The sequence below is a fragment of the Balaenoptera ricei genome, chromosome 14 (assembly GCF_028023285.1).
Source record: "Balaenoptera ricei isolate mBalRic1 chromosome 14, mBalRic1.hap2, whole genome shotgun sequence".
Lineage (NCBI taxonomy): Eukaryota > Metazoa > Chordata > Mammalia > Artiodactyla > Balaenopteridae > Balaenoptera > Balaenoptera ricei.
In genome coordinates, this window is record NC_082652.1 from 14800468 (window position 1) to 15087085 (window position 286618).

The 286618-nt window shown below is 51.1% G+C and overlaps 1 protein-coding gene and 1 non-coding gene across 2 annotated transcripts; both read left to right on the forward strand.

Moving 5' to 3' along the window:
- Positions 1-23457: 23457 nt before the first annotated feature.
- On the forward strand, positions 23458-147966 carry RBM19 (RNA binding motif protein 19). Its single transcript, XM_059894218.1, has 25 exons — positions 23458-23623; positions 25799-25981; positions 26360-26485; positions 26667-26705; positions 26986-27178; positions 28385-28593; positions 30226-30306; positions 34696-34774; positions 35684-35755; positions 36776-36979; positions 38675-38805; positions 39622-39743; positions 40178-40274; positions 41839-41949; positions 44139-44339; positions 45588-45717; positions 54263-54435; positions 57072-57132; positions 60654-60733; positions 63792-63847; positions 66492-66608; positions 112722-112827; positions 125855-125975; positions 146565-146675; positions 147398-147966. The coding sequence occupies exons 1-24, from the start codon at positions 23588-23590 to the stop codon at positions 146660-146662; spliced, it is 2826 nt and encodes a 941-aa protein (XP_059750201.1). The 5' UTR covers positions 23458-23587; the 3' UTR covers positions 146663-146675; positions 147398-147966.
- On the forward strand, positions 96093-96165 carry TRNAA-UGC (transfer RNA alanine (anticodon UGC)). The gene has a single exon. It is a non-coding gene; the product is annotated as a tRNA-Ala (tRNA).
- Positions 147967-286618: the final 138652 nt, after the last annotated feature.

Below are 286618 nucleotides of genomic sequence, written 5' to 3' on the forward strand. Positions count from 1 at the left end.
ATATCACATTATTTTCATGGCTTTTATGAAGGAGGAAACTTCAGTCATCCCAAGACAACCTCCCAGGGAGGGAGCCACACAAGTCAATACCCCGATTTCATTCTCCCTTTTCTTTTCTCCTGGCAAGGCTGCATTATGGCCAGAATCAGCCAGAAGCCAAATGTAGGGGGACCCCTTGATGGTTCATATAGGTCAGGCTTGCAGGACACAGAACAGAATGGAGAAAGATGGCGAGACGGTGTGGAGAGGTGGAGAGTAGGGGGAACAGAGAGATCATATAGAGAAGCAGAGGGAGGGGGCAATGGGACCAACTTACACGGAAACCAAATTACTGCTGGTGCCTGAGTAGAGGGCAAAGAATCCCTCCCCACCCTGGGAATAAAACCCCCAAAATCCCTTAAGGAAGAGTCATTTGCATTATATATGAATTATCACAGAGTCTCTTTATGACGGGAGCCTTCTCAGTTCTTTTACTTTGAACCACAAAGTATTATTGGGGGACACATTAGCCTAAAAAAGGTGTTTCTCAAGCTTTGGCAGTACACTGGCATCACCTGGGAAGCTTTGAAAAATTCTGATGCCCGGGTCCCACCTGCAGGGAATCTGATGTAATTGGTCAGGGGTGGAGCCTGGGCACTGGGATTATTCAGAGCTCCTCCCATGACCCTTACGTGCATCTGAGTCTGAGAGCTATGGATTTATGACAATATCAGTCCCTGCAGACGATGCTCGTGGAAGCCACCTGGCATTTGTTCCTCCTCGTTCACCTAAACCCCTAATTCCAACAGGGATTCAGTAACTATTCGCAGGATGATGGCCTCAGCGTGGCATATGTTGGATGTCACAGACCAGAAGTCTCTTTTTAAAAAATTTTTTATTGGAGTAGAGTTGATTTACAATGTTGTGTTACTTTCTGCTGTACAGCAAAGTGAATCGGTTATACATATATCCACTCTTTTTTCAATTCTTTTCCCATATAGGTCATTACAGAGTATTGAGGAGAGTTCCCTGTACTATACACTAGGTCAAGTCTCTTAATGAAATACAGTAAATGGCTGCATTGTAGAGGATAAATACACCCTCAGGGATGAACTGGAAACTCAGCCATCCTAATATTGGGTAAAAGGGCTCCTACGGTTTGCAATACAATTGCCAGTGTCAACATCTGTTATGGGTGGAATTGTGTCCCCTCGAAATTTATACGTTAAGCTCCCAACCCCCAGGACCTCAGAATGCTCTGGCATTTGGAGACAGGGTCTTTAAAGAGGTAATTAAGTAAAAGGAGGTCATTAGGGTGGGCTCTAATCCAATATGACTGGTGTCCTCATAAGAAAAGGAAATTTAGACAGGCATACACAGAGGGCAGCTGATATGAAGACACAAAGAGAAGACGGCCGTCTGCAAGCCAAGGAGAGAGGCCTCAGAAGAATCCAACCTGTCGAGACCTTGATCTTAGACGTCCAGAACTGCGAGAAAATTCATTTCTGTTTAAGGACTTTGTTATGGCACCTGGAGCAAACTAACCATGTCATACACGTATTCAAACAACGCTGCATTTCAGACAACTTAGTTTTGTTTTTAAGAACAGGGCTGCCCAAACCGAGGCTTTTCCCACTGGGAAAGGAGAGTGAAAGACAGGGATTCTGGAGCCTCAGGCCCGATTCCATCTCTGACCAGTTGCATCTTCCCCATCTCAATGCCCTCCCCTCTGCCCAGGGCTTCCTGCCATCACCTCCCAAACATACTTTCACTTGATTCCTTGGCTCAGGGTCTGCTTCTGGGGGCATCCAGCCCAAGACACCTCCTAGCCCAGGAATTTGAGACTTTGGTCTGTCCTGACCGGGGGCTGAGGTCACTTTTATGTGTGTGATGCACTTGGCCAGGTTGCCTCAGCCACAGCAGCTAATATTAGGAGAGGGTGGCATTCGGAGCTGCTCAATTTCACCACTTTCCTCTGCAGCAGAAGGCAGCCTCCCCTGCTCCTGTCTCATCTCACACAGGCAAAGCGCCTGCAGTTCTGGACATCACAGACTCAGGTGTAGGCTCTCAGCCTTCACACCTCACCCATCCTCAACATGCTACATTTGCTGTGACAGGTTCCTACTCAACTTCCATTCAAAAGGGAGGGACCATAAGCCGACAGAGTCTTTCGGAGGAGAGGGGATAAACTGGGATATTCCCAGGATCTACAGACCTGGCGATCACTAAAGTGACAGAGAAAGACAAATATCATATGATACCGCTTATATGTGGAATCTTAAAAAAAATGATACAAGTGAACTCATTTACAAAACAGAAACAGACTCAAAGACATAGAAGACAAACTTACGGTTACCAAAGGGGAAGGGGGAGGGGAGGGATAAATTAGGAGTTTGGGATAAACAGATACGACTATATATAAAGTAGATAACCAGCAAGGACCTACTGTATAGCACAGGGAACTATATTCAATTATCTTGTAATAATCCATAATAGAAAAGAATCTGAAAACAAATAGATTTATATATATATGTATGTGAAACTGAATCACTTTGCTGTACACCTGAAACTAACACAACATTGTAAATCAACTATACTTTAATGAAAGAAAGAAAGAAAGAAAGGAGAAATAAAAACTTCCCTAAAAGTTGAGAACGGAAAACTGAGTTGCTGTCAACTTTCTCAAAACACTAGGCAGAGAGGACTATCACATCTAGAATGGATAAACAGCAAGGTCCTACTGTAGAGCACAGGGAACTATATCTAATCTCCTGTGATAAACCATAACGGAAAGGAATATTTTTTAAAAAGAATGTATATATGTGTAAAACGGAGTCACTGTGCTGTACAGCAGAGATCGACACAACATTGTAAATCAACTACACTTCAATTAGAAAAAAAAAAAAAAAAAAAAAACACTAGGCAGAAGGGAGAAAAAAAATCTCTCTTCATCAGCTTGCCCATGCATGGGCGGTCCCCAACCAAGATGCATTTCCTTTGGCTGTGAGGGTGTTTTAGTGGGCTCTTTTTAAAAAAGAAGTCAAATAAGGTTTTTGAAAATTGTCATCAGGTGCTTCCAAGAAAACTCAGAACTCTGACCAGAGTGGGAGGTAGTGTGGCCTCTCCTGGGCGGGAGCCACCCAGGAGCCTGGGAGAGTCAGGCCAGCTTTGGCCGGAGCTAGCTGAGCCCAGGGCAGAGGAGGTCACGCTCCTGGATGTGCCAATGGACCACCCCGGCCAGGGCTGCCCTGTAGGACTCACAAGTGGCTCATTCTCTCCGAGACAGCTGGGCACCAGGCTCGGGAGGAAAGGTGGAGACTGTGTATCTTGGCAAAGCAGGGAAGAGGGTCTGGGAGACAGTTCACAAGACGGGCATTTGCATCTCCTATCTACGTAGAAGGAGCTGATTCAAGGCTGGAGCCACTGGTGGAGCAGAAATTTGAAAACTTCAGGATCTAAGTCGGTCAGTCTCTCTTTTTAGAGAGAGAGAGAGAGAGAGATTCTGGGGTAAAATAAAAATGGGATATGTGGGAAATCTGAATTCCAGGATCCCTCTAACTTCCAGACTGCAGTTAGAGAGCAGATGCATGAGGAGGGGCCTTTCACTCGTGGGCCATGTGACTTGGGCACTGGAGGCCTTAGGACTTCGTAAATATCTCCCCACCTTCAAAACAGGGGCTTGAATTAACCACCACCAAACTACCATCTTCTGATGTCTTTAGGAGGAAATTTAGGTCATGTCTGGAAAATGCTTCCCGCTGGTCGGTTTATTACCATGTAAATACTAGAAATAGACTTTGTAAAGGCATGTCACCTGCATGCAGTCTGTAGGTAAAGCATATTTTATTATAATCCTATGTATTAGGTGCCTTGTCACTTTTCACTAATAGGGTGACTACTGCCTGGGACTCTCCTGGTCAGCACTGAAAGTCCTACATCCTGGGAAACCCCTCAGTCTTGGGAAAAGCAGTTGGGTTGGTTAGTCAACGCAAACACCCACACTCCTAGGCCACCCCTGATCTTTTCAAGGATTTTGGCGGTTCACTTGCAAAAACTAGTCCCACACTCCTTTGGATCTGTTGGGCACCACATGGAGCCCTATGTACATTCCATAAACGTGATAGATGGAGCTGAAGCCCCGCCCACATCCCCTTTATCCCTGATGCACCTGCCCCTGACCTTCTCCGAGTGCTTCAGGAGACTCACAACCGTGCAACCTTCCCTGGGAAATTGACCTGGACTGAATCGAGCCACTTCGCCCAGAGATGGACACCCCTGGGAGGCTGTGCCCCGCCTACTGGGAGCAGCTGATAATTGACTGAACTGGGGGGGGCAACTCTGTAATGCAAGTTATGCTCCAGAGTCCCCCGAGGGGGAGGTCGAGGCCAGACTTCACCTGAGGCCACACCCTGACTGGGCCCCCATCCTTGTCCCTTCCTGCTTGCCTCACTCACTCTCCCTGACCCAGCGGTCTCCAGCAATCAATCAAGTTTTCTTGAATCCCTTCCTCAGACTCTGCTTCTAGAAATCCTGACCTAGGACAATGCATATGGCCGGGTGCACTCTCTTCGGTGTCACCTTTCCCGCCACTGTATCCCTTGGAGCTCTACCCTTCTTTCTATGGCCACCACCAGCATTGAGGCCACCAGCATCCCTCACCCGGAGGACCCCACGGCCTGCTCCCTGACCTCCCTGCCTCCACTCCTGCCTCCTGCAGGCCACTCTCCTCTAAACGGCCAGTGGGGTCTTTTCAAAGTAAAGGTCAGCTCAAGGCACTCCTGTGCAAATCCTTCTGGAATTGAACACTTTTGTGAGGAAAAAGAAACAAGCAAACTTCCTCAACCTGATTACAAGAAACCCTCAGCAAGCAACAGGCTTAATGATGAAAGACTAATTAAAAGCATTCCCCACTCTCCCTAAGATCAGGAGCAAGACAAGGATGGCCACTCCTGCTGTGTTTATTCAACACTGTGCTGGAGGTTGCAGCCAGGGAATTAGGCAAAAAAGAAAGAAGGAAGGAAGGAAGGGAGGGAGGGAGGGAAAAAGAAAAGAAAAGAAGAAAAGAAAAGAAAAGGCAACCAGATTAGAAAGGAAGATGTAAAACTGTTTCTGGTTGCAGATAACACGATCTCATGGGGCACAGGGTGGGTGAAGTCCTGATTTGCAATATTTACTGATTTCTGTGGCTGATTTCAAAACATCAGTATGATGTTCCTGAGTCTGGAGCTGGGAATGACAATTTCATATACGGAGGTGACCTCACCACTCATTGTGATTCTTCCTCTGAAAGCCCTCCTCTGACTTTCACTTACATGGTGTCTGGCATGGAGTAGACATTCAATAATTATACATCGAATTAGGGGGGAAACACTTCTGTGGCTTCCCATTGCTTTTAAGTTAAAATCTGAAGTCTTTGGGGCTTCCCTGGTGGCGCAGTGGTTGAGAATCTGCCTGCCAATGCAGGGCACACGGGTTCGAGCCCTGGTCTGGGAAGATCCCACATGCCGCGGAGCAACTAGGCCCGTGAGCCACAACTTCTGAGCCTGCGCGTCTGGAGCCTGTGCTCCGCAACAAGAGAGGCCGCGATAGTGAGAGGCCCGCGCACCGCGATGAAGAGTGGCCCCCGCTCGCCGCAACTAGAGAAAGCCCTCGCACAGAAACGAAGACCCAACACAGCCAAAAATAAATAAATAATAAATAAATAAATAAATAAATAAATAAAATTTGAAAAAAAGCAAGTTGCCAATCTGTTTAAAAAAAAAAAAATCTGAAGACTTTGCCGCTCAAGCCCCTGCGTGATCTGGCCCCTGACCTCCTTCCCAGCTTCATCTTGGACCATCTCGCCCCTCACTCACTGCTCTCAGCCACATTAACCTCCCTTCTCTTCTTCTAATGATCCGAGCTATTCCCACCTCAGGGACTTCGCACAGGCTGTTTCCTCTACGTAGGACGCTGCTTTCACTGACCTAAGTCTTACTCAGCGCTCAGGTCTTGGTTGAATGCAGTGGTTCTCAACTGGAGGGCATCTGCCAATGTTTGGTGGTCACAGCTGGTCACTAACATCTAGTGAGAAGAGGCCAAGGATGCAGCTCAACATCCTCCAACGCCCAGGACAGCCTCCTGCCACAAAGGATCACCCAAGCCCAAATGTTCATAGTGCCCAGATGGAGAAACTCTGGCTTATTGTCAGACCTCTTGCCTTGATCACCTTAGAATGGAAGGAAGTTTTCCCTAATAATAAAAGTTTTCTTATAATAATATCTCCTGTTATTCTTTCTCCTCTTATCACTTAAGCACAATCTGGGTCAGGCCCACAGGAGACAGTCCAGGATATTTGAGAAGATATTTGGAATCCTCTGAACGGACTAAACTGTCCCGCTTATGTCAGACTCGCAGAAGCAGGAACGGACACTAGGAGTCTTCTGCATGTGATATATGAAGGAAATGCTCCAGGAGGAAGCAATAGGTGGTGGGGGAAGCAGAAGGGGGACAGGGAAGAAGCCAAGCCAGGGTGAGGTTTCCACGAAGCCTCAGATTAGCCTGATCCTGTGGGGAGCTTGGGAGCGTAAATGATACCTCAGAGCTCCTCTCAACTCATCGAGGCAAAGAAGCCGAGCTTTCATGCTCCTGGACCAGTCTGTCATCAGCTAAGGGCGGTGCCCGGGGTGTAGTCTATCTCCTGGCACCTCAGCCCTCTGGGTTTGCAGGCAGGGCAGCCGGTAGCCTGGGAGCAGACTTCCAAAGACAGCTCCAGGTGCAGATGCGAGGAGCAAAAGTTCACGGAAGCTAGAGGATGTCCGCACAGATATGCAAAAAAATAAAAAAGCGGGGGTGGAGGGGGGAGGGAATCTGGATAGAGCACTGATGGTGCAAATCTGCTGAAAATCTGGGTAATCTGGTTAAAATGAACAGCTCCATGTAACTTTTTCTGGTCTGCAAGTGCCAGATCTTGCTTAAATGTTTCCCTTTCCTGGGGGCCAGCAGAAAGGGACCAGCATTGGTGGGCCCCTCCTGGGAGCCGGAAGCTGTGACATGACTCAAGGGGCATTATCTGTGCCAACCCCTTACCCACAGTTCTTGCCGTTCACACTCCTTCCATCATGAAAGGTTTTGGGCTTCTCTCCCTTCTCATGATTTATGTTTCAACAAAGGTTGTTCATACAAAGAACATCTGTATATCAAATCCACTTGACTTAATCAGCTCAGAGATGCTTCCTCATGTCTGCCTGAAACTGCTCTGAGCAGTTACATGTCTCCAGAATGTCTTTTAAGACATGGATGGGTTTGAGGATATTTGAGGACTGCCCAAAGTTGTTTCCAAAATCCTACGTGCACATGAGATCTTTGTAGAGAGGGTCTGTTGTTTTGTTTGATGATGCGGGTGGCCCATGACCCAAAACACAACTGAGGAGAAGCTCCTCTCCTTGGCAGCACTGAATTTTTCTATTTTAGGATGTTTATTAGTTTGCTAAGGCTGCTTTAACCAAGTACCACAAACAGGGCGGCTGACACAATAGAAATTTATTCTCACAGTTCTGGAGGCTGGAAGTCCAAGATCAAGGTGTCGGCAAGGGTGGTCCCTTCTGAGGCTATGAGGGAGGATCCGTTTGTTCCTTGCCTCTCCCCTAGCTTCTGGTGGGTTGATTGGCAATCTTCAACATTCCTTGGCTTGTACCTGTTTCACCTGGATCGCTGCCTTCATCTTCATGTGATGTTCGCCCTGCGTGCATGTCTGTGTCCAAATTTACCCTTTGTAGAAGGAAAACAGTCATGTTGGATTGGGGGCCCACACTACTCCAGCATGACCTCATCTTAACTAATTATATCTGCAATGACCCTATTTCCAAATAAGGTCATATTCTGAGGCACTAGGGGTTAGAACTTCAACATGAGAATATTTGGGATCCACAGTTTAAGGATGTCCTAAAGTCAGGCAGGTACCACGCTGTGTTGTCAGAGGCGGTACGGAGGGAGTATGCTCACTAGGGTAGAGGATGGGAGGGGGAAGGACTGATATGAGTGGGGTTGACCAGTTGGCTATGGAGAGCATGAGCCAGCCCCAGCCCATGAACTCTGCGAAGAGTGGCATCCAGGGTTTCAGACCTTCTGTGCACCTCTTCTATCTACTCAATCCCCCCTCTTGCCCCTGCCACTGATGTGGGGACCGGTTCACCAAGGTACAACCTAGAAGTGGGTGGCAGTTAACAGTCATGAGGTCACTTTGACCAATGCGGGATAGGAGCCGATGGAGAAACGCTTCCCTTCTTTATGCCATGGGCGGAGGCTTCTGAGATGCATTTCATGAGGCTTCCTAGGTCCTGCAGAATCCACACCGGTTGCCTGTAGTCATGGCCAAATCAGTAACACATGCCCACACTGGCTCTCCTTCCTTCCCTGTCCCTCATTCCTGCTCCTTGGGATCAATTCCCAAGTCAAATGCCTGCACATGAACCCTTGCCTCAGGCTCTGTTTTCAGACCCAGGCTAAGGTATTCTGTAGGCTAAAACTACAGGGAAAGGGGAGTGGGCTTCTCCCTGGTGCATCTGCATATCCCCTCTGTGAACTGATGAAGCTCTTGGAGGAAAAAATTGGTGAGAGGAGAGAGGTCCAGGGGCTGCGTCCAGTCCCAGAGAGCAAGCCACTAGCCACGGCTTACTGGGAACACAGGAGCATCCATAAAAGCCCACAGGGCCACTGAACGGCTCTGTTTCCTAAAAGCCCCGATGCGTCCCACAACTATTGTATGTAAGCTTGCTTCTTCCCTAACACCCCCTCTCCCCCCAAAAATTAAAAACGCTCTCCCTACTGACCCACTTCCAAGAGGCATCATCCGTATAACAGCAAGAGCTCACAGCCCTACAGCCAGGGCTTAAAGTTTTGAAGCCTCACTGACCGGTGTGTGACCTTGGGCAATTTCGTTAGACTCTTTGTGCCTCTGTCTTCTCATCTGTGAAATAGGGATTTTTAACAGGGCTGGCCTCAGAGTGTTATTGCAAGGTTTAGGTGAGGCCAATGCCTGCCAGGCCATTTCCTGTCCCTCTTAGTTCCTGGTGAGCATGCAATCCATAAAAACAACTTAAGCAGTTTCCACGGAGAGGGTAGTGACCGGAAGGGCTCAAGAGGGAGTTTCGGGAGTTGGGGAAGGGGGCAGCTGGGAATGTTCTGCTTCTCCATTTGGCCGCTGGTTCCATGGGTGTGTTTGGTTTGGGACAATTCAGTGTGGTGATATGTGCATTCCCCTGTGTGTATGTTATACTTTAATAAGAAATCAAAAGCCTAAAATAAAATAAAATAAAATAAAATATAACCTGCTGCTGTTGGTAGTAATGTTATTGAACCCAGCCTGTAGGAGATAATGGGAGAATTCTTGGCTTGAGCAAAAAAACCAGTGACTCAGCATTGGGCCCCCCAAGCAGCAGCCTAACCCTCCAATTAGGGCCAGCTCCCAGGTGGTGAAACACTGGGCTGGTTTCTTGTTGCATGACTTCCCAACTCGAGACCTCGGTTTCTCCATGAGTCAAATGGAAAGCAATAATCCTTACTGAATTCCAACATCTTGTGTGGTTTTCCATTTTACTGATGGGGAAACTGAGGCTCAAAATAGATCATTACAAATTAGTAGGCACTACAGCTTTGGGGACTATGCAGACTCTATCATTCCCTCCCAGACCTGGCTCTAGGAATAAGAAGAGCCCTAATAGCACGGCAACAACAGCTGGCATTTATGAGCTCAAACTGGGATCCAGGCTTCTGTTCTAAGTGCTCTTTCTTTTTTGAACTCATTTTGTCCTCACGTTATTATCCCCATTTTGCAGAGGAGGAAACTGAGGCACCGCGAGTCAAGGTCAAGAAGCAAAGCCCATGCTCCTAACTGCCCCCGCCGCCAAGCCCCTGCGGTTGGGTGGGTTGCTCCTCGCTCCCGCCCCCTAACTCCCTCTGTCCTTCCTTCCCCTCCCCCACCAGTGCATTTAGCCGGGCTGGGTCCTTGCCAAGTCTCCGCTGTCACAGCGTTCCCATCTTTGATCACCAGTCAGCGTTCTTGAAGTGCCGAGTCTCCCAGATGTTGGGCTGATCAAAGGCAGCTGCTGCCCGGACCCTCCCCAGAGCACAAGATTATAGACGCACGTAGGGTAGAGGCGGGAGGGTGGAAGGGACGCACACGTGACCGATTGAGCAGGGCAGCCCTGGGGGCGGGGCTCGGCGGGGCGATGGGGGACCCCCCCCCCCGCCCCGCCCGGCAGGGGTGCTGGTCCTGTCGGTGCAGGTCTCAGAAGGACCGGGGTCCACCGGCGCTGCGCAGAGCAGCTGATGCGGGGGCAGATATGCAACAAGCTTAACTTTGAAGACGCAGAAGCTTCAGGGGCCCGAACCTCAAAAGGAGATCAGAGGCAAAATCTCAGAGATTAATGTAGAGGTTGCCAGTAGCTTTTATAATGACAATAATTCCCTGCAGTTACATGATTCGCCCCATTGACTCCATCTTTTCTTGCAGGTCGTCAAGAGCTGAATTTTATGTTTACAATTAATTAAATAAAAAGCAGAGCATGAAACAGCATGTACGAGATAATCGTGGGAGTTTTGGTTTTGGATTTTTTTGTGTGTGTGTTTGTTTTTAATACAGTTATGGGAACAGAGTAGAGGCGCACACACCAGAAAACCTACAGTAGTCGTATCTGGGCTGCGAGAAAACATTTACTTTTCATCTTCTTTCATCAATTCAACAAAACGTATGGGCATGTTCTCAAATAATAGTACCTAAGTTTAGTAAATGTTTGCTGGATTCCAGAACTGGCTTATCTCTATTTTGCAGACTTAGTATATGCTATTTTTGTAATAAGAATTTTGAAATTTAGGCAAAATATAAAATGGTGTAGATACTTGGATATCAATTTTCTAGAAGATGATATAACTATATAAATGATAGGTAGATAGATGATAGATAGATAGATAGATACAGAGATAGATAGACAAGATATAAGGCTGGAAAAATTGAGCTGAAGTACACAAGGAGCCCCCAGCACCTGTCATCTGACTGGCAGTGGCAAACCCATCTCCCTGCCTTGTTCCAGTTTCTGTTTCCCATGGGAGAAATGGAAACATATGCTGTGCTAGAAAAGTTGTGCCCCCATCCTCAGAAACCCCAAGGCCACAAACTCTAACTGAACCTCAGATAATGACAGCTCCCATTTTTAAGTGTCTGTTCTGTGCCACGCCCTGTGCATACATTTTCTCTAACCCTCACAACTACTGTCATCAGTGGTATCATCCTGGTTTTACCAGCTGCAGAAAGTAACACACTGAAGGGCCAGTGACAGAGGTGTGCTGGAGCTGGCCACACCCACTCTTGAGAGCTGATTGTTCAATTTTTAGGAACTTTTGTGAGTTGTTAAACACGGCCATCATTCAAAATTAAATTCTAGAAACTTACAATTAAATAAACTATGTTCCAAACAAAGGCAATTACTCCAAACTCATCCCTTCCTAATTGTCTTACGACATTTTGCCATTATCTTTGTTCTTGTGGTTACTTCTGGCTGGTAGAAATTTTATACAGTGGGGCGTTACTGTGTATCTCTTCCCAACTCCACATTCAGTGACATGGGTAGAAATCAGCCACAATAGAAGTATTTACACCATGATAACTGGCAAATGCTACATGTCAGGATTTTGTTTTTTCCAGAGAACCATTATGGAACATTTACCAGCACATACTATAGGCAGTGGTAGAGTCAGGATTTGAAATATCAATATATAAGCACAGAACCTGTGCTCTTAATGCCTGCACTAAATTGCAGTCACCCCAGCCCCGATCAGAGTTCCACACTGTCCTCTAAGCCTGGCCTCAGAGCCACCAGGATGCCTCTTCTTCCAGGTACATAAAGAAATAAAATGCAAGTTTCATGTAAGCAGAGAGAAATCATTCTATGGGGAATAAAAAGTACATGATTTGAATCCTGTTCTATTGATGCTACAAGCTTTAAACGAAGGTCTCAGCCCCGACTCCAGCCCTGATGGGGGGGATGGATGGTGACCTCACTGGGCAGACGGCTGAGAACTACCCAATGTTGATGAGAATCATGGCTCCCTTTATTGAGCACTGACTGTATGTCAGTGTGTGTGCAGAGCCCTTTAAGGGAATTATCTCATAGATTCTCCAGGACACATGTTTTTCCATTCAAATATGTTTAGGAAAACCCAGCCACTTCATTTTTCTTTCCCCTGATCAAGGCCCAAACATCACAGGAATCCTGAGCCTTGGCAATAGAAGGGCGAGCTGAAGCACACACCCTAATTGTGATTCTTCACTAGGTGCTGTATCTGCCTTCAGTCCCCAAATTTTTCCTAAGACACGAGTAGCAGTAGAGAAGTCACTGCTGTATAGTTTGGAACCCGAGAACCACGTCCTGGCACAAGAAGCTGACTTCACATGGTGCTGGGAACCGTACACGGTCAAGGGGGTTGAAATGAGCTCTACCATACCACTCCCCTGCCCCAAATTTTGATGGGGTAACCCAGAGCTCTTTGGTGAATGTCCAAACGCCCTAGCAAGGTCAAGGTCCACTCTGGACCTGCATCTATGTGTCCAGTGCAATCTTTCAAGCACACCAAGCATCTCAGGCCCTCGAATGCCTCCTCCTTCCACACCTCTGCTCTGCACACACGGGTTGTTCACCCTCCCTCAAGGTTTATCTTCACCGAGCAGCTTGGAGAGGTAAGGGCCTCCTCTGGGCCCTCCAGGCATTCATAGAAAACACCAAGAGTGAGTGATATTCGAAATATCTGACCAACTGGTCAGAATGGCCATCACCAGTCTACAAATAACAAATGCTGGAGAGAGTATGGAGAAGAAGGAACCCTCCTCCACTGTTGGTAGGAATGTAAATTGGTCCAACCACTATGGAAAACAGTATGGAGGTTCTTCAAAAAACTAAAAATAGAATTACCATATGACCCAGCAATCCCACTCCTGGTTATATATCTGGAGAAAACTCTGCATGCACCCCAGTGTTCATTGCAGCACTATTTACAATAGCCAAGACATGGAAGCACCCTAAATGTCCATCAACAGAGGAATGGATAAAGAAGATGTGATATATATATATATATATATATATATATATATATATATATACACATATATATATATATACATACGTATATATATATATACGTATATATATATATGTATATATATATATATATACACACACACACACACACACACACACACAAAATGGGATACTACTCAGCCATAAAAAAGAACGAAATAATGCCATTTGCAGCAACATGGATGGACCTAGAGATTATCATATGAAGTGAAGTAAGTCAGATAAAGACAAATATCATGATATCACTTATATGTGTAATCTAAAAAAATGATACAAATGAACTTCTTTATCAAACTGAAATAGACTCACGAACATAGAAAACAAACTTATGGTTACCAAAGGGGAAAGGGGAGGGGAGAGATAATTTTGGAATTTGGGATTAACAGATATACACTATAAAATAGATAAACCACAAGGACCTGCTGTGTAGCACAGGGAACTATATTCAATATCTTGTGATAATCTGTAATGGAAAAGAGTCTGAAAAAGAATAGATATATATATGTATAACTGAATCACTTTGCCGTACACCTGAAACATTTTAAATCAACAATACTTCATAAAAAATTAAAATTAAAAAAAAAAATCTAAACAGCAAGCCTGGGATAAAAACCCATAAAAACTGACTTTGACTCAATCAGAAGGGAGTATTTCTAGTATAAACAACTGGTCTACCCATACTGAGCATCCTTTCTGCCTAGCCCTGTCTGAATACTCATCACGCTGGATCACAGGGTCTCTTTCTCTTTCTGTCGCCCCCTGAAGAATGTGAACAACTGGAGGAAAGGAACCGTGTCCCGTAATCTTGCTCAATCAATATTCGCTGAGTGCTAAGTGGAATCCAGCCTCACTGGTTAATAGCTGTGTGCTCTTAGCCTCGTCTGTAAAATGGGTCAATAAAGATACACGCCTTGTGATTTGGCTTAAATGCATTTAAAGTGCTTAGCGTGATTAGCGTAATCCGTCAGTAAATGGTAGTTTTTCATTATTATTTTGTGAGTGTTGGCTTTATGGGCTTGTCGGCTGAAAGGGGAGTTTTCTAGAGGCTGGAGAAAGTGTGACGGTACCAGCTTGGTAGCCCACCGCTCTGCCTCGATGCTCCAGAGCTGGAGTCTGCCCACCCCTCCATCCTGGCCCCTGAGAGCATGAGACCAAAGAGGGAGCTGATCAATCACCAGGACTTGAAAGGCCAGTCGGCTTTCATACACTGTGTCCTCCCAGTGTTTCTCTTAGCTACATGCTAACACCCGTTTGTTTAGAACTCGCAGCAAATACATCTTGGAGAGGACTTTGATCCCTGGCAGCTGTGTGAGTGAGGCTGGGTCCCAGGGGCAGACAGAGTCTGGAAAGGAGGCTGGACTTGCCTCTCTCATGCCCTCTGGGCTTGGCACTTAATTTCCCAAGCCCTGCCCCAGTGTGCTGTCCTTGTAGACAGAATCAAAAGCAAAAGCCCAAGCTCCAAAGTCAGAGGGTCTCCGGTTCACATTCAGCTCTACCACTTTCCAGCTGCATGACTGTGGGAAAGTCACTCTACCTCTCTGGGCATCACTTTCTTCATGTGTAAAATGGGCATAATAATAGTTCTTGAAGCCAGTAGTTCACACAGCAATAAGTAAGATCGCACATGGAAAGCACTTGGGATGAGCTAGGAACTTAACAAGTATTTGAATGGGCAAATACTTTGCCTCTGCTTGTGAGAAAGGCAGTACAACATTGTAATTAAAAGCACAGGGTCAAGTGCCAGATGGCACCACCACTGTCTAGCTGTGTGACCTCAGGCAAGTCACTTCCCCTTTTCATCCATAAAGTGGAAATCACAATAGTACCTCCCTTATAGGGAAGGTTAATATGAAAATGAACCAAGGCATCACCTTAAAGCACTGCGAACAGTCCTCAGCACATTATACTCAATAAACACGACTATTATCTTCATGATGTGCAGTAGTAGTGTCATGTGATGCTGTGTGACCACAGGCATTGTTCCCACCTCTCTGAGCCGATTCCTATCACAAAACGATGATAATAATAACAATAACAATAATAATAATAACAAAGAACTCACAGAGCTGGGGAGGGCACTGCATTAAGGCAATCCCATGAGAACAGATGGTGTGATGAGTCATGGGGTCATTTAGGGTTAATTTCTTTTAAAATCAGGAGAAAAAAATGAAGATAACAATAATGAATATAAAGTAGTGAATCCAGCCTGGATTATATTTATCTTTATATCAACGCAGGCATAAAATGGGTATATGACTACTGCAATAGTTATATGACTATAATGTTACACATCCTGTATGTATAACATATATATGTTATGTAGTATATACACATATATGTTATATAGCATGTGTTATACTTGTGTATATATAAAAATATTGCTATATGTATCTATGAATATATGTGAACTTATATTTATATATATAGATACATAATGTATGTATAACATAGTTATACATACGTGCACAAAATATATGTATCTTTTATTATGCACAGGACATACACATACATGTATACACACATATATAGCGACACATGTATATATACACACAAACACACACGTACTTATATATATAATTTTACGAATGGGGGAAGAAGTCCTCCAAATGTGTCCAGGGCCCAGAGGAGTCATGAGTCCCGACGTGGTCCTGGTGCTGCTGTGGACAGTGGTGGCTCAGCCCGGCTGGAAGTGTCTGGGAGACTACATAGATCACACCTCAGAGATGTCCCCTCTCACCGAGGGCCAGGGAATCTGGGACATTTATCCGCCCACTTCAGCAGGTGAGAATGATTGCAAGAGCCTGCCTGGTGCAAGGTTGTGTAGGGCCTGCACTTGTAGAAAGCCCTCCGAGGGGAGACACAGGGCTGCAGAAGCAAGCTGTTGGGATGTCAGTGCCGAGGGAGTGTGGACGCCCTCTGTTATAAATGTCGCCGTTGCCAGTTTCTTAGGTATCTTCCCAGAAGTAGTCTATGCATAGAGAAGCATAAATGTGCGTATTTGATATATTTTTACACAAGTGGTTCCCTCATAAAAAATGGATACATTTATGAAGTCATCATCAAGACACTTGTTACAGTAAAAATAAAAGTGTACTGCACCGTCTTGAAACGAAAACGGAATTACACTGTACATAATGTTTGGAATACTGCTCTCTTCCTCCAATTAATATGTGTCAAACATCTCTTCATGGCATTCCTTTCAGGAGTTTGGTGAATTTCACTGTGTAGTCTAACCAGAGTTTTAAAATTTCTTCTTAAAGTATTAAACAGTTCTTGATGGTTGGACATTTCTAGAGCTTTGATTTTTCACTATTGTGTACAACACATACTCAAAGCTTTCATGCATGGGTTAAATAACTTCCTAAAACAAACTCCAAGAAATGCAACTGTTGTGAAAAAGTCTCCTATGTGGTTTTCAAATCATGTTCCCCCCAAAATGTAACAATTTCACACAACTCTTTTCAGAATATTACAGAATGTCCATTTCCCAACACCATCACCGATACTGATTATTATATTCTTTTTTTATTTTTACCAAATCAGAAATGATAAGTTAATCATTAAAGATAACTTCAAGAAAGTGTTCCAGAAGCATCGCACTGTGAGGTATATACGTTGTCCTGTGAAAGAAAGGAAAATCCACCAAAATATGGGGCTGTCCTGGGAATGGGAGATCTTCGCTGCGAGCACAGAGCTGGCGCGCTCGTTATGGTCCATTGACCCCCCAGGCCCCACCCTTATCCATCCTTCACCCGCCTGTCGGGCTCAGCCAATGGGAGGCACCATCAGGCAATCGGAGGCGGGAGAAAAGGCAGTTCGATCCCGCCCACGCCCAGCCTGGACCGTGTCTTGAGACAGTGGTTGAGTCTCGCTGTGCCCGTAGCTCCTCTCTAAGTAGCCCCCGGTCGCCCCCCTCCCTCCCTCTACCTCTTCAGTCCTGGAGTAGCAATGTCTCTGTATTAGTCTCTTGTGACTGCTGTAACAGATCACCACAAACTTGAGGGTTTAAAACAGTACGCACTTACTCTCTCAGTTCTGGAGGCCGGAAGTCCGACATCCGGTTCACTGGGCAGACACTGAGGTGTCAGTGCGGCCAAGCTGCCTCTGGAGGCTCTGGGGAGACTCCGCCCCTTCCCTCCTCCAGCCTCGCGTGTCTGCCAACATTCTCTGGCTTGTGGCTGCATCGCTCCCATCTTCAAGGCTGCGCCTTGAAATCTCCCTCTTCCCCATCTCGCATCGCTCGTCTTCTCTGTGGGACTCAAATTTCCGTCTGCCTCCCTCTTCTAGGTACAGAAATCTCAAAATAATCACATCTGCAAAGACACTTTTTTTCCCCTGTTCTTTTTCTTTCTTTCTTTCTTTTCTTTTTGCCACATAAGGTAGTATTCTCAGTTTGCAGGGATTAGGGCGTGGCTATCTCGTGGGGGGCCATTTCTCAGCCTGTCGCAGATCCGTGCCTTTGATCCTTGACATCTCCTAACCCTGCCCATGACTCTGTAGATGGTCCCTACATCAAACTATCTTCAAGACCTCCATGGCCTTTTCCCTGCTTGCTACCCGGACCAGCAGTGTCCTTGCCTTCCTTCCCAGACAGAACTCTCCCTCTTGCTGTCTGCAGTTAGACAGCTTTCTTGCACTTCCTCTGGGTTCAAATCCACTTGTTTATCCAGAAATATTTACTGACAAGCTCTAGCCAGGCGCTCCGTTGAGCAGGGTTCTGCTGGCAAGGATGCAGGGTTCTGTCTCCCTAATGGGGTGAAATCAGGAATAAGCCCCATCCATTGTGACCAGGTTAGGCCCGTATGCCTGGGGGTCCTACCGCCCAGTGGACAGTGTCCTTGAAACCTCCTGCTCTGTGGATTCAGGTTCACAAGGATTTTCCCCTTGTTTCCTCTGCTCTGAACGTGTTTATACATGATCCTCTGGCGCCATCTGCTGGCCAGTCTCTAGAACTGCAGACAGGCTTTCTAAATGGGCGGCACGAAGACCCATTGAGTAAAGAAGCCTCTTACCCAATAAGGAAAAGCAGGAAAGGGAGTGGGGGGTGGTGGGATATGATGGACATTAACAAGAGCACTGATATTGGGAAGGGAAGGAAGTAGGAGTGCGCAGAAGGAGAAGTCAGGCTGTGCTGCGGTGTCACAAGAGGCTTCGGCTGACCTTCCAGAGAATTCTGAAGATGGGCTGAGACTTCAGGGTTGCCCTTAGTTGGACAAAGAGGCTGGGCCTCTATAACCGCTCCCCCACACACATCAATCAGTCACTGGACCAGGACCACGCAGGACGGGGTGAGGCAGCCTCCTGCCGCTGAGGAGGAGTCCTACAAACCATCCTGAATTCATGGAAGGGGAGCTGGGCGGCCCTTCACATCACCCACGAGAGCGAGCAGAGACAGAGGCAGCTCCTGCCCAGTGAGGCTTCCGTCTGGTGGCAACAGGCATCAAAAATGTGGACAAGCGAATATCTATGGGATGACAAATGGCTGAGGGAGGTGGAGGGTGGTTTCAGAGGCCAAATCAGTGTGGCCCTAATGTAGACTGTGGTGTCCTCTCTGAGGATGGGGCATTTAAGCTGAGGCCCCTGGGATGAGCTGGACTTGGGCAGATGAAGAGTTGAAGGGGGAGCCCAGGATATGCAAAGGCCCTGGGGTGATGTCTCTGTCTCCGAGGGCTGCTGTAACAAATCACCATGATCTGGGTGCCTTAGAACAACAGAAATGTATCCTCTCATGGTTCTGGAGACTCTACAAGTCTGAAATCAAGGTGTGGGCAGGTCATGCTCCTGCTGAAGGCTCTGAGGGAGAATCTATTCCTGGCCTCTTCTACTCTGATGGTTGCTGGCAATTCTCATCTTGTGGCTGTATGACCCAGGCTCTGCCTCTGTCACCATGCAGAACTCTCCCTGTGTGTCTGTGTTTCCACGTGGCCTCCTTGTAAGGACACCGGCCATTGGAATGAGGGCCCACCCTAAATCTAAAATGACCTCAAATGACCTCATCTCCAGATCCTTCACTTAATTACATCTACAAAGACCTCATTTCCAAATAAGGTCACATTTACAGGTTCCAAGGACTTCAATATATCTTTGTGGTGGGGAGGACACAATTCAACCCATGGCAGGTGGGAACAAGGTTTGCACATCTGAGAAGCAGAAGTGGCTGGTATGGCCAGAGCTGAGTGGAAGGGGAGCAGAGGTCAGCAGATGGACCTCATAGGACCTTGAGGCTGAAGTCAAGAAATGAACTGTCTTTTCAAACCAGATCCTCTTTGGTAATCGGGTAGCTGTCACCGGGGGCAGTGGAGTGACCAGGCCATGTGTCTCTCTTCCTGCAGGTTGACCTGGCCTTGTCCTCAGGGTGTGTGGGGCTCCCAGAGAGCGTGGCAGCACACGGGCCCCGCGTCGTCAAGGCTCAGATGTGGTCCCGCTGCTTCTGCCTCATTCTGTTGCTTAGTACCACTCTCCCAGCGGGTCCTGATGCAAGAAGGGGAAACGGGCTCTCTCCCAATGGGAAGAACTCTGAGGCTCCACGCCGAGGATGTGGAGAAAGGGAGGGAATAACGAAGGTCATCCTAGCACTCGCTCCATCAGAGCTGGATTGGAATCGTGGCTGTGTGACTTCTGAGCTGTGACATTTACACTTCCCTTTACTCCTCTCAACAAACAAACGTGGGTAATAGCTAGTTTACAACACTGTTGCCACGTGGATCAGGGACAAAATGTGGAGTCCCAACTCTTCCTCCCCAACTTAATCACATCATTGCTTTAAGCCCCTTCTCCACATAACCCTCCAAACAAGTTAATTGCCAGCTTTCAAGGCTCACCACCTCCAGGAAGCCTTCCCTGATAGCACGCCGACCCACCATGACCAGAGCGCTACCTTTGGAAAGCCCTTCTAAACAGTCAAATAAGTGATGCCTAAAATGCTTTGGGGTGTTACCTTTTCTACTTAAAATGTCTCAAGCATCCAACCCATGTGCCCCAAAGAGCCCAGCTTCTGCATTTGGTAAATGAGTTAGATTTTTTTTTTTTTTAATTTTTTAAAAAATTTTATTTATTTATTTATTTATGGCTGCGTTGGGTCTTCGTTTCTGTGCGAGGGCTTTCTCCAGTTGCGGCGAGCCGGGGCCACTCTTCATCACGCTGCGCGGGCCTCTCACTGTCGCGGCCTCTCTCGTTGCGGAGCACAGGCTCCAGACGCGCAGGCTCAGCAGTTGTGGCTCACGGGCCTAGTCACTCCGTGGCATGTGGGATCTTCCCAGACCAGGGCTCGAACCCGTGTCCCCTGCATCGGCAGGCAGATTCTCAACCACTGCGCCACCAGGGAAGCCCAATGAGTTAGATTTTTTAAAAAATAGATCAAACACTCACCCCTTCCCCCAGCCATCCTGTTTGCCTTCCTAGAGGAAATCACTGTTACCAATTTCTCATCTATTCCCCTAGAGATAGCCAAGCACGGGATCAGCAAACATTTTCTATAAAGAGCCAGGCAGTCAATAGATTCGGTTTTGCAGGCATATGGCCTTGGTCGCAATGACTCACCTCTGCTGTCTCCAAAAGCAGCCACAGACAAGACGTAAGTGAACACGTGTGACTTGGTTCCAATAAAATTTTATTGATGGACAGGGAAATGAGAATTTCATATCATTTTCACGAGTCATGCAACGTGATTCTTCTTTTGATATTTTTTTCAACCACTTAAAAATGTGCAAACCCTTCTCAGCTATGAGGCCATGACAAAAACGGCGACAGGCCACATCCGGCCCAGGACATGGTTTGCTGCCCAGCGTACAGAAGCAGGCGTGCAGAGAGACCCCCGTGCCTTTCTGTTCTACACCAAAGGGAATATCCTTGTGCACCGTGCTTTTTGCCCTTTTATAATATGCCTTGGCAATTATTCCACCTCTATAAATACTGACCTCCTTCATCCTTCTCTTTTAATCTTCAAAATGTCTCTTTAAAGAGATAGTTAATAAACTCTTTTATTTTAGAATCTCTTTCAATGTACAGAAAAGTTGTGAGGATACTCGAGTTCCCACTCACCCTGCAGCCAGTTTCTCCTACTGTGAACATTGCTCTGGTACGTTTGTCACAAGGAACGAACCCATATTGATATGTTATTACTAATGGAAGTCCGTGCTTTGTTTGGATTTCCTCAGTTTTCCCCTGATGTCCTTTTTCTTTTCCAGAATCTCATCTGGGATCCCACATTCCACTGGGTCCTCCTGTGTCCTGAGGCTGCTCCTGGCTGTGGCAATTTCCCAGACGTCTCTGGTTTTGGATGACCTCCACAATTTTGAAGAGTTCCGGTCAGGGATTTTTGTAAGATGTCTCCCCTCCTACCCTATTGGAGTTTGTCTGACATTTTTTCATAATTAGATGCCTCATGTGGAGGAAATCAAGGGTCCAACTTTCTCTCCTCTCTCCATCCTCCAACCTTTCCAAGATCTCTCCCCACGGCTGGCCTTTCCCTGGTGGGACACTAATTACTACAGAGCCTAGACAGACTTCTCATTGCCTGAGTACATTTGTGAAGGCAGCCGTGATTGATTGGAGCTAGTTTAGATTTTAGATTTACCTGCTTTTTTTTTTTTTATTTTTTAAATCCCCGTGTCTAATCAGAGAGCCCAGCCTGGTGGGGGCCAGGTGCCCCTGGATAATATTTGATGGGAGAGAAAAGGAGGCCGGAGACAAAACGGGAAGGCAGGAAAGCAGGAAGGCTAATAATAATGTTACAACCTAGCTGTTTATTAAAAGCCCAGGGATATACAGCCCAGGAATGGTTCTTCCTTTCCCTGACATGTGGGGACCATATTTTCTTGGCCCAGAGCTGGGTCGTGCGATTAGCCGAGAGCATTCCATTTTCTTTTAATACCTTTGAAAGGCCTTCTGATTTGTGAATTTCTTTAGGGAAGGCTACGTTTAGTTGCACATTTTAATAAAGGCAGTTCCTGAAAATAATAAAAAGAAAAGTACGTGAAACCAGGCCTGGCTGGGCAACCCACACTTGCCCTCTCATAAAAGGCTAAGATCTCAGCGCTGCCTCGTAAAGCTTGCTCCGGCCTGTTCTGACCAGGGTTGCGGTGTGCAGAAAACAACCCCCTAATTGTCATTTAATTAAAGAGCACTTTCATACATATCAATAAATAGCTGTTGAATAAATGAATGACTTGGAAACACAGTGACCCCTTGTCACCTACTCTAGGCTTGAGGGTACATTTTTACATGGGTGTGTGTGTTTTCTTTGAATAGACAGTCTACGTAAGATGTGGACAGGGCGAAGTCTGACCTTCAGAGTAACCTACTACCAAGCAAGTAAATCCTCAAGTAATAGGTTGAAGAGGCACGCCAACATCCTTCCCCCGGAAACTGTGAACATGACCTTACTTGGAAAAGGGTCTTTAGAGACATCAAGTTAGGGATCTTGAGATGAGACCATCCTGGATTTAAGATGGGCCCTACACCCAATAGCAGGTGTCCTAATGAGAGAACAGAGAGGGAGATAGATTGATTCAGACACCAGAGGAGAGAAGACCACATGAAGACGGAAGCAGAGATTGGCGTGATGCAGCCACAAAGCCAAGGTTCCCCTGGAGCCACCAGAAGCTATGAGACTAAGGAAGGGTCCTCCCTCAGAGACTCCGGGGGCAGCTCAGCCCTGCTGACACTTTGATTTTGGATTTCTGGCCTCCAGAACTGTGAGAGAATACATTTCTGTTGTTTTAAGCCACTAAGTCTCTGGAAACTTGTAGTAAGTGGTAGGGAACCAATACACCCCATAATCCTATGTCGACTGAAAAAAAAAAATGCACGATCTAAAAATTGAGAATTGTGTTTTATTCGGCAGACTTACTGAGGACTTCAGCCCAGGAGGATACAGCTTCTCAGATAGCTCTGAGGGACCGTTCCAAAGAGGTAAGGGAGATGACAGGATATATGACTTTTTCCGCTTGGGGAAAAAAAAAAATGTAGTTGAATATCAAAAGATTACTGCTAATCACAAAAACAGACACCTCGAGTTAATGATTTTAGCACTTTTAGTATGGGAAGATGCAAGAGCCTAGGCTCATTGAAATTATTCCTTTGATATGCATCTTAACTATCTTGGGCCAGGATCCCGTTTAAGTACAGGAAGTGGCTAAAACGATTTCCGAGCCTAAGCAGAGCTAAAATGCTGTTCTGCCTACGGGCAGTCCCCCGCCAATGTTAGGGACCAGCGCCCCCTGGCGGCCTGGCCACTACGTTGGTCTCTCCAGGCGCCGCCGAACAGCCTGCGCCTGCGCAGAATGCAAGCGCTCAGGCCCACCCCTTGGAGGGTGTAACTTCCTTGGGTTGCTCTCTTTGGCCGCGCCTACTTCCGGAGGGGGCGGGCTACGCCTGGAGCACGTGACTCGGTTCCGGCTTGCGAAAGATGGCGGCGCCTAGAGCGGTAGCGTGAAATTTGGTGGTGGTGGTAGTCGCAGGCCATTCGTGCTGGAATCAAAACAGTGGGACCGTGCGCCATGTCGCGACTGATCGTGAAGAACCTCCCAGCTGGGGTGAGTACAGAGCCTGGACTTGAGAATCTGAAATTGGGACCAGCTAGGACCTGGAGGTTGGGAGGGAGGTGCCTGAGGAGAACTGAGGGGCTTTCGATCTCGGGCAGGATTCCCGGAGGATTCAGAGCCCGAAAGGGGCAGGCTTCTCGGCACATTCCCAGTTGACATTTGGGAGAGAGGGACAGTGCCTGCTCGGGGTTTCACAGCCGGCCCGATAGTACGTGATCCCAGCCGGACACCTCCTTCCCCGGGACGTGCCAGCCCCCACGCTGTGTCGAATGCCTTGCTCCCACAGCCCTCTTGTCAGTCGCTGTTTTGGGTTGACTCGTGACTGGGTCAGACACTGCGCCTGTATCCCTCTCCCACTCGGGACACTGTCTGGGAGGAAAGTGGGGAGCAATAGACTGAAGACCTGCGTTCCAGTTCCCACTCCCGCCTTTAGGGAAAGTAGGAATAAATAGTCTAAGAAAACTGAGTGAGTGTGCAGGGCTTTAAACCACTTATCGAGTAAGTGGGGAGGGGTGACCCAGTCATACTTGTCTCCGCCTAGAGTCCGCACAGAACCTGGCACGTGGTAGGTATCCAGTAAATACATGCTGAATAAATGAGTGAAGAAATAGTTGAATGTGTGGTGTCAGACGGTTAGTGCATTGTGCCCAAGTGGATCATCCGTATCTATTTCACTATGACTTTTCTTGGATAGAGAGGCCCCTACACGACTGGTGTGGCCAGTAAACTCATTCCCAAAATACAAAATGTGCCGTTTGGATGGCATAAGAGATCTTGTGTACTCCTTAGAAAGAGTGAGAACATAAAACCATTTCTGTTTCATTGTTGTGGTTTTTTTAACTTTACCTTTCCCCCCCCCCACCCCGGCGGATGGGGGGGCACCTATCATACGATTTTTAAAATTCAGTATAAAACGAAAAGCACAGTGTTTTGTTCCATCCTATCCTCCATCTCTCTCCAGGAGTAACCATCTTTACGGTTTGCATCTCTTGACAAGTTCCTCATCTCAAAACCCTTAATGTAATTACATAGTAAGCTCTCAAAGCGTTAGCTACTACTACTACTGTTATTAACTCTTTCATTCATCAAACAAGACATGCAATGGTAAGAGACACAGCCATACTGAGAAGCAAAATGAGATGGTAGTTGAGAGGGAAAGGAAGGGTAGCCATGCTAAAATCCTCATCCATCAGAGTGAGGCATCAAGAGACGCTACCTAAAGCTGATGAATGGATCAATGATAGATATTTTTTAAGTGTACTATTTAGGATAAATGATGGAAGAATTAAAAACAATAAATAACAGGGTGGAGGGAAGGGATAGTTAGGGAGTTTAGGGTTGACATGTACACACTGCTATATTTAAAACGGATGACCAACAAGGACCTACCATATAGCCCCGGGAACTCTGCTTAGTGTTATGTGGCAGCCTGGATGGGAGGGGAGTTTGGGGGAGAATGGATACATGCATATGTATGGCTGAGTCGTTTTGCTGTGCACCTGAGACTATCACAACATTGTTAATCGGCTATACTCCAATATGAAATAAAAAGTTTAAAAAAAAACAATAAATAACAGAGACTGGAAGGGAGGAATAGATGATGTAGGTTTCTTATCTTTCATAGTGGGAGTCAGCAGATAGTCATTGGGTAAATAAGCCAAGAAATGAAAGTGAGAGCTCAGTATAGGGACATAGAGCCATGCTTATGAGGAGTCCTAAAAGCAAGCCGTAAAGATGGATACTCCTTTCTACCACAATTAGCAGGCACTGTGTAGTTTACCATTTCCTTAGTTCACACATCATTGTGACAGGCATTTATTAGGTGTCTACTATGCCGCAGCCATGATGCTGGGCTGCTTGTACGATAGGTCTCCTTAGCCTCCTAGCAGCCCACAGGATAGGAAGATTTCAGTGCAGTCATTCTGAGTCTTGATTTCCTCATCAATGAAGTGGGGAAGGGCCTTGCTCAAGGTCACACAGCGAGTAAGTGTTGGAGCCAGAGCTGGAACCGGGTCCACCTGCAAAGCATGCTCTGTCACCACCCCTTCTAAGGTCACCTCCGGGGAATCCCAGGGCCTCAGGTTCCCAGCCCTTTTTGTCCCCTTGCCTCTGAGGGTTCCCCGGCTCCCCCCCCCCACCACCACCATCGTCCCCTTTCCATCCTAGATGAAGGAGGAGCGTTTCCGGCAGCTGTTCACTGCCTTCGGCACGCTGACAGACTGTAGCCTCAAGTTCACCAAAGACGGCAAGTTCCGCAAGTTCGGCTTCATCGGCTTCAAGTCCGAGGAAGAGGCCCAAACAGCGCTGAACCATTTCAACAAGAGTTTTATCGACATGTCCCGGATCACGGTGAGTGGGTGTGAATCTCGCCGTCTCCTGCCTGTCAACAGTGACCCACTGGCTCTTTCTCTCCATGCTCAAGTCCAAAGCCTGTCCCCTTCCGGACCGTGACATCTTTGGTCTTCCTCACTGTTCTCAAGCTCCCATGCTTGTGAATCCCCTGCAGCGTTTGCGGAAACAGTTTCCCCAGAGCTTCTGATTCCGTATGCTGGGGGAGGGGATGCAAGGATTTGCAGGTCTCGCAGGCTTACAGGTGATGGGGATGCTGCCGGTCCCAGGGTGAGCGGCACTGGTCTACATTATTCATCCACTCGCCCAGTCAGTGGCTGAATGGCCTGTGCCGGGCGTGGTGGCAGCTGTCATCATCCCCCTCTCTGTCCCTCGCAGGTGGAGTTCTGCAAGTCGTTTGGGGACCCGACAAAGCCCCGAGCCTGGAGCAAGCATGCCCAGAAAACAAGCCAGTCCAAGCCACCTCCGAAAGACAAAGACTCCATCTCCCCAGAAACTAAGAAGGTGCATGGATGGTCACTCCTGGCCGCATCCGGGTGTCAGCAGGGTGGTCACCCTGGGAAGGCAGGGGAGGGGGAGGGACCTGAGACTCCCTCTCGGATGGTTCCCGAAAGCAGCCCTCCCAGGGCAGTGGTTTCCATCTCCTTTCATCGTGACCCTCACCACCTGTGCCTTCTGTTTTTAGGATGACAAGAAGAAAAAGGTAGCGGGTGAACTGGAGAAGGTGAGTCTGTCCTGGTGACGAGCGGAGGGCGGGCAGCGAGGGCGGGCCCGGCAGGCAGCGCCTTGCCGTGGCTGTGGCTCCTTCGTCTTTCTGTCTGATGAAGAGTCCACGCCGCCCTCCCTGGGACTGACCCAGCTGGCCCCAGGGGTCCTCTAGAGACTGGGGGAAGTGGCCTCGGAAGATGCGCTTACCCTCCGAAGAGTTAGCAAGGGTGAGCCCTGCCTGAGCCTTCTCTGCCTGTCTGCCTTCTTCCCGCTTCCCTGCCGGCCGGCGCCTGCAGCTGAGGGAAGATAACGAGTTCCAGGAGTTCCTGTCGGTTCACCAGAAGCGGGCACAGGCGGCCACCTGGGCGAACGATGTCCTGGACGTTGAGCCCTCGAAAGGGAAGAACAACTTGGCCAACGACTACCTGAACTTCGACTCCGACTCAGGGCAGGAGAGCGAGGAGGAGGGAGCCGGGGAGGCGCCGGAAGGTAAGGGTGTGCCCCCCGCCCGAGTGCGCGCCCTGCAGCGCCCGGGCCTGTGCGCACGTGACCTGAGGCCCCTCCGTGCCGGGCCCAGGAGACAGCGAGTCAGACGCTGCCCCGTGGAGCAGTGATTATCCCGCGTGCGGGTACGTCGGCTTTGACCGATCCTGGTTCCTTATTCAGTCAGTTGATGACTCACTCAAATATTGATTGAGCACCAACTGTATGCCAGGCGCTGCTTCAGGCATTGGGGATATAGGAGTGAGCAAAAGACAGGGAAGCCTGCCCCCGTGGAGGTGTCGCCCTGGTGGGGGAGAGAAACAATAAAGACATGGGTCTCCTATTTAGTATATGATATGAGCGCGAGTGCTGCAGGGAGAAAGCAGGAAAGGGAGGAAAGTAGGAAAGGGGGACGGGAGCGTCACCAGGGAAGGCCTCCGAGGAGGTGGCCCTTGAGCAAAGGAGGTGAGGGAGTGAATCTCTGTCCTCAGAAGAGGGTCACGGTGTCATGGGGGGGTCGTATGGACCTGTGAACGATTGTAGCTCAGAATGGTGAGTGCCGTGGTCGTGGGGCGGGAATCGACTTTGGTTAAAAGGTGAGGGAGTGAATTTAACGTGAGTTTTATGGCTGGTAAAGTCTCTGTGCAAAGCTGGGGTCCGAAGGGCTCACTGGGAGTTGGTGGGACTCAGAAGGGATGGGGGGAGAGAAGGGGTTCCAGGCAGAGGGAACAGCATGGCAAAGGCGCAGAGGGAAGGAAAAACAGGAACTTGGAGGGGGGGTTCCACATGGCTCAGGGCGGCTGCAGCAGTGGGAGCCGGCGGAGAGGCCAGTGAGCTCACCGGGCCCGACGAGGAGTTTGGGTTTCACCCTGAGAGCATCTGGGAGCCCCTGGTGTGTTTTGATCAAGGAGTGAGAGTCCTCTCTGTAGGCTCAAAAAAGTCACGCAGCCTCGCAGTTGGCGAGGCTGGTGAGGGAACCCCGAAGTTCTCAGTGTGTAGCACGGAAACTGTCAAAACTCCATCAGTTTCTCCCCATTTGACGGTATTTATTCAAGGACCTACTGGGGACTGGCTGCTTGGCACGGGGCCCCTGGTCACCTCAGGCTTGGCACCTCACGTGCCACCCACCGGTCACACCCCCATGCTGTCTGCCCTCCAGCCCTCTCGTTTGCTCACACCCGTCACCGGCTCCCAACCTCTCCGTTTTTCCAGAGGAGGACAGCGGCCTCGAACCCAAGGCAGCCGTACGGAAGGAGCTGTCGGACATGGATTACCTGAAATCCAAGGTGGTGGAGGCCGAGTCGCCATCCTCAGGGGAGAGTGAAGACGAAGCCGTGAACTGCGAGGAGGGGAGCGAGGCCGAGGAAGAGGGTTCCTGCACCACCCCCGCCCAGCAGGACCGGGAGGCGGCCCGAGCCGAGGTGCGTGTGGATCGGGGTGAGCTTGGGAGCCTGGGGAGGGAGGAGGTCGGCTTGGCCCTCACCCATGTTCCCTGCAGCCCCTATGTCGGGGCCTGTAACGTCGGGGAAAGACAGCTCAGTGGCCCAGAGACCTACCTTCAGGTCTCGGTACTGCTGCTTGCTTGCTGTGTGACCCTGGGCAAGCATGTTCCCTCTCTGAATTTATTTTCCTCTGCTAACGCAGAGGCTGCCCGCCCCTCTTGACTTGGGGGAGAGGGGGGTGTAAATGAGCTGAAAAAGTATCCCAAGCATATTGTACTGTGTAGTTACTAGCAAGGTAGACAGGTGTGAGCCCATAATCAACAATAATGCATGATATTAATTGAGCATTTACTACATGTGAGGTTCAGTACCTGGCGTGTCATTTATCATTGAATCTCACAGGAATCTTGGGGGATGGGGATTCTTGTCCCCTTTTACAGGTGAGGAAACTGAGGCCCAGAGAAAGGAAGTGACTTGCTCAAGGTTTCGGCTGGGAAGTGGTGGGGTCAGCACCTAGACCCAGGTCTGCTGGGCTCTGGAGTCTAGATCATAAACATGGGTGCTTCCTCTGGGGATGGCCGCCCCGTCTTCCACCCGGGGGTCCTCTCTGCTTAGGGAAGCTTCACACATCCTTTGGGTCTTCATTCCTTCATCTCCCTCCTCCTCTTTCTCCTTCCCCCTCTCCCTCCGTTCATTCTCTTTCCCTTCTAATTGCCACCTCCTGTCCTTTTCTCCTAGAGATGTATATTCTAAAGAGGTAGTCGAGTGTGGCTGAGTCAGGGAGCCGTGGGTTCAAATCGCAGCGCTGATGTGGAGTAGCCATGGGATGGGGTGAGGTGCTTCTCTTCGGGCCTCTGATCTTCATCTAAGGTGATGTGCAGCAGAGCACGGGTCTCTGTGTCCAGTTTCCAAAACCCCTGCACCTGGGTGCGCACTGGAAATCACAAGTTCCAGATTTCAGGGCGATACCCCATAACTTATACAGGGCAGCACCCCGTAAAAGCACATGACTATTTCTGCAGTGAAGCTAGAAATGATTGCTCATCTACTTGGGATAGACGTAAACCCTAAATTGTGACGTAACAGCTCAGAGCGGGCTTTGCCGGCAGATGAGTCCAAGTCAGGGCAGGTTTTGTTACCAAACGAATTAACCAAAAGATTAGGTTTTTCAGAGCTGTTTCGATTCTAAAACTACAGAAGACATCCCCCCCCCCCCCAAACCCTGTAAGATCGTTTCAAAGATTCGAGAGGACAGCTGTGTCTGCAAAGTGCTTTGTACAACATCTGGCACAGAATAAGCCCTAAATAAGTGGTAGCACGTGTCACCGTACCTCAGGGCTCCTTCCCAGGAGGTCTGCTCCTTCTGCGAGCAGGCCCCCAGCGAGCCGGCCTATGGTTCCGGCCCTCATCTCGGGCACATGGAGGCTTGGCACCTCCTACCGCAGGCTCTGGCCAGACTCCACGTCCGTGGCAGGCACGATGCTTCCGGCATTGCCAGCTGGCCCTGGCGCCAGGGGCCTTGGAGCGTTCACTGCGACGCCCGGGTTGGCACCTCCTGCGGCTGCACCAGGGAGCTCACCGTGGCCGTTTCTGTTCTTTGCCGTCACTCAGACCGAGAAACCAGCCAGCCAGAAGGAACCCACCATCACCCACACCGTGAAGCTGCGGGGAGCCCCGTTCAACGTCACAGAGGTACACGCCAGTAACGGGACGGGGTGAGGAGCCCCCGGGGAGCGGGAGACAAGGGCGAGGGTCCCAGGAGGCTCTGCCGCACGGGAGCTTCAGGATCAGTTGGGGACTTCAGCTGGAGGGGACTGGGGGCCAGAGAGACTGATACTGAGGATCTTGGGCATCGTCACGGTCAGGAAACAGGGCTGGCTATATTGAGACCGAGAAGGAGTGGTCTCACTCACCAGTCATCTATGCTAGGGGTGGGTAAACTTTTTCTGCTAAAAAATTTTAAAAGGACCAGCTAGTAAATACTCAAGGCTTTGTGATCAGTATGGTCTCTGTTACGACTACTCAACCCTGCTGTCGTAGCGCAGAAGCAGCCCTCGGTGAGAGGTGGCCAAATAGGCCTGGCTGGGTGCCAATAAAACTTTATTTACAGAAGCAGGCAGTGGGCCACGTTTGGCCTGCGTACTGTAGTCTGCTGACTCTGGGTCTACACAGGAGAGAACACTTTGTCAATTTCCCTCCTCATGAAAGTAGTAGAAGTTCAGCATAGGAAATGTTTTTTAATGTAGCTAAATAACAAGAAGTAAAAATCACCTATCACTCTATAAATTGCCAACCAAACTGTGTTGAGAGAGAAGTGCTAACCAGATGGGGTACCAGGCTGCACAGCTAATTACCTACAGGTCTGATTACTATAGGAGTAAAGACTGTCCCAGGCAAACTGGAGCAAGCTCCCCTCAGTCCCCCACGTCTATATCCCATACACTGACAGCCACTAATAAATTCTGAGTATATCTTCTTAGACATCTTTTTCTTTGTATAGAAACGTTGACCTGTGTTTTTCTTTTTCTTTTTTTTAATTAATTAATTTATTTATTTTTGGTTGTGTTGGGTCTTCGTTGCTGCGCCTGGGCTTTCTCTAGTTGCGGCGAGTGGGGGCTACTTTTCGTTGTGGTGCGCGGGCTTCTCCTTGAGGTGGCTTCTCTTGTTGTGGAGCACGGGCTTTAGGCGCGTGGGCTTCAGTAGTTGTGGCACGTGGGCTCAGTAGTCGTGGCTCGCAGGCCCTAGGGCGCAGGCTCAGTAGTTACAGCACACAGGCTTAGTTGCTCCGCGGCATGTGGAAATCTTCCCAGACCAGGGCTTGACCTGTGTCCCCTACGTTGGCAGGCAGATTCTTAATCACTGCACCACCAGGGAAGTCCTGTGTCTTCTTTTTAAAAAGCAATCCTACAGTAGGAACTATTTTGAAACTCTTTTCCTCCCTCATCACATTATGTCATATATGTCTTTGAATATTCTGCTACAGCATCATTTTTCACATTGCGTGCTATTCTTTACTCTGGACACACTGTGTTACACTCACCCAACCTCCTCAGTTGAGACATAGGGATTGTTTCCAGTCTTCTGCTGATTTGAATAATAATGCAGTCAGCGCATTTCTTGCAATCAGAGGTCAACAGATGTTTTTCTATCAACATCATTTAGTGCATATTTTAGGCTTTGTGAGCTATATGGTCTCCGTTGCACTTTTTTTTTTTTTTTTTTTTTTTTTTGATGATCCTTGTTAAATGTAAAAACCATTCTTAGCTTGCAGGCCGTGGGCAGTTTTTGACCTGTGGGCTATCGTTTGCCAACCCTTGCTCCAGATAAGTACTGTATACAAGCACATGCATGCATTCAGTACATTTTTAAGGCTTTGATACAGAGTGCCAGTTGCCCTCTGGAAGCCTGGCCAGTTTATACTCCCTTAGCAGAGAATGAGAGTGCCCATTTTTGTGAACCCTGGGTATTAATCTTTATCAACTTGACAGGTCAAAATGGCATTTTATTTTGATTTATATTTTAAATTATTAGTGAGATCAATCATTCTTTCACGTTTGTATATCATGTGTGTATCCTCTTTTGGAAAGTGCCTGATTATATTTTATGCCCTTTTTTTCTCAAAGTACTCACCTTTTTTGAGCCTGTATATTTGCTAATTATTTTTTTAAGTAAAACTCAATCAGATTTCGGAGTAACAAGCATTTGGGTTCTACTGGACTATCTGAATTGTCTGCTAATTTAGAGTCAGAGTTCTGTCAGTACCAACCATGCAGAAAATCATGTGCTTCAGTGGGGACAGGGGACATTAGATGGACTTTTGCAAATAAATACACAAAAAATGGTCACTTCTTTCCTCTCCACAAATGGTAACAGAAAATGTAATGGAAAAAAAGATTACTTTTATGAAAGAGAAAGAAAAGAAGGAAGGAAGGAAAGGAAGGGAAGGAAGAAAAGAAAAGGCAGTCTACTTCTAGATATTCTAATGAAAATTATGTATTGGGGGCTTTATAGGTATTCTAATAAAGGTTTTATAGGTTCTATATAAAGAAAGTGTTCAATTCCACTGAGAGATTTAAAAGAATGCTTACATAAATGTAAAGCCATACATCCTTAGAAAGTAAAAATGCCAATTCCTCCCTAATTAGTGAATGAATGAATAAATTCAGTGGGTTCACAGAGTTTCGTCAGGATTGGGGCGGTGGGGGTGGGATCCCAGAGAGCAGCTGGGAACATCCTGTGGGAATAGACCCTTCCCCTGCAAGATGTTGAAACATGTTTTGAAGCTACAGTAATTAAAACAGTTTGGTTCAGGTGAAGTTGTTGACAGGTTAATGGAATAGAATCAAATTCAGAAATAGACTCACATGTATAAGCATCTAGTTTAGGATAGGGTGTCTCATATCAATGAAGAGAAGAGAGATTTTTCTATACATAGTAATGGGACAACCAGTTAACTTTTGTGAAGAAAAAAAAAAAAAGGTGGAGCCCAGCCTTACTCCTCATAGCAAGCTAAATTTCAAAGGCATCAAGGATTTACGTTAAAAAACTGAGACAATAAAAGTTCTAGGAGAAAGCATTGAATTTACTTGTAATCTTGGAATGAAGAATGCCTTTCTGTATTCAGTATCCTGTAATAAACCGTAATGGAAAAGTATATGTATACATACACATATATACATGTATGTACACACATATATGCATATACACATACATATATATACATACACATAACTGAATTGCTTTTCTGTGCACCAGAAACTAACATAACATTGTAAATCAACTATACTTCAAATAAAAAAAAAAAAAGAATGCCTTTCTAAGCAGTTTGCAGAACTTGGTAGTCATAAGAAAAAGATGGATTAATTGACTAGATAACATTTAAAACTTCTCTAAGGCAACTTTTTGTCATAAAGTCAAAAGACAAACAACAGACATGTATAACACAAACAACAGACAAAACCTGCTTCTTTAATTTACAAATAGGTAAGTAGATATTGGGACCTACGTATGACCCAATAGAAAAGTGGACAAAAGATAAGAGGTATTCTAAGAGAAAGAATTCAAATGGCTGGGAAATATGCCTGAGTTCACTCATAATTAAAGAAATACAGATCAAAACAGGAAGGTTACATTTTTGCAGAAATTTTTTAAGTTCAGTGATAAATTGTTTCACGCACTATTGGGGGAAGTGTGCGGTGAAGCCTTTTGGAAGGCAATCTGGAAGCATCAGTCAGAATTTAAAATATACGTACGTACCTTTGACCTAGCAATTACCTTGCTGGGAATTTGCACTACAGGCGAATCAGCCAGGTACACCAAGAGGTCAGTGCAAGAATGTTCATTGCCGTATTTTCTAATTCTTATTTTATTTATAAACTAATGTATTAATTTGTGTCATTTTATTTATAAAAACAAAAAACTGGAAACAACCTCTACGCTATATCACTAGAGAAGTGGTTAAATTAGTGGGTCTCAGCTGGGGACAGTCCCCCCCCCACCCTCAGGGAACACTTGGCCCTGTCTGGGTGCCAACAAGAGTGATCTGGGCCTTGCAGTTACGACCATTTTTGTTTTCTTCTTGGGACTTTTCAGTATTTGCTAAATTTTGCACTCTGTGTGTTTGCGCATTTTTAAAAAAGAGTTTAAATCACCCTCACGTCCAAAAAATAGAGAAGTAGTTAAGAAAATTGGGAACCACGTACGACAGTACTCTATGTGTATCATCCCCATGAAGTAACGTGGACAAATAATCATGCTTTGATGAGACGTGAAAAACGCTGGATTTAACCCCAATTAAGTAAAAAGGTACTTAGGAACAAAAAGATCAGAAGCAATACCTTACAATACTAATGGTGCCATTACTCTTCTATATTTATATTCCTTGTTTCTTCTCCAACTTAAAAAAAAATTTCTTTTCCAAGGCGGTTTTAATTTACGATGGAGAAAACGTGTGTAATTTAGAGAAAAGAGAGAGACTACAAAAGATGAAACACTTCAGTGTCCTTTCTGAATTCAGAAATTTGACCCATGTTTCTTTATTCGGTTTGCACTTTTGGGAAAAAACTTTTCTTCTCCTCACAGAAAAATGTCATGGAGTTCCTGGCACCCCTGAAACCGGTGGCCATTCGAATAGTGAGAAACGCCCATGGAAACAAAACAGGTGAGGTCCGGGCTGTTTCGAGGGGGCTGGAGAGGCAGATGCTGGAGCTGGAAGGTTGGGGCAGTTGAACTGTGGAGATGTTTGGAGGGCAGCTACTTTTTTCCTATTTGTGGTCCCCACTTCTGTGGATGTGGACAGGGGTCTGCCTCTTGTCCCCTGCCGCTGGCAGCCTAGTATGAGGTTTTCACCTGTGCAGGCAAGGCCTGGCCCCCAGGCCTGGGGGCTCAGTAATGACTGCGGCCTTCAGCCCAGACGCAGGGGCCCACCGGGGGCTCAAAGCAAGGGGACGCCGTGATCGGATTCAGGATGGTCCCCTGGCTGGTGAGGGAAGGGTCCAGGGGCAGGTGGGCTGGGTGGGGGCTTTTGCAGTCCCCCAGGGGAGGGTCTCGTGATAGAGACCAAAACCCATAGGCTTTGGCGCAGGTTACGGCACTGCCACGCGTTAGCTGTGTGTCCGTGCGCACGTCACTTAACTCCTCTAGAAAAGTGGGGAGGCGAGGCCTCTCGTGTTTAGGGAAGACTCCACGTGCTCGTCTGTGCAAGTCAGGGCCGCGGGCACTGACGGGCAGTCACCGTGGAGGTGGCCCCTTGGTGCCGAGCCGGGTTGCAGCACTGCAACCACAGGCATTTGTCCAGAGAAGGTCACGGAGCAGGCGCTGGTCAGGACAGGGTGAGGCTGGGAGGGAGGCCAAGGCCCTTCCGTTTTGGAACGCTTCCTACGAAGGGAGATTTGCCTGGGGGGCATCAGGGAGTGTCTGTATTTTGGAGATTGGGCGGAAAGTACAGGTTTTCCTCCCACTTTCTGCTCAGATTCCCCCAAACACCTAGCGCAGTGTGGGTGTTCCTCCGTGACTCCCACGATTGTCTGCAGGGCCTGCAGACCTTACCTTTGTCGTGGTCCTTTCACAGGGTACGTCTTTGTGGATTTCAGCAGTGAAGAGGAAGTGAGGAGAGCTCTGAAATGCAACAGGGAATACATGGGTAAGGATGCCGGGCGGTCCCACGCCGCGTGGTGGCAGGGGTTCGTTCATTCGGTTACTCTGTAAGGTTCTATTGAGGGCCTGCTGTGTGCCTGCCGGGCACTGCCCTGGGCACGGAGGACACAGCCGTGAGCAGAACAGACCAAAGCCCCCGCCCTCCTGGGGCAGAGATTAGGCTAAGTTTCCTGTAGAGGAAACTTACATGGAGAGGGGAGAGACAGGCGGTAGCCAGAGAGGCTGTGCTCTGGACAAGTGCAGGAGAGGGTCGGGATTGGAGGAGGCGCATTTTAAACAGGATCGTGTCAGCTTGGGCCACGCTAAGCTGGCGACACTGGAACAAAAGCCAGAGGGGTAGAGGGAGTCAGCTCTGGCTTTGTGGGGCGGGGCCGTTCCGGTACAGGGAACAGCAAGTACAGGGAACAGCAAGTACACGGTCTGGAGTTGGGAGGTCACCTGAACAAGATATCCAAGGACGTGCTCTTTGGCCTGTCCCTGGTGTGGACAGGTGATTCAGGTCCAGCCATTGACCCCTTGTGAAGACACAAGTTCTGTTAGGGAAGAGGAGAAACCTAAGCAGTCTTGCTAGCAAGTCAGGTGGTAGGTATTTATTGAGCGCCTACTGTGTGCATGTGGAGGTGATGGTGAGGGTCGTGGTCTAATCAGGTGCCCGGGGCAACGCATGGACACAGTTCAGCGGCAGCACAAGGTGGCTCTTCAGGGTTGGGCTGTCACATGAGATGATTCCCAGGGCAGTGCCAGGGGCCGTGCCCTGGAATTGGGAGGATGCAGCCCCATGGACCAGGCGGCCCAGGCAGCCTCCTCCCTGGGCTGAAGCCGAGCTCGCAGGATGAGTGAGATTGAGGCCCGGCACTGGCTGGGGCCGCCACCCTGGTTAACAGAGCCTGGTGTCTGGCGCTGTCACCAGCCACCTTCACCATGGCTTCCAGAAGGCAGCAACAAAGTCTGGAAGCTGGCAGGTTCCGGGCCTCCCCCGGGGCCCTGACTGCCTCTCCTTGTGCAGGTGGACGCTACATCGAGGTGTTTAGGGAAAAGAACGTTCCCGCAGCCAAGGCGCCCCCAGAGAACAGCGCCAAACCCTGGCAAGGCCGGACACTCGGGGAGCATGAAGAGGAAGAGGACCTGGCCGACTCTGGGAGGCTCTTTGTGCGAAACCTGCCCTACACCAGCTCCGAGGAAGACCTGGAGAAGCTCTTCTCCAAATACGGTAGGGGCGTGGCCTCCGGCTCACCACAGGCACCTGCAGCGGGTGGTCCGAGTCCCCATCTGCCTCCTGCAGCTCTTGACCTTGGGCTGATGACATCCCCCTCTGGCCTCAGTTTTCTCATCCATAAAATGGGCCTCACCATCTCTGACCTGCTGTGAAGATTTACACAGTGTGTAGACAGCGGAACTCGAAGTCCTAGATGGCATCACAGGCACCTTTCGTGGTCTGAACCCAGACTCCCTTAGCTCTCACTCGCTGGACTCAGAACTGACGGGGTTTGGGTACAGTTTTCTGAGATGTCCCTGGTATCTGAACCCTTGCTCTGGTCTTGGAAGCCCACTCACTGTGTGTGTTGATATGAAGTGCTCCCCAGTCTGAACTCTGCTGTCTAAATAGTCTTGCTCTCCAGATCCAAATGTGTTTGCTAGTGAGGGCCATTTTTATTGTTGTCGTGGTTGCTAGCATTATTTTGCAGGACACGGACTTGAAGGCCTGTAGTTCAACTTGGCACACGGGGCTGTGCTTGTCTGTAAGGTCGTGGTTGTTGAAGGGAAGGAAGTTAGGGCTCAGAATGGCGGGGCGAGGTCTAGATGCTTTTAAGATCCCCCGGAGCGTCTCCCCGCTTCTCTTCGGAGACCAGCTGTGGGTTGCAGGGGATCCGAGCTCGGTCGAGTGCTTGTCTTCCGGACAAGGAGGCCCTGAGTAGGATTCCGCGATCAGGCAAATTGGTGTCACCTCCTGGCCTGCTGTCCTGCTGCCAGATCCTCCCGCACAGGCTGGTGCCCTGGTTTACATGGCAGGGCCGGGCAGCACTGGAAAGGGGGTCGTCAATAGACTCGAAGTATCCATCCGGGAAGATAAAGCCCGGGAAGGAGGACTTGGTCATACCCTGGTGTTCAGAGTGGAAGGTGTGTACTTTTATGTGAGCATCATGATAATATCCCAGCAGACACTTCTGTGGCCCTACGTCACCAGCAGGTACTGTTTAGGACATGACACGTATTAGTGCGTTTAACCCTCCCCGCCGTCCTCCGAGCTGGGTATTCTTTTTTTTTTAATTTTAGCAATTTCATGTATCTTTATTTATTTTATTTATTTATGGCTGTGTTGGGTCTTCGTTTCTGTGTGAGGGCTTTCTCTAGTTGTGGCAAGCGGGGGCCACTCTTCATCGCGGTGCGCGGGCCTCTCACTATCGCGGCCTCTCTTGTTGCGGAGCACAGGCTCCAGACGCGCAGGCTCAGTAATTGTGGCTGACGGGCCTAGTTGCTCCGCGGCATGTGGGATCTTCCCAGACCAGGACTCGAACCCGTGTCTCCTGCATTGGCAGGCAGATTCTCAACCACTGCGCCACCAGGGAAGCCCCGAGCTGGGTATTCTTAACGATACCATTTTACAGGTGAGAAGCCTGAGGCCCGTAAAGCCCTGTGGCTTGCCCGAGGCCACACGTATAGTATGTGATGAAGGCAGGGTCCAGCCCAGACACCTCTGCTCTCAGAATAGACACACGAAGGGTTGTGGAAGGACACCCTGACCCATGAGGGGGTCTCACGGCAGCCCCTTGCCACCTTCTGTCCTGGGCCAAGCGGTGGCAGCAGCTCCACGCTCTCCCTGGTTAAAACCCATTGCTTGACTAGTGCCCAGAATTTTCTCACCCAGCTCTGGCCTGCAGGACACTGACACCCTTCCTACCCTCAGGTCCCCTGTCTGAGCTGCATTACCCCATCGACAGCCTGACCAAGAAGCCCAAGGGCTTTGCCTTCGTCACCTTCATGTTCCCGGAGCACGCCGTGAAGGCCTACGCAGAGGTGGATGGGCAGGTGTTCCAGGTGATGGCCCGCGGGGTGGCGGGCGGCTGCGGGGCCTGGGTGATGGGGAGAGGCTGTGGGCGTGTGCGCGTGCACGCAGGCAGGAAACTGCACCCACGCTTCCAGGGAAGCACAGCTGATGCACGTGAAGCCGCCTCCTGATCCGAGCTGCCTCCACGGGGCAGGGTCTGCTCTGTCCTGTTCACCGATCTATCGTTAGCCCCTAGAGGAGCCCCTGGCCCACAGTGGGCCCTTAAAAAGTGTCTGTGGATTAAATGAACATGCGCTCTCAAAATACCACTTGGAAGAGGAAGGAGTAAGCAAAGAAAGAGTTTTGACCCAGTCATTGAAATGGCCACAGTAGAATGTAAGAAATGCTTCTTTCTTCCAAATAACATGCTTAGCACACAAGCCGAAGCCCCAGGCTGCCTCGCCTCCCTTTCCTGTTCATTCGTTCATTCATTCATTCATTCATGATTTATTGATCCCCTGTGGCTGCAGGCTGAACCCGGCTCCTGCCCGCGTGGAGCTCACACTCTCACAGGGACAGAGTCGGGTGGGGAGCCCTGCAGGTGTTACTTACAAACCGATCAGCGTCCTCTGTGAAGCTTTGTCAAGTGGCCCCCGTCACAAAGTCAGGCCCCTGTGCCACACGGCCAGGCCCCCATTCTGGGTTCAGGGCGGCCTCGTGGGCATCCTGCCCGAGGCCCCAGTCTTGCGACAAGGGTCTCAGTGCTGGGTCCAGCCCCCTCGTGGAGAGGCCGATGTACCCGGGGCAGGATGTAGAAGCGCCTGCCCCCTTCCTGTCTTTACCCCCTTCCCCTCGTCCTCCTCCAGGGCAGGATGCTCCACGTGTTACCATCCACCATCAAGAAGGAGGCCAGCGAGGACGCAGACGCCCCAGGATCATCGTCTTACAAGAAAAAGAAAGAGTCAAAAGACAAAGCCAACAGCTCCAGGTCCATACCTGCCTCTGACCCGGGCTTTGGCTGCCCTCGCCCCTCCTTTCCTAGCCGCCAGGGTACCCTGACTCCTCATGGTGGCTTTAGCCCCTCATCCGTAACTTTGCTGAGCCTCAGTTTCCTCATCTGCAAAATGGGAAGGATCAGTGGTGCCTCACTTTTGTGGTGTCGTAAGGATTGAGTCAATGTAAGCAAAGTGCTTGGTCCCTGGTGCCGAGTAAGCGCTTGACAGACGTTAGGGCTTATTAGTATCATTGTGACTCTTGTTGTCTTCAGGCCCTGGTACTTGGCCCATGCCAAGTAAGATGGGGGGGAGGCTTCGGGGACTTAGGAAGGCAGGCCCACAAGCTCATTTCTTACAGGCTTTGCATCTGAAGAAAATTGCCCCCATTCAGCCATGGTCTGACCTCTCTGTTCTGCCTCTGACTCAGCTCTCACAACTGGAACACACTGTTCATGGGCCCGAATGCAGTGGCCGACGCCATCGCCCAGAAGTACAGCGCCAACAAGAGTCAAGTGTTTGACCACGTGAGTGGGCACCCTGTCTGATGTGCCCCCGGCTCTGGGCAGGGGAGGGGGCAGGATCGGGCTGGGGTTGTCCACCAGCTTGTCCTCTGGGGCCTCCCCCATGGAAGCGTCCACCCTGCCCTGGCTTCTCGTGGGCAGGTGTGGAGGCACATGGAGAAAGTAACTGATGATGAGCACTTAGCCTGCGGTGCTCCTCTCGCCCCACTTCCCAGATGAAGAAATCGAGGCCCAGGGACACAAAGGCGCTTGCCCAGGGTCACACACCTGGAAAGAGGCGGAGGTGGGGTGACCCCAGGTCAACCCGAATCCACTGTCCTCGCTCTGAACCACTCCTCAAAGGTGGTCCCACCCACCTCCTGGGCCCAGCCAGCCCAGGTCTTTGAGACGAGCACAGGGTAGGTCATAGGTCTCTGACCCTCCCCCTCTCCCAAGTCTAACCTTGTTCCTTCCGACCTTCCCCCGCCGTCCATTTGGCTTCTCCAGATCACATACCTTCCTTTAAATGCTGTGTCTCCAGTTAGACCGTGGCCAAGTTCGTCTTTGGCAAAACCTGGGAGTGTGTTTTTCAGCCAGCAGGCAAAGGATATCCATAGATTTGATCCATAAACTCGCTGGCCATCGTCATTTACTGCCCCTGCCCCTTCCCCATGCTGAAGGTCAGCGCTGTCCCCCAGAAATAGAATGCGAGCCCCACACAGAATTGTAAATGTCCAAGTGGCCACATTTTTAAAAAGCAAAAAGGAACAGGCAAAGTTAATTTTCAAAGTTAATTTTTCAGAATAGAATCTATTCTATTAATTCCATATGGCCAAGATATTATTATTTCATTATCCACAATATAAAAAAATGACAAGCTGTCTTGCATTGCTTTCTTTTCCCTCACTGAGTGTTTACATTCAGTGCGTGTCTTACACTGGGTTCAGATGCGCCGCGTCTCAGTACCCAGTTGGCTGAGCTCGTGGGCACCGTGTTGGCCGCACGGCGCCGGACCTCAGCCAGTCGGGAGCGGCTGCAGCTGGTTCAGATCCCACCAGCGCCCTGAGCACTGGGAAGAGAGCAGGGCCCTAAAGGGAAACAGTCCTGCTCTTCTAGAGCCTTCCAGCAGAGGAAGACACTAGCTCATTAACAAAGGTGCCGCATGTTGGTGTGATGGCTTGAAGAAGGCTTAAGCTGAGTAAGGGGACAGGGTGTGAGAGCGAGGCAGGCTGCTCAGGGGTGCGACATTCTAGCAGAAATTGAATGGAGGGCAGAGGTGAGCGCACAGAAGCCCTCAGGTGGGAATGAACTTGGCATGAGACCCTTACATACGACTGGAGGGGAGGGAGCAGGCGGGAGAGGGGGGAGGGGAAGCTGGAGGTGAGGCATGGGGTTCTTGATTCACCCTGACAGATGCGGAACCCAGAGCCGTCAAGCCGGAGTGGGTATCCACGGGGGGAGCATCCGCAGGGGGCATCCACGGGGTCCGGCTCCGTGCAAGCCTCCTCCTCAGGCTGTTGGGAGATGGGACAGCTGACCCGTCACCTGCCCGACAGCCGACAGGGCATCTTCCCTCTCCCTCCCGCAGGAGACCAAGGGCAGCGTGGCCGTGCGCGTGGCCCTGGGAGAGACCCAGCTCGTCCAAGAGGTGCGGCGCTTCCTCCTCGACAATGGGGTCAGTCTGGACTCCTTCAGCCAGGTGAGTGCCCACTGCCCAGCCCAGCGAGCCGCTCAGGGCTCGGGCCGCCCCGCCCCTGGAGAGCTGGGGGCGGAGTCTCACATCAGCGGACGTGTGGATGGGTGGGAGGGTCAGGCCTTTCAAAGATGATTATCATTAACTTTGCAACTGTCGCTTAAGAAAGAAAGAAAGGTCATCAGCTCAGACTCGTGGCCCATCGGAATGGTGTCCCTCGGGGGCCGTAAGCAAGAGTTTCTCTACACAGGACGTGGTGGGGAGCCCTAAGCATCCTGTTCCCCGACCTAGCACCTTACTAAGAGCACCTGCTATCTGTTTCGGGATTGAGACCTTTCTTGAATCACATAGGGGAAGGTTCCTCCACGTACTTATTCCTTACGAGGTAGAAGTTCTTAGGTGTCTGGATGACGAAGTCTTGGAGGGCCCGCTGAGAACACCTGACATCCTCTCCTTCGTTTTACAGACTGGGAACCTGAGGCCCAGAGAGTGGGGAAGGGACTTAAAGATCAGACAGTGAGTCTGTGGCAGGAGCCTGGACTCAATCTCAGGGCTTCTGACCCCCAAACCACTGTTTCCTCAGCCTCACCAAATCTTAAGAGTTTCACCTTAAAAGAACGGTTAGGATACATGCACCCCAATGTTCATTGCAGCACTATTTACAATAGCCAAGACATGGAAGCAACCTAAGTGTCCATCGACAGAGGAATGGATAAAGAAGATGTAGTACATATTTACAATGGAATATTACTCAGCCATAAAAAAAGAATGAAATAATGCCATTTGCAGCAATAGGGATGGATCTAGAGATTATCATACTAAGTGAAGTAAGTCAGATAGAGAAAGACAAATATCATATGATATCACTTATATGTGGAATCTAAAAAAAAAAAAAAAAAACTTATTTACAAAACAGAAGCAGACTCACAGACTTTGAAAACAAACTTATGGTTACCAAAGGTTAAATGTGAGGGAGAGGGATAAATTAGGAGTTTGGGATTAACAAATACACATCACTATATATAAAATAGATAATCAGCAAGGACCTACTGTATAGCACAGGGAACTCCACTCAATATTCTGTAATAACCTATATGGGAAAAGAATGTGAAAAAGAATGGATATATGTATATGTATAAATGAATCACTGCTGAACACCTGAAACTAACACAACATTGTAAATTAACAATACTCCAACGTAAAATAAAACTAAAAAAAATAAAGAAATAAAACTGAGGCCCAGAGGGAAAGCACTTGACCCAAGGTTTCAAATTAGATTGGTGGCCAGGTTGAGACTCATACCCAGATATGCCCTATGCCTGGAATTCTCCCGTTAATTTTTTTTGGCTCTTTTATGCTCCATCCAACATGCTTTAATAATAAAATAATTGCTAATGTTAGCAATTGCTAAGCAGCGTGCTTATGTCAACCCTTTTGATTGACTCCTTTCCTGGGACGACCCAAGAAATAGGTGCCGTGTCCTCATGTCAGGTGAGGGGGCTGAATACATTTCAAGTGCATTTCTCAGGGCCATATATCTGGTGTCTTGGTTTGGGTTCTTCGAAAAGCTGACTGAGACAAAGATTCAAGCCAAGTAGTTCACTGGACAGAAAACACGCGAGAAGGGACAAGGGGCGGGGGGAGGCCAGCACAGGGCATGCTCGTCCCAGTGCCACTGGTAGAACAGTGGGCTGGCACTTTCCCTGGGGGACACCGCCCAACTCGGAGTTGTCCCACCCAAAGGACAGGGGACACGCCAACTCCTGAGAGCCACGGGCAGCTCCCACGGGGTGTTAATATCTCACGCGTGGCATCAGGCGTTCTGCAGATCCGGGAAAAGACCCCTAGCACAGAGATGCAGATCCCGGCCCTGGGCTGGAGTGTCCTGGAAGGTCCAGCGAGGGCTGTGGTTGGGCACTGTCAGAATTTGCCTCGGCTCAGTAGTGGAGGGGCCGGGATTTGACCTGGGGGGTCCAGCTCCAGAGCCCTCTCCCTCATCCAGTCCTCGGGGCCGCCTTTCATCCACAGGGTGGCGCGCCCGAGAGGGTGGGGTCTCCTGGACCTGCTTCCTAAGGGCCTGGTACCCGAGGTCCCACGTGGCCGCCTGGTCCAGAGTCACCCACCAATCAGTACTGGCGTTGGGGGTCAGTGACCCTCCTTTCCATCGTCCCACGTGAGCTGTCCCCTCCCTGCAGGCCGCCGCTGAGCGAAGCAAGACCGTGATCCTGGTGAAGAACCTCCCGGCCGGCACCCTGGCGGCCGAGTTGCAGGAGACCTTTGGCCGCTTCGGCAGCCTGGGCCGCGTGCTGCTGCCAGAGGGTGGCGTCACGGCCATTGTGGAGTTCCTGGAGCCGCTGGAGGCCCGCAAGGCCTTCCGACACCTGGCTTACTCCAAGGTAGGGCCGCCCGAGCCCCGCTTCAGGGAGAGGACGGAGGGAGCTGACGGGCGGACAGTCTTGGCATAGACCTGGCACGTGCAAGCACTTGCTGGAAACCACCCATGTCTGTCGGGATTGTGAATGTCACCCCGCCCCTGGGAGCACCTCTGGACGGGGGAGTGTGAGGGGCAGGCTCAAGACATCCTCCGGAAAGCCTGCCTTGGTTCCCTGCCGATTCTGGCTTTCCTCAGCTTTCCATTCCCCCGTGACTTTGAACCATCATCCTTGGCGCTTTGGATATCTTATACCTACAATTAGTTGAAAGTCAATTCTGTAGGTGGGCTACCTCCTGATTCCTGGTCATAAGGAAGAAAAAGTTATATGTTTTAGTGTATTCCTTTCTGTGGCTGCCATAACAAGTTACTACCAATTTAGTGGCTTAAAAGAAGAGAAATGTGTTCTCTCACCGTTCTGGGGGTCTGAAGTCTAAAATCAAGGTGTCCAAGGGCCATTCTCCCTTCGAAGGCTCTTGTGGGTGGGGGGAGGGATCTTTCCTTGCCTCTTCCCGTGCCTGGTGGCTCCAGGTGTCCCTGCATCACTCCAGTCTCTGCCTCTGTCCACATGGCCTTCTTTTCTCCATCTCAAATCTTCCCTCTGCTTTTCTCTTACATGGACGCTTGTCACTGGATTTAGGGCCCACCCAGATAATCCAGAATGATCTCATCTCAGGATCTTTTATTTAATGACATTTGCAGAGGCCTTTTTTCCAAATAAGGCCACATTCACAGCTTCTGGGAGTTGGGACGTGGACATATCATTTGAAGGGCCACCATGCAACCCACTGCAGGTAGCTTCTCTTTATCAAGGACTTTAATGCTTTGCTGACTGTTTGTCAGTGTCTTGTTTATCCTTCTTTTAAAAAAAACCTCTCTGCACGTACGTATGTGTATACTCACTGCCTGTGAGTGTACGTATGCGGAGGGAGAGAAAGCACGGTTGGTGTCCGGCGGCCCCCTTGCACTTCCTCCAGGAGGGCTGCCCTGTATCAGTGATTCTGCTCCCCCGTCCCACGCCCTGTCCACACTCTTGATTAGAGAAAGCACAGGGGGATGCAGACGTATTCAGTGACAGCAGATGCTCCAGCCTCTCACCTGAACCCTGAGCTGCAGCTAGGGGATCAGGCAGCACCTAGAGTTCTATACTCTGAGCCTCAGGCTCTTGGTCTGTGTCGTGGACTGAGTCCCTCCCCCGCCCCTGTCTCTGCAGTTCCACCACGTCCCCCTGTATCTGGAGTGGGCTCCAGTGGGCATCTTTTCCAGCCCAGCCCCACAGAAGAAAGAACCCCGAGATGCACCAGCAGAGCCGGCCGGAAAGGACAGGATGGAGCCAGAAACAGGTAAGAGCTGGGTCTGAGATCAGGATGTCCTGGGGCAGCAGGCAGGGGAAGGACGGAGCGCTAGGGGGCAGCACTAAATTGTTTATCAGGTGTTTCTTTTAAAGTTCTGTATTCATCCTGAGACTGGTGGGTCCCCGTCTCTTGGATTTTATAGGCACGTAAAATGTCCTCCAAAAAAAATGGAGCATGAAAATTCTGGATACAGCATAAGGTAGCCGACTATCTTGGCTTATCAAGTATAGGTTGTGAAAGGAAAAATAAAAAAACCCACTAGAATCTATTAATAGGGATTCGGAACAGAGCAAGAGAAAATAGCCTTCTGGTTCGTATTGATACATCCGCCAGGATGGATGAGCAGGGCTGTTGGAGATGTTTATTCTCCGGGGTCCCTGGGATGGTATGGCGCCCTCTGGTGTCCAGTGACTGCAAAGGCAGGAAAAGGAAGGGAGGCGGGGACCCAACCCTCAACTGATGCTTCACCCTCGGGTGAGGAGGGGGCGCTCCTGGCACTCAGGGCAGCGCAGTTCTTCACTGTCGGGACTGTTCTGCAAATTGTAAGACATTTTGCAGACCCTGCCCACTGAATTTACAGGAGTGCCCCTGTAATTGTGACAGTCTAAAACACCCCTTTCCTGTATGCCAGATGCCCTCTAGGGGGCAGTGCAGCCCTCGACTGAGAACCACTTAGGGGACCATGACTCCATCCTAGAAGCGAAGACCTTTAGAAAAGCTTTGAAGAACACCCTTACCCAGACATTAAGATCTTGCCCATCGGTAATATCCCTCCTCCGTACCTCCATCTCACCATAGGGTTGCCGGTTGATTAAAATAAGGATTAAAAGAAATACATCTCCCGTATACCCTCTGCATTGTCCTCATAAAAGAATTGGGGTGGGGATGCGGAATTCTTAGATTAAAGAACAGTCCTTTAATTGAATAGACCTCACTGTCCATAAACCTCCCTAGGCTGGCTGCATTTCCCAGTTCATCTTGGATCGGTAAAACCTCCTTCAGGACTGGCCCAAGTCACTACAAGACATTTGGGACCCCCTGGTCTAGAAGCCTTGTTTCAGTCAGGAAGGAAAATTCTTCAGTCTCTGCTTTCTGAGGCCCACGAAAGCATCCCTTAGCCATTGGGGTTACCTACTGACCATTGATATAAATCTTTCAAAAGCCCCTCACTAGCCCCTGTTGATGAGTTATTTTTGTCCACACATTGGATTAGCGTTCTCTTCCAACGTGCTTATGCTTCCATCAAAAAGAATTCTCTTTATATAGTCACGGTTTCTTCTTAACTAGCCATCACCCCCAAATTATCAGCGACCTTGGTTTCAACTTCAGTTACTAAACTTGGACATGACTAATGTTTTCCGGCCAAAAGCAAGTCCTCCTTTAAAGCACAGATTTGCCAGGAGCGAGGGCCCTGGAAACAGATCCAGCAGAGGCCTCTCCTAGCTTTGGCGGGACCACTAAGTATGGCGCCTCCCCGGGGGGCCGCTGCCGTGTGGCCACACTCTTTTGCAGGTGTCCTGGTGCTTCCCTCCCTTCGCTCTGTTGTTTTCTTCTGTGACACTCGTCACAGTTTGTATTTATCCTGTTTATTCGTTTGTTTTACTTGTTTAACATCCGTCGCTGCCAGACAGTGAACCGCGAGGGCAGGGAGTGGCCGCCTCGCTCACTGCTGGGCGCAAGCATCCCATAGGGCCCCGGGCACGGGGTAGCTCAGGAATGTGAGTCGAGGGAGTGAAGGAATGCAGGAAGAAGGGTTTCCGTGCCTCTCTGTCTCTCTTTACCTGTGAAGAGTAGGGGCTGGGCCATCCTCGTCCTTGTGTCCCAAGCCCCGGCACATAGTAGAGTTGGTGACATTGGCAGGTTTGTTCTCCATCGTTAGTTAAGCATCAGAATGTGGCGCCATCCATCGCATAATCGCCGTGGCTCCCTTCATGGGTACTGATTTATACCCGCCCCCTCCCCTCACCCTTAAACTTTGTTTCAAAGGCTTATTGCTTCCCAGAAGTGTGTCATTATGGGTTCCCTTCCTCAGTGTCTGTCTGTCTGACTCCCTCACTAGACGTCCATCCAGCAGGCCGGGTACCTCGTCTGCTTGTGCACTGCCGTGCCCGGGCACCCAGGAAGGTGCCCGGCGTCTGGTGGGAGAGCAGTCAGTAGGTGCTGAGCGAATCCACAGGCAAAAGCAGCATTTCCTCCATGCCAGGCCCTGCACTAAGCACTTTGCGTCCTCCGTATGTGAGGCTTACAGCTCCTGGGGAAGTCCTCTCCTAGCCCTGTGACTGGGCAAGCCACCAGCCTTCTCCGAGGCTGTTTCTGCATCTGTAAAATAGGCAGAAGGCCTTTGTGAGAGTTCAGTGAGAAGCCGCCCGAGTCACCATTACTCTGACCCTCGTCCTAATTCAGCAGCGTGAGGTGAAGTGGATGGTCTCTAACTCAGCCCTGAGCACCAGCTGGATGCCAGCCATCGAGCGGGGGCGACCAAGACGGGCCCAACACATGCCGCTTCCCCAGAAGCTCCCGGGCCGCTAGGAGGACGGCTGGGGCTGTTTGGGGTTAGCCGAGATGTCACAGTAATAGAAGTGGGCCCTGGGTGCAGAATGTTCTGGAGCACAGCGAGGGGAGGCTTTGCAGAGATAGCGTGCCCTGGTCGGAAGGTAGAGGGCTGCCCCCGCCTGCCCCCAGTGTCCCCTGGGTGCCCGGGCCTAGGTTCCGGTGTTGAGAGCGTCCCAGACAGACTGTCCCCAACAGGCCCTGTCGCTTAGGGGGCTGCTGTCCAGGGTCCTGCCGTCACTCACACAAAGGAGAGCTGGGAAGAGGGAGCCAGTAGTTATAGCAAATAGATCAGATTGGGGGCCAAGAAGTTGTGCACGCCTGTGCTGATTTCAAACCCCGCTGAGTCCTGTGTCGTCAGGCGGATCCCCACAGAGCTCATCTCGCGAACCTCCCTTTGCCCTTTTTTGTTCCTTTTCTTACCTGTATCACATACACGGTTCCCCTCCCTGGTCCCCGAGCTGTTCCTTTTCACCTGCTCCCCCCAACGCCCACCCCTCTGCACACGGTTCCTGAAGCTTCCCCAGCCCCTCATCCCCATTGCCCGGGGACTCAGCCAGCCCCCAAGCCCTGGATTTTCTCAGGCTCCGCAGGAAGGCGAGCAGGAGGGGAGTGGACGGAGGGGGTTTTTTTGTTCACCAGCGCCCCCCCTTTCTTTTCGGCAAAGCCCTCCGTTCTCTGTACTGTTCTCGAGGGAGGGGGACAGTGTGTTTTATCTCCCCACAACCAAGACCCTCACCTCCAGATAAAGGGCTCCAAGTCGGGGGAGGTCCTGAAAAGCTGCTTGCAACTGATAACAGTCTCTGCTGTCAGCCTTCCGCGCAGAGAGCCGGAAAGGGGAGGGAGCGACCGTAAATTCTGCGGCCTGATTATAATAAAGCCCCATGTGGTGATGCGTGACTGGATTTTATTGTGCCAACTACAGATGGACGCGTATTCCCCCCTGCCTCTCCCAGCCCCCTCCAGCCCACCTTGCTTTGAGAGCCTTCCTCGCACCCTCACCCCGTCCCCCGCACCCCCGCACCCCCGCCCCTGCCCCTGTCCTGCTCTTCTTCCCACTTTTCCTGGTTCCTGGTGATGTCGTTGGCAAACATCTGTTCGTTTTGTGATGCCTCCTTTTTCCTTCCTAGTCTTCCTGTCGTCACCCCGCTTGAGGCCAGGGACAGAAGTGCTTTTCTTTCTTTTTTTTTTTTTAATTTATTTATTTTCTTTATTTTATTTTTGGCTGCATTGGGTCTTCGTTGGTGCGCGCGGGCTTTCTTTAGTTGCGGCGAGCGGAGGCTACTCTTCATGGTGGTGCGCGGGCTTCTCATTGCGGTGGCTTCTCTTGTTGCAGAGCACGGGCTCTAGGCGTGCAGGCTTCAGAAGTTGTGGCACGTGGGCTCAGTAGTCGTGGCTCGCGGGCTCAGTAGTCGTGGCTCGCGGGCTCAGTAGTCGTGGCTCGCGGGCTCTAGAGCGCAGGCTCAGTAGTTGTGGTGCACGGGCTTAGTTGCTCCGCAGCATGTGGGATCTTCCTGGACCAGGGCTCGAACCCGTGTCCCCTGCATTGGCAGGCAGATTCTTAACCACTGTGCCACCAGGGAAGCCTGGCAGAAAAGCACTTTTAACAGTGAGCTTTGGCTTCGTCCTTGGCCCTTGGCCGTTTCCACACCTCTCGGGACATGGGCATGGGTCATAGCAGGGCCTGGCCACTTGAGCGGGGCAGAAGTTCTTCCCAGGGATGTGGCCGGCAGAGACACAGTCCCCGGCACTCAGACCTGTGGCGCTGGTGGTTCTTCTCAAAAGCCTGCAGCCAGCTGGCCTGCCTCTTCCGTCAACGGGCCTGTGGAGGTGGGGATTCCTGACATTTTCCCCTGGCCCAGACACTGTTTTAACTGGGTTTCTGTGCGTTAATTCTCATAATTGTCTTGCAAGTGGACCTTGTGATTGTCTTTCTCCTTTTTGGAATGGAAAGAAGGAAGCATAGGGAGGTTGAGTGACTTATGCAGAGTCACACATCTGGAAAGAGCTGGGTTGTGCCCAGAGCCACCAGCTCCCAGGTCTGTGCTCTTAGCTGTGACCCACAGCTCCTGTCGGTCACACTAAGTGCCATTTGTGTAGCAAATCATCATCCACCAATATTTTTGGAGCATCTGCTCTGGGCCCAGTGCTGGGGATGCAGAGGTTACTGAGTCCGATGTGGCCCCATCCTCAGAGAGCTCCCCTTGCAGTTGGGGGACACAGAGAAGTGAACCGATAAGGTGATTTCAGAAAGGGGTAAGGGCTCTGAAGGAAAGGTACCCAGGGGACTCTGATGGCAAGTGGCCAGGCCTGTGCTGGGAACAACTGCACAGGAGGAGCTCGGAGGGGAGGACGTTTGAGCTGAGACCTGACAAGAAGCCAGGCCTGGGAAAACGGCACGAGCAGGACAGGCAGAGGAGACAGATGGCAAGTGCAAAGGCCCTGTGGCAGGGATGGGTTTTGGCAGGCTCAGAGGTCAGAATAGAGGCTGGTGCAGCTGGAATGGAGAAGGTGAGGAGACAGGATGGGAGAAGCTGGCAGGCCAGGGACGGGTGCCGACGGGAGACCAGGGAGGAGAACACTTGGTCATCCAGACAAGAGGCAACGGTGCCCTGGACCAGGGACCCAGTGTGCGGATGGAGTAGCAGACATTCGAATTTCCAAAGAAGCCAGCAGAGAAAAGGGGAGTCTGTGTGTGTGTGTGTGTGTGTGTGTAGCCCCATTTCCCAGGTGACAATGCTAAGGCAGCGTGGGTAAGCCAGTCACCCAGGGCACACAGCCAGTGAGTGGCGTCACCGGGACCCTGACCCAGACCACTCTCATGCCTAAGGCCGTGCGCTTTCACAGCTCTGTGCTGCCTCCTGACTGCGGTCTGTGGGCCCCCTTCTCGTTTTCTTCAGGCCCCCTTTTTTCAACAGATCTCGAGACTGGGATGCCCTTGTCTTGTTAGCTCTTCCAGCCTCCCAGGGGCAGTCGCAGACTGGGGGAGGCGGTGGCTGGGTACACAGAGGTTTGGAGAAACAACGGACCTCTCTGTGCTGTTGGAGCAAAGCCAGGCTGCGTTTAATCGTGTCTTTTATTTCAAGCTGGATGTTCTCCCGGATGTTGGGGGTCAGGGGCGTTGGCTGACTTAACAGAAGTGGGAGGAGCCAGGCCAGCTGCACACCCGGGTGGGTGATAGGTCCTGGCTGTCCTCGCAGTCTCCTCTTGGTCCCCCTGGGCTGGGACTGAGGGCAGCTCACCCACCGGGGAAGGGATCTGTCTGTTCCTGGGGTGCCAACCCTGACTGCAAGCTCGTCTCAGCTCTGTCACGAAACCCAAACATCACACTTCCTGGGCAGGGGCCTGTGACCTTTGAAATGCTTTGAAGCAGACCAGCCCTTGCTCCTGGGGCGGGGAGGCGGGAAGGAGTGTACTCTGGCCCTGCTCACAGCCCCTGGGCTCCCCGGAGCTGTCGTCCTTGTGAGGCTTCACATCCCTGGGGTGCCACGCTGGGCACTGGCTGGATTCCAGGCCCCTGGGAGAGGCAGAGGGAAGGGTCGTTGGGCTTTGCCAGGCTGGAAGTGGGGAGCAGAGCACAAAGGCCCATAAGCTGGTTTAAATCAATCTGTTGACCACTGCCTAGTACAGAAGCCACATGCCACTGAGTTAGTTGCCAAGGGTTTTAAAATGTGGGTTTTCCCATAAAAAGCTGGATTTTCAGCTTCTCGTGAAAGCTCTGAACACCTGACCACACTCGGGTTGACGTGCCCCCGTGACGGCACTTGGCCGGTGCCGCGAACGGGCTGCCCCTTAAGCCGGCAACGCGCCCTCCCGGTCAGCGTCATCCCCACCATTCTTTTCTCTACAAAAAACATGTTTGCAGTCTCCCATGAACCTCTCTCCCAACCTGAAGATGCCTGAGGTTTAGAGGTCAGAGGCAGCGGACTCCAGCACTTGCCGTGGACCCCCGGTTTACTGTGACGCGGCTGCCGTGGTCGGCGGTGACATAGCATCCTCGCAGGCCTCGCCCGCTCCCCGCACGCAGTGGGGCATCTGATTGGCATCTCCTTTTATCTCCGAGACGTCAGACGTGAGGCGGGCCAGTGGGGTGGGTGCCCTTCGCAGCTGAGGGGCTTGGTCTTCCTTTCCATCGAAGTTCTCATTCAGAACCTGGAGTCTTGGCCTGTCTGCTTAGCTTTGCTTCCCCATCATTAGTAATACTTTTTCTACCCTGCTTTGCTTTGAAAGTTGGGTTTTGAGGACAGATGGCCACACCACGGAGTCCCTTGTTGGGTAAATTGCGTTAGTTTCTTGGGTGGGGGAAGGAGCCTTTATGTAGATTCCTTCTTTTTTGTCCTGGAGCGAGAGTCTGGATTCTGGGTTCACCTCTGAGGGAGTGTGAAGGGCGAAGGCCGCCCGTTCAGCTGATGTGAAACGGGCAACATCCTCACTGTCGCTCTTTCCAGTAGGGCTTGAAAGGGTTGTTTTATGACAAAGCGGTTGAAGTTCAGTTAGGACTGGCCAGCAGTAGGCTTGCATCAGAGAGGGCCGGGGCGATGGAGGTGACTCTCGTGCTCGGCGTGAGAGCGTGGGGGACGGGTTTGAAGCCCCAGAAGCTCCCTTGGCCTTGAACTACTTGCATGCAAGTGGGCACGAGAGAATGGAGCGTCCCCGTCCACTCCAGGTCGGCGCGTGCAGGGCTCAGACCTGAGGGGAGGGACGGGGCCACATGTTCAGAACCATGAGGGTGGGAGCAGGCGGGCATCTTGGAGAATGGCTGAGATGGGGTTTGATTTCCCCGGGGGGTACGGGAGGAGCTTCCGGAGCTTGAACGTGGAGGAAAAGATGATTGTCCCCAGGCCCCGATCATGTGAAAAACTGGGGAGGTTGACCCAGACGGAACACATGTTTCCAGCAGCGGAGCTTCTCAGGAGGTCACGACGCCACCTCCAACCTTGTGAGGCTTCCGGCACCCTCGGGTGACATCCACGTTCTCCACCAGGGCTGACCGGCTGGCGGCCTGAGCTGCAGCCACATGCCCACCCTGCTAACTCCCAACCTCACGATTGCCCTTCCCTCCTCATGCAATGCTGTTCCTTCAGAGTAGGCGTGTCACAGGGCTGGGAGTGACAGGATAGAGCCCTTTGTAATCACAGTCTCCAGAAATAACCAGGAGCACGTGATTTTCTCTTGTTGCGTATGTGTCTCGTAAGCTCTGGGTACCGAACGTGATTGGGGTCACGTCGTATGTTGTTTTGCACCTTTAGTTTTCTCTTAATTTTTCTGTCACGAGCATCGTTCCACATCTTTAAACATTCTTCGGAAACATCATCTTTAACTACATATTAGTCTAGCCTTTGGTGGCAGTATACCTCTCCAGATCTCTTGTTTATGAATATAGTGGGTTTTTGTCTTTTTTTCAGTTTTTCGCTGTTATGTGTAACTCTGAATCGAATATATTTTGTGTAGATGAAAACATACTCTTACGTGTATGCTTCCTGAAGTTATGTATATTGGGGATTTTAAATGAACGTAACATCCCTTAGGTTCAAGGGGTATTTAGAACGTTCTGAGTTTTGCTCCCATTCTGTAATTTTTGTAGTTTTAAGTTGCATTTTATTTTGAAAGTTCGGTAAGTGCTGGTTTTTGAGGAAGAAGAACATGTCGCTTACGTTTGCAGCTCACAGTAATTTATTTTGAAGTTCAAATTATATGGGTTATATAATGTGGGTCAGTCTAAGTTAAGGCTCCTGGGTTTTGGTCTGTGCTTCATACTCTTTTCTCTTTAAAACAGAGGCAGGAAGCACGGCGGTCTCTCCCCTCCCTCAGCCCACCCCCCAAGAGTTTCTAAAACCCAGCACAAGCTGTCCCTTCCTGACGCTGCCCACTCAGAGACAGAACCCCCTGGGTCTGGCAGGTTCTGTGCTTTAGGTTCCGGGGCTTAGGCAGATAAGGCGTCATTTAACAGATTTGTTTTGGTGGGGGGGGGGGGGCCATGCAGACGGTGAGACCCCAGAAGGTGAAAAGCCGACAGAGGGAACAGCACACGACACTTCGGCAAAGATGGAGGAGGAAGAGGAGGAGGAGGAAGAGGAGGAGGAGGAGAGCCTTCCCGGGTGCACTTTGTTTATCAAAAATCTCCACTTTGACACAACCGAGGAGACGCTGAAGGGAGTGAGTGACCGCTCAGCCCGGAGGGAGCGGGCGGGGGTGGGCAGGGCGGGAGACCCAGCCTGCTGATGTGGTCCCTGTGTTTATCCTGCCTGGACGTGTGACTCGTGGCAGCGTGTAGATTAACAGCCAAGAGCCACCCCACCTACACCTCCACCAAGCTGTCCAGCAGACATCTCACCCGGAGATCGGAGCCCTGGCCAGACCAGTCTGGGGGTTGGGAGGGGCGCCCGCATGCACTTGAAGGGGACCTGTTGGGATGCGGTGTGAGAGCTGTAGTCAGAAAACAAAGCCCCTCCCCAGATGGTGTCTGCGAGGGTAACCACCCAGAAGTAAACGCCAGCACACCCTCCTGGCCTGGTGGGAACGTGCAGAAGACACAGCACTGGGTGAACCTGGAGGAGGGCCAGTCCTGCCTGGAGTCCCTGATGGGCCGAGAGTTTTGCATTCATAGGAGGGGGGTGGAGGGGAAAAGGATGGGGAACTCCAAGTACGCGTTTGGAAAATGCCAAATGATAGGCGCTGGGGGGCTTCTAGAAGGAATTGGGCCAGAGATCTGGAAATGGGGATTCTAGTGCCAAAGGACTGGGGTCTGCGAGCTCCCCCACTGGACTGAGAACTGTCCATGGGGAGAGTCTCCATTTCTGTAAACTGGGTTTGGCACAGAATAAATGCTCGATGCATTTTTTTTTTTTTTTTTTAATGCATGAATTGGTGATTAGCAGCCTGACAGCCATGAACTGGTTCTGGAAAGGAAGAAGGCCGTAAGGATTGAACTGATTGGCTTCTGCAAATTCTTTTGAGCTCTGAAATCCTAGAGCTGGATTCAAGAGGGGAGATGGGGTCCACTGAGTCCCAGAGGCAGGAAGGCAGTGGATGGGTGGCAAGGAGGCCAGCCTGCATGGGGCGGGAAAGCCCAGGGTGTCAAGGTGAAGCAGGAGGTCAGAGTCTGCACGCTGGGACCCTCTGGCTAAATCTCCGATGTGACTGTCACTTGCCAGTTAGAAAAGCCACCACGGCAGCAGAGGTGCCTGGCAAAAGCAGCAGCATTTTAAGGGCAAAGGTTCGCCCTCTGGGGCAGTGGGAAACCCACCCTTGGACTTTTCCTGGGCTACTTCCTGAATCTGTTTTGGTCTGGTTTGAGTTTGCTTTTACAAACAGGCACACACTAGTAGTGTCCAAAGGCTAGATAGCTTTGAAGAGGTCAAACCAGCTTGCGGAGGGTTTGTTTTTTATTTCTGCTGTGCTGGCCCCCCTGTATCTGGTATGGGGATGTCGTCAATGGGAACCATTTTTTTCCTGGAAGATGTGCCCAAGCTTCAGCCTAAGAGCATCCTTGGAATTAAAGAACTCTGGAGCTGGAAGGTACAGCCAAAATGATGTAGTCCAGGTTCTTCATATTACAGATGTGGAGACTGAGGTTCAGAGAGGTCAGTTCACTGACCTAGGGTCACACAGCCCATTCGAGGCACTGTGGCAAGCAGCGTCCGGCTCACAGGGCTCCTGTTAACAGCATCCTGAGTGGAGAGTTGTGCTTAAGGGTCAGTCTGCCTGGACTTGGGTCCCAGCCTCACTCCTTGCTAACAGTGTGACCCTGGGCTGGTCCTTTAGCCTTTCTGTGCCTCAGTTTCCCCATTTGTAAAATGGGGGTGTTAATAGAATCTTCTGTGGAGCTGTTTGGAAGATCTGATTAGAATGAATGAGATAATTCAGCTGTTTGACAGTCGGAATAAGAGAGTCAGTGAATGTCAGCTGCGTCCGGATCCCCCCTCCCCTCTGCTTCCCCCTCACTCAGTCGGTGAACGGTGACCGGCACCTGCCTCTCCCTGGGCCCTGTGTGTGCTGTGGACGACACCACAGTGAACCACAAGGACAGGAATTCGCGCTGGTCAGTTCTCAAATTCTAGCAAGAGAGACAAAAAAAGTAAAGGGAAAAATAGAACAGAATGTGATTTTTGAAAGTTTTAAACATTAATTGGCGTTAGGTGCAGGGGCAGTGAGAGGGTCAGGACTGGGTCAGTGGACTCCAAGCTTCTAGATGTAGGCCCAGCTTCCCCACTGCGTGACCCTCGGTGATCCCCTGGACTGTTCAGTGTCGCAGGTCCTTCTTGGACACTGGGAGCCAGGACCCAGCCCAGCGGCCCTTACGGGGAACCCTAAGGGACCGTCCAAGCTACTTAAAGTAGGCCATGATCCAGTGCCTCCAGATATTTTTGGGGACCCCCGAGATGATATTAGGGCAAATTTGGGGAGCCTAGTGTCTGACCAGGACCCCCACCTGCACGGTGTTTAGAACCTGGGCTCTGGAGCCTGGATCCAAATCTCAGCTCCGGGGCTTCCCAGCTCTGTGACCCTGGGTGCATCTCTAACCCCTTGGAGCCTCAGTTTTGTCATCTGAAAAATGGGGGTAGTAACACCTACCTGGTAGAATCACTGCAAGGGCTGGATGAGTTCATGCAGGCGGAGGGCTCGGGCCAGGGCCCGGCCACGGAAGCACGTCCAGGGGTTAGCTCTGCTCTTACTCTTGCCCTCTCCATGCCTGCAGTTGCCTGGTCCCCTCTGTCTTTCAAGACACGCCCACACCAGGTTGCGGGATTAGCCCAGAACTTCTGATAATACATGTCGACATTCTCTTCCAGGTGTTTTCCAAAGTGGGTGTGGTGAAGAGGTGCTCCATTTCCAAGAAGAAGAACAAAGCAGGTATTTCACAGGCGCTCTCAGTCAGAAAGGAGCAATTCTGAAAGAAGCAGTGTCGCTCTGGGTAGGGGTAAGGGTAAGAGAGAGCAACCTCTCTCTTGCTTATTCTGAGGGTCTTCTTTCATTCTGAAGCATTGGCAGCCCCACACTCTCTCGTTTGGCTCATCTAAAATGGTCCTTCTTTCTGGGTCCCTGGAGACTCCTGGTTTCCGGTGGGGGCAGCCATGCGTGTCAGATTCTTCTGAATCTAGACCCTTTGCCACCCTGGAGTGTCGGGTGGTTTCAGAGCAGTGCGATTAGAGGGCTGGCAGGGTCGACACTGTTCAGTGGCAGAGCCTCTCCCTGATCCCAGCATCTCTGTGCTCTGGAAATCTCCCAGGGAAGAGCAAGAACAGACCCGTCGTGGGCTTTCCCTCTTCCCTGCCAAGGGAAATGACCCAGATGTAGAACATCTGGAACACTCCGCTGAGTCATCAGTGACCACGCACGTCACTGGCCCCTGGGTGCCTGGGCCACGCAGACCCCACCCTCATCTCTCCCGTCAGCCTCAGGCGTTGCCACGAGTCCCATGGCGTCTCGTCTGTTTCTTCTCCAGCCCTGGCTTCCTGCAGGTGATAGGCCATTGTTCCTTGCTTTCTCACAGCTGTGCGGTCCCCATCCCTTCAATTTGGCGGGATTTGTAGGGATGCCACGTGGGCCGGCCCACGGCTGTGTCCTAAGAGACTAATGAGCTAGTGGTTACAGCACAGAGCAACAAGGGGTCTGGTAGAGGGGGCCCTGGCTGGACAGGAGCCCAGGCCAGGGGTCTCCACGTCAGACCGAGACTTGGAGGGTAGGGAGGCAGAGCAGTCAGCTGGTGGGAGCGGGGTGTGGGTGAAGGAGGCGGGAGAGGGCGTAGTAGCAGGTCGGGAATGTATTGAAGAGGCAGAAGATGCACCTAGAAAGGTAGGCTGATTCCAGATCACAGAATGGCTTTCTGCCAGGCAGAGGAGTCTGGGCTTTTTGCCAGAGGAGCCTTGGAGGGTCTGAAGCAGACGGGTGCCATAGAATTTGGGGAGTTCCTTGTATTTGTTTGCTAGGGGTGCCATAATAAAGCACCACAAACTAGGTGGCTTCCACCACAGAAGTTTATTACCACACAGTTTTGGAAGCCAGAAGTCCAGGATCAAGGTGTGGACAGGGGTGGTTCGTTCTGAGTGCTTGTGAGGGAAGGATCTGTTGCAGCCTCTCTCCTCGGCCTGTAAGTGATTGTCTTCATGTTCACATGGCATTCTCCGGTGTACACCTGTCCTGCGTTCAGAGTCCACCACCCCCCCTTTTCTTTTTTATAAGGACACTGATCATATTGGATTAGCGCTTAACCTCAGGACCTCATTTTTACCTTGATTACCTCTGTAAAGGATCTGTCTCCAAATACGGTCACATTCTGAGATGTGAGGGTTAGGACTTTAATGCACACTGGGGGGCTGGGCACAGTTCAAACCGTAACATCCCTGTTCACCAGGAACCGCAGATGTAGTTTGGGCTACAAGGAAAGGCAGCTAAGCACCGAGTGAACGGCCTGAAGGCTCAGTTTGGGGGGGCTGGGGACGGAGTTCAGGAAAAGAGGTGACCCCTGAAGTCTGGGGGGTGAGACAGGCTGGCAGAGGGGTCGCCAGCTCCATCGGGGCTGTCCCTGCAGGTTGTAGCGTCACGGTGCCCGTCTCTGCAGTCAGACGCTCTGCGGAGCCTGCCTCTCGGCCCTCGGGCGCACTCTTCGGCGTGCTTTAGAACAGTTACCTGATCTTTCAGTGTCATGAGCAGCTCTTGAAAGCTACACTGTCTTTTTTAAGAGCCTGTATTTGAGAGCCCTGCTCTCGGGGGCTCATCCGTCACAGCTTGGGGGGAATCTAGACGGTGTCTGTTATCAGCGAGGGTCTCAGCAGGAACCAGAAAGCACGCTCAGCTGGGGTTGTCAAGGAGATGTTTGTAGTGAAGGGGCCAAGTGCCCAGGTGTGGGCTGGGCTGAGGGGACCCACGGGAATGTCGAGGCAGTGGATCATGTGGGAGAGTGCCCCTCCCCTGCGGAGCCCAGAGGCTGTGGGGAGGGAGTGGTGTGACCAGAGCCACAGAAGAAGGGCCACCAACAGAGCCAAGGGTGTGGGTTGGACACTGGCGCTGCCAGAACCACGCCAAAGCAGGGAGGCGATGGGGTGTGTGGAAAGAACCGGGGCCCCAACTGTCTCTCCTCCACCCGCCTATGTCAAATCGGAGCTTTCCATTGGGTAAACCAAACAGGAAACCAGAAGGCCGGTGAGCCCAAGTTGTGCTCTCTATGGACATCAGCGTTCCAGGGCAGGAGAAGGGCAGAATGGATCTGCACAGCGTCAGTGAATCGGCAATGAACTTGACTCTCTATAGTTGCCTTTAACACCATCTTAATGAGCTTTTTAAATATCCTACGGGCACAGACCCTCCAGCCTTGACCCTCAGAACAGAGTTTTCCCGTATCCACTGGAAAACAAATACTGAAAGTCACCACGGGGTGGCGCTGCCCATCAGCCAGCAGTTCTGTCTGAACCTCCCTCCTGCCGCCCGCAGAACCGTGTCTGGGCTGTTTGTGGAATTTCTTCCTGCTTTGGGCCCTCGTTTTATAACACGTGGTTGTGAGTGGAAATGCAAACACGCAGGGGCACAGCCTCACAAACAATACAGACAAAGATGAGGACTGCTGGGTCAACAGTGGTGACCTCTGAGCCTCATTTGGGCCCATCAGCCTTGAGCAGACCCTCTTGGAGTTCAACAGTGAAAAAAATAGTAAAATTAGTAAATCAGCATGAACCGCGGGGGCGGAGGCATGCATCACATTTCGTGTCGAAGAGCAAGGTGTAATTAGAGACCTTATTCTTGTGTGCCCTCAGTTATACATATTTACATTCAGGAAGCAAGGTTCTCTATAAATTTTGGAGATACCCCTGGCTATCTGAACTCATGCTACTCACGACCCAGCAATAGGGAACCAGAGGAGTTCTAATAATGTGGTCACAACCTCCCTCTCCCAACCGTACGTCTGAAAGCCAGGAACCGGGTGTAACTGGGTGGTCAGAAATACTTTGTAAAGAGTAAGCCTTCGGTTCGGCGCACTTGACCTTGATGCATGTGTTCGTTTTATGCATTATGTATGGAAGCAGGGGACTGCCCAGGTAGAGGTTTTCCCGCTTGTCGTGGAGATGGTCATCCCTCCCTCCCAAAGGCGGGATTCTATTATGAAGTTAATTATCACGTGGATCATCTGTTAATTAATAGTCAGCTGGGCCTCAGGTGGCGGCTATATAACCTCGTTGGCTGATTCTTCAAGACGACTGGTAGTAAATGGCAAGCCGGGAGCTGGGATCTTTTTGGGAACAAAGAGGGGCATGAAGAAATGAGAATGTCGAGGGGCCGTCCAGGGGCCCCTTGGAGCCCTTGAACTTGGTCTGGTGCACCTTCTTTGTTTTCCCCCCTGCCTGGCGCCCCAGTACGATTCCCACCTCTCTCTCTTTCAGGAGTGCTGCTGTCCATGGGATTTGGATTCGTGGAATACAGGAAACCAGAGCAGGCCCAGAAAGCTCTCAAACAGCTCCAGGTAAGTGGGGATTCTCAGCCGAGGTGCACGGGGGCGCGAGGCAGGCGGTGCGGTATCCCGTCAATCTTCTGAAATTGAGTAGGAATGCAGATCAGTCCGCATCTTCCCAGGCCCATTGCTTTCTCCAGTTCCCTAGGGGACTGTGGCCCACGGCCTTGAAACTTCCTCAGCTCCCCACAGTCACTGCAATGCATTCCTTCAGTCTGCAACTCTTGATCAAGAGCCTGGTTTGTGCCAGACCTCAGGGAGATGGGTGAAGCAGACCTCTGAAGAAATACGCCAAGACCGGGTCGTGAGAAGTGCTCGGATGCAGATAAAGCAGGCACTGTGGTGAGGGAAGGCTACTTTAGATCGCGTGGTCAGGAGAGGCCCTCTCTGAGGACGTGACAGTTGAGCTGACACCTAATTGGCAAGAAGGAGTCAGCTGCACAGAGATCTCGGAGCAGCACGTGCAAAGGGTCTGGGGCAGGGACTCTGAGGCAGGAGTGAGCTTACTATGTTTGAGGAGCAGAAAGAGGCCAGTGTGGCAGCGACAGGGTACAGGGTGGGAGGTGTGTGGAGCTGGATCTTGCAGACCTTTTATGGACTGTGGAATTCAACAGAGGCAGTGCGATCCCATCAGAGGGCTTGGAGCACTTTGGGGAAGGATCTGATTTCTGCTGCAGAACAGTCTCTCCAGCTGCTGTATGTAGGGTGCATCATAGGAGGGCAGGTGGGAGACCGCTGAGTCCTCCAGGCACAGGTCAGGGTGGACGCAGTGAAAGTGGGGAGAAGGGGGCTGAACGCAGAGGTGTTTGGGACACAGACTCATGTCCTACTGAGAAAGGAGTGATGCCCTCCTGCTAGGTCGAAGTGCAGGGACAGATCAGGGCTCTGGATGGCAGGAAGGGAGCTGAGGTTACAGGGAGCAGAACAGAGCCCCAAAGTGGGCCAGGCCTCAGCTTAAGACATGTCCTCAGCACCTTCCCTGACACCCCACATCCCCAGGCCCTTCGGTGGCAGGAAGGGGACAAGGAACAGTGCTTTCTCACGAGCCTGTTTCTTTCTGGAGGCCCGCTTGCTCCGGGGGTCCAGGATCCTTTTTAAACCCTATTCAGAATGTCACGTGTCTGTATAGGCCATCCAGGCAGCGGCAGCAGTAGATGGAGTTGACCAGGGCCGAGTTTACAAGCGAGCGCGTAGCAAGCTGCACGCCCTCCCAGCTCCCATTCTCTCTGAGACGTGGGCTTGGGCCTGCACAGCTGGGCTGGATACCGGTGAAAAGGGCACCCATACCGGCCCACCCCCCTGTGGAGCCTGGGTTTATAGGGACCCTCCAGGTGATGCAGTCTGTCCCAGTAGAGCTTGCTAGTCAAGCGAAAGGCCTTGGGGGTTATAGGAAATGTAACTGGGCACTTAGCCGATATGATCGTTTCTGTAGAATTTTGATGACCCTCCCTTTGGCCCAAAGCAACTCCAGGGAGGGCTGAATTGGGCTTGGGTGGGGTGATGGGGAGGGATGGCCTCTGGGGCCTCTGCTCGCACTTGGAAAGGCTCTCTGCTCTCCACCTCACATGCCCACGGGGCCAGGCTAGCTGTGTAAGCTAGCGACGGGGCCGGCATCACCCAGAACAGAACCTGGGCACCCGTGCCCTTTCTAACGGGGCAGCCACCTCTTGGCCTCAGCCAGTTACTGCCTGATGGGCAGGTGGGCCCCAGCCATACCAGATCTTCTCTGGTTTTTTGTTTTGTTTGTCGTTTGTTCAAGAGACACTAGAAATCCAACTTTTTTTTTTTTTTAACATCTTTATTGGAGTATAATTGCTTTACAATGGTGTGTTAGTTTCTGCTTTATAACAAAGTGAATCAGTTATACATATACATATGTTCCCATATCTCTTCCCGTTTGCATCTCCCTCCCTCCCACCCTCCCTATCCCACCCCTCTAGGTGGTCACAAAGCACCGAGCTGATCTCCCTGTGCTATGCGATTGCTTCCCACTAGCTATCTATTTTACATTTGGTAGTGTATATATGTCCATGCCACTCTCTCACCCTGTCACATCTTACCCCTCCCCCTCCCCATATCCTCAAGTCCATTCTGTAGTAGGTCTGTGTCTTTATTCCCGTCTTGCCACTAGGTTCTTCATGACCTTTTTTTTTTTCCTTAGATTCCATATATATGTGTTAGCATACTGTATTTGTTTTTCTCTTTCTGACTTACTTCACTCTGTATGACAGACTCTAACTCCATCCACCTCACTACAAATAACTCCATTTCATTTCTTTTTATGGCTGAGTAATATTCCATTGTATATATGTGCCACATCTTCTTTATCCATTCATCCGATGATGGACCCTTAGGTTGAAATCCAACTTTGTCATTAGATGTCGTGTACTCATTTAACTGGATTTCAGCTCTGCACGCCCAGTGGTCTGTCTTTCTCTTCCGTGTAATTCAGGAGCCTGTCAGATTCTACCTTGCACACATTAGAGTTATGTTCTGTGCCTCGCTGTGTGCTACATACGGGCATATTACCGCAAAGAACTGTTTATACGCAGCTACGTGTGCTGTATTTTATGGGAGACTTAAAGGATTTTCAAGGGTAATTTTGCTAATACACCAGTTTTGCCTTAAGGGACCCATGTTAAGAGCCTAGCTTTAGATGCATCTCTGCTGTGATTTAGAATTTTTTTTTTAACAGCATACAGTCCAAACCAAACTCTCTCTCTGCAAGCCAGACCAAAGGGGCTTACTTTGCCTGAAAATGCTTGTAAACAATGGAAAATTCTGTGCCCCTTGAATGGCTTAAAGGTCAGGGCCCACTCGTGGCTCCAGAGGACTTGGAGGGCTGGGTCTCCATAACCACCAGCTGCTGCCCGGGCTCAGCGGGAACCACTTCCAGGAAAAGCCCTTCTCTGTCCTTGACTCCAGCGGGCTTGTCTCCTGGGAACAGTCAATGGCCCCTCGAAGTTCTCTCTCCCCTCACTCAGCCGAAGCCCACTCCGGTGAAGGACAGGGCTACGGGTGAGTGCTTCTGAGAGGACAGAGGGACAGGCTGTGTTGTCTCATCTCTCAGGGTCACGTCATGGACGGCCACAAGCTGGAAGTGAGGATCTCAGAACGAGCCACCAAGTGAGTCTACACTGCCCCCCTCTTCCTTGGATTGAGTCCGTCCCTTTTGTGTTGGTGCCGGTGCCCTGGAGGGTGTCTCATGGTCTTTGAACATCCTACCCCACCCAACACCCCCTCACCCTGGGACCCCTTCCTAATTAAGGAGGTGTCCCGCATGCCAGCTCCGATACCCATTTCCCTGGTAAACTGGGACCGTGCCAGTCCCCGGAGTAAACGTGTTAGTACACATCTATTATAACAAAAGGAACACAGGCGGGAGAAGCAAGCAAAACCCACTTATCTTGGCCCTATAAATAAACCCAGGGAGACTTGCAAGTTGCTGGAGCCTTGTACGAACCAGAAGCAGTGATAAAACCTAGACGTCTCGCATCATGGGGCTTGCTTTCTTGGAGCTGGACAGCGGTGCCCAGAGACGGCCTCCACTTAATTTGAAAGAGATTCAGTAGATGTTAGAGATGGAGACAGACCACTGGACCCAATGACCAGTTTCCTAAAGTAGTGGCGGTCTCTTGGGAGTTTTAGTTTTGCCCCTACATCTTCACCCTTGCAAGTCCTAATTGAACTAATACACTGGAGGTGCTTTGAACAGTGCCCGGCATGTAACGCGTATCTGGGGTCAGCCTTTATCATTGTTGTCATTGTCAATCCCATCTGTCCGCCTCAGGTGATGAAGTGACGCCTCTAACAATCCTTGGGCTGGTTTAAGATATTTATTTGATGGTTTTCAGCAAGTCGGTCATTTGTTGTGGTCGTTGAGCAGATTAGCTGCCAGTGAGCTGACCTGAAGCTGCCGCTATCTCTTCCTTCTCTCTCTGTTTTTTAATGCTGCCTGTGAAGCCAGCCTCGGCCACCTCTGGTGGTGTCCACCCATCCCAGGCCATTCCACGCTGAGCATCCTTAGCCAGAAGAAGCTTGGTGTGGGAGCCCCCAGAAGCTAACGTGAATTAAGAGTGGGGGGTGGGGGGCGGTCCAAGCTTTGTGCCCTGCAGCTCTGGGTTCTAATCCAGGGGCTGTGTGACCTTGGGCGGGTGATTTTGCCCATAAAGTAAAATGTGAAAACTGGAGGCTGTGCATGAAGCATCTAGCACATGCCCAGCACGTGATCACTCAGCCAGTGGTGCCGGCCTTTCTTCTCAGTCCCCTGACCAGGGAGTCAGGCTGAAGTCACCTTGCAGCCTCTCAATTCCTAGGCAGTGTTCATTGAGTCTTTCTTTTATTCAACAAAAAATTACAGAAAGCCTACTGGGCACCAGGCACTCTTCCCAGGAGCTGGAGAGGGAGATTCCTCGTGGGGTTTACATTCTAGGGCAGCGCTATTTGATAGAAGTTTCTGCGGTGATGAAAACATCCTATAATGTTCTACATCTGCACTGCCCAGCATGGTAGCCACTTGCCACACATGGCATTTGAGCTCTTGAAACGTGGCAACTACCACTGTGTTAATTATCTAGTGTTACATAACCAAGTATCCCAAAACTTAACAGCTTAAAACAGCAAACATTTATTATGTCACAGTTCCTGAGGGGCAGGAATTCAGGAGCAGCTTAGCTGGGAAGTTCCGTCTTGGCATCTCTTATGAGGTTGCAGTCAAGACGTTGGCCAGGGCTGCAGTCTCATCTGAAGGCGCAACTGGGGTTGATGGATTCACTTGCAAAATGGCACATTCATATGGCTGTTGGCAGGAGGCCTCAGTTCCTCACCACGTTGGCCTCTCCCTAGGCTTGCACAAGTGTCCTTACAGCCTGGCAGCTGGTTTCCCCCAGAGCAAGTGATCCAAGAGAGAATAGGGAGGAAGCAGCAATGTCTTTTATGACCTAGTCTCAGAGCAGGAGAGGAGTACACAAGGGGCATGAATACCAAGAGACAGAGACCATTGGGAACCATCTTGGAGGCTGGCTAGCCCAGCAACCGAGGAGTTGAATTTTTAATTTTGTGTCATTTTAATATCGATTTAACTGTTAGCCACGTGCAGCTGGTGGCTGCCACGTTGGACGGCACAGCCCTAGAGGACAGACCGTAAAGAGAAACATGACTGAATATGTAATATGCTCTTGGATAGTGATGAGTGCCAGGAAAATCGAGCCAGGGGTGGGGGTGGGAGTGGGCTGCTATTTTAGTGGAGACAGTTAGGGAGGAGGTGACCTGGAGCAGACTTGAAGTGAGTCATAACCGTCCTCATAATCACAGCCGGCATCTTTCTGGGCACCTGCAAAGAAAGAGACAGAGGAGACTGGGTTTAAGGAGAAGAAAGAGACAGAGGAGACTGGGTTTAGGGAGAAGAAAGAGACAGAGGAGACTGGATTTAGGGAGAGACTGCCCCCACCCCCATCAGAGTTCTGTCCTCAAGTCCCTGCTAGCCCCTGAGTGTCTCAGATGAAGGGCAGCAGACACCCCAGGGTGGGATGTGCCGACTGGACATCCACAGCTGCTGGGGGGGAAGATAATTAGGCTGCGTGCCACCCAGGGGAGCCCGCCTCCTTCCCCTTTCCTCTCAGCCGCGTCCACGCAGAGTCCCCGAGTCCCTCACCTGAGCAGAGGACCAGAGCATCAGTGCTGGGGGGGGGGGAGGGGTCCGGTGGAGTCAGCAGAGGGCAGCAGCTGCCGAGGCCCCGAATGACCTGAAGCCTCTCCCCTGACCCTCCAGGCCAGCCCTGACATCCGCTCGGAAGAAACAAGTGCCCAGAAAGCAGACAACCTCCAAGATCCTGGTGCGGAACATCCCCTTCCAGGCTGACAGCCGCGAGATCCGCGAGCTCTTCAGGTGAGAGGCGCTGGTCCGGTCCGCGGGGCCGTCGTGTCGGGGGGAGCCTGCTGGGCCTTCGTGTCCTCGATGGTCTGCCGAAGGCCAGCGCGGTGGCCTCTCAAAGGTCGTCTTCTGGCTGCCTTTGATGTGTCTCCCTTAATCTCAGACATTGCTCTCCAGACCGCTGGGCAGAAACATGTCCAAACAGGGCAGTCAGTCTTCTTCATCCCCACCAGCGACCTGCAGGAGGGGCAGGGACCCAGGCGGCTGACGCCCAGCTCTGCCCATGATCTGCCTGAAATCCTGCCGCCCAAGTCATCCTTTGGTTTAAGCCAGTGGCCCAATACCTTCTCTGCACATTTGAATCACCTGGTGACTTTTATAAATACACCTTTGCTCAGGCTCCGCCCCCAGAAAGTTGCAATCGGTTGGTCAGGGGTGGAGCCCAGATGCTGGTATTTGGATCAGAGCGCCCCAGGGGATTCTGATATCCAGCCAGGGTCGGGCAGCACTGGTCTGCACTGCTGTCTATGGAAAGCGCGCTTTGAGATGAGGGAGGATCGCCTGCCGAAATAATGCAGTCCACCAGCAGCTGCTACAGCACAGGAGTCAAAACTCAGAGGTCTCTTGGGGGCCAGGCAGCAAACAGCCTGGCAGAGCAGACTGGGTGGGAACTGGCCGACTGGAGGGCCAGCGGAGATGCTGGGCAGGGGCGCAGATGTCGTAGGACCAGTCCTTCCCGCGTTTTGAAAGAGAAACTGGCAATCTGGATTCTTGAGTTGGAAAACTAATTCATTTTCTAAAAACACTCTGTGTGGGACAACGTCTACCTGAGTACCTGAGTACATTACACTGTTTGGTTTTTCAGATAAGTTAGGTATCACGCAGCACCAAGCCTTGGATGAAACGTCTTTAGAGAGAGGGCATAAGGGGCAAACGTTTATAAAGCCAGGGCACTCTCCAGGCGTGTGCTGTGTGGCACAGAGAACAGACCCTTCTAGCTCTCAGAACCTAAGGCAGATGACATTGGCCCCAACCAAGCAGATCACGGAAGCTCAGCTGCAATCTAGGAGTGTTCTGGGGACCGACAGCCCTGTGGCCTGCATAGGGGTGAACATTTAGGATTCCGTGTACTAGACCTTGTTTGTTTAACCTGCATTTGTCCGGTTCTGGCGTGAAGATCAGGAGAGCTAAATCCCGATTAGGATTACCAATTAGCATCTTGCCAGGTCAGCTGTGGTTGCAAAATAGAAGTCCTAGATTTTGGAGACTGGAAAGTTAGTGTTATCTTTGTGTGAAATCTACCCTCTTTGCTCCTACTCTGTGGTGTAAAGAATGGGGAACCACTTGAAGGGTCTGCTTTAAAAATCCCTCTCGTCCTCCCCCCCCCCATTCTAAATCATACACTGGCACACAATTCATTAACAGACATTCGCCCAGTGCTGATGCAAAGACGGGGACCCTGTCGATTTCTTAGTAGCAGGGTCTTAGCTATGATCCCAGGGTCCCCTGCGTGGTAGTAACAGCCTGGTAAGGTGGGGTCACCATCTGCAGGAGGCTGTTTTCCATCTCCCAGCGTCTGGGGAGACGAGTCAAGAGGAGTGGGTCGCCGTCACGAGAAGGTATGTATCCCGAGCCTCGCACGGCCGCTGGTTTCAGCCATGCTCCTGCTTTTTAAAGAGTCCAATTTAAGAACTGCCAGATCAAAACGGGATTGCTCTGAGCAGCACGTGTTGATCAGGAAACAACATCCTGCCGAAATGACAGTTTCGCTTGGTTCCGCAGTCTGTTGAGGGTGACACTTATCCAGGGAAACAAAAGACCGCAACGGGAAGGGAAAAGCGCTTTGTCTGATCTCACGTTTTATGTTTATTTTGAGAAGACAGGGAATTAGTGTCCCCCGAACATCATTACATGTGGTGTCTCGTCTTCCTGCCATTGTTCTGGTGGTAGTTTTCATCAACCCCTGGAAATCCAGAGCCTGCTTGGAGCCTGGCTTTGTTGTGCGTTCTGGCCGGGGGTTTGAGGCCGTTCCGAGTGCGGGCAGCAGGGGTCGCTGTGAGCCTTCTCTGGGAGACAAGCTCCGCCAGGAAAGCACAGACCCAGTTTCAGACAAAGCCAGTGGCCGGCAAAGGTCAGAGCCAGGGGAAGATGTCAGGGTTTAGGGGAACCAGTCCAGTCCATTTTGCCAGGCAGTTTTCATGGAGTTATCCCACCGGGCATAATCAAAATCACCAGCTCGCTGTGTGTTGGGCTCTGCTACACGCCTTCCTATGCTGTATCTTTTATTAAGCAGCAGAGCAGCGCTGCAGAGGAGGAATGCTGTTATCCCTTAGTGGAACCACCATCCCGCACGTGTGTCGTCTGCACCAGGCACTGTGCTAGGCGCCCGGCACGTAGCCATTTCAGGGGAGACAGGGTCCTCTCTCAAGGAATTCACTCTTTGTGAAGGACCAGGAAGGAAAGCGACAGTGACAGTCGCACAGTGACACACCCGGGGTGTGAGGGCATGAGTGCAGCGCCGTGGGAGGGCACGGTCTGGTTCTTGAGACAGCCCGCTGGGGGACAGCAGCTCGCCCGCCCTCCCCCGCCGCTGGGGGCCCTGCCCGTGCACTGGGGGCAGTGGTTTCTCAGCCGAGGCGGTGTTTGCCCAGGCCTTTCCTGGAGGCCACCAGCCTTCCATCCGGGCCTCACTGCACCACACCCCAACCCCTTAAACCCAGCCCGTTGGGTGCCAGGAGGCCCTGCAGATCCATGCCTCTGCGGGATCGTCCTCTGGGCCAATTGGAGGCTCGCCCTTTAGAAAAGTCAGAGAGTAGACACAGCAGTGAATTAGGAGACGGCAGTTCTCTCTCTGCCGCCCCCTTTCTGGGCCTCAGTTTCCCCTGGCATAAAACAGTAGTCATAATACTGGTGATAACATGTGCTACGAATTGTGATAATGATGCTAGCGTTTATCATTATCATGAAGTAGATTTTTCGAGCGCGACCTCTGTGCCGGGCTCCGTGGGCTGAAGCGCTTTGCCTGATTACAGCCCCGCGGAGTGCTTGTCATCGGCTCCATTTCCCAGTGAAGAAACCAGCTCCAGAGCCCAAATCCCTACCCACTGGGTTGTCGGATGGCTCGGGCTGGCACCCAGCTCCCTCACCATGTGGCTGCCTCAAGGGCTGTTAAAAGGATTAAGTGAGATTATGCATGTGGGGCACTTAATACAGCACCTGGTATGGAGTGGGTAGTTAGCTAGCATTAGCTGTGGTTATTAAACAGCACAAAGCCAGCGGCTCCAGGCTCTGAACCCAGGGCAGGTCTGACTCTAGACAGAGCCCGTGTCACAGTAGTGCTGAATCCTTGGAAGTTCTCTGCAACATATCCTTTTTTTTTTGTTTTTTCCTCTTTTCCCTAATTATCTCCCTCCCTCCCAGCTCCCCGCGCCCTCCACTGTAGCCCTCTCCCCCTCCAGCTAGGTTCTGGGGCAGAGAGGGTCAGCAAGGAAAGTGAGACACAGGGCGAGGCCGAGCTGGTCCTCCTCAAGCCCTGAAAGGAAATGTGGAGGACAGACCGGGGTTCCCCAGACCGTGCAAGGGTACACATGGATGCAGGGAGCCGACGCCTCAGCCCACAACCAGAGCAAGGATGGCAGTGGTCCTCGGCTCACCCAGCAGGTGCCCACAGTCTTAAGTCAGTATCGTTCCAGAAGAAGAAAGATGTAACGTGGGCATCCCCCTGCTCTCCGGGTTGACTGTGGGGTAGGTGTGTGTGCGCATGTGCATGCCTGTGCTAAGTTGTTTTGCTAAGTTGTTTTTTGTTTCACATCTTTATTGGAGTACAGTTGCTTTACATCGTTGTGTTAGTTTCTGCTGTACGACAAGGTGAATCAGCTATACGTATACACATATCCCCGTATTCCCTCCCTCTTGAGCCTCCCTCCCACCCTCCCTAAGCTGAGTTGTTTTTTTATCCTTTTCCTGCCTCCATCCGAAAGCCTGGACTTGAAAGACCCCAGGGCAGAAGTGTGGTTCAGAGAACAGCCCCTCGGATACCTCCATGGAGCCAAAGTCCGTTCGCTCAGTGGAAGCCTCTGCATTCAGGGCCTCCCGTCCTGACGCACAAGCGCGTGTGTGCAGAGCCAGAGCATTTGATGGAAGGGTCTCATTCCCACCCACATTTCAAGTGATGGCGCTGAGATAGCAAAGACCCCTTGGGAACCAGGTGGCTAGTGCCCGCGAGCACCTAGGAGGCCTCGGACACTGAGCTGACCACATCCTGGGCACTCATGGTATCAGTGTGTCTTCAGAACAGCCCGGCCTGGTGGAACTATTGTTGTGTCCATTTTCTAGATGAGGAAACTGAGGCACAGAGAGGTCAAGGGGCTGTTGCTAGAAGGACCCTCAGCTTGCGCATTTCTTTTGTACTCCAGGGGCAGCCTTGATTTGAGGCACCTGGTTTCTGGAAGGCAGTGATCTTCCAAGAAAGAGGTTCTCCAGGCAGGGCCAGCCTCGTGAACATCTGACCTGTGTAGTCCCTCAAGGCCTCACACTTGGTTTCATGCTCTCCTGTCGCCATCTTGAAATTCTTAATTTTCCAACAAGGGGCCCTAAATTCTCATTTTACACTGGGCCCAGCAAGCTACGTAGCCAATCCTGCCCGCAAACCAATGGAAAGATCAGGAGATTCGGAGCCAGAGTGTAGTTTGGCAGTCGGCCAGCCTCAGTTTCCTCATCTGCAGGAGAGGATTGACAGTCACGCCCACTTCTCCTCCCTCCCCAGGCAGTGAAAGGCTCACCTGAGAAGCAGGTGCTGCCGTTGATTCAGTGCCTCTCTCCTCACTGCCTCTCTCCTTATAGCAAAGGTTGCAAATTAGCAGGGTAGGTGCGGCCCCGGGTGTGGCTTACTTGGGCCCACGCAGTGTTGGGGTCAGGGTGGTGGGGACGAGTTGGTGTCCCGTATTTGCCGAGCATGGGGTTTCACATCCAACCCTGGTTTCTGACCTGGGAAGAAAAATCGACAGATCTGACTCCGTCAGGCCCGGGTTCCTATGTGGCCTTGGCCGTTGCTCTTCGTAGTGGCTGCTCACACCTGCTCTTGGACTTCCCACCCGGCCCGCTTCGCTCTTTCTTACCCACCAGCCTGGTAGACACAGAGTTTATGATTCCTGGCTGAGCATCACAGCGGATATGGGGACCAGACAGCCCCTCTCTGGCCCCTCCCCCTCCTGCGACTTCACTTACAAGCACCCCGAGTAATGTATCGCGTTCAGCGATCCTGCCCCTTAAAGGCTGGCCTCGATTTGAAAAATGTCCACAGCACAGAGGCATCCTTCTTAGGTGATGATGATGGTATAGCTGAAGTCTACGGTGCAGTCAGATAAGGACATGCAGCTTGGGTCCAGCCCGCCTGGGTTCATGTCCCACCTCCACCACTTCCTAGCTGTGTGACCTTGGGCAAGTCACTTTCCCTCTCTGTGTCTGTTTCCTCATCTGGAAAATGGGCATAGACCTCCAGATGACATATAACCTCAGCAGGCAGTTATAAGGATTGGTTTTGGGAACAGTGCCTGGCACAGAGCAAGCAGAGTTAGCTGGAATTCTTGCTGTTGAAAATGAGGCCTTCAGCTCACCCTTCCGCGGGCTCACTCCCAACCCCCCCAGCCAGGGTAGCTTGGCCTGTCCTCTTCTCCCGCGGCCCCCATCCCCATTCCACCCAGCACGCCTCACAGCTCCCTTTGGAGTGCTGTCCATGTGGCTGTTTCATGTCCCTCACCCCCCACCCCCAGACACACTGTCTGGTTTGCTGCAGTGGCCACAGGCCCCTGGTACGTAGATGGTTCTCAGTAAATGTTTGCTGATCACATAGATTTAACTGTGCAAAGCCTTGCCCTATGGAATCTGATAAAGATAGGGCGTGTGAGACACAGAGAGGTTAAGGAGTTTGCCCAGGGTCACACAGCTCTGAAGCGGCACAGCCAGGTCTTTCTCACTCTGGAGCCCCCTCACCCCCACCCCTGGGGTACTGTCCCCAGAGGTCAGGGATGTCAAGTGGGAGCCGCTGGCAGAAACGCCGCCATCTCTGGCAGGCTAGGCCTTTGGCTGCAGGCTACAGATGGAGAGCTTTTCATCTGAGCCTTTTTTTTCCCCCTTCCTCAGAGGTGTGAACCACCTGCCAGGGGTGTGAATGGGTGAGCTCACAACAGGTGTCTGGAGGCCTTAATTACTGGGCTTGCATCTCCTGTCCCCGGTGCACCTGTTGTGCCCACTTTGTGGGCAGCGTCTGTCCGTCCCAGGCCTCCTTTCCTCCTCATTTCCTCTCGCAGTGACCGTGACCGTGGAGGAAGGGCTGAAGACAGCTTGCCTGCCGAGTTCCTCTCACGCGCTCCCCCCTTGTCCCCCGCCCAGTGGCAGGGTCACTGCCTGTTTAACTCCTGGTGGTCAGCAGCACTTTTCCAAAAGCTGCAAGCCCTGTAACCTGCTCTCCGCAGGGGCCCGGGACTCATGGGGCCACTTCCCGTTCATTAGGGAGAAGCTCTGCAAAAAACAGGCTCGGGCAGTTCACAAGAGCCAGCCTGGACCATTCCAGAAGGGGGGTTGGGGTGGGGGGTGGCGGAGAAAACCCTCAGCCAGGTTCTGAAAGGGGGGTGGGGTAAGGAGGGCGCAGCTGTCCCCAGGTGCCTCCCCACCCCCGCTCATCTCCCACCAAGTGTACCCCCGCAGAGCGACCCTAAAAAGGCACTGCATCCACTGATCAGACCCAGCTGTGCTCATTCATTGTCTTGTTGTCCCTAGCTGCTTTTAGGCTGCAGCAGCAGAGTTGGGTAGTTATGACAAAGACCAGAGGATCCACAAGGTTATAAAATACTATCTGGCCCTTTATGGGGGGGAAGTTTGCTGACCCCTGGACTAAATTAAACCCAGGGCCTGCAGGGAGATGGGGCATGCCCTAAGGGGTTTTGGTTCTGTCTTCTAGTTTTAATTACACACATAAGGTATTTTTTTCTTCCCCCTTTTATGAGACATACAAACGTTACAGGTAAAGCTATAGCCCCACTGACCCTGCTGAAGACAAGGTCTCAGCTCAGAGAATTGCTGTGTTCATTTCTGCAAACCACGTCCCCACTCTGACTTGTTTTTCTCATCAGCGGTATCCCTGCTTCTCTGACTTTGCTGGGGGTTTTTTTTGGTTTGTTTTGTTGTAGGACTGTTTTTTACAAGCAGTTTTAGGTTTACAGCAAAATTGAGAGGAAGATATAGAGATTTCCCACATGCCTCCTTGTCCCCGTGTGTACGTAGCCTCCGTGACTATCAATCAGCATCCCCGCCAGAGTGGGACATTTGGACTCAGTGAATGTGTAGTTTGCAGCATTTTGTCTTTTTTGAGTAACACATGCTCCTGGGAACATTCTTGTGTATGTCTGTTGGTGGCCATGTGCATGCTCTTCTATAGGTTGTACCTGTAGGAGTGGAATTGCTGGGTCATGGGGTGTGCGTATTTCAGCTTCAGTAAATATTGCCAAGCAGGTTTCCAAAGTAGTTGTATCAGTTTGCCCTTCCTCCATGAGTGTTCTGGTTGCCCCTTGTCCTCGCCAGCACTTGGTAGTGTATGTCTTTCTCTTTCTAGGCGTGTCTGGTGAGTATACAATGGCATCGTCATGTAATATTAATTTGTGCTTCCCTGATGGCTAAGGAAATCAAATGCTTTTTCATACATTTATCATGATTTGGCTATACTCTTTTGTAGAATGCCTATTCAAGTCTTTTGCCCATTTTTAAAAATTGGATTGTCTTTTTTTCTTATTAATTTTCTTAATTACTTTTTATATAATTTTATATATTCTGGGTTCAAGTCCTTTGGTGGATATATGATTGCATCCCCTCCCTCTCCCATTCTGTGGGTAGCTTAGTGGTGTCCTTGGATGAACTGAGTCTCTTAATTTTAAATATTGTCAAGTTGTCATTTTTTCGCTTCCTGGTTAGAACCTTTTGTGTCCTATTTAAGAAATCTTTGCCTCCTCCAAGCTCATGAAGATAGTCTCCTATGTTTTCCTCTAAAATCTTTGACCTTTCACAGGTAGGTATGTAATCCATCTGGAATTGATTTTTGTGTATGGCGTGAGGTAGAGATCAAGGGACATTTTTTTTTCCCACATGGAGATTCACTTGGTCCAACATCATTTATTGCAAAGACCATTCTTTCCCCTCTGCTCTGCAGTATTGATTTTGTCATAAATCAGGTGACTGTGTATGCGAGGGTCTGTTTCTGGACTCTCTAATCTGTTCCACGGGTCTGTTTGTCTACCCTTGTGCTAATACGCACTGTCTTAATTACTGTGGCTTTGTAATAGCTTGCTCTGTGGTGTCTTTGTTCTTCAAGACTGCCTCGGCTGTTCTCGGCCCTGTGCTCTTCAGGTCTTTGTGTTTTATTCCTCAGCAGCTGGAGGTTCTGAGTGGAGGGAGTGGTGGGATCTGACTTCCATCTGTGAAATATCTCGTGAGGAGACCCGAAGGGAGGTTTTCGCAGTCCCCTGGGCCAGAGGTGATCGTGGCTTGGACCAGGTGTCAGCCGTGGAAGTGGGGTGTCAGATCGGTGCCGGGGGGTGCATTTTCAGAATCCTGCTGATGGCTTTAATGAGGACCGTGATGCAAACAGGAGTCAAGAATGACCCCTATATTTAGGTCCTAAGCAACGAGCTGGACGATCTGGGGTCAGGGCAGTCCGAGGGAGGTGTCAGCTCCACTCCGCACGCCCACCCTTTCCTCACCCTCGATGCATCACACATAACAGGGGCCACGGCGTGGTGCCAGAGTTGCACTTCTCAGTTGATCTGTCCACGTGTGTGCATGTGTTTGGGGGTTCGGCAGCACCTCCGGCTCAGGGCCGCCTGTTAGCTGCGTGGACGTCAGCTGTAGCAGCGGCATCGCTCTGTCAGTATCCCTCATGGGCGTGTTCTCTGCCGTGAGAGGGAGGACTGTTGACAGTACTCCGGATGTTTGCACAGCCCTTACCAGCCGGCCCTGCCGGGGCCTGAAGTGCCTTTGTGCTCATGATTTCATTTGTTTCTTCCCGCACAAGCCTGGGGAACAGCCGCTGATGAGGCAGATGGCTGCATAGCCATAAAACCCCAAGCAAGTGGCAGAGTCGGATCCATGCTCCCAGTCACTCCCTTTCTCTGCTCCTGTTCCCGTGGCACATTCAAGGGATAGAGACGTGCCTCTTCTCACGTATCCATGTGGCTCATATCTATTAAGTCCTTGGAATATACCTCTGATTTTCCATGTCTATGATGCTTATCAAGACCAATCTATAAATACGTAACATGTGCTCACTGTGAGCTAAGTACTGTGCCCATTTCAAAGTGCCTGCTTCTGCCTCTGGGATCACTACATTCTAAGAAAATGAGGGGCCCACCTGGGAAGATGATTATAGTTACAAGGCAGAAACAAAAAAATGCAGAGGAATCAATTCTTCCATTAAGGGACTGTCCCAAAGACAGAATGCAGGAGTCCTTGCCTAACCTCTTTTTATTTGGGAAAAAGATCTGGGGTTCTGAATGGACTCCAGGGTTCACACGAGCCAGCTGTAGAATGCAGCTCAAAGGACTTACATGGTCCAAATCCCAGAGGTCCCATCCCCACCCTGTGGTGTGACCACATCTTGGATCCAGCTTTTAATGTGGGGGTCCCTTGGTTTAGAGGGGAGAGGTGTGAACTAACCAGGCTATAGCAGATTAGAGGAGCCTGCAGGGCGGAGACGCACAGCAGATGTTACTGGGAATCAGATTTCCACTCAGAGGAATAACAAGCAGATACACACTCCTGTCAGAATAGCTAAAAGAAAAAAAACAAGAGTAACACAAAATGCCGGCGAGGGTGCAGAGAAACTGGATCCCTCGCGCATTGCTGGTGGGAACGTAAAGTGGTGCAGCTACCCTGGAAAAGAGTGTGGGCAGTTTCGGACAGACAAGACAGGCACTTAGCACGTGACCCAGCAGTTGCCCTCTTGGGCATCTATTCCAGAGAAATGGAAATCTGTGTTCATACAGAAACCGATACACGGGAATCCCCTGGCGGTCCAGTGGTGAGGATTCCACGCTTTCACTGCCCAAGGGCCCGAGTTCAATCCCTGGTTGGGGAACTAAAATCCCAAAAGCCGTGCAGCGTGGCCAAAAAAAACCCCTATACATGTGTCCAACCACTGATGAGTGGGTAAACCAAATGTGGTCTATCCATACACTGAAATGCTATTCTGCCATAAATAAGAATGAAGTACTGATAGCTGCTACACCATGGATGAACCTCGAAAACGTTAAGAAGCCAGATACAAAAGACCACATATTATATGATTTTATTTATATGCAACATCCAGAATAGACAAATATAGAACGAAAGAAAGTAAATTAATGGTTGTTTAGGGATGGGGAAGGGGTTGGGGGTGATGGCTAAAGGATATGAAGGCTGATGAAATTTTCTAAAATGGCTATGGTGATGATTGTTCAACTCTGTGAATACACTGAAAGCTGTGGAATTGTACACTTTGGGCGAATTGTATGGTATATGAATTGCAGCTCAGTAAAGCTGTTGGAAGGAAGGAAGCGGCACACAAATGTTCATAGCAGCTTTATTCATAACGTCCTTCCGTGGGCATGTAGTTAAACTGTGATGCATCCATACAATGGAACATGACTCAGCAATAAAGAGGAAGAAACCATTGATACGTGCAACAACGTGGGTAAATCTCTAGGGAATTATGCTGAGTGGACAAAGCTAATCCCCAGAGGTTACATACTGCATGATTCCATTTATATAGCATTCTTCAAATGACAGAATCACAGAGATGGAGAGCAGATTAGTGGCTGCCTGGGATTAGGTAGGCAAGAAGGGAGGGAGGTGTGGCCATAAAAGGGTAGCACAAGGGATCCTGTGATGCAACCATTCTGTGTCTTGACTGTCGTGGTCACACGAGTGTACATGTGATAAAATTGCATAAACTAAATATGCACACACATGAATACATGCAAAACTGGTGACATCTGAGTAAGGTCAGTGATAGTATTACTGTCAGTTTTCTGGTTGTGATCTGTACTATGGTTTTACAAGATGTTACCATTAGGGGAAACTGGGTGAAGGGTATATAGGATGTCTCTGATTATTTCTTACAACTGCATGTGAGTCTGTAATTATCTTAAAATAAAAAGTTTTTTGAAAACGAATATCCCAATCCATAACAGATAAAAAAAGGCCACTTCTTGAATTAGTGAATTGCCCGTTACAAGGCATAAGCAAATGAAGGCTAAGGTGACTGTTTGTTAAGGATGCTATGAAAGGGATTTCTGATGGAATGGGAGGCCAGGCTCACTCCCTCTGAGACACTTCCACCCTTAAGTATGTCAGCAGTAGAGTCCGTTCTGCCAGAGAAAGGAAAATCCTCTGGGCTGTGGTGTCTGCGGAAGGTGCTCTGACTCTGTGGTCAGAAGGAAATGAACTCTCGGCAGCCTCACAGTTAATAGCCAGGGTGGAAGGGAAATGGGGCACGAGAAATCATCCCAACTTGTATAAAGATTATATCCTCCTTACGACTTAAATCTAGGCTAATTGAACCCCAGGAAATGAAAAGACTGGTCTAGTAAGTATATTTCACCTCCTAGGATCTCTTTTCATTTCGTAGGTTTAGGCACGAACCTGGCTATAGAAAAATATTAAGCTTCAGTTGTTTGCCGTGTGAGGCTGAAGTGTTTCTGCACCCTTTTCAGAGAGCCAGGGAACCCAGGGGACCCCCCGGGCTCTCGTCCGACTGGGCGCCCCCAGGTTCTCTGTCCTGCAGGCTGGGCACAGAGCCCTGTCTCTCAGAGCAGGCCGCCCCCCATTTAAGATCCTGGGAACGCAGCCCCGAGGAATCTGGTAGAGATGTGTTCTGGGTGATATTTGCTTCATTTCGGAGGCCTGCTTTGCAGAAAACCCCACGCCAAACTCTTTGCTTCCCTCTTTGAATGATCCTGCTCCCTGCCTACCAGTACGTCCACCCAGCACTGGTCAGAGGATGTAAAAGTGACTGCAGCACAAACCAGGACAAAGCAGCGCTTGCCCAGGTGGGGTACTCAGGTTACCTGAGTTCTCCTTTTCCATGCTGTCTTGTCCCCCGGTCATCAGAAGTCGGCTGTCAGCTTGGAAAGGAGCCAGTGTGATTTTCCAAGTGAGACCACCTGGCCAGGGAGTCAGGAGACCTGAATTCTGGCCCAGCTCTGCCTGGCACCCGCTACATAACCTTGGGCACTTGGTGACTTCTCAGAGCCTCTGTTTGTTGAGTGAATCGGTGAGGGGGTTGGGCGAGGCCAGCCAGAGCTATCTGCCAGAGCAGATAGCTTCCCCCTCGCAAGCCGACGTAAACCCATTGGTCGTGGCTGCTGGAGTTCTGTCTTGGAGGATCGTGAGGCTGCCTGGGCTCCGCAGGAAATGGCACTGTAATTGATTAGCGATGTCTGCCAGGGACACGGGCGCAGCGTCTGTGATAGGCAAGCAGCTGCAGGTATTCGCCGAAGATTCTGGTATTTATCGCATGTCGCTAGAGCTTTTACGTTTCTGTCTGCCAGACTGACTGGTAGAGCAGTCCCAAACCACAGCCCATGTGGAAGTGGACTTAGCTTTCCTCTTTAAAAAAATAAAAATAAACTGAAAGTCGAGAGGATATTTCTTTCGTTGTTTTCTTCCTTCCTTTGCAATTCCATAGATTTGGTCTTCCATCACAGCTGACATTTCCTTTCGCCCCACGCCTAGACTGATTGCAGAGTAGTTGACAAAGCCCAGACGGTGGAAAGGGGCACCCTGGGGAGAACGTGCGGTTCCCAGGGGAGGGTGGGTGGGGGAACGGGAAGGGTGCTTTGTGCCTGATTCCCACCACAGCCGCCTGCTCTCACTTCCTCTCTCTGCACTCAGTGCCTTTTCAGTTACAAGGTCTCCGCGCTTTGTCTGGGCTTGTTGGGAGGGCGGCAGTCAGCTCATTGTTGCCACCCATAATTGTGCTGTGTGTCACCAGCACCCTGGTGCTGAAAGGCGGTGGGGAGGGAGCCCCAGGAAATCTTGGGAGGCTTCTGAGTAACAACAGGTTCTGAATCCTCTCCTGTCTCAGAGCTTTCCATGGAAAAGGGGTCTTGCCACACTGCTTTTTAGTTAAGAAATAACCCGTGGGTTTAGCAAATATTTACGAAGCATCTCTAATGAGACAGGGGCTTTGCCAGGTGCTGGGTTACAGAAACAAACGTGAACTCCCAGAAGGGAAGGGACTGTCTTGGTTTAAGGAGAAGTGGATACGAGGTTCACTCCATTAAAACCCTCACAGCAGAGGCCAGGTCATACACGTCGTTGGTCTGGTGACAACTTCGCCAGGACTCAGTGTTCGTCTTTGTAGAATGGCAAGATTAACAACTGTATCCAGTTTGCCGTAAGGACAAGGTCAACGATATTGGTAAAGTGCTTGGCCCTTCTGCAGTCCAGAGGATGTTGTGTCTGGTACCCAGAACTCCTAGAATACACTAGGAGGGCACCGCTTACTCCCAGCCCTGCTACTAACTAGCCGAATGCTCTTAGGAAGCTTACCTTATCTTTCTGGTCCTCCCCAAGGACACTCTGAAGTGATGGAGCTTAACGACAGGAAGGTCTCTGGAAGGGTTTTATTTTCAAGGAGCATTTCATAAAATCATGGGCCATGACCGTATTTCTCAAACTTGAGAAATGTATAAAGAGCCCTCCATTTAAAGAAAAAGAAAAATCTCATGGTCCTTCCCCACACAGCGATGATGTAAATATTTTCATTACTATGTTACTTAACTATGTACAAATGTAAAACCCAGAATAAACAGACAACTTATGCTCATGGTTCTCTTAGGACCATAAAACCAAAACACATTTTCAAATTAAATACAAACAAAATTTAAAATCAATAAAATTCAAATTAACAACATTATTTTAGTGTGATGGCTGATGTTGTTTTGCGGAAACCAAATTCAGAATGTGGGTTTTAATATTAGAAAGTTGTAGCCTCAGGTCCAGATCTATAATCGGTTTCGCTACTTTTACGTCAGTCATACTAATGCAGAGGATGCTTATTTGCATAAGTCAGTACGTGCAGGACGGGAACACCGGTTTGAAGGCTTTATTTGCCAGTTCAGCATAATCAGACCTCTCACTTGTCTAAATCTCAGCCAGTCATCAGACACCCCTTTTCGGGCAGTGTCGCTGATTGGTTCTGTAAAGTCATCTTGATCACTTAAAAATAAAAGTTAGCATTATAGTGTCATTGAAAATATCAATGAATGGATAACCAATTTCTTATAGACTTGAGGACAGAAAAGTGTTTCATTGTTCATGCTGGCTAATCGATCTCTTGTTGCAGGTCGGTACGTGTAAACATCAGTTCTGCACGATACAGCATCTGCTCTTACCCTGAGTGCTATCTACTCCAGTTACAGGTCTTTTGAGGTCAGCGTACTTATACCAAGACTCTTAACAGCCCTGTTACAATACACACATATATGCACATATATTAAAAATTACATTATCTAAATGCTAACAGAAAATTTTAAGATTATCCTACAAAAGTAGCTAATCCTCTCCACATCCCTGCCCCTACCCTCATACACATACCCAAATCGATCTGAGAGGCAGTAGACCTCACGATGAGAAACTCTGTTCTATTAAGGAGGCTCTTACCATAGTACAAGTTTTGAGTCCGAGGTACTTGTGGGGTCCACTTAGACCTGTAGATCTTTTTCCCTGCCAAGCCTACTTATGGTTGAAATGCCACTGGTTTTTATGCAGTTCATGCTTGTAGGAGTCACTCATTTGGCTTTGGTCACCCAAAGTTAAATGAAGCTTTTGGAACTCTTTAGCTTGCCCTCCCCATCTGAATTTGCTGGGGAAAGGATGGGGGCCGAGGTGATCATAGAAGGCAAAACAGAAGGCTGCTCAGTGCGGGGGCTTTGTGCTAAATCCAGCACCACCCGTTAGCTTCATGATTCAGAGCACCAGCACTGTAGTCTGTGACCCCCTCCAGAATTGTTCAGTATTCAACCTGTACAGCTGAATGTGGTGCCCCTGGGAGTCCATCAGATCGGTGTTTCAATGTTGGCTCCTCCATCACCCGCTATCAGAGTTGGACAAGTCATTTAAATACCCCGCATCTCAGTATCTGCATCTGTAAAATGGGGACCATAGTACATACTTGTCAGGGTTATTGGGAGAATTCAATGAGGGGATGAAAGTAGAGCCGTTAGCCCAGTGAAGTGGTTCCCAAACTGTGCACCGAGGCACCTTGGGGTGCCTCAGTGAACACACAGGTGCACTGAGGGCTATTTTAGATTTTCAAGAAAAACACAGCAGCAGCAGCAGCCGTGGTGCCAACCACTACTAATTAGTTATTTAGACCTATTAATGGTTTAGACTATCAAGCTGTTATAACCAAACTGTTAGGTGTTTCTTTTGGCCTAGGAATGCCGTGAGAAAATTACTGACGCATCAGGGCACCGTGCATGAACCAAGAAAGTTTGGGAACCTGTGGCCTAGTGTTTGGTACAAATCACAGCTCGATAAAGAGTAGAGATTGTTTTATAATAATATAACCAGAAAGGCTGTGCTGGCCACAGGATTCCGTTTCAGCTCTGCAGACGTCGCACTTGTGGGATTGGTACCCAAGATGACTAGCCTGCGCCTCCTGCCTCCCCTCGTTTCACTTCTGTTCGCTGGTAAAACACATTTCACAACATTGATTTCCCAGCTCAGATTTTGGAACAACCCCAGGCTGCCCGCAGTCATCTCAAAGGGGTGTCGTGAAGCATCCAAAACATAAAAGTCTTAGAAGGAAATTAATTCACTTGAGTATCCATGCCTCACAGAGTTCCTGGCAAGGGCCAGCACCCGCAGTCTGGACCCCGGCATGGGGAAGGGGGACGGCCTTGACCGCCTGATTTCTGCAGAGGACAGCCTTGACCACCCTAAGCCTTTGAAGTGTACACGGCCCCCAGCTGAGAAATCCCTCTGAGCTCTCACAACATCATATGTGATGGGCTGCGGCCCGGGAGGATTTCCCCGGCTTTCCCTGCACTGGAGAACAAAGCACATTGCAGGGAAGATTTGTGAGCCCAGGGCCCAGGGTTTTATGTGTGTGGTTTGGTGTGGTTTGTTTTAATTCCCTTCCTCCTTCTAGCGGCCTCTGGCCGTCTGGCGGGATTGGGGGGTACACCTTAGCCTGCAGATATTAGGTTAAACTGTATGAGCATGCCAGTATGTGGTCAACTTTGACCTGCAAAACAACACTTCTACTTAGTTCAACCTAATGGTAATTGTTCACCCTTAATTGAATCCCTTCCATGCAACCGTCAGTTCCTCGTGTGTGCGCTCTCTTTTTATTAATCTTTTTCTTTTAAAAAAATAAAACTTAGTTGCATAACTAAAACAGGAATATGTTTTTCTTGTTGAAAGAAAGAATGAAGGCCAAAACCCTCGTTCATCAACTGCCACGCCTGGTCGGTGCCACCCTCCTCCCCAGAGAAACTTACATTATCAGTTTGGCAACCCTCCTTCTAGATCCTTCCTTGTGCATTCCATATATATGTGAACCTGAAGACAACATACGCAATTGCGTTGGGTCCATTTAGACCAAAATGGTGCCCTGTTTCATGCATCGTTAAGCGTTTTTCCCTCCTCTGAAACGTATCTTGGCGATCTTTCCGATTTAGTCCCTGTAGCTCTACCTGGTTCTTAATGTCCTACGTTATCTCTTTGCTCCGAGGGAATCATGCACCCCATTTTACAGATGAGGGAAGTGGAGTTCAGAGTGGGGAAAGTCACAGGGCTGGGAGGTGGCAAAGCCACTTCTGAGTCCCAGCCCAGGCTGAATTTTCTCCCGCCAGCAGCCTTCCCCTGTTCCCGAGTCTCCAGCAGCCTGCTCCGTCATCCTTTACAGACTGACGTATTATAACTCCCGCCAACCCAAACCAAGTTGAGGGATGGGGCTTCCTGACAGACCCACCATTCAGGTTAATGGAGAGTTACCATCGATACCATGGATGGCCAATCCAATTTCCAAGGAATTAGAATAGAGTAGAATCTACGTAACGTTGGAACTCGGTGGAGTGTAATTGAATGTTTGACGATCAGGGCCTGCAGGGCCCCGGGTCATCATTAAGAATATCAGTTACCACTGCGCAAGCCGGGCAGAAGCCTTGGTTAATGGGGCGTCCTGGCTGCTGGCCTGAGCGACTCTCATTGCGTATGGCGTCCCCTGCGACAGGCCTTGTCCTCTGGCCGGAAAAGCAGGCTGAGAGAAAGGGGCAGCCCTTATCCAGTATCGGAAAGCTCAGGGACATCTAGGGGTGCATCGCGTGACTTTAACATCGTCCCACTAGGTGCATCCCACCTGAGCTTCTGCAAAACACTTTTGGCCAGAGTTTGGACTCTGCAGTCAGGCAGCACTGGCCTGAGTCATAGCCCAGACCTTCCCTTGTTTGAAGAAATAGATGTACAGTTTCTTCCCTTTTCAGGAAAAGGAACCTCTGGGAGCTGAAGGAACTTCAAGGTGCCAGCAACTTGCCTAGGAATCTGTATAGGAACCTTGTCTTTTTACCTCTACTTGCAAGTAGATTCTTCACCTACTTTCAGAAGGAACAAGACCTCAGTTCAGTCAGTATAGAAGTTTAAGAAAAACGTCAGTTGGAAGAAAATTATATTACAACTCCCAGGCTGAGGAGTCCTTCAGTAAAGCGGTACTTAAGTCTGAGCTCCCTAGCAACCAAAGCAAGAAGGGGAAAAAAGCACCAGCGCCTGCTAATTCTTAAGCTACCACCCAGCCCTCTAAAGAGATTCTGCTCCCGTGGAGGGCTCCCAGGGGACTAACAGGATGATTTTTTTTTTTTTTTTATGTTTTTGCACAAATTTACAGCCCTGTTGTGGAACAGAATGCAAAGTTTACACGAAACGTTAAAATGAGTACGAGATAAGTTTGCCTTATACTCACTGAGTCTTTAGAAGTGGGCATTTATTCTCATCTGCCCTTTGGGATAAGGTGCATCTCTGAGAAGTTTTGAGAAGTCTTAAGTCATACGTGGAAAGAAGGGAAAAAAAAGGGGGGGGGGTGAAAGAAAGAAGATGGTGCCAGGTCAGGAAAAGGTGGAAGACCCGGTGCCGGTCACGAGTGCCAAGCTTGTGTTACGGCGCTAGCCCCCCGCTGTGAGTGTGTGGTGTATGCCAAGGGTAGCACAGTCCCGTAGAACTCTCTGCAACGATGGAAACGTGTCCAATATGGCAGCCATTAACCCGTGTGGCCATTGAGCACTTGCAGCACGGCTTGTGCAGCTGAGGAACTGAATTTCAGTGTTGTTTCATTGAACCTTAAATAGCAAATTCAGTGTTTTTCCTTTTAATTTGAAGCAGTCACGCACAGTGGTGGCTGCCATATTGGACAGCACTGTATGACAGTGTTCATACCTTTTGATCTAGTGATTCTGTCTCTAGAGTTTTACCCTAAAGAAATGATTGGACATATCAACAGGCTTGCTGTGCGGGGATCTTCCATGAAGGGTTGTTTATGGCGGGGAAAAATTGGAAATGTTACTATTCAGCAGTGAGAGAGGATGGGTTAAGTAAATCATGAACGGAATGCCAGAAAGTCATCAACAGCGTTCATAAAGAGCGTCGCTGAGAGGGGAAATGCTTTTGTCCGGCAATTAGGTGAAGGAAGCAGGAAATCCAAATAGGGTACCATGTGATCTCCGAGTAAACACGCGTAGAAAAAAGACTGGAAGGAAATGCCCCAAAATAACAATCGCTGTTGGTAAATTGAATGGCACTTCTTACTTCCTTCTCTGTATTACTGTGCATTTGGCAGATCGCCTACGTGAGCATGGAGATTGCTTTAGATTCAGAAGGAAAAGTACTTCTTCAAAATAAGACAGCTGTCTGTTGCTCTATCACAGTTACAGGGACCAGGGGGTAGTGGTGCGTGGAGGGTATTTCCTGAAATATTCTGGTCAAACTCCAGACCCAGTTCACTTGTAATAAACCCTCTGAGTGGTTCTTAGCTTTCTCTCTGCCCCATCTCTGTTCCATACTGCCCTTGAACTCCAAAGCCAACCCTTTAAAAAATCTAATTGCATTGAACGGAGACAGGACAGTATACCACTTTAGTGGGGTTCTTTTGCTCAGCACTTTATAGAATTTCAAAACTCTGTCATATACAGAACTCTCTTGAATCTTTCTCTGTTATTAGTAAGGCAGAGTTTTACTCTTTTTAAAATTCTCTCTTCCGATTAGAAAAGTAACCTCATTCCAGAGTCTTTGGGAAATGGAGCACAAGCCAGAGAAAACCACCCATCTCCCCACCACGAGACACAGCAATCCCCTTTGTGGGTGCCTTCCCTCATCCTCTTTCATATGCCTCTGCAGGCAGGGCAGGTATTAATATCACCATTTCACAGATGAGGAGACAGCAGGTCAGAGAGGTTAAGTGCCTCGCCTGAGGTCTCGTGGCTGGTTAAGTGGCAGAACCAAGGCCCGAGCCTGAGTTCTAGTCTGCGTTCTTTCCCCGGCTCTATAGGTGAGGTTTGACGTAACCCCCAAATAGGCTCCTCACCTATTCATGGGATGCTGAGAGCCTCTTGTCCTTCCGAGTGTAGCACTTAAAAGCCTTCTATAATGGTTCAGCTCACAGAGTAAGTTACACTGGGCTGATCCTTTCTTTATGGGAGTTTACTCTTTAAAGTAGGCACGGGTGACACAGGCGGGGTTATTCAAGATGTGCATTGTCGCACACAAAACAGAGTAAGCTAAATGTTTACCCGACATGGACGGAGGAATAAAGGCTTTCTGCAGGGAAATGAGTGGGAAGAAAGAGTCATGTGGAAGAGGTTTTAATCCAGGCGGCATGATTGCACTTCCCTGGGACAATTATCCTCTGCCTACCTTGAATTTAAATAAAGTCCCTTTAATGGCTTGTTCGCAAAAGCGCTCTTTTTCACCCGAGCCTGAGCCATTACCTCGGCTTCTCTGAATACAGCCGAGCTCAACCCAGAAGGGTTTAAAAAAAAAAAACAAAATGGATTTCTACAGGCCTCCTGAGTATGGCATGTACTCTGGAATTTTCAGAGGCATTCTGTATCCTCAAGTAAATGAATGTTACAGCCCCTGCCTCCTCTCCCACCTGGATGATCCTAGCCCTGCCATAGATCCCAGGCAAGGGCTGGCCCTGGCAAAACGAGAAGGAAGTTTCAGATCCGCCTGCCCCTCTGCTGCCCTAAGCCCCCTCCATCCTAGGAAACACGGAGAAGTGCTGACCACACGCTTTGTATTCCCTGGGGCTTATTTGTGCTTTTCTAAACAAGTTGTGCTAATGTTGGCTTCCCCAGGGGAGTAACAGCCCAAGTTTGAAGGAAAAAGTTGGCTTGATAATAAAAACACAGCCCAGAGGCGCGGCTGTGGACAGCGGGGAAAGGGGGCAGGGCGGGGAGTGAGGGATCCTGGGAAGGAGCCCGCGGTTCTCTCCCTGGGGCTCCTGATACAGCCTCCCTGGGTGGGTGGACGGAAAAGACCCCCGGGGGTTGTTTCCACTCAAAAGATTCCATCAGCACATCCAGCTGCATCTCGGAGTGTGTAGCACCCCTTCAGGGAAGGATGTCGGACCCATTTTAAAGGCCTGTGGGATCCCCTTTAAGGGGAATGGAATGGGGACAGTCTTCCATGTCTAGCTGGCTTGGGGGCTTTTTCCTAACCCATCCCTCCCCCACCGTGGCCAGTACTCACCCCTAGCGTCTCCGAGCGTTCCCCGCCGTGCTCGGAAGCCGGCGGGGTGGGGGAGGACGACGGCTCGTCCCCACTCACGAAGTCACTCATTTGTCTCTCATTTTCGAGTTATTATCGAGCCACCAGTCGTGAGGGTGTTTTGACAGCAGCTGTCAGCAAGGTGCAGGCGGCTGCCATCGCCTCCGATTGGCTGAAGACACCTATGGCAGTGTGTCGAGTAACATCCCAGCCTGCCCCGCCCCCTCCCCAGCCAGGAGCAGGGGGGACCAGGGCACCAAGGGAGAAGAAGCAAACAGAAGAGCGGAGAAGGCAGACCACCCCAGCCACTCCAGGCCCCAAGGCAGCCCCGGCTCAGCCCGGCAGCCTCCGGAATCCTTAGCATTTTTCTGACTCCCGCTAGAGAAGGCGGCTGTAAAAGACTCAGATTGTGTCTCGTGTTTTGTTTAATTTATTTTATTTGAGGTTTTGGGCAGCGAGGGAGGGGGGATGAGAGAGGATCCATCCCCCTAAACAACCATCTAGGCTTGTCAGAGTTCATTTATTGAATTAGCGAGGTTACCACTCCCGGGGTCCCAGCTGCCAGCCAGCAAAGCCGGGGTGGATGCAGCCCCTGAGCCGGGAGCCGGGGAGGGGGGCGCCGAGCAGAGAACCAGGCGCTCTAAGCTCTGATCAATTATGGTTACTTTTTTTCTCCCTCTGCTCGACTGAAGTGCAGAGGAATGCGTGTGTTTTCCCTTCTCCCTTGAAGAGCCTCCTCTCTTCATAATATCGGTCATTCCACGTGTTTCTTTCTAAGCACTGTGCATCCAGGCATGGGAATAAATAATACTTTGTATTCACTGCCTTTTACCTAAGCCATTTAAAATTCATTCTTTTCTCTTCTTTTTCTTTTTTTTTTTTTTAAGTATGGGGGAAAAAATGTCAGTGACACCAGAAAGCAGATGTTTTGTGATCAGGAAGCGAGCACACTTCTGCCTTAAATTGAAGGCCTGCGGGGCTAATCTCAAAGGCACAGTGACTGCAGGAGAATGTAATCTTTGTGTACCCGACAAGGGAGACCATGTGTCATTCTTGTTTCCTACCCATAAAATTCCCAGATCAACTCAGACTTCCACAATGGGGGTCTCTCACTTTGGGTTTCGGCCGCTGCAGTCAGACTTGGGGCTAAGATGGTTTGCGTGTTATAGACGTGCACCCACCTCATCCCTACTGATTTCCCTTGCCCGTTGGTACCAGAGAGCTGAAAAGAGCTACATCCTCATGATGCATCTATTTATCTATAGCAGGAGTGTTCAACCCGGGGCATTTGTGCCCATCAGGGGACACTCGGCAATGTGTCTGGAGTTACTTTTGGTTGTCACAACGTGGAGGGTGCTAGTGGCCTCTAGTGGGTAGGCGCCAGGGATGCTGCCACACATCCTACAGGGCACAGCAACAAATTATCCCGCCCAAGATGTCAGTGGTGCAGAGGTGGAGAAACCCTGGACTGTAGGGAAAGGGACCTTTTGCAGAGGAAACAGCAGAGGAGCTTTGAGTGTCCCAGAGTTTCTAAATAGGGGTGCTGTTGGCATGCGAAGTGGGGTGGCTATCTCATGCCTAAAGAATGTTTCACCTCTATAGCTGCCACTTGGTCAATGCCAGTGATGTCTCCCTTCATTGTGACAACCAAAAGCAGCCCCCACAGATCCCTCGGGGGGGAGGGTGCCCCTTCCCTTAAAAATCCCTGCCTTTAATTTTGTGTTCAGTGATGACCACGTGCCCAGTGCCAATGTAAGTTCTCGCACATCCCTCTTCATATTTAATCTTCACAGCAGTCCCAGGAGGTCAATGTTTTTACCTCCATTTTAAAGATAAGGAAGAGAACTGAAGCTTAGAGAGGTGACATCCCTTACTTGCAGCTAAGAACCAGGGAAGACAAGAGTTAAAACCCAAACCTGACAGAGGCCAAACCACTCAACCACTCTGCTCACTGATCCTCTTGGAGCCTCAGTTTCCTAATCTGTTAAATGGGGGGAAATGATAACTGTCCTCCCACCTCAGATGTTTTTCTTGAGACTCTTGAGAGAGAATGCACGTAAAGGGCCTTTGAAAAAGTACAGAATACAAATGTAAGGAAATTTCAGTGATTGTTGTACCTGCCAAGAATCTAAAACCACATGAATAGTGAAAAGCGTTCTTCATGAACCCGTGTCGTCAGCTGAGTCAGTGACCATTGGAATGTGGACTTAGAAGAAGGTCAGGTTTAAAGCCAGACTAGGTTGGGGCCAAAATGTGCAAAGTGACTGCAAAGCAAATACCCTTTGGGTGATGTGCTGTTGGTTTCTTGAGGATTGTTTACATGCTATGTCATTAAACAGACTGGTTATATAATGGCATTTCAAAGGGAATGTTTTTAAAGCATTGAGTTTTTACAAAAAGCATCACAGGCCTAGTAGTAAAGTCCCCCAGCTCAGAATCTCAGTAGAGCAACATTCTGTGCCGTCTCTCTCTCCCCAGCTTGGATGGGTGACGGGGCGGTGGGCTGCAAGTCGGGGGGACCAACCGCAGATCTGGCTGCACACCCAGATCACCTTGGGAGCTGTAGGGAAGCCTGAGCCCCACCCCAGACCAATTAAAGCGGAACCTCTGGGTACTGGCTTTTTTTTTTTTTAAACACCTAAATATTTAATAGTGTATTTCTTCAAAAACAAGGTTCTTTTTATCATTGTGGTGCAGTTCTCAAAATCAGGAAATTAACTTAGATACAGCCGTCTTATCTAATCTGCAGACCTTATTCAGATTTTGTCAATTGTCCTAATAATGTCCTTTGTAGAAAAAAAAACTCTGATTCAAGATCCATCCTGGGATCACATATTGCATTTCGTTTTCGCTTGTCTTTAGTTTCCTCTAATTTTGGAAGCATTACCTGGCATTTCTTTTGTCCTTCATGCCCCTGACAATATTGAAGTCTACTGGCCAGTTGTTTTGGGTTGGGTCCCCCAGTTGGGTTTGTGGGATTAGATTGGATTAGATTAGATTGGATTGCGGCTCTTTGGTGGCGACACCGCGGAAGTGGCGTCCTCCACAGTGCCTAGTGTCAGGAGGCACATCCAATTCGTCCCACTGCTGGCGATGTTATCTTTGATCACTTGGGTATAGTAGTTTCTGCCAGCTTTCGCCACTGTTAACCTGTTTCTGTTCCCTTTGCAATTAATAAATATCTTGGGGGATGCTTTGGGGCTCTACAAATATCCTGTGTCTGGGCTCACTGTACTGCTTTTAGCATCCACTGACGGTGCGTGCCTGAATTATTCATTACCAAGCTGGCTACCAAATGGTGATTTTGTAATTCATTCATTCCTCATGTTTATTAGTTGATATTCTCCTCCTGGGAAGGGCTTTTCTACCCATTCCCCCCGCCCTGTATTTATTTATTTATTTATTTGATTTTTATCAGTATGGACTCGGGTTATTCAATGAGTCATAACCCATGATTATCATTATTTATTGTGTTATTGAAATTGTCCCCAGTTAGACCAGTGGGAACCCCTTCAAGCATGGTTGTATCCTTTTGACATGTCCCTATCTTTTTTTTCTTTTTTTGTTTTTTGAGTACTTCCTTATTTTCTGGCCTAGCAAGATATTGCAGACTCATCTTGTACTCTCTCAGCTCCAGCCCTGGAATCAGCCATTTCTCCAAGGAGCCCTATTTCTCCTCAGTGGGTGGTGGTATTTAGATACCAAGATCTGGGTGCCAGGTGTGCTCAGGGGTCTCATGGCCGCTGGGCCAGGGTTTTAGCACATTTGGGGCTGGATAACCTTCTGTGATAGAGGCTGTCCTGCACATTGTGGGAAGTTTAGCAACATCCCTGCCCTTTACCTGCTAGATGTCGGAATCTTAGTGTCTGGAAGCAGTGGGGGCTCCAGAATTTCTTCAGTGGGAGGGGTAGGGTGTTTGCAGGCACTCGTCTGGGAGCTGCATTCACATGGTAATGAAGCACATGTCTTACTTAGAGAATAGGTGGTTGACCAGTGGAAGTCCTGAAGGCTAAGGTACCCCCAGACCACTCCTTGGAGCCGTCCCTGGTCTTGGTCCCGCTCCCCTCCCCATCACTGAGCCTCTGAGCCCTCCCTCTCCCTCTGCCTGGAGCTCTCATTTAAAATTTACCCCAGCTCCAGAGCCTTCTCTCATTCCTCCTGGTACTAAGCAGGCTTTGTCTTGCAACTCTTTTTAGTACGACCTTAGAGCGCTTTTAAAGTAAAATATGCTGGTCCTTTACCCCGGAGGGGGAAGAGTATTGCTAGAACACAGAATTATGGCGGATTGGGATAAGGCTTTACAGTTTGCAGAGCCCTTCCATGAACCCCTGTGGAGGTGACCCAGCCTTTGAGGCCAGTTCACACATGGGGTCAGTGACTTGTTCCAGGTCCCAGAGCCCCACGGGCCAGGTTGCCTATGTCTCTAAACGACTGGTTAAAACGCAGAGAGCCAGGCAGCCTGTTAATCTGTCCATTCCAAGATGAGTGAGGTTTTCTTTTCACCTGGAGCCAGGGGACCCAGCAGTGCCTCTCCTCCTGTATTACTGCCGTTCAGTGTCTGGCACCCCGACTTCCAGCATTTTCTCACCTGAGAGGGGAGGACACATCCGCAGACAGGTCCAAGCTGGACCTCCCAGAGAACAGAGGCCGCCAGGACCCTGCCTGCTAATGGGGCCTGGAGGTTTCATGGCGGATTTTTGAGTATGAGAGGGTCAGTGACCCCGGGTGCTGGCCGGGTGCACAGTCAGTAAGGTGCAGTCCTGGACACACCCCCGGGGGGCGCAGGGTGCGTGCATCACCTGTGTGATGGGGTGGGGTTGGCTTCCATCCAGAGGGGTAATTGGCCACCTGCAGAGCCATTCCCTGTCCCCTGTTATCTCAAGAGTCAGTGGTGTAAGGAAGCAACAGTGGTTTGTAGAATGAAGGGTTTTCTCCAGCTCCTAGAAGCCACCTCCTCTCAAGTCAGGGAGACAGGAGGTCACGGGGCCACAAATGTGGCTCCATTTCTTGTCCACACCCACCGTCCAAACTGCTGCTTAGCACAGCATCTTGCCCTCCTGTCCTCTCCCATTCCCAGCTTCCTCTTCCTCCATGCCACGGGCCCCTGAAGGAGGGAGGAAGCCACTCAGAGGCTTTGACAAGCAGTGGCTTTAAAGAAAGACCCTCCAGGCTCTGGATATAAAAGGAACATAACTGGAGGCCAGAGGAAGGCACAGTTAGGAGTAGATGTCCCCACGATTTTTCAAATTCACTAGTTTCTCTCCTGCAAAGGTAGATAGGTAAGGCATGCCCACCTGGGTCCTTGTAAGGAGTGTTCTCACCCTCCCATCTTTCCAACCGGGGACCTTCTCTGGCTGCGGGAACTTAGATTATTTTTTGGAGGCGGGGACGTCAGGCCGCACGACACTCATCCTCCGTCCTCCCTTCCCGTGACAGATCGTTAAATGATTCCAAGGGAGCCAGAGCCCAGGCTAAATGACCGCGACGACCGTATTATGGCAACTGTACCTGCCTCTGGTTCTATCACTTTCTTTCACCGAGAAACTTGGTCGAGAAAAGTCATTATCAGGGCCAGGCAGAGAATCCAAGACAATAAGTGTTTGAAAGCTCCCTTCCATGTCCACACACCCATTAGGTTGCCTGTGTAACAAAGCAAATTGGGGGGATGGGGCATTTGGGGGGTGACTCGTAGGTGTCTAAGTTGACAGGCCAAAAACTAAAGGGCGTTTGCAGGCTAAGTGAAATTTGATGACAGCAGTGTTTTCAGGAAGAGGGGGAGGCAGAGAGGGTCCCTTGCTTTTTGCAGTTCTGATTTTTACCCTCATTCATTGGTTTCTCGAAATATGGAGTGCATGGTAGGGCCATGGGGGGTACATAGGTGGCCAAGAACAGTGAGATCCCCGCCCTGGCAGAGCTGATGTACACGTGGGGAAGGGGACATCAGACGGTGATACACGCAAGGCTGACTCGTTTTGGGGTGATGGGGTTGGTCGTGCCTGGGAGCATAGCTCATGTGGTTGAGGAAAGCGTCCTTGAAGAGGTGACTGTGACCTGAGACTCGAAGGATGAGAAAAACCTAACCTTACAGAGACGGAGGCAGGAGAGCTCCAGGCCTGAGTCAGCGCAGCTGTAACTCAGAGTCTAACCAGGCGTGGCCGCTACGTCATCCTGCACCCAAAGAATTTGAAGCCACTTGAAAGAGGACCCTCGTTCAGACAGGGCTAACAGAACAAGAGCCTTCTTATCTGCCAGGGTGCCAACTGGGAACGGAACTCATGCCTCTGCTTTAAGTACTCCAGTGAACACATTCCGTACAGGTGTGGGCAGGATTCTGGAACCCACAAGGAACCGGTGGGGGGTGAGGGAGGAGGCACCCAAAGATCAACAGCAGAAATGTGTCGCACAGAGGTGTCAGAGGTAGCAAGTGAAAGTACAGGATCCCCAGTGTCATTTGAGTTTCAGATTTAAAAACATTTTTTAATAAGGTGGGTCTTTTAAAGTGTAAGCATGTTGCATGCAGTGTTGGGGACCTGCTTATCCCGAACAGTTATTTGTTCTTTATCTGAAATTCTTGTTTAACCAAGTGTCCAGTGTTTTATCTGGCAGCCCTCATCACTACCCCTGGGATGGGGAGCCAGTCTGTGGTCCAGCGTGGAGGAGGGCCTGCCTGGGGGGGCTGTCGTTGTATCAGAACTGCTGCCAGAGAAGGGCCTGCAAAGCACAAGGACGCTGGGAAGAAACGCTCTAACCCCTCCCTCCAACCTGCCCACAGGGGAGTTAGGTGATGCCCTCCATAGCGCATCTGAGAGGGGCAAAGGGAGGAGTCTGTGCAAGTGAGGGCAGTATTGGGGCCAGAAAACCTTGGCCTCTGGAGGGTTCCTGCAGTGGAATATTGGATGTCGCCTGAGCTCCCTGGCAGCCTAGGGAATAAGGGAAACAAGTGGTCCCACTAGGCTTCTTGAATACCTGGATCAAAGGGAGAACATTATTTTCTTAGCACTAAACTCTCAAGAGGAAGAAATGAAGTAGCAATCCAAGTATGGTTGAAGGGATCAGTATTTGAGGTGTCAGTGGGTCTCCTTTCTCCCCTTTAGAAAAATATATACAAGGAATTCCCTGGCAGTCCAGTGGTTAGGACTCCACGCTTCCACTGCAAGGGGCACAGGTTCAATCCCTGGTCAGGGAACTAAGATTCACAAGCCACGTGACGTGGCCCAAAATATATATGTATATATGTGTATATATATGCATATGTGTGAGCGTATGTATATATATGTGTATATATACACATAAATTGTATACATGTATATATAATTGTATATATTGGGTGTATTACATATACATATGGTATATATAAATATGTATATATTTATACATATGTGTAATTATTTTTATAGAACATGCACATAGTATAACAGCTATAAAAAGGGATAGAATAAATGGCAAGTATGTATCTTCATTTGGTTCTCCCCACGCCAGAAGCTTGGAGAAGGATTTAGGGACAAAGAGTGTATTGGCACGTGACCCGGGGAGCAGTGAGGGGAGGTCGGGGAAGAAGCAGCCATACACAGGGGTGTGACCGAGGCCACTGCTCTGAGTCCCAGGGCCTGGTCCCACGGAGACTCCTGAGAGCAGTACAGGAGGCCTTTCCAGAGCAGTCCGCCTGAGAGCCTGTGTCCTGCCAGCTGAGCACTGCCCCGTGGGGCTGGGGCTGCCCTGCACTTGGGATTGAGCAAGCGCCTGGGGCAGATTGGGGGCCGCTGGAGGTGGGGCACTGGCAGGGAGGGGGAACCTGAGCACTCATGAGGACCGGCCACCACAGCTTCAGCCAAACGCCAGCGTGGCGCGGGGCAGGTGACACAGGGTCTGGTCCCTCGTGCTGCTCCCCACAGGCGGCCGCTGCAGCTGATGTCTTATGTTTCTCTCCAGAAGTAATACTGTGTGCACATATATGCACCTGTGTACTGCCTTCTTCCCGCCACTTTTTGTTTTAACTCTCTGGCACCTGTTGTTTTTTTGTCTTGTCTTGTTTTGTTTTCCACTTGATCACCTATCTTGGCGAGGATCTAGTTTGGGGAGCAGTTTTCCAATATTAGAAATAGATGACCCTGGACTGCCTTCCTACCACCTGGGAGGTCACTGTGCGTGACGCGCTGGCTGGGTGAAGGTCAGGCTGAGGGTGTTCGCGTGGCGGGGAGGCGGGGGGAGCACCCAGATCTTCCGAGCACTGCATCTCGTCGCTCCTGGGGCAGAGTGACCGGCCGGGTCTTCCCTTCTGCTGGTCCTGTGGAGAAAAGCTGGGTGCGGGGCTGCTGGGGTGACGCCAGGCCCAGCCGTCTGCGATGGCAGGCTCCCAGGAAACCATCCCTCATTAGACCCCCTTGGGCAAAGCGATGCCTTGGGAGGGCCAGGCGGAGAGGCCTAAGGATGCTTTCTGCAAACCTCGCTAATTACCAGCTGCCTTGGACTTTCTCAGTGCCTCTAATAGCGCCCCATGAGCATACAGGCAGACCTCGGAGATATTGCGGGTTGGGTTCCAGACCACCTCAATAAACAGTATCACAATAAAGCGAGTCACACACATTTTTTGGTTTCCCAGCACATGTAAAAGTTATGCTTTCACTGTCTTGTAGTCTATTAGGTGTGCAATGGCACTGGGTCTAAAACAACAATGTACCTACCTTAATTAAAAAGTACCTTATTGGGACTTCCCTGGTGGTCCAGTGGCTAGGACTCGGCACGTGCACTGCCGAGGGCCCGGGTTCAACCCCTGGTCGGGGAACTAAGATCCCACAAGCCCCGCGGTGCGACCTAAATAAATAAAGCAATAGATAAAAAAGTGCCGTATTGCTTAAAAATGCCAGAATGGTTATAATCATCACATCAAAGATCACACTGATCACAGATCACCATGACAAATATAACAATGATGCAGAAGTTTGAAATATGACGAGAATTACCAAAATGTGACACAGAGACACAAAGTGAGCAAATACTGTTGGAAAAATGGCGCCGATAGACTTGCTCAATGCAGGGTTGCCACAAACCGTCAATTTGCTAAAAAAAAAAAAAAAAAAACGCAGTATCTGCAAAGCGTAGGAAAACGAGGTCTGCCTGTAAATACCTGATCAGGGAAAACAGGTAACCCAGGAGCCAGGAGGTAAAGACACCTGGTTTTCAGGGTGACGTGAGGGGGATGTGGCCATGCGGGGGGGACGCCCTGAGGTGGGGGACAGTGATGGCGTGATGACGGAGTGGAGTGGCGTTGGGCCAGGGGGTGAGATTGGTCTGGAACTGCGGTTGTCAAACTTCTATGAAGAGCCTGTGATACTTAATTTTAAGGGTCAACTTGACAGGGCCACCCGGTGCCCAGAGAGCTGGTAAAACATCATTTCTGTCTATGAGGTCTCTGAGCGCCTTTCTGGAAGAGATTAGCCTTTGAATTGGTGAACTGAGTAAAGCAGACGACCCTCACCAGTGGGGGCGGGCACCATCCAAGACCTTCCATCCGAGACCCTATTAGGACAAAAAACTGCAGGAAGTGTGAATTTGCTCTCTGCCGAAGCTGGGACACCCATCTTCCACCCTCGAACATTGCTACTACTTGTTTTCAGGCCTTGGAACTCAGACCAGACTTACACCAGAGGCCCCCGGTTCTTGGCCCTTTGGCCTGGGACTTACATCATTGGCTCCCCTAGTTCTCAGACCCTTGGACTTGGACCGGAACTAGCTTTCCTGGGCCCCCAGCTTGCAGGTAGCAGATTGTGGGGCTTCTCAGCCTCCATAATCGTGTGAGCCAGTCCCTCTTAGGAAATCTCTTTCTGTATAACTATATATAACCTATTGGTTCTGTTTCTCTGGAGAGCCCTGATACAGAGCCAGAGGGTAAATATTTTCAGCTTTGTGGGCTGCGTGGTCTCCATCACAGGTACTCAGCTCTGTGCAGCTCGGAAGCACCCCTAGGTAAGACGTAAGCAAATGGGCATAGCTGTGCTCCAGCACAACCTATTGACCCAAACAGGTAATAGGGCAGATTTGGCTCGTGAGCCGTAGATTGCCAACTCCTGGTTTAAAAGAACCAGTCACTTTTTCCTCATTGTCATTGAAAACTGGAATAGCCATGGATATCGGAGAGCAAGTGACGTCTCTGCCACAGTAACTGACCTCTTCCCCGCCCATCCACCTTCAGTGACCCTGGAACACAGCAGTGGTGCTGGTGGAGAGGAGGGGGTTCTCCCCACAAAGGAAATCGCTCCCCCGGAATCCTGAAGTGCAAACCATACCTTCACGGAGCTTCCCAGTTTCGAGTTGGAGAGGATGAGACGGAGCAGCTCCATGGCCCCGGGGCAGCCCATTGGGTGAATAGGGCATCAGTCTGTGGGTTCCAGTTCCTTCTCTGCCACTTGGCCTTTTAAAGGGAGGCAGGGCCAGGGGCCTTCGCCGTTCCTCATCTGTGACGTGGGAGCCCAGTTCTGGCCCAGGACCCCTCACCGCTGGCTCAGGACAGGAGAGAACACAAAAACCAGAACACTTCCCCGGGAGGATTATCCTTACCGGCCTCACTTGATCCCCTTTATTGACTCTGTCGTTCACCCCTGCATTTGTTCCTTCTGCTTCTTAGTGAGCGCGCACTAGGAGCCCAGCTCTGTGTGAAATGCTTCAGATATAATGTCTCCTCTAAGCCCTACCACAGCTCTATTGGGTGGGGGAGGGGGTTATCCCCATTTTACAGATGAGCAAGCCAAGGCAGAGAGTGGGGGAGGCAGCTTGACCCCCAGGCTTGTGCTCGTAACCCCTGTGTATCCTTTATAGCACCATCTATGCCTTCTGACCTCTGACCTCTCCCTGTTTGAGTGGGGGCCGTCCCGAATATGGGTTGCTTTATCTCCTGGCTGCCTCTCTGTGTGCAGGAGAGGGGCTGGGGGTGTGAATCTCGGCTGTGCCTCCCTCACCTCCCCCGCCCCCCCGGAAGACAGGGAAATGTGGCTGCAGCTTCTTCTGAGGCAGCAGGCCTGTGGCAACGCACAAAGCCATTGACAGGATAACTGACTCTTCCCTCCTCTTGAACTTTGCAAATGATGCCCTTTAACTCGCTGGTGAGATAAACAGTGCTTGTTGCAGAGGGGACCTTTCCCTACTGACTGCTGATTTTTCTCCTCTTTCTCCTCACTTCTGCCTGGGGCTCCTTGGTTTTCTTACACCCCAAATCCTGTCTGGCCCTGATTCGGTTTCTTATCTCAGGAAGAACCCCACATACACACCTGCACACACCAAGATATGCCCCACGGAGGGACCCATCGTGGCTCTCACGTCCACACACCTCAGACTCATTCCCTCTCCTCCCGGGGCCGCTGGAACCAGCCCTCCGGAGCCCATTTCTCTCTGTCCCAGACTCCAGACCATGCAGAGCCCAAGTCAGGCCCCTTTGGCTCTCGGCTCCTGATGTCCCATCAGATTCTTTTTTTTCTCTAAACATCTTTATTGGAGTATAATTGCTTTACAATGTTGTATTAGTTTCTGCTGTATAACAAAGTGAATCGGCTATACGTATACATATATCCCCATATCCCCTCCCTCTTGCATCTCCCTTCCACCCTCCCTGTCCCACCCCCTCTAGGTGGTCACAAAGCAACGAGCTGATCTGGCCCATCAGATTCTAAACTTCCTCTTCCCTCCTGTAATTGAATCGAGCTCCACATTGGTTTATTTGGCCCCAAACAAATGGTTCTCCCTCACAAATCCATTTCCACCTCTCCCCGTCTCTGAAAACTCGCCAGCCAGCCTGAGCTCCGGTTGTTTTATTGTTGTTTTCTTTCCCAGGCTTTTAAAAATCATATCTGTCCCAGCCGGAGTGAGCGCCTCCCCTCCCCCTCGGCGCCGGCAGGCTCGCCAGCGTGAATCACCGTCCTCCACTCCGTCTCCCACAGGCCCCTGGAAGGGCCTCCAAGGCCTTCCATCGAAGGCCCACGCTGTGGATTTACCTCTCGCATCCCCTGCAAGGGTGTGTCAGCTGTCATCCCCTGGTGACGACCGGCTGGCTTTCTTCGCAGGCTCCGATGCCGAGGCTGGTTATCTGAGGCACACTCCAGTCTGAGCCCCGCTGGACCAGAAAAGTGGTCCCCTCCCAACTGTGACTTGCCGGTCTGGGGCCTCAGGGGGAGACACGGTGACTGCGCTCTCTGCCTCTTTCCAGCCATGAGTAGGGCTAGGTGGATGCTTGGGACTCTGCCAAGGGGGTGGAGAGCTTTCTCATGCTGTGGGGGTCTGGAGTGTTCTTCCTAACGGCAGGTGTCAGAAGCTTCTAGAATGCTGAGCTCTTCAGAAGCCGCCTTCCGTATCTGTCAACATCTCCTTGGCCTCTTTTTCTGTTTCCTCCATCATTTGCCTGACGGCTTCCCAGTGGCTGGCGGGTTCCAGCGAGAACCTGAGGAGTGGGCTGGGGGGCAGAAGTGGGTTACCCCGCGTGGCGTGGGGACATAGCACAGCAAAGGAGGAAGTCAGGGAACTCCACGTCCGTGGTCAGACAGCCCTGGATGCAGCCCTTTGAGCTCAGACAGACGCCCCCTCGGTGTCACATGCCCCCTGGGAGCGCGGCCGCCCCGGGCCTTGCTCTGAGCAGTGAGTTAGAGCATCCGACAAGGCATCAGGTACCTGGTCCCCTCCCCGCTCTCTGTTTCCTGTTTCTGATATTGAGGACCTGGGTCATAAGAGGGACCACGTGCGGTTTGTGCTGAGCACCTACTGCACGCCAGGCACCGTTAGCCCCACCCTGGGCGCTGGCCACTCAGCAGTCCAGCAAGGAAGGAGGACCATACGCAAACAGAGAACAAAATGCACAGTAGGATGTCACGTCGATGACATCCCGGAAGAGGAGTGAGTCAGGTGATGGCAAATGCAAGGCCGGTACAGGTCGGCAGACCAGGTGGGAAGCCTTCGGCGTCCTCCACCCCGGCAGTCTGTCCCTCTGCCCCTTTGCGGGGCAGCGACCGGGCTTATGGGTCTGTACGTTTGCCTCGGTGATGCTGAGCCCAGGCCGCACTGCACGGGGCAGATCGGGGCTGCGTAGGTGCGTCTGCTGTTTGCCCTGCACCTGGTAGCCCCGGGCTGCTGTGCTTGTCCAGTCATTTTAATAGCACGTTTGGGTTTTTTGGACTAATGTAGGGGTCAGCAAACCAAGGCTCACACGCCAGCCCCGTCTTTGTAAATGAAGTTTCATTGGCATGCAGCCATGCCCACTCGTTTGTGTGTTGTCTCTGGGTGCTTGCACGCTGCAGTAGCAGAGCTGAGTAGTTGCAAAGCCAAAAGTATTTACTCTCTGACCCTTTACAGAGGAATCGCGCGTGGCCCTGGTCTAATCTGTGACCGTCAGCCCTCCCTTCTTGCGGCCTTTTAGGAACCTGCCCCTATTAACCCCTTTGCCCTTCTCAGCTGCTCTGGGACAAGAAACTAAACAAGTTGGTGAAGTAAAAGTTAAATAGGCTTTCAGTGGGAGGGGGCAGGGTCAAGGGCTTTCCCATGGGTGACAGGCAGAAGCTTAGTGCATGGGCTTCCTGGCGTCATTCTGTTTTGCCCGGGGGGTTCTTTCCTTCCTTCTGGATCCTCTGTAGAACGAATGCGCACAGCTTCTCCTTGTTCAGGCCGCAGGAGCTGCATGGCGTTGCTGACATGTGACTTGCTGTGCTCTGAGCCCCCTGCTCCCCGAGTCTCTGTCCTCGGCCCCTAAGTGGTGGCATTGGCTCGCATCCCACTCGTGCTCTGGTTCCTGAAACCATACAGGGGGCTGCTGCCACCATCCCGCCCCTTTTCCTAGAGATGCTGTCGGGACACCAGAGACTTGTCTGGATGTTCAGTTGCCACCTTGTGCTTCTCCAGAGAGATGGGAAGAGACGGGGCCCTGGGGCCGTGATGCAGGCGTGCGCGTTGGTGCACCCTGACAGCCCCGAGCTGCTCTGTGGTCCATCTCCAATCTCCCTGGGATGGCTTCCTCTTGATGAATCAGAAGTGGAAGGCAGTGTTGGTGGCTGTGGGCTGCTGCTTGGCACTTAGAATAGGGGGACCATCAGTGGAGAGTTTCTAAACCCCCGGCGACTAGAACTTTTCTGCCTATCCACATGTGCGCCTTAAGATCCCTTGAGAACCTTACAAGCTCAGTGGAAGTTCTCCCCGTATTTGAAAGACCTGGCTTCTCCTTTTCCCTTCACGTCCTCACGCTCATCCAGCTGCCCTCCACAGTCTCCAGTTAGGGCCACTTAGATCACTGAAAGACTTGTGCCCTTAGCTTGAGATGTTAGAACAGGCCATGGTAGTTTGGGAGAATGGTGTGGGCCTGATGGGAATCAACCGGAGATAATCTGGGTTCATGACATGCAGTCCTCCTTAGAGTTCTGAGCGGTAAAATGGATCCAAAAGAAATGACACTGAGGGACTTCCCTGGCGATCCAGTGGTTAAGACTCGGCGCTTCCAATGCAGGGGACGCGGGTTCGATCCCTGGTTGGGGAACTAAGATCCCACATGCCATGAGGCGTGGCAAAAAAAAAAAAAAAGAAATGACATTGAAGGGGCCCTTTCTGTGTATGCGTAGATGTGGCAGAGGAGAGGGCAGCCGCTGATGGAGGTGGTGAGGGCTGAGAAGTAGAGGGGCCACCCTTCATTCAGCCTTCTCAGGAGGCCTGGCCGTGACCTGGCAGCGGGCGGCATGAGGGGTGTGGACCAGTGGCGAGGGGTATCTCCCTGCCCAGCACCCCGCGCCCACCCTGGAAAGGGGGTCTAGCTACCTGCCCCGTTTTGCACGGGAGCTAACCCCACCCTCTCCTGCCTCATAGAGACCTCAGGGATGTACAGTCTAATCCAGGATCAGAGGGTTCCGAGTGTGGTGCTTAGGTGGAGGTCCGGGAGTGGCCCTTCTCTGAGTGGCAGCAGCAATGGGCAGAGCAAAAGGTATCAAGTTATAGACAAGCTTAACCCTGCCTGCGGACTTCCTGGATTCTCTCCACCTCCTCTCATATTTTCTGGAGTTACTATGGCGATATTGGGCACCACGGAGATAATTGCAAGAAGCAAGATATGTGGCAGATTAATTCTTTAATCAGATTTAAGCCCACCAGAAAGAGGCTAGGTTTGGGAGAGTTTGGTTTTTTTTTTTTTTCTTTCTAATTTTTTTTCCTTCCTCTCAAACATTTCCTGTACTGAGAATAACGACACCAAAGGGTGTTAAATTGGTTCTGAAGGTCCACCTCTGGCTGGCCACATTCTTGTAACGATTTCATTAGCCTGAATTATCCACTTTATTTTCTTGTAACGGGATTAGCTGTACTTGAGACCAGAGAGGGAGAAGGTGGCGGAGAGCGTCCACTGTGTATTCAATTAACTTACCCCGGCAGAGGTGTGGAGCTGACCAGAATGCACGCCCCAGGCCAGAGGTTGCGTCTTGATGCTCTCCTTCCGAAAGGAAGAGGGAACATGAGCTATTCCACTGGGCTCGCTCGGCCCGAGGGAAGACACAGGGGCCTGGGTCTGGCTGACCGATGCCTCCTTGGGGACGATTTCTTCTAATTATCTTGCAACACTAGTAGGACACATGGATAAGACGGAGAACTGCTTCTTTTCTCGGGGCTCCAAGAATCACAACATCACATCTGGCCCTCTTACCAGATCTCTTTGCTGGAAACCCCTGGGGAGCCCCCAGGAGAGACCAGCCCAGCCTGCTCCTTCTCAGCTTCGACTTGACACATCGTAAGGGCTCGGGAGGTGTCACTCGCTTGGCGCCAGTACAGATCCGTGTAAAGGACAAGGGCATTCCTGATAACAACTTCCCTTTCTTCTTTCCCAGTACATGCCAGGAACCATGGCATCAGCAGCCTTGTACGGTGGGCTGATTATTCCCATTTTACAGGTGACAGAACTGAGCCTCAGAAAGGTGACGTCAGGTGCAGGGCTGGGATCTGAACTCACATCTGACTCCAAACTAAGGTTCTTTCAGTCATGTGTGACTCGACCCCTCACTGTCAAAACTAGACTCCTGCAGCATTTCCCCACTCTGCGTGGTCCCTGGCGAATTCGAGGTTTCACCTGAGTGTACAAGGCAAAGGCCTTTCACCTTGAGGTGTGTGACTGTCTTACTTCTTTTTCTCTTCCCAATTGTATTTTCCAACTGTGTTCCATGGAATAACAGTGTCTTAGGAGGTGCTGATAGGTTTTCTTGTTTGAGGGGAGGGAGGGGTTCAATGGCTGGATGAGTTTGAGAAATGCTGTGTCTTCTCTCTCGCTCTTCCAGATAAATCCTCCCTGCATCAAATACCTTAAAGGGACTGACAAGGTCTGCAGCGGAGAAGCTTACTGAAATCTGTTTAGGCAGATCTCTCCCAAATGTATTTAATTTCAGAATGCTTTTTACCCAGAATACCGAATAACATCTTTCAGGTCAAGTTTGAGAAATGTTGTTTTTTAAAAGTTACCTCTGATTTCAGAAATTTTTTTCTGACGTGATCTGCCTAAGGAGTATACTCAGATTCAGCAGGCAGTGTTCAGCCTGCAGCTCTTCTGAAGCCCTGCAGCCGTGCACAGATGGCCCCCTTCTAGTGCAGAGCAACAGATAAGAGCACAGGTTTTAGAATTTCATCAGGCCTAGGTTTGAGTTTTGGCCAATCCCTTAAGCAGCTGGAGCCTCAGTTTCCCCGTATGTAAACGGGTGCATGATCCACGCCTCACAGGACTGCTGAGGACGGCATGAGGTCACACATGAAATATACTTAGGACAATGCCTGATCCGTTGTGTGCCTTCAAAGGGTGGGACTCTAGAAAGTGCCTACGACTGTCAGTTGGGGAAGCAGTAGGAAATCATGACAATTTCCATTTCTATTTCTGTTTTATCTCATTCTTTTAAATGTTTTAAATATCTAAGGATGCACGTATACAGTGAAACAGCAGTACACGTGCGCGTCACTTATAAATTAAAAGTGTACATATATTGGAGATGAACGCTCAAAAGTGTTTTACTGAGGATGTGCACCAACCCTAGGGGGTTGAAAAATGAAAACCACCGGCTTATAATCAACAAGAAAGAGGCTGTGCCCCATGGAGGCCCAGGCACGTCTGGCCCGCCGTTCTTGCCCAGCACAGAGCGCGGTGCCCACGCATGGGACATGCTCAGGAAATAGTCGCCAAGTGAATGCAGGATCCATAATACCCGAATGACGAGGCACATTAAAATTCCTACCATGCTTCATGCCTGGGGCTGGGTCCTGGAGAGTGGTGAGGGGCAATTCATTCAGTGCCCGTGTAGCCAGCCACGAAGGTGTCCACGCCTGGTTAGATGCTGAGGGGCAAATGTGATGGGCAAACCCTCTCTGTCCTCAAGGAGCTTAGAATCCCACATTACGTGAACATAGACGACCAAGGGGGCCGACAGGCTGCAGGGGGCCAGGAGGGAGAGGGCAGGGCCCCAATCTGAGGTAATAAGGAGGGGAGGAAATTCCATCACTTTGGAAGTAGACCAGCCCTTCTGATCTCTTAGAATTGAATCAGAACGGAACTTGCATGTGCGGATGCTAAAAACGGGGCATCTGGTATCTTTGGCAACACAGTGTTGAAAATGTTTTGACTTTGACACCAATATTTAAAATCCCGTTTCTTAAAAGAATCTGGATTGCAGAGCTTTCTTTAGAAGAAAGATCTGCCAGTCCTGGGCCTAGCTGGCTGTTCAGGCTGGGGCTGAGGGGTCCCTGCCTGCTCTGGTGGAACAGTGGTCCTCAACCTGGGGCAGGATCACCCTCACCTGTTACAGGTGAGCTTGTTACCACCTGGACTGCTGGGTCTCCCCCAGAGCTTCCGATTCAGAAAGAGGGGAGTGGGCTGAGACTTTGCATTTCTGACAAGCTCCTGGATGACACTCATGCTACAGGTCCGAGAATCACCCAGAGCTGGGGGCCTTTCTGCCAATTTGCCCCCAGCTCTCTTGGCTCCCTCCCGTCATCTGTCTGGCCCCAGAGGTCTTTACTTGGGGACCAGTGTTCTGTCCCCTGCATTATCCTGGCTCTGGCACGTCTCAAGATGTTTTTATACAGCTTCCTCCCCCCCACCCTCTTGATTATCAGTCCAGCCTGGAAACGACTCAGCCAGGGTCACACGGCAGGTGAAGGCAGAGCCACGACAGGAAGCCTCTATTTTCCAGTGCCAGGTCCCCTCCACCAGAGCCTCTCAGGCAAGTCCGGGCTCTGCCTGGAACTCGGGCCCAGACTCTGATTCAGAGATACCATTTAACTGTTCATCCCCAGGACTCCTCATCTAGAAAACGAGAGGGTCACGCTTGCCTGCAGAGGACCCTGTGAAAGGCTGTTGAGAAAAGCTAAGCACTGTCCTCCACACCTCCTCTCTCCCTTCCGTGGAAACCAGGCCGTTCTTCAGCCTCCAAGAGGCAAAAATGAAAGGAATAGTGCGCCAGTGGTGATAAGGTAACCTTTCTACATCCAGTTCTCACCATGATGAGCAGTGAGTAATTGGAAAAGTTCAATCTGAAAGGTACTCTTCAAAAAGCGAGAGAGAACAAAAGAGGAGGAAACTCTGAGCTTAAATATACCTCCATGAAACGGCTCCCAAAGCCACTGCCCCCTCCCCACGCCCCCCCGAGTGGAGTAGAGGCGCGATCCGGGGTCAATACACACCTCACCCGCGTAACCTGCTGGGGGAGCAGCTGCCGCAGGTGAAGCCTCGCTGAGACTCCCCACTCCTGTCTGCAGCTCAGCCAGGGCTGTGTGGAGGGAACGATGTCTTTTCTCTCCTACGCAGCAGGGCAGGATTCTGAACCCCGTTGTCTCGGCACTAGTTCCTTGGTGAGTAATCCAGCCGGTCCCCTTCTTGCTGGCTGTTACTCACTGCCTGCAATTGAAGGAATCGATGCAGGTACTTTGGAAGGAGCCCCTGGGGGCCGAACACTCCTTGTAATAACGTGTGGTTGTAGAACATGAGAGAGTGTCTGTCCTGAGGACAGAAGGACTGGGTGTTCCGGCCCCGGACGTGCCGGTGCCATCGCGATAGCGTATGCATTGTGTGAGATGATTCGGGTGAAGGACGGAGACCCGGCGCTTAGGGAGGACTCGGTCAATGTCAAGTGCGTGTTTTCATGAATGTTTATAGAGTGTTTTCTGTGGGCTAGGCACAGGCCTAGGTTCTGCAGACACAACAGAGACTAGACTCTGCCGTCTTAGAGTGTTCTTTGTGTCTCTAGAACAGGGAGGGAAAGACAAATAAGTAAACAAGCCGTTCCAGACGGTGCTCAGATGTGACAGCGTGGCTGGTGGCGTGGGGAAGCGACGTTAAATAAGGTGGCAGTGGAAAGCCTCCTTGAGAAGGTGGCATTCGAGCTGAGATTGAATGACAAGAGGGTCTGTGGTGGGAACGGCTAGGCATGGAGAGTTCTGGATTATGGGAAGAGCAAGGTCATAGGTCCTGGCCTAAGTTTGGTGGCTTCAGGAGCAGGAAGAAAGCCAGTGTGGTTGGATTAGCCTCCGTTTCCCCATCTGTGAGCCCGCAGGATTGGACGAGGCAGCCTCGACCAAAGCCTTTGCTTTGTATACATTCCAGGAGCGGGAGGTTTGGATGATGGGTCCTGTTGCCCAGCCTCCCTCTGCTGCAGAAACCACCTGTCGTCGACGGAGCGGTGGGTTTGTCTCTAGATGTCCATTCAGCCTGTCTGTCCCTCCACCCTGCTTCAGCTGGGGCCCTTAGCCACACGGCGACTCAGTAAGGAAAGGGGAACACGAGACGGGACACCGGGCAGAGCGGCTGCCAACCTGCCACGTTCATTCACCCCGTGGGAACTACTCCGTGAGTTCATGGTGGACCCTTCTTTAGGATGTGGGCACGGAAGAGAGCAGTGAACGGGGACCAGAAGCCCCAGGCTGTGGACCTAAGCAGCTGAGACGGGGGTTGATCCCAGAGTCCTCTTTGGTCTGTGGGGCAGCAGAGGGCTCACTGCCTGCCTGTAGCTCTTCCCTACCAGCCAAGGGTCCCCAAAGGCAAAGCTGATGTCTGGCCCACCGTTGCCTCCCCCAGGCACCTTGCACACAGATCCCTTTGGCCAATTATTAATAGACAAGACAGACCACACAAACTTCCAGTGAGCAAAGCACAAGTTCAGGGACAAACTGCCCACTTGGACTCCAGCTTGGCTCATTAGCACCTGTGGGGCCTTGGACAAGTCACTCCACCCCCGTCGTAGGTAATGCCTCAGGGGGTGAGCTTGGAGAAATCACATAACTTCTTTGAGCCTCAGTTTTCTCCATCTATAAAATGGGAATAGCAGTGCCTAGGTCATAAGGCTGTTGTGAGATCATGTATAGCTGATATTTAACACACCGCGGGGCACATGGCACTGAGAAGGACGGGGGGAATAATGGATATTACGTGTGTGTGTGTGTGTGTGTGTGTGTGTGTGTGTGTGTGTTAGAAAATTGGTGGTGGTATATTGGAAAGGCTTTTTGATGCCAAGAGATTTAGCCCTTTTTTCTTACTACAGAAGGAACAGAAAGAGGCCTGCAGTTTATTCTTATCACAAAACCACCCCTTTATCTCATTGTTGTTCACACCACACTGTTGTGGCAGCTGATTTTTTTTTTTTTTTTTCCCCCTCAGCAGTGCCTTGAGTGCAGGTGTAGAGAAGTCAGGCCAACAGACTTCCCCACGTGACTCAGCACTTCTGCTAGGACTCTGGTTCCTCCAGCAGCTCCAAATAGGAGAATGATAAGGACTTGTGTCCAGGGAGCAGGGGGGCCTAGGCTCCTTGGGGTGTGCCCGACCCCTACTTGGTGTCAGCGTGCGGGCTAGAAGGTTAGGCCGGCCTCCCAGCCTGCCCATTAAACCCCCAAACCCAGGCATCAGCACAGCTGCAAAATCATCAGGTTCGGCATCTCTGGAGGGCTCTCTCTGTCTCCCCCTCACTTCCTTGTCCCCACCGCGCCCCACCCCATCCCATCACTTCAGTCAAGGAGGAGAGAGACGATGGTTCATCCCTTTCAGTAGCAGAGCCAACCCCCCCCTGCCCCACCCAACCGAGCAGCTGCCATCCAGGACTGTGGCAGGTCCAGTCAGAGGGCGCCAGGGGAGGGGATCCCCTCACACAGGCGAGACACACACACACGTATTGTGTCTGCGATCAGGCCTGTGTGCCAACACGATTTGCATGCCTGGACTTGTTTACGAGGCCCAGGCATAATTGGCTTGCCTCGCTCCACACCTTGGTGCGCCCTCCCCACCTCCTCCTCCTCTTCCCCCTCCCACCCCCACTGCACCTCGAAAGAAATTAAAAACGTGACAACAAACTCCAGTTGTCAAAAACCCACGGATCCCCACCAGTCACGTGCTCCTGGCGTGGCGGAGCGGGGTGGGGCTGCGGCGTGGAGGAGTAATTGGTGAACCCGAGGTGAATGAAATAATTGGAAAAGTGAGGTGTGAGTTTGTTACTGAAGTGTGAGCATAGTGGGGGAGGGAAGGAGGGCCATGTTTAAAAGCCCCGTATGTCCTCTTTATTCACAGCTTCTGATACAGTAATTGCTATTTTGTGGTTTCTATTATCTACACAGTGGGGAGCATCCGTGTCTGCTTCCCAAGTGGTAGAGTCTGGGCTGGCGGGAAGGGGGGGGTTGGTTCCTGGGTGCCCCGTCATCTTCCTCCCTCTCTGGTCCCTGGCGGCCCTGCCCAGCCACGCCCAGGCCTCTGCTCCCAGGGGACACGCAGAACTTCCTGCAAAAGCCGCTCTTAAAAATGGCTCCGTGGGCTTTGCTGTCAGATAAGAACTAATAATGGCTGGTATTTATATATCGCTTATCTCCAAGGAGCTAAAGGTACTTCATCGATTCCCCCGCCCCAACCTTTTTTTTTTCTTTTTAATTCTCTTTTGATATCTCTCTGAGATCATTAGTATCGGCTTTATTTTCTCCCACACAGTAGTTACACAAGCAGCCGAAGCCATCCTTCCTGAGCCGGGAGGGAAAGCTCGCCTGAGTTTCGAGTCCCGGGCCGTGGGGCTTGGGCAGGTCACTTGGCCTCTTCGGCCCTTGGTTTTCTCATCTGTAAAAATAGGAGGCGGTGACTCTTACCCCACAATTGTTGTATCTAGAAACGGTATATTTAAAAGGCCTAGCACGCCACAGACACTCTGTCATTGGTCACTGGTGTGACAGCCGCAATGACGGTGTCTTGAAGCTCTAGCCATTCATTCCGGGGCTTCACGGGAATCGGGAAGTTCTTTCTAAGATCTAACCCTAATCTTCCAGCTGCTCTGGAAGCCCTCGCTCTCTCGTGTCGTGAAGAATGGTGGGATTTTTTAAGCTCCTAGGCTCTTGGGACACAGCATTTCCTTGGCCATGCAGATGTCTGTCTGGACACCCCAGAAGGGCACTGACCTCCCCCACGGCCCCCCAGCTCCCTGGTCCCCACCCTCACTCCCTCGTGGATCGAGGATGCCCCTCCGTCCCGGCTTTTCCCTGCCAAGCTCCCGAATGCCACTTCTCCAGGCCACGTGAGCATGGCTCCTTCGGCTTCTCTCATCAGCTTTTTTTCTCCACCTTTTAATTATTTTCCTCGCCTTTCTCCGGACCCTCAGCTGCTTACCATGCATAGAGCGTCCACCGCTTGCAGTGTGCTGCAGAGAGGGAGGAATTAACCTCACCGGTCTCTCCCTCTCTCGGTCTCTCATGCGTACACACACGGGTGAGGTCCCAGAAATGAGCCACGGCTAAGAAGAACTGGGCAGGGGCCGTTGAGACCATCAGGGGACGGGAAGTTAGAGCCCCTGTGGGCAGAGGCAGGGGCTTTGCACCCAGTGCAGGCAGGAGGAACTGGGTCTGAGTCGGCCTCACTTGCCCTGGGATCTTGGGCGAGTCACTGAACCCCCCTGCACAGCGCAATCCTCGCCACCCCCGTACACGGCCTTCCTTCTTCGTGCCAGACGGGGCCAAGCCTCAGAATTAAAGCCCCGCTCCTGAAAGTGGCTGGTCGCCTCCAGATAACTGAAGAGGGTGAAACGTCGTGCAGCGGAGAGAGCTCCTCCGGCTTCACATCAGACACTCCCAGGTTCACACTCTGGCCCTGCCACCTACTCGCAAGAACCGCTACCTCCCTGAGCCTCAGTTTCCTCATCTGAAAATGGGGGCGGTGAGACCAATACTAATTAACATTTGTGCTCTTCGTATGTAGCCCGTGGCCTGGTTCGTGGAATCCTCATCACCACCCTCTGAGCGTAGGTGTGACATCCCAATGGTCGTGTTCCCCCTTCCAGGGCTGCTGTTTCTTCGTTCCAAAACTACCTCCAGGCGTCCACTCTGAGCCAGGCCTGGGGCACCTTGCTGCAGATCCCGTGATGGGCAAGATAGGTGTGGTTTCCACTCTCGCAGAGCTGAATTCCAGCCCCAGGGGAAGGCAGAGCGTTACCCAGGCGTCCACACCGCAACGCCCTGAAGCACAGTGGGCCCTGACCGCTGGGGGGACATCCATCCCCACCCAGAGCAGATCAGCCAAGGCTGCTCACGGAAGCCGAGGCCTGAGAGCCCGGAGGCTGGGGCAGGGGTGGAGAGTCAGGCGGAGACACCGGCACACCCCATAGGTTGTCTGTCCAGCACCCAGCGTGACCCAGACACACAGCGGGTGCTCGGCAAGGCCTCCCTGTGCCCTTCAGCCTTCTCAGACCAGGTCTGAATCCATCAGATACACTGTCCCCAGAGTCCCCGTGGCTCTCTGAAGAACTTGGTGCCAAAGCGCCATTTATGTTTACCCAAAGGAGCCTGCAAGAAAATATGTGTGTCCCCTGCCCTCCGTGTCCAAGGCCAGCCTTGACAGAGGCTTCGGGGCTTTGCTGGAAAAAGAGGCAGCGTGTCTGTCGTGGGGCGTGTCGGCCTTTAGGTGGCAGAATAAAGCAGGGTTTGTGGGCAGGACTCCGCTGGGTTCTCCCACCTCACCTTCGGGCTAGTCCCCACCTGCCCAGCCTCTGGGCCGCTCCAGGTGGGCCACGAGCCTCAGCCGGCGGCTGCGATGGCTGACAGGCCTCCACTGGCCATCGTCTGCAGCCCCTCGGCTCCCGGGAGGCTGGCCGTGGCGCCAGCAGCCCAGCTTCTGTGTCTTGCTCAGAGAGGCGCCGGGAGGGGGCGCGGAGCTGCCGGGGGGAGTGCCGAGGAGACGTGCAGGTTCACTTTGAGGCTTCATAATGCCGCATTTACACACCGTCCTGCCTCCAGAAATGGGGCTGGCAGATGCCTGGTCATGCTGGCAGGGCTGCGGGTTAACTCCACAGATTTAGCTTAGATCGTTTCACGGGAGCTCACGGCCTTTACTGCGTCTTTCGCCCAATCGGTCTCTGGCCCCGAGGCATCCTGCACCATCGTGTGTAGGTGCGTGTGCCCGGGCGCCCGCAAGTGTGTGTAGATTTTCAAATACAATAATACCTCTTTTCAGATGCCGCGCACATTAAATATTTATCAGCAGCAATTTGTGCGTATATGTTTGATAAATGGACCTGAGGATGGCCTGGGGGCGGGGGAGTGAGACAGGAGAGCAAGGGAGGCCCAATCCTTTTGTCCGGGAATTTCTCAAAGGTTTATCCAGGGGGAGAGGGGGCGTTGGGGAGATGGTTGGAGGCCTTGTTTACCTGTTTGATCCCTGTTGGCTGGTGGGGGGGTACACCTGACTTTTCTCCTCCAAAGTCAGCTTTGCCTGACTTTGGCTTAGCAGATATCAAAACCCTGAGGCAGGAGGAGTGGGGTTTAGAGGACGTGGCCGTGTGGCATTCAAGCACCAAGCGCTGAAGAACCATCCCAGGTCCCAGCTCTGGGAGAAGGAACTCGCCCTGCTTACTCAGATTCGTGGGGGTCCATGAGGAGTCCGTGGTAACCCCGAGTCCGGGGGCCCTGGCCTGGCCAGTGCCTCCCCAGCCCAGCCATGCATGCACGGGGCTGGATTCCCCTTGCTGGATATTCACCCCACCCCCTCACCCCTGCTCCCCCAGGCAAGGGGAGGACCGGTGTGCCTGCCCGCCCGACAGAGAGGAACGGAAAATTCTCCATCCCCAGAGGAACGGCATACCCAGTCTGATGGTTCCCTCCCTGCCGGCGTGATGGCCAGGCCGGAGGGAGAAGGCCACCCACGCACGCCCCCAGGACACGTGCTGGCCAGTGGGGAGCTTACACTGACACGAGTGTTCGTGCACTTGGCTGTGCACACGTACCCCCCGTGTGCATCTGCGGGCACTCCTCTCTTCTAACTGGAAAGGGTTAGCGGGTGAGAATCGATCCTGCCTCCCCCCGCCCCCTTTGCAGGTCTCGATTCTGAAACTCCCGTGTTTTTATTCCCAGCACCTTCGGGGAGCTGAAGACCGTCCGCCTGCCGAAGAAGATGACGGGGATGGGCAGGCACAGAGGGTTCGGCTTCGTCGACTTCCTCACCAAGCAGGACGCCAAGGTGAGACCAGGACCCCTCCCTCCCGGCCTCTCCTTTCTGGGTCCTTTGTGGGAGAAGCAGCAAGGCCTCTTTACAGACGTGGGCGCGTCCCCCCCGCTCCCTGTTCGGGTTTTCTCTCCCCTCCTCTCCCCAGCCCTGCTAATTTGCACAACGTCCTTGGAAGAAAAGACCATGGGCCTTGTGTTTGGAGGAAGGGGCAGTTCTGTGTCCCGGGCCGCTCCAGGTCAGACAGAAAGCGTGGGAGAGGCTGTGCGGAGTGTGGAGGGGAACCAGGGGACAGCGCTCGGAGAGGAGGCCGCCAGGCACCCCAGTGGGAACCCGCCGGGACAGCTCTTTCCCCTCTTCTTCCCGCTGGTGCCTGCGGCTTCTGTTTTGTGCTGATTTCAGGTGCGCTCAGGCCAGGCAAGTGCTGCTGTGTGTAAGCACGTGTACGGAATTCCTTGGAGACAGAACCACCTTTTATTTTTGAAGCAAGGCAGCCTCTCCGGGTGTGGGCTTGGTGCAGTAGGTCCTGGGTCCTCGTCCTCCGCGGCAGCAGACAAGGGGCAGAGGCTGTGTGACGGGTTCTGGCTGCGTCCGTGGTTGTTGCTCTCACAGCCCCAGGTCAGGATCCTGGGGGGAGGGGCCATGGCCCTGGCTTCGTGGGCTCCCTGCGAGAGCCTGTGCCACAGGCAGCCTTGCCCCGTCCTGGCCTGTCTTCCTGTGAGGGTGCAGCACAGCACGGGGCACGTGCCACTGATGGCTGGGATCCCCTCCGCCTCTGAGGAGCATCTTCAGAAAAGCAGAGTATTTGTTGGAATCACACTCTTGGCCTGCAGCAAATTGGCGTTGCCAGAGGCCCTGTGGGTGGAGCTGAAGGTGTCATCTCAGGGACACAGCTGCGGCCTTTGTGGGCCCTGGGAACACGCACAGGCAGAGAGGGTGCCCCAGGACTTCAGCAGGCCTGCCAGCCACCTTTGTCTCAGCGTCTTGAACTCAAGTGCATGCTTTGTTGACACGTGGCCATGTTTGTCCGGACATCTGCGCCTCTTTCTTCTCGGCTGGCAGTCTTCCCCTCGCCTCCTGTCATGACAGGAGGGACCGCAACCCCTGCGTGCAGCCGGCCCACGGCCTTGACGCTCACCAGCAAGGCAGGCGCCTGCGGGGTCCCCCCCCCCCACTGGCTCAGCGAGAAGCCAGGGAACAGCCGTCCAGAGCACTGCACTTACTGCTGGCTGCTTGGCTTTCCCAGCCCTGCCCTGTGCCTCAGTCTCCTCATCTGTAAAATGGGAATGATGACAGGTCCCACGCCCACAGGGTGAAGGCAGATGGTGACACAGGTCCTGGCACACGGTGCTCGAGATGAGTGAGCTGTTTCCTCCTCGTTCCCACCAGCCCAGGTCCCTTCAGAGCCACCAGCCCTCCGTCTGTGGACAGAGAAGAGAGGGGTGCAGGCAGCGCTTTCTCCACTGCGTCCGTCTAGCCCTGAGCTTCTGTGAGTGTGTAGGACCGTTGTCATCTGTTTTGTGTCAGGGTTCCTGCGTGAGACTGCGATTAGGGGAGAAATGAAAGGGGATTCACTCCCTGCCCCAAGAAACATCTCTTATTAAGGGCCAGTGCAAGGGCTAGCTGTTAGAGCACAGACTCTGCAGCCAGAATCCTAGCACTTACCTGCTATGTGACCTTGGGCAGGTGACTTACTTTCTACGTGCCTCAGTTTCCCCCTTACAGAACGGTAATAGAATTTCCCTCACCGAATCGTTGTGAGGCTGGGATGAGATGATAGTCTTAGAAGGGGATCTGGCCTCCGTGAGCTCCGTCTGTTAGCTGTGACGAGGAGGAGGATGGTGACGGCGGTGATCTAAGAAGAAGGGAAGGAGCAGAGAGAAAAGTTGTCTACGCCCCTCCAACTAGTAGCTTCTTCCATGGGGCAGCTTCCCTCCAGAGCTTGAAGTCAGAATTAACGTGGCTCTCGGGACCCAGAGGGTTGGACCCGGCATGGACTCCCAGCCTTGAAATTCCACGCTCCCATCGCCAGGATGCAGTCAGTATAGCTTTGTTCCCTGGGGGTCATTGGAACGGGGCGTGGGGGGGAGATTCTCAGGTAGCAGGGCAGTGCCAGTGCCCGCTTGGCTAGTGCCTGGCACCGGAAGCCAGGCTGCAAATGTTCTTTGCAAAGCCTAGCGCAGCCTTCTGCTGACTTCTGGAGGTGGCTCCTTCCCCTCTGTGCCTTCCGTCCTGGCTCCAGGAAGAGAAAGGGCAGCCGAGGACAGCGAGGGCTCAACCCACAGCCCCTCCAGGACTGGCTCTTGCGGCCCCTCACCTCCGACAGGCGGCAGCCTGCCTCCAGAGCTGTCCCGGCCCCGCCGGCCCCGCCTCTCACCGCACCAGGACTCGGGCCCTTTGTGCCGCCGCTGAGCGAGCTGGTCTCGCATGAAGTCTGAGCCCACCGGGAGCGCACCTCTCCTGCAAAGATCCCTTTGCTCTTTTTGCTTCCCGGAGAAGCTGCCGTGACTTTTCCCTCTCCTTCTCCCCGTCTGTCTGAAGAACTTTATTGTCTCCCGAGTGGAACATTTCGCGCTCTCCACTGAGCAATAGAGCCGTGTGCGCTGCATATTGGTGAATAGACTTCTGAATATTGTAAATATCTGGTTAGCTCGAGGGCGGGCGTGAGTTTGAAGAGGGAAAGCAATGCTGGAAGGAGACATTGAGTTAGAAACCCCCGGAGACCTTTTTTTCATCTCAAAAGAAGGAACTCGTGGGAATCCCAGGGCTGGTAGGGGAAACTCTAGGACCCCCAGTTTCTCGGGACAAGCGCCGCCCACCACCCCACTCCCACCCCCAGCGGTTCTCCCTCTGAAGCGCTTCAGGGAAGAAGACCTGCTTTAGAAATCCTTCCCGGGGCTTGGCTGAACCCTGACCACTCGGCTCTCTCACTGAGGACTTCAGCCCCGTTTCCTGCCGTGGGGCGTCCTCCAGGAAGATAGCGGTCAGTAACTCTTGTGGCATCAGCAGCGCTGGAACCTGTAGGTGTAAGCCTCCTGTGCCCCGGGGCCCCAGGAGGTCCTCAGAGGGGAGAAGAGGAGACAGGGAGGAAAAGATGAGGGGAGTGGACACATATTAGGGGGAGGAGGAGGGGAGGGAGTAGAGGCTGATTGTAGAACCTTGGGTCTGGAAAGCAGTGGCGAAACTAGCAGTTTCCAGGCTGGGCTGTGAACCCGGGTATGCGACTCACAGCACAGTACTCTTTCCTGGGCACCAACCAGTCCACTTCGCCAGCTGGCTGAGGAGAGAATCAGGCACCCTGGTTGGTCCCCGGAGGCATCCGCTCAGCACCCCCATCTCTCTTTGGGCCCCAAGCACGGGTCATCTGCGTCCTCCCCGCCCCCAGGGATTCTGAGTCTTCCGACCTTGCTCCATGACCCTGTGTTCCACCCCGCACGTCCTCGGGAACTCCGTCATCCGTCAGGCCCCTCTGGGTCAAGCACACGCCCCAAACAGGGAAGAGAATCCTGGCGCAAGGCTCCACGAAGAGCTCAGGGTAACCAGGCAACTGATGACAATAGCCAGAGGCTCCCGCGACAGGCCGAGCTGGCTTTGTGTGTGACATGTACACCGTACACCCATTGTCTCGTCCCAACCTGCAGCAGCCCCGGAATCAGCTGGAGATTTTGCATAACTCCCTCCCCGGTTTCTCCAGGCGCTTGTTAAGCTCCGTGTGTGCAGGGTCCTGGGAACCGATAGGAAGCCGGGACCTGGCTCTGTTGCTGAGATGCTAAACCAGGGGTGAGACCTGGCCGTCAGCCCCTGTCACAGGCTCCGTGAGTTGACATGTTGTCCCAACCTAGGGCGTTTCATCAGCCCCCAATGTCCCAGGCATGAATGTCGGTCCCCCTGAAAGGGCTGCTGTTATCATTATCTAAACCTCCAAGTGTGATGAGCCCACATTTCTCAAAGAACCTTCTCCCACGTGCTGGAGGGAAGCAGGGACAAAGGTCGATGAGGGCAGACAGGAAGTCCCAAATGCGGTGGTCTTCCCCGGTGGCCTGGGTCTGCACTTGTGTGTAGGGATGTTTGTAGTGTCTCGGGCGCCACGTGGTTCTCTGGGCCCTGATGATGTTTCTGGAAGGGCAGCCTCTTGGCGTCAGTAAAAAACCATCAGCTTCTAAAAGCCCGTCTTTGGCAGGGACGGTGCTGGGCATTTGTACGCATCAGTTGTAGGAAGCCATTTGACAGATGGGTAAACTGAGGTTCGAAGGGATGGCGCCACTTGCCAGAGCTGGGAAACCCCGCGTGTCGATCTGATTCCAAAGTCCACGGATTAGCACTTCCTCCCTTCATTCACGTAGTCACTTAAATTGAGTGCCAGCTGTGGCCAAACCGTGCGCCAGCCCCCTCCTCTCTACACCACACCCCTCACCTCTCACCCATCCCCAGCAACTCACCAGTTAGACATTTTGGAGGAAGGCCAAGAGGTTGGCCCTTAAAACATCTCTTGGGAACAAGCCCAGGATGAAATCAGCTCCTCCGGGGCCCCCAGAGGAGGAGTGGGCATTCCTTTAGGGGCCTCCAGAGCCGCACACCGTCTCCTGCCAACCCTCCCAAGCCTTGGAGGCAGCAGCTTTCTACCTGGGCAGGTGACCTGGGATTCCCAGCCAGCTGTGCCCATTGGCCAACAGGCCACCAGTAGTCATTGGGGTTCCATTTAGAAGCCGCCACCTCCTCTGTCCTCACTTGGACCGGCTGGTCACGGAGGAAGAAGGGAAAGAAGGCAAAGAGCGGACTTGCAGCCCAGAAACCAGAACATTCCTTTTTTTTTTTTTTCCCCCCATGCACGCGCCTTTAATTTCTCCCTTCCCGGAGCCCACCGAGCCTTTGTACTTTTGCAGTTGCAGCTGTTTTTATTTGCTGCCGCTGCTGTTGTTTTAAAAGGTCTATTTTCACATGGAATGTTATCCAATTAGCAGAGCAATGTGTTGGCTTAAATAAACACTTGGGGGGAGCCGGCAGTAGGGAGTTGGGATGGCGGTCGGCGTTGGCAGGCAGCGCTCTTCTCTTCTCACTGGTAAACAACCGCAGCTTTAATTGGGGAGTCGCGCCAGTTAACGTCTCTGTTCTCACGTCTCACTTTTGTATGGTGCCCGGGGAGAGGGGGGCGTGGACACAGCCCCAGGCCCACCCCAGTTGGGGTGATGCTGAGAGTTTCGTAGGGGGGGTCCCATCAGGCCTCTCCGCACCCATGGCCTTCACCTTGCAGATTCCGCTGAAACGCGACCAGTGGTGGGAAGAGGTGACGATGAGCAAGACAGAGCTTCTTAAGGCAGGGACAGCCGCCTTCTCGCTGGGTGCCCAGCCGCGGTGCAGGCGCCATAAACGGCGATCGCCATCAGACTAGCGACGGATGGCGTGCACGCCACACACAGACACACACCCACGTTTGCTTACCTGAGTGCAAGGAGGGCATAGCGTACGGCCTCCCCGGGGGCCCCGAGGGTGTGCAGCCAGGGTCTGAAGAGGACGTGGCCCCATGGAAATGAAGACTCCGTGGGCTGTGTCCTCCCTAGACAGCCCATGTTCTAGAAAGGCAGGGCGGCACGGTGGTTAGCAGCATGGCCCGTGGAGTCAGAGCTGCCTCCTTCCATCTGCGTGAACGTGGTCAAGGGGCTTCATGTCCCCGCACCCCAGGCTGCTCATGCCGCAACCGGAAATGATCTGCGCCTTGAGGCAGCCATGAAGATTAAGTGGAAAGCTGCGTGCCAAGCACTCACCACAGGCCGCGGCACAGGGCACCAAAGGAGCAGAGGCAGCGGAGTGTCCCGGGCCCCGCGGGGCAGGGGCGCTGTGCTTTGAAGCCGAGGTATCAGTTGCTTTTTGTCTCCTGAAATGTTAACTGGACACAAATCCAGGAATTGGGGTGCTATCCCCACTTGTCTGTGTTAGGTGTGTGCACTCGCGCTTGTGTTTTAATTGCAGGTTTTGCCTAGTTCCTACCATCAGGGCCCAGGGGTAAAGGAAAACGTGTTTGAATCCTGAGCCTTGCATTTCAAGGCATGGATTCGGGCTCAACCAACACATTTATGGGCTGAGAACCCGGGATCAGGACAAGCCACCCTCCTCCGGCTAGCAGATGTGCATCCCTCATCGCTGGGGTATGAGCTGCCCCGCAGTGTACCCATCTGCTGGCTGCATCCCTCTGTCCCTCCGTGTGCCCTGAGGCCTGCCCAGCCCCTGTGGGGTCAGAGTGGGAGGCCACGGAGCTCCACTGCTCTGAGAAGGCCTCAGGTTCAGATGTCCTCGTTTCAGATTTATTCAGCGATCAGGACCAGTTCCCCAGGAAAGGTAACCAGCCCGGCTGAGCTGGACAGCCTTCCTCCCTCCCAGGAGCACTAAGTAATCATCATTTTAAAACTTAACTACTGGGAATTCCCTGGCGGTCCAGTGGTTAGATCGCCACGCTTTCACTGCCAAGGGCCCGGGTTCAATCCCTGGTCAGGGAACTAAGATCCCACAAGACATGCAGTGCGGCCAAAAAAATAAATGCATAAACTAAACTACCAAGGGCAACATCACAGGTCCCAGGAATCAGGCCCTGCCCGCGTGCCGGGCGCTGGGTTAAATGAATGGCCATTATCTTCTGTATTCTCAGCACCAAGAAGGTTGAAGCACCTCCACTTTGTAGTTGAGAAAGTGAATGCTCAAAAGTTTCTCGCCAGATCAAAGCCAGAAAGCACAAGACCATGCTTTGCGACCCCCCTGTGGAGCCCAAGGCCATTACCGGGCCCCACGGCCTCATTGCCTTGTCACTTCTGGCCCTTGGCTCCCTGGCTTGGCCCTCTTTTCCTAGTGGCTCTTTTCTCTCTCCCCGAGGTCAGAGGTGGTGCGTCACCTTCCTGTTTAGTCCCCTCATTTTGGCCCATAGTAGGTCCTCCAGGGATGTTGAGTTGAATTGGATTGAGCTGAGTGGATGGATGGGTGCAAGGAAAAGACATCTATTCATCTATTCAGATTTTAGACGCCACAGCCCGGAAAACAAGTCCCCGGGTGTTTCTTTTAGAAACTTGCCCTCAGCTCCACGGCATCGTAAGTCGGAGTGGCCCAAGGTGCTGAGTGGAGGCCCACAGTTGAAGTTACCAGTATTGTGCAAAGAGCCCCACTTTTTCTGGGGACCAGCTCTTCCCCAGCGGAGGCCAGAGGTAGCTGGAAGGTTTGCTGGGAGCTCGCTCACAGGCGTCCGGGAGCGTTGGCACAGGGACAAAAGTGATCTCTCCCTCAGCGCACAGGATGCTGTCCGCAAGGAGACGATACAAAACATCCCAGGGCAGCAGACTGTCCTCCCAGCAATCAGAGGCCCCTGTTTTTCAAGCCCCTCGGCAGAGAGGGAGCCGAGGCCCCCAGCAGGCCCAGCTGGGCCGGTGCTCCCATTCCCTGGGCTTCGCTGCTGTGCTCTGGGCCACGTGGTCATTCTTGGCCACGCTTCCTCCAGGATTTAGGGGCACAGATGGTTTAGGACAGGTTGGCGTCGTCCGTGTTCAGGTGGATTTGGCATCTGCCGAGAGATGCAGCCCTCCCGCTCGGCGAGAGACAGCAGAGGGGCTGAGAGATACCCTGGACGTCTCAGGACAGGAGGCCTGGCCTCAGCCCGGCCTGGGAGCCATGGCCCTTGGGACGGGAGTCCTGCCAAGGGCATCGAATGGGCTTGTGTTGCCAGGAGGCAGAAGCCCGTCTTCCAGGGAGAGCCGCAGAAAGGTCAGGCCCGGCACTGAGCTGGCAGCCTTCCAGCGCCTTCCCTGTTCTGGAAAGGTGGCTGCCAGGCCTGGTCACAGTCTAGCCGGCACTGGAGGCCAGGGCTCTCGGTGCCCACAGTTGGTGGCTTAGGTCAGAGGAGATGAAAGAGGTGTGTTTCCAAGACAGCTGAGGCAGAGAACCGGGTGATGGGGCAGCTCCGGACTCCGGCTAGACCTGCTCAGAGCAGCCCTTGTCGGGCCTCGCATTGTCTAAGACCTGCTCTCTGAAGGGGGCAGTCCATCTGCCCCGGGTCAAGGCAGAGGGACTTCAGGCGACCATCTGTGTCAGCAAACAGAACCTAACCCCAGATGGTTCAAGTGAAGAGAGATACATGGAGGGGTAAGAAGGGCTCGGGGGGGCTCGCCAGGAATGTGACCCACCCCCACCAGGGCCAGTGGCAGTGGGAGCTGTCGCCACCTTAGGCTAAGGGACCTTAAAGGGACAGGTGAGAGCCTGAGCTGTCAAGGAGGGGCCACCGGCAGCAGCTGTGGTCCTGGAGGGAGGGATCGAGGGAGAAAGTCCCCCGACCTCTCTGCCCCTCCCTCCAACCTCTCACCGGTGCCTCCCATTTGCTCGTCCTAAATGGAACCCAAGGCCAGCAAGCCCTGGTTATGCCCTCCAGGGGAGTCAGCTCTGAACGCCCGGAGAAGGGGTGCAGGGGAGGATCAGGAATAACCAGCACAGGCCCATTGGATGATGAAGGAAGTGGCCCCGAAGTGGCTGGCGGGGGCCTCGTCTTCTACAGCATTCTCCTCTTTGCCAAACCAGTGCCCCCTTAGAGTTCCGTTCTAGACCTTCACGCTTCGGCACTGACCCAGCCGGGCGATCGGGTGTTAGTGGCACAGGCGACTCTTCCCATCCCAAGGTCCCAAAGTCACGCGTGTTGGGAGCGGGGACTCCTGTCCATCTCTGTGCCGCACCCAGGACTGTGTATGTGTCAGCTCTCGTCCTAACCAAAGGCAGAGCCTCCCACTTGTACAGGACAGGACAGTCGTGGGCGAGACGTGCTCCTTTCCCTGCTGCCCTCGTGGGCTGAATCTCAGGGGTTGGAGGAGCCAGGGCAGGACATCGAAACCAGCCCTCCGTCTCCAGCCAGGACCAACCTCAGCCTCCCTCCCAGTCTGGAGACGTGCTTTCATGACCCTCGGTGAAGGTCTTGCTCCACGGTTCGCCCTGCAGATGTTTACTGAGCATGCTCTGTCCCGAGCTCTGTGCCAAGGGTAACCAGGATAGAGGCCTGCCTCCGAGGTTCAGGGTTGAGCCAGGGAGCCCGGCACACAAACAGGCATTAACGGGGCAGGTGTTCTTAAGGAGGCTGAGGGCGCAGGGCACGCAGAGGGCACCTGGCTGCAGTCTGTACGAGGGGAGCCCTTCCGAGGCTGAGGGGGATGTTACGAAGGCCCAGGGATGGAACGGTAGAGGCTGAAAGGAAAAGTAAGAAGGAACTTGACCTGCATACCAACCTTGGCCTCAGTTTTCCTTTCCTTGAAATGGGAGAATGATGTCTGTTCTCATGAGTAGGTTGAGGTCAAGTGCTTAGAGTTCTCTGGAACCCAGGAGATCTCTAATCCGTGGTACGAAGGCCCCTGGATGGCAAGGGAGGAACACGGCCAACAGATGCAGGATTCGGAGAGAAGCAAAGGGCTGCGAACAGCTAACTTTCCACTTCCTCCATTGCGGCGCCCAGCGCTCCGCGGAACCCCGGGCACCCCGAGATGACCGCAGCCCTAGAGCTGAGGTTCGGGAAGTCTCTGTCTGGGGAGAAGGTGGCGTGGGTTTCAGTGGAGTCTAGTGTAGGCACAGAGACCTGGGAGGAAGCTGCTAGACGAGGGCAGGCCAGAGAGGCCGGGGCTGTGCCTGGAACCTTCCCCTGCACTGGCCCGAAAGCGCCAAGGCCCTGGGGCTGTGTCTCCCCGTCACCCTCCCCAGGTCTCACATATAGCAGGCTCTTTGCATGAAGCACAATTACTCGGGATTATCCAAGGCCAATTTTAGCCAGGAATGTTGTCCTCCTGCCTGCAACAGTTTGGGGCCACCACATTCCAACCACTAGGGCTGGAAACACAACCTGATTTCCTATTAACCTGAGGGGACCAGAACCGAGAAGGGTAATTCTGCTATTTTTGGAGACTCACACATTGTGCTCTAACCTCAAATACAAAAGAGCTTTTGTACCCTACTTACCATTCTTCCTGCTCTTTAGCGTGATAATGGGAAGTCGAGGGCATACATCATAATAATAACAACAGCCAGCATTTAGGTGAGAATTACCATGGGCCAGGCAGTGTGGCGTCAGACTTAATAGTTCATTGAATCTGTGCATCCATTCTTTGCTGCTGCCTCTCATTTTACACATGGGGAATCTGAAGCTCAGAGAGGTGAAGCAGCTTGCCCAAGATCACACAGCTTGTAAGTGCTGAAGCAGGGATTTGAACCATAGTAGCCCAGGTCCAGAGCCCCCAGTCTTAATTGCCGTGCCCCCTCACCTCTTAGAGTGAAAAGCCCTTCCAAAGAGATGAGAATTTGCAAGGGGTGATGTCAGAGAGAGGCTGGGGGAGGGAATTTTTAGCAACTCCTGTAATGAACAGAGACCGCTCCAGGCTTTGCGTGGCACAGGAATGGAAAGTGGGTTTCCAAGGGTAAGAAAGAAACACAGATGTGACAGCTGGAGTTGGGGCATTTCGCCTAGACTCACCTGCCAGGCTCCGGTACCCCCTTGTTCTAACTCTGACTTAGTTCCTACCAGATGCCGCCTCTTGGCCACCCCCATCCGACCGTGTCCCCGGGACCGCAGCTCCTCAGGGACCCTGGCACCAGGATGGAGTACCCACCACGCCAGACTCCCAACCAACTTCACTCCCCCCTCTTAAAACCCCAGCTCCCCCAGTCAGGCTGTTTCTTTGCCTCACCAGCTGAGAACGCATGTGTTTTAAAGCTCTGAATGGGCCATTTCAGCTTCGAGTCCAGATGCATTTTTATATCCGCATGGAAAAAAAAAAAAAATGCAGAGGCTCTGCTGGCAGTCAGAAAGAGTTTTTTAAATTAACGTTTAAAAAAAAAAACAAAGGAAAGAAAAAGTTTCCTGCACCTGGCCCTTCTCAGAAAAGCACGAAGGAGAACAAAAGCATTTCTTTAATTTGGCCCCATGTCTAATTTTTAAAAGATGCATGTCCTACCCACCTCACACCGGTGCTTTTCAGATGCAGCCGTCTATCGAATACCTACTCTCTGCCACCCTCGGGGCTGATGGTGTGTAAGTCTCACAGTTAGCCCCATTTTACAGGTGAGGAAACTGAAGCTCATGGGGGGGCAGTTGGCTTACCCAAGGTCACTGTTGCCTTCCTAGGCTGCTGTAAGAGACTGGGTGGCTTAAAACAACAGAAATGTCTTCTCTCACAGTTCTAGAGGCCAAAAGTCCAAGCTCAGCTTGTCAGCAGTGTTGGTTCCTTCTCAGGGAAAATCTATTCCATGCCTCTCTCCTAGCTTCCGGTGACAGCCTGCATTCCCTGGCTGTGGATATCACTCCAGCCTCCTTCGTCACGTGCGTTCACCCTGTCTGTGTCTTCACATGGCCATCTCTTGTAAGGACACCAGTCACACTGGATCAGGGGCCCGCCGTACTCCAGGATGTCCTCGTCTTAATTTAACTGCATCTGCAAAGACCCTGTTTGCAGATAAGGTCACAACCTGGGGTGCCAGGTTAGGATTTCCACATCTCTTCTTTTGGGGGACCCAGTCCAACCTCTAACACTCACAGTGCAGGGGAAGCCAGAGAGGGACTGGTTCCAATCCAGACCCCTGGTTATACACTGCCTCTTCACAGCATCAAAGAAGCAAGAGGGACAAACCCCACGGCGCCTCTTCTCATAGCAGATGGCGCTGCCTGCAACCCAGAAGCAGAGACCAAGACGCCACCACCGGCCACTGCTGCTCCCTGGTGCTGACAGCGCCTGGGAGCCCGCCCCTTCAACCTAGCACTAACCCGAGGCCTCTGTGCCGAGAGAAATTGCAACACCACCTTCACGAGAACTAGCGTCTATTGAACACTTACTATGTGCCCCCAGAGTGTTCTGGGCACTTTGCATGTTAACTCTTTGTCTTCTGTAGAACCCTAGAGGATAGTGCCATTAACATTCCCATTTTACAGATGAGGAAACTGAGGCCAGGGAGATTCATTTAACTTGCCCAAGGCCTTGAAGCTAGGAAGTGCAGGACCCGGCTTGCCCAGGCAGGGTGGCCTCAGAGCCCAAGCTCCTGGCTACCAAGTGCAGTGGCCTCTGTGTACCTCAGGGGTGTTTTGGGAAGAGCCCCAGCACAGAGCCAATTTAGCTCTAGACCTGGTGATGTTTAAGAGGGAACTCACTGGTGCCATATGAATCCATTTGTATGAAGTATCCAGAATAGGCAAATCCACAGAGACAGAAAGTAGACTGGTGCTTGCTGGGGGGCAGGGGGAATAGGGAGTGGCTGCAAATGGGTACAGGGTTTCTTTTGCAGTGATGATGATGAAAATGTTCTAAAATAGGTATGGTGGTGGTCACACAACTCTATGAATAGACTAAAAGCCATTGAATTGTAGACGGGTGACTTGTATGATAGTGACTTGTATGTATGGTGAGTTCTATCCCAGTAAAGCTGTTACAAAACAAAAGTCAAAAAGAGGGAAGTAGGCAGAGTGCGGGGGGAGGTCAGGAAGAGTGAAGAGCAGGAGGGAAGAACATGTGCAGGTCCCAGGCCGCTGAGCCCGGGGCGGAAGCCAGTGGCTGGGGGGGCCACGGCAGTGCGGCGGCCAAGGGAGCCGCAGCAGAGGGCAGCAGAGAGAGATGGGGGACAGAATCCCCAGGACCGGCGGAGGACGGTGCCACCCAGTGACGGTGAAGGGCCGGCGTGGTTGTCATCGAGGGGCCGGATGGGCTCGGCTTCCTCGAGGCACTGCCCCTGGCAGCCGGGTGGGAGGCCAGCCGCCTGACGGGGTCGCCGTCCCCAGATGGGATAGAACACGGGAGGGAAGCCGGCTGCCCGGCCCAGGCCCCAGTCGCATCCCGGACAGCGGATGTATTGAGCGCACGGCCGCTTGCAGCACTGTCCCTGGGCACGTAACCCACTAATGGGATAGAAGAGCCCATCAGCTCCCTACACCCGCACCAGGAAGCAGGTTTCGCGGGGCCAGAGCTGGCCTTTAGGTTTGCGGTGCTGGCGGGTAGGAGACCAGGCTGTAGCGTCTGCCGGTGGGTCTTTGCTCACGCTCTGTGTTTCGTTCCAGAGGGCCTTCAACGCCCTGTGTCACAGCACCCACTTGTACGGCCGGAGGCTGGTGCTGGAGTGGGCCGACTCCGAGGTGAGCCTGCAGACCCTGCGGCGGAAGACGGCCGAGCACTTCCACGGTAAGAGAACTGCCGGCCACGGGCCGGGCTGCGGGGGCCAGGTTCCTGGTCCTCCCTCCGTCCCCTTCAGATCTACCCTCCGCCAGCCATACGCTTCTCTGTGCCAGTGGGAGGTGCTGACCCGAGTGGGTGGCATTGGTGGCCTGCGTGCCCTTTTGGTTTCCCAGTCAAGTCAGGTCATTGGGAGGCCTGGCAGGAAATCGGGGAGAGGAATAGCCTGGATCAGGGTGGTTATCCAACCCCCCCGCCACTTCCTGCCTGATTGCCGCCGGCTGGCTGTCACTGCCACCAGAGGCCACAGCTCACATCCAGTGGCTCTCTGCACCCAGCACTCTCTGTCCAGGGTCCGGTGGCTGACCCAGGGACCACTTGCCCCGATTTCCCTGCGCCTGCTACCTGTTTACTGGACCCTCCTCAGTTATCCAGTTTGAGTGCCTTCCGCTTCCTGCCTGGGCCCCGATGGTCACAGGACCTAGCTCCACCTCTTATACACCTTGGTGGTGTCACACAGCCTCGCCAGTAATGCAGCCCATCCCCAGAAAATGCTTAGCCCCTGCCATGTCCCATTGCGAGGAGTGCAGCGGTGACCTCGGGGGGCTTTGGGTCCAGGTGGAAGGGGCTAGGTCCAGAAAGGCCTCCCCACAGAGGTGACATTTGTGCCCACAGGAGGGTTGCCCAGGGTTGGCCTGAGTGTGACACATCGAGAAACGGGGCAGCCAGTGCGGCTGGAGAGGGCAGCCAGAGGCCTCACACGGGCCTCACCTTCTCTAGCACATTGTCTAGAAACAGCATGGAAGCCCTTTGACTCTAGCTCTACCTGCCAAACCCTTCAGAACACAACCCCGTGCCCACCCCAGTGGCCTTTGCTGCCTAATCCTTCCCCACCACACCTCCCGTGGCGGTCACTGTCTCCAAACGCCAGGCAGGACTCTGTGTCTTTGCATGTGCCGTTTCCTCTGCTCAGAATGCCTTGCCTCTCAGTTTTGTTTTTCTTTTTTTTTCCAACCTGGCAAGTGCCTATCCAGCCTCTAAGGCCCAGCTCAAATGACACCTCCTCCAAGAAGCCTTCCCTTTCCTCACCCCCCACCCCCAGGTATCAGTAATGGCTCCGTCCTCTGCTCTCCCACCTGTGTTCCTAAACCTCCTTGCCACGTCGTCATGTATTTCTTTTTTTTTTTTTTAATTTTATTTATTTATTTGGTTGCACCAGGTCTTAGTTGTGGCAGGCGGGCTCCTTAGTTGCAGCATGCACGTGGGATCTAGTTCCCTGACCAGGGATCGAACCTGGGCCCCCTGTATTGGGAGCGTGGAGTCTGAACCACTGCGCCACCAGGGAAGTCCCCGTCCTGTATTTCTTAACGATTCTTCTCCTCGCTGGACTGGCGCCTCCCCCAGGGTGGAGAGCGTGCCGTCGTGTGCCGTCATGTCAACTCTGTCACTGATTGGTTCATCTCCGGGCCCCCGTGCCAGCCTGGGCCAGTCCGAGGCTGGGGAATACATAAGCAAAGGCAAACGAGAAAGCAGAGCCATCAGGGCTAAGTACACAGTCGCAAGCACACAACTCAATAAGTCCCCAAATCCTGCCGTGCAGGAGGAGAGCCTATTCTTATCGACAGCCATTGACCGGCCTAAATGCACCCATCGGCAAATGTTTGTGTAAGGGACTCTCCCGTCCCCCTGCCCCCCACCCACCCACCCCGCGGGGGAGTGCAGGCTCAGCAGTCCTGCCCTGCATTGGAGAGCAGCCCCCTTCAATAAACTGAGCTCCAAAGACAGCATTTACTGCCTTACCCCAGCAGAAAGCCTCGGCTGGAGGCGTTTCTGTGGGATTGGCTATCTCCCCCTATCAGCTGCAGGCCGAGGCCCAGACAGGGGCAGATACAATAATAATATCAGGAAAGACAGCAGGTTATTTGCATACATCTTCCCATTAATGCCCCAACAGCCCCGTGAGGTGGGCCTGATTAGCCCCGTTTTGCGGATGACAGAACTGAGACCAGCCGAGCATTAAAGGGACTCGTGAAAGCTACTGTTTATTAAGGGCTTCCTCTGTGCCGGGCCGTCCTCTGTATGTGACACGCGTTGTCTCTTTCATCCTCACGGCAACCCTTCCAGCCATGGGCATGGCTGTCTACATTTAACAGACAGAGAAAGAGGTTCAGCCGTGTGCCCAAGACATGAGAAAGCCTAGAAAGAGCACAGCTGAGATTTGAACTCTAGACCAGCTCTAGAGCCCTCCGCCCTGCCCTGCCACAACCCCACGCATGGCATTATACTAGCAGATGCCACTTGTAAAAGCCTTGGGCCTTCGTTAGATCTAGGGTGTGTGTGTTTACTGCACGGCTTCCTTCCTCCTGACTCATCCAGCCCCTGAACCCAGAATGTGCAGGGTTCCTTCCAGAAATGGAGGGAATGGATACTAAATCATAATGAGAAACATAGGGGGCCCTTTAGAATTGACACCCTGCAATGTGCGTGTAACCTTGTCCCCATCTACAGATGAGGAAACCGAGGTGCAGAGGTGAGAAAAGGCCCCACCAAGGCCAGCGCTGGGTGTCAGAGCCCAGCCATGTGTTTGTACTTCTTTTGAGTCCCCTTGAGGGGACATTCCCCCCCTCCCCGAGGTTCTGGAAGGGGCCCCTGGCTCTGAGCTAACCAAGTGTGCAGAAAGGGAGCCCTGAGAGACCCTCCCCAGCACCGCGGGTGGATGTCAGGGTCCCAGCAGGGAACAGAACTCACCCCAAGCCTGCCATGCAGAGGTGGGGGCAGGGTGCAGAGGTGAAGGGGCAGCAGGAGGAAGTGATGTGGGGTCCAGGGAGAGCAGAGGCCTTGGGGAAGGCCAGCTGGTCCCCAAGTTTGGAGGGATGCAGCCAGTGCCAGGGCCCTGAACCAAAGCAGGGAGGGAGCCAAGGAAGATATGCCTGCAGCCCCCTCGCCCCCCTCTCTGCTCTGCTCTCCTCCCGGGTCTCGCGTTGGCCCATCCGTCCGCCAGAGGGCCAGGCTCCCGAGTGACTCCTTCCAGGGGATGGAGTAGGACAGGGGAGGGATTGGCAGCACCAAACAGAATATCCAGCATCTGTGGTGACCCACAAAGGTCAGGGCATAGGGCGGAGGTGGGGGGCTGTTTTCTGGGGGGCAGGACCAGCAGTGCCTGGCTTGGTGGGGATGTGTTCCGTCCAGAAGGGTCACTGGCAAACATGGCCAAGTGTCAGACCTCTAGCTGGCCTCACCTGTCTGGGGCATGAAAAGGCAGCAAAGAGGTAGCCTGAAAGTTTGGGACCCAAAGAGTCTGAAACAATTACCTATCATATTTATACAGCACTCTTTCCAAACAAATATATGATAATCCTTAGAAAACAAAAGGACACTATCCAGAGCACAGCAAGATATGACACAGGGATTTTTAACCCAGAATCCATGAAACCTTGTCTTCATGGGCCCTAGTCTAGGGCTGGCCTCAGAGGGGCTGTGAACACCCAGAAACGTTATTATCTGGTATGTGTATGTATGTGTGTGTTTACCTCTCTGGCAAGAGGATCTTTGTTGTCATCAGATTTTCTATCAGGTCATGGTCCCCAAAAAGTTAGTTTTAGGAGGAAGAGCATCAACTTTGGAATCACCAAGTCCTGGATTCTGTAGCCTCCCAGCTGAGTGTCCCAGGGCAAGTCACTGTGCCCCTGGGGCTTCTGTTTCCCGTTTTACAAATGGGGATACAAGGGTACTGCCTTATGGAGTACTGGTAAAGATGATCAGGGCAATAACAAGAGCAGCGCGAGCTGCCCTTTTTTTTTTTTTAACCCACACAACACCCTTAGGAGGTAGATGCCCTTAATCACCCCATTTTACAGATGAAGGGACTGAGGCACGCAGAGATGAAGTAGCTTACCCAGGATCACACAGGCAGTAAGTGGTAGAAGCAGGGACTGAACTCGGACAGTCTGGCTACAGCGTGCCATCCTTGGGGTGACTGCTCCCTACATCCTTCCCAAGGAAGCAGGACGCCGCGGGGGGAGCAGGGTAGACGAGTCGGCTGAGAACAGGTGCTCTGGAAGTGTCAGCCCTCCCACCCAGCCACCCCATTGTCTGCTTGATGTCTTTGGAAACGGGGTGCCCACGGCAGCCCTGAATACTCAGAATAGGGCTGCTGGCCTCCTGCCCTCCTGACTGGACCCTTTTCCCTGCTCTGCCCCTTCCCTGTGGTGAAAAATACCCGGCTTGTTTGTGTTGAAATCCGCATTGTTCAGAGCTTCCAGGGCCCTGGCAGACTCCGAAGGCAGGTGGGATCCATGCCCAGTTCCCTCCCCCGGCCCTGATCTGTGCCAGGAAGGCACTCAGAACTCAAGTGGAGGCCCCGAGCCCCATTTGCCCAGCCTGAGCACCGAGGCCACGACAAAGGGCTCCCTGTGGAAGGTGGGCCTCGGAATGAAAGGCAGGCGTCTTAACCATTGGGCGGGACCCAGCAGGAAGCTCGCTGGCGACACCGTGGCCTCTGAGCTGCCCTCGGGGACAGAGGGGGATGGCCAGAGAAATAGAGAGCAGCTTTGGCCCTACTGTGGCCGGTACAATCAGAGTTCACCTCTGCCTCTGGGATCCAGCTCCCTTGGGGGAGGCTGTGGGGGTGGGGTGCTGGTGGGCTGAGAGCTGCCCAGGCCCTGTGACCAGCCCTTCTCACCTCCCTTGGTCCCTGACAAGCCTAGGTCAAGACACACAGCTCCATGTGCAGTTCAGGCCAGGTAATACTAATTACTATTATTATTACCATGACAACTTTTCATCTGTTAAGCCTCACTCCATGCCAGGTACTATCTATGGGCTTTCACAGGTATTACTCCTGTGGCATCCTGGGAGGTAAATACCATCATTATCCTCAGTTTCACAGACGAGAAAATTGAGGCACAGAGAGGGCAGATGATTTCCCCAGGGGCGCCCAGCTACTAGTGGCCGAGTCAGGAGTCAGACCTGGGCTCTTAGCTTCTTGGCTTCATATGAGCAGCTGTGCACGGCTACCCCTTAACGTTTCACCCCAGTGTGCGTCCTCGTGTCCGTTCTGTTTCCTCAGGTAAGTCACTCGGCCTCAGCTTTGTCATCTGTACAGTGGGACTAGGGTGCCTACCTCATAGGGGTATTGGGGGGCTCACAGGAGATGAGGCCTCCAAAGCTCTCGGTGCACAGTGAGAAAGCAGCAAGTATTACTTATCTTCCCCTCCCCTGCAAGGCGCTAATGCTTCTTCCTTCTCCGGGCCACCAAGAACACTCCCTGTTTTCCTTGCATTCCGGTGGAGCCGGGCCGAGGGAGGGCGCTCTCTGGGTGGAGGAATGAGACATAAAGAAGAACCCCAGTTTTTAGGAGCCCTGACGATAAGGAGATAAGGAACGTGTGAGAGAGGGAGGGAGGGAGGGAGAATGAATGAGAATGAATAGCCCATCACCTGGGCAGCGCTCAGGACAGTATGTTTGCATCTGTAGATGCCACCTGTCCCCATGCCTGGCACGTGGCAGGCTCTGATTAGCACACAGTAACAGCAAGGAGGAGGAGAGGATTCCTCGCCAGTAAAAGTGCGTGATGTCTTGCTTTCCGATGCAGTCGTGGGAACTAAACACACCCAGCACCCAGTCTGGACATCGCCACTTATCTAGGCTCCCTATCCGCAGCCAAAAAAGCTCTTTTCAAACCTCCCCCCCCACCCGCCGGCACCCCCTCCCCAAGCAGGAGGGTCTTCATTTCACCCACTGTCCCTGTATCGTGGCAGGGCATTAGATATTCCCTCGCAAGTTGATGCTTACGAAATACCCATCAAATGAAACAGCCGAGGGCAGCTCTTTGAAAGTTGTTCAAAAAGCTGCCCTGGGTAGGCAAAGCCCTTGACCCCAGACAGCGGTGCTTGGGCCAAGGGAAGAGCAAGACGGCCCTCTTCCTCAGAGCCGCCCTCCCCTCTCCCCTGTCCTCTCCCTGCCTTCCTTCCCGGCCCCCGGAATCAGCCTTCTCAGCTGCAGCTCGGCAGCCCCCGGCAGGTGAAGTGCTATTCTTCAGTGCCTCACGTGCGGGCGGGTGAAAAGAGAGAGCGCAGAGGGAAGAAAGAGGAAAGTCGGCCACTGGCTGTGTCCTTTTCTTCCCGAGCGTGTTACAAACCAGCAGGGTCGCGGCATCGAGAAGCTTTCAGGGCCCCGGCAGGCCGCAGTACCTGCGAGCGCCACCGAAAGAATATAATGGTACGGAAGCAATCCGCCCGCACAGCCCTCTGTTTTCGAGCGGGCACAGCCAGGGAGGCCTAGGCAAACAGGCTTTTATTGGGCCGGGAGCGTGGCTCTGCTTCCCGGCGTTGTCTTATTCCAGCTGGGAGGACTGATGGGCTGTGGTTAGCGGCTGCACCTTTCACCTCCAGAGCTGGGAGCGCAGACATGACCGGCATGGCAAGTGGCTAGCAGCGCCGCCGTCACCCGCCTGCCCGCCCGCCCCCACCCTCGGCCGAACCAGGCCAGCTTGGGATGCGAGATCTGCCGTCTTCAGTCCCAGACGATGGGCACCTGTCCCATCGGTCACTGGCCTCCAGCACGGTGGCCCTCCTAGCCAGGAAGGAGGGAGCCCGACTCCTGGGGCCCTTGCCCCATCGGCCTGGCCCCCAGCCCCCCATGATTCAGATCTCAGCCAAAGTGTCAGAGATTCTACTTTTCCCCGAAAGTTCCCTTGTGGCACCGCGTACCTCGTCGCCCTTGAACTTTGTGTTCACGTGTGTGGTGGTTTCACCTCCCTACTCCCCGAGAGGCTTTGTCCTCCAGGGGACAAGGCCCTCTCCATGTCCGCTGCCTTGGCCCTGCATCTAGCACAGAGTAGGTGCTCACTAACAATCGGTGGGGTGAATAAACGAACAGAGATAAAAGCCCTGATCGTCAGAAGGGCCTGTTCTAATGGAGCGTCTAATATGTACTGGGCACTGCAAGAGGAGCCCTGCGTGGTGTGCAGCCAGGTGGCCCTAACCTTCTCCCTCTAAACACCACTGGTCTGAAAGAGGCAATTGTGTGCCTTCTTTTTAAAGATGAAGTCAGGAGAAAAAGAAAACAGGAGAGAGCTTGGTCGAGGACATACTGTGTGCAGGAGACATTGCCAGGTGGTTTCATACGCTCTCATTTTAGCCTTGCAGCTCCTTAGAAGAGGTGCTGTTCCCATTTTTCTGAGGTGCAAACTGAGCCCCAGAGGGGTCTAGTAACTTGCCTGAGGGCACACAGCTTTGCACACCGCAGAACAGCTCACTGTATTTCACCACTCCCTACATCCCCAGCAGTTCCTAAATTTCAAATTATCCCCCCTTTTAATGGATCTGGGCTCCACAGTCCAGGTAGCGCCGTGGTTACAAACTACAGCCCCACAGCCAGATTCAGCCTGCAGCCTACTTTTGTAAATAAAGCTTTCGGGGGGAACACAGCCATGCCCATTTTTCACGTAGCGTCTCTAGCTGTGTCTTCGCACTGTGAGGACAGAGTTGAGTAGTTGTGACAGAGACCCTGTGGCCCGCAAAGCCCTAAAATATTTACTATCTCCCCTTTTACAGAAAAAGTTTACAGCCCCTAGGGCTTGAGATGGCTGCGCTTCTTTTGTCTAAAGCCACGGGTGGCTAATTCCTCCCACATAACCCCCCTTTCTCAGAGAACTACAATTCTAGAGGCATCATAACCCCACCCGCATCCTCCCGGCTAGAGTCCTCTGCTTAAGAATCCCCAGCTCGGGCTTCCCTGGTGGCGCAGTGGTTAAGAATCCGCCTGCCAATGCAGGGGACATGGGTTCGAGCCCTGGTCCGGGAAGATCCTACATGCTGCGGAGCAACTAAGCCCGTGCGGCACAACTACTGAGCCTGCGCTCTAGAGCCCGCGTGCCACAACTACTGAAGCCCACGCGCCTAGAGCCCATGCCCTGCAACAAGAGAAGCCACCACAACGAGAAGCCCATGCACCGCAACGAAGAGTAGCCCCCGCTTGCCACAACTAGAGAAAGCCCATGCGCAGCAACGAAGACCCAACGCAGCCAAAAATAAATAAATACATTTATTTAAAAAAAAGAAGAATCCCCAGCTCTTCCTGGAACAGAGGCCGCAGTGCCTTGCTTCCCACTTCATTCATTCACTCACTCAATTCTCCATTGATCGTCTAATTATCCAGCCTTACTCAGTACTGAGGACAAAGCAGCAAACAGAAGAGAAGGTGCCTGCCCTCATGGAGCTAGTATTTGAGTGGGAGAGAGAAATGATTTAAAAAAAAAAAAAAAAGGTAATAATGAGAAAGTTATGATGATCGCAAGCCCTGTGGAGGAAATGCAAAAAGATAGTATCATACACTCGGGGGTGTGAAGAGGGAGGAGAGATTCCAAATGTGGTGTTTGGAACAAGTCTTTCCGAGGAGTCAGTGTTTTTGTGTGATTCAAAGAAACCAGCCAGCCCAGGATCTGGGGGGAAATCATTCCAAGCAGAGGGAGCCGCAGGTGCAAAAGCCCTGGGGCAGAAGCATGCTCAAAGCAGGCCATTGTGACTAGAGAATGAGTCCAGGGTGGAGAGTGGTTGGAAACAAAGCTGCAGAAGCCAGAAGGGCTCCCTGGTGTCGTCTTGTGGGGTGGGGCAGGGAGCCTGGCGTTTATTCAGGATACAGTGGGAAATCCCTCGAAGATTTAAAAAGAGGAGCGCCATGGCCTGATTTACACTCCATACCTCATCCTCGCTGCTACATGGGGCGTGCATTGTAGGGGAGCAAGAATACGGAGTAAGAGTCCCACTATAGTCGTCCCAGCAAGCCAAGGCAGTAGTCTGAGCAGGGACGGAGACAGGAGGGGTGGAAAGAAGCCAGTGGATTGAGCATATGTGGTAAAAGTAGAGCTGGCCAGACTTCTGGGAGGCAGGAGGGAAATTAAGGCCAGTACAGAGATCTTTACTCAGAGCGAGCCACTCGAAGGATGGTGGTGCTGCGTGATGATGAGGCCCTGGAAGCTGGGAAGAGCCGGTGGCGGTGGGAGTGATCCGGCCGCATGGGGTTTGAGGCACCTATTAGGACTCCCCATGGGATGTCAAGCAGATAGATCTATGAGTTGGGAGCTCAGGAGTGAAGTCTGGGCTGAGATATAAATTTGGAAGTCATCAGCATACAGATGATATTTAAAGCCTGCAACAGTTCACCAACCCCCCCCCCCCCACCATAACTTAATCATTCACAGGACGGCACATTTTCAAAAGACTGGGGACCAGGAGAGCCCATTATCCCCGTGCCAGCCCTTACAAATATACCTCGTTGATCTTGGCCCTGAAAACATAATCATCGGGCTTTAAAAATCACAGTCAGGAAAGTTCAAGCAAGTATGTCAAGTCACAGAGTTTATTATTCAAAATATCCCTCTGCCATGGATCTTTCCAGCTACCTGGAGACAGAAGGTTCCTATAGGCTGCCCTCGCCTCGTTTTTATTCCTCCATTTGGGTGCCTCGCATTCCCTCCTTAAGGCTTTGCTGTGGCAGCCCTTCCTCCAGAGGTGTCAGAGGCTTCAGCGGAAGGCAGGTGAGGGAGGACTGTCCCGAATTGCCACAAAGGGTCCTGACAGAGGAAAGGTCACTATGGGCACCCAGGGCCACCCAGGAGGTGTTGCGCCCACGCCCCCTTGGAAGTGGATGCCCACCCCTGTCCAGGGTGCTGAATTTGTTCTTCCTCCTGCTCCCAGCCCTGTTGGTGGGCAGCAGCAGGAGAGAGGTTGAAACTGGCCGGGAGACCCATTCTTTCTCACATGCCCCAGGCCACCCCAGCTGATGCAGGCAGAATCGAGAGAAGAAAAATCAGGAAGCAGGAGTCAAGGTGGCTCCTTGGTGGCAACTGCTAGCAACGGTTAAAATGGCTGAGCTGTGGCCAGGGAGCCAGGTTCAGAGAGCCGACTGTTTCTCCCTGCAGAGGTGCTAGGGGGGCTGGGGGGGCCTGGAGCAAGCTGGAGCAGGTGTTCTTGTCCTCCAGGTCACCCCCTCCCCCTCCTCCCTCCTTCCACCCCCCACTCCCCGAGCCTCTTTGAGTGGTGTTTTGGAAATATTTCCAAGCGCTTCGGCAATATCCTGCACGCTCTCTCCCCCTTCCCCCCGGGAGCGGCTGTCCGTGCGGGGAAGGTACTTGCTCCCAATCCAGCTAAATTGTTATTGACTTGTGTTCTCTGCGTTCTGCAAACATTTCACTCGGCTGTCGCCAGTGAGGCCAGGAATCCCTGCTCGGGCTAACGGGGAAACCAGCTGTGCCGGGCCATTTCTCCTGCTCTTCCTCGTCGATCATGGAATTAAACTGACAGAAGGAGAATTTCAGAGCAACTTGGGAGGGGAAGGGGCTGGGCCCGGATTGGATGAGGGTCCGGGGACCTGGGGACCAGAGTGCTGGAAACAGGGTCAGGAGGAGGGTGGACTTGCCTCCAGGGTTGTGGCCGGTGACAGGGGGTGGCCGGGTTTGTTTCTGAACTGTAGGCTGGCCCAGGCCTGAGAAGCCCAAGGAAAACACACAGACGAGGAGGTTTTTATTACTCCTTCATGACCACAAGTGAAACCAGTGGGGTTTTGTAGCCAGAGAGGAGAGAGAAAGTAAATCAGAGGCTGCACTGGTGAGCTGTCGGCTGAGATCACAGATCTTTATTTTGCCTAGAAGATAAGGGGGAGAAAAAGTGTTGTGGTTTTTTTTTAAATTAATTGTCACTATTTTGCTATCAGAGGATTTGACCTGAAAGTCAAGATTCTGGCCTCTCTTGAAAAATCAGGTCTGACCACCCCAGGTCCTACATTCACATAGAGTAGCTGGGGTCGAGTTACATGGGCTTTTTTTTTTTCTTCTTCTTCTTTTGCTGCAGTCCGCAGCCCTCCCTATAGTCACCCACCCAGACCGTTTAACTCCGTCACATTCGCACTTATCCTAGCGCAGACAGCATCCCACCTTGGCCCCTCGAGACGATGTTACTGATTTTTTCCTTTTAGCCTCTACTCCCAACCCAGGGCCTTTGCCAAGAGGAAAGGGACAGACAGGTAGTTAATGTCGACCAACCTCCTAGAAATAGGAAGATTCCCTCCAGGCCCGAGACAGGAGAGTCGGGTGGGGGGGAGCGGTGGGGGGCGCCTTCCAGCCTCTCCTGGTTTCCTTTTCTTTTGTCCTCTGCAATGAGTCACCTTCCCCTGGACACTCCCCTGCCTCTCTGGCCCGCACAGGCCGCTCCAGCACCTGTAACTAATGCAAACACGTGCAGGACCAAGCCCCAGAGCCCCCAGGCTTGGTGGCCCCACGGCCCTACCAGGGGCTGAATCCACAATAATCCAGGCCGGGCACCTTCACCAGCCCCGGTGGACGGAGAGCCGCCAGCCCGGCTGCCTGGAACTCCTGTGGGCCCGGGGTGCCCGGAGCACAGAGCAAGATCCACCCGCCGGGCGGCACCGGGGCTTCCCGCTCCACAGGAGCCAGAGTCCTTAGCGCCGTGATTCACAACGGCTGTAGTCACGGCCGTCTCCGTAGCCAGTGCCCACCCCAGGCCATTTGCATCAGAACCTCTGGGGGTAGGGTCCAGGTATCTGAGGTTTTCCAGATGATTCTGTCAGGCCGTGGGTTGGGAACCAATAGCTTCTTGAAAACATGGCTGATGCAGGCACTGGGCCGCTGCCATGCGGCCTGAGTCTGTTTCACGCCTTCCCTGTTGAGAAGTTCCTTCTGAGGAGTCTGGGCTGGCGTCTCCCCCTGCAGGGCGGGCAGCTGAGCCACGGGACCACAGACGTCGCTGTGGGGTGACGGGAAGACCCTGGGACCAGCCTGATCTGCGCTCAAGGCCCCATTCGGGGGAGTCTTCCCCAAGCCCTAGAACAGCTGCTTATGCATCTGGAAAACGGGGCAGTAATATCACCCGGCTCGTGGGAGACCTGTGAGTCCACACCCAGCCCATGCCTGGAGCCCAAAGAAGCTGGGCTCCAAGCCCGAGGACGCAGGGTTCTCTGCCTTCATGTACGGTCGGCCCCGGCTCAGCCTGCTAGGTTCCCAGTTTCCTGAGTACCGCCCGCTCTCTGGGTGTCTTTGGACGACACCTGCGTTGTTACTTTTAACATGACTCAACGCCTCTGTGTGCCTGGCACTGGGCTGTGTGCATCCAAGCCTTCTCTGTTGACTCTTCTTGTGGCGGGCACTACCGCCATGCCCTTTCTACAGATAGCAACTCGGGTAGATCAGACGGCCTGGGGCCAGTGAGTGACAGAGCTCAGAGCCCAGCTCTGCCCACCCTGGGACCCCAGCATGGCCTCCGTGGCTGCTGGTTCAGTTTCTCCTTTGGCGGCTGTATCCCCAGCACCAGGCCTGGCACAGAGTATATATTCAATGACTGTTTGCTGTGAATGACTGAAGGCTGGAACCCTCAAGGCCTGAGATCAGGAGAGCAGGCACTGTCCCCAGTTAACAAACAGGAACACTGAGGAATGGAGTTAAGAGGCTCCCTTAAATCCTTGAGGTGGCAGAGGTGGGCCTGGGGCCCAGTCTCCCGTCTGCCAGCCCCGAGCAGGGGCTTTCGGATCACACCTGGTTCTTGGGGGACCAGCTATGTTCTGAAAAGGCACATCCATGAAACAGCCTCCTGGTACCGAGAAAGGGCCACTCGTTTGGTCTTAGGAGCCGGGCTGATCCTCTCTCTAAAGAGTGCTCTATATTCTGTGATCATCTAGTGTGCACCTGCTGTAAACAGAACCCTGGGAGGCAGACCCATCGGGGTATCTGAGGGTTTTGCCCATGGGGGCTGCCAGTCTGGAGCCTGGGAGGCAGGGGGACCCAGGAGCAGGCAGCCTCACACGCCAGGCCAGCCCTCAGGGTGCCGGCCCCTCGCAAGACCCACATCCTGTGTCTCCAGCACCGTAATGTCCCCAAGGGTGGGGACTGCAGGTTGCTTGTGCCCCCCGATGGCCTGGGGCAGCAGGCCACTGAGTCCGAAGGCTGTGGTGGCTTGTCCCAACCTGGAATCCCGCCCTCCGCTCTCAACCCTAACCTCCTTCCTCCCCTCCCCTCGAGGGACAGACCGGAGAGAGGGGCACACCTGCTCCCCCTCCGCCCTCCCCCCCAGCCTGTTGGAGTCGCCTCAGGTACGGTTTTAACTGGGGAAACCTGCTACACGGGCCTGCACTTTACAGTTTGCCAAGGCCTCGCCTGCCCTTTGTCTCGGGGAGTAGCAAGCTCGGGACCTCCAGGAACAGGCAGAAAGCACCCAAATAAACGAGGCCTCCCATCTCCAGGGGCAACTGGCACATACCCCATCCGTTATCCTTAGGTGGGGACATGGGCCCAGTGTGGCCAGATCAGCCAGTTTCAAGAGAAACTAGAAATGGAGATTCTTGTGTAGCCTTTCTTGTGTTTACATATTAGCAACAAAGTTTTTTTTTTAACGTTCCGTGATGTCAGCAAATCCAGATGCCCTTCAGTGGGCCTGCCGAATGAGGCCCTGCTTCATCCCATTTGGTCACCTGTAGACAATGGTGTCTTAGCTTGGGTTCCCTGGAAGCAGCCCCTGACCAGCTAGGTAGGAGGGGAGCCAGTCTGGGGGTGCAGTGAGCAAGCCCCACTGTACAGCCCACAGGGACCCCTGAGAGCCGTGTGGCACCTACCTCAGAACTGTCCCCCGGAGTCGAGGGAGCTGGGACATTTCTCCAGGGGGCTTAAATCCCCAACACTTCCAGCCTACCCTGTGCCAGGGCCACGCGTGCCCTTGTGGCCAGAGAAAGCTCCCGGCCCTCCAGGCGGGGAGCTATGAATATGTCCCAGAGCTGCCCGCTAACGCTGTAGGTGACCGTCAGGAGGGGACACCCACCGCGGCCGCTGCATCTGTCAAGGGCTGGTACCGCCATCCCCATTTTATGGAGGAGGGAAGTGACCTGCCCACGCACTCTCAATAACAGTACCCATTAACGACAGTAAGGGAGGTCACTTTCCCCCGTGTCTCCTGCGTGCCGGGCGCTGTCGTAAAGGCCTTCAGCGTCTGTGCCCTTCTGAGGCTCTTCAGTACCCCAGGAGCTCGGTGCTCTTCAGTACCCCAGGAGCTGGGCGCTCTTCAGTACCCCAGGAGCTGGGCGCTCTTCAGTACCCCAGGAGCTCGGTGCTCTTCAGTACCCCAGGAGCTGGGCGCTCTTCAGTACCCCAGGAGCTGGGCGCTCTTCAGTACCCCAGGAGCTCGGTGCTCTTCAGTACCCCAGGAGCTCGGTGCTCTTCAGTACCCCAGGAGCTCGGTGCTCTTCAGTACCCCAGGAGCTGTGCGCTCTTCAGTACCCCAGGAGCTCGGCGCTCTTCAGTACCCCAGGAGCTGGGCGCTCTTCAGTACCCCAGGAGCTCGGTGCTCTTCAGTACCCCAGGAGCTCGGTGCTCTTCAGTACCCCAGGAGCTCGGTGCTCTTCAGTACCCCAGGAGCTCGGTGCTCTTCAGTACCCCAGGAGCTGGGCGCTCTTCAGTACCCCAGGAGCTGGGCGCTCTTCAGTACCCCAGGAGCTCGGTGCTCTTCAGTACCCCAGGAGCTGGGCGCTCTTCAGTACCCCAGGAGCTCGGTGCTCTTCAGTACCCCAGGAGCTGGGCGCTCTTCAGTACCCCAGGAGCTCGGCGCTCTTCAGTACCCCAGGAGCTGGGCGCTCTTCAGTACCCCAGGAGCTCGGTGCTCTTCAGTACCCCAGGAGCTCGGTGCTCTTCAGTACCCCAGGAGCTCGGTGCTCTTCAGTACCCCAGGAGCTCGGTGCTCTTCAGTACCCCAGGAGCTGGGCGCTCTTCAGTACCCCAGGAGCTGGGCGCTCTTCAGTACCCCAGGAGCTCGGTGCTCTTCAGTACCCCAGGAGCTGGGCGCTCTTCAGTACCCCAGGAGCTCGGTGCTCTTCAGTACCCCAGGAGCTCGGTGCTCTTCAGTACCCCAGGAGCTGGGCGCTCTTCAGTACCCCAGGAGCTCGGTGCTCTTCAGTACCCCAGGAGCTGGGCGCTCTTCAGTACCCCAGGAGCTCGGCGCTCTTCAGTACCCCAGGAGCTGGGCGCTCTTCAGTACCCCAGGAGCTCGGTGCTCTTCAGTACCCCAGGAGCTCGGTGCTCTTCAGTACCCCAGGAGCTCGGTGCTCTTCAGTACCCCAGGAGCTGGGCGCTCTTCAGTACCCCAGGAGCTGGGCGCTCTTCAGTACCCCAGGAGCTCGGTGCTCTTCAGTACCCCAGGAGCTGGGCGCTCTTCAGTACCCCAGGAGCTCGGTGCTCTTCAGTACCCCAGGAGCTCAGTGCTCTTCAGTACCCCAGGAGCTGTGCGCTCTTCAGTACCCCAGGAGCTCGGTGCTCTTCAGTACCCCAGGAGCTGTGCGCTCTTCAGTACCCCAGGAGCTCGGTGCTCTTCAGTACCCCAGGAGCTGGGCGCTCTTCAGTACCCCAGGAGCTCGGTGCTCTTCAGTACCCCAGGAGCTCGGTGCTCTTCAGTACCCCAGGAGCTGGGCGCTCTTCAGTACCCCAGGAGCTCGGTGCTCTTCAGTACCCCAGGAGCTGGGCGCTCTTCAGTACCCCAGGAGCTCGGTGCTCTTCAGTACCCCAGGAGCTCGGTGCTCTTCAGTACCCCAGGAGCTCGGTGCTCTTCAGTACCCCAGGAGCTGGGCGCTCTTCAGTACCCCAGGAGCTGGGCGCTCTTCAGTACCCCAGGAGCTGGGCGCTCTTCAGTACCCCAGGAGCTGGGTGCTCTTCAGTAACTGCCGAGACTGAGCACAGAGAGGGGAGGCCTCGGCCCCAGGTGGCTCAGCCGGGGGGCAGCAGGCTTCCCTCCGATCCGGGCAGCCTGGCTACGGCCGGCAACGCCATCAACTCCGAGCCCGGCCGCCCCGGCCGGTCACACCTGCCTCCTCTCAGGGTTCCTTTCAGGATCCCCTCCTCCCCGACCAGCCCCGAAGCTTTGCCCTGTCCTCCCGACAGCTGCCCCCCCTCCACCTGCCTGCCCGTGCCTTGTGCGCAGGGCGACAGCGCCAGCCAGGGATGGGAGAGAGACGCGGGCTGGCGTTCTGTCAAGGAATTAATTGAAAAATAAAATCATTAGATGGGAACTCCAGAAATGCAAAATGGTGGCTGGAGAGTGGGGAGGGGGGCGGGGGCAGGACTGGGGGGTTGCTGGGGGACGGCTGAGCTTTTTGTCAAGTTAATTTCTTGGGTGTTGATGTTTGGTGACATTCACTTGTTGTTTATCTCCGGGTGCAGCTGTAATACTGAAAGAGAACGCACAGCTTGTTTCGTTTATTTATTTTACACCTTTCTCCGGTTCTGCATTATGTTTGTTCGGTGAAAACCCACTGAGGCTTTTGATGTCGGGGAAATGGGATTTCAGCAGCTGTTCCCGGCAAGCAGGGCGCTCCGCGTGCGGGAGGGGCCGGCGGGGGTGCTGGGTGTTGTCTGGTGGGAACTCGGGGCCCGACGTGCCCTCTGGGGGGCGGAGCGGCGCTGGGGGCCCGGCCTGAGCCAGATACACCAGGCCCCAGGATACCAAGCCCTTGGGGCTCCAGGCTCCGTGCGTGAACTCGCTGATCCTCGCCGCCGCCCCGGGAGGTCGCGTCTCCACCCCCAATGTACAGACAGGCAGCCGAGACCCAGAGAGTACAAGTGACCTGCCCAAGGTCACCGAGCGTTAAGTGGCAGAGCTGGGACCTCAGATTGTCTGACTTCCAGGGGTCGTGGAGTCAGCTGGTCGCTAATGACTTGCCTGCCCCTCACCCCACAGCCGTCAGTGGAGACCCCTGTGCCTCTCTGGTTTCCAGCTGGAGGAGGGGGGATCGTACCTGTTTTGGCCTTGACCAACCGAATCACTTCATTCATTTACTGGACAACCATTTATTGATCACCTACTGTGTACCGGCCTTCCTGTGACAGCCTCTGCCCTCCTGGTGCTCCCTGGCCTAATGGCAGAGGACACATTAAATCAACACCTCTGACGTGAACAACAGTAACAAAGATGGTGGTCTCAGCACCGTCCTGGAGCCCTAACCACGTGCTGGCGTTGCTTCTCTCTCCTCAGTGCTCACCACAGCCCCAGGAGGTAGGCATTCCTAGTGGCCCCATATTACAGATAAGGAAACTGAGGCCCAGAAGGGCTAAGTCTGCTGCTCGCAGCCTCACAGCCAGTCCATGCTTGGGCTGTGGGGTCAGTGCCCACTGTTCCTGAGCACTGTTACAATAGGTGCTGGGGACAAGTCAGGGGGCTCTGAAGGGCTTTTGCAGGAAGAAGGAGCCCTCACCTCCCGGAGAGTCAGGACGGTAGCAGAAGGCAGCCACAGAGAAGGGAGGGTGGCGGAACAGCCCCGTCCCCCCACGTTATACATAAGGGGTTGAATCTCGGACGGGGCACGTGCCCTGCCCAAGGTCACCCAGCTCGGGAACGGTCAAAGCCAGATGCGGTGGCCACACGCCCTGTCACCACAGGGTCCTGCGTGATCTTGGCCCTGCCCCCAGGCAGGGCCCCTCGGGAGATGCCACAGAGCACAACACAGAGCATGCATGGGTTGCAGACTGGACCGTCTGAGGTGGAATCCGGGGGCTGCCACGTGTTAGCTCGGGGTGGGGGGCGCCTCGGGTGTGTACGCTTCTCTGCACCTCCGTTTTCCCACCCGTGAAATGGGGGTGATGACACCAGCCTCCGGAGGGTTTATGAAACTAAGGTGAGACACCACTTGTAAAGTGCCCGTCCTGTGTGTGTTTCCTCTTCCAGCTATGTCCCCCCCCTCTGGGCCTCAGTTTCCCCAGTCTCGGTGCCTCTCTTCCCGCCACTCCATTTGTTTGTTTGCTATCCCGACAACTGCAGTTTTACTTTTTAAAAGTTACCCACATTGGTGCCCCTTTTTATTCATTCACTCAGTCATTCATTCATCCATTCTTATGTTCAACAAATGATGACAGAGCACCTACTGTGTGCTGCGCCCTGGGACGGTATCTCCCAGTCTGGCTCACAGTCTGGTGGAGCCAGGCCAGCGCGCGGTGCTCGGGATGTTCAGATGGCAGAGAGGCCCTCGGAGCTGGCCAGGCCCCTAGTGACCCTGGGCCGTGCTTCTCTGAAAGGTTCCCCAGGTGGGCTGGTGCCCGAGGGGTGCCCTGTGCTGGACACTGGGGGCACCGGGAGTTCAAGCCCCAGTCACCGCCTGCAGGGTGCTCCTGGGCCAGCTGGGTAAGAACCACCCGTGTGCCTGGCACCTGCCCCCTTGCCAGTCTCAGAGTCATGGTCAAGCCGTGGGAAAGAACACAAATTCTGCCAAGGTGAAAGCGGCGGCTGCCACCGTAGTGGCTCCTGCTCCACTGGCCACCCCCTCGGGCCCCAGGCCGTCCCAGGAGAACAGGGACCCGCCGTCCCAGGAGCTCAGACCTATCCCCATCGTCAGCCTCTGGGAGGGGGGCATCAGTGACAGGCCCGCAGGTCCTATTTTGCTGCCCTTCTATTTCCCGGCTCCTACTACCTGCCCAAAGATTCAATTTCCAGAGACCGTTGCGCACCTCCGGCAATTATTTGGAAACCCAGAGGGGGCGGCGGGGGCGAAGGAAGCAGGTGTCCGCCCCAGCCCGTCTTGTCCCCCCTCCCTCCTCATGACTAACGACGTGGTGATGATGGCCTGAGGCTCCGGCCAGGCGGGCCTCCCACCCCTTCCTCACCCTCCCCGAGGGGCCAGCCCCTCCGCGTCCCCCCTTTCTGCCCCATTCGCTCATCCCCTCGTTCAACAGCTGCTCACGGGCACCCACTAGGTGCCAGGCAGTGTGCCAAGGCAGGGGACGCGGCCGTGAACCGGATAGCTCTGTCCCCAAACGAAGAAGCGCCCGCCGTGTGGTGAGAAGCGCTGTGGAGTGAGGAGGGGTTGGAGAGCGGGGGGACCTGTAGACGGTGGCCAGGGGAGTCCTCTCTGAGGAGGGGGCGTGGGAGCAGGGCTGTCTGGGTGGGCGCGCACTTCGCGGGCCTGGGAGGGGCCGGCCCAGGCAGTGCCTCGAGAGTACCATGCAGAGCTCCCGGAGCAGAGCAGGAACGCCTGTCCTGGAAGGATCCCTCGGGCTGCTGTCAGGGGGGGAATAGGTGGCCCTGAGGGTGAGGGCGGAAGCAGAGTCCGCTGAGAAGGTGGGAGTGCTCGGGTCAGGCAGGTAGCCGTGGAGAAGAGGAGAAGGGTCAGTGTCCGGGTCAGGTTCTTAGGAATGAGATGGAGAAATAGCCTCAAAGAGGCCAAGTCACTTGTCAAAGACCACCTGGCAGAGACCCAAGATGCTCCATCTTGAGGGCGAGCGTTGGGCTGGGCTCTGGGGAGACCTGCTGCCTGCAGGAGCCCCAGACCCAGTGGGGAGATGGCAGCTAAGGATCACGGTGGCAATGTGTCCCACCCGGAGGACTTCACAGAGGAGGTGTTGTTTGAACCAGGGAAGGAGAGGCTATTGGGACAGCATCCAACAGCTGCCTCAAAACAAGGCCAGCGTTATCTGGGGGTGAGGCTGACCATGAATGAGTGGTTAGACTAGCAGAGGGACTGACAGAGTCAATCTAAGCCCAGAGCCTACCCCCTCCCACCCCCCACCCCATTCCCTTCCTGGAGGGCCAAGGGAACCAGCACACCTCCCCCTTCCCCCCTTTGTCTCCCTGGCAGTCTCTGGGCAGCACCTGTGACGTTTATGAAAAGAGGAAAGATGGTGGGCTTTGGTGTGTCTTGGGTCCTGGTTTCACCACTTCCTAGCTGAGTGACCTTAGACTTGCGTGTCTATGCTTCAGTGCTCTCACCTGTGAGAGGTAATAATAATAATACCTACCCATGGGATTGTTGAGAAGATAAGAGCCATAGCACGGAGCAGATAATCAATAGTGTTTGGCACCCAAGGGACATATATTTTGCCGAACCCACCATGCCCTTTCACACTGTGCATCTACGTCCCCTTCCCCGTCTCCTCACAGAGAACTCCTCTGCATTCTTCAAAGCCCAGGTCAAATAGCCCCTCTTCTGTAAAGCCACCTCTAATTGTTATTCCCTCCATGCCTCCTCTGGAGTCCTTGAGCATCTAGTCACCCAGCATTTACTAAACACCTACTGTATGCCAGCCACCTACTATACCATTAAGAGTCTGCGACTCCAAGAGAACAGTAACTTGTTTCCCAACCCCTGCCCTCGCTTGACTTGGCCTCTGGAGGTTTTGGCTCCCCCTACATCAGGCAGAGATTCGCTAACCTCTGACCTGCTGGGAAAGGCCTTCTTCCCTGCTTTCCTCGGTGGGTGGAAGATGGGCAGGGGTGGCCAACAGGGCTGGGAGAGAGGCTGCCCCCTGGTGAAGTAGAGACTGACCCTCTGTGTTTCTCTGTCTCCTGCTCTGCACTGTCTTCCCCTTTCTCATACCTCCTTTGATCCTCCTTCCCCCCATTTCTTGTCTTTGCTTATTTCTTCTGTCTCGTCTCTCTCCCCCCCCCGTGTCTGTACCTGCTCTCCCACCTCCCACCCCTTCCCTCTGTTCCGTTCCTGAATCCCCTCCTCCCCCGCTCCCTTTTTGCTCTTCCCTTCCCTCTCCCTCTCTGTCATCTCTCTCTTCCTGCCTCCCAACCCTCTCGGCTGTTCTTTTCTCCTCTCTTGCCATCTGGGCTCCCACAGAACCCCCGAAGAAAAAGCAGTCTGTGGTGTTGGACGAGATCCTGGAGCAGCTGGAAGACAGTGAGAACGACGGCGAGGAGCAGACCCTTCAGCTGTGAGCTGGCACCGAGGGTACGTGGCTCCAGAGCCCTGGGGACGGGGCACAGCCGCTCCAGCTCTGCGCCCCCTCCCACGGCGGCTGGGAGGGCCGCACCGCCCTCCACTGGTCCAAGATCGGAGGGGACGATGGCCTCAGCCCCCTGCCCGGGCATCTCGGGCCCCAGACACTGACTGCGCCTGCTCTGTGCCCGGTACTGCAGGGCCAGAGAACAGGCGCAGGATGCCACTGTGCCGGGCAGTCCCTCGTGGCAGCACGAGGATCTGGAAGTGGCAGAAACCACCGAGCCCTGCGTCCAGCCCAGCCGTTGGCGGTTCCCGCACGAGTTCCCCCTCTTGCTCCTCCTCCCAGCAACCCTGAGATGCAGGCAGGGCCCCACCGTGCCGGTGCGAAGGTCGGGGTGCAGAGGGACTTGAGGGCTTTCACCGGGGTGCGCAGCTACATGGGTGCAAGGACCCTCGGGCCCCACTGCCCACGAGCCCGGAGTACTCACCAGGCTGAAGGCAGCTCTCCGGAGTTGGGCTGTTTGGGCATGAAGCCCCGCTCCACCCGGCACAGACTGGGGACCCCTGCCAAGTCAGCTCACCTCCCTGGGCCCAGCCTCCTCCTTGCTAACTGGTTCTCACCTCAGAGGGCTTTAGCGAGAAAGAAATGTAATGATCGTGAAGAACGCCAGGAACAGTGCTGAGCGTGTAAGGCGGGTTCCAGAAGCTTCTGTTCTTGCTCCCCCCTCCAGGGCTGCTAAGCTGGAGTTCCCGCCTCCGTCTCTCCACGGGACTGCTCACAGCCTGGGGCGTGGCCTCTGTCCTGCCCCTTCCTCGCCACTTGGGACCATGAGCCCTGGTTTAGTCACCAGAGCATCTTCCGTCCGCGCTGACCATGGGGCCACTCCCGAAGCACCAGGCTCCAGACCCAGACACTGGCTCATTGGTTGAGCCCGGCTGCGTCACTAACGGCAGACGCCCTCTACCCACAGGCTGCGGACCCTGTGAAACGCAAACAGGTCCCCAGCCCTGGCAAGCAGTGTCCCAAGGCTCATCCCAGACCTGGGGTGCCCACACCTGCTCCCGCCTGGAGATTCACACCCAGCGCACACCGGGAGGGGGATGGTAGAGAGGAAAGAGCTATAACCCGTCTGCCCTGGGTCTGAATCCCAGCCCAGCCATCCCCAGCTGTGTGACTGCACCAGCGAGGTCCCCTCTGACCCTCAGCTTCTCTTTCTATAAAATGGGGGTGATCTTGTACCTACCTCAGGGACGGTGCTTGGACTACATTAGTCAATCCAAGTAAAGCCCAGAGCAAGCACTCGTCAGCGTTTTTGTTTCCTTCTTCATTTGGGGCAGCTGGAGGCCCCGAGTGAGAGCCCAGGGATCTTCTGACTTGCTGTGTAAAATTCGGTCTGTGTATTTTTCTGGGAGGAGGCTTCAGTCCACATCAAGCCATTTTCGGAGTGGCCTGGAATCCAAGCAAGACCACACAGCGCTGACAGCCCTGCAAGGCTGAGCGTGTCCCCAGTTCCCTGGGGGGCAGGTGCTTCCTAATCCATCCTAGGTCATCCCTGGGACATAATGGAAGCAAAAGACACAGACCCGGCGTGGCTCATTCCCAGCTTTTATAGTGAGGTGTCTCCCCGACATCAGACCACAGAGCCTGCGTGGGGTCCCTCGGGTGACCGGGCTCCCAAGTTTCCGTGGGTCCCAGGGATGACAGGGCTGGGGTCCACCCCCTCCCTCCCCACTGCTTGTCCCGTTAAGGGCCATGTTGATTCTTCTGGTTAGATAAGATTGCAGACCCGTGGGCCTGGCATGGGGGGAGGCGACATTGGCACCGACTTCACTGAAGGTACTAGAATGTCCCCAGATCGGAATTCACCACCTCCTGGTGTTGCCATGCCAGCTCGGGCTCTGCGTTCAGACCATTCTGGGTCCCTGGTAACATCCACCACTCAGCAGCCTTGTGAGCGTGGGCCAGTGACTTAACCTTCGATTCCTCAGTCTCCTCATCTTTAAAATGGGTTGGTGCTAACGGCGCCTCCATATGGCAGGGGTATTGTGAGGCCCAGAGAGCTTCAGGTACCTGCAGGATGTGAATCTGACCCCAGGGCCTCGGGTCTTTCTTGACCTTCATGCTTTACTGTCTTCCCTGTGTCCAAAAGAAAAAGCAAGCAAGCCGCAGCCTGAGCCCAGAGAAAGCTCGGGACCAGCAGAGGAGCGAGGGGGTCGTGAAGCTGACGGGCTGAGGGAGCAGCAGGAGAGAAAACCACCAGCCACTCAGCCAGCTGCGCTCAGGGAGACTGTGGCCCCTTCCCTCCTGCCTGCCCGTCCCAGCCTGGCGTCTGTACCCCCAACCCTGGGGGCTTACTGTCTGGGGTGGAAGGGCCCCCCCAGAAGCAAATAGAAGCAGTCGCTTCAACTCCCCTAGAGATCTCGGGGGGGTACCCCGTCCCCCCACCTTCGTGCCACACCTGGCTCTCACCAACGCCTACGGCAGACTCCACGCTCCCCCAGGAGCACTGCATTCTCCACGTGCAGCCATGAGCTGGATCATGGGGGGTGTAGTTTAAATCCCTTCGGCCCTGCCCCCCTGTGCACACTTGGAGTAAAGCCACACTCTTCACCACGACGAGCAAGAAGGCCCTGCCTCCCCTGCCCCTGCCCCTCACTTGCTGCGCTCCGGCCTCTACAGCAAGTCCCACCCCAGGGCCTTTGCGCTTGCTCTTTCCTCTGCCTGGGACACCCTGCCCCCGCTTTCTTCCTGTTTCCTTCCCCCACCTCCACCAGCCACTCTGAGATCTTAGTTTAAGCTTCCCTCCCTTCCGCAGAGAGACAGCCCCGACCACCTTATCGAAAGTAGCCACATTCCGTTCCTCTCCTTGCCCAGCCCCTGCCCCCGTGTCCCTCCTCAGCCGATCCTGTCCCTGGTCCTTTCAGGCACAGCACCTGGCGCAGGGGATGGCCTGGAGGTTGAACACGTGTCTCAGTAATCCTGAGCCCTGTCCCCACGCCTTTGAAAGTAACTCTTTAAACATGAACTACTAAAGCTCTCATCATTTTTATTATCATAATCATCATCGTCATTATTATTGGTATTCTGGAATAAAAAGTATAGCTAGGTAATAATAAAATAAAGCCAGGTCTTTAGCCTGGCCCAGAGGAGGGCGCGTCTTTCCCCCTCTGAGGGAGAGGGACGGCGTGAAAGCGTTTCAGAAGAAAAGCATCCACCCAATGTGTGCCGGGTGAACTGGGGAGACTCCGGGCTTGGAGCCAAGGCCCTGGGGAGATTGACGGTCACTGTTGTCACCAGAGCAGTGGGGCACGGGGGGAGCTTTCAGGGAGGGGGCTTCAGGTGAGTTTGAATGATGATGGGACATCAGAGGTCCCAAACCACCAGAAGACGTAGGAGAGAAATTCCAGAAATAAAGCAACGGAGGTCGCACCTGAGGAAGGATGAGCATTCTGAGGTGGGTCGTAGTGGAAAGGAGCCCGTGTAACAGGGAAGGCAGCCTGGAGGGGGTGACCTCTGCCCAGCAGCCCCCGAGCAGGCCAAGCAGAGACATGGTTTACCCAGTTGCTCCTCATACAAAGCCAAAGCCAGACTCAGGATGGGCCCACGGTTGCCGTGGTGCAGTTGGGAAATAAGTGAGCCCCTCCCCCAGAAACGACTGGTGTTTCTGTGCTTACTCCTAACCCTTTCCATCCTGGGGTTACCCGTGGGCACCAATGCCATTGCCACAGTAGACTGGAAGCAAGGCTCGGGCTCTTGTGTCAGCACTTGTAGGCCGTTCCACAGACCCTCAGCCATGGCGTGATCCCAGGGTGTGAAGTCTGCCCCCTTCCTCCTGGGAAACGCGAGCTGGCATCCTCCGGCCGGTTTGCACACTCTGCAGGGGCTGGTGTGGAGGATCACAGGACTGGAGTGAGCCCAGGTCCCAGCGGAAGCACCTTGACCCTGGGAGGGCGCCAGGCATCTTGCAGTGTCTCAGAAAGGAAAGGCCGGGGAACGGCACAGGCCAGAGGCAGAGGGTGGCGGAGTTAAGTCCTCAAAGCCAGCGGCTAATCCTCACCCCCAGTCATTCATTCATTCGTCCGTCGAACACTAGGCATCCCTCTGCACTTGGCACTGCGCTGGGTGCCAGGAATGTAGCCACAGAAACCCTGGATCCACACGGGACTTTGTCTCCTGGGCTTGAAGACCCGAGAATCAGGCAGAAGACAAGTTCGAGCGGCCTTTGCCCCCGTGTTTTTCCTCCTTTCCTTTTACCGCCTCCTTGGGCTCTTTTGTCTTTTGTGGCAGGGCCCGTCCCTCCCAGCACCCGTCTGTGCTCTGCAGCAGCTAGGAAAGGATTAGTGCAAGCCGAGCGTGCAGGCTTTGGTGAACAGAGCCGAGTTTGGTTTCAACATCTAATTCAATTTGTTCTGCCGAGATTGAAATATGAAATGGTTGCCAGTCAGACGTTCAAAGGACGGCGAAGGGAGAATGAGCGCCTGCTGAAATTTGAATTTTAATGAAAATGACTTTAACCCTTTGGTACACGTTGCAGAAATGGAACGTGCGCTCCCCTCCCACGAAAAAGCCTCTCTGGTTCTCTTTGCTGAGCTTCGCTAATAATATGCGATCATTTTTTTCAGCAGTATTAATAATAACACATTAGTAGAATCCTGGCTTAATAATAAATTTGTTCTCCCATCTTGCCCCAGCCGCTGAAATAGGCACCTTCCCCTAGCTGACTTTTCCAAACCCTACGCCAGACAAGCCAGGCCCTCCCGGTTGGATGCCCTCGTAACACCTAAGCGCGTCCCTGGCCCCTGTCACAGCTGTAAATGGTTGTCTGTGTCGTGGTTTCGTGTCTGTCCTCCCTCCTGGGGTTGTCAGCCCCGGGAGGGCAGGGTCCGTGCCTCTTCCGTGTGCACCGCATCTCCTGTGCCTCTCGGGTAGGAAGTGCTTGGTAAATATGTGATGAAGGAACGAATGCCACTTTGTCCTCCCAGCAGCTGTGGGAGGTAAGTTTACGAGATGTACAGAAGTGGAGCCTCCAAGGGACAGGCGACGTTCCCAGGTGACACGGCACAAGGGGCTGCCCCTGGGACTCGCGCCCAGCTCCAGGTAGCGGGAAGCCCGAGTTCCAACCCGCCCCGAGCTCTCCTGCCCAGGGCGGCGGGGCAGCACGTGCTCGCAGGAGAGCCTGGCCCCACTCGGGGCCTTAATGCACACCCTCCTCTCCTCACCCCTGCGCCGCGGGCTGCGCTGCTGTCCCCATTTTACAGATGAGGAGCTTGAGGCTCAGGAAGGAAGGCCGGCGTGTGCCGGAACTCAAAATCTAACCTCAGGGCGGCTTGAATGAAAGGCATCCAGTCATTTTTCCCCTGATGAGGCTTTTCCTGCTCAGCACCTACTTACCATGAACTCCTAACATGCTGTTTGGTTTTGTTTTTAATACCATCGAATGCCGTCAATCCCCAGTGCACGGGCGCATGTTGGGGCTCAGTGGAGCTGTGGAGGGCACCAGGGTAGAGCGTGGGGGTGATGGGGTACCCCCGAGACCCCCGGAGGACGGTCACCTCCCGAAGGCAGAGCCCGTGGCCTCATCCCCGGGGGCTCCTGTTGCTGCAGAGCCCGAGGAGAGGTCTGAACCCGAAACACTTGGGCGCGTGCATCCCAAGATGTTCGCTCTGGCGGCTGTGCACCAGGCCCAGCCCTGGGTGCTGGGAGGGACACTCCCGGGTCCCCAGGAGCCAACAGTGGGATGTGGGGAGACAGACAGCAAGCAGATGTTTTCTCCTCTGGTGCTACTGAGGCTGCTTTCTGTACAGGGTGTCTGGAGGGACCGAGGGAGGACTCCCCAAGGAGGAGGCGTGAGAGCAGAGCGGGAAGGAAGGGACGGAGGGGCAGCGGGAGCGAGGGCCCTGGACGGGGAAGACCACTGCGCAGGCTCAGCTTGGCTGCCGAGCCCAGGGCCCGGGGAGGAGGGCAGGGCCCCTGCCGTAATCCAGGGGAGGTGTGGCAGCTTCAACCAGCGGAGGAGGTGACAGGCGGCCGGGTCCCAGATGTTTTGAAGGTGGAGCCCAAGGGACAGACTAGAGGTCTGGCTGTGGGCTGCGCGGCGCCATGGTTTGGGGCCTTAGCCCCGGGGAGACAGCAGTCAGCATGTGCTGAGACAGGCCACGTGCAGGAGCTGGCCCAGAGGGGAACCAGGAGTTGGGTTTTTAACGCGTTCATTTGGAGAGAACCGTCAGGTGGAGATGGAGAGCTTCCCGGAGGATGTGTGTCTCCAGTTCAGGAGAGAGGGCTGGACGAAAGGTGTAACAGGAAATCATCTGTTTTTCTTTAGGAAATCTAAGAAGCAGCGTGGAGGCTCACAGCCCCGTGCAAGCAGAGCTGGGATGTCCTCGCTCAAAGCTCACCAGTTCTCAGTTCATTTTGAAGCCACTTTTAGGTGGTTCCAAACTCTCTTGACCACAGGACCCCTTTTTCCAAGCAAAAGTCTTATGCAGAACCCCAATGTAGAAAACAGAGAAAGTAGAACCGCTCTATTCAAAGTCAGGGTGTAAGGCCCCCCCTCAACGTGTTCATCCTCCCCGTCAGGAGTTGGTTGGAAAACCACTGATGTAAACATGTCTCATGAAGCATGGAGTGCAGGCTTCCGTGGTACACAAGATGATTTTAGGCAGCCCATAAACTTTATTTTTTTTAATTTTTAACTTATGGGTTTATTTTCACATGTATGTTACAATTGGAAATATACAGCTAGCTCATCAAGCCAATGGTTTTGCCAAGCCCTAAGGAGGAGGTAAAAAAATAGTGAATTTGTATAAAGAAAATTATTAAGAACATGAATGTGATACAAAGAAGTGGTAAAGGGAATTCCCTGGCTGTCCAGTGGTTAGGACCCCACGCTTTCACTGCCGAGGTCCTGGGTTCAATTCCTGGTCAGGGAACTAAGATCCCACAAGCCACGCAGCTTGGCCAAAAAAAAAAAAAAATGTGGTAAAGAAGGGACATGAGTGATCTAAACAGGGGGTTGGTAGGCTGCGGGCCTGTGGACCAGGTCCACCTGCCGCCTGTTTGTATAAATAAAGTTTTATTGGCACACAGCCATGCCCATTGGTTTCCAGATGGTCTAGGCTGCCGTCCTGATGTAGCAGCAGAGCTGAGTAGTTAAAACAGAGACTGTATGGCCTGCAGAGCCCAAAATATTTACCGTCTGGCTCTTAACATCAAGCTTGCCAATCCCTGATATAAAGCAAGCCCCTCTAATCTTATAGCTCAGAAAGCCAGAGCCAGAGAGGGCGGGTGGCTTCCCCAAGGTCACACCGTGGCATTGCTCCCCATTCTGTGCCCTTCCCATCCTGCCACCTCTGCCCAGACCCAGCCAGGCTCCCTGGGCCAGAATCCCAGCTCTGCCACTTACCTGCAGCATGACCTTGAGCTTGCCGCTCGACCTCTCTGTGCCTGGGTGTCCTCATCTGTGAACTGAGAACAACAGCCATATGACTCCTGGAGTTGTGAGGATCAAGTCAGTACAGTATGGTCCCTGCCATGCAGCAAGCACCGTACAAGCGTTCGCCGTAGTTACCCCATTCCCCAGCATAAGGCGTGCCCCCTGGGCCCCAGCAGGCTCTCGCCATCACCCACCACCCAGCACGAGCCCTGAGCCCAGGGCCTTCTGGCTCAGCAGCAAAATAAGAGGGGCCCTGCAATCTAATTAGAGCATCACCAGAAGCCAGGGCTGCGTCCCCTCCAGCTTCCTTAATAGACCCCACTTCCCCTTAATTGCAGCTTTCATGAAAACGATCCACTGGGGCTGCAGTGCCCCATCCTTGGGCTCAGGCCAACAGCAAACATTTCTCTGTAGTCGTGCAGATTTCTGGATGGCAGCTGCTCCTGCCTTCCCTAGGGACTGTCAGGAGCCCTCCCTTCTCCTGGACCCCCAAAAAAGATGCCAGGCGATAATATCACCGCCCCCTCGCATGTCTGTGTGTTGCCCCGCAGTTTACAAGGCGCTCTCGCAGGGTTGAGTCTCGGCTGCGACAAGGCAGAGGCTGTCGCTCTCGTTGCCCAGGTGAGGAAACTGAGGCTTGAGGACTGAAGTGAGCCGTGCACGGCTAATACTCCAGGAAGGTGCTGGAACAAGGCAGGCCCCCTTGCCTCCAGGCATCCTCACTGGCCACCGCCCCACAGTCAAAGTGTTGGCTGCTTGGGAGAAGGAAGGACGCTTGAGGAGTGGTGGGCCACATAAGACATAGCCTAAAACACTGGTTCCTTTAATGATTCTCGAACTGTATTTCCCAGAGGAGCTGGGATGTGAGTCCAGAGCCCTTATGCCCCTCCCCCTCCAGTATTTCTATTCTTGGGTTCAGTTGCCCAGCCCTCAGAGAATAAGCATCTCACCGCAACAGTTTTGAGCTGGGAGATCTTTTTTCGACTCCGAAATGCTAGCCAGCTTCTTTACCTGGTGCTCAACCAAAGAACAGCAGCAAGCTGGAGATACAGCCAGCTGTGGTGGCCTTGCAGACAGACGGTGTGTTAGAGTATGTTTCCCCTGCTGTGACAGACCCCAAAATCAGTGGTTTCAAGAGGAAGGAGGCTGACTTCTCTCACGTGACACTGGGAAGGTGAGCAGCCTCGCTCTGACAGGGCACTGCACAGTGGCAGGGACCCGGCTGCCTCTGAATCACACGGCCAGGAGGGCTCTCTCTGTGCAGGACCCGGCCAGCAGGAGGACACAGCCTGGGCCATCTCATGTCACTTCTGCCCGCATCTCTTTGGCCGGGACAGAGTCACATGGTCAAACCTGCCTTCAAGAAACACTGGGAAATAGTCTTTCTCCTGGGAGGCCGTCGGCCCATTAAGACACAGGGGGTCCTCGTGCTGCAGGAAGCAGGAAAGGGAGTGTGGGAATCAGCCAGGCTCCTGCCCGGCGTCTTCATGGGGCGTTGTCAAGATCAATTTCACTGGCCCTGATTTTCACCTTTTGAGCTGACTTTAGAACTCAACCCCACATGAGCACCGTTCAAAGATCCAAAAACATGATGCTTCCATGGATTCTTTTTTAAATTTTTATTGGAGTACAGTTGCTTTACAATCTGGTGTTAGTTTCTACTGTACAGCAAAGTGAATCAGCCATACATACACATATATGCCCTCTTTTTTGGATTCCCTTCCCATTTAGGTCACAGAGCATTGAGTAGAGTTCCCTGTGCTATACAGTAGGTTCTCATTAGTTATCTATACATAGTATCAATAGTATATGTATGTCAATCCCAATCTCCCAATTCATCCCACCCTCCCCCTTCCCCCCTTGGTATCCCTACGTTTGTTCTCTACATCTGTGTCTCTATTTCTGCTTTGTAAATAAGATCGTCTATACCAATGTTTTCAGATTCCACGTATATGCGTTAATATACAATGTTTGTTTTTCTGACTTACTTCACTCTGTATGACAGTCTCTAGGTCCCTCCACATCTCTACAAACGACCCAATTTCGTTCCTTTTTGTGGCTCAGTAATATTCCATTGCACACACATACCACATCTTTCCATGGATTCTTAACCCAAGAATTTGGATAACGGGTTTAAGAGCCAAGCACTAGGTGTTAATGAAAAACCCCAGAGAAGGGTGTGACTCTTGTTGCTTATACACAGCTTACACGCGAAGACAGGTTTGCTTACTGCCCTGTTGGCCAAAGCAAGTCACATGGTGGAGCTCAAAGTCAGCAAGGGCGGGGATTAGCAAAATGCATGGACGTGGTGGTGGAGGGGGTGAAAAGTGGGCCGTGAGTGCAGTCGGGATCCCGCACACAACATACCCTGCACCCATCCCTTCCCTTGGGGACCATCTTAGTGCCAGCGCCCATCTGTGGCCTGGGTGACAGGGACACCTCGTCTCCCACTTCCCCCACCGTTTCCCGCCTTCTCATCCTTCGTGTCTCGACACCACTGGCTCTGAGCAGTGCCCCCTGGCCACCCAAGACTCGGGTGCCCTCCCTCTGAGCCTCTCAGGGTTGTCGCTGCCACGGTGCTTCCTCATGGCACAGAGTGTGTGTGCTCTGTCCCTAGAGGAAGCCTTCGAGGGCTTGTCCACAAGTGGGGGCGGGGAGGGGCGCCCACTAAGCGTTTGCTGGAACCCAGGTCGCCCCTAGTCCGACCTCGGGAGAAGCAGGCCATCCAGAGGCTCTTTACTGCCAAACCCAGGAAAGTTCTAGCCAGGCAGGTGAGCCCAGACTCCGAGATGAATCCTCTCTCTTCCGGAGCGTTCGCGCTGCCAAGGGACCCAGATGGCGCTCATCAAGCCCCCGGGTGTCACTGGGCCAGCGAGTTAATATCCTCCTGCTGGAAGTTTCTGTGCTCTTTGCCCTCTGATCGTCACAGCCAGGTGAGCCCCAGAGCTGCCCAGGGGTCACTGACAGATTCCCTCCGGCCGGGCAGCCTCCACCCCAATCCTCCTCGAGGAAGGGGAGCCGGCCCTCCTCACAGTGCCCCAAGCACCCAGTACGTGGGGCGTGGTTCCCATCCCCGCCCCACCCCCCTTTTTATTTATTTTTTATTTTTTTATTTTTTTAAAGTTTGTTTTTTTAATAGCTACTTTATTTATTTATTTATTTATGGCTGTGTTGGGTCTTCGTTTCTGTGCGAGGGCTTTCTCCAGTTGCGGCAAGCGGGGGCCACTCTTCATCGCGGTGCGCGGGCCTCTCACTATCGCGGCCTCTCTTGTTGCAGAGCACAGGCTCCAGACGCGCAGGCTCAGTAGTTGTGGCTCACGGGCCTAGTTGCTCCGCGGCATGTGGGATCTTCCCAGACCAGGGCTCAAACCCGTGTCCCCTGCATTGGCAGGCAGATTCTCAACCACTGCGCCACCAGGGAAACCCACCCCTTTTTAAAAAAAGCCCTCGGGTTTCAAAACAAAAAACAAAAAAATGTTCATTCTGGTTCCCAAGACTCAGTCCGTTAAAACCTTGTTTTCTCTGGGAAACGTTTGAATTTCGAAATCGGAGTTTGGATTTAGCCTCATTTCTCTGCATACTGACCCCTCTCCAATCCCTAGGCCTCCCTGCCCTGGCCTTCGAAGCCAGGAATCAGGGACGGGCACACCACCTCGTCTCATTTTGCAGGGGTGGGCTTGTAAAGCAGCAGCTGCTTGTTCCTGCTTGAAGAGGCCAGACTTGAACTTCCAAGCGTCTGGAAAGCAGTCCCAGTTTCCGCATCTCTCTTCTGTTCAGCTGGGTATCTGATCTGTGAAGAAGCATATAGACAGATCTATGCTTTCAGCCCCCACTCAGCAAAGCGGTTTTTCAGAATGGAGAGGGGTTTGCATGTTCTCTGAGCTGATCGTCAATATTTACTTACACAGCATCTTGCCTGGAGCAAAAGCCCCCGGACCCTCAAGACACGGTACTTGCCAGAAACCCAAGCCCTTGGGGGTGAGAGGTTAAGTTCCTCCCTTTAACCCTGAAGCACAGGCTTGAGAATCACACCAGCCTGGGTTCTGCTTCCCAGGTTCCTGAATCTCTGCATCTGCTCCCTCTGCAAACAGAGAATACACTGTCCCTCCCAGGGGGTTTCAAGCCCAGGGGAGATGTGGGCTGAGCCACAGCCCGGGGCCTAGTCCGGGGGAAGCACTTTACCATGCATCCCACCAAGTTTTACTGAACGCTACCCTGTGCCAGGCGCCAGATGGTGAGCCAGGGGTACAAGACTAGGTCCCCATGGAACTCAACCCCAAACACCAGAAAACAAGATTGCAGACCGGAATGCCCCCGCAGTGTGTGTGCGCGCGGGCATGGTGCAGTGCACCAGGAGGATAATGCTGGGGGGCCTGACTCAGATGGGGGTGATGGGGAGGCACCTCTCGGAAGTGATGTCCCAGCTGCGGGGGGAGGGGATAGCTAGGCGGAGAGGAAGAGGAGGTCCAGGTGGGGGGAACCGCCGTGCAAGGGTGGAGCAGTGGGAACTGGGGCGGCCGGCTGCTGGCCTCCCTCCGCCCCAGCCCCCTGCCCCTCCTCCCCGCCACCATCCGGACTGGAAAACCCTGCTGGCACCTCCCGGTCCCGGCCACTGCTGGGCATGGACGGCCGTCAGCCGGGGACCGCCGCCGTGTGCCGGGGCCACTCAGGTCCCCGCGTCCTCAGAGCAGCCGCCTCCCCCAGGCAGAGTCACGTGGCAGCTGACTGAGGTTTCAGATGTATCCACTCATGAATATCAATCAGGCCTGGTAATTCACAGTAAGTGGGCTCCAGATTGACTAATAAGCAAGGCTTTCACCCCAAACCAGGGCCGGGGAAGGAGAGTGGCGATGGCGTGCGGCGGCGGGCAGGTGTGGGCACGATGTGACCGGAATTGGGAAACCTGAAGGCAGGGCTGCAGATGGCAAGGTGGCCCGTGGCCACTCGCTCCCACAAGGGGCTGCCAGACGGCTTGGGGAGCAGGGGTCCCCTCACAGCAGCCAGCGCCCTCGTGGGAGCTGGGGGCAGGCTCTGGGCCCGGGACACAGAGCACACGGAAGGGGCTGGGAGAGGGGGGTGCAGCCTTTCAGGGATGCTGGCACCCACCCTGGCGTCTGGCTGGCATTGAGGGTTTGGGACCCCAAACCCGGCCACTCTGAGGGAGAGGAGGTTAGCCTCTCCCTCAGGGATCTCCTGACTACAGTTACTGGTCCAGCCAGAGACCCCAGGAGGGACCGGTTGCCTGGGGCAGACCATCCCAGGAGGACCAACCCCCTCGTCACCAAGTGAGGAAGAGCTGGTTCTGGGAGTTGCAGGCACTTCCCGTGGGTGACAAGCTCACTAACCCTCCCCGCAGCCTGAGGTCAGGGAATCTGAATCATGCACAGCTGGGTGGGAAAAGCCAGACTGCTGGGTAGAAATCCCAGCTCCACCGCTTACGACAAGCTCTGTGACCTCAGGACCAAGTGGCCTGGCTTTCTGTGCCTCGGTCTCCTCTTCTGTAAAATGGGGATGACAGGAACGCCCACGTCAGAGGATTCAGTGAGCGGGCCTGGGTGGGTGATCACCCGCTGTGTGACTCAGGCTAGACACTGCACCTCTCGGAGCCAGGGCCCCATCCATAGGCTGAAAGAGACATAAAGCCCCTGGCACACTGTGGGCCTTAGGGGAGGGTCCTTCCTTCCTTCTCTTGGCCTCCCCCATTGTGGGCTTGGTTCATCCACCATCCTAAGTGACCATAATCACCACTGCTCTAACCACGGATTAACTTACTTAATCCTTCACCTCCCCACGAGATGGGCACCATTATCACCATCCTCATCTCCACTGAGGAAGCAGAAACCCAGAGAGGTTAGGTGCTTTGCCCAAGACCACACAGCTCCAGGGTCAGCTGGGGTCGGAAGCAGGCGGCCAACTCCGAGCTGTGCTCTTCACCTCCAGGCTGCGTCCCCTCTACTTCCCACCCCGTCCTGACCCTCCGTGTCTGCCTCTGCCTGGAAACACAGCCCCACCCATTTGAGGAAGCCTGGCAAGGCTCTGAACCACCCTTTCTGCCCGTTCCTGTGAGCTGGAAGCTCCCCTCCAGCCAGGCTGCTGGCAGCCAGAGCCTGTCCCTTTTCCTCTCGCACCTGGAGGAGTGTTTGGACTCTTAACCAGAGCTCGCGGGGCGTCTGCAGAGATTACATCCTACTGCATCCTTGACTTTCCTGGTGTGGTGCCACCTTGGTGCCACAGTCCCTAATTATTAGGACGAAACCCGTTCCGAGAAGCAGCATCCGCCCCCCGACCCCGTCCTCCCCGTGGGTGCAGCATCCGTGTTCAGACGCCCAGCGAGGACCCGCGCTGTGTCTCCAAAGGCAGTCCGTTCTGTCAGGGATGGAGGTCGACCCAGAGCAAGGACTTGAGTAATCGGGGGCCCACATTAGAAGACCCTGAGCCCTCCAAGCACACCTGCGACAGTCTCAGGGCTGGGGTCTGCGTCCTCATGACTCAGCCGTCTTTCTCTGAGAGCTGAGTTCTGGCCCTGGGGATTCAACGATAAAATGAAGTCCAGTGATCTATGGCTGAATACTCACCACAGCCCTGCAACCCACGGGCACTGCTCTTTCCCCCCATTTTTCTGAGGCTCGAGGCTATGCCGGGGACAGCCCCAGAGTCTCCCAGCTCCGAAGAGGCTGGGGTGTTCCTGCTGGGTCTCCCTGACGTTCATCCCCAAGCCCCAGACCGCCAGCCGAGGCCTTTGAGAGAGAGTGCGCGCGTTTAGTCATTCAGCAGAATGTTGACTGGCACCTTCCCTGGGCCGGGTCCTGGGGTCCATGGGGAAGAGGGCAGACACAGCCCCTGCCCCTCGGGGCCCGCAGGCTGGGCAGGAGCAGACAGTTCAGGCTGTGGCAGCCTGAGACTGCTGAGATGGGGGGCACGCTCCAGGGGCACTGGGGAGGTTCCCAGCTCTGATGAGGCATGCGTGTCTGTGTGTCCTTTGTGCAAAGGACAGGGAAGCCATGCACTTGCGGTTCTGGGTCGTCCGGAGCTTAGCCTCGGCTTCAGAAGGCTATGCGGCCAGCGCAAGCCACCGCCTCTTTTGCCCAGACAGCAGCCAGGACACGCATTCAGGGTCCTCCAGGCCCCTCCCCACTACACCGGCTCTTTCTCTGATTCAGGGCAACAAACCAGTAGTTTTAAAAACCATAGCCTCTGTGACCCAGGGAGGCAAAGAGGTCGGCTGCCTTCATCGCAAACAAAGCCTGGGTCCATCCTCTAAGTGCCTGTAATGTCAGGCAGAGAGAAGGGCTGGAAATCAGAGCACGGAGATGGCACTGGAAGTGGGGGGGGTGAGGACACCTTCACATGGGCTCAGGGACGGTCCCACTGATGAGGGGACAGTCACCTACCATCCCTGGGTCCTCGTGAGGATCAGCTGAGCCGAAGCTCACCAGGGGCCTCAGCTTAGTGCCTGGCATGTAGTAAGTGCTCAATAAACGGCAGCTCCGTGGGGGTGATCAGCGTTGTTTGCCTTACGATTCTCCATCCCACTGATTCTTAAGCAGATGCCGGGTCAGCTCCAAACTCCCCAGTCGAAACTACAAAGATGGGTGATATTAACGAGGGGCCGTGGGGAATAGTTGAGCCAACTTGCTGCTGCTGCTAATTTTCATCTGCATCTCAAGTGGGCCTCCGGGCCTCCGAGCTGCAGGGGAGCCTGGCGTGGATTTGGTGGGTGCCGCAGGCACCTGCGTCCTGGTCCAGGGGCTTGCAGTTATCCCTGCTCCGTGGAGTGGTGAGGGTTGGCCATCGGAGCTCGGGAAGCCCAGCCCACTGCCTCCCATGAAACACTGGGTAGTTTCTCATTTTCCCCTTGAGCAGTTTCACAGCCCAGTTAAACCTGCAGCAAAGGCTCGCTGGGATGGAGACCCAGACCCAGGAAAGGAGGTGGGTGAGAGGAATAAATACACCCTGCATGGCGCCCTGCCCCTGCCAACAACAAATGAGAAATAACCATGAAGAGCTCAAGGGAGAAAGTGATTTACAGATCCCAGCCCTGGCCCCTCCCTGGACCCAATATGAGCCAAATACATAAATATCCCCAGCATATAGATTCCACTTTGGACATTTATTTTGCAAACCAGGCCTGCACGCTATACAAAGACACCCTGTTTCAGCTCTTTTAAAGCAGAGGTTTGCCCCCTGGCTTATACCCCTAAAGTGTTGTTCAGCTGCAGAATTCTTTTGCTAATTGGGATACTCTTTAAGCGGCCAGCCAGAGTCTGACCATCTTTTGTTTATCAGGGCTGTGTTGGACTTGGAAGTGCTTCTGTTGAGAACCTCCCCTGAGCCAGATTCTTACGAATAACGCCTGTCTGTACCGTGTGAGTGGGGCTCATGTGCCCATTCTCCAGATGCGGAAACAGAGGTCCAGAGAGATGGAGTACCTTCTCCAGGGTTACACAGCTCAGAAACAGCAGAGCCAGCCTTCAGGGCTCAGGATCTGTCTGGTTCCAAAGCCAGTGCTCTTTCCAAAAAATACCCTGATGGGCAGGAGCAGTGAGGGAGAGAGGGGTCGCTCTGCACCCATCATCTCGAAAAGGGTCTCCTTTTCAGGCTGGTCTGGGGTCCAGGCAGTTCCAGGCCAGCCGCCATCTTGATAGCGTCATTTTACCTTCCAGCTCACTGGTCCCCTTTGTAGCTCGCTTTCAATCAGCGCGAGCAGCTGAAATGAGATCCCCCGGCAAGTGTCGGCCCAGGCCCACAGGCAGGCCGGACGCCACATATGGGCATCTCCAGGTGCTTTCCCTCCCCTTAGGACCCAAATCAGATTTGAGCAGGGACTGTCCAGTCTGGGCTGCACCAAGCCCGGCTTCGTGGGGCCCCAAAGCATCCAAGGCTTCGGGGGCCCAGCCCCACCGTATCCCTGCCTACCTTCGTCCCAGTCTCCAGGCTCGTGATAATTCTCAGAACAGAATCGTCCAGCTCGGGCCTCGGGGCTTGGCCTTGCAGGCCCTCTGGTGAGCATTCCCTGCCTTCGTTTCCTCCAAGAGGTCTTTCCTTCCATCACCATATAAAGTAGGGTCCCCAGACAGGCTCTAATCCTCCTGACTCTGTTTCATTTTCTTCCTAGCACTTAACAGCCTCTGACGTGCTTTCTGTTGATTTGTTTATTATCCGTTCCTCCTCCCCATCAACTAGAATGTTCCCTGGGGGCCGGTGTGTCCTCTTGGTCACTGCCCAGTCCTCAGAGCCCAGCACAGCTCCTGGGACAAAGGCGGGCAGATACCGAGCGAAGGAATCGGTTTGGCAGGTACAGAGTGGGTTCTTCCTCCTTCAGTAAGGACGGCCCTGCCAGGCGAGTCTCAGCCCCACTTCACAGATGAGAAGACTAGGCCCTGGGGCCTGTCCAGGTGCAGAGAGTCACCGTTTCAACCTTCAGTGGTGGCCGGCCAAAGGACGCTTTCCCCTCCATGAATGAGGGATGTCCAACTCTTGGCAAGCTGCTGCTGCTTTCTGAAAGTGACAAAGGGGAATAAAATCAGTCAAGAAGTTGGAAAGTTGGGTCGGCCGACGTGGCTCTGAGCCCCGGGCGGGGCTGCAGCTGCTGTCTGCGCCGGAGCCGAGCGCCGCGGGGTCTTGGGGTTTGCTGGCAGACGGCCGGCTGAAGGCTCGCGCCTCGACTTAGTTAGAATGCAGCCGTTAGATCGCTCCCTCCTCTCTGATGGCAGCGAGTGATTGACACTTACAAATTACCCAGCCGAAAGTGTCGAGTCTTTGACCCCTGAGTAACATCTTTGGCAAGCCTGAGATTTGCCAGCATTTTGTCATCTAATTACTACAAATCCCTTGAAAATTCACTGGCTGGTGAATTTTTAATGCGGGGCAATTTCAATGTGATGCATTGCCCAGATGGGTTCTTGCGTTTCTCACCTCTCTCTCTCTCTCTCTTTCCCTCTCTCTCTCTCTCTCTCTCTCTCTCTCTCTCTCGGTCTTTCCTCTTCTCTCTCTCTCGTGCTTACGCTCCATCCCTCTTTGCTTAACTTTAATAATCTCACAAACTTCTGAATGAGCTTGTAGCAAGACCCCAGCCTGAGTCTGGGCAGAGCTGTTGGAGGATGTGCTGTGTGCCCATCTGATCATGTCTGTGCTCTGTTCTTTGGAAATGGGCGTAAGACTGATCATCAGAAGAACATTTCAGGGCTTCCCTGGTGGTGCAGTGGTTGAGAATCCGCCTGCCAATGCAGGGGACACGGGTTCGAGCCCTGGTCTGGGAAGATCCCACATGCCGCGGAGCAACTGGACCCATGAGCCACAACTACTGAGCCTGTGCGTCTGGAGCCCGTGCTCCGCAACAAGAGAGGCCGCAATAGTGAGAGGCCCGCGCACCGCGATGAAGAGTGGCCCCCGCTTGCTCCAACTAGAGAAAGCCCTCGCACAGAAACGAAGACCCAACACAGCCAAAAATAAATAAATTTATTTATTTATTTAAAAAGAGTGACTTAAAAAAAAAAAAGAAAATTTCATCCTTGCCTCCCAGCCAGCCTGTGGGTCTCTGCCTTCTCCCCCTCAATTTCCCCAACTAGCACAAAAGACTAAGCTGCACAAGTAAACCAGCCTCCTTTATGACACGCCGTGCAAGTGGTTACTTTCCCCGTGCAAAGGGGTTGGTGATTGTTCGCAGGGTTGGTTACTTTCACGCTAAATCCTTGGGCAAACCAAGTATTTCAGCACATTATTTTATTTCGTTTTTTCCCCTCGTTCTTTAGATCCTCGGAGGATGGCACTCAGTGAGGCAGGGTAGAGATGCTGCCTTTTCGGAGCAGAGGAGAGGTTGTACCTTCCACTCCGGGTACCTGGACGGCCTCCTGCCTCCTCCGACCCCAAGGGGAAGCCCTACTTTCTCCATCCAAGCACCCCACTGACCCGCCCGTGCTGCAGAATTAACTTGGAACTTCAGCCGCCAGGATGCTAGCACTTAGGGCTTGCTCCCCACAGGAGCAAAACTGTCCTCAAACCACGAGTGAGAAATGGCCCCTGAATGGGAAATCCAGCTCCGTTCCCTCTCGGAGAGTCGCGCTCCCGTTCCTGCTCAGTTTTTAAATATTTCTTATTCTTTGTTTTTTCTTCACCTTTTCTCTGCATATCAGATTCTTATTTTTAATACAAAAACAAGAGACCTTTTAAACTTCATCCCCAGAGCAGCCCTCGGTGTTAGGTTTTCCGAGTTGACAACACGGAGGGTGAAAACCGCGGTCGCATCTGTGTTCTGGCTGTTGACCTCGTGGAGATAAGTCCCTTCCAGCCACCCCACCCGCCCTCCTTCCCCCTATTCAGGGAAACGAGGTTTTGCTTTTCAGCCCCATTTCTGGTTACATATGTACACGGCTGATAAAATATTCCACTTCACCCCTTCTCCCCATGGGACCTGCCGTCTTACGGGAAGAGGGTTTGTATGACAGCGACCGCGACAGCCCGCGTGTCGCCTGGAAACCGCAGTTGGGGCGGGGAGGCAGCTCTCTCCCTGCAGCTCCTCTTTATTCAGATTCCCTCTTCTGGTTCTGAGAACGGCTGTCGCTGGAGAAAAAAAGCCCTGAGCCTCCTCCATGGGCTCCGGACAAGGCCCAGACGGTCACCTCCCATCCTTGAAAGGGGAGATATTGCCCAAGTCCCACCCGTTTGCTGCCACCTTCCCTGGACATCCCCTGGGGCCACCCAGACACGCAGAGAGGTCGGCTCTGCCCCGGCTATGGCTGCTCAGGGCTTCATCTCCCCTTCGCTGAATACCCTCGAAAGTTGGGGCCAGAGCAGAATCCGGGTGGCAACAGGTCCCGAAGAAGCAAACTTGGCTGGACGGAGGGGACCCAGCAACGGGAGAAGGGGCTGGGCATTGTGCACGGGGACGGGGATGTCATGGCCAGCGGAGGTCGTCCAGGAAGGAAGGAGATGAAGAATGGTCTGGGCGTCCTCCCCAGAGGGCTCTGGATGGGATGTGACACCTCACTGAAGACACTGATCCCTGCTCCTCTCTCCGCTCGCTGGGTTCTTTCACGTCTCCCTTCACCTGTAACTCATGTTCTCAAATCCAGAGGCCAAAGCAGGGGCTGAGGGAGATATCCCCAAGCTTCTTTCTAACCTCCTTTTTTCAAAAAGCATCAGCTCCCTTTGCTCTGCGTACACGGGAGCGGGGACTTTGCACCCAGCGTTCTGAAAGCTGCCCCCGCAGGTCTGTGTCTGCAGAGCTCCTGCAGGCTGGATGCCGAGGGGCAGAGCCACAGATCCTGTGCAAAAAAAGAGCTTCGAATAGGGTGTGGGGTTACTGGAGGGGCAGAGTCTTCCAAAAGATTGGAAGAAGGTGGGGTTCCAATAAGAACGCAACCAGCATTTAATAAGCACCCACTCGGCGCCAGGCAGCATGGTGGCAAAGATGAGAGACGTGGTCTTGGCGTCGACGGGCTAAAGTTTAGTGGGAAAGACCTTTGCATGCAGATTATCTCTTAGATGGGGAGCATCAAGGTGGGAGGTTGCCAGAGTGAAGGCAGGGCAGCTACAGTGGCCTTCGTGGGCGAGGAACCACTCGCGCCTTGAGACCCCTCTAAGGGGGGCTTGGCAATTTTCAGGCACAAAGGTGCCCACTTGCATTTTGTGTGAAATACAGCCCGGTTCCACATGCTGTGGTTCGATTACCACAAACTAGCAACACTGGGGCCACATAAAAAGAAATGCATTGGGGCTTAAAAATAAAAGAGCGCTGCAAATGATTAATTCTGTTAATCTGCCCACTGATGCGACCTGTCGTCCCCTTCGTGGTCCTCAAGATAGGAATGAAGCAAAAAGGCTGATGGGAAGTATGAGGGTGTCTTTATTATGCCTCAAAATTCCTCTACTTTTTTCTTCTTGTTTTGTTTTATTTTGGAGTCTGTGTGTGGACCCACGTGGATGTGTTTGCATACACACATTTTACTCCTAACAAAACTGCTGTTATTTAAAGGTCTGGTTTTATTTGAACCACAGTCTCCACTTGACAGTATCTGCCAACAGTTCTGAGACTATCGACTTCTTTTCCCTCCTTTTCACTTATTCATTCAACAAATATTTCTTGGGAGCCTGGCACTGTGGTTTGCACAGTGACATACTGCTAGGACAGGAAGTTCCGACGTCCCTAAGTCTCATGGGGAAACAGATGATAAAGGCAAATTATACAAATACATGTATAATTTCACGTAGGGATAAGGGCTAGTGTAAGGGCCGACTTTGGTCTGGGAAGGCCACTCCGAGGAAGTGACATTTAAGCCAAGACTTGAAGATTGAAAAGAAACCACCCATGCATGACGGAAATGGAGGTGGGAGAGGCAGTATGTCAGGCAGAGAGACAAGTGAGTCCAAAGAAGCAGGGGCACCTTTCTTTGAGGACAGAAAGTTGGCCAGCATTCCTGGAACATAGTGGATGATGTCAAGAATGGACTCGAGAGATATTTAGAGGCAACCGTCGAGGACTCACCATTCATTCAAACAGGAAAGACATAAATGTTCCAACAGTGAAGTGTGGGAGGTGGGGTAGAAACAGGATACAGCAGATGCTGTGGGATAAACGGTTGTTTCCAATCTCCTTCACCTGTGCTGCCCGCCACTTGCTTTCCCAACTCCCCCTGACAGCTAGAGGCATCTAAGAGACAGTTCTAAGCAATCAGACTTAAGCAGAAATCTGCTAGAAGCTTTGCAGGAAAGTTTTTGTTTTCCGGATAAAGAGTGAAACTGCAGCACCTGTCTTTTTGCCTTTAACTTGGATGTGATGCCTGGCACTGCAGCAGCCATTTTGCAACCTTGAGGGAAAGGCCAAGAGAATCACAAAGACAGGCAAGCCATTGAATCCACACTTCCCTCTAGATTTTTTCATTATATGAGAAGAATCACCCCCATTCATTTAAGATATAGTTAGTTGGATTTTCTGTTATGTGTTGTCAAAAGCATCCCTGGGCTGGTACATGGAGTAAGGAATTGGGGCTGAAGAGAAGTGAATAACAATACACGGGTGAGTCTGAGTTCAAAAGCAGCAGCCTTGAGATTCTAACATGGAGCACCAGGTGTGGAAGAGCCATGTTTAATGGTAAAATGAACCTACTGTTTCCTTGAGTATCTCTACCTCAAATTCCATATTAATTGTGAAGGGCTAAGGGGAAATGAATCAAGATTGACATAGATCCTTTTTTTTTTAACATGTGATCCTTATTTTAGCCAAAAGCAAGTTTGGTGGACAGACGTCACCATTTGAGAAAGACTGCTTTCTGGAGTTTAATTCATGTGTTCATTGAACTTTGATGGAGAAAGAGCCAAAGGTGATAAAGAGTGAGCAAGGGGCTTCCTGGTGGTGCAGTGGTTGGGAATCTGCCTGCCAATGCAGGTGACACGGGTTCGAGCCCTGGTCTGGGAGGATCCCACATGCCGCGGAGCAACTAGGCCCGTGAGCCACAGCTACTGAGCCTGCGCGTCTGGAGCCTGTGCTCCGCAACAAGAGAGGCCGCGATAGTGAGAGGCCCGCGCACCGCGATGAAGAGTGGCCCCCACTTGCCACAACTAGAGAAAGCCCTCGCACAGAAACGAAGACCCAACACAGCCAAAAATAAATAAATAAATAAATAAAATTTTTTAAAAAAAGAGTGAGATAAAGAAGATTTTTCTGCACAAGCCCTGAAGAGGTCCTCATGCTATTCCCTGGGTTTCTGGGTTTGAGGTACATTGTGACAATAAATGTGTGGAACAAGAAAGAAAAATTATGAGAATGTGCAAATTCTTTACACAATGTTAGAAGAAGAAAAAGAAACAACATTTTTTCAGTGTTTTGTATTCTCTCAAGAGACCAACATAAATCCTTGTTAAGCGAAGGTATGCACTGAAACAGAAATCATACAGTAGCCACAAACTTCAGATTTCCTAGAGCTGAGGCCTCAGAAGTGCAATGGTTGAAAACACAGATGACACAGATGGGATGAATGTGGAGCCCTGGTTCCTAGAATCTGGCATCAGGGCCATCCTGATTCTACTCCCTTAATCAGGTCTCAGCTGAGGTCAAGGTCCAACTGGACGAAGAGAAGCTGTCGTGCCCCAGGGGGAGGAGCCAATGCTGCAGCTCAGATGCTGAACTCACAGCTCTCTGCCTAAGCTTGTGGCACGTTGAGATTCAATCAACAAACATGTGTTGAAGACCTACTATGTCCATACTGTCTTGGGTGCTGAAATTATCTGGGTGCAAAGGATTATGAACATAAAACGTGGATGTCGAGGTAGCTGCCAGAACTGAGAATCAACAACATCGTGATGGCCACGTTCTCTGCTAGGAAGTGTGCTTTTAGCTGCCTCTCAACCAGGATGTGATCATTCCACGCCTGAAGTGGCATGAATGCTGAAAATCATTTTAAGATACAGCAGTTTGGAGGAAGTATCCCAGGGCCTTGGTGTTATTGAAAATACAAAGATTTCAGGGAAGAAGCTAGGAGACGTGCAGAAACCCCACGTACCTTGGGCTCAGTTCTGTTTTCTGGCCTGCTCTGCTGCAGCTCTGTCCTTTCTCCTGTTGCAGGGATGTGGCCACATAGTATTCTAAGTTCCTTTTCTGAGCACAAATGAACTGTTGGTTTACGAACATTTACCATAAAAAATTAGATTTGGGGGTGTAAGGTGAAGGAAGAAAGGAATAAGATACCATTTAAATCAGGACATAGACACAAAAAACATCTGTATAAGAATGCTCAGAGCAGCTTTGATTGCAGTAGCTAAAGACTGGAAACAACCCAAATGTCGATCAACAGTACAATGGGTAAATAAACTGTGGCATATTCACACAACTGAATACTTGTCAGCAATGAAAAAGAAACAAATGATGTACCCAACAGCACAGATACTGTTCCACTGAGTGAAAGAGGCCAGACACAAAACGGCTGTTACTCCATTGGTCCAGAGTTCAAGGAGAGGCCAAACTAAGGGCTACTGATAGAAATCAGAACAGTGGCTCCCCTGGGGAGAGGGCGAGTGATGGAGGGACCCGAGGGAGGCTGCCGTGGGCTGGAGATGTTCTGTATCTTGATCTGGGTGGTGGTTACATGGGTGTTTACCTAGGTAAAAATTCATGGAAGTTTTAAGTTATGTGTGCATTTTAATTTTTTTAGAAAAGGAAGACTATAGATTCACATGTGTGTCATCCAGTTATAAAGCCTGTTATGTGATTCATCCTGCACCTGCTTGCATATTAGGATTCCCTGGGGAGTTTCTTAAAAACACATGCCTTGACCCCACCCCCAGGGATTCTGAAATAACTCATCTGGGGCATTGGTGATGTTTCAAAGCTCCCCAGGTAATTCTGATGAGCAACCAGGGTTGAGAACTGCTGCTCTGGTGAGCCAATCCACAGCCACACATGGAGCTTCCAGCCTGGCCTTGGGACTTCCGTCTCATGAACAGCCCTAGCCTCCCTCCGTCCAGATGTTTTCCATCTGTTCCAAGAGATAAGATATCAGAAATGATTGAAAGTTGGGATTGTCTCTAGTTCCAAAAAATCTCAAGCAAGAGGTCAGTACAGACCTCATGGAAGAAAAGGCTTTGTGGAAAAGATGGATCTCAAGTTAGATGGGTCAAACAGAAGCAGATGGAGAGTGTAAGGATAAGCATTCCAGAGTGGAATGGCATGAACGGAGGCACAGAGGCAGACCAGCCTCAGTGTGAAGAGCACTACCCAACTCTCAGGGCCTAGTCCAGCTGTGAATCCTCTCCCTAGACTCTCCTCTGCCTTCTCCTCCCCTCACATGACCTCTGTACCTCCCTCGACTCACCTCCCTGCAGGGTGACTGTCCATTTTGCAAGCCTAACTCCTTCTTAAACCACAAGCTCCCCAAATACCATGATTGACATATCCACTTTTGAACCACACACTTTCTGACCCAATTTCTTGGACAGAGAGGGAGAGAGGGATAAAGTTTCCAACAGGGAGCTGGGAAGTCAGGCTGAAAATGGTGTCAAATGGATCTGACCCAAAATCGCTCAGCTTGTAAGTGGTAGAAATTAACTCAGGATCAGATGCTGGACACCATCCGTTTGCCCAGATCTACTCTCCTCTGTTCTCCACCTGCTGTGTGCGTGGGAGGCTGGCATCAATGGACCCCTTTCAGGCTCCCAGGTGTGTGTGGCCAGCAGGAGGCCCTGGAAGAAGATGAGAGGCAGAAGGAGAAAGAGATTGGGGTACAGATTCGCCAGCCCCCTTCTGTGGGGTCACCATGACTGTCTCCCTCTGCCAGAGGCCACAGCTCCTGACCCGCACTTCTCTCCATCAGCTACAGCAAGGTTTCTCAGCGTTTGTTTTTTATCATCCTTCTCAGGAGACTTATTAGACATTTTTTCCCCCTAATCACTTCCCCTACTCCCTCACGAGACTGTAATACCACAGATACACTGTAGGTCTGTTTCTATGTGCTGTGTGTGTATTTGTGCTTCATAAATCGAGTAAGATTCTCTCCATAAGAAGAGTAATAATAATACCCCCATAGAGTCCCAGAGCTCCATGTACATAATTTGAAAACTGAAATAATAGCTAATGTTTATGGAACACATCCTAAATGCATGGCACTGTTCTAAGCACATGACATTTATTGATTCATTAAATTTTCCCTGCCATGTACAATCCAAAACTGTGCCCATTTTACAGATGAGCAAACAAATTCAGAGAGGTTAGGTAACTTACCTAAGGCCACACAGTAAGTGGCAGTGCTAGGTGAAGAACTCAGGGGGTTCTCTGCACGTGTGTGTGCATGTATCTGTGTGTCTGTGTGTCTGTGTGTGTCTGTGTCTGTGTACATTCTTATAATCATGATGTTTGAATGGAAAAGTCTGGAAAAATGGGCACTAAACCATAGGCAGTGGTTACTTACAGGCCTGAGAAAACAGATGGACCTTTACTTGTAATGCTTGAAATTTTCAATCAAAAAACAAATAGAGATTTTGAAAAACAAAGTCAATAATACTTTTCTTGCTGACCCGTGAGCAGGCCCTGAGTATGTGACCTCGTGTGTGCCTATGCATGTGTGTGTGTTGGGGCGGGGAGAGAAACTTCCAGAAAGCCACAAGCTGAGGGGAAAGTTGCCCAGGTCCCCGGCACCGTGACAATGGATTGCTAGGTGATGCCGTGGTGCTCACAGGTGACCAAGGGCCATGCTGTGTCCCCCTGACTTCCTCAAGGTCTGCACCCACATGGGGGGTGGGCACTGGGGTGCCCCCAGAAAAACCTGCACCTGCCTCAAGCCACTGGAACTTGCCAGAGCCATGGGCCTCGCCCTCCGGGGTGCCCACAATCACCCTGCGAGTGTGAACACCCCCCCAAGTCCCCCAGAGTTCACAAGGCAGGAAATTCTCATTTTCACCCAGGAGACAGCCTGTCTGTCGGTTAGCTAGGAGCCTCCTTCTATTTTTTTTTTTTCCTGAATGATAATTTCCCCCCTTTTTTTGTAGCTAAAAATCACCCAGGCTTGTCCAGACGAGAGGGCAGAAAATTATGCAGTGAAAGAGAAGGGAAGATAATTTCTCTGGGTCACAGGCATTCTCACTTGTCATCCGTCTGCAGGAGGAGAAGTGGAGGGTGGGGGAACCAGCCGGGATGCGAGGCCAGAGGATGAAAATGAAGGCTGGTCCAAATCCATCACTGTCTTCCTCAGCGCTCCCTCAGGGGATGAGCCGGGGGAGGGCGCAAGGGAGGGACGGGGGCTTTGGGCTCTGATCAAGGGGTCGGGAAGAGGGGGGGAAGGCTGCAGAGGGTGGGAGGGAGGGTAGCCTTGCTGTCCAAGCTGGACGGGCCCCCCCTTCCCCTCCTCAGGCCTCAGTTTCCCCATCGAGAAAAGAGGGCTAAGAACTCCCTAGTCCACTCACCACCTGCACCCCTCACCCACACCGGAGATAACAGATGGGAACATTGTGGAGAAGCTGGACCATAAAAACACAAGATATGGGAGGTAACAGCATTGATGTTCGCCAAAGGCAGATGAAGCCTGCAGGCTGCGGGTGCGAGGGAGTGGGTTCAAATCCCAGGGCCGTCCCAAGGAGGGCTTGGGCAAATCGCACCCCTGTCTGAGCCTCAGTTTCCTCATCTGTAAACTGGGGATAAGAACACGAGCCATCTCATATGGTTATTGAGAGGATGAAGTAAGACTTATATATAATGTGTCTGGCATATTGTAATCTCTCAATCATAATAACAACAGAAACGATAGAAAATTACAAGGGAACCACAAACAGTCGCCCACATTAACAATGGGTAATGCCTCAGGGTCTCGATTTCTCATGCATTAAAAAAAAAAAAATGTCGGGCTTCCCTGGTGGCGCAGTGGTTGAGAATCTGCCTGCCAATGCAGGGGACATGGGTTCGAGCCCTGGTCCTGGAAGATCCCACATGCCACGGAGCAACTAGGTCCATGAGCCACAACTACTGAGCCTGCGCGTTGGAGCCTGTGCTCCGCAACGGGAGAGGCCGCGACAGTGAGAGGCCCGCGCACCGTGATGAAGAGTGGCCCCCGCTCGCCGCAACTGGAGAAAGCCCTCGCACAGAAACGAAGACCCAACACAGCCAAAAATAAATAAATAAATAATAATTAAAAAAAAAAAATGTCTCCGAAGCTTTTAAAGAGAAATACAGAATCTACAGTCAGACAAACTGGTTTTAGTTTTAGCTGTACCACCCACCGTGTGGCCCTGGGTAAGTCACTTTACTTCCATGGGCCTCAGTTTCCCTGTCTGCAAAGAGCAGGTTGTGATACCTCTCAGGGTCACCGGGAAGATTAGAAATACTCAGGGGGATGTGCCTAGTATAATCACGACCACGGGTCTACAAAAGTGCTGGCTCTCCGTCATTTCACCTCATTTCCTCTCCTCCCCCTCCTCCCCCAACTCCTCCTCACCTCCCTCCTCCTCTCCCCCCTCCTCCTTTTTGATTTAAAAAAATCAAAACCCCCGACTCTGACTTCTCTTCAAATCTTCAAGGTTATCATGTTCCTCCTGTCTCAGGGTTTTGGCATCTGCTGATTCCCCTGCCTAAAATGCTCTTCCATGCCCTCTTCACCTAATCAATGCCTCCTTATCCTTCAGACCTCAGCTCAGATGTCAGAAAACCTTTCTGGACAGCCTGCGTCTCCTGCCCTGATATTCTCCCTCATAGCATGTAGGGTTTGTGATTTGGTATCATCAACTCCTCCACTGGGTGGTAAGCCCCATGTTCATTTGTTGATTCATTCATACTATAGATATTGATTGAGGACCTACCATATGCCAGATTGAAATGGTTGGGAGGACCAGGAAGCAGGAAAAAGCTAGATTCTTACAAGGAAATAAGTGCAAGAAAGCAAACATGGCTGGATCGAAGTGAGGGAGGGAAGGAAAGAGCAGGAAGAGATGAGGTGCAGGGGGAGGTTGGATTTAATACAAAAGGCAAGGAGAAGCTGTATCAGTCAGCTACTGCTGTAATAATGCTGCCAAACAAATCACCCCAACATTCAGTGGCTTGAAACAATAAGCATTAAGTATTGCTTCAGGAGTCTATGGGTCACGGTTCTTGCTTTCTCTGGGGTCTCTCATGCTTCTGTGGTCTGTGGTGGGTGCTGATGGAGGCTGGCCTCTCTTACATGTTTGAGGCTCAGCTGAGCTAGAATGGCTTCTGCTGGAAGGACCTGGCTCTCCCCCATATAGTCACTCCAGTAACAGGTTAGCCTAGGCTCAGTCTCCAGGTGGTGGAGTCAGGGCTACGAGAGAGAGCTGAAGCTGCAAGGTCTCTTGAGGTCTAGGCTTGGAGCTGGTGTAGTGTAACTTCTGCAATAATCTCTTGGCCAAATCAAGCGTGGAAGCCAGTTTGGTCCACCATTTCTCTATCCCTGCAATAGCACAGTGCCAGGCATAGGTGAGGATCTCAGTCAATATTTGTGGGATGGACGGACAGGTGGAAGGATGATGGATGGATGCTCTTGGCCTTTGGCTGGGTCAGAATTAATGATGGGGGTGGGGTAGGGTGGTAAAATCCCTCAGCCTGGACAATTAGGAGCCCCAGTTCCCCTTCCCCAGGGCTGCAAAGAGGAGAGGCGACAGCGTTCTTCCTCCCCAAGTTTAATTAAGTGATCTGCCTCCATGGGGCTAATCCTGTTATCGCTGCCCAGAGCTGACCACAGGGGCGGTGTAAAATGTCAGCTGTCTGGAGGGCCTGGTGGGACGCTGAAAGCCACTGGAATTTGGGGAGAGGCAGGGGGTGGAGCGGAAGCCAGAGCCCCCACGGGGGCAGAACGTCCGCTTTCCAGACACACACAAAGGGGCTAAGCTCACTTTCAATCCCATCCCAGGAGGAGGCTCAGAGGAGGAGGAGGGAGTTGGCTAAGAAGCTTCTGACTTGGGTGGACTTTGCTGTGGCCGCTGCCTATCCCAGGCGCCACATTCCAGAGGGGAAGCTTCCGGCCTCACATCCCCTCCTCCCCTAAAGAAGTGGGCACTCCCCTGTCTTGGACACACAGTTCTGGACAAGATGAGCTTAGGTTTGGATTCTATGTCAACCATTTCCTGTGTGGTCTTGGGCAAATTGCTTAACCTCTCTGAGCCTCCATTTTCTCATCTGTACAATGGGTGTGGTAATATCCATCTTCCAGGGTTAGTGAGAAGATTCAACGAAACGCCTAGAACAGTGTCTTGCATGTAGTAGGTGCTCAGAAAATGCTGTGCAGAGGCTTCCTCCCACTGTTATGATCACACTTAACATGATGAATGGTTGTCTTTTGTCTCCCCTACCTATCCATGGGCTCCTCAGGAGCAAAGACTGTGTCTTAGACATACGGCCACCACCCTACTCCTTCAAGGCCACCTATCACCTCACGGCTTGTGACCAGCACCCCCTGGATGTGTGCAAAGCACAGGCTAAGTGATCTTACCAGGCAGCTCTGCTCATCACCCAACCCCAGCCCCTAGCCCAGGGCTTCACTCGCGTTGCCCCAGCTTTTCACACGTGACTCATTCATTCATTCATTCATTCATCAACAGATATTGGTTGATGCCATTTCCCTGTCTATAAAATGGAGCATGGAAACGGAGGGAGGGTCATTGGACAAGACAGTTCCTTCTTGCTCTAACATGCGATGGTTTTGGGGGGACTTAGGAGCCCTCCTTTTCCCTGAAAGTGATTCCCTAATCTAGTGCCTAGTATTCCCCCCAAAGGCAGAAGTCTTGCTGGTCCCCAGTCATGAGGACTCAGGACACCTGCCGAGGTGGGAGCGATTAAGAGCAGTTGCTATTTGGGAGAGAGGAGCAAAGCTCCAGGGATGCAAGTGGGGAGGAGAAAGCAGAGCCTGGGGCAGTGAGGACCTTCACTAGTGTCCCAAAGTGACCCTGGAGTCACCTTTATAATAATCACCAGCTTGTCCCCAGAGCTTTCCACTCGTCATAGGCTGTCCTAAGCACTTAAATTTCATCCTCCAACCAACCTAGGAGGCAGGTACTGTTTTTACCTCCATCTTTTACCCCCATCTTTCCTCGGATGAGGAAACTGAGGCTCAGAGAGGTGGCCAGAGTCACACAGCTTGTACGTGGGGAGCTAGGCTACCAACGCTCTTGGAATCTGTTTTCTCATCTGCAAAATGGGGATGAGTCACTGTGCCTGTCTCCTGGGGTGCTTGGGGGATGGCAGAACTGTGTGTGTGCCTGGCACAGAGAGAGCGGGCCAGGGAGGCCCCCCCAGCGTGTGGCCACGATCTGGCCAGTGTCCCCGGGAGTCACCGGCCGTAGATGAGGGAAAAGGTACATCTGCCTCCTGCCACCGTGGTCTCCAGAAGTCACACAGAATTGGCGGCCCCAAAGAACTCCATAAAATCCAAGTGGTAGTTAAGTTGGACTCCTGAATGAACAGGAGTAATTAGTGCACTTCACACAGAGAGTGAAACCCAAATGTCAGACAATGCCAGGGCCATTAAAGCCGGCCTCTGCTGCAGCTCCTGCCTGCCGCTGGCTGGGTCTCCACCTGGCCGCTGACCTTCTTGAAGGCTGCGGACAGCACGGCAGGAGGGTAGCCAGGCCTGGGGACTGGAGTGTGGGACACAAGGTGGGCTCTGCAATCTGCTCAGCTCTGGGTACCAACAGAGCCTCATCTTCTTCATCTGTTAAGTGGGCTGTTTCTGCCTCATAGGGTTGTAGGGAGAATTAGATTCAATCATGGGTCCCGAATGTTAGTCACATGACAGCCACTCTCCAAGAAGTGGGTAAATACCGTGAGGGCAAATAGTGCCTGACACCTCGTAGGTGTAGCAGATGCCACTGGTAACCCACCCAGATCACCTTTCCCCAACACCCATCCCCAACTCTTGAAGTGGCTGCTAAAGGCTTTCAGCTCCTTCCGTTTCCGGAGACACGCCCTCTGCCAATGGGAGCTGCCGCTGAGTAGCGGGTTTTGTCACCCTGTCCCCCAGCGCAGCCCACAGCCAATGCCTGGTTGATACAGGAATACAAAAGGACAACCACTTGCTTCAGGAGCTGGGGCAACGCTGTGGGACCATTCACCCTCCCGAGCTCCCCATGGGACTCTAGCTAAAACCACATCTTCACCCAGCTCCTTCCCCTGCTCCGTCCTGCTCCCCTCACCTCTCACAGATTTCTCCTGCAAATGCTCCTTCAGTAAAACACTTCCTGTGAATCCCCATCCCAGGCTCTGCCTAGCAAGGGAGTCACTTAAGATCATAGGTGTTCAGTAAAGACTTGTCGAATCAAGGTATTGTCTGTTATTCTAAAAACACAGGACCAGGATTAGGGTGAGGCAAGTGAGGTGCCTAGGGTGTAAAATTTAAGGAAGCACTCACTCTTAGAGTCATGCAAATGCCTAGTGCTGCTAACAAATTAGAAACCAATTATGCATTGATCGATCAAGAACCAGCTATGTAAATCATGGGACATCCTGAAAGAGGGCCGAAGATCATGGTTATGAAATTGATCCTTGAGTCAGATGTAGATAGACCTGGGTTCAAATCCTGGTTGTGCTACATTGTAACTGTGACCTTGGGCAAGTCACTTTGCCTCTCTGAGCCTCCTTTTCCTCATCCCTAAAATGTACATGATAATATCTCTTTCACAGGGCTATTGGATGGTTTGATGAGATTATGTTAATGGACTTTGCACATAGTGGATGCTCAAGAAAGAGTAGCCATTGATCACAATGAGAGTGTGATCAATGGCTGCCTTTGAAAGCACTTAGAGCAACTTTGTGAAGGTGTCAGAAGTGGGATGTCTCCTTCCCACATCTGCCCTGTGGTTCCCTCCCAGATTGCTCTCGGACTTCTCAATTCTGATTCTCATGTACTGCATCGTAGACTAAATTATTAATTTTTAATGTTGCATACATTCCCTCTGCTTACCAATGGGCAGCTGGATCGATGTCTAAGGAATCTTTCAATCATAATTATGATAAAATGAGGTATGCATAAGTGCACCTCATTCCATGAATTGACCCCAGCAGCTAAAAGGAAGACCACAGCAAATGACACAGAAGCACCCTTCCAGAGGCGAGATGACAAAGCACAGGCTCTGAAGAACCACATCTGGCCGTGTCTGGTTCCATTACTCACTGTGTGGCCTAAAGCAAGCTGTGTTTCCTTTCTCTGCCTCAGTTTCTGTGTCTGCAAAACAGGCATCATAAAGCTCATACTGTTAGCTAACAGTGACAGAGCGCTAACTATGGACCCACGCACTGGGCTAAATTAATTTATTTACATGACCTCTAAAGTTTGTAACGTTGGTATTATAATGATCTCCAGTTTCCAGATGAGATGGATAAACTATCCAGGGGGAGATTGGCAGCTTCCGATGGTGGTGGGCATCTTAAATTCCAACAGAAGCCGGGTGCAGGAAAGAATGGGAGACTAAATCACAAAAGCCTGAGAGATGATAGGATCTGTGAAGGTCTGTGATCCTGCCTGATGAGCCATCATGAAGGTGCATATTAAATCATCTTTTTGAGTGTTCCCTGTGTAAAGAAAAACCCAGCTTGATTTTAAGGGGTGATGAAGGTCTTTTCTATTTTGCTTCCTTTGGGGATCCAGCCATGGATTTTTTGCCTTTCAGGCATTCCCTCTTCTTCCGTAAATGCATCACCACTTTCTGCAACTCTAGGTCCACGGAGCTTGGGTGAGGCTGACCCACCTTCAGATCTAGGGGTGATCACATGACTCAGGACTGGTCAAAATATTTCATCCCCCCCGGCCTCATTCATTGGTCTGGGATGGGCATGTGACCCAGATTTGACCAATCAGAATATTTCAGTCCCCTAGCTACACTGATTGGTTCAGGGATGGGCACGTGAGCAAGTTGGTCCAATTGGAGCTAGTCCAGGAATGTTTTTCTGGAGTGGCTGAGAAAGAGGAGTCTCTCATTATTCCAGAACTGCAACCAGTGGGGAAGGCTGAGCAGGGGACTACTAGGGGCTATCATGTGGAGCCTGAGAATGAAGCCAACACCCAGGAAGTAGAAACAGGGAAGAAGAGAGACACACACATCAAGCCCTGATGATTGTTTGAGCCTCTGGATCCAGCTGAGCCTGAAGCCATCTATTTCTGGATTTTTGCTACATAAGACAAAAATTTTTGTCTTAAGTCAGTTTGAGTTGGGTTTTCACCATAGAAACCCAAAAAGCTGTTTGCATTATTTTTTCCCAGGGAAAGCTTTCCTCCCACCATCACATGATGTCGTTTCTAAGCAACAGTGTGGAACGGCAGAGACAGCATCAAATTTGGCATCAGACACACCTGGATTAAGATCAGAGCCCTGCACTTAGGCAAGACTCCCATTGTTCTAAGCCTCAGGTGTTCCTCTATAAGATGGGGATATTAATATTCCCATCACAGTATAGATTTGATGGGAAAATGTATGTTAAACTTTTACATGGGCTATTCCTTCTACCCAGAATGCCCTTCCTTTCCCTCCTTGTGGATTTACCCTCTACTCATCTTTCAGATTCTCAGCTCAAGGGTCCTTTTGTCAGGGTTACCTCCCCTAATCCTGCCGGCCAAGTCCAGTTGGTCCATGAAATTGTCCTATGCTTGGTAACTCTTGTCACAGTTTCAATGTGTCATTACAGGCATGATTATTTGATTATGTCCACTCCTCCACTAGAATGTAAGTTGTAGGTGGGCAGGGAAGTGTTGGATTCTGTTCAGCACTATGTGCCCAGTGCCTGGCACATAGCAGACCCTCGAGAAATGTTAGTTGTATTAACTGCTATTGAACCCAGTTTCCAATCATTTGAGGCGAGGGGTGTTTCTGAGCACTCAGCCTACGCAAAGTGAGTGTCTGACAGGTACCAGGATGCCATGATTTCGGCAAGTGTCCATGTGGGTCCGTCTGTCCTGAAACCAAGGGAGATGGGTGTTGGGGTCTCTACGTGGTCAGTCTGAGCCATGTAGATGGCAGATCTGCATCCATTAGTCAATTAAATTTCACTACCCCTTTAGGACCAGGAAGGCAGGAACAGTGGCCACAAAAGTGGCCTTCAAAAAATCTATGGAAAGGATGAGCTTAAAAATAAGGAGACACCATGCTATGGCAGGCTCCGGAGGAGTCATACTTCTGGACGGTTCGTAACTCAGCTCTGCCACTGACCGGCTAGCTGTGTGGATTTGGACAACCGTGAACCCTCTCTGATTCTCACTTCCCCCATCAATAAAAGGGAGATGGTCATCCCTGCCTCCCAGTGTTGGGAGGAGGCAAACTGACTGGGTCCAAGTCCCTGTCCTCCACTCAAGCTGTGCGACCCTGGACCCCAATGTATCCATTTTGTGCCTCAGTTTCCTTGGCTGTAGCAAAAAAACCTAACTTACAAGGAGGTTGGAAAAATGAGACAATTTAATTAAGTGCCAGGAACCAAGCCTGAATTTAATAGGCATTCAATGTATGTGGCTACTGCTATTTTCTGCTACTTCTGTATTAGGATTATTAGTAGGAATATTAATATAATGTCAAGCACCCTACACAGTGCCTGAGGGACCATCGGTCCCTTTCTTTTCTCCAGATGTGCATCCTGGCTGTGTCCACTGGCTGACCCACCCCAATTAGGTGACTCTCGTGTTAATATTGACACACAAAGGAGCCAGCTGGTGACCTCTGAACTCAGCTCATTTGGGATCACAGGCTGAGTTCGGCCCCAGCCCTCAGCTCTGAGAGCAGGACTCGTAATCTTCTTTGACGTCAAAAGGAGCTGGCCTCGCCCTGACCTTTGCTCCCCAGCTCCCTGATTCCTGGCGTTCCCAGGGCCTGACGGGAGTTGCACTGCCCATAGCACAGACTTGGCCTGGACCAAGTGAAGGGAGGGCTGCAAGAGCCAGTGTTTCCTGCTTGAAGAAGGGAGAACCTTCAACTCAAGAAAGCTTAGCTGGTTTCTGGGTAGAACGTGGATATGTGGGGCAGATTGCCAGCCAAGGAGCCCGTTAGGAGATCTTTGCTGTCATCCAGGAGGGAGATGCTGATGGCTGAATTTGGGTGCTAGTGGGAAATAAAGCATGGATAGGACAGAAACTGGGAAGGTGGAATCTTAGGGCTCACTGAGGGGTACTGGGAGGGATGCTATAGGAGGGAGGTCCCTTCCCAAGTGTACACACACAGGTTTGGGGTTTTTTAAAATATTTATTTATTTATTTTGGCTGCACCAGGTCTTTGTTGAGGCACGCAGGATCTTCGTTGCGGCGTGCGGACTTCTTAGTTGCGACAGGCATGTGGGATCTAGTTCCCTGACCAGGGATTGAACCTGGGCCCCCCTGCGTTGGAAGCGCGACGTCTTACCCACTGGACCACAAGGGAAGTCCCACACACAGGTTTTTTTTCCTCACAAGGGAGGAGTCCAGGCACCTCACCCACTGCCCTTGTCCCTGCCATGAGTGACTAGAACTTGATAGTTAGAAATTACCGAGCATTAGAAATGGCCTTGTGTCTCTACCCTGCTGTCTCCACCCAAAACCAGCACTAGCCTCGGCCCTGCCTAGTCCCAACACGGAGCCCATGAAACAGACCCAGAACCTGGTGATGCCCGGGAGGAGTTGCCATGGCAACAGGCGTGTCCGCACGGCAAGATGGGGAATTTTACTGACCCATACCCAGCCCACTGGCTGCCCTGTAGACAGAAGGCATGAACCATCAACTCTCCTTGGAGCTGGCACTGGGGAACTTGGCTCTGGACGTCCCATCAAAGGAGAGGTTTGCCCATGGATGTGACTAGACGAAGAGCACCAGGCCAGCCTGATGATGGAGCTCTCTGGGTCCTTCCAGGGCTTCCCTGGCGGTCCAGTGGTTAAGACTCCACACTTCCACCGCAGGAGGTGGGGGTTCGATCCCTGGTTGAGTAACTAAGATCCCGTATGCTGCATGGTGCGGCAAAAAAAAAAAAAAAACCCCAAAAAAAGGCTCTGGGTCCTTCCAGATCTTTCTATGATGCCTTTGATTATGGTCCCTTCTGGAAGACAGTCTGCTTCCATTTTCTCCTGGCAGCTCTCCCCTCCTGTGTTGATGGGAGCTGACGCCCCAAGCCCTGGATTGACTGACATTCAGCTGAAACTCCTCTCTGTGACGGGCCTGGAGCACACGGGGGTGGAAGAGGATGAAAGAAGGGTCAAAAGAGTTAAGATTAAGGGTGTGGCCTCTGGAGCCAGACTGCGTGGGTTTGACTCTGGCTCTGTCACTCACTAGCTGTGTGACCTTGGGCCGGTAACTCAACATCTCTGGGCCTCATTTTCTCATCAGCAAACTGGGAGTGATCACTCCAGCACTCACTTTATTGGATTTCAGTGAAGATTAAGTGAGATGATACTGGACAGTGCCTGGCACAGTAAGTGTGTTCAATTCTCATCATGCTTTCCTTCTCTGAAATCACTTATTCTCGGGAGGAGGGGAACACATTTCTGGCCACAGAGCCATGAAGATGCAGAGGGTTAAATAAAATTGTAAAAGCGTGAACAAGTCAGAACTGGATGTACTGATAATTAAAAAGAAGGATGCTTTTAAAATATTATCTGAAAAAAATAAAATATTATCTGCACTAGACTGTAAGCTTCCAGGAGGTAGCAAGCAGGTCTGCCTGATTTATTCCAATCCTCCCAACACCCAGCACAGGGCACAAACTCTTATTTTCAGAGTCTGAAAATTCCATCAATTGTAAGAGGCACCATCCATTTAATTACAGTGTTTCCCAAAAATAAATGTAGGTATTATATATGTAATATAGCTCAATTTCAACGTGTTAAAAAGAAAAAAAGAAATTGATCTTAAAATTGGAGAAATAAAGGAATAGGTCATCAATAAATGGTAACTGCCTATGTGAATGAATGAACGGTTGCAGAAACAATACAAAGGAGTATGGTTAAATACCGTGTGCCACCAATACTGGAAGATTTAGGAAGGGGATGTACCATCACAAGCAGAGCATATCTGGGAAGGCTTCCTGGAAGAGGTGGACCATGAGTGGGAATAAGCAAGAACTTATCTGACTTAGGAAGAGGAAGAAACAGTGGGGGAGGGACATCTTGATAAATCAGGAAACCAAGTGACCATCATTCCCACCCCCCTGCCCCCCCCCCGCCCCATTAGGCAATGGAAGATGGCAGAATTATCCAGGGAAGTGACTTCTATGTCAGCTCAGAGGAGTCAGGACCAAACCAGACATGAGTCCCAGGATATGGGCCTGCATCAGGCTAAAACTACATGGGACTTAAGATATGGGCACTGGAGGCAAAGAAGCCTGGGTTCATATCCCGGCTCTGCTTGCTCCTTAGCTGGGCAACCCCAGGAGGATGACTTGGTCTCTCTGAGCATCGAGTCCCTCACCCAGGAACTGGGGAGACCAATAGGATTCTGAGGTCAGACATGCACAGAATCAGACATGTAGAAACTGCCTCATAAACATTCATTTGAGAATAAATAGGATATGTTTTCTTTTGGGGGGAAAGTTTTGAAAGTGAAAGGCCACCAGCGAGGAGGCACTCCTGTTGGATTCTCCTTCCAGCCCTGGAATTTGAGAGTCCCAAGCTCCTCAGATGACTTACTACCCCTCAAGCCACCAAGATTGTTGGCCTATTGATGGGTATAGGCAGAACCGGGTATTTTGCAGGGCCCAGTGCAAAATGAAAACGTGGGGTCCCTTGTTCAAAAATTATTAAGAATTTCAAAAGGGGGACAACAGAGCATGAAACCAAGCGTGGGGCCCTTCTAAGCACCGGGCTCTGTGCAATTACAGGATGCAAAGCCATGACGTGGGCGCTGGGCAGAGAAATGTGCCCTCCGAGCTGCTTCTTTGGGCCTCTCAGCAGTCACCCAGCCCCCAGCCATAATCCTGGCAAACACTCGGAAAGGAACATTCTACAGGCCCCAGCACGGACTGGAGCACAATTTGAACGCAGCCTTGTGAAGTAGGTAATACTGTTATCCCACGTTACAGATGAGGGAACTGAGGCACACAGGGAAGGACCACCACGTAGGCCACCAAAGGGCACACAGCTGGGTGGTGGCTTAAACCCAGGTCTTTGGGAACCTGCACCCGCGGGATCTGGAAGCATCTCACTCCCACTAGCTCACTCCTTCTAGAAGCTGAAATACACATTCCCTCCAATGCTGGCAGCCTCTGATGAGGTTTAACCCAAATGTGGGAGGCCACACGGCCAGAGGTTTAATCCCAGCCTCCGTGGGCACCTACTGTCCATCGCACCCCCCCTCCTCCAGCAGGACAGAGTCCGGCGTCCGCCAACTTGCTCCCCGGGCCGAGGCCAAGAGTTAACGTCGGAAGGGAGCCGGGAGAGTGTGAGAGCGGAAGGACATGTCAAATCAATCATATTTAAACAAAAGCCTCTCCCGCCCAAGGGCCCTTTTAAAAGCTGCTTATTTAATTAAAAGTCCCATTTTCCATATTTATGGCCCTTATTCAGTTAAATATTAACCGCTGGGGCCAGGGCTGGTGTGTGCTTTGCGAGCGGCGTGTGGGGAGGTTCATTACCGAGTCCGGGATTTCTCCGATGGCCGCGCGGCCACGGGATCAATGCGGTTCCTTGGACAAACACCCGCTCCTGCCGGCTCGGCCCGCTGCCCCGCTGCTCTCGGTCTCCCTCACTCCCACACGCTGTCTTTGCCCGGAGACAGAGACCAGGGGCAATGAGAGCCAGTGAGGGACCCAGAGAGACAGGGAGAGACCCGCAGAGACAGAGAAATCTGAGAGACAGTAAGAGACCCAGAGAGACAATGAGAGACTCAGAGAGAGACCCAGAGAGACAGTGAAAGATCCAGAGAGACAGAGATCCACAGAGACCCAGAGAGACAGAAAGAGACAGTGAGAGATCCAGAGAGGCAGAGAGAGACCCAGAGACAGAGATACAATGAGAGACCCAGAGAAGCAGTGAGACATAGAGACCCACAGACACAGTGAGGACCTGGAGAGACAATGCATTGTTTTTCTCTGTGTCCACCTGTGTGTCAGTCAGGACTACGTGTCAATACATACTTTGTGGGGCCCAGTGAAAAATGAAAATGTCAAAAATCAAGACTTTCAAGACGGCCCTGCATGACAGCACCGGGTGCGCGCCCTGGTCTCTGCCAGGATCGAAGTGTGTGCTGGGTCCAGGGTGGCAGAGGTGCCAGGCACAGGGGGTGGGTAGGAAAGGCCCACGCCGACCCCACTCACTGCTATTCCCGGTCCCCACTTCACTGGGAGATTGGCCAGAAGAAGAGGAGAAGGGGAAAACTGGCATGTCTTAAGGGTTTGATCCCCAAAAGCTCAGGGATAGGAGATCTCAGTTTCTGGAACTCCTGCGGGGGGACAGTCCCTGGCCAAACACAGCCATTAAAAAGAAAGGAACCATCGGGTGAGGAAGGTGTCTGGATCCCAGGAGGGTGCTCATGGCTGCAGAAACATCATCACACAGAAAACCTTAACCAGGCTTCCCACGGGCCTGGCACCACCCCGGTGCTGTCCGAGGATTGACTCATGGAATTCTCACTTCCACCCTATAAGTTATTCCCACTTTACAGATGGGGAAACGGAGGCTTGGGAAGGTTAGGTAAGGAGCCCAGTGTCACAGAGCCAGTGAGGGGCAGAGCTGGGATTAGACCCTTGTCCTCTGACTCCTAACCACACGATAGAAATCACCAGAGTCACTAAGACCAGGCTGAGGGCCACCGCTGCCCTTTATAAGCCTTGGGACCTCACACAATTTCCTGACCACTCCTGCCTCAGTTTCCCCATCTGGGAAATGGAGGAGGAAGATTCTTGGGGCCATTTTGCATCTGATTTTTGGTTGCTGTAGCCCGGGTCCTACCCTCCATGCTACAGCTCCTGGTCACTGCAGTTGGCGGACACACTCAGCTGTGTCCAGAAACCACTGTCCTCCCCCCCCCCCCACCTCTTCTAAGCCCCGCCTGTCCCTCCAGCTCTGGTTCTGCCCCGTGACATGACCCTCTGGATGTTCGGGACAAAGCCGGGGTGCTCCATCATCACGTACTCAGTGCTCAAAGGGGCAGGGCTTTCTCTGCCCCCCCACCCCCCACCACCACCACAGGAAACAGCAGGGTGAATGGAAAAGGTGCGCTTTGGGGCCACAGAGTCCTAGGTTTGAATCCCACCTCTGCCAACTCGGGCTGTCTCACATCACCTCTCTGAGCCTCAGTTTCCCCATCTGCAAAATGGGGAATAATAATAGTACCTCCTGTTAGTTGTTACAAGGATTAAAGGACGTGATTCTTGTAGAGGGCTTGGTAGAGCCTGGCACCCAGGGAGCATCGCTGCAGGGCCTGGTGGGGCTGCTGGCCTGGCCCCCTCCTGAGAGCCATGGTTCCGAAGGACAGTGGGGCTCCAGTTCCCACCTACACTTTGCCCGTCTCCCAGGGTCCCGACAGGGCAAGGCTCGGGCTGCAGTGCCACCTCTGGCCCTACCGGGACCTCAGTCCTTAATCACGGCACTGCTCCTTCTGGGGGCCTCATTGTACCCATCTGTGGAATGGGGATTGTTGGGTGTAGAAAAATCTCTCTGGGCCGTTTGCAGGGCTACTGCGTCTTGACAGCAGACAGTGTAATGATGAACTTGACCTGAATATGAGAAACTTGGTAAAAGGTGCCCATTTATGTTCTAGAAGGACCATGTGAAAACAAGCAGTGCCCAGACCCTCAGAGGTGTTAGGTGCCAAAGCCAGACTGTGAAGGGTGCCTTCTACATCACAGACACACGCAGGCATACACACGGACACACATGCACACAGCACGTGCACCCACACACCACACCTTTTGCCCCATACTCTACCCCTCTGTTTGCATCCTGTTAGGAGCTTGGTTCCTTCCACTGCTATCCCCTCCCCCCAAAAGAAAAAAAAAATTCTGAAAAGCCAGATTAGAACTTCACACACACATCGCCGGGAAAAATCTATGTCTCATTTTCATATCTAGCAAAACAAAATGACACCAGAGCACTCCAGCAAACCCCTAGAGGGGGCAGCGTGTCTGCCAAAGATGAGGGGTGGGGGAGACACCTTTCCCAAAGGGGGGAGGCCCCGGGGCCAGAGACGCGGGAGGGGGCGTCGGGCCTGGTGAGAGGCTGGGGATGAAATCGATCAGGCCATTTTCTCCTGGGGCCAGAGGAAGGCTGGGGGTCCTGGGAAGAGCCTGGGGGTGGGGGGTTGAATAGAGGGTAGGGAGAGGGAGAGAGAGAGGAGGAATAAAATCCCGGGAATGGTGGTGTGAGTGAGGGAGCGGGAGAGAGAGACACTAGGTTATCAGAGAAGTGTGAAGACAATAATACAATCTGACATTTCTGAAACAAGACCCCCCGGTTGCCATGGCAACGTCTCATGTGGGAGCAGCTCCCAGGAGACGGCTCCGAGATGTACTATAAATGATGTTTGATTAGAATTTAAATCATTTAGGCAGAGAGAAGATAGGCCTTTTGTCAGCAAGGGGACCTGGGGGTGGAGAGGGAGGGGGGCGGGAGTGGTGGCGGGGGAGGGGGCACAGCCAGAGACCGCGGGGCTTCGGCGCCGCCAGCCTGGGTGTGGGGAGCGGGATCGGAGGTCAGTCTGGGGGTTGATTACTTTTGCCCTCGGCTTCATTCCCGTTTACAGTAACCTTTCCATGGTGGCCAGAGGGACTTGGAGGGCAGGAGAGGAGAGGCCTGGGGGGACGGGGGGCTGTGGGAGGGGAGTAAGTGAGAGTGGCAGAGATGGGGAGAGACAGAGATCATGGAAGAGCAGAGGGAGACGGATGGGGAGAGAAACAGGAAGAGACAGAGAGAGAGAGACAGACACACAGACATGTAAAGGGGCAGAGATTATGAGAGACAGAAAGAATACAGACCAAGAAATAGGCTGAGAGATATGGAAAGAAGGGACAGAGGGAGATGAAAGAGACTGGGGGGAAACAAAGAGAGACAGAAAGACCAAGAAATAGAGAAAAAGAGATGCAGAGAGAGACAGAAGGGGTCCAAGCCAGAGCATTTGTTGCTAAAAGAGACGGAGACAGAGACAGAAAGAAACACTGAGACACAGAGGCAGAGAGACAAGAGACCAAAGTGAAAAAGAGGATTGCTGGATCCATGCACTGGGAGTCACTCTCCAGCCTCTATAAACTGCATCAGGAATGTTGGAGCCCCAGACGAGCCCTGCACTTAGAAAAAGCTCCTCTTCCACCTCCCACTCTGGTTTCCCCCACCCACAGGGAAGTTTCCTGGGCCTGGAATTCCTGGGCTGGGGTTAGTGACCCAGAGAAGAGTCACTGCCTGCTTTCTGGTCTCAGGAAAATGGGTCAGGCTGACCCTTCCCATGAAATCTTAGGCAAATCACTTCTCCACTCTGACCCTCAGTTTCCTCATCTATAAAATGAGACGTGTGAGTCAGTGGACAATGAGTTTTGTCTGCCTCATTCAGTTTTGATTTTTAGTTGCGTTTGTTGCCAACATTTAAAAATTGGGAGACCTCATATAAATATTTGGATTTCTGGGGTCTTAAAAAAAAAACAGGAAAGTCTATCCCAGCTGGGCCTGCACTTCTGCATGGCAGCCGCTTGCTGGAAATGAGTAGCAGTCACCACTTTTAGGCAGAGCCTCAGTCTCCAGTTTGCCGCAGTCCTCACCACTCCGTTTTGTCTTATACCCAGCTGCAGTTTACTCATTTCCAGGTCCAGAGGAAAGAATAATCCACTTCTGTTTCTGTTTCCATATCTTACTATTCCTGGATATTTTTACTACTGGGAGGTTAGACTGTGATTAGACGTGGGCACCTGAAGGGTGACTCCTGGAAAAGCCAAGAGGCAGGCAGAGCTGACAACCTGTGAGGCAGGGAGAGGTCATTTGATCATTTCTGAGAGTAGGTGGGTCATTCAACATTGCCGTGCCAGTGAGCTGCACACCAAGAGGGGACCCTTGAACTGGAACCCCCATTAGATGAGAGGTCCTTGGGGGCCCAGGGGATTTGCATATCCTTTTGACTTGAATAGAGGCATGATCGAGATATTGCATGTGGCCCACTTAGCACAGTGGCTGGCCCATGGGGACTGCTTGTGGCATCTGCCTCTGGTTCCTCCTGCCACATCCCCTCGGCCCACCTCTAATTAAGTGCAGGTCTGTGCAAGCAAGCTGAGATTCACATCTTTGTTGACACCATCCTTTCTTAAGCGTATCTTTGTGTGTCTTTCCTCCCGTCCCAGGTCTTGTCTGATGCCATGGGAACCCACTCAACTATACACAGTGTAGCCTGGACATTTAAGTTATGGCTTGTATTCGTTTCCTGTGACTGCTGTATCAAATTCCCATGCTGCTTTCAGAGGAACCCAAACTCAGACAGTGCTCAATAAATGTTAGCTATTGCACTGGTTGAGCTGGAGGTGATAGATACAACCATAGTGGCTGGAAACAACACACACTTATATCTTACAGTCTGGAGGTCAGAGGTCCAACATGAGTCTCACCGGGCCAAAACCAAGTGCTGCATTCCTTCTGGAGGCTCTGGGGGAGAATCGCTTCCTTGCCTTTTCCAGCTCCTGGAAGCTGCCCCACATTCCTTGGCTCGTGGCCCCTTCCTCCATCTTCAAACTCAGCAACATTAGGCTGAGTCCTTCTCCCACTGTCATCTCTCTGGTTGTCCATCTTTTGCCTCCCTCTTCCACTTACAAGAACTCTCACGATTACACTGGGTCTACCAGGATGATCCAGGATAATCTCCCTATTTTAAGGTCAGCTGATTAGCAACCTTAATGCCATCTGCAACCTTCATTCCCCTTTGCCATGTAGCTCAACATTTCACAGGTTCTGGGGTTCAGGACGTGGACAGCTTTAGGGGCTATTATTCTGCCTATCACATCGCTCCTGGGGTCAGCCCTTCAGTGGAGGACAGAAGCCAGTGGATAATGCTTCAACCTCCTGCTGTTCAATAGATAATTCTGGAAGGCATTCTCTACACTCCTCAGGATGTCGGGGAGAAATTGAGTCCCAGTTGTCTGCACTAGCAAGCTCAGTAATGCACCTTTATATTGACTCTCCTTCTTCCCCGAATCACTCTCCATTGTCCCTCACTCCTGTTTCCAGAGATCACCTGCCACATAAATCATCTGCACTCAAGTCCTCATCTCAGGCTCTACTTTTAGGGGAACCCAAACTAAGACAGGGCTCAATAAATGTTAGTTATTGCATTGATTGAGCTGTGGGGTGATAGACACCCAGTTTATTACTATTATTTTTTGTTTTTCTGGTTTTTGGCTGTGCCATGTGGCACGCGGGATCTTAGTTCCCCGACCAGGGATCATACCCGTGCCCCCTACAGTGGAAGCATGGAGTCTTAACCACTGGACCACCAGGGAAGTCCCAGATAGACACCCAGTTTAAAGTGGCTTAAGCAAAAACAATTTATTTTTCTCATTGACTGAAAAGTTTATAGTTATATCTATGACTTCAGGTACAGCTGGATCTAGGTCCTGAAACAATGTCATCAAGAATGTGTCTCTTTTTCATTTTGAAAGTTGTGCTTTCCTCTGAGTTGGCTTCATCCTCAGGCAGCCTCTCTTCACAGCTTGGCAAAGATGGCCCCCAGCTGCTCCAGGCACCAAACACAGCAAAAATGAGAGCGACTTTTACCCAAGAGCACCAGCAAACATCAGGTATCCCTCTTCCTTAGCTCTGATTGGCTCATCTTGGGTCATGTGCCTCTGCCTGAACCAATCACTATGGGGAAAGGGGATGTGGTACTCTCATTGGCCTGCCTGGGGTCACCTGCCTAGCCCAGGACCTGGGGGTAGGGTCAGCCCTATAAAGGCCACCTGGCCTGAGAGCAAGCAAACTGAGTCTCCCCTAAGAAAATTGGGGTGCTTTTAACATTAGAAGACATAAAGGGAAAGGCACAGACGTCCTCTACTAGTAAGATCATCACATACTGTTAATTTTAGGTAAACCTCTGCTGAGGATGGGAGACGAGATACTGCCCAGCAGGTGGGGGCCTGAAGCTGGGAGGAAGGGAAGCCAGGCATGGTGCCAGTCAGTGGTGCCAACCCGTCCTGGCTGGAGGGAATTCTCAGGATCAGAAATCTGCAATCTGAGAACTTGTCTATATTTTTGCAATTTCTATTTTCTTCACTACAAAGCTGAGGGAAAGCCAAAAGGAAATAAAGTTCCTTTCAGAAGAGCCAGCCTATTTGTGCCACACAAAATGGCATATGAAGAGAGAAAGCACCTTTTGTGGAGTCTTGGGGAGAAAGAAAAGGGGGTCGGGGCCAGTGGTGGCAAGGGAAATGTATGGGAGGCCCCACCCCGTGGGGAAGAGGCAAGCAGGGGTGGGGAGGAAGAAAAGGGTTCTTTCTGCACAAGCTGAGTCCAGGGGAAGTTTGAGTGCATTGATTGTTGGGAATGATACAGACCTGGATGTGAATCCCAACCCTACCACTGCCTAGTGGTATGACTTTGGGCTTCAGTTTTCCCATCTGTGAAATGGGGATGATTATAGTACTTCCTATGCCTTTTGTGAAGATTAAATGAAATGATACATATGAAGCCATTAGCCTGATGTGCTTAAATCCATGATACACAAAATAACACAGTGTTAAATAAATACAGGATCTGACTGTACTTTCTTTTATTTTTTTTAATTTTTGGCTGCGTTGGGTCTTCATTGCTGTGCACAGGCTTTCTCTAGTTGTGGCGAGTGGGGCTACTCTTCGTTGCAGTGCACGGGCTTCTCATTGCAGTGGCTTCTCTTGTTGCGGAGCACAGGCTCTACATGCGCGGGCTTCAGTAGTTGTGGCACGCGGGCTCAGTAGTTGTGGCTCGCGGGCTCTAGAGCGCAGGCTCAGTAGTTGTGGCGCAAGGGCCTACTCGCTCCGTGGCATGTGGGATCCTCCCGGACCAGGGCTCGAACCCGTGTCCCCTGCATGGGCAGGCGGATTCTTAACCACTGCGCCACCAGGGAAGCCCTGACTGCACTTTTTTTGCCTCACCCTAATCCTGACCTGTTTGCGATTAGGCTGTGGGCCAGGGGCTGGCTGTCTCTGGGCCACCTCATGTGGGCACAGAACTGTCCAGAGTCTAAGAATGCAAGACTCAAAGCTGGCCTTCCGGTTTGTTATGATGGCATATTTGTCCAGGCAGGAGGATAGAACATATTTTATTTAAGAGTTTGTTTGCTCGATTTATAACTTTTAGATCTCAGACATATGTTATGTGGGCTTCCCTTTGTCTTCTCACCTCTGGGTTTGCTTGGGTTAGCAGCCAGCTGCCCTCCTCTGAGTCAGACGTATCCTGTGCTGTGAGCAGGACCCAGTTCCATGCAGGCTAAAGGGGCAGAGACATCATGAGGGGAGATGCAGGGGCAAGAGCTGGGAGAGGAGAGGCAGGAAAAGGGAAGTAGAGAGTCTGCCAAGAAGAGACAGGGAGTGTGCAGGGTTGAATTGTAGCCCCTCAAATTCGTGTCCATCCAGAACCTCAGAATGTAACCTTATTCGGAAAAGGGTCTTTGCAGATGTACTTAGTTAAGGATCTCAAGACGAGGGTGGGCCCTCCGTCCAATGCCTGGTGTCTTCATGAAAAAAAAGGAAGGAGAGTTGAAACAGACACACAGAAGGGAATGCAACATGAAGACGGAGACAGAGATTGGAGTCAAGCATCTACAAGCCAAGGTACGCCAAGGATCGTCAGCTGCCCTCAGAAGCTAGAGAGGGATGTAGAACAGACGTTCCCTCAGAACCTCTAGAAGGAACCACCCTGGCCAACACCTTGATTTCAGACTTCTAGCCTCTAGATCTGTGCAAGGAAAAAATTCAGTTGTTCTAAGCCACCCAGTTTGTTGCCATTTGTTGCGGCAATCCCAGGAAACTAACACAGGGAAAAGAAGCACGCAGGGCAGGGGACAAGCCAGGATAAAGGCTTGGAGGTGCCAGGATGCTTCTTCTGCCTTCAACGAGGCTGGACATTCCCATCAGAGCTACCCAGACGCACGTGCCTTTGTTTTATATGGTTACAGCACTAAGACCGTGTTGGTTTCCTAATATGTCACAATATTAGAGTGTGAACCTTGGGAGGACGGGGAAGTCATATTCTTTAATGATTCCAATGCAAGCTTTGGGTTAACGAAAACCTATATTAATTACTAATAGCATATTGCATGCCCACTAAGCAACAAGCCCGGGTCAAGCATTTTATATGCAGGATCTCTTTGAATCCTCACCTCTAAGGTAGGTACTGTTATTATCCCCACTTCCCAGGTAAAAACTCAAGCTCCCAAAGAATCGCTGCATTGAGGAAAATAAAACCAACAGCTCCCATGCAATAAAAACAACGGCACTTCCACAGCACTCAGACGTGCCCCATAGCGGTCTAAGAGTTTTGCATATGTGTCAACCCGTTTCACCCTGACGGTAACCTGATAAGGGACTTACTATGATTCACCCCATTTTACAGATGAGGAAACAGAGGTTAGGAGACAGTCAGAGCTTGCTCAAGGTGGGGCTGGAATTTTCACCCAGACAGCACCCCTCCAGCGAAACTGCTTCTCATTTATTGAAGGCCTGCCATGTGCCAGGCAGTATGCTGGACATTCTACATGGTGAGTCCTCCCAACCACCCCTGGGTAAGTGCAGAAATAGCGATGACCGTTTCATATGGAATATTTGAATAATAAGCAGATGACAGCAGAATGCAAAGAGACTGTGACGTTGTGCTGCCTTCTGTCCTTGTTTTTCTACCCATCCCCTATCCTTCCCACAATACTCCCAGATGGCATGGAACATTGATCCTTGGATCCCAGGTACATGGCACAGTGCCTGGCACATAGTAGGCATGCATGTTTCCTGAGCTGCCCACCACCTACAGGCCCCACTGCATCTGGCATGGCCCAGAGAAGGGCAGGAGGCTAGTGAAGCTATTTGGATGAATTTATGCCCTCCCTCCCTCGCTCCCCAGGGGCCAGTGAAGAGGAGGAGGAGGAGGAGGAGGAGGAGGGGGAGGGGAAGTCAGGATCCACTCCAGTGCCGCCTTGATGGGCCTATATATTACCCAGTATAAATGGATCCACTCTGAAACGCATCAAGCAGAGTGAGGCAGATGTGAGGGTAGAAGGCCTGCTCACCCATGAGAGCTGCTACCGCTGCTGCCCCAGGGTGAGGCCACGACGGGGGCCCTCACAGATGCTCCATCAGGGCCCCCTGCCCCTAGTTGTCCGCGTGGCAGATGGGTGGGGGGCAACTGTCGTTTAGGGATAAGCGTCCTCTCGTGGCCCCAGCTGTCCCGGACCCAAGCTGGAGAGGTGGTGGATAGATAGAGGGTGACAGCAGGACATTTACAGTTCCGATGGGCTGATAGGGAGCTGGGGCAGAGAAAGCTCAGTGCAGTTGATGATACTTATAGCCAGATCTAGATGTGTGAATTTCAGATAAATAACAAATCAAAATTTTTTAGTATAAGTATGTCCCAAATTTTGCATGGGATATACTTTTACCAAAAAATTTATTTGTTGTCTACCTGAAATTTTAATTTTACTGGCCATCTTGAGTTTGTATTTGCTAAATCTGGCACCCATATGCCCAGAGGATTCTGATGCCCAGGGAGATAGGAAAGCACGGGGGTAGATGACGTCCTGTCAACGTGAAAAATCCAAAGATCTAAGTCTCATGGCACCAAGGGCTGGGGCTTCAGCATCCACGTTGTGGTTTGGGTTGATTTTCTCACCACTTTTATGGGTGTATCAAGGCATGATGGGCTCAGAGACACCCAGGACAAGGGGGATCTGGGACCTGAACCTGACTGCCAACGTCCTGGCTTTGGTACACTGATTAGAGGCTCTTTGCAATGGTCGTGCTGCATGCTACATTCTTCTCCTAAATATCATGTACTGCAATGCGCTATAAGCATAACCAGTCTTATTACAATTTGTAGGAGTTTAACTTATTTGCTTTTGGTCTAAATTCCACCAGCCCAGTGAGCAGGCCTGTCTTGTCCTCTGTGGTATCAACGCAACGCCTGGGCGATGAGAAATACCCAATACCAATGGCCAAGATAAATAAATGACGAAGTTCTGGGGTAGCGGCAGATCAATTTCCTGGTTTGTGTCCCTTCAATATATCAGTCAGTATATCTTTGCTACTCCCAGTGTGATCCAAGGACCAGCCCCACTGGCATCACCTGGGAGCTTGTTAGAAATGCAGAGTCTCAGGCTCTACCCTGGACCTCCTGCATCCGCTGAATCTAGTTTACCACTCGCTTGTGGATCATTTCCTCCAAGTCTCCAAGGCACAGTTTCCTCAGCTGCAATATAAAAGATAATAAGGTCCTTTACTGCCTCCTTCTTACCCTGTCGCCTATATCAGATGAGAGAATGCACCGGAAGGTGCAAAGTTGAATATGCTTCTTGCAAGGTGGCATTCTTATTATGAGTGGCTGGAAGATTATAAAAGAGCCCCGTACGTCCCCATTTCCTTCCTAGCTCATCTCTCCCTCTCCCGTCCCCAGTCCCTAAATAAAACCCAGCTTCCCCTTCCCGCTTCTCCCCGCCCCTCCTGTCTGAGTTCCTAACCGCAGGCAGAATCGTCCAGGTGCTTGTCAGTTTGGGTGGCTTGAAACAAGCATTCGCACGCGTCTATCTGAAGGAGGTCAGGGTTGGGGGTGGCTCGGTTGTGAGCGGGACCAAGTCAAACACGATCTAGTCCCCTACACTCTGTTTTGTCTTGTTGCAAACGTGCTGTTTGATGCGGGCCTGATCAAACACGTCCCCAAACTGGGGGATGTGGGGAATGGCGGGAGGAATTAACATTTTTCTCTCTGAGGAGCCTGCCAGCATTCCGCCCCGTCCTACATTTGGGCCCCATGGGGATCGCATCCAATTATACATGGACCTCCAAGTCCAGCGACCACCTTCACATCCCGCACCAGTGCGGGAGGTTTACAAAGGAGTGAGCTAACATCTATTAATGGTTTCAACGTGCCGGGCTGTGTGCTGGGTGCTTTACAAACATTTTTATGACGTTACTGGGGGGATAAAATGAAACACAGGGTTAATGCATTTCCTGAAATCGAAAATTCCATCCACTGTAGCTTTGCCCCTTGATTTAATAACAACCACATTAAATGTATAAGGCGACCACTTCCTGGCTACTCAGAAGGTGGTCCATGGGCTGGGCATCCGCTGTCACCTGAGAACTCGGTAAAAATGCAGCATCTTGGTCCCACCCCAGACCTACTGAACCAAAATCTGCAATTTAACAAGATTCTCCAGGGAAACTGTGTGCATTCCAAAACCTATCTTGCTTTCAGAATCATTAAAATATGGGGGAAAAGACACATTTTAGAAGCAAGGATATAGGGAGATGTCCATTTCAGATGAGGAAATTGAGGCTCAGAGAGGCAAAGTTACTTGTCCAAGGTCACACAGTTTATAGATGACAGAGTCAGAATTTATAGCTTGGATCTCAAGGGCCATGTTGTCAGCAGCTTGAAATCAGGGGATTAGAAGTGGCAGCAGCAGGGGAAGAGATGGGGGATCCAGCCCCGTGATCTTCCCACCTCACTGCACTCTACCCCACCCCCCAAAATGGAGAATGTCATTGTCATCAGTGATAATCAATACATGGTTTTTTTTTTTTAAAGATGATTTAAGTATTATTTTTTTATTTTTTAAATTTATTTTAATTTATTATTTATTTATTTTTGGCTGTGTTGGGTCTTCGTTTCTGTAAGAGGGCTTTCTCTAGTTGTGGCAAGCGGGGGCCACTCTTCATCGCGGTGCGCGGGCCTCTCACTATCGCGGCCTCTCTTGTTGCAGAGCACAGGCTCCAGACGCGCAGGCTCAGTAGTTGTGGCTCACAGGCCTAGTTGCTCCGCGGCATGTGGGATCTTCCCAGACCAGGGCTCAAACCCGTGTCCCCTGCACTGGCAGGCAGATTCTCAACCACTGCGCCACCAGGGAAGCCCCAATACATGGTTTTTGATGTCAGCTCAAGATAGTTACCAAAGACCAGGTGTGTTTTTCCTGTCTCTTTGAGAGACCGACCTTGTCAACCACTCTGGGCCTGGCTCTGAATATTTCCAGGGTAAAAAAAAAAGAGTTCTGCAGGGTTTAATGTTGACGATGTTGATGGCCGTATTGTAATGATCAAATAGTGAGTGATTAGCCTCGTGGAAGAGCTCTCTGCTTGCCATCTAGGTCTCGTGTATGTGTCACCTGCCCAGAGAGGCCATCCTTGACCACGTGGTCTAAGTTAGGCCTCCATCCCTTTCTAGCACATTGAAATGTCCTAATTCTAAGTGTGGCCCTTGTCATTGATGAGATGATCTTGCTTATTTATTGACTTGTTTATGATCTGTCTTTTCCCCAATGGAATATCAACCCCATAAGGGCAGAGATCCCATTTGCATAGTTTATCACTGGATCTCCATTGCCTAGAGAGGGCCTGGCACGTGGTAGGTGCTCAATGGATATCTAAGTTGATGAATGAATGAATGAATGAATGCATTTTTAGGTGGATGGATTATTGTTTGGATGGACGAATGGGTGGATGGTTGGGTGAATGGGGGTGTAGATGGGTGGATGGATGGATAAGAGGGTGGATGGATAAGTGAATGGATGGAGAGAGGAATTTTAGACAGCCAGAGGATTTGAGAAGGGTTCAACTTTCCATTTTAGACTTTGAACTGTCAAAGGAAAGTCACCAGTGAAAACCACTTTAAAACATTATTCCCATCAGGAGTGAAAGAAGGTAAGTTTCATTATGAAAGAAGAAAATTTTAAAAAAATAAATAAAGGGACTTCCCTGGCATTCCAGTGGTTAGGACTCCACGCTTGCACTGCAGGGGGCATGGGATCGTTCCCTGGTAGGAGAACTAGGATCCCACGTGCCGCGCCATGCAGGGGGGAAAAAAAGTATTTACCTGGCCCGATGGCTCTCATCTTCAAGCCGCTGAGGATATTTAAAAAGTCAAAACAAAATGATAACCTTCCCCCTCCCCATTTTCTTCCTTCTCATTTCTCTCCCCTATAATTCAGTGGGACTGAAACTAAGCCTTCTCCTTCTAGACTCTTGATAGCTTGCTGGCAGCTCCTGTGGGTCACCAAGTTCTCACTGCCTCTGAACCAGGACCTTAGCAAGCCCATATGGCACCTTGGTGAAAACTAGAAAAAGACTTCCCTTCTTCCAGATGGGCATGGCTCTGGGCCATGGAAAGTGGTTTGGTGAGCATCTTCTTGGCTTGGGACTTTTGTGCAGGGACCAGTCTGCCCAACTCTGCACGGTGGGCTTGTCTGACCCCCAGGACTGGTTTGTTTCAGGCCCACAGGCTCTGAGCTGCCAGTGACCTTCCTGCATCTCCTGAGTCCCAGCCTGATCTCCTTAGGTTATTCTTTGGTCATTTCCTAAGCATAAGCCCACAGGGTGGGGAAGTCTGTTCTTAGTCCCCATACGGCCGACAGAGGAATCTTTCACAGGGCTCTCTCGGCCCAGAAAGTTCTCTCTCTCTCTCCCTCCTGTCTCCCCTGTTTTCCTCTGCAATTAATCGCTGTAGTCTTCAGTAATAACAGCATCCCCAAACTCCCAGCGGTGTGGGCTCCACCAGGTGGCGGTCTGAATGACGAGATGCAGCCCCCTTCCCTCAGCTTTGAGGACAGCTGTGGATGGAGGGGCCGGCCCACGTCCCTGCTCACGTGAGGATGGTTCTGAGTCCCATGGCAAGAATCCAGACCTTCCGGGACAGGGCGGAGACTGAGACTTAGCAGTGAGGGCCACAAACATAGGAATTAGAAAGAATTGGATTCAGGTCTGCCACATCTGCTTAGTAGATGTGAGTTCAGGCAAGCGACTTGACCTCCTGGAACCTCTGTTTCTTCTTCTGTGAAACAGGTATAAAGATCCCATGTTGCAGGGCTGTGACGATGAGATGTAAATGGCTAGGGTTGCTATTCAGGTGGGTTGCTATTCTGGTCGGGGGAGGGGTGCAGGGAGATAGCCTCATCCAGTAACCCGGACCTGTCGTCCCAAGTGCCAGGAGCCCGAGGATACTAGGAGAGAGGGAGGCATGGGGAGATGGGCCCACCCGGGGCTGGGGCATTTTTCCCATCAGTGGGCGGCAGGCTTGGTCCTCAGAGGTTGGAGGAACCTTTGGGCAATGTCTTGTCCTCTGTGGTTCCCTGGTCAGAAAGAGCTGGGAATTCGGATAGAGATTCGTGTGTTCTAGTCAAGGCCAGCTCACTGGGGCCTTTCGGCTGCTTACTGTAGACTCAGTCTCCTCAGCTGCTGAAGGCTGGTGCAGAGGCTCCTTAAAGGACGGCTGATGAAAGGTGATGAGGGTGAGAACACTCTGCAAAGTCCTTTAAACTGGGAAGTGCTTCAAAATGTGGGCAGGTACTTTATAAACTGTAGATTGCTTTACAAATTGAAAGGTACATTGTAAAATTAAAACCTATTAGCTCCAGTCCCTGCCTGGTCCAAGTCACCTGAAAAATCTCCTATTGGGGTGATGTGGATTGCTCTGAGGCTGGGATACGCAATGGGTGGGGATCTTGGCAATGGGAGACCAGATGGCCATAAGGGCAGGGAAAGAACCTTGACCAAGAAACCGCTGGCTGGGGAGCTCCAGCCCTCACACTGGGGTGCATCTCAGCCTCGACCCTGGGTCCTGTGCGTCCTTCCGTCCTGCCCCGCCCCGAATCTTCCTCTCCTTCTGAATTCGTGTCACCTTCAGGGTTTGTTTGTTTTTTTTTTTCTGATATGCAGATTCCTGGCCCTTCCCTGAATCACATCCACTGAATCATCATCTCTGTGGGCTGGGCCCAGGAATCTGCATGTTAACAAGCTCCCTGAGGGATCCTGGTGCTCTGTGATGGCTAAGCAACACCATGTGAGCCCCTGATCCCCTGTCCATGGTGTTCCTAACACAGTGTCTGGTGCATAGCAGGCACCCAGCATATGCTTGTTGAATGGACGCCTGAATAAATCAAACCTTTACAGGCCTCAGTGTCTTCATCTGTGAAATGGGAGGGATAATCATCCCTGCCTTGCCCACTGTCCTTTGAGGCGTTTCAACAAACAGCAGTTCTTCTGAGGTTGCAGTGAGGCAAGTGCATGTTAAAGGTTAAGAAATGCAGTCCTAGATAATCCTTGAAGACCAGAGTGTCCTCCTTTTATTTTTCTTATATTCCAGGAGAGCATTTTCATGGTCCATGGCAAATGCTAAAAATATAAAGCAAATAATAAATGCCTCTGGGTCAGAGACTGATTCCGTGTGGCTGAAGTAGAGGCTGTCTGCTTAGCCACGAACCAGATAAGTGTGCGCGCCTGGACGTGGCAGGCAGGGACTCTACATGCGGACGTGGTCACATTATTGGACATCTATTGAGCACCGATACTATGCGATGCATCGCACTGGGCATAGATTTGTGAGTCTGCTGGGCAGTGACCCGAATTCAGTGCTGGGTAGAGTGCCGGGTGCATTGGGGGAGATCAATAAGCAATTATAATTATTATTACCATTAATAATAAATGCTACATGGTCCGGACAAAGAAGCTACGATGAAGTGGGTGCCTTGGAGCCCAGGCTTTGCATGTGTCGGCGAGCCGGCCCAATGTTGCCTCTGCTTTCAGCTCTGTGCAATTATAGAGCGCCGCTCTGCAAGGGGGAGGCTGGGAGGGGACGGTTCTTATAGTCTCTGCCCCCATGGTGTGCTTATTCACCACTTCCCTGGGAGGGTAGGAAAGAGTCAGGGCTCCACAAGGAAAGCAGGCAGGTCAGGAGAGATCCCTAGGGGTTGGCTGTTTATGAAGGGAGTCCAGAAGATTCTGTTGGGTGGTCCGGCTCAATGGACCTCACTCCCACCCTCCCACCCATTGCTCATTCTCCCACCCATAGTCCTTCGCACACCCTCTCAGAGAGCACTGCTCACTTTGAATGCATGTGATAGCAAGGTGGAAGTGTTCCCCAATGGTTAGGCACACAAGCTCAACAGCTGGACCTCTTGGGTTCTAATTTAGGCTTCACCACCTATGAGCTGTGTGTCCTCAGACAAGTCACTTACCCTCTCTGGGTCTCAGTTCACTCCTTTGTAAAATGATGATAACAATAGTGCCCATCTCATGGGGCTTTTGAGAGGATATAAATAACAAGTATAAAGTGCCTTGCACACAGTGACCACGCCAATGGTCATTGTTGGTATTTACCGTCCTGTGTCTTGTTCATCACTAAAAGCCTGGTATCCAGCACAGAGAAGGGGCTTGGTGCATGTGGGTAAGTCACTGGCTCTATGAATAATCACAGCCAGCATTTACTAACCGCTCACTCTTTCCAAGCATTATTCTAAGCATCTGTTTGCATCTGTTAACTAGTTCATCTTTGCACCAATTCTTAGAGGGAAGAACTTCTACTGTTTCCATTGAACAGATGCATTACTTACCTTGCCCCACATCATTCAGTTAGTAAGGGATGAGCTAGAATTTGAACAGCCAGTCTGGACTCAGAGCCCATGCTCCTAATCACTGCACTGGATGGCCTCTTGAAGGAAGGAAGGAAGAAGGATGGAAGGAAGTAAGGATGGGGAGAGGGAGAGATACATGAGATCACTAGATGGATAGTCAATAAATAAACTCATGGAGAGGTGAAAGAGTGGGAATTGACCTTAGAGAGTTACTATGAAGATTAAAATGAGTAAAGGCACTGGCCCTGGAACATAGTAAGTGCTCAATAAACGCCAGCAATGATGATGCTGTGACAATGATGACGAAGGTAAGTGGACAAATAATGGATGATAGTGAATGGGAACAGTGGGTCGGCATTTGGAGCCTCTGACCAGCCAGATCTCTCGAGGAGCTAGCAAGAGAGACACACAGAAGCTTGGATTTCTCTTCCCATTCCCCGGATGGGTAATTTGAGGCACTAAAAGTGGGAGGACTCTCCCAGGGTCACACTACTGATACTGGAGTCAGGATTCCACTCCAGAGTAACCCCTGGGCACAGCCTCTGTCCTTTAGGGGTCCTGAACTGCCATCCGACTGTGTCAGAATGACGAGAATTTTCTAGAGGACTGAGGCAGAAGGAGAGGGAAAAGCTCATATTTTTCAATTCACCAGGCATTTATTGAGTGCCTACCGTGGGCCTGGCCCCCTGTGAGGGGTTTTCTCATATGCCAATCCATGTTCTGTTCACCTGGCCCCAGCTTCTGGGCCCTGGGACCCTTCTGTAGGGCGAAATCTTGGTGACTAGGGGTGGGCAGGATCCAGAGTGCCTGCCTTCAGAGGAGAAGAGGTTTCTGGTTGTATCAGTCAGGTGACACTATGATCCCCACTGATGATCACTGCACAGACCACAGAGAGGAGGAGGGGCCTGTGGCTGCGGCTGTGAGCTCATCATTTGCTCCGTGTGTGCACGAGAGAGACTGTGAGATGCAGGCCAGGGGGAGGAGCTGTGTAAGGCTTGGGGTGGGGCTCAGTCTATGATTGGGATCAGGGCTCAGTCTGGGACCAGTGTTAGGGTTCAGTCTGGGTCTAGAGTTGGGGTTTAGTCTGGGATTGAGGTCAGCAGTCCATCTTTGGGCAGGATCAAAGCTCTGTTTGTGACTGGGGTCGGGAACAATCTGTGACTGTGTTCAGGGCTCAGGCTATAAAAAGAGCTCAGGCTGTGGCTGGGATCAGGGCTCAGTCTGTGAGTAGGATCAGGGCTCAGTCTGTGGCTGGGATCAGGGCTCAGTTTACAACCAGGATCAGGACTCAGTCTGGAGCAAGAGTCAGGGCTTAACCTGGGGCCAGGATGAGGGTCCAGCGCTTGACTAGGGTCAGAATTGCCCTGCGGTCATCTGTATCCATGGATGTGCCAAAGCTGGAGTCTCACACCCCAGAACCACAGACCAGAGCATCAGTCTGAGCCCAATCCCCACACCCCAGTCCCCTTGCCCTGCCTCCACTTCCGCAGGATGAGTGCCCCCGAGTGGGACTCCCCTCCCTCCCTTGCCCCAGCCTCAGGCCAGCCCGGCGTGGCCTCGTCCCTGCCCAGCCTCCGTGTGCCTCCCTGCCGCCTCCCTCCCTCTGCCACCAGCTGCCGACTCCGTCTGCTTGCTCTCTCCCCGTCTCCCCTTCTCTGCCTTAGAGACAGCTATAAGTCTCCCGTGAAATATATACAGTGTAAATATATAAAAAGCTTGTGCCTGCCTGCTGCTTATGTATTCATGAAATAGTAAATAAATTTTATGGGATAATTTGAAGGCTGCCAGGAAGCCGGGAGATGAAAACGAGGGCCTAATGAGATGGAGTATCAGGGCGGCGCACGCACAATCGATCTGCAGCCGCCTGGGCCCAAGCGGGGCGAGTCCATCTCCTGTGGCCCAGGGCCTCGCCGCCAAGACACTTCGCAGGGGCCTCTGGGGGTCATAAACCACGGCTGGCTGCAGCCGGGGAGGCCCGGGCTTGGAGAAGTGGTGATGGGTGGTTGACATGCACCTTCTGGGAAACCCAGGGAGGGGGAGAGGTGGGCTGGGTCCTTTTCCTAGCTCTGCCTGGGACGTGCTGTGTGACCTTCAGCCAGTCACCTCCCCTCCAGGTACCTTAGTTTCTCCATGTGGGTGATGAATACCTTGAAGGAGAAGGTCCCCAGGCTGGGGCATGTGGCCGTGACAGTCTCTCTCAGAGTCTTCCTGCTGTGTACAGCACTGTATTATTTTATGCTTATTGGATGAATATCTGTCTCTCCGCTACACTTCCGCTCCATTTGGACAGGGGTCTGGGTCTGTTTTGCTTAATGTTTAGTATCCCGAGCGTCTGGCACAGAGGGGGATCTTCACAAATACTTATTATGAATAATGGAATAAATGAGTGAATGAATGAGTGTGTGACTGAAACATCAAGAACAGACTCAATCCCACCCACCACCCTTCACTGCAACCCCTGTGGTCCATCCAAGCCACCACCATCTCATGCTTGGACTAGTGCAGTAGCCTTCTGTCCAGTCTCCCTGCATCCACCCTGCCTTCCTACGGTCTGTTCTCCCCATGGCCACCAGAGGTATCCTGCTAAACCTAATAAGTCAGATCGTGTCCCTCCTCTGCTCAAAACCCTCTGTGGCTCTCATCTCACTCGGAGAAACACCCAAGGTCCTCCCCATGGCCCACAAGGGGATGTGTGACCTGCCTTTGGCCCCTCTGGCCACCCTCACCCCCTACTACCCACTTCTCCTTCCCTCCCTCACTCCACTCCAGCCACTGGCTGACTCTGCTCCTGGATCCCACCTCAGGGCCTTTGCACTGTCTGTTTCCCTGTGCCTGGAACATTCTTTCCCTGGAGAGCCTCATAGCAAACTCTCACCTTTTTCAAGTCTTTGCTGCAATCCTATTCCTTCTCTGAGGCCACCTGACCACCTTTCATAAAAGTGCATCCCAGCCTTCCCCTGGCTCTCCCTGCCCCCCGATCCTGCTCCAGCCACCATCCCCCACCTCCCCTTGGTCTGGGCATCAAGAGTGTCCTGAGGGGTGGGCAGTGTCCTGAGAGAGGGAGGAGAGAGAAGGGAACAGGGAAGAAAGAGACCCATGCTGGCTTGGATGGGCATAGAGAGATGTGTGGCCTCAGGGGAGGGGACCAAGGAGGGGACAGGCCAGCCTGGAGCCTGGGCCTAGGAGGAAAGCAGGACCCTGATGGAGCTCTGTTATAGGCTGAACTGTGTCCCCCCCGCCCCTAAGTCATATGTTGGAGTCCTAACACCCAGAACCTCCGAGTGTGACCTTACTTGGAAATAGGGTTGTTGTAGATGTAATTAGTCAAGATGAGGTCACTAGGATGGGTGCTAGTCCAATATGACTGGTGTCCTTATAAAAAGGGAAAGTTGGGGTGTAGCCACGCACACAGGGAGAATGCTGTGCGGACACAAAGACAGAGATCAAGGTGATGTGCCTAGAAGCCAAGGACACCAAAGGTTGCCAGCAAACTACCAGAAGCCAGGAGACGGACAAGGAACAGATTCTGCCTCATAGCCTCAGAAGGGCTGGCTCTGCCGACACCTTGATCTTGGACGTCCAGCCTCCAGAACTGTAAGACAGTACATCTGTGTTGTTTTAAGTCAACGAATTTGTGGCATTTGGCTACAGCAGTCCTGGCAAACTAATCCAAGCTCTGAGAAGCAGAGGGAGACTCATGGTCCTCTAAGTTCAATCCAGGCTGGAAGTGACTTCAAGAGGTCTTGGGGCCACCCCTCTGCCTCCAAGCAAGGACAGAGAGGAAAGTCTGATTCTTTCAGGGATACCTCTGAAACTCCCCTCGGGCCCATGAGATTGTCAGGAAGTCCTTTCTAAAGCTGACTTAAATTCTGCATGCTGTAGTTTATATCTACCTCTTGTTCTCAAGAACCTACCCAGCCATCCTCCCACGTCTGGATGTGACACTTGACTAATTGCACTAGAGTCAGACAGACCTGGGTTCCAGCACTGGCTCTGCCACTTACAGGCTGGGCGGCCTTGGGCAAGTCAGCTCATCCCTGAACCTCCGTTTTCTCATCTGCAAAATGGGAACAGCAAAGCTCGCTGATACCTCGTGGAATTATTGTAAGGATTAAATGAAGTCAGTCACAGGAAGCAACTAGTACAGTGCCAGGTAGGCAGCAAGAATGAACTGGATGCCAGACGTTCTTATTACTATGGGTTTGTTGTCAGGATTAAGTGAGATATGACGCATTAGGTGCTGAGGGGCTGCTCCAGCCAACACACGTGCCAACTTGAGCTTCCTCAGCAGATAAAGGGACAGATCCATATACCTCAGACATATGAGAAACACAAGAGCCTGCAAATCGTGGGCTTCCCTGGTGGCACAGTGGTTAAGAATCTGCCTGCCAATGCAGGGGACACAAGTTTGATCCCTGGCCCAGGAAGATCCCACATACCGCGGGGCAACTGAGCCCGCAAGCCACAACTACTGAAGCCCACGCGCCTAGAGCCCGTGCTCCGCAACAAGAGAAGCCACCGCAATGAGAAGTCCGCGCACCGCATTGAAGAGTAGCCCCCGCTCGCCGCAACTAGGGAAAGTCGGCACGCAGCAACGAAGACCCAAAGCAGCCAAAAATAAATAAATTAAAAAAAAAAAAAAAAGAGCCCGCAAACACCTAAATAAACAGAAGGCGTTAGTTTTTGAAAATAAAGCGCCAAGCATATAGTAAGCACTCAATTAGCTGAGGCAAGAATGATTGTATCTTATAAGAATACGGACATGACCTCTGCCCGTCTCTGTCCTCAGTCTGTGCATCTGTAAAAGGAAGTTGCAGGTCACACCTGCGGTTTCTAACTCAGTGTCCCTGGGCCACAAGGTGCGGTGGGGTCTTTGAGGAGTGTATAAATGTCGCTTGACATTTATACGATAGTCTCTGCGTGTGTACATTGTCTGTCCTTCCCGGAATGGGTGCGTTTGGGAAATCCAGCATCTGCCATTGACAGGCTTCTCCAGCAAGTGGAGAAGTGCCCTGTCGCGCCTTGCCCCCTCCCCCTTCCTCCCTTCCCCCTTCTCCTTGTCTTTCCCTTCCTGCTCCTCCTCACCCTCCCTCTCTTTCCCCCATCTCTCCCTCAACCTCTTGCCCTTCTCCTCCCTCTCCTCCCCCAGCCTCCAGCTCCTTTCCCACCTCCTCCCTCCTCCAGCGAGCATGTGAGGACCTTGGCCCTCCGAGGGGCTCTTGTTATCCTGGTAAAACTTTTCCCAGCAAGCCCTTAATCCGTTTCCTCCCACTAACCCGGAGAAGGCAGAAATAGCAGCAGCCAGGGTCGGCAAGGTCTGTGGGCCAGATCTCGGGCTCCTCTCCCCTCCCCCCTCTCCCCTCCCCCGCTTCTGGGGATGCTGGAGGAGGGAGGGGGGCTGGGAAGGCTGGAGGGGAGGACCCCCGGGTCTCTGCTGTCCTGGTCTAACCCCCTGCACACGGAACAAGAGGTCAAACAGAGAGGGCGAGCCACTTCTCCATGTCCTCCCGTGTATGCTGGTGGGAGGGTCAGGATTTGAACCCATGGCCCAAGGGTCTACTGCTCAGACAATTATGCAAACTCCACACTAATAGTCATTGTTGTTATTATGATTATTTTCTCATCCTCAACATTTCACGCTACTTGTCGAGAACTGTGTGCCCAGCCCCAAGCTAAAGAATTTATGAGCATCGCCTCATATAACCCTCTCAGTGGCCGGTTGAGGTGGGCAGAGGTGATCAAGGGGGATTTACCGAGGCACTTCTGAAGCCTAATCTTCAGGGCTTCTTACTTGCACGGGCTCCTTTTAAAAAAAAATATTCACTTCTGTAGCTAATTTTTTATTCATAATTAAATGTTTTCTTAATTAGATCCTCCAAAATTGTATAAGCTTCAGGCCCCTCCAAACTCGGATCCACCCTGGAAGGGGGTACTCTTATTATGCCCATTCTGCAGAAGAGGGCTACGGGGCTCAGAGAAGGTTCTTCATTTGGCCAAGGGCACACAGCCTGGAAGAGGCAGGGTGGGGACTTGACTCCAGAGTCGCTGCCCTTGGCCACCACATCGTGCAGGCTTCCTGTGGAAAAGAAAAGTTCCCATCCCCTCCGGCCTCCAAATCTTCTGCCCCTCCAATGACAGGGCTGCTGGCACCAGGGCACTCAGTGGAATCACCCGGGCATTATAGGGTAGATGTAAGTTCGAGAAGCAAGGAGCAAGCAGGAGAAAATGGTGGCTCGGGTGGAAAGACATGGTGGCCTGGAAAGAAGATTGTGTGGACAGCTGTCAAGTTCTAAGAAAGATGAGGTCAAAGCTGCAGAAGAAAGTGGAATAGGAGGTCCTACCCTCTTGGAATTTTCCAGCCACAAGTTATTATGTTTCTTTTCCTAAGATGTTTTAAGCAAAGAGAATGAGTTCTAAATGAAAGAGTTTGGGGGTGAATTCACGAATGAGAGTCCACACCGTCCGCTGCTACATCCCTAGTCAAGCCACCAACACAACCACCTCCTAATTAACTTGCCTCCCTGCTTCTGCCTTTGCCACTCTCTTCGTCCAACAGCATGGAAGCCACCGTGCAATTCCCTGGCCAAGGTCTTCCAATGGCTTCCCATCTCAATCAGAAAATATCAACCATTAGAGTGGTTTCACACACACACACCCCCACCTTACCTCTCTGACCTCACCTCCCACTCACTTTCCCCTTGTTCACTCACTCCAACAATGCAGCCCCCTCTATATTCTTCAAACTCTCCAAGTATATTCCTACCTCATGGACTTTGCACTGGCTGTTCCATCTTCCTGGCACATTCCTTCTCCAGATAAGCACATGGTTTGCTCCTTCATCAAATGTCAATATACAGGGGACCTCCCCGGTGGTCCAGTGGTAAAGAATCCACCTTCCAATGCAGGGGACGCGGGTTTGATCCCTGGTCAGGGAATTAAGATCCTACATGCCGCGGGGCAACTGAGCCCATGCACCACAACTACTGAGCTTATGTGCCTCAACGAGAGAGCCCACGTGCTGCAAACTACAGAGCCCACGTGCCCTGGAGCCCGCACGCCACAACTAGAGGGAGAAAACCCGCGCGCCACAACTAGAGAGAAGCCCACACGCCGCGACGAAGAGCCCAGGCACCGCAACAAAAAAGATCCTGCGTGCCTCAACAAAGATCCTGCGTGCCGCAACTACGACCCAACGCAGCCAAAAAAATAAAGAAAAAAAAATGTCAATATATAATATTGCAACCCTGCACCCACCGTCTCTTATCCTGTCCCTGATTTGTTTTTCTCCTTGACATTTACAACCATAACACATTACACGTTTTATTTATTTATCTTGTTCATTATCTGTCTCCTTCCCTAGAGCGTCAGTTCCATGAAAGCAGAGATTTTTGTCCGTCTTGACCGCTATCTCCCCAGCATCCAGACACTGGTGTCAGACACTGGCAGACCTGTTGAGTGACGTGGCGTCTTCCTGCCTGCAATAAATACTCTGAGCAGAGACAATGTGGTCTGGGGGGAACTTTCAGGGTGTCCGGAGCTGAGCATCTCTATGAATGAAGCCTGGGAAAGGGAATCTATACAAACGGCTCAAGGAGCCGAGCACGAGGCAGGAATGCAGAGATCAGTGCGCGCTGCTTGTGACGCTCCTGGTCAGACCCTCCACCTGTCCTTTCTGGGGCTGCCTCCTCGATGAAGTAGAGAAGGGCTTTTCTTCTTTTCCTTTCCTCCAAAGCCAATCTATATTGATTTCTCCACCTCTGGCCGCAGTCAACAGGCACTGAGAGGGGCTGAGCCGTGTTGGTTTTACTTAAGAGCCAGCATAGCCTCCAGCTGCCACATCAGCCTGCGGGGACCCTGGTTGCCTGGCACAGACGCCCCTGGGGCTCTGGAGAGACACAAGCCAGCACCCAGTCGTGGGCAGGCTGGGTCAGTCATTTATGTCCTGAGCATTGTCTGGGCACCTCGTGTGTGCCAGGCTCGATGCCTAAGTTTGAATCACTGGGTGATTCATTCAGCTAACATTTAGTGAGCACCTACTATGCCAGCACTGTTCTAGGTCCTGGGATACAGCTGTGAGGCACAGAGATGAAGATCCCCTTTCCTTGAGAGTGTGGAGGAAAGGGAACCCTCCTACACTGTTGGTGGGAATGTAAGTTGGTGCAGCCACTATGGAGAACAGTATAGAGGTTCCTCAAAAAAGTTAAAAAGACAGCTACCATATGACCCAGCCATCCTACTCCTGTGTGTATATCTGGAAAAGATGAAAACTCTAGTTTGAAAACATACATGCACCCCAATGTTCATAGCGACACTATTTACAATAACCAAGACATGGAAACAACCCAAGTGCCCATCAACAGACTATTGGTTTTAGAAGATGTGAAATATACACACACACACACACACACACACACAAAAACACACATAATGGACTATTACTCAGCCATGAAAAAGAATGAAATATTGTCTTTTGCAGCAACATGGATGGACCTAGAGAATATCATACTAAGTGAAGTAAGTCAGATAAAGACAAATATTATGCGATACCTCTTATATGTGGAATCTAAAAATAATACAAATAAATCTATATACAAAACAGAAACAGACTCACAGACTTAGAAAACAAACATATGGTTACCAAGGAGGAAGGCGGAGGGGATAAATTAGGAGTATGGGATTAACAGTATGGGTTGCAATATTATATAGACTTTTTTTTCTTTATTAACAGATACAGGGAACTATAGTCAATGTCTTATAATAACCTATAATGGAAAATAATCTGAATATATATATTATATCTGAAAAAAAATTCCTCTCCTTGTAGAGCAGGAAACAAGGGAAAAATAAGAAAACTAATATGTCAGATGGTGATAAATGCTCTGGAAAAAGTAATGTGGGTGTTCACTGAAAAATTCTTTCACCTTTAGGTTTGAAACTTCATAATGAAATGTTGGAGACAGGGACTTCCCTGGTGGCACAGTGGGTAAGACTCTGTGCTCGCAATGCAGGGGGCCCAGGTTCGATCCCTGATCGGGGAACTAGATTCCACATGCATGCCGCAACTAAGAGTTCACATGCCACAACTAAGGAGCTCGCGTGCCGCAACTAAGGAGCCTGCCTGCTGCAACTAAGACCCAGTGCAACCAAACAAATAAATAATTAATTTTTAAAAATTGCCTCAGGGCTTCCCTGGTGGCGCAGTGGTTGAGAATCTGCCTGCTAATGCAGGGGACACGGGTTCGAGCCCTGGTCTGGGAAGATCCCACATGCCGCGGAGCAACTAGGCCCGTGAGCCACAACTACTGAGCCTGCGCGTCTGGAGCCTGTGCTCCGCAACAAGAGAGGCCGCGATAGTGAGAGGCCCGCGCAACGCAATGAAGAGTGGCCCCCGCTTGCTGCAACTAGAGAAAGCCCTCGCACAGAAACGAAGACCCAACACAGCCAAAAATAAATAAATAAATTAATTAATTAAAATATTAAAAAAAAAAAAATTGCCTCAGCTTATAAAAAAAAAAATGTTGGAGACAAAGGGGTTAATAAGACCTGTCTCACCAGGTTGATGTAAGCACCAAGCAGGATGAAGTCTGCATAGTGACCAGTCCAGAGAGGACACAATGCATGATAACAATTATTACCATAAATAGAGATGCTGCATGTAGCACAGCGAAGTGTTTGGAAAGGAGAGTGAGAGTGTGTGAGGTCTGCAAGACCCAAGTTGGTAAATCTTTCCTACTATTACAATTTTAATTTTTTATCTGTTTGAATTGGTAGTACTTGCACATGGTACAAAATTCCAAAGCCACAAAAGTGTATAAAGAATGAAAACTTTTCCTCTTTCCCTTGTTCCCCAGATACCCAATCTTGTCCCCAGAGGCAATCAATTATACCAGGTTCTTACAATTCTTTCCAGGGATACTCTCTCTATATACATAATTGCATATATATAGTTTCTTTTTGTCATAGTAGCATGCTATACACTGTCCTAACATTTTTTTTTTACTTAATATGTCCTGGCAATACTTCCATATCAATGTATATAATCCATCCTTATTCTTTTATATGACTGCATAGTACTCCATTGGATGGATAGACAATGGTTTATTTCTTTGATCCCATATTGATGGGCATGTGGGTTGTTGCCATTGTTCGTTAAACCTTTTGAATGGTACCATTGTTTTAAAGACTTTGAAACTGAATCTGGCATCTCTCAATAAATCGAAGAATTAGGGGGTTTCTCTGATCAAAACCCATAGCGCGTGATTAAGTCCTTGGGTTTCTTCACTCCAGCTTTTATTAAATTATCCCAATTTATCCTTTCAAATAGATGTCTTTTCTTAAGTAGTGATTTACCACAATTAAGCCCCCCAAAATTAAATTAAATGAATTACGTCTCTTACGTTGGGTGTCTGCAAGAACCAAGGTTGGGCGCAGTAATGGTCCAGATGCTATTAAAAGCAAAGGCAGGAGGATGTGCGCTGGGTTAGAAGGGAAAATTCATAGCTCCACTGATACGCCATGATAAATAATTATGAGTTATTAATTTTAAATTACATCTTTAATGCGTTGCATGATTTTAATTCCCCCTACAGTATTAATATCGGACTGGCTTTGATTAATTTAAAGCAGAACAGAAAGGTGCCAATTAAGGGAACTAGCTGGGAACTTTGAGGTGTTTATATCTGTCTCTTGATAGCCCCCATGGTGGGGGGGCAAGGTCATTGCTCAAGGGAAGCTAGTGATTATCCAGGAGAACACAGGGTGGGATGTGTCAAGAAGAGTGGGAGACGGATGTTAACCCTTTGCGTGTCTTTGAGCGCCAGGGAGGAGAAAGATAAGGATGGGAAAGCAAGGGGGCTGTACAGTGCTTTGAATGAGCCCAAAGCAGGTCAGAATAAGGCTGGGGATCCCGTGGCCACAGGCAGGGCTCCAAGGACCAGCACTCCTGAGTTCCGGGTTTTGCCATGTCACTCCAGACCAGAGCTTTGGCCTTCCTATGCCTTTATAGATCTCAAGACTTGGAAAAAGGGGATCACACTCAGTAAATAGGAAGCCATAACTCAAAGAGTTTCCTAATTAGCTAAATGGAAACAGAGTAATGCATGGGACAGCAGCTCACTGTTAGTAAATGGCATACTTAGAGACACTTTGGGGTGGCCGATGGGCAAACATTTTATTTTATTTTACAGCTAAGTGTTCACTTTCATGTATGCGAGAAAGAAATACATAACCAGCCCACTGAATTCATGATTTCATAAATAATGTTACTTAGGTTGAGGCTAAATTTAAGGGGGGGAGAATAAAGAACGATCCAAAACAAAATGAGTAATAGTTGTATTTGGCATGTGGCTATGGCAAAAAAAGAATAATAATGATGATTATGATGGTGATACACAAGTAACTGAAGTTAGCACCATCAAATTAATGTCGTTACAGCCACATAGGACAGCAAGCCCTAGGCTTGGGGAAAGGAGATAGCACTTAATAAATACAAAGCAATGAATCAAAGGGTTTTGTACTTAGCTGAATGGTGAGAGGGTAATGCCTGGTATTAGATACTGTTAGGATATGGCACCCATGAGGATGCTCTTTTTTGGGGGATGGGGGTGGATATTATGTCACTTAATAGCAAAGTGTTTAGTTGAATGTGTGCCAGCCCATCACACTTCTGGTTTCATGAACAGTATCACTTAGGTTAAGGTTATATTTAAATTTTTTTAAAATGTGCGATTCAGAACAAAATATGATATAAAGCATCATTTTATGGGGTATTTGACTATGGCAAATCATAACAATTATGAGGGTGATACACAAGTAACTGAGGTTGGTGAATATCAATGTCCCTACAGCCCCATATGATAGCAATCCTAGTCAGGGCTCTAAATTAATGACCCTAGATGTGAGTGAGCTGAAAAAGAAGTCACCACAAGCCACCGTGTGAATTTATGACCCCTTCTTTTCCATGACAGATCAGCCTTGACATTGCAAAGCTCTTTCCCATTTGGTACATTTGATTCTTAAAATAATTCTAGAGATGTACCGTGCCAAGGAAAGTGCCTGAGTCACGGTGGATGCCCAGTTTATGATTGTGGAGGGAGGGAAGGAGACAGGAGGAAGAGAAACCAGGACAGACTGGAGGAAAAGATAATAGCAGGAGTTCATCAACACTAACATGATTATCCCATGCCAAGTGTCATCCCATTTAATGCTCGCAACAACCCCATAAAGCGGGCGTTAGGTGTTCTCTTTGATCCTGATTCACAAAGGAGGTCACTGAGGCTCAGAGAGGTGAGGCGACTTGCTTGAGGTCATCCAGCTGGGAGGCCACAGAGCCAGGTTTTATGCCTATCAATATTTTATGGTCTCAGAACCTGCACAGAGAGATTAAGCAACCGGCCCAAGGGCACACAGACGTTAAATGATGGAAAGCCTGACAGTTCAGATCCAGAGCGTCAGCTCTCCAACACAGAACTAACGATATGCCTTAATAAAGAGATACACAATTTACAGATGGGGAAAACTGAGACCTAGCGTGTGCTAGTCCTAAGGGCACCATCTCAGTGTAGGGTTGAACCTAGGCATCGGGACTCCCTGCCCCAAGTTCTGGTCATCAAAGGCGACTATGTCTACATGACCCCGTTAACACTGAGGAAGGGTCTCTTCATGGCGGGTCCTGCCAAGCACATAGGAGGCGCTCCCTCGTGGCCTCCTCCACCCTGGCTCTGCTCCCTCCAGGCTCAGTTCCTTGGCCTGCTGGTCTCCCGTAAGCATCCCCTGGGGCCTCCCCCCTCCCCCTCCCCTCCCCTCCCCCTCCCCCCCCCTCCGCTCTAGGGACATCTGGAAGCCCAGCCCGAAGCCCCAGGCTGAGGCTTCTCAGCAGAGCTGCAGAAGCGAGACAATCACATTAGGTCCCTGGAGCAAATTTGGAAGACTCGTCTCGCCCTTGAAAGACCAGGATTGGCCGCTGGACAGCGGGAGCAGCCGGAACTGGTTCCTGTTCAAAGCTCCTTCCTCCAGCGGCATTAAAGATGGGTTAAAATTCAGAGGGTTAGAGAAGGGCCACTGAAGCTAGCCCTCGTCCCAGATAAGATGGCCATGTGGGTGGGAGCTTCCCGTCAAGGGGCAGCGGGGGTCCAGAGATAACAGCAACAGCCGCAATAACAATAATCGTGAGCGCCTACCAGGGGCCAGTTCTGTGCTAAATGCTTTTGGTCATCTCGTTTTAACTCTCACGGTCCCCAAATGAGGAAACCAGGACACAGAGAGATCAGCTAACCAACCCAAGGCAACCCAGCCAGTTTCAGGGCTAAACTCAGACTCTGCCTTATGTCTGACACATTTCATGTTTTCACTAGCCTGTCCCCCAACTGTAACGAGTTAATTGAACAATTAGTTTAGCCTGTCCCCCAACTGCAACGAGTTAATTGTCTGAACAATTAGTTAAGTCCCTGTCTTCCCTGCTGTTCCATACGATCAAGGCCAAGGTCCCTGTCTGTTTCTCTCCCACCATATCTCCAGAGTCAAGCAGAGTACCTGGCGTTGAATGGGTGCACAATATATTTTTGTTGAATAAATTTTGGAAAGAGGGAGGGAGGGAGGGAGGGAGGAAACATATCCTAGGCGCCCCCCCCCGCAGAATGCTTGACCTCAAATCTCCGCTTGTGCCCTCTAGAGGAAAGAGGACCCCAGGAGGAGGAGAGATGCTGAGCAAAGACACAGAAGGGGGAAATGTGGATACGTATAAGGACCTTCACACTGTGCAGTGTGTGATTGCTGAGCCCTGGACCCAGAATGCAGAGACTCTAAGCTCTAGTCCCCACTCCGTGCTTGACTAGCCATGTGACCCCCGGTCAGGTCAGTTTAGTCATTAAAAGTGGTCCTCAGTTTTCCCCACGTCCCTGCCTCCCGGGACTGTTCTGAGGATGAGACTGGAATACGTGCTATTCACGCCCAGGCTGACCAATGAGAGCATTAGGCTCCCCTTCCAGCCGGCAAAGCAGATATAATAAAAGAAGGACAGTTTCCTGCAGCTTGGAGATGGGCTGCCCAACAGGGTGGGTGTGAGGAGCACAGTTGGGCAGCTGTGTGGTTGAATCTTAGCTCTGGGGTTTGCGTGCTGTGTGACCTTGAGGACTGACTGCCTCTCTCTGGGCCTCAGTCTCCAAGCTATAACTTGTGGATAATGATAGGAACACCTACCTTACAGGGTATAATGATGATTAAATGAGATGGCATTCGTAGCGTGTTTAGTGCAGTGCCTGGCCGTGGTCAGCACTAACCGTACACTCACTGCTCTCTATAATAATACTATGTTTTAGAAGGACCAGCCTGGCAGCCATGCCGGGGGCTGTGGAGGTAAGGAGGGATTCCTGGAGAAAGTGGCGTTTAGAGGAACAGTCAAGTGAGTTTGATTCTGAGGCTTAAATACAAGCCTCAAAGTCAGAATGGAAAAGATACATTTGAGAGGAGCAGGAGAACCCTTATATTTCAGGGTCTCATATAGGGCAGGAACTATGTATAAATTTAAACTTTAAATTGTATTTTTTTCATCTCAGAAGAGGCAGTGCACCTCCATGTGTATCGGCTATCGATGACCACGATAATGCTGGGTAACAAACGATCACAAAACCTCGGTGCGGTGGTCAGTATCCAGGCAGCTCTGCTAATCTTGACTGGGCTCATCTACACGTCTGGGCCTCGGCTGGCTGTCAGCTGATCTGGGAATAAATAGTGACTCAGCTGTGCTCCACATGGCTCTCATCCTCCAGCAAGTTAGCCAGGGCCTGTCCTCATGGCTCTGGGCAAAATCAGAGTGAGCCCAATCGTGCAAGTGATTCTTAGGCTTCTGCTTGTGTCATATTTACTAACATCCCATTAGCCAAACAAGTTATGTGAATGAACCCAGAATCACAGTGGGCGAGGACTACAAAATCGCACGGCAGAAGGTGTGAATGGGGGGGATGGATGAACACAGAGGGGCCAGTTTTGTCATCTACCGCACCATGGTTCAACAGTCAACAAGTGTAAAATGTGCGTAGTAAAAATCTCCCTTCTACTTCCGACTCATGGCAACCACTATTATTGGTCTCTTCTGTATCCAGCCGGAGATATTTTCTGATCTTACAACGTCTTTAATCATTTTTATGCCTCAGTTTTCCCAACCCATTCCTTACCATCCTTCTAAATTCAGCCCCTGCCGACAGTGTAGAGGCTGTGAGGTCAGTGCCACTTCGGATGGCTTCTGTGATGTCTCTACCACCTGCCGCCAGTGTGACCTTGGGCACATCATTTCCGCTCTCTGAGCCTTATTTTCCTCCTCTGTGAAATGGGAATGATAGTGCGTCCCTTGCAGGGGTTATTATGAAGCACAAACAACATACATGCGAGTGTTGGATATGGTAATTGCTAAATGCTTTGTCATTATTATTATTGTTATTGTTTTTGTTGTTAGCTCAGGAAGGCATGATTTGCTCCAGTGGTCTCAAGGCCTCTGGGATTCCTAATGGGAAAGGACTTTCCTTCCCACGTCTGGGCCCTGGGAGCCAGCTGACCATCTGCCAGGAGGGCTTTCTGTTTAACAAGCTCTTGTAATCTTTGCTGTGATCACGACTCCCTTCCCGGTCTGGGCTCTCCTCTGGGACTTTGCCGCCTCTTAGGCTAAGCCTCTGCTGAACCTCTGAAGAGCTGAGCACCTGACCCGCATTTCAATACTCCCAGCCTGTCCCTGAGCTTGTGTACTTCCTGGATATCTGCTCCAGGAAAGCGGTTGCACACTCTGTCCTTCCAGAAGCCCCCGCCTCCCCAGCACTAGAAACGTTGATTCATCCCGGTCTTTCACTCAATAAATATTTATTGAATCCTCCACTATCTGCCAGGCCCTGTCCTAGACCCCATAGCGATTGTCAGTAACATCTGACTGTTGTTTCTGAATCTCCACTGTTGTCAGGGCTTCTTGAGAAGGAAGTTGAAATGCTTGGCCACAAACAGGGTAATTAGACCCAATTTGTGGTTCAACGATCCATGAGTTTCCAAGAGTTTGTCTGAAGTCTCTGTCTTAGGGAACACTAGGCAGGTTCTCTAGAAGCAGACCTGTGATGGGGCTTCATAAGGAGCCAGTGATTGACTGAGAAAGCTCTCAGGTGAAACCTCGAGGGGACTGAGGGAGGAAGGACAGGGCATGGGGAGAAGCCAAGCAAAGGTGTGACATCTAGTCCCAACCTGATCCCCAGGGGAGCTCTGGATCGTAAACTGCACCCCGGAGTCTGTCCCACCTTGAGGCAAGGGGATGGGGCTTTTGTACCCACATGAGTCAGTCGTTCGCTACAGGCTACCCCGGCTATCTTGGGGAGGCTGATGTGATTCCAAGGCACTTCCGGGAAGGCAGCTCCAATCATCGGGGCCGATCCTCCCGGGAAAGCTGCAGGAGTGAATGCAGGGTGGCAGCACCTGCAGCAGCTGAGGGATGGGCACACTGAGCCGTAAAAGAAGTCCCGTGGAAGTGGGCAGGGCCCCTCTCTGCCCCTTGGGATGAGATCAAGGCCGGGGGATGGGGGCAGGGGGGACACCCTGCCTGGGCTCCTTCCCCTGTCCTTTCCTGTTCAGGTTTTTCCATCACATCCCTGACCCAGGCTCCACTTCTAGGGGCCCCGACCCAGGAAGATCCTCAAAACAACCCTACATCGTTGGTGCCGTGACACTCCCCTTGACAGATGAGAAGCGAGGTCGCGTGCCCAGGGACATGCACGGCACAGGTGACCGAGCAGGATTTGGCCCTGGTGTGTCTTAGGAACACGCTCAGGCTTGGCTGGTCTCTGTGGAAGCCCATTGCTGCTGAACACCTGCCCGGGAGGCGGCAGACACGTGGGCGCTCCATCGGGGGTTGGGTGGACCTGGGTCACAGAGCCCTGCTCCAGCGAGGACACAGGACCTGCCCTTTGGGATGAGGCCACTGGGCAAGCAGGGAAACAAGAGATGGGGTGGGGGACAGGGAAAGAAGGAGGACAGCTGCTGTGTCCATCAGGAAGGGGGGCAGTGGACCACCCATGCTCCAGATGGGCCAGGGTCCCAGGTGGCCGAGTTACCCAGCCCTGAGTCAGACAGGGCCAGCTTCCCCCTCCACTTCAGGGGCACTCGGCGTCCCAGCAGTAACTGAGGACATTGAGACCTGTCCTCGTCCCGGCTCGGGGCAGCTGTCACTGAGATGGCGTAGCTGAGCCAAGGACGTCTGAAAATGGCCAAGAACGCCCCACATACTATCAGAGGCTGCTGGCTTTAAAGGTCACATCCAGAAAGAAAGGCTTTCCTGCATGGCCTCATCTCCCAAACATGGATGTTCTGGACTTGAAGAAGGAACGTCAAAGGCCATTCTGTCTATACCTGCCTGTCAATAGGGTCTGTGTCCCCAAACCCTGCATTAGGGAGCAGGCTTTGCCGACATGTACTCCCCACCCCTCCCAGACAAAGAATCCGGTCCTGGCTTGCTCTGCGGACTGGCAGATCGGTGCACCTCATCACACTGTCTCCCAGTGTCTGAACACATCGGGTAATGGTTCTTCTTCTCCTTGCCTGGGTATGTAATAAGGGAGATGTCAACTCATTCATTCCACGCAAATGAATTGAGCACCTACTGTGTTCCGGGCCCTGTGGGATACAGCGATGCAAAAGGCGGACAGTTTAAGTGGGGGTGGAGGGATACAGACCACAAATAGTAAACACACAGCTAATGTGTGTCAGGCAGCTGATAACAGGATTAACCCTGCAGAGGCAGGGCACTTAATTAACTTTGGGGACGAGAGGGGAAGGGAAGACAAGGTTCTTAAAGGGACAGGCCGATGGATCTCACCCCGGTCGGTGATCAGTCAGGACTCAACCAAGGGCATATAATCTCTCGTTCAACAAGTATTCACTGAGCATCTACTGTGTGCCCAGCACCGTGCTAGGCACTGGGTAGACAGGGATGGGTGAAACAGACCAAGATCCCTGCCCACATGGAGCTGGCACTCTTGTGGGGGAGATAGAAAACTGCTGCAAATAAGTGCATGTTATTAATAACAGTTGCTGACATGTATTAAGGCTTCACCTGTGCCAGGAAGTGTTAGGTGCAGACACGCAGGAGGATGCAAAACAGGAAGGACCCCTGCCCTAAGCCAGCAACTAAATGTACAAGTTCAATGTGTCAGGGGAGATATCAGGCTGAGAGGGCATAGTAAGCCTCAGGCATCTCCTCTGGAAAATGGGGACAGCAGTGGAACCTCTCCCCTATGATAAGAATTAACCTGATATAATATGTGGAAAATGCTCAGAACAGTACCAGGGCCTTGTAAGAACTGGGTCACTCTAAGCTAGCATTATTATTTAAAATCAAGGGACTCAGTTCTACTCTGACAATCCTCACAAACTCCATTTCCTCATGAGGAATGCCCCCTCCTCGTGTCTTCACATCTTCCTTCACACCCCAGAGCATCCCAGAGGCCATTTCCATAGCAACTGTGGAGCACCCCACCCCCACGCCAACTTCACAGTCAACCAGTAGCCCACACCCACAACACCTGGCAAGACTGGGTTAACCACAGGCATTCCCATCAGTGTGTTCTCACCATCCTCACAATAGCTCAGGGCAGTTGGGTAGACTGTGCCCATTTTCTAGATGAGGAAACTGATGCTCTCCTAGAGGGAATTAGTAATGGAACTAGACCTTGAACCTCCAATGAAAGTCAAGAATTATCAGCCTCGTGACCTTTGTTCTTGCTCCATCTTCTCTGTCTAGAAGGCTCTTTCTTCCAGGCTTCACAGCTAGCTCCATCTCACCCTCCAGGTTCAAATGTCACCCCCTCCAAGAGAATCCTTCCCTGACAACCCCTAAACCAGCAACTTTCATGGACTTCTGCTTAATCATACTCATAGCATCAATGACTCTGAAACAGTCTATCTCTCCCTGCAACTAGAATATCATTTCAATGAGGGCAGCAAACTTCCCTGTCCTAGTCCTGTCCAGGCATCTACTATTGAATAGAGTTCAGTAAATAGTTGTTCAATGAATGAATGAGATCGGGGATATGAACTTGACACTTCCTCCCTTTCTCCTTAAAATAGCAAATACCTAGTTGCAATCAGCATGGGGAGTGCCAGTTTTGGTCATCTATTGTTGCATACCAAACATCTACTGGTTAAATGCAGTGGCTTGAAACAATGACAGCATTTACTTGGCTCACGAATCTGCAATTTGAGGACAGCTCATCTCCGTTGCACTCTGCATCAGCTAGAAGACTTGAAGGCTGGGGCTGGAATCCTCTGAAGAGTGCTGCCTTAGTCTATTGGGGCTGCTGTAACAGAATACCATAGATTGGGTAGTTCATAAACAATAGAAATTTATTTCTCACAGTTCTGGAGGCTAGGAAATCCAAAATCTGCTGGGAACCAGATTTCCTAATTCCTGATTCATAAATGGCTGTCTTCTCAATGTAACCTCACATGGCAGAAGGGGCAAGGGACCTCTCCTGGGGTCTCTTATAAGGGCACTAATCCCATTCATGAGGGATCCACCCTCACGACCTAATAACATCCCAGAGGCCCCACCTCCAAATACTATCACCTTGGGGGTGGGTTTCAACATATGAATTTGGGGAGGACACAGATATTCAATCCACAGCAGGTGGCTCACTCACCTGTCTGGAGGTTGATGCTGGCTGTTGGCTTGGGTTGTCAGCCAGAACACCTATCCATGGTCTCTCCGTGTAGCCTGGGCTTCCTTACAACATGGCTTCTGGGTTCCCAGAGTGAGTGTCCTGAGAGAGAGAGTCAAGTGGAAACCATATATGACGTAGCCTTGGAAATCATACAGTGTCATTTTGGTCTCATTCTATTTGTTGAAGCTAACACAAACTCACACGGGTTGAAGGGCAGGAAAATAGACTCCACTTCTTGCTTGGGCGGTGGTGAGGTTCTCTGTGATAAGTGGGAACATGTGGGGTCAGAAATATGGCCATGGCCATTTTTGGAAAATACACAGCACCCATCAGAGAAGGTTCCAGGAGGAGGTTAAGGCAGAGGGGTTTACAGTCTAGGGGACAGTGTTGGTTGGTAGTAGAGGGTCCTGCTCACTAATGTCCCCTCTTGAACGTCCTCTCCCTAACACCGCCCCCCATCTCTTTCCGGGACACTCTGTGACACAGCAGCCTCAGACCCTCCTTGCCTTTCTTAGGGAGGACAGCATTCTCTGACTTAAAATAACACTCCAAGTTCAAGTCAACTCAGTTCTCTTCTGTCCTGTTTTTGTTCACAGGGAGAAATAGTGGTCATTATTTCTAAGCAGGATGAGAAAAGATGCTCGTTGACTAAAGACTCTACCCCTTGCCAGTTCCGGTGTTCCCCATGCCCAGAGACACTTCCCAGCCATTGCCTGATCCAACTAAGATTTAGACTTGATCTATCTTCCACCCCCTTCTTGCCAAGACATAAATACCTGAGTCCCTCTTGGACATCTCTTAGGTATCTGGTTCTGAGACTCTTTAGGTTGCAAATGGCAAAAACACAACTCAAACTTTCATAAATAATAAAAAGGGGGAGCGTTTAGTGACTCATCTAACCGAAAAGCCAGATGAAGCCAGGCAATTGAGAGGGCTGCCTCCAGGGCTCAGATAGTGTCAAGGACTCATCTCTTTCCCCTCAGTAGACTTCATTTTCAGGCTCAACCAGCCTAGCCCCGCACTTCCGGGTTTATATCCTCTTATGAGCTTCAAATCCTGTCAAAATCTCCTGGGAAGTCCAACAAAGTTCAGGGACTGCATCTCATTGGCCTAGCCCGGGTCACGTGATTTTCTTTGAGCCAATCAATGATCTGGGGATGGAATGTTTTAATTGGTCAAACCTGGGGCACATGACCAATCACAGAGACCAGGAGGGTGAGCCCCATTCAAGACATGTGACCTGAGCATGGGGGAGAGGAGAGTTCCATAAAGGAAGGTCAAGCAAGATACTATTTCTTTAGGGCAAGACAGAGTCACACAAGTGGAGGTGACATTTTGTGCTGTGATGGATGAAAGGGGGCAGACTGACACAGCCTCTCTTATCAAGGATTTTACCCTTTGATTGGAGTCAAAAATGCTCAGGAAACAATTCAGGGACAGGGGAAAAAAGAGAATGGGCAGAGTTAAAGAGATATGGGTTAAAACTATACATCTGAAATGAGATCGTTCCTAAGTAGCACTCAGGGCTGAGATCACTGCCGTCCGATAGAAAGATGTGAACCACATATGTTATTCTGAATTTTCTACTGGCCTTATTAAAAAGAAAAAGTATAAAGAAACAGCTGAAATTAATTTTGAAAATATATTTTATTCAACCCAGTATGTCTAGGATCTTATTTCAACATACAATCAATTATAAAGTATTAACGAGATATTTTACATTTTTTTGCGCTAAGTCTTTGAAGCCCACTGTGTGTTTTACACTTAGGGCACATCTCAATTTGGATCCACCACGTGTCAGGTGCTCCACAGCCACGTGTGGTTGGTGGCCACTGTGCTCGGCATCCAGCTCTAGACCCTTGCTCCTCAAAGTGTGGTCTGCAGACCTGGGGAGCTAGAAATGCAGAGTCCCGGGCTCCACCACAGACCTCCCGAAACTGAGTCTGCGTTTAACCCTGTTCATCCCACGTGATTCCTATGCAACGTTAAATGTGAGACATGCTGATCTAAACCAGCGCTGTCCAAAAGAGCTTTCTGCAATGATGAAAGTGTTTTGTATCTGCGCTGCCTGACGTGGTAGCCACAAGCCTCATGTGGGTATTGAGTACTCGAAATGTGACTGTACGACAGGGAACCAAATTTTTCGTTTTATTTCATTTTAATTTAAACGGTCACAATGGTTATCTATTGGATAGCGCGGGCTTAAATCAATATAAGTGTTCCAAAATTTTAGCCATTATTATTATTGTTGCTGTTGTTATTGTTACCCTGTTACTTGGCCAAGGGGAAGGAAGGAATAAAATAAAAATATATTCAGCAACATGGGCTCATTGTTTTTGGGGTAGGTACGTAATTATCGTCATCGGGCAGATTTGGAAAGTGAGGTTCGGGACATAGTAAATAGTAATGATCATGCTAACGTACATCATTGATCAAGCCCACCTGTATGTCAGGAACTCTGTATACTTGGTTTTTAATCCCTGAACCAATGTGTAGATACTACCTACCATTTTACAAATAGGGAGGTTTGGGAGGCTCAGAGAGGTGAGGTGACTCGTCCAAGGTCACACAGCATTGGGGTGGCAGAGTTGGGGTGTGGTCCCAGGCCTGTCTGTCTCCCCAGCTGGGGTTCCTCCCAAGGCAGTACCCATGATGTACTCCGAGTAGTTGGGGGGTCTTAGCCACGCTTGAGGGGATCTGCAGTCTGAGGCACACAGTGGCTATTCGGTATCTGGAAATGCTGCTCAGCAGTTGGGGAGGGGGCACCACAATGACCTCCGGAGGTCCCTCGCTGCCCTCCAGTGGGGCAGTGGCAGATGCCAGGCAAACACTGCAGCCCGCATGAACCTCCAGTCGCTGTCTGGAGCGGTGCTGAGTCAGCCCAGGCTGCGGGCAGCAGGCACCAGGGAACGTGAGCTGCTTCCTGAGTAGCCATGCGGGCGGCTGTGGCCAGCGAGGTCCAAGGAAGCCGGCCGTCCGCCCACCTCAGCCTCTGCTGTTTGCTTGTATTTAACGCCTCGCTCCATTTCCAAGCGAGCGTGGGTGCTGTGTGTTTGTTTGTCTAGCGACAGAAGGCAGGCTCGCAGGGAAAGCCACCCCCTCCCTCCCTGGCGCCCCTCCACGCTCACACACCCCCGCCTAATGCTGCGTGGCGGGAACAGGCAGATGATTAGAAAGCGGGCTGAGAGCATCCAGAAATGGCAGCCCCTCCTGCCGTCGCCTTCCCCAAAGGGGCTCATCTAGACACGTGAGCCCCTCCAAAATGTTAAAGACGAGGCCATCCCCACATGGTGATGGGAGCCTGAGCTGGGAACTTGGAGATTATGGGTTCCAATTCCCAACAGGTGGAGAAATAATAATGATAACAACAATGAAAATAGCAGGTGCCATTAGTGGACATTTACTAAACACCACACACTTCTACATTAATCCATACAGTAGCCCTATAAAGCAGGCTCTGCTATTATCCCCACTCTACAGAGAAGCAACAGAGCCTCAGAAAGGTATTTGGCCAAGGTCACACAGCAAGGATGTGATAAAGGCAGGATTTGAATGCAGGTCTGCCTGGAAACCAGGAAGCCGATTAAAACTGTGATGTATAGGGGAAAGCGTGGGTTTGGGAGTTTGAGCTCCAGTTCTGCAATGTCTGTATTGTGTGCCCTTGGGAATCTAAGTGGCTTGACCTTCTGAGCCTCGGTTTCCTCATCTGTACAGTGAGCACGATAAGGCCAAATGTACATGAAGAGTGGGAGAATTAAATGAGATGAGACACACAATATTCAGGAAGGAATCGGCGGGGGAAGGAATGTCTGTCACAAATGGAGCACAGTGCTGGTATACAATAGGCACTTAATAAATGGTGTGAGTCCACACCATAGAAGGAGAAGTCCATTCCCTTTTAAACCTCTGGGACCCACTGCCTGGAGCAACAAGGTCTTATCCGCTGGGAGAACTAAGCGTTTTGCTCACATTATCTCATTTAATCCTAACCACAACCCTCTGTGATTAACCCCATTTGATAGACCTGAAAACTGAGGCTTCAGAAAGTTTGATCATCTGATGGGGGGCTCAAAGCTGCTAAGCATTTGAGCTAGGAAAGCAGTCAGGCTCCAGCAGAGTCACAGTGCCAACCAAATGCCCTGTGGCAGACCAGAGCCAGGCCTCCAGCAGGGGCCGCCTCCAGGGCGAGCGCCGAGGGTGGTAACTGTGATGTCTGCCCCTCACAGATGGAAAGCCGGAGGGGAGCTGGTACAGACTCACACACAGCTGCTGCTGCTGCTGCTGCAACGTCCTTGCCCCACTACTGGGGACGGCCATCACCATGGCAACCGACAAAGGCCAGCTGGCCTCAGGTGTGAGGAGGGGCTATGGCACCTTGAGCCCTGGCCTTGGGGCCCTCTGACCACTCTTGATGATGTGTCCAGTCTGGCAGCCTCCAGAAGTCACCAACTCTGACGGCTGGGTGGAGGGAGAGTCCCCGGAAATAGACCCCACTGACCACACCCCAACCCCTGCATCCAGGGTCCTCCTCCAGCCCCAAGGATGCTGCTGCCCTGAGAATCTGGGGTTCTTGTCCTGAGAATCTGGGGTTCTTGTCCTGAGAAGGGCCGAAGGTCCCGGCTCTGTGGGCGGGAGCAGCTTAGCAGTCACAGCTCTGTGCTGCAAATATTAATTATATCCTAACGACTCTCCAGGCAGTCATTATATCTCAGCTGCTGGCAGCTGTTCCTAAAAACCTACGCAAGGCGTCTCTGGGCAGAAGGAACCTGCCCCAGTGGCTGGAGGGGTTAAACAGGCCCTGTAAGCATGTGGGGACAGGACGAGGCTGAGGGACTCTGGGAGGGAAGGGAACCTGCAGTCCTTCAGGGAGGAGGAGAATTAGGGAGCAGTGAGACGGGAAGGGGTCTGGGTGAGAAGAGAAGACTCTGGAAAGACAAAATTTTAAGGGTGTAGAAATGCTCAGTCTTTGCTGAAAATCACTTGCATTTATTGAGCATTTGTAACGTACCAAGTGCTTTAATGGCTTGCTGCTCCGAGTGTGTCCACAGACCTGCAGCCTCAGCAACACTTGGGAGCTGGTTAGAAATGCACAGTCTCAAGTCCACCCCAGGTCTAGCGAATCAGAAGCTGCATTTTTAGAAGTCCCCGGTGATCCATGCAGAGGTTGAAGTTTAAGTCCAGCTTTAAGGCATTATCACTTTTAAACCTCCCACAAGGTGATGGGGGAGGTACCATTATTATCGCCATTGTACAGAAGAAGGACTCAGGCTCAGCCAGGTGAGCAACTGGCCCAAGGTCACACAGCTTAGCGAGGGGCAGAGCCCTGACTCATGGCTTTCTCCTGCAGATTCTCTCTGAGCACCAACTACACACCAGATACTGTACTGGGTACGGGTCTGTCTTACTCCAATTCTCAAGGTCTTAACATGGCACCTGCTTTCTGCTGGTACAACTAAAACAGCGTCACCAACAGAACTCACAGCTGAACAGCACTTCACAGTTTATGATGCTTCCCCACCCACAGCTCTCATTTGACCCTCACAATCAGCTGAAAAAGCTGCCACTATAATCCTCATTTTCCAGATAAGAAAACTGAGGCTTGGGAAGGGGTAGTGATGTCTATAAACCAAAGGGCACATAAAAGGTTTCCACATGGAGGACAGGGCCCTGCTTCCTCTGGGTGTCCCCAAGATTGGAGACCTTGGGCAGAGGCCACAGGGATATTAGTTTCAACACAGTATAAGATTCTGCTCAAGCTGAGGACCCCAGACCTCCAGGATAGGAGCTCCCGGGGCAGAAGTAGACTCTGGATGCAGTGGCTGGGGTGTGGCCATTGGGGTCTGTTTCGGGAGGAGGGACTCTCCTTTCATCCAGCTGGAATTATTGGTGACCTCAACCTCCAGATGCCACCAGCCTGGACATATCATTAAGAGTGACTACAGAGGGCACCAGAGCCAGGGCTCACTCAGTATCCAACTATGGAACAAGTCACCTGGAGTGGTAGTCTGCTTCCACCCCCCCGAGGTATGCACAGAACCTGGATGACACCTTGGCAGGGCTCTTGTGGGGTGTCCAGGCTTCAGAGGAGAAGGGGTGACAAAAGCATTGAAGGTTCTGGACAGTTCAGATCTCAGCTCTGCCACTCAGTAACTGGGAGACTTGGGGCAAATTCTTTCATCTCATCGAGCCTCAGTTTCCTCATCTGTAAAATGGGGGCAATAATAATAATTGCCTTGAAAGGGCGTGTTCCCAATTAGATGAGATGAGGTGGGGAGAACATTCAGCCCAGGGCACAGGGTTATTCCTGTAAGATTGTTTCTAAAGTGTGGGGCAGGAACCATGTACTTATGCATAGTAATTTTAAGTGGTCCAGAGAAGGAACATTAACTAATATGAGCAGCAGAATGAGAAAGGCATTCCTTTTTTTTTTTTAGTTCAGAGGAGATTGTGCACATAGAAAATCTTTTGCGAGCTTTTATAGATTTTTGTTCATTCCTTTTTAATTCTCTTGACCCTTCTCATGCCACTGAAGAGAAAGGCTCAGTTCGATGCTGCCTCATCTTTGACACCTTCTAGTTTTCCTCTTTTTTATATCTTTAAAAAAAAATTTTTATTGGAGTATAGTTGATTGACAATGTTGTGTTAATTTTTTTCCTCTTTTTTAAAAATTGAGGTATAACCACTTCTCGCACACGTCCCTCTTAGATTTCTTTCATCACCTTATTAGCTCCTAGAGGCATCTGATTTTAAGAGCCCTGGCCTATGGGATTTATAAAGTCCCATCCAGGTTGGAGAATCTGAAAGAGGTGGTGAGACAAATTCTGATGGCTGCACAGCCATTAGATGGGAAACCGCCATACATCCCAGGACCCAAAGCAGGGAACTGATATTCAGTGTTATGTCACTGGCAAAGCTCCAGCTTTGGTACCCAGAGACCTGGGTTTTATCCCATTCACTAGCTACATGACCTTGAACTTGTCATTTCTCCTCCCCGTGCCTCATGTGCACAAGGAGATACATCATACAGACATGTACAGCCTCGTTTCTAATTCTTGCAATAGACCCTCTGAATGCAAGGCGCACAGTAGGCCTTCAGCACAAGCAAATAATCACCGTAGTCATTATTCCCCCCGGCTAGCCTAGCACGGAGTTGCCCCCGGCGGCCACCCAGACCTCTGTCTCTTTCATCAGAGAGCGGCTGGGAGGACGTGCCAATAAGTGGCTAGTTAACTAAATAAATGAATGAGGCAGGTCTATGCTGATATAAATCTCTGGAAGGGAACATTTAGACACTCCGTATTCGAGCTGGATGTCATTTAAATTACCAGGCTGCCTCCTCGGCCCGTAGCCCCTTATTACCATGTTTTTAAAGCTCAGAGCTTAATTGCACATCGCCACAGCCTTTACCCACGGCGCTTGCAGAAATTAGAGGCGCTTGCCTGCCCACTCATTTGTAGCCCATCACTCCCTGGCCAGCGCATGGCCTGGGGATTGGGCATTGGAGGGACATGTGTGTGGGAAGCAGGATCCAATGTAACCGGGTGGGAAGTGGATCAGGCAGGGGGCTCATCAATCACCTCCCTGTCTCTGTCTTTGCCCCCTGATGGGTCATCCTCCATACAGCAGCCAGGATGATCCTTAAATATAAATCCCATGATGTCACCCACCCCAGCTTCGACTCCCAGATCTTTGACTCCCTCAGATTAAAAGCCATACTCCTCACTTTAGGCCCACATGCCCTGTGGGATCTGAACTCCCACAACCTCTCTGATCTCTACTCCTATCACCTCTCCCACACCTCCTTGCTTACTGTGTCCCAGGTATACCAGCCTCCTCACTACACCTCCAACAAGCCGCTCTGCCTCAGGCCCTTTGCACCTGCTGTCCATGCTACCTGGTTTGCTCTTCCTCTGATATTTGCATGGTGGGCCCCTCCACCTGCTTCAAGTCTCTGCTCCCAGAGGCCTTATTATCTAAAGTAGGTCCCCTCTCCCACACTGCCTCCACCTTCTGCTTCATTTTTCTTCATAAAATTCATCACTGCTTATATAAATATTTTGCAGCTCTTTGTGTATCTGGTTTATTTGGACACTCTCCTCCACTGGAATGTCATGCCATGAGGGCAAAGGCTTTGGAGAAAGTGCAGGGAACAAAGACGGGCCCTTCATGGTGCCTCAATGGTAAAAACTCAACCAGTGACCATTAAGAGAATACATGAATTATTATTCTTGGGCCACTTGTACCATTTCCAACCTCTAAGTTCCTACATCACGTTCTGGGGAATTGATGGGAAGGAGCAGGTAGCTTTGGACCATTTGATAAATGGGGAAATGGAAGTTCAGGGATGTGACATGAGTTCCCAGAGATCGCACAGTAAGTTGGGGGGCACATGTCCCCCTCACTCTCTGACAGAAATGTACCATGTGCCTCCCACCACAGGACCTTTGCCCAAGCTGCTCCTCCTGCCTGGGCAGCCCTTTACCCCACCCCCTTGTAAACTCCTTCTCTTCCTTTAAGATCTCTGTTTGACGTCACCTCCATCCTGAGACTAGGGCCGACCTACTCTTTAGAAGTTCTCAGCATCCCTTGTATCTCTTCACAGTGTTGATCAGAGTTGTAAATGTAAAAACATTTTTTGTTAACTTAGGAGTCTCTGTGGAATGCAGATGTAAAACACTCTCCTAGGCTGGGTTCCTGCAAAGCAAATCCTGAGACAAAGATTGGGAGCAAGTAGTTTCTTTGAGAGATGATGCCAAAAAGCATAAAGGAGAGAGTGAGACGGTAAGACAGGGAAAAAAAGAAAACCAGTACAGGATGAATTCATGAGCTGCTGTGGGCCACGGGGGCTCAGTCCCACTGGAGATGTCTGGGAGGCCTCAGAGAACATGCCTCTGAGAGGCAAGAAAGCCAGGACTTTGTCCACTCACTCTTATCGGTCATTGATGGGGGTTGTTTCTGGAAGCGTTAACTTCCTGGCACTTCTGACCTACCGTTTGTGGGGATGGAGCTCATCCCTGTAGCCCTAGGAAGCCCTCAGGCAGACAGAGGCAGGTGTTGGAGGTAAGACCCCATCAGCCTGTTTGAGAACTGTCCTCTGAAGCCCCGGGATGGGGCTCAGTGACATGCGTGGCAGCCAACAGTTATCTGCTACAGCTTCTTGCTGTAGTTAATATTCGCATATTTATCAAACAGTCACCCAACAAATACTCTATTTCCTAACCCTGACTGTGCATTCAGCCCTGAGCCTTGAGGATCACAGAGAAGCCCAAGACCTTTGCCCTGCCCACCTGGAGCAGAAAAGCTAGGTAAGGAGCCCAGACTCAAACACCCAGAACAGCTCAAAGAGGCAGGGATATTTCCCAAATGAGGTGCAGTGGTGCAGAGAGGTGAAGTGACTTATCCAAGGTCACATAGCTAGAAGTGGCAGTGCTGGGGCTTGAACCCAGGGCCACACACTTACCCTCCATCTGCAAATCCCTGGTAGTGCACCATTAGTGGTAGCTGTTAATGTTATTCCTGCCAATGACCCTCCCATCATGTGAGTACAGTCCCTACATCTCCCCTAATCATCCCATTTTACAGGTGAGGAAATTGAGGACCAGCAAGCACATGATCACAGGGCAAGTGGGAGTCAATATCTGGACTCAGAGACCCAAGTCAGCTACCTTCCTGCGAGTCAGCCTCCATCACTGTGTGCTCTGTTAGCCCTGTGGAGACCAGCAAGCAGAAGACCTGGAAGTAATGACCACTGCCATTTAGTGAGCAACTACTACTTGCCAGGGCCTTTTACATAAACTAGCTCTAGCCCTTGAATCATCCTCCCTCTGAGGTGTTAGTGCACCCATTTCACAGCCAGGAAGACTGACAGGAGCAGATTTACTTTATTCTCCAAGCAAGGGGCAGAGCCAGGATTCAAATCCTGGTCAGTCTGACCCCAGAATCAAATCCACCTTCCTGCTCAACAGAGGAATTTCTGTTAGGATGTCTGAGCTTGATTGCTTTCAGTTGATGGGGGGCTCCCTACCTTGCAAAGCATGCTGGTCCACTGCTGGGCAGCTCTAGCTGGGTTCTCCCTGGTTGCATATGAGGATTCCGAGTTTCAAGCCTGGGTTTCATTCAACTAAGAATCCTCAGAGCCCAGCATCGGGCCTGACCTTCGTGGACAGGATCATTTTGAGCTGCAGTCTCTTCCCTTGTAAACTTCACATCTTATCCATGTCTGTCCTGTGAGGCACGAAAATCTCCACCTAATCTCTCGAGGGAGAGGTGGAGAGACAAAGAAATAAGCTAAAATCACATAAAATGGCATATGTAAAGCCCAGCTCAGTGTCCCCAGCACATGGCACACACATAAAAAGAGGGAAACAGATATTATCATTATTATTTGTATTATTATTATTATTAGATTATTATTAGTAGCAGCAGCATTGGAGCTATTTAAGAAACTTGGGGCAGGGGGCCCTAAGCACAATCACAATTGGAAGCCCACCCCACAGCGTATCCAATACATGAAAATGCACCCACATCCCACATTAAAGACAATTTTCTGTGAAAAAAATCGTTTGGAAGGAATTTTGCAATTTTGCTTTGGATATTACCATTAATTTTGATTCTGAAAGTTCCTCTTCGTATAAGAGAGGTAAAATTTCTTTTCCTTCAAGTGTCAAGCACTCTTGTTTGAGGAACTGGATGGGAAAACCGAGGCCCAGGGAGATGAAGCTTCTTGCCCAATGAGACACACTTAGCAGTACCGACTGTGTTCAAACCCCACCGGCTCTGACTCCAGACCTGGACTTTCACTGCTCCGGGATGAAATAGAAGCGGCTGGTGGGAAGGGGTGAGTCGAGAGGGGGTGGAGGGGACTGCCCTTGGCTGGGGGATGAAGGGGGGTGGTGGGGAGCTGCGGCAAACCCCTGCCCCCTCACCCCTACCTGCTTAATTGCTCCCACTAACGGTTCAGGGCCAAAGCTTCGAAGCGGTCTTATCTTGGTCTTCACCATTTTTCTTTCTGGGCAGTGAAGTTAAAAATCCCTTTCCAGCGCTCCGATGGGGTTTTGTAAATGTAGCTTCCATATCACTATTTAACATGCACTGCTAAAAACTCGATAAATAGCGACCGTCATTTGCAGATTAGCTCTTCACATGACGAAATGATTTATTTAGAAGATTTCTCACTCCCTCCTTCTTTCTCTCTCTCTCTCTCTCTCTCTCATTCCTTGGCTAAGAACATATTAATCAGAAATTAAGGCCAAGGGAGGAATGGAGGTGAGACTGGTGGGGGATGGTGAGAGAAGGGGGTGTGGAGGGAGATAAAGCGAGTGTGAGGAGATGCTGGGGCAGGTGGCAGAGGGAGGCTGGAGGGACCAGGATTCAGGGGGCTGAAAGGAGGCGAGGGGAGGGGGAAGAGAGGACTCTAGGGAGGGTCTGCAGAGAGGGAAGTGCAGGGAAAGGCTGGTAGGGAGGGTGGGGAGGGAAAGAGAGAGGAATGGGCTAGGACAGAGGTGGGAGAGCTGGTAGAGACATAGGGAAAGAAACACAGGAGAGAGAAGGAGACAGAGACAGGAGAGACCAGAGAGAGAGGGGGGAGAGACACAGAGAGAGAGGGGGCAGAGAAAAAACCAGAGAGGGAGAGAATGAGAGAGAAGGTGGAGGCAAGGGAGCTCTAGAGAGCTTTAGAAAACATAGAAAAGAAAAAGGACGACAAGAAGAGATACAGACGGCAATGAGGACAGGAAAACAGGGGAGAGAAAGCTGTGAACGTGGGACCCTCCTTGCCAGAGGGAGGCGGGTCTCCAGGGGAGCAGACCAGTTGGGTGCTGGTCCCCTACCCCACTGACCAGTCCAGCCCCCTCCCCAGCCCTGCCGGCAGCCTCACCAACATAGGCAGAGGAAGCACAGCACGCGGCAGTCTCTAGAACCTTCTCCACGCCTCCCGGGCCAGCCTCACCAACATAGGCAGAGGAAGCACAGCACGCGGCAGTCTCTAGAACCTTCTCCACGCCTCCCGGGCCAGGCAGAGGGGCCAGCTGGCTGCAGCCGGGCTGCATCACTGGGCAGAGAGAGAAAAGAGCTTAGCCTCTTGCTTGGTGCCTCCTTTTTATTATTTCATGCATATACATATATTTATAGAAATTTCTATCAAACATAAATATATATGTATAAATCTCTCCCTTTTTCTCTCTTGCAAGCCTGCGAGATAACCAGGCCTGGAGCAGAGGCTACAACGATAAGAAGATTAGAGGGGATTGGTTCATTTGTTGTAAGATACTCCAGGAGGGATATTTCGCTCTCAGAAGACCAACCGGAAGGTTATCTAAATAGGCTAGGTCTGAACTCACCAGAGCTGCTCCCCACTGGGACATTAATGGTACAAAGAGCGAAAGACAGGAGGGGCGAAGATGAGTTATAATGATTATTTGATTATCTTGGGCTTTAACAAACCCAGCCAGTTCGTCTGGGTGTGAAAAATTAGCTGTTCTCCCAGCGGCAAATTTCACAGCATTCGGCGTTATATATCTTTTTTCTCCAGAGAAGAGAGTCAGGCACCGCACTCCGGCTCTGGGGTGAGAAGGACGCTGCAATTCCTCCTGAAGGGGACCCGGTGGCCCCGTCCTCTGGACCAAGAAATCGCCTAACAATTCAGGGACAGTTCAAAGAATGTTCTGGTTCAACAGCTTAAAAATATATATATATATATAATATATATACAATCTTTCTATAGAGATAGATATAGATATATTTTATTTTTAAAGAAAGCAAGCACAGCTATATACAGAGAGAGAGAAAGAGAGAACTATAAATATATATATATAGAGAGAGAGATCTATTATCTACCTGTCTATCTATCTATCATCTATCTATCTGTCTTATCTACAGAGAGAGAGGGAGATAGAGAGAAAGAGATCTATATATAGGGAGAGATACTGGCTACAGAATGGAGTGCAGTGTATCCTTTCTTAAAAAAAATGAATTTTTTTTTTAATATGTTAGTTTTATATGCCATTTATATTAGGAGGAGATTTTGCTTTTTTTTTTTTTTAAGAATTTGTTTTTATTTATTTATTTATGGCTGTGTTGGGTCTTCGTTTCTGCGCTAGGGCTTTCCCCACTTGTGGCAAGCGGGGGCCACTCTTCATCGCGGTGCACGGGCCTCTCACTATCGCGGCCTCTCCTGTTGCGGAGCACAGGCTCCAGATGCGTAGGCTCAGTAGTTGTGGCTCACGGGCCCAGCCACTCCGCGGCACGCGGGATCCTCCCAGACCAGGGCCCGAACCCGTGTCCCCTGCATTGGCAGGCAGACTCTCAACCACTGCGCCACCAGGGAAGCCCCAAAAAATGAAATTTTAAAAATCCCCAAACCACTTGGTTTACAGTCCAGTGCGAACACCATTTCCATCTAGAACTGCACTGCCCAGTATGGTAGCCACTGGCCAGATGTGGTGACTCAGTGTGTGACCTGTGGGGAGCCTGAATTGAGAAGTGCTGTTCATGCAAGCTACATGGTGGATTTTGAAGACTTAGTTGGGAAAAGAAAAAAAATGTAAAATGTCACAGTCAAGATATTTCTCTATTGATTGCAGATCAAAATGGAAATGCAATATTTGGGAAATACAATGTATTGAGTTAAATCAAGCATAGTAGTAAAATTCATGGCACCCGTTTTCTTTTACTTTTAAAAATGGGGATACGGGACATTGGGAAGGATAACACGTGACTCCGATTCTATCATCGGTGCTGCTTTAGACTCTGGGTCCTGTATACAGTAGGCGCTTAGATCACCATGGCACGTACTTGTTTGGTTAAAAGTACAGCAAATGAGTGGAATTTGTTCCAACGTTTAAGAGCTGGCCTGGTGCAAAGTTATCTCGAAAGGCCAATGCAGGGAGGCCTGGATCTCAGGTGATGTTCCACCCCCATGGTGGCTCTTCAGTGCAGACCATACCCTTGAGCAGGCCAGGCTTCAGAGCTCCAAAGAGATGGGGTGAGGCTCCTGGGCCTTTCAGAAGAACTGAAAGGGCTGGGAATTTAGCTGGATTTTGCTGGTTAAACACTCAGGAGAATGTATTCCTCCACCACACACGTCCCTGCCCCCGCCCTGCCACCATCTTTCTTTGGCTCAGACCTCACCAGGGATGTAATGCTTGGTCTGGGATAGGAAGGTTTTAGGCAACAGCACCAAAGAGGAGGGATTGTGGGTAAGGTCAGAAGACACCGGGGAAAGAGAGGAAGGCTGCCAGGAATATTTTCTGCTTCTGGGCTCCACTCTGAGCACATTATTCAAGTGGCCTTGTTCCTTTAGCCACATAGCTGCCCTGAGAGGTAGGGTCAGTTTCGTCCCCACATTGCTGCAGAGCTGACATTTATTGAGCACTTACTATGTGCCAGCTCTGCGCTGACTCAGTGCTCACTCCCTCATCTCATCCCCACGGTCAAGGTCCACAGGATCATTATCCCCAATGGACAGATGAGGAAACTGAGGCTTAGAGAGGTGAAGGGATTCACCCGAGGTCACCCTGCTCATGGGATTCACGTCCCTAAGTCACCATAGGGCAGGTGCTCTATTCCACCTCCTGCAAACCCAGAGACCTGCAGGCTGGACAGGGCATGGGGGACACATGGGGAAAGGAGACATCATCCCTGCCATCCAGAAGCTCACCGTCCTTCTCCAGGGTCAGAGGTCTCTCAGGTATGGACAAGCCCAAGAGGAAGCAGAGGGATCTGGGAAGGCTTCCTGGAGGGAGGGACATCCTGCCAGGCCTTGAAGAAGGAGGAGGGGTGCGCCGCAGGGCAGGACCTTCTAGGTACAGAAAACAGCATGGGCACATGCAGGTCTGGGCTTGACTCATTCCTTCAGTTTGGGGGTGCCGGTGTCCAGTTCCCCACCTGTTCCACGGAGCTGCTGATAGCTGCCCTCGCTCAGTCACAGGCAGCTGTCAACTTCCACTGAGTTACCAGCCAGGAAGTGGTTTGAAAAGTGAAAGTGATCGGCAGATATATGATTGTCACTGTTGTCACCATCATCACCCCATCCTTGCCCTCACTCCACGCCTCCTGCATGCTTGCTTCTCCCTCCGTAAAACCCCAAATCCATTTTCTTGCCCCACCCCAGCCCAGCCCTGAATTTTAAGATGATGGCCTCATTCGAAGCCTCTCTGAGTGAAGAAAGAGAAAACCAGCAGGGATCTGGACCACGCTGTATTTATGAGAATGGACTTCAGCCTGGGACAGTCCTGGGTGTGAGTGCCGCCTCTGCTGTGTGGCCTTGGGCAGTACACTCCAACTCTCTGAGCCTCGGTTGCCCCATCTGCCAAACGGATGATCATGGTGCCTCTTTTCTAGCTGAGGCCTTCCATCAGCTACTCTAGGTCAAGATACACAATACCTGCTCAATAAATGCTCACTAGGAAGCCCCTGTGGTGGAGACAGCTAATTGCCTACCCACCATCATTTCCCTACCTCCGTTGCTAAAGAGTCTGGATTTTATTCCCGGCAGTTTTGGGCCAGTGGAAAGAATGTATCTTCTGGCTTTCCTTGTGCTTAGGCCGGCCCATGAGATATCAACCGAAGTCACTGAGTAGAGATCTGCAGGGCTCTTTAAGAGGAGCTATACCCCAAAGGAAAAAAAATAATAATAATAATGAAACAAAACAAAAAGGAGCTACCCTAACTGGATCAGTGTCCCTTTACATCATCACCCTGCTCCAGCCTTCCGCCTTCTTTGAGCCTAGAATAAGGATGGGGGGCTGGAAACCGGACCTCCTAACTAGGGAGGAACCTCGTGGCCCGGATCCCACCCCTTCCTGAGCCCCAGGCAAGCGGCCAGAGCACTGCTATTGCTGAGTGAGGACAAGGAAGAAATTGATGGGCTCAGTCTACTCCTCTGGGGCCCTTTCCACAGACAGCACCGAGAACCTGCGGCACAGTACCCTCATTATGATTATCACCCCCGTTACCGTCATTATTATTGGACAGAGCCAGCCCTCTGGTTTTCTGTCCTCAGCCTGAGCCCCAGCACCCTTCTCTCCCCGAGACACCTTGGCTTCCGTCCCTCCGTTCTCTCGCCTCACTCCCTCCTTCTTTCTTTTATGTTTTCTGCTCCCCACCGCAGTCTCCACTCCCTTTTCTCCTTCCTCTTTATTTTATCTCAACTGGCCACAAATCTGTTCCCCTACAAAGCAGCTGCCATCTTTGTTCTGAGCCATTATCTGTGGCAGCGCGGCCCGAGCGGGGCCACCCGGCGGACAATCACCGGGTAATAGAGTGTCTGCGAGCTATTGTGGAGTGTGTCCGGGCCGATCCATCACCCGCCGCCTGACACCGCGCGGGCAGCAGACGGAAAGCCCTCCGGGGCCACTCTCGGAATCTCCACCCTGCCCCTCCACACATAGGACCAGGACCCTGCACGAGGTGGCTTTGGACTCTCTCTCCAGCCGGAGGGCCATGGGCTGCTTCTGGTTCTTGTGATGTGCTAAGGAGCCTCGTGGCTCTAGCACATTTAATCTACGCTCCAGCTCTCTCAGGGAAAGGTGGCTTATTCTTCCCCAGGTCACAAATGTGCAACTGAGGCTCAGAGAGGGTAGGTCATCTGCCCAAGTTCACACAGCAGAGTCATAGCTGAGACTTGAACCCAGGTCTGTCTGCCCCAAAGCCTGTAGTCTTAAATAACCCGAGATGCTTTTTCCCAGAACGTGCTTTTGCAGGACGGCAAAGTGTTGTACGTGTTCAAGACACAGGATGGTCCCAGTATCTTCAGGACCATGTTCTAGACACTGAGAATGCAGTTATTAGAAGAGACGTACACCAGACATACCCTTCTACTCCATCCTGAAGCTGGTGGTCTAATGGGAAAACATGGGGGGCACAAAAAGGAATATTTATCATGGTAGGAAAGAGAGTGTCGTCGTGGACGCCTGGTTTCCCTTCCGGCCCTGCCACTCAAGTTGTGTGACTTTAGCCAAATAGCTTCACCTCTCTGTGCCTCAGTTTTCTCATCTGTTATAATGATAGTCCCTCTGTCGTGGGATTGCTAGGAGGATTCAATGCCTAATGGAAGGGCCTGGCACTTAGGAAATATTATGTTAGGTATTTCTATTCATTCTGGTCTTACTTGGGGCCCGATGTTTTATTTACTTTATGCCATATGCCCAATAAAAAAAACCCATGTAAGGTAGGTCCATCCCATTTTACAGATGCAGAAATTGAGGCTCAGAACCTTGCCCGAGATCATCCAGCTAGCCAAATAACATTCTTCCTTGTGCATTCTTTAGGCATTACTTGAGCATCTACTGCATGCTTGGCCTTGTCCTAAGTGTTATAAGAGCCACAAAAGGATGCCTTTGTGCAGCCACTGGGTTAATCAGGAGCCCTTCTCTCTGCTAAGCAGCTGAGCTTAGTTAATCCCCCAGCAATCCTCAGAGTAGGAGTCATTATCCCCATTTTACAGATTAGAACACCAAGGCACCAAGAGGTTAAGTAACTGGTGGAAGATCTCGGAGTCCATAACTAGGGCATCCAGGACCATGCCCTGGAAATCTTACTCCAGAAATGGAGGGACACAGATCTCCTCACCTGAGAGCACTCTTTCCTGTCCTGAATTCGCAGGGGAAGGTCAGCTGTGGAGGCCCCTAATTAGGGTGTGAAGAATTAGCGCCACCCAGATGGAAAAGCCACTCCAACAGGCTTTGGCAGATAGAGGAGAACTCAAGTATGTGCCACTGAGGGGGTCAGGGAAGGTTTCCTAGAGGAGGAGGAAGAGGAGGGGCTGAATGCGGACCCCTGGAGATGATGCCTAAGTCCAGCAGGGGCTCTGGAGCAGCTAATGTAGCTAAAGACTCACGGAAAGAGAAAATCAAGACATTATGGCCATTAATCTGAGTTCATCATGGGGGCTCCGCAGGAGGTGGCCCAGAAATCTTGAAATGGTTCCCCAGAGATGAGTTACCCTGCTAGACATTTTAAAATTAAGCACCTACTGTGTGCCAGACCCCTGCTGTGTGCTCTCTGACCTTATATTGCCCACAGTCAAGCAGGGATGGTTATGATGCAGAGTGATACGTGCTTGATGGAAAACATGGAGAACCAGAGGGGCTCCCAAGAGGGCCTGGGACCCTCTTAACTTGGGGAGCCCAGAAGGCTTCCAGGGGGAGCCAGCTTCTAAGCCGGGACCCAGAGGATGGGATGGAGCAAACCAGAGAGAGGAGGGGGGATGGTGTTCCAGGCAGAGGCATCAGTATGTGCAAAGGCATCAGCATGTGCAAAGGCCGGGAAGGGGGCAAGGATGAAGCTGAGGGTGTCAGGCGGGGAGCGGAAGGAGGTGGGGGTCTCAGCAATGGTTGGGGTTTGCAAATCAGCTTGACAAACAGGCCTGCGTCCACGAAAGGGAAGTTCCACCTCTTCATGAATAAGTCAGCACGGAAATGCTCAAATGGGATATTGGGGAGGGGGGGGATCGATATCAAACTTACAATACCCACCATTCTTCGCACACTTAGTGGTTGCAGACACTGTGCTTCATGCTTTACACACACCATCTCAATCAATCTCTTTCCATCATTCTTATTAGAGAGGTCCCATTATCACCCCCATTTTATAGATGAGGAAACTGAGGCTCAGAGAGGTAAAGTCACTTGCCAGGCATCTGACTTCAGAGCCCAAACTTTCAGCTGCTGCAAAAAGCAGAGGCCCTCCTTGCCTAGGGGGCTTCCCCGGGCGGCTGGGGCAGAGTCTTCCCTCGCCAGCCATTGTGGAAGCTCCTCCCACCCTCCCAGTGGCCTCACTCTGTCCTGTCCTAGTCATACACATCAGTGAGGGTCCCTGCCTCCCTCTGCCAGTCAGCTCCTATTCATCCTGCAGGACCCAACTGAGATGTGCTCACCCCAGGAAGTCTTCTTGGCCAAATTGATCCCCTCGGAGTCATTTCTCCCTGTGAAGGGCACCTTGTGCTTGGGGCCATTTTCCTGGGTTTTCTCGATTAATAGTCTGATATTAGTTACCATTTATTAATCACCTAGTACATTCCAGGCATTGTAACATAGCAGAAATAGTAATAGCCATAGAGGTTTTAGACTAGTAACTATAACACTAACAGCCATGATAGTAATCGCGCTCACTTTTTAAGCACCTGCTTGATGCCAGGCACTGTGGTAAGAAAGACTTCAGTTGTTACCATTAATTGAGCACTTCCTCTGTTCCAGACTCTGCCGCCTCTGCTTCCTCCATTCACTGAGTGTGCCTGACATACCAGCCACTGGCCCTGGTTAATTGCTCACTTGATCTTCACAGCAATCCCCCCAGCTAGGTCCTGTCCTTGGCCCACTTCTCAGATGAGGCAAGTGGTGCTCAGATGGATGTAGGGGCCTGTGGAACCAGTGGCCAGCTGCACTCCAGCCTCTGGATCCAGCCCGAGCACTGCCTGGCCTGAACGGATGACATCGAGTTTCATCCACTGTGAAAGGCCAACCCCAAATGCCCAGGAGGCCACCCCAGCCCTCCCGTCCTCTCTTTGTTCCCTCTCTGTCTGCACCTCTCTGAACCTCCTGGAAGCTTTTTCCAGCGGTATTTTTATTTCTTTAGCCATCTTCCCTTTTCTCTCCCGTTGTCCCCCAAAGACCCCCATTGCTCTTTCTTCTTCCCCCTTCCCAGGCACAAGAACCTTCCTGGTCCTGAGTTTGGTGATGGGGTGGGGCCGATGCGACGCTGTGCAGAGACCCCAGGAAGGCAGAGACAGGGGAGGGGGACGGGAGGTACCACCTCTGAGATCCTGGACTCCCTGGGGGCAGGAGCTTTGCTGGGGGTCAGGACGGGTAGCTGGGGAGGTCTCCAGCTCCAAGGGAGGCAAGAGGGGTCCATGGAGGTGCAGGGAACTTGGGAGACAGCAGGGGGGGCTGGCTGACCGGAGAAGCCCTCCAGGACACTCACCCATTGGGAGAATGCCAGGGTGGGGAAGGCCAGGGGCAGCATGGAAGGTGGGAGACCCTGCGGGGGTCATGAGAGAGGGGGCCCAGAGGCACTGTCAACTGGCATGACCCAAATCAGAGGTTTAATTGACCCGGGAGGGATTGAGGGGAGGTGTAGACTGTGTGATTGTGTGCATTTGTAGCTAGGATGGAGACGGTGTGCATGTATGTGTACATAGGATGGAGATGTGGTGTGTGTGTGTATGTGTAAGGGGGTAAGCCGAGCTGGATTCCCCGTGTGTGTAAGTAAGGGAAGGAGATATAAGAAGACTACAAACAAGACTCCTCTTGCCTGCCCAATTATAAGAAACACACATGCATAAAAACCTGATTGCCCCAATGCTGCCTAAAAGCAAATGCAAAAGTATATATACACACATGTATTTTTTTCCTTTAAAATCAAGAGTTGCAGCAAATGTCAGGGAAGACCCCGCACCAGGACCCGACCTGGTAATTAACAAAGGAGCCTCGATTTCCCCGTGCCTTGTATTTACTGATCTATGCATGCGCACACAAGGTGAGATAGGATGAATGGCTAATTTCCCAGCGGCTTTTGCTCCTGCTTGCTGCAAAGTTGTGAACAAAATGACTGGCCATGCATTGAACTGGCTTACACAGCTCTCCATATGGAAATTAAGATAATCCAGGGCCCAGCTTTGTGTCTCTGCGACGGCAGGGGACCAAGGAGGGAAGGGGAGGGGCTGGGGAGGCTCTGAAGAGACGGGGTGAGGCTCCTGGGCCTTTCAGAAGAACAGTTTACTGCGCGGGCTGGGAATTTAGCTGGATTTTGTTGGTCAAACACTTGGGAGAATGTATTCTTTCACCGCCCCACCCCCGCTCCCTGCCACCGTCTTTCTTCGGCTCAGACCTCACCAGGGATGTAACGCCGGGTCCCGGGTAGGAAGGTTTTAGGCAACAGCACAAAAGAGGAGGGATTATGGGTAAGGTCAGAGGGCGCCGGGGATTAGAGATATGATGTATTAAGAGGGCAAGGCCGCCAGGAATACTTTCCGTTTCTATGAAGCCTGTGTTAATTGATGGGAAAAATCTCTCCCCCTATGTATCCCATCCCACAACCTCTCCACGCTCCAAATTCGGCCTCTCTTTCTTGTGTCCTTGCCTCTCTCTCACTCCTTTCTATCTTTCTGATTCTACCCCCCCACCCCCAGGCCAATCTCTTCCTAGCCACAGCTTTTCTGGTGCGTTAGGGTTGCAGGTAAAGGCAGAATGGTCTAGGTGAGGTGGTCCTGCGTAAGGGGTGAAGTTTGGGAACCCACACCCTGTCCCCTGCAATGCACACACACACACACACATACAGACACACACACACACACTATATATGGTGATTAGGAGAGTTCCTCAAGCTTGCTGAACCTCAATTTTCTACTTTGTAAAATGGGAATCAAAATAGCAATGGTTACTTCATTCTTTTTTTTTTTCTAATTACCTGCTATGGGCCAAGCATTGTGCTGGTTGCTAGGGGTTGGATATAGGGACGAGCAAGCCCCCTCCCCTCTTGGAGCTCACAGACTAGTAGGGGAGCTAGGCCACAGGCAGGGAAATCAACCAATAAAAGGAAACGGCGACAGATTGTGAGGTTGAGATAAGGGGCATCAACAAGGCGCGGTGATCGAGGCTAACAAGGAGACTGCAGAGGGAGGTCTGCAGTGTTGGAGGAATCAGGGCAGGCATCCCTGAGAAGGTGTCCCGGAAGGCTGAGAAGGAACCAGGCTTGTGAAGAGCCAGGCACAGGCAGGGTTCTCCAAAGCCCAGCAAGTGCAAAGACCCCAAGGAGGCAAGGAGCTGGTGTGAAGGAGCAGAGCTTCAGAGAGAAGCTGCAGGAGATCCGGTTGGAGAGCTGGTAGGAACTGGGAGAGGAGCTTTATTAAACCGGAAGCCCAGAAGTAGCCACTGGAGAGTTTCATGCAGGGAGGTGACATAAGCGGGATCCATCTGCATTTTTACAAGATCACTTTGGCGCTGGGTGGAGAACAGTTCAGGAAAATGCCACAGAGGAGGCCAGAAGAAACCACGAGTTTGGCGTGGCCTCGAGAACACAGACTCTGGAGCCAGATGACCTGGGTTTGAAGACCCGACTTCTCTACTTGTCCCTTGGAAGACAGTCAATGAGCACATAACACAGAGAGACAGGGAGAACCCTGTGAATCCAATTCAGAGCTGTCCAAAGATGAGAGGAGTTGCCTTGGGAGGGAGTGATCTCCCCATCACTGGTGGCATGCAAGCAGAGATTTCATGATGAACATCTGATAGGGATGAAGTGTTACGGTGAGAACATTTAAGATCTATGCTCATAGCAACTTTCAAGTATACAATACAGAATTATTAACTCCAGTCATCCTGCTATTGAACTTTTTTTTTAACTTTTAAAATTTTAATTTAAGATGAAACTATGTCATGATCATAAATGGAAAACCAGTTTCTCTTGTCACAAATTGATAGTAACCATATAAATAAGTACAAATAACAACAACAACAAAATTATGCTATTAATTTAAGCCAAATGTTTTTCCCTGCTGAAGGTTCCAGGCTGTTCCAGGCTGTTTCTGCTCTTCCTTCGTTAAAAAGAGAGGTGAGCAGTTGTTAGAAAGATTCTAAAGACCCATCAGCACTAGTGGAGACTTTCTCCTCGCTGGAATCCCAAGGTTGGAGGAAGACGAGAGAAAAAGGGAACAATTTCTCACCCTGTAATTCAAAATTATTTAAAGTTCTGTGAACTACTTAAGGGCGTGTTCTGTTTTTAGGAATCGCTGTCCTAAAGCTGCATTAACCAATATGATAGCCATAGCTACATGTGGCTATTTACAATTAAATTAATTTAAATTTAATAACATGAAAAATTCAGCTCTTAAGTCTCACTAGCCATATTCCAAGTGCTCCATAGCCACAAGTGACTAATGGCTACCATACTGGATAGTGCAGAACATTTCCATCACTGCAGGAAGTTCTGTAGAACAACGCTCTTCTAAGGCATTTCCTTCTGATTCAGGGTTTTGGGGGGCTTACTGACACAAGCATGTTTCAAAACTCCTTTCTCTAAGTGCTGATGAAAGGGGTCAGGTCATGAGCCTCTGGAGACGGCAGGAAAACAGATGGGGCTGAGGCTGCAATGAGGCAGATGGGGCATCACCTCTGCCCTTCTGGAGCTCACCAAGAAGCCCCCTCCCACCTCCGGATCCTTAGAGAGAAGACCCTCTTGCTGCTGTCTCCCTGACAGCGGGGCCACTCTACATCTCTTCAAGGTCTCTTCCCCCTCCTCACCACGCAGCATCCAGAAAACCAACTCAAATGCCTATTAATGCCTGTCTTAGAGAAAGACCAAGATACAACTAGGGGGAAGGGAAAAGGTGGATGGCTTAGAAAGTAAGATTTTTCTGTAATCAGCCATACCAGTCACTTTTCATACTTCTTTTTTCTCCTCCTTTAGAGAAAGGCAGGGCCAGTGTTGGGAGCATGACTAGCCACTTATTGCCTCGGTTCAAACCCTAACTCTGCCACTTGGTAGCTGTACAACCTTGGGCAAGTCACTTAACCTCTCTGAGCCTCAGCTGTTCTGCCTGTAAAATGGGGATTCATGGTAATATAGTGCTCACAGGATTAGGTGAAACAGCTTATGTAAAGTACCTGGTATGTGGTTCATGGTAAAAGAAAATGTCAGTTCTTATCGTGAGCATTGGTAAGATTAAGCAAGATATTTGTGGACACCCTGTAGAGAATATAAAGAAGTACAAAAACAATAAGGATGGTGGTGGGAATGTTGCTACTGATAACTGAGAAATTTAATATTCTGGAGGAAGTTACTCTTGGGCACCCCATTTCCCAGACCTCCCCCCAAATCTCTGATCCCCAACATTCTAAGAACCATGTAGTAGACATCTTTAATATCCATCAATATCCAGGTCTCTAGTTCCAGGTTCAAGGGGGTTACAAGTTCTCCTTCCCTTGAAATTAGGTGTGATCATGTGACTGGCTTTGGCAAATTAAATATGAGCAAAAGTAACTGCATTGCTTCCTGGCCAAAGCATTTATCTCCTGATGCTTAGCCCCCACTGTCCTCTTCCTCTGGTGCACAGATCTTGGAAATATATGTTGAGATGTCAATGTCGTAAAATGGTGAGATCTCAGTGTCCTCCTGCTGGATCTCTGCATGAATCCAATGAGCAGAGGTGCACCAGCTGACCTGCCCTGGGCAAGTGGAATGAATGAGAAATGAACCTTCATTGTTTTAAACCACGAGATCATCGGACTGTTTGTCGTGACAGCAAGACCTAGCCCATCCTGACTCATACAATGCAGTTAGCCCTTTCCCAAAGGCTGCATATTAGAAGCGGAATTTAGGTTTGCTCCTAAACTGGTGCTGCACCTCACACCATCGCTGAAGGAATGATCAGCTCCAGACCCACCAAGGCCATGAACCTTCCTGTGCCCCCAGAACTTGAACTCATACCCAGACGGTGATCTCACGCATGGTCCAGACATGGGACCCAGTTGGGAAACTAAGACTCAGGCCTCACCACCCAAGATTTACAGAAAGGATTCCAGCCTTTCACCAAACTTCCTCCTCCCTGCCTGTACCAAACACCGCCTGCCAAGCATTATGTGATCTGGCTCAAGTCCAGAGACATATTAGTTGTGACACTTTTAAAAACCCACATCAACAAACACGACACCACAGAGAATTCACTCCCCTCTTTCCAAACAAGAAGAGCTATACTGCGCTTCCAAAGAGCCACATTGCTAATTATGCAAACACTCTCCTAGCTAGCAGCAGCAGTGAGATCTCTGCAATACTGTTTGCATTTTTGGCTCGAAGAAAACGAAGAAAGTAATTACAAGATTCTAAATTATCTGCTAAATGAAATTGTTCTTCAATAGACTGTTGAGTTCTTTTTTTTTTTCTTGGCGGCTTCTAGTGTTGTTTGGGGGCTAAAACTACATTCTGAACTAATTGTGTAATTTGTATGACATTTGTCATTCCCTTATTTGAAACAATAGAGCCACAATAACAGCAAAACTAATAAGAAAATCCCTTGGTCTTTGGATTTCTCGGGATGCTATTGAGCCTATGAGGAAATTCCTTGTTGGTTTCTGTCTCCCTAGAATAGAGAATTTGAGAGGCTGGGGTGAGAATCTGGCCTTTGAATGAGATGACAGAGCACTGGGAAGACTGCAGAAAGGTAAGCCTTGACCCCCGCCCTTGACCCGATTGCCAAAGGGATTATCAGCCCTGGACCTCCTCAAGGCCAGCCTTGCCCTCTACTCATCTGATCTCTGTGTGTTGTTTTAGAAATACTATTTTTGTTGGCTTTCCTTTTAAGACAAACACATAATGAGATTCATAAAAAATCATTCCCCAAACCATAATTCAAAAAGACACATTTACCACAATGCTCATTGCAGCACTATTTACAATAGCCAGGACATGGAACCAACCTAGATGTCCATCAACAGATGAATGGATAAAGACGATGTGGCACATATATATGATGGAATATTACTCAGCCATAAAAAAAGAATGGAACTGAGTTATTTGTAGCCATAAAAAAGAACGAAACTGAGTAATATTTGTAATATTACTCAGCCATAAAAAAGAACGAAACTGAGGTGGATGGACCTAGAATCTGTCATACAGAGTGAAGTAAGTCAGAAAGAGAAAAACAAATACCGTATGCTAATGCATATATATGGAATTTTGAAAAGCGGTACTGATGAACCTAGGGGCAGGGCAGGAATAAAGACGCAGACATAGAGAATGGACTTGAGGACACAGGGGGGTAAGGGGAAGCTGGGACAAAGTGAGAGAGTGGCATGGACATATATACACTACCAAACATAAAATAGATAGCTAGTGGGAAGCAGCCGCATAGCACAGGGAGATCAGCTCAGTGCTTTGTGACAACCTAGAGGGGTGGGATAGGGAGGGTGGGAGGGAGGCTCAAGAGGGAGGAGATATGGGGATATATATATATACCTATAGCTGATTCAATTTATTGTACAGCAGAAACTAACACAACATTGTAAAGCGTTTATACTCCAGTAAAGATGTGAAAAAAAAAATCATTCCCCATCCCTCCACCTGGTCCTTGCCATTGTTAACAGTTCGGTAAAGATCTGTTTAAAATTTAGAATGAATAGTAAAACATTCAAGTATGTTAACTGAGCACAGATACTACTGTTGCAATACTGTCCCCTTGGGTCACTGTTGATTGAGCCACGCTGTCATTGTGATACCTGCAACTTACTGCCTTTCCTTATCCGTAAAATGGGGATGGTAATAAGACGGTCCCACGGGGCTGTGGTGAGGGTTTAACAAGATAATGCTCATAGGATGCTGTGGCAGACAGACTCCAAGCTGACCCCCAATGATGCCAGCCTCCTGGGATTCACACCCTGTGGAGTCCCCTCCCCTAGAGGGTGGGCGGGGCCTTGACTTGCTTCTAAGCAAAAGAATACAGCAAAGGTGGTAGATGTCACTTCCCTGATGCTATAACATAAGACTGTCACTTCCATCTTGCCAGCCGACCCTCTCTCTTGCTGATTTTGATGAAGCCAGTTACCACGTTGTGAGCTGCCCTATGGAGAGGCCCATGTGGCGAGGGCCTGTGGGCAGCAACAGTCCATGAGGAATGGGATCCTGCCAGCGGCCAGGTACACGAGCTTGGAAGCAGATCTTTCCCCAGACGAGTCTCAAGATGAGACCCCAGCACCTTGATTTCAGGCTTGTGAGAGACTCTGACCCAGCTAAGCTGTGCTTGGAGCCCTCACCGTGCCCCCCAGAGATGTGAGATAATACATGTGTATTGATTAAAGCTACTAGGTTAATTTGTTATGGGGCAACGGATAACTGATACTCATATTAAGCCTGGTACATAGTGAGTGCTGACAAAGCACGGCTGAGGGTATTAACACTGAGACACCTCCATGTTGCCCTGACACTGGCATGGAAATCTAACTGCTGGCAGGATCTGAGCTCCCTCTGTGTGTGCGACACATCTGAAAGTTTTATTCAATTTTTAGCAATCATTCAGCAAACACAGAATAGCAGCTACGGGCCTGACTCTGTGCTGGGAGCAGAGATTCGACAGTAAGTCCAACGTGGCTCCAGTGGGGAGACAGACATGAAATGATAATGATATAAGTGATTATATAGTTACAAGTGTCTGCAGGATACAGAGGTTTGCATCTGTGTAGATAAAGCTATAACAACAGCTTCTTAGTACTGAACACCTTAGAACGTACAGGCACGGCCATATAAGCTACCTGTGCAGTATCTCCATCTCCGGAGAAGTCTTTAGCACCAGTATCCTCACTTTATGGTTAGGGAAACTGGACCTGGGAAGTTAAATAACAAGGTTTCTCGAGCCAGGGTGCAAGCCCACTCTGTCTCCCAAATCCTTCCTTTCTCCATCATACTCACTACCTCTCTTCATTGATCTTTATTAATTGCTCAGATCCCCTACGTTTTCTTTGTTATCTAATTGATCCATCAAATCTGAGAGTGCTGTATTAAGAGCCTCCCACTCCAATGGCATGGGTGAAAACCTAGCCTATGGATTTGCCCCTCTTTTGCCCACCAAACCTGCCTTGGCCCACCAAGAAAGGTACTCATTGGTCGCCATAAAGGTGGCAGCTGGGGACTCTGAAGACCTTGGAAATCTTTAGATCAGTGGTTCTCAACTGGGGGGAGGGTTGGTTTTTGTCTCCCCAGGGGGCATTTGACAGTGTCTGGAGACATTTTTGGTTGTCACAACTAAGAAAGATGGCGCTACTGGCACCTAGTGGGTAGAGACCAGGGATGAGGCTAAATGTTCTACAATGCACAGGACATCCCGCCACAGCAAGGAATTATCTGGTCCAAGGTTGAGCAACCCTGTTTTAGATGAAGGACTATCCCCTATGGGATTGTGCACCAGGGGAGAGGGGGCAGAGAGAGTTTGGGAATGAAAAGGGACCAGTCTTTGGGTCCTTCCTCTGAATCACCAAAGGCAGTCATGTCCACTTCAATGAGGATCAGTCAGAGCTCTTTCTTCTGAGTTTAAGAGTCTAGCTCTTAGGTTACAAAAAAAAGTAGAGGCTTCACGAATGGGGACCATAATGTCCACAAGTTTTTTTTTTCTCTTTTTTTAAAATTTTTTAAATTGAAGTATAGTTGATCTACAGTATTATATCAGTTTCAGGTGGAGAGCATAGCAAATCGGTAGTTTTACAGATTATAATCCATTAAAAGTTATTAAAGGATAATAGCTATAACTCCCTGTGCTATACAATATATGCTTGTTGCTTATCCATTTTATACATAGTAGTTTGTCCACACGTTTTTGTTCTGTTTTTATTTTTGTTTTTTGGGGGGGGGGGGTTTGGCTGCATTTGGTCTTAGTTGCGGCACGCAAGATGTTCGTTGCGGCATGCGGGATCTTTCGTTGCAGCGCGAGGGCTCTCTAGTTGAGGCACGCAGGCTAAGTAGTTGTGGCGCGCAGGCTTAGTTGCCCCATGGCATGTGGGATCTTAGTTCCCCAACCAGGGATCGAACCTGCGTCCCCTGCATTGGAAGGCGGATTCTTAACCACTGGACCACCAGGCAAGTCCCTGTCCACAAGTTTAAGTGTTTCATTTACACCGAAGTTGCCGAAGTCTCCACTCAATCTACCATTTGCAATAACGCCACCTCCCTCAGGCATAAATCCACCTCTGCTCCAGCAATGAGAGCAATGCACTGGGCCCAGCTTTGGTGTTGCAGCAAGATTTCTGGGAGCATGTTTCAGCTATGTCAGAAGAGGAATTGTCTTTAAGGAACGTAGCATTTTAATTGCTGATTAAATAGGCTCATTGGTGATAATACAGAAATTGGGCATTTGCTGAGTGCTTTGTACATGACAGGCACTGCCCAAAGCACTTTGCCTCTCTTAAATTTTCATAACCACATTGTGAGATGGGAAGTGCCATCGTGCCCATTATACAGATGGGTAAATGGAGGCACAGAGGGGTTCTGTAACCTGCTTGAGGTCACCCAGCCAGGAAGTGGTTGAACCTGGATTTGAACTTAGGCCACCTGCCTTCGGAGCCCACATCCCAAGGCACTGTACCTTATTACCTTGGCAATTGTTATTTCCCAGTGAATTTTATCTCTGCATTTAGAAATGCAAGGCGTTCATTGAGAATTTTATATGAAAGAAATGGATTTTTATTGATTGGGGGATATTTAGTTTTCAGACCTGCTACTCATTCAAACCCCTCTTTCCTCTCTCCATCCCTCCAAATTGGAGAGGAGTGATTGTTTATCTTCAGAGTATTTGCATTGGTATTCACCTGATGGTTGCTTTGATGAAATGAACTCTAAAGGGTTCCTGCTCTGACTCTCACATGTTCCTTTTTGATTCCATTTTTGTTCCTTATAATTTAGTTTCAAAATCGTGAGTATATCCAGCTTTTTCTTCATATATCTTGGACCAGCCATTGGCCCACAGCAATTTCATCCTCAATATTACTCCTGCTACAAACATTTCCGAAAAGCAGCTTTTGTAGACCCAAAGCCCTGGGCAGGTGGCAGGATGTTCAGAATTTGTGGCCCATGGGCCTAAAATCCCCAGAAATCCCAAATCCACACGTAGCTTAGTGCCCAGGATTGAAGAGTTTTGATCCTTTGTCCCACTCAGTGAAAGAGACTTTGATTGGCAGAGCCAGAGGTAGGTTAAGTCGAAGGGAGTTCTTAAATCAGACTCTTCACGCCGGAGCGTGTGAATACATAATCTCCCGCATATGCCAGGATACACAATACATCATCATCCGTAATCATAATATGGCATCATATATCACCTGCTCATAATAAATAGCATATCATCTGCTCATAATATTTTATCATATAATATCATGACATCTGCTCACAACATCATATATTATGTGATCGACACTCAGCATTTCCTCCTAGAAGGAGCGTCCTCAGATATATTTGTTTAAAAAAAAAAAGTGCTGCTGACTTTTGTTAGAAGGTGGGGCGTTTTCTACAAGTCCTGGAGGCTGACTTGAATGGACTTAGAAGGACCCTAACACAACATTGCAGATAGCTCCTCAGCCAAGACGTATAGTTTAGGCTGGACAAATAGAAAAGGCATTTGCCTTCGTGTGCTCAGATCCTGGGAAAATAAAACTGGTTGCACAGTATGTATATATCAGATACCTCAAGTGGACATTTTAACACATGGTCCCCAAATTCTTTGACAGCTCTCCACTGAGCGGAGGTCATCTATGTCCTGCCTCTTAGATCTGGGTGGGCATGTGACTGTTTTGACCAATCAAATAGGGCAGAAGTGATGTGTGGCTTCCCAGACTGGGTCATAAAAGACCAACCAGCTGGCCACCACGTAAGAAGTCTGACTACCCTGAGGCCACCATGCTATGAGGAAGCCCAAGTCACACGAGGAGGCCATGTGTAGGTGTTTCAGTTGACAGACCTTTCCTCTGAGTCACTCCAGCCCAGTTTCCATCCAGACATGTGAGTGAAGATACTTCCAGACGATTCTAGCCCCCAGCAACTGTGTTATATCCAGCCTTCAAGGGTCCCCAGCCCAGGTCCCAGACAGCATGGAGCAGAGACAAACCATCACCAGTGTGCCCTGTCTGAATTCCCACCCCATAAAATCTGGGGTTGTTTTAAACCACTGTGTTTGGGATTTTTTAGTTAGGCAGCGATAGTAACTAGAAAATATGCATGGAGGCTAAGTAGAGATGTAAATGAGGATAGTAATCATAATGATAATAATAATAATCACCAACATTTAGTGAGTGCTTAAACTACCCTATGAAATTGACGTGATTGTTATCATACCCATTTTACAGGTAAGAAAACTAAGGCACATGGATTCAGTCAATAAACAGGTATTAAGGGCCTGCATAAGGCAGATACTGTCTTAGGGGCTGGGGGTATAGCAATCAAACAAAACAGACAAAGGTCCCTGTCTGTGTGGAAATTACATTTTTACAGGGAGAAGCAGACAATAAATAATAAACACAAAAAATTAGTAATGCCCAAAGTAAGTCAAGATGCGGAAACTTGAGCCCAAGAAGTCTAACTCAAGTCATAATTGTCTGGCCCACCACCTGCTAGCAGTCAAGGACATCTTCCCTGCGTGGTCTCCTAGATATGCATGATTTAGAAATATTTACCTGCAAGTATTTTTACTACGCCCAGAGATAGACCAAAAGGTGACTTAAGATGTTAACCAACCTTGATGACAGTAGTGCATCCTTTGACCTCACTAAGAAAGGTGTGGTCCTCCCAGAAGTCTGACTCACCTGGGAGCCAGTGAGAAATGCACAGTCTCAGGCCCAGCCCCAGACCTGCAGAATCAGACTGCATTTTGATAAGATCCTCAGGTGATCCATGAGCACATGACAGCTTAAGAAGTACTGTCGGACAGGATGCTCAGATTCGGGTGCTTCTAAGTATAGGGGAGAGGGTCCTCCGGGTCTGTATGCATGTCCGGCTCAAAACGGCGAACAAGCAAGAGTGATGCGTGACTCCACCCTCACGTGACAGGGGCACCCAAGTGCAGGCCGGGCCCTCTCACCTGCTCAGTCTCACATACACCCCCAGGAAAGATTCTCAGAACCTCCAGAATTAGTTCCCCGCAAGTGCCATGCATTTCCACTCGGTTGACAACTGCTTGGCCAGGGGCTTATAGGCTGTGAGAATTTCTATCAGGCCAGTACTTTTAAAACAGATTTGTCCTTACTTTTGTAAATTTCCTAGGGGATCACCAAGGAGGTGGCATTACCTAAGTAAATACAGATTTTTTTTTTCTTGTATTTAGCATAGGATCTCTGGTTTCTTAATCCTGTCTTTTAAAAACTGTATGTACAAACCCACATGTACTTCCTTGTCATTACTGCTAGAAATGAGAGACATATATTTATGGAGAGATACTTTTTTAAAATAAAATTTAAAAATAACTCTAGCCAGGATTTCTCAGCCTCAGCACTATGGAAATGTGGGCTGGATAATTCTCTGTGATGGGGTCCATCCTAGGCATTGGAGGATGTTTAGCAGCATCCCTGGCTTCTATCCATGAGACGCTAGCAGCATCTTCCCTCCCCAACCAAAAATGTCTGCAGACCTTGCCAGATGTCTCCTAGGGTCAAAATTGCCCGAGATTGAGAATCACTGCACTATCCTAAAAATCAGAGACCGCTAACACCCTGGTACAGAGACCCCACTCCTGTTCCCTCTTCCCAAGATGTTTTGAATCGTCAGCGGCTTGGGCGGATGGGACAGCTGTCAGTTAACTCCTTCCCCTTGTCGGGTCTGCTGGTGCCCCAGTGTGAACTCCTGGGCGAGTGTGTGTGTGTGTGTGTGTGTGTGTGCACGCATGTGTGTGTGTGTGCACGCATGTGTGTGTGGAGTATGTGTGCGTTATTCCAGTAATTCTTTTATCTACTTCTCACACCCTGGGCATTATGAACATTCATCAAAATAATTGACGCGGATGAAATTAGCACTTTCTGCTATGTCGGGCAGATAAACTTTGCTGAATATTGATTTCGCACAAAGAAAATGACATGTGCTTAGGCCTAACCCTTTATCTGGCCGGGCCAGGGAAATACAGCAGGAGGGGGACGGGGCTGGCCGCTGCCGGTGGAGAAGCGGCCATAAGAATTACTTTTATCTCTTCTTCCACAAAAAGACAAGGGAAGATAAGGAGCCAGAGGGAGAGAAAGCACAGCCCTGGGCATCGGGGAAATCCGCAGAAGGCATGGGACAGGGCAGTACTCCGGGGACTGGGGCACTGGAGCTGATGAATTCAGAGGAGAAGGAGGAGCAGGATGGAAAATGCAGGATGGCGCTGGGGAGAGGCGGGCTGAGGGGGTCGGCTGGTCTTGGGTTCAAATTCCAGTCCAGTGGCTAAAAATTAGGGTGACCAACCATCCCAGTTTGCCCAGATTCAGGGGTTTCCTGGGATGCTGGAATTTCAGTGCTAAAAACAGACAGTCTCAGTCAAGAGAGGATGGCTGGGCATCCTACATTTTAGCTGCATGACATCAAATCAACTGGTCCTCAGTTTTCTCATCTGTAGGACTGCCCTACCTCTCTGGCCTGGGATGGGGAGGGAGGTGAAAGCCCCCTGGGGTTGTGCCATGTTAGCCCCCAATCCTAAGGGACGATTCTAGATCAAGGCCACCTCCTCCCAGAAGCCCTCCCTGACCACCCCAGCTCACGGAGACCTCTGAGTGCCATGAAGGCCCCCAGCTCCAACTGCCTGGTTTTTTCTTCTAAAACCGAGTAACACAGAAGAGGCAGTTTAAGAAATGCTCGTTTCCTTCCTTCACTTTGGCTTGGAAATCATGCACTTCCCATCTCTGCTACCAGCTGGGATTGGGCAAGTCTCTGAGATGCCTGGCTAAGTGGGAAATGTTCTCCCTGAGATTGCTAAGTTCACTTTGCTGAAGGCCTACTATGTGCCAGGTGCTGTGCCAGGAATGGTGGGAGGTATGACAGCTGACAGCTAACAGCTATTCCTTCCTTTTCACATGAGAATCCCTAAACAGCCTCAGCGTCTTGGGCCCCCGCCTTAGAAAAATGCTTGGCCACACCCCACCCCAAAAAGGAAGCAGGCTGGCTTTGAGGTCAGACTCTAGGATGGAGTCCCTGGCACTCCTGAGAACCCAGGGTTCTCATGACATGTGGGGAGCCCGACTGACATTCTTGTCCTGCCTGCTTATTCATGGCAGGACAGTGCCTGGCAAGTGACCAGCAGAATGGAGAAAGAAAGGCACTGGGAAAGCAGGCAGGGGAGTGTAGTGGTTAGGGTAGTTCTAGAACCATCTAGGCCTGGGTTGATTCCCAACAACACCTTTTGCCGTGTGACCAGGGAAAAAACCTTTCCTTGCTTTACTTTTCACCTCATTGAAAAGTGGGCTTATAATAGGAGCCACCTTGTAAGATTATTATAAGGAACAAATGAGCTAATAATATTTGTAAGGCGCATAGGACAGTGCCTGGCATGGGGCAAGTATTTGCCATCTTTATCAAAATTAGAGTCGCTGTGTTGTATGACATGGAACACAATGTGAAGGGTGTCCCCTGGGGTTGTGCAATATGGATTCTCCCAATCTTAAAGGGACAATTCTGGATCAAGGCCACCTCCTCCTGGAAGGCCTCCCTGACCACCTCAGCTCACTTCTGCATGCCATGATGGTTCATGGTCCCTCCTACCTGGCTCACTCCAGAAGCATTAGAGAGTGTTCATGTGAGGCCAGGGCTGTCTTGATTACCTCCACACCCACTCAAAGCCTGGTCTTGGGCAGAAGGGCCTGACTGCTGGGGAGGGTACGTTTGCAGGCAGGCAGTCCACCCACTGGACCCCACAGGATGCTTCCCCCTCTTCTCTCTTCTCCAGTTAAGCTTGATTGGGATGCAATAATAATAATAATAAAATATCTGTCATTCATTGAGCCCTTTCGGCTGCCATAATGCCTTATATTCTCATTTAATCCTAGAAACAACCCTAGGACATGGGTAGTAGTACCCTCAATTTTCAGATGAGGAAACTGAGTCTCAGAGAGCACAGTGACCTGGTGGAGATCACACAGCCAGAAAGTGGCAGAGCTGGGACTTGTACCAGGTGGGCCTTAATCACCACCCTCTTCTGCCTCCACTTAGGGGTCACCATAAGAGGCAGCTGTAATGACCTGGAGAGTCCAACAGGCCCGAGTTCAAGTCCTCCTCCTGCCACTTCCTGAGTGACCCTGCAAAAATCCCATAACCTCTCTGAACATCCACTTACCTGCAAATAGGAGTCATCTCCCTGCCTCCCTGTTAGGGAGGATTTATGATCAGAGGGGAAGCACCCAGCACAGTGCTGAGGACACAGAGGGGCACAGTGATTGCAAAGAGATGCTCCGGGTGCCATCCCTACAGAGGTAGGGATGTGCAATGGTTAGAGCGCTGGGATAGGAGGCCCATCCAGCACTCACTCTGCGAAGGGGGAGATCAGATCTGGTCATTCCTAACGCCCCTCTGTCATGGCTAGGTCTCGGCCTTGACAGTTTGGGAGCAAACTGCCCCTACTTCAGCTCCAGCCAGGCCCCACCAGGCTCAGAGAGAAGTCAGGTCTGAGATGTTCCAGTTCAGCCACCGCTGCATCGTCTCCCGGGGCACTGAGCGGTGGCCCCACCCCCTGGCCATTCCCCACGCGGTGCCCAAGTCTCACGTCCCAACGGGGGGCCGTGGGGCTGAGGCTAATTGCAAATCATTTCTCGGGGCTCCCCGCTGTTCAGCTAAATTCACTGGAACTAATGTGTCCCAAAACAAATTTCACAGAAGAGCCAGGGCAATTACATGATGCTTAGTTCCCCTCCCCCCACCCCCACCCCCCCAGCAGAGGCTCTGGGCTGGGGACAGAGAGGACAGGGCCGAGTGGGGCAGAGAACACCGATGCAGGATATCTCCTAGGAACCAAACCCCTTCTCCCTCCAGCCCTCCCAAATCTTATCCCCACTATCACACTGCCCAGCATCACCCCTCCTCTGTCCCTCCTCCCTCCCAACATCTCCATTATCTCCATTCCTGAGCTTAGGACACATCTTGACATAATGAAAAAAGCAAGCACTGGCTCTGAAACAGACGGACTTGGATTCAAATCCCAGCTTCAGCACTCATTAGCTGTGTGTCCTTAGAAAAGTCACTTAGCCTCTCTGAGCCTCTGTTTCCTAGTCCCTGAAACGAGGATACCAATACTTGGCTTGCATTGGCTATTGTGAAGATTAGAGAAAATGACATAATAAGATATTTTATGTGGGTCCAGAACATAGTAGGTCCTCAATAAATATTGATCCCTTCCAGCACCTACTTTACATGATCATTTCAAGGTGATCAGGCAAACGTGTTCTGAGAGTCTCAGAATCAACTCAAAGCAAGAGAATCAGAAAGCAAAGATCCAGTCTTACCTCCCCAAACAAGGGACCATATATGCACTCTGTCTGCCTACCGTTTCCCCACCTCGTCCCAGCCTCATCCTTCCAGACCCTCCACATTGGAATAACCCTCCCCTTTTCCCACAGACCTTCAGCATTTCCCATGAGCCTCTCTGAGAGCCTTTATTTCATTCTGCATCTCCAGTTTCTTGGTTGACTAAAGTCACTATAGAACTGTGTGGCCAAGCTGACTTGTGGGGACTGTCCAGGAAGGTTGCTGGTGACCATTTTTCCATCATGGGACTCATGGCGGGCAGGCCCAGATCCTGCAAAGGAAAACAATAATTTGCCGTCAAGATTGCCGGCGATGGGACCTCAGCGAATGTTTCCTGAGCTGTGGCAGAGTGGGCTGGGCTGAGGGTCACCTGTCACCTTGGGACTGTTTGGGAGCCCACTCCTTCGTCCTCTGCTCAAGACAGCATGGCAGTCTGCAAGCAGGTGCTCAAGGAGACTGTCCTGTGTGACTGGATTTGTGCCACATTTTGTTTTTCAAAAGTTAGGAAAACCTCTCACTTTCTGATGAATAACTAAAAATGCATCTAGAAGGAGTGTGTTGAAGCATTAAGGTTCAATGACTAATTTGACAAGTGCCCACTGAGCCCTACTATGCACCAGGCCCTGTATAAGGTGCTGGGATGCCTACTGAACAAGACAGATCCAGTCCCTGCCCTTGGCTGACAATCTGGTTGGAGGAACAGACATGAAACAAGCAAAGACGCGAGATAATATCAGATAGTGCCAAGTACAACTACGATAATAAAGATAAGACAAAGAGGAGAGAATGAGTATTAAAGGTCTGCTAGATTGGGTGGTCATGAGATGATGACATTTCAACTGGGAACTTAAGGACAAGAAAGAGCCAGGGCGGCTGGGGGTAAAGTGTCCCAGTAAGGACCAGCAAGTGCAAAGGTCCTGAGGTAGAAATGAGCTGGAGGGGATGGAGTTAGGTGGGCAAGGCAGGGAGTGGGAGGAGATGAGATGAGTTGGGTCAGCTCATGCAGAGCCTCAAAGGCCAAAATAAGGACTTGGTTCTGAAGACAAAGGGGAGCTTTTGAAGGTTTTAAGCAGAGGAGACTAATTCAGGTTTTTGGAAGATCTTTGTGGCTGTCATATGGAGAAGGGAGGGGACAGGGAGGAGGGGAGGGGAGGAAGCAGAGAGGTCAGTGGGGAGACGATTGTCCAGGGAAGTGGTGAAAGCGCCCTGGCCAAGGGTGAAGGTGAGACACTTGCAGACATGTGATCCAGTCCAATCATGCACGAGGGCAAACTAGACTCAGAGGGGAGCTGCCTGCCCCCAGCTGCCCAGCCGGTCAGTGGGGACCTGCAAACCCAGAGCTCCTATCTCAGGCCAGGCGCTGTTTCATTTCAGTGCCATCAACTGGTCCAGGCGGAGCCAGGCTGAGCAAGCTCCAGCTAACATTTCCACACTTCCAGTCTTCCTCACCACTTCAAAAATCCCTGTAGTGTATCCTTTTGTGATGAGAATAATCACCCCTAATTTATCTGCTTCGGAAGTTCGCTATCACTTTTAAGCACTGTGAACACATCTGTATTCCTGTCCAGAAATAAAATACTATTCAAAATAACCTACCTTGGGGGAATTCCCTGGCGGTCCAGTGGTTAGGACTCGGCACTTTCACTGCAGACAGCACGGGTTCAGACCCGGTTGGGGAACTAAGATCCCGCCAGCTGTGCGGCATAGCAAAAAACCCCCAAAACACAACACAAAACAAAAAACCTAACGGGTTGCTAGGAGGGCCACTCTTTCATGTCAGTGAGCACCTTTGGGGGCAGAGGCTGTATAAGTCGTCTCTGGGTGCCACTGGTTACAGCAAGCACACAGCAAGCGAGAAAAGTGATAATTTTTACGGGCAGTAATGATTCTACCTTCACTATGTACTCAGTGACGTACCAAGCACTTCCATTAATTTTTCACTTAATCCTCATAATACGAAAGAAAATGGGCTTTACTGTTGTCCTCATTTTACAGATGGGGACACTGAGGCTCAGAGAGGTGAAGCCACTTGCCCAAGGTCACACAGCCTGCAAAAGCCAGGACTCGAACCAGGTGACAATCAAACCCATGTTCTGAAATTTGAAGTCTATTTTGGGGAAGGAAAGAGGGAAGGGAGGAAGGAAGGAAAGAGAGGAAGAGAGGAAGGAAGGAAGGAAGGGAGGGAGGGAGAGGGGAAGGGAGGGAAGGAAGAGAGAAGGAAGGAATGAATATTTACAGATAAAACTCACTTCCTTTGTCATGTAGTGCCTCTTTAGACCTTAGAGGATTCTCCTCATCAGAGGGGTAGGGGGTGACCTGGGGGGACGGGCGGAGGTTCAACCATGGCTGCCTGAGAACTGGCCTTTGCCACCACATGGTTTCTGGCACTCAAAATCTCTTTTCTGCCCTGAACTGGTTGTCCCCAACCTCCCCTCCAGCCAGTTGCCTTATTCCCTCTTTCCCAATGTCCCCACTAGGGAGTGGGAGCTGGGGGACACAGAGAATATATACACATAAGAGTAAGTTGTCTCCTGCGACCCAACCTGCCCTTGGCTCAACGAATGCAGTGTCAGCCCAGATAATTCCAAAGCCATAAAGATGATATAAAAAAAATGGGGGAGTTGGTGCTGGGGAGGGGTAGTGGTGGAGGAGGAGATTACAAAAAAGGAGGGTGAGCAGTGTGGCTTTGCTCCTTATCTAACCCGCAGCAGGCCTGGCTGGGGCTGTCTCTCCCCGGGGGGAAGAAGCAGTGCAGAAGCCACCCCAGCCAGCGTGCCCCCCTCCTCAGTCCCACCCCCTTACCCCACCCCCTTGGCAGTGCAGCAGGAGGCCCCAGAGAAGGACCCACCCCAGCAGGAGGGCAGGACCAGTCTGGGAAGCATTAGCAGCTGAGTAGGGGATGCTGAGTTGGAGTCTTCAAGAGCTGTCTCCAAGGCTGGGGGCTGGGGACCTGGAAGCCTTCTTGCAGGGGAGACCCAAGGCATGGGCCCAGCTACAGAGGGAAAATGTCCCAGGATGCTAGAGGTCACTGTTGGACAACTTGGTTATTTTTCTGAATATTGACTCTGGAAAATAGGGCAGGGTGGGGCATGTAATCACTGTACGACCCCTCTGAGCCTCAGCTTCCCCATCTGTACAATGGGCTCCAAGAAGCCCCCAGCCATGCCCTTCTTTCTTGAGGTATCAACAGAACTATTTATGGGAGGAGGGGGGGATGGGGGGGTGGTGCGCAACCCAAGTGCAGGGCCTGAGAGTCCCCACCAGGGGCATCGTTCTTTGTCTTGGAGAGAGACGGACAGACAGACACACATGCACAGAGACAGAGAATTAAAGCGGCAAAGAGAGACAGAGTAAGATTATCAGAAACAGAGAGAAAGAGACAGAGGGAGACAGAGAGAGATAATCAGAGAGGCAGGGAGATAGAGACAATAAGAAATACAGAGACAGACCCAGAGATGGAGACAGTCAGAGATAGAGACACAGTCAATCAGAGAGGCAGAGAGGAATGAAAAGGGATAAGGGAGAGGCAAAGAAATAGAGACACAAAGATCAAGATAGAAAGAGGGAGACGGAGAGACAGACAATCAAAAAGAGAGACAGGGAGGCAGAGACACAGGCAGAGGGAGAAAGAACAGAGAAAGAGAGGGAGGGAGGAAGAGAGAAAGAGAGAAGGAAGGAAGAAGGAAAGAAAGGAAGGAAGGAAGGAAGGAAGCTAATCCGAGACCCGAGACCCAAAGACAGGGGGTGGATAGGAAGGCAGTCAGGTCTGCGCCCTCGCCCGCATGCGGCCAGCCAGCTCCCTCCGCTCCAAGCACCCTCCATCCTGCCTGCCCAACCTGCTCTGCCCCCCTTTTTTCCCTTCCGTTCTCCTGCTCCAAGTACCCCTTCTTTCTTGCCTGTGCCCCACCCCTGCTCCAGGCTCCCCCATCCTGCTGCGCCCCCCAGCCCGCTTCCTGCTCCAGCTCCCTCCCCTGCCCCCCCCCCCCACCGTCCAGGCTGCCCTCCGCACCGCCTCGTCGGCTTGCTTCCCTCCCTCCCACCCCCTGCTCCAGGTCCTCTCCCCATCCTCCCTGCGCCCCCTCCCTACCTCGCATCCCGGCGGCTCCCTCCCACCCTCACCCCACCCCCACTCCCACCCCCGTCCTTCCGAACACGGCAGGGTTTTCTGGCGCCTTTGTGGCCGGCCCCGAAGTGCGCGGCGACAATGGCGGGGGTGACGGGGGTTAATTCGCGCGCGGAGGTAGGACGCGCGGGCGCTGGGCGGAACAATGCCCGCGGCGCGCCTTTGAGGCGGGCCATTGTGCGCTGTGTGAAACGGGAAATCTGTTCCCTGCGCCCAGATGCGGGCCGGCCGCGGTGGAGGCGGCGGTCTGGGGGCGAGCCTGTGCTGGGGGCGGCCGGGACTGCTTTTCGCGTTTGAGTGGGTTTTAACCCCCGTTTGGTCCTCTCCGCATCCTTGAACTCTGAGCTGGGGAGGGCCAAGGGCGGCGGGAGGTCAAGGTTCTCCTCCCGCCCTGCCCCCATGTGCTGTGTGACCTGGGGCAAGTCCCTGTCCCTCTCTGAGCCTCACCTCCCCACCTGCAGACTCAGAGGGCGGAGGTCGCCGCCTGACTCGGTCTGGGAGGCTGAAACTAGGGACCGGAAGGGGTCGCACAGATGAGGCAGGGTGAGCAGGCCTGGAGCTCACACAGGCTTCCCAGCAGCATGGGGGCTCTGGGTCTGGTAGTGATGAGGTCAGGCTCTGACCGCCGATCTACCCCTTTCACCCACTTTGAAGAGTCCAGCTCCACCAACACTAGCTGTGTGACCTTGGGGCAGTCTCCTACCCTCTCTGTGCCTCCCTTTACTCTTCTGTGCGATGGGAAGCATTATACTACCTTCCTTAGGGAGCCATTGTGAGGACTAAAGGAAGTGATGAATGTCAGGCTCTTAGTGTCATCTGCTTTACATATACATAAAGCATAATAATAATTACATTTACTTAGTCCTTACTATGCGCCAAGAACTGTTCTAATTTGGGGATATATGTTTCATGGTATTTTACATACACACACATAATACATATATAACATACGCATGTTTATATGTATGTAAAACATTTACTGAACTCCATTTCTCACTAACGTTGTTACTTAATCTAATGCCTCTGTTTGCTCATCTATACAATGGGTACAATGGTTCCTACCCCATAGGGTAGCATGAACTCCCCAGGTCCTCTTTCAGAAGGCTCTGTGCCGAGCTCTGACAGGCATGGACCCCTTTCCTCTCTTTTCATGCCCCCAAGCCCCTGGCGGGATGGTTCCCATCAAGACCCCCACGATATAGTCCATCTCCTTGGAGAAAGGACCTCCCTGGGGGAAATGACCCAGGCCAGGCTCCTCTCTCAGCACCTGGTGAACAAACCCCTAGAGACTGAGATTCAGTGGGGCCCCCGATTCAGTGTCGGGGTGCTGGTTGGAGGGGGGAGAGGATGGGGGACCGATGGAAAGAACCTTCAGGGGAGTCTCATGCATTGCCCTGGGGAGCATCTATCTCTCTGCTGGTGTCCTTGCTCACATCGGCCCACGGTGTGAAGGACTGAGATGATTCTTCCAGAATCACGGACAAGGAAACTGAAATTCAGAGAAGCTAATCTGAAGACGCTTCACGTCCTCTGAGGTCACACACAGCTTAAGAGCGTCTATGGATGCTCCAGATCCTCTTCCCAGAAAAAGCCTGTCTGTCCGCACGCAGAACATTTGCCTTGCAACTTCAGGGCCTCCACATTCACCCCGCAGCCAGCTGAGAACTTCCATGGTACCAAAGAGAATGCAAAGCTGGAATACGGGGCTGGGCTTTACCTGGCTCATGGTGTGGACCAAATCGGTGGTCTCCTTTAGCAGATGTGTAAGTCAGGCACTTACGCGTTCAGAATCAGGGTTTTAAAAGCACACACACCTGACCCCACACCCGACCCCACACCCGAGTTTGATATCATGTTGGTACATGCTCTATCTGGGTCAAGCGTATGGTTGACCCACGGCCCCCCAGGTGATGCTGATGCAGGTGACCTGTGGGACATGTTTGGAGAAACCCTGATCCAGGATGCCCTGGCAGGCATACACCATCCTCACTTCCGGCTTCTCCCTTTCTCACCCTGCTTCGGCGCCCTGCCCTTCGTCATCCCTCACCTACTTTAAGTCCTCTGAAAACCTCCTTCCCAAGAGAAAGTCGAAGCCCGGTCTCTAAGCTCCCTGAACAGTGCTCCCTTTTCCACGAATAGAGTGGGTGGGGCTCTGAAAAGCCCCGGACTGTTGGGAGGCAAGGAGCAGCCGTGACCAGCAGGTGCCTACGGGGCCCTGGGTGCCAGGACGGGCACAGATGGAGTGGCTCTGGGCTGGGGGCAAGGGGCAGATGCAACCACCCCTGGAGCCTCAGCTGCCTTGTTATCTCTTCATTGTCTCCCTGTCACCCCAGCCCAACCCCCTCCCCAGCCGCCCTTCTGTCATCTCCACGTGCCCTCCCCCCCAAGCCAGCCAGCAGTCCAGCCCCAGAACTCCAGGGGGAGCTCCCAAGAGGGTCCCCGCAGGCTTCCCTGCTCTGGGGGTGAGCAGAAGGGTGGGGGCCATGGGTCGGTGGGAGGGAGGGGGCTTGGCTGGAGAGGCCAGGGATGGGGGGTGTCAGAGTCTATAAATCACGCCCCACTGAGCTCCTGTTTAACACACACTTCTCCTACGAGTTGTCAGTGAAACCGTTAATTAATTAGCTAATCCCGCAATGAAGTGGATTCTAAATGGTTCTCCCCCTCCCAGCCTCCCATTTAGATAATTGCTGCTGAGGGATCTTTTGTGAGAGTCATTTTTTGCAACAGGGATGGCCCTGGAACACTAAGGGAGATGAATTTAAAGAAGGGGTCAGCCACTGTCCCCCAAGCTACTAGCGGGGGAGACTCTCAGCCCAAGCAAAAGCTAGAAAAGGCAGTTGGTTATTGAGGGTGAGATGAGGGGTAGGCAGGGGGAACTGAGCTTTGGTGTTTGAGGGTTTATTCTTAATCACTATGATGCTTTGAGACTCTATGGGAATCTTCCTGGAGCAAGGTCCCGAGGCAGGTAATAATATTAATAATGAGGATGATGGTGATGATTGCCACCATGTATGGAATGCTAACTATGGGCCAGGCATCTAGCTACATACTTTACATGCATGACCTCCTTTATCCTCCTCACAACAGCTCTAAGAGTAGGTAAGATTATAGAGATTGGGGAAACTGAAGTTTCAAATGGGGAAGTGAATTGTCCCAGGTCACAGAGCTGGGAAGCAGCAGAGCCTAGAATGAAACAAAGATTTCTGACCCCAGAGCCTACAGTGTTAATGATGATAGTGTTTTATGAAGGTCTGCACCCTTCCCAGAAGGGATACCGAGGTCTTTAAAAAGGGATGTGATGAACTTGGAATCACACAGAAAGAACAAGCAATATTTGATGAATGAATGAATGAATGAATGAAACCCAAATCTTCTGACTCACGACTCAGGATTCAATAACTTGGCTGATCCTCTGTTGACACTCATTGGGAGTAATGGAGAAAGCACATGTCCATCCTAGAGTGGAAACAGGTGACTTTACCTGCCCAATATCCCTCCCTACTTGTGCTTGCCCCTACCCCCATGGTCTCCATCTATGTGGTTTCACTGGAGCTGACCCCACCTGCAGCTCCAGCGAAGGGACACTGCCCAAGCCTGGTCAATTAGAGTATATTTTTCACCACAAGTTCTGTTCCCAGCCATAGTGGAGTAGCCAGAGATGGATGTATGATCCCAGTGCAGCTAGGAGAGAAGTGTTCTCCTGTCCTGGGTTTTCTAACCTGTTAGAACAGCAAAGTCAGCTTGCAGTTGCTAGAAGCCATTTTGCCACCCGGCATGGAGCCACACAGAGTAACGGCAATATCGAACAACAGTCTTTGAGCACCTGGATCCAGCTGTGCCTGAAACCCGTTTACACCTGGATTTTCTTTTTTTTAGTTACATAAGTTTTAATTTTTATGGCAGATGCTGCTGGTCACCTATCAGTATCCATTTTTCCTCTCTTCCTTATCCACAGAATCCTGATTTTGTTTGAGACAGCAGTGCAGCTAACTGAAATATTTGCTCAGACCTTTTCACAGCTCTAAGTGGCCCAGTGACCCAGTTCTAGGCAATGAGATGAGTGGCAGTCCTTGGCAGGCACATTCATTCTCAAGGAAAAAGCCAAGACCCTGGGAGCCTGGGAAGAAGGCTCTTTGCCCTTTCTCTCTGCCCTTCCACATTTTTCCTGTCTGGATTACAAAAGCAATGTTTATCCCTGGATTTCTTGTTACCTGTGAAAAAAATAACCCCCTTGCTTGTTTAAACTATTGTACTTGCATTTCTGTTACACACAGCCAAATACGATCCTAATTGGCAGAGTGGGGTTCTGTATTTGAAATTGAAAAAAATCCCTGCCTGATACATCTTCTCCAAGAGCTGTAAGGAAAGTGAGAAGAAGAAACTGGAAGGATTGGGAGAAATAGCTTTGACATCCCCCCTTGCTCAAAATGATCACCCACTTTGCTCTCTCATCTCTATTACCCAGCGAAGATAGCAACCCGTAGGGACCATAAATCGTAAGTAGATGGGGAAGAAAATTGGCCTTTAGCAAGGACTGGCTCCAGGCAAAATTTCAAAATAGGAAAGAAGGAAAAGGCTCTGAAGAATGAGCTCTCCATCTACACCAGATTCGGGAGCCTGCAAGCTAAGAAACCTTCAACACAACTTACTGGTCCTGTGTTCTATTCTCTCGAGGACTTGTCATCTACCAAATGTTGGCCGCTCATTTAATTAAGCAGCTTCTCCATGCCTGTGACAGCTCATGGGTCCACGGGAACGAGCCCTCAGTGCATTTAAGGAGCCTCTCGCGTCTTGGCACAAGGATGTGGCGAAGCTGGCCATCGAGAGCTGATGATCTTTGAGTTCTATTCCAGTGCCAGGTGCTGGATCCTGGTCTGAATCTAGAACTGGACTGGTCAGTTCCAGGAGAATCTGGGATGGAGCTGGTTGTACTGGGACCAAAGGCTGGGAAGGTGATTATTTGGCTTCAGAGATATCTCTCCTACTGCAGATTCTGCAAGAGGCCTAATCTCAAATCGTAGAATCTTGGAGTAAGAGAATTTTAGAATATTTGCTCAAGAGAAACTTACAACCACGTTATTTTAGAATTTTAGGAGATAAGACAATAGCATCTGAGAATTACAAGCTCTAAATATTAGACCAAGAGAATCTAAAAATTCTAGCTTTATAGGAACTCGGAACCATAGAATTTCAGAATTAGAGAAATCTTTGAAAATTGAACCCCTGAAGTCTCACAGCTCTTAATTTATAGAACCTAAGAATCATAAAACTTTAGAAAATGCAATGAGTAAGATCTCAGAATTCTTAAATTCTAGAATATTAACCTAATTAAGTTTATAAACTAGCTTTAAGGTGACTTGTATCCTTGAAGTTTTATTTTTTTTAATTAATTTTTATTGGAGTATAGTTGCTTTACAATGTTGTGTTAGTTTCTACTGTACAGCAAAGTGAATAAACTATACATATACATATATCCCCTCTTTTTTGGATTTCCTTCCCATTTAGATCACCACAGAGCATTGAGTAGTGTTCCCTGAGCTATACAGTAAGTTCTCATTAGTTATCTATTTTATACATAGTATCAATAGTGTAGATATGTCAATTCCAGTCTCCCAATTCATCCCACCACCCCCCTTCCCACCTTGGTGAGCATATGTTTCCTAGAAGTTTTAGAATTGCATAAGATCAGGGAAGAATAGAATTTTAGAATATTAAGCTAATAGAATATTAGGATAAAATATACAAAGTGTGAGAATTACTGAATTTTAAAATCTTAGAATTACTGACTTTTAGAACCCTAAGACATTAGAGTCACAGGGACTTTAGAGCTCATCCTATATAACTTTCCACCAAAGGTAGCTGTTACTTCTCCAGTAATCATGACAGGGAATCACCAACGTACAGTATCACTACAACTAGGCTTGGCATGGAATAGGAGTTCAATAGATGTAAGCAAATAAGAATTTTTTTTTTTAATTTTTTTATTTATTTATTTTTGGCTGCGTTGGGTCTTCATTGCTACGCGAGGGCTTTTCTCTAGTTGCGGTAAGCAGGGGCTACTCTTCATTGCAGTGCATGGGCTTCTCATTGCTGTGGCTTCTCTTGTTGCAGAGCACAGGCCCTAGGCGCATGGGCTTCGGTAGTTGTGGCACGCGGGCTCAGTAGTTGTGGCTCACGGGCGCTAGAGCACAGGCTCAGTAGTTGTGGCGCACGGGCTTAGTTGCTCCACGGCATGTGGGATCTTCCCGGACCAGGGCTCGAACCCGTGTCCCCTGCATTGGCAGGCAGATTCTCAACCACTGCGCCACCAGGGAAGCCCTAGAATTTTTTAAGTGAAATCACTAAAAGGAGAAAAATACAGTGATCAAGAGAACGAGAAGACAAGCCACAGACTGGGAGAAAATATTTGCAAAAGACACATCTGTTAAAGGACTGTTATCCAAAAGATACAAAGAACCCTTAAAACTCAACAATAAGAAAACAAACAATTTGATTAAAAAATGAGCCAAAGACCTTAACAGATACACCTCACCAAAGACGATATATAGGTGGCAAATAAGTATATGAAAAGATACTCCACATCATATGTCATCAGGGAAATGCAAATTAAAACAATGAGATACCACTATACACCTGTTAGAATGGCCCAAAGTTGGAACACTGACAGCACCAAATGCTAGCAAAGATGTGGAGCAACAGGAATTCTCATCCATTGCTGGTGGGAATGCAAAGTGGTACAGCCAGTTTAGAAGACAGTTTGGCAGTCTCTACGAAGCTGAACATAGTCTTATGTCCACACAAAAGCTGCACATGAATGTTTATAACAGCTTTATTTGTACTTGCTAAAACTTGGAAGCAGCCAAGATGTCCTTCAGTAGTTGAATGGACAAACAGAAGTACATCTATATGATGGATTATTATTCAGTGACAAAAAGAAATCTATGAAGCTACAAAGAGACATGGAGGAAACTTAAATGCATATTACTAAGTAAAAGAGAAGTTAGTCTGAAAAGGCTACATACTGTACGATTCCATTGACATAACATTCTGGAAAAGGCAAGACTTTAAAGATGCTAAAGAGATCCGTGGTTGCCGGGGGCTCAGAGCTGGTGGTGGTTAAATAGGTGAAGCACAGGGAATTTTTTAGGACAGTGAAACTATTCTGTATGATCCTATAATGGTGGATACATGACATTGTGCATTTGTCAAAACCTACAGAACTTTACAGTTCTACAGCACAAAGAGTGGACTTTAAAGTAAGAAAATTTTTAAAAATTATTTCGGAGATTGAGGATCCCAAGGTGGGATGCAGAATGTGACAAAATAGTCTAACTGCATTATAAATGTATAAAACAACCTCAGTGAAGGGGGGTGAAGAAGGGCAGTGCTGACCTAAGTAAGTTACCTAGGAAATAAATAGAGTCTACAAGGCTAAAGGCAAAAGGAACTGTATATTAGTATGGCACTCTAGTTGATAAAGTTATTTCCCATGAGAGTTTGGGTTAACAATTCTGAAACCACCATACATGTATCCTGGAACTGAACAATTAATTAAATGGATAGCTGTTGATGGGAGCCAGATTTCTCACTGTTGGGGTGAGAGGTTTCAGATAAGCAAGGGGAAGAGGCAAGAACGATCCGTGTAATGATCGAGTAGAGTTGGAGATATCAGTATGAACTTGTGTTCCCTTTAATATAGATACAGATGTTTATATATGAAAAATACATGTTGATTTGTGTATTGAAAAGGGTTAGTATATATGCCATCATTTCTTTGCTCTGTCAGCCAAGAGGGAAGAGAAACAATGATACCCCAGTAGCTGTGAGCACACCTATGTGCCCAGATCTTGGTTTCTAATGCCATTCTCCAATAAAAAGAACCAGACTTCTTGAAGAAATGGCTGGTTCTAGGATTAGGGAAGGAAATACACAAGATGAGCTGGAGCATTTTGTACTGCCAGAAAGTAAAGAAATGCTCAGAAACACACACACACACACACACACAATAATCGGGGTATGTCAAAGGGACACCAGATCCAACTGAAAGAGCTCTCAATGGTCAAACGTGGAACAATTTGACCAAAAAAAAAAAAGAGTTTAATAATGTAGAATTGGATTATAACCCAAAGTATAAATATCCATGAGTCCATACTTGAATAAATAAATTAATGGGAGAGACTAGACCAATCTCCATGCAGAAGAATTCCAAATAATTTATGTACAGACTCTGTTCCTCAAGGATGTGGAACATAACTCCCCACTACTTAGGTGTGGGCTGCGCACAGGGCAATCCTTCCACAGAGTAAAGAATGGAAAGCGGGGTAAAGAATAACTTTACAGGGGAGAAACCTGTGATCAAGGTTAAGCTCAAGGTTAAAATCAACCAGGTGATCGGTTAAGATCAACAGTGGTAACTCACATTGATCATTGATTTACCTTGGATATGATGTGATGAGAATGGTACTTTGCCTCTGTGGTCTTCCCCCCAAAGTGCATCACTCCAATCCAGTCACGAGAAAAACATCAGACAAACCTCAAATGAGGGACATCTTCAAAATACATACCTGCTGCTCTTCAAAACTGTTAAGGTCATCAAAAACAAGGAAAGTCTGAGAAACTCTCACATCCAAGAGAAGCCTAAGGAGTTAGGGCAATTAAGTGTAATGTGGTATCATGGATGGGATCCTGGGACAGTAAAAGTATGATGAGTAAAACTGAGGAAATCTAAATAAAGGATGGACTCCAGTTAATAATAATGTATCAATATTGGTTCATTAAAAGTGACAAATGTACCAGAGTAATGTAAGATGCTAAGAGTAGGAGAAACAGGGTGTGGGTGTATATGGGAACTCTCTGTACTAGCTTTGTAATTTTCCTGTAAATCAAAAACTATTCTAAAATTAAAAGTTTATTTAAAATAAAAGAGAGACAGAATGGATTTACAAACGTCCATCAACAGAGGAATCAATAAACACACTGTGGTCTATCCATACAATGGAATACTGCTCCTCAATAAAAAGGAATGAACTATTGATACACACAAACTACATGATGAACTTCCAAACGTTATGCTAAGTGCAAGAAGACAGACCAAAAAGACTACATACTATATGAGTTCATTCATATTAAACTTTAGCAAATGCAAACTCATCTATAGTGAGAGAAAGCAGATCTGAAGCTGCCTGGGGATGGGAGGGTGGAAAGAGGTAAAAGCAAAGAGAAAACTTTTGCAAGTGACGGATATGTTTATTACCTTGACTGTGGTGATGGTTTTACAGGCATATGCTGTATCAAAACTTATTGAGTCATACTTTAAATAGATGCAACTTATTGCATGCCAATTACACCACAATAAAGCTCTTTTAAAAAATGAGTATCAGGCTTCACTGGTGGCGCAGTGGTTAAGAATCTGCCTGCCAATGCAGGGGACATGGGTTCAATCCCTGGTCCAGGAAGATCCCACATGCCACGGAGCAACTAAGCCCGTGCACCACAACTACTGAGCCTGCACTCTAGAGCCCACGAGCCACAACTACTGAGCCCACGTGCCACAACTACTGAAGCCCTCACGCCTAGAGCCCGAGCTCTGCAACAAGAGGAGCCACCGCAATGAGAAGCCCGCGCACCACGATGAAGAGTAGCCCCTGCTCGCCACAACCAGAGAAAGCCTGCATGTAGAATTGAAGACCCAACACAGCCAAAAATAAGTAAATAATTAAAAAATTAAAAATGAGTATCGGTGGGACTTCCCTGGTGGTCCAGTGGGTAAGACTCCACACTCCCAATGCAGGGAGCCCGGGTTCGATCCCTGGTGGGGGAACTAGATCCTGCATGCCACAACTAAGACCCGGCACAGCCTAAATAAATAAATAAATATTTTTAAAAAATACACTTATTTTAGGGACTTCCCTGGTGGCAGAGCGGTTAAGAATCTGCCTGCCAACGCAGGTGACGCGGGTTCAAGCCCTGGTCTGGGAAGATCCCACATGCCGCGGAGCAACTAAGCCCATGTGCCACAGCTACTGAGCCTGCACTCTAGAGCCCACGAGCCACAACTACTGAGCCCACGTGCCACAACTACTGAAGCCCACGCGCCTAGAGCCCGTGCTCTGCAACAAGAGAAGCCGCCCCCAATGAGAAGCCTGCGCACCATAACAAAGAGTAGCCCCCGCTCGCCGCAGCTAGAGAAAGCCCGCGCGCAGCAACGAAGACCCAACGCAGCCAAAAATAAATAAATAAAAATAAATAAATTTAATTTTAAAAAATACACTTATTTAAAAAAAAAAAAAAAGGAGTGTCGGGACTTCCCCAGCGGTTCAGTGGTTAAGACCCCGCGCTTCCACTGCAGGGGGCACAGGTTCAATCCCTGTTTGGGGGACAAAGATCCAGCATGCCACACAGCACAGCCAAAAAAAAATTTTTTTTAATTTTAAATAAATAAATGAAAATGAGTGTCCACAAAGAGACATATTAGGGGAATGATGGTATTTATGGCCTGAGTCTGGAGGGGGACAGTCAAGTTTGCCCCAAATGAGTGAGGCTGGGAACCCCCCCCACCCTCCTTCCTTTCAGGGAATCAACTCCCTGCTCAGGGGACCTCTGGTGGTTAATTCTTTTTCCCTGGAGGGAGTCCTGGGAAACCAGGCCTCATTAGCTGAGGTCTTCGCCTCCTGGAACTTGTGTTTGTTAAAGATTAATGGGGTGTCTCCGGTGCGGGAGCTGAGGGGTCTTCTGGCCTCGTTTCTTCCAAATCAGCCCCCTGCCATGACTCATCATCAGTCACGGGGGAGACGGCGCCGCCTGAGAGCCGAGGGAAGTGGGGACCGGGGAGAGCTAATGGGCCTCTTCCAGCCTTCCCTGCAGGCCTCCCGATTTCCTCTAAAGACCAGAGGGGGAGAGGCCACCGACTCAAGAGTCCTGGTTCTTTTCTAACATGACCCAGCACTCAACCATCCCAAGGGGGTGTTTCCCCTTCAAAGCAGTCACCTTGGGAGGCCATAGGCTTATTCCAAGGAGGCCGCCATATTGCAGGATGGTGGGGAGATAACTTCTGTATTGAAAGCATCTCCAGAGAGAGCAGAGTTTTCTTCGGCACGTCTCCCAGTTAGGTAATAGGTCTTCCTCTGACCGATGGATTCCATTTCTAGAAACACCTATAGGTCCATAGCAGCCAAAATGCCTGTGTCTTTTCCCTCATATCTGATCACATCGTAATTTCTTCTTTCATGTCTCTGAGCTCTGTGAGGTCTGGGATCTTGTCTAGCTATGTCCCCTCACTGTGTTTCCAGCATCTAGCACTGCTTGGAATACAGTCAGTGCTCAGTAATTGCTGGATAAATGAATGGATCATCTCTCTATACATTCAGACTCTACCCAGTGATGACATCTCTCTCCATGGCTATTGCCTCCGCCACCTTGTTGCAGGCTACGTCGTGTCTCCCCTGGACGCCCTCGACAGTCCCCTCACAGGACCCTCTGCTTTTTGTTTTGTTGGCAGTCCCTTGCACTCAGCAGCCAATGAGCTTTTAAAAGTGAAACCAGAGGGTGTAAATGTACCAACTCAAAACCAACCAATGTCCTCCAACCCAGGTCCTCTGTAGTCCAGCCACTTCCCACTCCATCCCCACCATCCCTTCACGCCTGCCTAGTCTCACTGCATCTCCAAGTTCACTTGCTCCAGCCAATCTAAGCCCCTTGCAGCTCCTAAAAAGTCTCCAGCCTATTCCTGCCTCAGGGTGTTCTGCCTTGCTGTTTCCTCTGCCAGGAACTCCCTCCCCACTGATGTCCCCTTTCAAGCTCATTTCCACCCCCGGGGCCCTCACACTCTCTTCCTTCTCTCTGGATCCCTCTTCCACTCCATCTGAGACTAGAGTGAGATGACTCAGTGCAAAATTTGGGACGGGGCTGCCAAAAAATTCAGTACCCAAGACATAAAATGTTGATGCAATACTTTAAAAAATCAAATTTAATACAAAAATCCATGATGATCTAAATGTCCATCAACAGATGAATGGATAAACAAAATGCGTTCTATCCATACAATTGAATATTACTCAGCATAAAAAGGAATGAAGTTCTGACACGTGCTACAACATGGACGAACCTCCAAGACATTTTGACAAGTGAAAGGAGACACACACAAAAAGACCACATGTTGAATTTATGTGAATCCAGAGTAGGTCAGTCTTTAGAGATAGGCTAGTAGTTGCTGGGGGAGGGAGGTATGGGGAGTGAGTAGTTAATGGGTATGGGATTTATTTGGGGGTGATGAAAAATGGTCTGGAATTAAATAGCGATGATGGTTGCACAACACTGAATGTACTAAAAACCCTGAATCGTACGCTTTAAAATGATGAGTTCTGTGTTTTGTGAATTTTATTTCAATTTTGTAAATCTGTGGCAAACAAGTTGTCAACATTTTAAATAAAGACAGGATCTGTAACACTGTCATGCTGCGCCAGGTTGAACCTGAGGGAAGAGGAAAACTCAGTCATACTGACCTCTGTCCCCCCACCTCCAAGTCTGAGCTCACATAGCCCCTCTTCAAGGGGGCCTTTGTGACCACCCTTCCTAGGAGGGCCCCCTGTATCACCCTGCTTTACTCTCTTCAGGTTCTCTGATGGCTTTGCTGATATTTACTAACTGTTTTATTAAATCAGCTCCAGGAGGGCGGGAAACTTTGCTGGTCAAGTTAGCTGTAGGCACCGCTGTGTCCCCAGCACCCAGCCCTGCCTGTCACACAGTGGGCATTCAAATAATACATGCTGAAGGGATGAATGAATAAGAGCTGGAACAAGCTGGCTTCCTGGATCTTGGAGGATAAATGGAACAGAGACCAGAAGAAAGGAGAACTCACCAAACTCCGCCACCCCACATCCCAGGAATTCTGGTTAGAGATGTTGCCCAAGGCCTGGACACCCCAGCAAACCAGAGAAGCATTCTGTCTGCCCACACTTCTTGGGACCTGGGGCTGGGAGGAGGGTCCAGCTCTGCCCCCAGACCTCGCTGAGGGCCAGCAGGGGTGAGGGGGAGGGGGGAGGATGTGGAGCTGTCAGTGGGGCTGGTGAAGAACAGACTTTGTTCCAGGGGCCCGCAGCCCAGCCTGAGAAAGGGAAATTAGTGATGTTTGCTGAGCAAACATCGCCGAGTGGGAAGAAGCTGCCGGCAGAGTGTTTAACACACATCTTGTATTTACTGGCAAATATCCCCAGCCTGCCAGGCCCCTCCGATGGGGCTGCTGGTACAAAGAGGATGGGAGAGCTCAGGAGAAGGAGTGAAGGGTTCCCAGGAGAGGGATGGAGGCAAGGGGGCTACACAAAGATTCACCCTGAGGCTGGGAGGACGCGGGCGCCTGATTTGAAGGCCCCCTGGAAAGAGTCCACTCCCTTGTCCCTGCCTCATCCGGACCAGCCTGGGATCCACATAGCCTTTAGGAATGAAGACAGATGAGGCCCTTCGAGGCCGAACTCTATCCATTTTCATGCTGTGTGATGACGAGCAGGTTACGTGATATCTCTGAGCCTTGGACTCATATATAAATAATCAAACAGCTAATATTTCTAGAGCATGTACTGCAGGTGCTAACTTCTCTGTGCCTCAGTTTCCCCATCTGTAAAATGGGGGCAATAATAATGCCACCTTCATATTTGTGTTTTTGCTTTTTATTTTAAAAATTTCGGGACTTCCCTGGTGGTCCAGTGGTTAAGACTCTGCACTCCCAATGCAGGGGGCATGGGTTCAATCCCTGGTCGGGGAACTAAGATCTCGCATGCTATATGGCACGGCCAAAATAAAATAAAATAAGATAATAAATTTTTAAAAAAAATAAAGTTTCAAACCTATTGAAAAGTTGCAAGAATAATAAATCCATGAACATCTGTATACCTTTATCTATATTCCCCGTGTTAGTATTTTGATACCTTTGGTTTCTCTGTATCTGTCTCACTATCCATCTACCTATCTAGCTCTACTTTCTTTTCTTTGTTGGACCATTTGCCATTTCTCCCCTTAATACTTCAGTGTGTATTTTCTAAGAGCCAGGACCACACATAGCCACCTCATAATTATCCAATTTCAGAACTTTGACATTGCCGCAGTTCTACTGTCTAACACACACCTTGTACATTGTTCTGAGAAATAACCGAGTTAATGTTTTAAAGGACTCAGGAAAGTGCCAGGCACATAATTCAGTAACTGGTATCGATGTTTAAATTGGTGCTGTTATGTTGATTGTTATTGTTGCCGGTGTCATTTTGAGCAGAGGGGTCATTGCCATCACCTTCTATGACCCAGGCTTTTTTCAGACCCCTTCCCCTCCAGACTCTTGGATGCCAGTCACAGTGAGGGCTCCAGGGAGCTGAGGGCAGGATGCCAGACCGGGCCAGCAGGTGGATTCCCAAACAGGAAATGAACTTTCAGGAGTCCAAGGTTTAGCCTTTCTGGGACCATGGGGTCTCAGTTTACCCTGTCTTCCAAATGAACCCCTAGACCACTTACCACCAGCGTGAAAAGGAAGGCACTCCATCCCAGGAAGGCACCAGTGCTGCCTGAAGACCAGGCACACACCAGGGATGCAGGATGCTGCTCCAACTCTGGGCTGAAGGTAGGCGGGGCATCTCACAGCGCTGGACCACAGGCCCCACTTCTGCACAATAGCAGGTGGGAAGGGGATGAACTGGGAACCCCAAGTTCTCACCCTCTCCTTCTAGGGTCCCCCAGCCTCTGCATGCCCAAGACATCAAATGCCCCTGGAACATTTGGGAACTCTGCAGTTCCACCGGAACCCCCACTAAATCTGCATCAGACCCACCTATGTTCTTGGGTCTCCTTATTCCTGCCAGCTTACCTGAATGGAAGGTCCACCCCAGGGCAGCACGTGCCTAGAATTGTCCCCACTGCCTGCCTTCACCACGTCCACCCCCATGCGTGTGCCCAGCTCCAAAAGGAGAACCTGAACCCTCATGCTTCGAATACCCATTGCCTGGGGTTTCATTAAGCTTGTGACCCACTTTATTTTACTCATTCATCCATTCACTCAAAAACAGAGTTCTTGAGCACCTACTATGCGCCAAGCACTGTGTCAGGCATGAGGATATAAGACAGATAATGTACCTACCCTCATGAAGGTGACATTCTAGTTGGGGGTGAGAGGAAAATAAATGATCAAATGCAGTAAGAGTGCCAGTAGCAATAATAGTAGTAATAATAATAGTTGTTAACACTTCTATAGTGCTTGCTCTGTGCCAGGCAGTGTTCTAAACACTTTACAAATATCTCATTTAATCATCAATACAATTTTGTAAGATGGATACTATTATCCCCACTTTACAGATGAGAAACATTGGGCACAGAGAAGTTAAGGAACTTGCTCAAGGTCACACAGCAAATAAGTGGGGCCTCACAGATAGTCCAGTGAGCTACGAAGAGAATTAAAAGGGTGATGCGCTAGGAAGTAGCTGTGGCTGGGGCTTCCTTTAGATTATCAGAGAAGGTTTCCCTGAGGAGGGGACATTTGAGCAGAGACCCACATTAATGTGAATAAAGACAGTGCCATGACCTGGGAGAACAGAGTTCCAGGCAGACGGAGACACAGGGCAAAGGCTGCAAGTAGGTGGAAGCTTGGGGCATTCAAGGAACAGAAGGAAGGACATGCAGGGGGATGTTGTTAGGGAGGTACAGGGAGAAAAGAGATGCTCTGGGCAGCCCCAGCCAGCTTCCTAATTCCCCCCTCCTCCAGCCCCTCCTCACCCCATCCTGCGCTGACCAGCTTAGGAGACCAACTTCTTGCTCAGCTTCCCTCCCAAGGGGCTGCCACCAGCCGCTGTGCAGGACTTGGTGTGATTGACAAGTAGCCGCGTTTTGCCTCCTTCATCACCAACACACTTCCTGGCTTGGCCAGAGTTTAATTCACAGCCTACCAGAGGGAACCTCAGAGAACCCATGCCCATCTGCAGAAGACAGCCTCAGACCCCACAGTGGGTCTTCCCCCTGCCACCGTAACTTCACGCAGAGATGTGGAGTTTTCAGGGGGACTCTGGACCCAGCTCTTTCCTGGGGAGGCAGCTTTGCCAACAGATGCTCCAGTCTGGATTTGGGGGCTGCAGCAGGTGCTTCCCAGCTCTCGAAAGGGCAAGAGGGAGGGAAGTTTGGGGAAGATCTCAGGGAGCAGGCTCGGCAGTCTCTGATCCTGGAGAGGAATGAAGCTCATGGGACATCCAGGTGGCGGCAGGGAGTGACCTGGGAGCCAGGACAGCAGGTGTCAGTCTTGATCTCTGAACCTCACTTTCCGCAGCTCTCAATGTGAGGCAGGGCATGGGTTATCAAAGTCCTGACCTCCTGTGGGTCTGTGATCTGTGTTTGCTCCCTGGCCCAACAAGCAGGCACTGGCTGAAGACTCCCTCCCACTATATCCTCTTCCACTCTCCACACCCCTCCCCCACTCTCCACACCCCTCCCCCACTCTCCACACCCCTCCCCCTCTCCCCATTTGCACGCTTGAGACTTTTCCCCAAAGCCTGGTTATTTATGACTCTGTAGGAGGAACAAGACCATCACACATACTAATACAAAAATAACATTTGTTGAGCACCTGTGTAAAGCATTTTGCTTGCATTATCTCACTTAATCCTCCCAACAACGGAATGAGCAAAATTCTTCTCCTTCAATCCTTCTTGGACTCAACAAACATTTATGGGACACCCACATTGTACCAGGCCCCATGCTCGGCCAGGAACGCGTCCAGATCTTGCCGCCACCAATCTACGGGTCAGTGGGAGAAGCAGCACCATAAACAGAATCATAACTAAATTTGACAAGTCAAGTGGAAGGCGGTGCCCAGTGGGCTCTGGGTTCAGGCAGACCTGGGCTCCCAGCAGACTCCAGTCCTGATGGTGTTGAGGAAAGCTGGGACCTGGGACCTGGGACCCTTTGCTGCAGTGCTTACACCTGGACACACGTCTCCTCAAGCAACAGAATACCAAAACAAACAAAAGCTATAAGGGACTAAAAATAACTGCGTACATGTGCAGTTGGGGCAAATTATAAACAACAAGATCCAAAAAGACCAAAAACCCAACTGCCGCTTCTGAGGTGTGGAGAGCAAAAGCAGGGTACTGTGCATGAGCCCTGCACCCAGCACCAGCAAGGGGGTGGGCAGACCCCCTCCAGCAGGACCCATGGATCCACCCCTACCCTCACCCCATTTAAGGGACCAGCTCCCCGCCCCCCAACTCAGGGAGCAGCAAGGGAACCTGTTACTTGTTTTCACTGCCTCGTGCTGCAGCATGAGTCCCAATAAAGCCTTGCCTGAATTTCTCATCTGGCCTCTTATCAATTTCTATGGATTAAAGAGTCCAAGAACCCAGGTGTATAACAGTGCGACCTTGGGCCAGCAAGGATGCCTCTCTGAGCCTCAGTTTCTTTGTCTTCAAATTGGGGAGAGTAATACTATCCCCTTTCTTGGGGAGGAGAGTGATGATTCCATAACACAATAAATGTTATTATCATGGTTGCAAAGGGAGAATTAAAAGAATTCTCTCTCTTTCTCTCTCTCTCTCTCTCTCTCAATGGGTGGTCTCTATGCAGGAAACACAGACCCAGCAGGTAGGATAAAAGCAAAGAAAACCATCATCGTCCTCCCCTGCCCAACCTAGACCCTGCAAGGAGGAGAGGGAGGGTGTGGTCCACGTGACAGCCACGAGGAGAGGGACCTGTGCCATCAGCCAGCTGGTCCCCTAGGGGATTCGGCAGGCCTCACCTGGTCCTGAGAGGTGCAGCCTTTCAGGGGAGCTGAGTGTCAGGACAGCCATAGCCCCAGGCTGCCCCAGAGAGGGTCCTTGGGCCCTTCCTTCCAGAGGCTGACCTGGCTATCAGGGGCTGAGTCAGACCTGCCCCCAACGAGCCTTTTAAAGTGGGCAGCTAGGGACTCCTCTGGCGGTCCAGTGGTTAGGACTCTGCGCTTCCACTGCCAAGGGCACAGGTTCGATCCCTAGTCGGAGAACTAAGATCCCGCAAAAATAAATAAATAAATAAAGTGGGCGGCTAAAAGCCCATCACACTTTTCGAGTTTAGGTAGCATTATGTTACCATCTCCAGCCAAACTGCTACTTCCTTTTTTTTTTCAATCTGCATAAAGCCCTTTCTTCCTTCCCTTTCTTCCTTCCCTTTCTTCCTCTCTCTCTTTCTCTTCCTTCCTTCTTCCTTTTCTCTTTCTTCCCCATTTACCCTCACTCCAAATTTCCTTCTCCCAGATACCATTTTAATGATTGTTTTCAATGTGTTCATGCAAAATGGCCAGTTATTTGCGTGCGTGCATTTTTTACATGTGTGGATTGTGCTGCCTTGAGTATCTTATTTGCTCCCTCCTCCTCCCCTCCCCCCACTCGGCACTCTGCTTTTTCCATCCATCCATGCTGCCCTGTACACATCTCATCAGTGGCTTCCCAGCACTGCATAACACTCCATGGTGTTTGCTTAGCTTGGGTCTCCCCAGCGCTCCACCACCACCACCACGTCCCCCTCCAAAAAAAAAAAAAAAACACAAAGTCTGAGACAAGCAGTTGTGTACAGGTAGTTCATTGGTTGGATGATCCCAGGAAGCAGGAGGGAGGTTGTCAGGGAGAAAAAAGAAGGCAACACCACACTGAGTTGCCATGGGTGCCTGGAGCTCAATTTTGCTAGGACACCCCCGGAATGTACAGAATGCCTTCCAGGACGGTCCACTTGAATAATAGGGGAGGGGGGGGAGGGCTGGTGCTTTTCTCCACCAGCTCCCCGACCCCATTGGCTGAGATTTCCTCAGGGGACATGAAATGCCTCCTTCTGGTATAAAGACCAAACATGGTCACATCAGAGAAGGGTATGGAAAGACACATAATGAATGGTCTCTTCCCAACTCTGTTTTGCCATGTCAGGTGGGAGTATTTACACCATGGAAACTGACAGGCTCACAAATCAGAGTGGGGGGAGGGGTGAGAGCCGGTGGTTAAACATTTACCAGCACACCACCGCCTAAAACCCTCATGGTGGCTTAAGACACGTGGTGATTTCCCTCTGCTTCTGTCTGGAAGCACAGAGAGGCAAAGATCCCTTGCTTTATTTGGGGACCAGCAGAAAACGACACGCCTTGCTCAGCTCTCATACCAACAAGGAGGGAGAAGCAATTCATACTGGTTCCCAAACCATCCATCCTTCCTCCTCCTCCCCCAGCCCAACCTCCGGGCTAAGACCAGACATTATCCCTGCTGAAATTTCCACATCTTCTAATCACTCTAACTGCCCCGCACCTCGTTTCACAGACCGCAGTTTGCAGCAGAAGAATGAGACAGCGTTTTTCGCCCTGAGAATGACTCTCCATAATTGGGGCCCCTCCTTGCTATTTTTCTGCCTTCTATTTTGCCCGAAAAATGCCTGGCGGTAATTGCTCATCTTCTGGCATGGAGAGGAAGCCAGCCCTTCGGCCTCTTAGACTCCCAATTGGGCTATTACGGCCCCGGCCCAGTTTCTCTTAAATGGCCCTGCGTCAATTTGTCGACATTTTGAAAAGGGTCTCATCTTTCTCATATCTCACACAGAAAGAAGAGGAGATAGGAAAGCTCACTTTACCTTTCAGCGAGATTGCTTCTCGCTCGTACCCCCCATTTTTTCCTCAGTGCAAAGCTGAGCTTAGCTGTTGTTCCCATTTCATAGATGGGAACAACAAGGCTGGTAACTGACAGCACAACGTAATTCCATCATGAAAGTGGGATTCGAGGCAGAACCATTTTCCAATAGGTAGGCATCCAGACACGCTTACCTTGAGGCCTCCTTCCCACATTATAAATCCTACTAAGAGTATGACAGAGACCTGGTTTTGCTGTCAAAAACCCTGAAAGGACTTTTCACATCGTCCTTTTGCAGTTTGGTCGTAAGGAACTCACTGAATTGATGGTTGGCTATGGTTGCCCAGCTATCCCCAGGCTAGCTCGGGAAGTTCTTGCAGAGTGAGAAAAATCTGAATTAAAACTAAAGGGAATATTGTTTGCGGAATATAAATAGGCGATTAAAAATATTTTTGAATGCATTTAGGGAGATGGTTACCTCTGTCAGGGAGGGAGGAGTTTGGAATCAGGATGGGTGCACCAAGACAGTGTAAGTCACGACACACCGTCAGTGCGATACAGTGTAAGTATATTACACTAAGTAACAGCAGTGTTCCAGATTTGGGTTGGTCCACAGGTGTTCAGCAGGTGTTCATTTATATTATCGGAAAGGAAGGAGACAAGGAGGGAGAGAGGGAGGCAGGTCATGCACAGAAAGAAAAATAAAACCTGCCCCACAAGTTATTTTCATAAGCGATGAAATTTTTATGAATTGAAGTTAGGACAGCTGACCTAAGATACATCGGGCAGACTTTAAATTCTGCATTTATTCACGTTTGAGCTGAGGGTTTTCTTTTCCTGTTTTGCAGCCGGCCATTTTCCTCCAGGTCTCAAACATTTTCACAAGATGCTGTCCGGTCTTAGCCCGGAGTTCGGGAACCCCAGGCTCAGCGTCTGGTCCCATCGATGCTCCACTGAGAGGTCTCAGGGATTCTGATGGCAGCGGAGGGGCTCGTGTCCTCTCCCCGCATGGAGTTTCTCCCGGAAGCCTCTGGCTCCTTTCAGAAATGCTGACCAAGCCCACACCAGGCCTCAGATGTCTCTATTGCCCCTGTCATGATCACACGGGCACACGCTCGCACACACTCTTTCCTTCCCAACACACGTGCCGGCATCCACGCCTTTCCTTTGGATCCAAGGCATGGCAGGGACTAAAGAGGGTGCAGTCCGAAGCAAAGGGCCTCCCCAGCCCTGGTTTATGGTGGGGGGGGGGGTCTCTTTCCTGAGAAGCCCCCTCTCCTCCTCCTTTTCCCTCTGCTCCCCTCCCCCTCGTCCAGATTCTCCCGCAGCCTCTCTTGATCGGTGAAAGAAATACTTTGCGAGGATGTTAGGTCTTTGTTGGGGCGGACGAGGATACAGCATAAAGGGTCTGAGAAAGTGAAATGGGGTGTGTGGGGTGGAGAAAGGGAGGGGGCAGCAAGGGGAAGAGGACGGATTCTCCGTATCTAAAAGGGAATTAAAGTGCTTTTACTGGAGTGAAGAAATCAGCTGAAGAATGGCCCGGGAACAAAAGCAGAAAGACTGTGGACAAGCCCTGCTGAATAGGGCCCCATCCCCTTAAGTTTGTAAGCCCCCCTCCCCCGCCCTGTAAGCCTTCCTTACTTACTTCTGCTGAGAACAAACGCCAAGGAGGAAAACGCGCCAGGGGGAGGGGACGGGGGGATGGCAAAACTAGGGGAGAAAAACCCTAAAATAAAAGGTAATCCCTCCAGTACTTTGCCCTCCTAGTGCCTACCAGGGATCTGATTAAAGGTCCCAGATGAAGCCATTCCGCTATTCACATGCAAGGAGCGGGATTTACAAGAAAAGAGAGAGGGAAGAATAGGCAAAGAGGAGAAAAGGGGCATTATTTGTGTCCCTTAATGCTTGTTAAGTACTCCTCTTTGCTGCACACCAGACAAGACAAGGCTCAGAACTCACAGAGAAATCTTGTGCAACCCACCCCCTGGCCCTGTGGCCTCCCTCCAACCTGAGGCCAAACTTCCCTCCATACAGGGACATACAGAAGCGCGTGCACGTGCACACACACATACACACACACAGAGTTGTGAGCAGAGCTCCCTGGCCACGCCAGACTCACAAAGAGAATAGCAATTAACCTCCCGTCCTTCGCTGACAGTGATCTAATCAAACCAGCCCTCCCTGATTCTTGCTCTGTGCCCAGAGCTGGGTGGCCTAGGCTGGGAAAGTTGGGGGGGGAGGGTTAAGAGAGAACATTACTGGGTACAAGAGTCCTACGGGTCCATTGTGGCTTCCTAATGAGACTCAAGAAGCTGGTTGAAATTCCTGCCCATCCCTCCTGCTCCCCCAAACCTCTGGCTTCCCTCTAGTTGCTCAAAGATCCTGCCTCAGGACCTTTGCATGTACCGGGACCTCAGCCTGGGATGCTGTTCCCCAGCCTCTTGGCAGAGTTACCTCGCAGCTCCAATTGGGGAAGCCGTCTCTAACTGACGCCGTAAGCTTGGGCTCTGTGCACCGGTGCCGAATCGAATCTCAGACAGAGTTTTGGGTGAAGTAGAAAAGAATAGCTTGATTGCTTTGTCAGGCAAATGGGGACACAGCAAGCTCGTGTCTCTCAAAACTGTGTGTCCCAACCCAGGAGGAACTGGTGAGGAGTTTTATAGTGATAGTTCAAGGGTGGGGTTGCTCACAAGATTAAGGTGTGTGCAGGGCCTGCACTCCTTTAATCTGGCCTCAGGTGGTCTCCTGATCTCCCCTGAAGAATGATTCATCAAGCAGTTCCATCTTCCATGTTCTGGGGGTTTTAGTTTTATAGAGAGCTTAAAGATATTGTTATGTGTATCCCTTGAGGCGGAACCAGGACCCTGCCCCAAGGCTGCACTATAGTTTCTTGGCTGTTCCTCCCTTGTTTCTGCATTCCCTCCCTTCCTTGATTAGCAACTGTTCAAATCTGCCCTTTGGAGCTCAGGGAAGGTCATGGAGGCTGGAATCTGTTCCCTATAAACAAGGAACGGGGGACTCGGAAAGGCTTCCGTGCCGAGGAGCCCCACAGGACCCTGCTCGGTTTCTTAACTGACCCTCCCTCTCCCCCAGACCACCTCATATTTCCTTGTTCTTGGCTCTCAAAAGACCTTATAACCCGATAATTACACATTTATCTCTTGGTGCATTTGTTCAATGTCCATCTCCCCTGCTAGAACCTCAGTGATGTTGAGGAAGGGACAGTGGCTGCTTCTGCCCACCAGGGGATCCCCAGGGCCTGGCTCAGGCCTTGGCCCCCAGAAGCTGCTCTATAAGTTCTTGTTAAATGAATGAGTGAATGAATGAATGAATGCACAGGCGACTAGGTCAGCCCAGGGCTGCCTTTTGCACCAGGTACAGTAGACACAGTGCTTAGGGCTCATGATACTTCTAGGGACCCATCTTTTAATGTCTGTCTCTTTTAAAATCAAAAGGAAAAATGAATATAATAATAATGTACACATACCAATGAATCCAGCCTGGATTCTATTCATCTTTATACCAACACATTCAGAAAATATTATTTGTACCTTTTTATGGGAGAAGGAGCCCATGAAAGTCATAATGTGGCGCTGGGTCAGAGAGACCGATTGACCAAAGGCAAAGGGAGCTCTGGAATCCTTTTTCCTCCATGGTGAGAGTGGGCCATTCAGGATTCCATGGGTTTCTTTCATTCATTTATTCCTTCAACAACCATTTGGTGAGTATCTTCTATGTGCCAGGCACTGTCCTAGGCTCTGAGGACATAGCAGTGAGCAAAACAGACAAAATCCATGCCCTCTTGGAGCTCAGAGTCTAGTGGAAGGGGCAGATACTGGATGAATGAGCACAGCAAGAAAGATGCAGTCACTAGCTGGGGTAAGTGGGCTGAAAGTTCTGTGTCCTGTGAAAACCTCCAATAGGGAACATGAGACTGACTCTGAGATGTGACATGGAGACTGAGACCCACAGGAGGCCCAGGGCTTTGCCAACTGAGGAGAGAAAGCAAGTTCGGTGGGGAGGAGATCACACCTGCAAAGGCCTAGGGATTGGAAGGAAGATGGCGCAGAGATGAGGCTGGAGCCAAGTAAGAGGCTAAGAAAAGGGACGTGGGCAGGGGCCAGAGTGGGCCACAGCAACTCTAGCCCAGTGACCTTCCGTGTACATGAAGGCCCCTCCCTCACTCAGCCAGCAAAGGCACACAAGGAGATGCCACCCTCTTCTGCCTTCTCTCCCAAGCCTAGGAAGGTCAAACATATGCTCACATCTTTGGAAAACGTTGGCATCTTTGAAAGAAATATTCCATAGAAATAGCAGTTGGCTCTGGTTGTTCCTAGAATGTGCGTATGTGTTACTGGTGATGTATCGTTGACAGCTCTTAGCATTAAACTGGGTTTGTGTGTCTGTGTTATTAATTTGATCTTTTTGAGTGAAAGCAATACGGTTCCTATTAATTTTTTTCAGGGAGCATGGCATCGTTTTTTCAGAACCAAGTCAAGACAGAGCCACTAAAAAGCAGGATTCCATTTTAGACCCACTCAGTTTATGAGAAGGACAAGTTTATATGGTAATAAAATAGATGAGAGGAGAGAAGACTGGAAAAGGGGGCGCAGAAGAGGCCTTTTACAATTTATCAAGGTATCGGTACTAGTACCAGTTTTTGAAGTGTTGTATTTCTTACCACAAAACCAAGTTGTGCCCATTATAGAAAATGGGAAAATCCAGGAAAAAACGGAAGTTTCTAAAAAGCTTTCTAAATCACACTACCCAGGGAACCTGACTTAGCATTTTGGTATATTTCCTTCCAGTCTTTTTTTTCCATGCAGACATATCCACGTTTTACCACATTCTGTATGCAATCTCGTACCCTTCCTTCACTTCACATAAGAAATCTTTATGTAAAACTTATTTTTATTTTATTTCAAAAATCTTCTTAAACAATATTTTTTAATTTATAGTAATTTTTTTTTACTGATTTTAAGTACAGAAAATCACAAAAAAATATTTATAATCCAGTGAATCATTAGTGACATTTTGGTGTATTACATGCCTGCCTTTTGCTTGTGCCTGTGTGTGGTGTGTGTGTGTACATTTTTACAAATCTGAATCCATATACGGACTTGGATACGTATGAAAGAGTGAAAGTTCTGTATCTTTCTCTCTGTTACTTTCAATGGCTGTATAGCATTCTATCCTAACCAGTCCTCCAATGAAAATTATTTAGATCATTTCTGGTGCTTTAAGATCATGAATTTTAAAAAACGAAAATATTTCT

Bases quoted from the DNA above. Each gene is read 5' to 3' on its own strand.
- RBM19 (XM_059894218.1), top strand. From the start codon at position 23,588: ATGTCGCGACTGATCGTGAAGAACCTCCCAGCTGGG. The intron at 36,980-38,674 runs GTAGGGGCGTGG...TCCTACCCTCAG, and splicing joins GAAGCTCTTCTCCAAATACG to GTCCCCTGTCTGAGCTGCAT. The intron at 41,950-44,138 runs GTGAGTGCCCAC...CCCTCCCTGCAG, and splicing joins GTCTGGACTCCTTCAGCCAG to GCCGCCGCTGAGCGAAGCAA.